General features: G+C 43.4%; 4 protein-coding genes across 13 annotated transcripts; 2 read left to right on the forward strand and 2 right to left on the reverse strand.

Moving 5' to 3' along the window:
- Window positions 1–50649: 50649 nt before the first annotated feature.
- LOC119175666 (uncharacterized) lies at window positions 50650–66368 on the reverse strand. Of its 2 annotated transcripts, XM_075881849.1 has the most exons (5): window positions 66147–66368; window positions 60765–60979; window positions 58847–59011; window positions 53450–53625; window positions 50650–51044 (listed from the first exon to the last, which is right to left on the reverse strand). In XM_075881849.1, exons 1-4 carry the CDS (start codon window positions 66166–66168, stop codon window positions 53593–53595), a joined length of 435 nt encoding a protein of 144 aa, XP_075737964.1. In that variant the 5' UTR covers window positions 66169–66368; the 3' UTR covers window positions 50650–51044; window positions 53450–53592. The 2 variants fall into 2 exon arrangements, with proteins under 2 accessions (XP_075737964.1, XP_075737963.1); XM_075881848.1 differs by lacking the exons at window positions 58847–59011; window positions 60765–60979; window positions 66147–66368 and having other exon boundaries at window positions 53450–58840.
- A 17240-nt stretch (window positions 66369–83608) lies between these two features.
- Window positions 83609–192820, forward strand: sp3 (phosphatidylinositide phosphatase spermathreecae). Of its 3 annotated transcripts, XM_037426597.2 has the most exons (19): window positions 83609–83867; window positions 84460–84540; window positions 91678–91814; window positions 93089–93217; window positions 95811–95858; window positions 95950–96132; window positions 105426–105810; window positions 110986–111178; window positions 111237–111314; window positions 121896–122016; window positions 130346–130474; window positions 137616–137686; window positions 148778–149020; window positions 152097–152168; window positions 162729–162802; window positions 162881–163036; window positions 166649–166977; window positions 176520–176819; window positions 192092–192820. In XM_037426597.2, the coding sequence occupies exons 1-19, from the start codon at window positions 83771–83773 to the stop codon at window positions 192497–192499; spliced, it is 3234 nt and encodes a 1077-aa protein (XP_037282494.2). In that variant the 5' UTR covers window positions 83609–83770; the 3' UTR covers window positions 192500–192820. The 3 variants fall into 3 exon arrangements, with proteins under 3 accessions (XP_037282494.2, XP_075737966.1, XP_075737965.1); XM_075881851.1 differs by lacking the exons at window positions 176520–176819; window positions 192092–192820 and adding an exon at window positions 175562–175685; XM_075881850.1 differs by lacking the exons at window positions 176520–176819; window positions 192092–192820 and adding an exon at window positions 167475–167756.
- A 3285-nt stretch (window positions 192821–196105) lies between these two features.
- CkIalpha (Casein kinase Ialpha) lies at window positions 196106–216708 on the reverse strand. Of its 2 annotated transcripts, XM_037426598.2 has the most exons (7): window positions 216411–216708; window positions 216096–216202; window positions 215336–215462; window positions 209094–209192; window positions 204460–204973; window positions 204311–204350; window positions 196106–196286 (listed from the first exon to the last, which is right to left on the reverse strand). In XM_037426598.2, exons 1-6 carry the CDS (start codon window positions 216540–216542, stop codon window positions 204322–204324), a joined length of 1008 nt encoding a protein of 335 aa, XP_037282495.1. In that variant the 5' UTR covers window positions 216543–216708; the 3' UTR covers window positions 196106–196286; window positions 204311–204321. The 2 variants fall into 2 exon arrangements, with proteins under 2 accessions (XP_037282495.1, XP_037282496.1); XM_037426599.2 differs by lacking the exon at window positions 204311–204350.
- A 1623-nt stretch (window positions 216709–218331) lies between these two features.
- LOC119175669 (uncharacterized) lies at window positions 218332–224317 on the forward strand. Of its 6 annotated transcripts, none has more exons than XR_012888093.1 (6): window positions 218332–220105; window positions 220170–220345; window positions 220432–220609; window positions 220825–221092; window positions 221175–222106; window positions 222672–224317. XR_012888093.1 is itself a non-coding variant. In XM_075881855.1 (5 exons), the coding sequence occupies exons 3-4, from the start codon at window positions 220485–220487 to the stop codon at window positions 221096–221098; spliced, it is 399 nt and encodes a 132-aa protein (XP_075737970.1). In that variant the 5' UTR covers window positions 218332–220105; window positions 220170–220345; window positions 220432–220484; the 3' UTR covers window positions 221099–221107; window positions 221175–224317. The 6 variants fall into 6 exon arrangements, 3 of the variants coding, with proteins under 3 accessions (XP_075737970.1, XP_075737967.1, XP_075737968.1); XR_012888095.1 differs by having other exon boundaries at window positions 218332–218536; window positions 219017–220105; window positions 221175–224317; XR_012888094.1 differs by having other exon boundaries at window positions 218332–218536; window positions 221175–224317.
- Window positions 224318–229211: the final 4894 nt, after the last annotated feature.

Below are 229211 nucleotides of genomic sequence, written 5' to 3' on the forward strand. Positions count from 1 at the left end.
AGTGTGTAGAATGCACATTACAATGTTTCTATAAAAAAACATATCTCTCACTCGTTTCTAACAAGGTAAGTGAAAACCGAGGGCAACAACATGTTCTCTGTGGTGCACAGCACCAAAGAAACGTATTAACATCGCATATTAACATACGTATTAACATCACGTACTAACATTTCAGTAGAGACATCATAATGCAAGCAAGAGTGAGTAGATTACATGAGCATTGAAGTAATATGAGGTTTGAGCATTGCAAGAGTGTCAGCACCAAGGAAAAAAAAAGAAAGCAGCAGAAAAACGAAAAGTTGCAACAGCAGAATGAAGAGCTGAGCAAGGTACACCTTCTATAGCAATTCAATGCTGCGAAGCGTTTTCTCACCTGTTTAAATATTGGTAAAATGATATTGTACACGGCCTGATGGCGTTGTGCACAGCCGATACCCCGAACTCTGCAACGTCCTGTACTTTCCTACATCACATCAATTAATATGTAGCGAGAGAGGAAGACGAGACGGCGGCCAACGTGGTCGCGTCTTCTCTCGCCACTTTAGTCCACGCCTGAAGCGGAGCCGCGGCGGCTGCCAGCGTCCGACACGACAGGTGCCCTAGCTTGTTCTGATCCTCGCGCAGCTCGAGCTGATGCTAGCTCGAGCTGCGCGAGAGGCGCGGCGCGGTAATCAAGAAATGATGATGGTGATGATGGCACCACAAATATAATCCACAGTTATTTTTCCTGCATGCACTCCAACTGAGTTAGCCTGTATCGGCATATGGAGGGTTGGTGTCCCCCCTCGGGCAGCAAACGAACACAACTGTTCAAACGGCAATGGACAGATTGTGAAAACTTTTCATGTTTCGATTAGCAAACAAGGTGCTTTTGATTGATTGTGGAGTTTAACGTCCCAAAACCACTATACGATCTTTTAGTTGCGTTGATGTAATCAAACACCGCGGAGCATACATCCCTGTGGCAGTAACCAAATGAAGTTCCGCCAATTGATAAAATTACTGGTAGATTTACTTGTATTTCTAGCTTTTGTAATGGGGCTACTAAAAATCTTTTTCTCTGATAAGAATAACGATGACAGAATAAAAAGAAATGTTCAATTGTTTCAATTTCGTGGCACCAAATGCATAGCGGTGGCGCCTTGAGCCGAGCTTTGTCAAGGTAATATTTACGATATATAAGCGCATTGCACGCCCCTGGCGATCCTCTTTTTCGAATTTCAAACCGCACCGTTGTTGTTGTTGTTGTTGTTGTTGTTGTTGTTGTTGTTGTGTTTGTTGTTGTTGTTGTTGTTTTCCTATTGTTAGTGGCGCATACCTACTGTGGGGGATTGACCAAGAATCGAGTGGTTTCAACATTTACTGTTCATATTTGGAATGATGGAGGTTTAACAGAAAGATTACCGATAGCCTAGGAAAGTGTGGTGCTAAATGTAATGCATAAAATATTTACATAAACGAATTTATTCTCAGAATAGAGCAATAATCAGATTTTATACGTGTATAGTTATGTGAACATGTTAGGATAATGAAACTGGTTATTTAGTCAACCTATTAGTTTGATAAATATAGTTGCGGACGGCCACGCATACTGTCGCATTAGAGAAACCAGAAATGGAAGCTCCAAAAGACAAAATGACAGGCAGAGATAAGTCCATACCAATACCACGTAAAGGTATTTCTAATAGGGTTTTCCGTGATGTGTTAAACCGCCTGCAGGTCAAAAAGAAATGGTCTATTGTTTCCAGTTCATCACAGAACGCACACAGGGGCGAAGGTGCCTGAGCGGATCTGTGTTTATAGAAATTTAGATTTGGTACTCGGCAACGCAGCCTTGTGATAGCTACTTCTTGTTCTCGAGTGCGGCAAAAGTCTCTTCGCCAGGGATATAATAAATGGCGATAATCTGTAGAGTTAACCGCACCGCCCACCGCCCCTCAAGAGTTCAGACGCTTCCCATTGGCTGGCGAACAGTTAAATTGAGCGCTTGATCTTGAGCCTCAATATAGTACTTTTTGCAATGACACGCTTTTTTTTTTCAAAAATGAAAAAAAAAACAATTGAACGTATTCTTGTGTCATTATGTTATTATTAAATTGGCGGCGTCTGCTGCCACCGGGTGGCACGAACCTTTTTGTCACAGAGCACGAACCTTTTTGTCACAGAGTTATTGTCACAGAGCAAGCCTAGATGCGATGGTCATATAAAAGTGTCTGCCATTGCCATGCACAACCAATCCAGCAACAGACAAAACAATTGGTCTGTTGGCTCGACTAATGATTTGATACATGTGAATTCGACATTGCCCTTACGTACAACACTGCAGTTAAATGGCGATTATTTTTAGTCATATTTAAATTCCAACGTACACTCAACATGATCACCAACGGCGATTTTTAGTTTGGATTTACCATGGTGACAGACGATCGTGATGCATCTTGTCAAAAAGGCACCAACACAAAAAGTTTGAGTCATTTTTTTGCATCGATTGAAAAGGCAAGCCCTCAAAAGCTTAGAAAATGCATTGGGAAGTGAGAGTTCAGTCGAAAAAAAGCAATAATGCAATTATTGATGCCAAAGAAAACATAGGAAATGTTATTACTAGCAATTGTAAACGCAAATAAAAAAAGTGACGAAAAGATAATTTTCTGCTGGCAGGGACTGAACCTTCAACCTCTGAATAATTATTTTGGTGCACTACAAACCGAGATAAAAGTATTGCAAACGGGTTTTGCTGAAACCCGCAAAATGGCGGAAGGGTTAAGATAGAGAAAGATGACATCCACTTATTTGTAGCACAAAGCCAGAAGTAAATCCGTACGGATTTCTCGAAAAGAAAAGCTCGATTGCCAAAAAATTTGTCCTTATGCATGGTTCAAATTTGGGACCGATGCCTTTCCGAGGCGGTCGCCATACCGGCCGAGCTAAGCAGGAAGCTAGTAAGTTTCCTGCTCGCTTCTTGGTTAGCTCAATTGGCACAGTGATTGCCCCCAGAAAGGAGTCGTCCCCGGGTTCGAACTCCAGATCGGGACGACTTTTTCACCAACTAGAAAGCTTTTTTTTCTTTTTCGAGAAATCCACACAGACTTCCTTATGGCTTCGTGCTACAAACGGGCGGTCGTCTACTTTCCCTTTCTTAAACCGAGATGGAGCACTGTAGCTTCCATTTACTGAGCTCCCCACTAGCTCAGCCATTTTCGTATACAGGAAGGAGACTTGTACGGCAGAGCAAATTCTCCTTAAAATTGGTCTCAACAGACGTTAAAACACAAGGCTCCTTAAATCACATCTACTCGTTTGTTCACCTTCGAATACTTTGGGAAGCAACTCGGAGATGCAGGCTTCATACACCTCCAGCTGGCTTGACTGCTCCCCAAAAACATAGTCATACGTAAAGGTCTTGTCACCACCAAGGACAATGCACTGCTGGCCTGGAATTGTCCTCGTGCAAGTTTGGCAGCCTTCAATGAGCTCTTTGGAAACAAGCGGCCGGCTGCGCACTGCGAGGCGTACTGGAATAACCTTGCCAGACTCCATGGCCCTGGAGATCTGGGAAGATTGAGGCACAGATTACGGCTGCGTTACCACTGCTAAAAAGAGAAATTGAATGAGCAACTCCTTAGATAACATGCAACAGAACATGTGGCAACAGAATAAACTATGACTGAAGAGAAACAAACAAAAGAAACAGTGCATAAAATTAATTGAAGTAGCTAGTACAAATCTTGGAGTGCTTTCTGGAATGACGAGATTAGCGGTGTGGGTGGTTGCGGCTGGAAGTTAATATCTGGGGTTTAACGTCCCCAAACCACAACATCATTATGAGAGACACCGTGGCACAAGGCTGCGGAAATTTCGACTACCTGGGGTCTTTGAATGTCCACCTAAATCCACGTATACAAGCTTAAAACATTTTTGCCTTCATTGAAAATGCAGCTGGGATTCGATCCTGCGGCCTTCGGGTTAGCGGTCGAGCGCAATAACCATTAGGCCACCGCGGCGGGGCGATGCTGGAAGTGTGTAGAATGCACATTACAATGTTTCTATAAAAAAAACATATCTCTCACTCGTTTTTAACAAGGTAAGTGAAAACCGAGGGCAACAACATGTTCTCTGCTGTGCACAGCACCAAAGAAACGTATTAACATCGCATATTAACATACGTATTAACATCACGTACTAACATTTAAGTAGAGACATCATAATGTAAGCAAAAGTGAGTAGATTACATGAGCATTGAAGTAATATGAAGTTTGAGCATTGCAAGAGTGTCAGCACCAAGGAAAAAAAAAGAAAGCAGCAGAAAAACGAAAAGTTGCAACAGCAGAATAAAGAGCTGAGCAAGGTACACCTTCTATAGCACTTCAAATGCTGCGAAGCGTTTTCTCACCTGTTTAAATATGCGTACAATGATATTGTACACGGCCTGGTGGCGTTGTGCACAGCCGATACCCCGAACTCTGCAACGTCCTGTACTTTGCTACATCACATCAATTAATATGTAGCGAGAGAGGAAGACGAGACGGCGGCCAACGTGGTCGTGTCTTCTCTCGCCACTTTAGTCCACGCCTGAAGCGGAGCCGCGGCGGCTGCCAGCGTCCGACACGACAGGTGCTGTTGTTGTTGTTGTTCTCCTATTGTTAGTGGCGCATACCCACTGTGGGGGATTGGCCAAGAATCGAGTGGCTTTAAAATTTACTGTTCAGATTTAGAATGATGGAGGTATAACAGAAAGATTACCGATAGCCTATAGGCGAGTGTGGTGCTTAATGTAATGCATACAAATATTTACATAAACAAATTTATTCTTAGAATAGAGCATTAGTCTGATTTTATACGTATATAATTACGCGAACATGTTAAGATAATGAAACTGGTTAATTAGTCAACCTATTAGTTTCATCAATATAGTCCCGGACGGCCGCGCATACTGTGCCAATACAGAAACCAGAAATGGAAGCTCCAAAAGACAAAATGACAGGCAGAGATAAGTCCATACCAATGCCACGCAAAGGTATTTCTAATAGGGTTTTTCGTAATGTGTTAAACCGCCTGCAGGTCAAAAAGAAATGGTCTATTGTTTCCAGTTCATCACAGAATGCACACAGTGGCGAAGGTGCCTGAGCAGACCTGTGTTTATAGAAATTTAGATTTGGTACCCGGCAACGCAGCCTTGTGATAGCTACTTCTTGTTTTCGAGTGCGGCAAAAGTCTCTTCGCCAGGGATATAATAAATGGCGATATTCTGTAGAGTTTGTTAGTGCTGAACCTTTAAAGACTTGCAGAAGCGTACGTCTGCGGAATCGAGCAGCAGTCACATAAGCGGATGATGGACAGAGCGGTAGAATTGGTTCGCTGATTGACGACTTAGCTAAGGAATCTGCTATTTCATTAAGAAACAAACCTTTATGTCCAGGCACCCAAACTAATCACACTTTTCTTAAATGCGCAGGTACTAGTGCACGGAACGCCTTTGTTACGTGATTATCAGCACCAACAGAAAGTGCCGCACAAAGAGATAGGGAATCTGTTATTATGACAGCTGATGTAATTGCTGTATCTAACTTGCGTAAGGCGAGCACTACTGCCAGAAACTCAGCCACAAAAACGGGTATGAAATCGGGTAGTCGAAGGGAATAAATTCAATTTAAAATCGGGCTGAAAATACCAACCCCTGACTTTTCGTCGTATTGCGATGCGTCTGTAGCAATAATAACATTCGTTGTAATACGGCGGAGGTGATCTTGGAGTAAACCATCCAAAATATTATGGGGAAGTAATTTGGCATTATTAGGAAAAATGTCGTCGAATTGAATTTCCACCGGGGCTGAATTATAACGACTCGGTATGATGTCGCATATACGTACGTTTAGAGGCTCCAGTAAATTTTGTACAAATATAATTTGTGGCGTGTGAAATCGCGGCCATCTAGCAGCAAAAAATGATTCCGGGGTGGAAATAAACGCTGTTTCTGAATGTCGTAATGGTGATTCATAAATTCTTAAGAATGTCTGAACAGTCAGAAGGCGAATTCGACAAGAAAGCGGAGGGACCCTCGATTCGAGATATAACATATTGTTGGCGACTGTTTTTGGAAGGCCAAGGCATAAGCGCAAAGCTTCTCTTTCCAGAAGAATTACCCCCGAATGCAGAGATGTTACTTGGCTCGCGACTTCAACTTAACTTGAGCAAGTCGGTGCGAAGCAAGCAGCGGACTTCAAAACGCCCAAGTCAGCCTTCGCGTTTCATAGATGCTCAGGCTGTCTTGCTTGGTCAAGTCAAGAACGAGCTTCAAAGCAGAAACACGCTGCTCGCCTGCTAACGAGGGTAATAACGAAGTGTTTCGCGTAAGGCACGCATTACACAAAAAAAGACCATACGTTTTAAAATAACTATAAAAACGAAGGGCCACAAGCATATTCTTGCCATTTTACGGCTAACGAGCGGCACGTGGTGCCTGCCACCACAGCGATGCGCAGTGTTGCTTCTGTAAAGCGTTCGTTGCCCGCTGGTTTTAGTGGCCACCCAAATGCGGTGCGTTTCTCCACGGTTGCTTGTTTGGAGGAGAAACAAGCATCGCGTTGGGTTCTTTCGTCGTTTTTTTTTTTTTCTTAATCGAACGCCATGGCATGTATTTGTGCTGACCTGGCTCACGATGTGACGCGATTTTCACGGTATTTGCCTCTGTTCCCCGGTGTGCATGCCTGTAATGGGCTAGGTCGCAGTTATTATGAAAAAAAAAAAACAAGTTCTGGGAACAAATGTGATTCGTATCCTTTTGTTGAGCTTGGTAAACAAGAGAAAAAGCGGGGGTCAGGACATTGCCCTCAGCAGAATTCTGTCTCGCGGGGTGCAGCAATGTATCGCTGCATGATGGTGACGCGGATTAAAAAACGCGTGATAGGGGCACCTCTTTTTTTGTGTGTGTGTAATTTTACGTAGCGTTGTGCTACAAGCGATGCCTTTCTGAGCGAGAAACAGCGCCCTAGACGGGACGAAAGGATAGACGAGGCACACGGACACAGCACCGAGTCAATTTTTTTTTTACCGAAAGAGACGGAAAGTGTCGTCGTGTTATAGAAAAACAGAAATAGCCTTTGCGGTTACGGAACACTTCGGCGTTGTCGACACCGGGGCTATTAATACGCATGTGTGTGTAGTCGACACAACCTGTAACGCAAGGGAACTCAGCCACTTCATAACAGTCCGCCGGCTGCGGAAAGCGCACCAGCATCGCGTGCAGGTGCTTTGCGATGAGTAGCGTAACTTTTCCGACTGCACTGCACACTGTCGACTACGGAATGCGGACGAAATTTCCGGTGACTGGCTGGAATGTGCCAGCGCTGTAAAACCTGAAAGCCATCAGAAGCTGTAACACTGGATGCACGGGCTGTCTTCGGTTGTCCCCACTTTCACGGAGCGGCAACATAACGAGCAGCTGCCCCACGGCGTTCTTCATGAATCTGTACCTAGCGTGGAATTGTTGCTCGTCGTACAACTCCATCGGATTTCCTCGGTCACGTAAAGCGGTTCCAAGAATCTTCGGCAGGCAGTGCGCCTCAAAAAATGCTACGCTTATGGCGAGGCAAGCAAACTCAAAAGCGGCCACCTTTCACGCGACGTCCATTCGAGAGGTGGCCATGTTGGAATAACGCGTGAAGTCGCTTTCAAGCAAGCCCCGCAGCTGACTTGAAACTTGTCCTGACTTCGACCGAGCCAAGTCGCCTTCAAGTCACCCGCAAGTTCGAGAACGATTTATGGCGACCGGCAAGACGGTCTTGAGTCAAGAACGAGTCAAGTACGAGTCAAGTAACATCTCTGCATTCGGGGGTTAGAGGCCGCAACTTGTAAGCTGGAACTCCAGAGAAAAGCACACAACCAAATTTTAAAATGGGACGAACATACATGCGATATATCATTAATAATGTGTCTCTCCTCATACCTATGCGGTAGTTACTTAGCTTACGTAATATGCCAATGGCCCGCACACCTTTTCCGGCGATATATTCGATATGAGACCGCCAGTTAAGCGATGTGTGATAAATTACTCCAAGGTATTTAACAGATTCCACCTGTGGTATATCCTCATGATGGTAAGACAGAGAGATGTTCACAGGGTATTGCAGCGGGAAAACAAGGAGGGCACATTTACTCGGATTAAGTAAAAAGCTGTTGCCATCGAGCCAGCTCTCCAATATATTAAGGTAAGTCTGCAGCCGTTCATATAAGGTCTGAATGTTATCTGCCATTGCAAAAAATGCGATATCGTCTGCATAAACATAAGTTGTTATATCCTGTTTACGTGGGATGGTGCTCATTAGTAAATTAAATAGCACCGGGGAAAGCACCGAGCCTTGCGGTACTCCCCTCGTTTGGGTATGAGTAGATGATGAAAACCCATCTTTAAAACAATAAAATTTCCTGTCTGCGAGAAAATTGTGAACCCACGCTACTATGTATGATGGAAAATCAAGGTATTCTAATCGATCTATCAAAATACAGTGCTCCACGGTATCATATGCTTTAGCGATGTCTAACGTAACTAAAGCAGCATATTTTTTATGTAGCCGAGCTAATTGAAGCCTACTTTCTAAGTCAACGTGGGCATCCCAAATTGAACAACCAGCCCTGAACCCAATTTGACAGGGACTTAGAATAGACCTCATGGTAATAAGTTCATTAATTCGTATATATATGATTCTCTCAACCAATTTCACTAAGTTTGATGTCAGTGCGATCGGCCTTATGTTATCCAACGTGTATGCATCATTTTCATTTTTTAGCAACAATACAATTTTGGCAAGTTTCCATTCTGGAGGTATCCATGCATTCCTCAAAGAGTAATTCACTAGTTCTAGCAAAAGATTAGGCGATTCCTGGAGTAAACATTTCAACATAGATTTCGTAATCCCATCTGGTCCGGGAGCCGTCCTCGGTAAGCATAATACTGTCTGATTCAATTCAGCTAACGAAACTTCTGGAAATTCATACAAGTTTACCAGAACGGACTGAATAGCCGAAAAATTCGCAGTGAAGCGGCGTTCTAAACCTTGCGCTATGTCTTCTAGAGAGGTGTCCATTTCTACCGGCGTCAAGACACATGACTGCAACGTTAAAGGTGCTGGTAGTACTTTTCTTGTCCGAAGATAAGCGAAGAAAGCACGCTTATTCTTTGATTTAGAAAGATAATCAAAATGTCTACTCTCGTATTCTTCTTTCGCACGGTTCACTGTACGCTTAAATACGCCAGCAAGGAATTGATAGTCTTTCCAGTTTGTTGGGCTCTGATTAAGAAGAAGTTTTTTCCAAGCGGCTTTTCGTCTTCTATAATCGCGCGTACACTCATCGTTCCACCAACGAGAGGAGGATCGTTTATTGGATGGAATAGAAAATTCAGAATTTCTTCTAGATCCCTCCAGCATTGAACCTATCGTAGATGCAATCTCCTTAGTACTGGCATTTCCAAGCTTGGAAATGGCAGAACGGAGGCAGGCTTGAAATTTGCTTTGGTTGATGTATGTGCGTTTTGGCTGATCTAAAGTTATTGTTGGACAAGTAATGTCAAAAACTACAGGAAGATGGTCACTGTTAGTTGCCGAATCCAGAACAGCCCATGACAAAATCTTGATTGCATTGGAGCAAAATGTTAAATCCAATACTGAGCTAGTTTGACCTCGGACAAATGTTACATGACCTTTATTCAGACAGGAGAGGTTGTGATCAATAGTCCATTCCCACAGTCGCCTACCACAAGAATCTGTCCTTATACCCCAAGACAAATGGTGTGAATTAAAGTCTCCTGTGAGTACAATTTCCTTTCTACATGCTACCAAAACGCTGTCAAGATAACGCGTGCTTTGCACACCGGAGGGGAAGTAACAATTTACGATTGAAAAAGGGTGGTATCCGGGGAGACACAAGTCTAATGCTAATAATTTGCAATTGAAGTCTAACATTCTGAAAGAAATTTTCGCTTTATGGCATAATTTACTTGATACAAGGATCATTAAACCACAACCACGTGATGGGCGATCTAATCGAAAAGAACGAAAACCTGCAAGATGGAAATTTTTATCTGGTGTAAGCCAAGTTTCTTGGAGAATTATAATATCAAGATTAAAATTATTGCAAAAGTAATGTAAGTCGGTTGAGGCTGAGAATATAGAACGGCAGTTCCACTGCAGTACCCTCAACTGACCTATGGTGTTGAGCGCACCGCAGAGGCGCATGTCGCGCCCTTGTTAGCAACTTCACGCGAAATAGCTGATTCATTCCGTTTAGATTTGGACTTGAGATCGGTGAAGATAGGGGATCTGGTACGTTTATTAGTTCGTATATCGAGTTCCATATCTGTATCAGTACTTGTACTCGGCCGAGGCGAATGTCGGTCCAAGTGCACCTGTGTTCCTGGCTGCTTAGCCTTGCCTGCAGATGCAGAAAGTTCGTCCATCACTACATTGCGTAGCTGTGTGGCGTCACTAGTAATGTGTAATACTGCAGGTTCTGTACTAGTCTGTACTGTTTGTCCAATCTGGCTTGAAAGAATTTGCACTAAACAGTCGGAAAGGTTAGATATTAGTTTATCCATTGCCTTACTCACTGCCTTTTCCACAGCAGTTTCAATAGCCTGCGATAGGGTTGAGTCCATACTGGAAGTGCAGCGCGCTGTTATACCAGAGTATCCAAAAGCCCTGTCTCTAACTATGTCAATGGCTTCCCTTCGAGAACAGCGGCGGCGGTCAATAACTTCTAGGATTTGAACCTCCCGGGAACGAGCGGAACAGTCAGAGTTGTCGGCGCAGTGACTGCCCCCACAGAGACAACACTTTTCCACTGTTGCAGTACAATTGCTTGAAGGATGACTCTCTCCACAGGTGCGACAACGAACGTTAAATTTACATCCTCCCGCACTGTGGCCGAATCTCCAGCAGTTCTTGCACTGAATCGGACGAGAAGCGAGGGGTTCTACTCGGAAGATCAGTGGCCATAATTTTATTTCTGACGGGCATTTTGTGCCCACAAATGTCGCGATAACAGATTCGGTTGGTACCCTCTGGTTATCGACTAGGCGATTACACCGGTAAATTGAAATTACGCCTGCTCCAGAGAGCCTGTCTAGTGTCTCAGCTGGACTCAGCTTGGAGTCGACTCCCCGTACAAGGCCTTTGGTACATGCAAGGTGAGGCGGAATAAAAGCACTCACCGGGGTAGCAGCAAAGGAGGTGCATTTGAGAAGATCCTGCACGCAGGTCTGATCTGGCGACCTACACACGATACCTCCTCGCCCAAATGGGCGCACATCTGTGATGGTCTGGAAATGATTTGAAGTTGTCTTGAGTTCCTTTTGAACCACCTGAGGGTTTGAAAGTCTGATGAAGCCTCCATTTGTAGGTACCAGTGCTACGAGAATGCTGTCGATACCACTGCGGAAAAAGGAGTCTAGCGGTAATTCATTAGACGGCAAGGACGCTGACCAGGCGGATCGCGCCTGGCCAGGAGAAGTAGTAGACATGAGCACTAGAGATATGGTTAGACTCAGAAACAAACTATAGAGTCGGACTCTAAGACAGAAATTTAAAACCACTCAATCCTCAGCCAAGAACACCCCAGTAGGTTGAGCGCGGCACCAGCTACTGCAGGAACGGTCGTGGTTCCAGATGCGAACAAGGGAGCTGCTTCTTAATACTCTCGAATGCCAGAGATCCCGGGCAGATCACGAGCTACGAACAAGCTACCGACAAGCTCTCGTTGGAACTACAACGACAGGTGCCCTAGCTTGTTCTAATCCTCGCCCAGCTTGAGCTGATGCTAGCTCGAGCTGCGCGAGAGGCGCGGCGCGGTGATCAAGAAATGATGATGGTGATGATGGCACCACAAATATAATCCACAGTTAATTTTCCTGCATGCACTCCAACTGAGTTAGCCTGTATCAGCATATGGAGGGTTGGTGTCCCCCCTCGGGCAGCAAACGAACACAACTGTTCAAACGGCAATGGACAGATTGTGAAAACTTTTCATGTTTGGATTAGCAAACAAGGTGCTTTTGATTGATTGTGGGGTTTAACGTCCCAAAACCACTATACGATTATGAGAGACGCCGTAGTGGAGGGCTCCGGAAATTTTGACCACCTGGGGTTCTTTAACGTGCACCCAAATCTGAGCACACGGGCCTACAACAACATTTACGCCTCCATCGGCAATGCAGCCGCCGCAGCCGAGATTCGATCCCGCGACCTGCGGGTCAGCAGCCGAGCACCTTAGCCGCTAGACCACCGCGGCGAGCAAACAAGGTGCTGCCTCTTTGCATTGGTAAATGGAGAGGCTGTGCAAGGAGTAACCCATTTAGCCATGTTTGCCTGGCATATGAAATGTCAATCTCAACGCGGGCGATGGAAATCTAAAACGCGGTGCTCATAACAAGGGCGGAGGCTCAACGCAACAAAGCAGAAGCATAGGCAGAAGGTTTTTTTTTTTTTGCGGGCGGCCAGACCTTGATCTGGAGGGGGGCATGGAGGGAAACGGTCATTTTGCGCTACGTATGCCATGGCGAAAAAAAAAAAACTTACGGGAGGGGGGGACGACTGCCAACGAGCATACTATCCCAGCGTTACAACCTTGGGAAACAGTTCGCAAATGCAACGCGCCCGAACCGAACGCTTCTTAACTTGTTGCCGCTTAAGACCGCTTAAGACAGCAAATAATTCAGCAGGCGAGCGCACATAAACGGTGCTTCCATTTTTCTGACGCTCCTTTTCTGAAGCTTTTAACAAGGAGCGGGGGCCCTAGCTCGCGCATCGTGAAGAGCATTGAAGGAGCAAGGGGATAAGTAGGTATGTCAAATTACAGGGCAAAGGCCTACAGCAGCACACTTTGTGCCTGAAACATTAGGCATACGGCGCAAAACGGAATGGAAAAGAGCGAAGGAAGTACGAATACCGTAACGGGCTTCGTACCAATCTTACCTGTATTTGTGTGGGTCCGTAGGCTCACCGCCAGCGAAGAAGTCTTCAGCTGAAACACTTCATCACTCGACAGTTGAAGGACCCGATATCTTGTTCGCGGAGCAAGTCAACACGCAAGGCTGCGACGTGAACAGTGAACTTATTGAGCTGCCGGAACTGAACATCTACACAGATCACCTAACATCTACGATATATAAGCGCATTGCACGCCCCTGGCGATCCTCTTTTTCGAATTTCCAACCGCATCGTTGTTGTTGTTGTTGTTGTTGTTGTTTTCCTATTGTTAGTGGCGCATACCTACTGTGGGGGATTGACCAAGAATCGAGTGGTTTCAACATTTACTGTTCATATTTGGAATGATGGAGGTTTAACAGAAAGATTACCGATAGCCTAGGAAAGTGTGGTGCTAAATGTAATGCATAAAATATTTACATAAACGAATTTATTCTCAGAATAGAGCAATAATCAGATTTTATACGTGTATAGTTATGTGAACCTGTTAGGATAATGAAACTGGTTAATTAGTCAACCTATTTGTTTCATCAATATTAGAGAAACCAGAAATGGAAGCTCCAAAAGACAAAATGACAGGCAGAGATAAGTCCATACCAATACCACGTAAAGGTATTTCTAATAGGGTTTTCCGTAATGTGTTAAACCGCCTGCAGGTCAAAAAGAAATGGTCTATTGTTTCCAGTTCATCACAGAACGCACACAGTGGCGAAGGTGCCTGAGCGGATCTGTGTTTATAGAAATTTAGATTTGGTACTCGGCAACGCAGCCTTGTGATAGCTACTTCTTGTTCTCGAGTGCGGCAAAAGTGTCTTCGCCAGGGATATAATAAATGGCGATAATCTGTAGAGTTAACCGCACCGCCCACCACCCCTCAAGAGTTCAGACGCTTCCCATTGGCTGGCGAACAGTTAAATTGAGCGCTTGATCTTGAGCCGCAATATAGTACTTTTTGCAATGACACGCTTATTTTTTTTTTCAAAAATGAAAAAAAAAAACAATTGAACGGATTCTTGTGTCATTATGTTATTATTAAATTGGCGGCGTCTGCTGCCACCGGGTGGCACGAACCTTTTTGTCACAGAGCACGAACCTTTTTGTCACAGAGTTATTGTCACAGAGCAAGCCTACTTGCGATGGTCATATAAAAGTGTCTGCCATTGCCATGCACAACCAATCCAGCAACAGACAAAACAATTGGTCTGTTGGCTCGACTAATGATTTGATACATGTGAATTCGACATTGCCCTTATGTACAACACTGCAGTTAAATGGCGATTATTTTTAGTCATATTAAAATTCCAACGTACACTCAACATGATCACCAACGGCGATTTTTAGTTTGGATTTACCATGGTGACAGACGATCGTGATGCATCTTGTCAAAAAGGCACCAACACAAAAAGTTTGAGTCATTTTTTTGCATCAATTGAAAAGGCAAGCCCTCAAAAGCTTAGAAAATGCATTGGGAAGTGAGAGTTCAGTCGAAAAAAAGCAATAATGCAATTATTGATGCCAAAGAAAACATAGGAAATGTTATTACTAGCAATTGTAAACGCAAATAAAAAAAGTGACGAAAAGATAATTTTCTGCTGGCAGGGACTGAACCTTCAACCTCTGAATAATTATTTTGGTGCCCTACAAACCGAGATAAAAGTATTGCAAACGGGTTTTGCTGAAACCCGCAAAGTGGCGGAAGGGTTAACATAGAGAAAGATGACATCCACTTATTTGTAGCACAAAGCCAGAAGTAAATCCGTACGGATTTCTCGAAAAGAAAAGCTCGATTGCCAAAAAATTTGTCCTGATGCATGGTTCAAATTTGAGACCAATGCCTTAACGAGGCGGTCGCCCTACCGAACGAGCTAAGCAGGAAGCTAGTAAGTTTCCTGCTCGCTTCTTGGTTAGCTCAATTGGCACAGCGATTCCCCCAGAAAGGAGTCGTCCCCGGGTTCGAACTCCAGATCGGGACGACTTTTTCACCAACTAGAAAGCTTTTTTTTCTTTTTCGAGAAATCCACACAGACTTCCTTATGGCTTCGTGCTACAAACGGGCGGTCGTCTACTTTCCCTTTCTTAAACCGAGATGAAGCACTGTAGCTTCCATTTACTGAGCTCCCGACTAGCTCAGCCATTTTCGTATAGAGGAAGGAGACTTGTACGGCAGAGCAAACTCTCCTTAAAATTGGTCTCAACAGACGTTAAAACACAAGGCTGCTTAAATCACATCTACTCGTTTGTTCACCTTCGAATACTTTGGGAAGCAACTCGGAGATGCAGGCTTCATACACCTCCAGCTGGCTTGACAGCTCCCCAAAAACATAGTCATACGTAAAGGTCTTGTCACCACCAAGGACAATGCACTGCTGGCCTGGAATTGTCCTCGTGCAAGTTTGGCAGCCTTGAATGAGCTCTTTGGAAACAAGCGGCCGGCTGCGCACTTCGACGCTTACTGGAATAACCTTGCCAGACCACATGGCCCTGGAGATCTGGGAAGATTGAGGCACAGATTACGGCTGCGTTACCACTGCTAAAAAGAAAAATTGAAAGAGCACATCCTTAGATAACATGGAACAGAACATGTGGCAACAGAATAAACTATGACTGAAGGGAAACAAACAAAAAAAACAGTTCATAAAATTAATTGAAGTAGCTAGTACAAATCGTGGAGTGCTTTTTGGAATGACGAGATTAGCGGTGTGGGTGGTTGAGGCTGGAAGATACTATCTGGGGTTTAACGTCCCCAAATCACAACATCATTATGAGAGACACTGTGGCGCAAGGCTGCGGAAATTTCGACTACCTGGGGTTTTTGAATGTCCACCTAAATCCACGTATACAAGCTTAAAACATTTTTGCCTTCATTGAAAATGCAGCTGGGATTCGATCCTGCGGCCTTCGGGTTAGCGGTCGAGCGAAACAACCATTAGGCCACCGCGGCGGGGCGATGCTGGAAGTGTGTAGAATGCACATTACAATGTTTCTATAAAAAAACATATCTCTCACTCGTTTCTAACAAGGTAAGTGAAAAACGAGGGCAACAACATGTTCTCTGTGGTGCACAGCACCAAAGAAACGTATTAACATCGCATATTAACATACGTATTAACATCACGTACTAACATTTCAGTAGAGACATCATAATGCAAGCAAGAGGGAGTAGATTACATGAGCATTGAAGTAATATGAGGTTTGAGCATTGCAAGAGTGTCAGCACCAAGGAAAAAAAAAAGAAAGCAGCAGAAAAACGAAAAGTTGCAACAGCAGAATGAAGAACTGAGCACGGTACACCTTCTATAGCACTTCAATGCTGCGAAGCGTTTTCTCACCTGTTTAAATATTGGTAAAATGATATTGTACACGGCCTGATGGCGTTGTGCACAGCCGATACCCCGAACTCTGCAACGTCCTGTACTTTCCTACATCACATTAATTATTATGTAGCGAGAGAGGAAGACGAGACGGCGGCCAACGTGGTCGTGTCTTCTCACGCCACTTTAGTCCACGCCTGAAGCGGAGCCGCGGCGGCTGCCAGCGTCCGACACGACAGGTGCCCTAGCTTGTTCTAATCCTCGCGCAGCTCGAGCTGATGCTAGCTCGAGCTGCGCGAGAGGCGCGGCGCGGTGATCAAGAAATGATGATGGTGATGATGGCACCACAAATATAATCCACAGTTATTTTTCCTGCATGCACTCCAACTGAGTTAGCCTGTATCAGCATATGGAGGGTTGGTGTCCCCCCTCGGGAAGCAAACGAACACAACTGTTCAAACGGCAATGGACAGATTGTGAAAACTTTTCATGTTTCGATTAGCAAACAAGGTGCTTTTGATTGATTGTGGGGTTTAACGTCCCAAAACCACTATACGATTATGAGAGACGCCGTAGTGGAGGGCTCCGGAAATTTGACCACCTGGCGTTCTTTACCGTGCACCCAAATCTGAGCACACGGGCCTACAACAACATTTCCGCTTCCATCGGCAATGCAGCCGCCGCAGCCGAGATTCGATCCCGCGACCTGCGGGTCAGCAGCCGAGTACCTTAGCCACTAGACCACCGCGGCGAGCAAACAAGGTGCTGCCTCTTCGCATTGGTAAATGGAGAGGCTGTGCAAGGAGTAACCCATTTAGCCATGTTTGCCTGGCATATGAAATGTCAATCTCAACGCGGGCGATGGAAATCTAAAACGCGGTGCTCATAACAAGGGCAGAGGCTCAACGCAACAAGCAGAAGCATAGGCAGAAGGGTTTTTTTTTTTTTTTGCGGGCGGCCAGACCTTGATCTGAAGGGGGGCAGGGAGGGAAACGGTCATTTTGCGCTACGTATGCCATGGCGAAAAAAAAAAAAACTTACGGGAGTGGGGGACGACTGCCAACGAGCATACTATCCCAGCGTTACAACCTTGGGAAACAGTTCGCAAATGCAACGCGCCCGAACCGAACGCTTCTTAACTTGTTGCCGCTTAAGACCGCTTAAGAGAGCAAATAACTCAGCAGGCGAGCGCACATAAACGGTGCTTCCATTTTTCTGACGCTCCTTTTCTGAAGCTTTTAACAAGGAGCGGGGGCCCTAGCTCGCGCATCGTGAAGAGCATTGAAGGAGCAAGGGGATAATTAGGTATGTCAAATTACAGGGCAAAGGCCTACAGCAGCACACTTTGTGCCTGAAACATTAGGCATACGGCGCAAAACGGAATGGAAAAGAGCGAAGGAAGTACGAATACCGTAACGGGCTTCGTACCAATCTTACCTGTATTTGTGTGGGTCCGTAGGCTCACCGCCAGCGAAGAAGTCTTCAGCTGAAACACTTCATCACTCGACAGTTGAAGGACCCGATATCTTGTTCGCGGAGCAAGTCAACACGCAAGGCTGCGGCGTGAACAGTGAACCTATTGAGCTGCCGGAACTGAACATCTACACAGATCACCTAACATCTACGATATATAAGCGCATTGCACGCCCCTGGCGATCCTCTTTTTCGAATTTCCAACCGCACCGTTGTTGTTGTTGTTGTTGTTGTTGTTGTTGTTGTTGTTGTTGTTGTTGTTGTTGTTGTTGTTGTTGTTGTTGTTGTTGTTGTTGTTGTTGTTGTTGTTTTCCTATTGTTAGTGGCGCATACCTACTGTGGGGGATTGACCAAGAATCGAGTGGTTTCAACATTTACTGTTCATATTTGGAATGATGGAGGTTTAACAGAAAGATTACCGATAGTTTAGGAAAGTGTGGTGCTAAATGTAATGCATAAAATATTTACATTGTGAAGAAGAAAGAGCGTCGTTGGCAAGCAACATCGCCACCGCTTGGGTACTGGGTGCTGGGCTTGGCTCGCTCGGCTCGTGCTGATCATCGCCGCCATCTGCTTGACCGTTGCTCTTGCACGATCGTGTTTCTTCGTCGGACCACCGTCGCAACAGTCGTCAATAAACACTTTTTCAATTGGTGGAAGGTGCTGACATTCCCCGTCGCCTGAACCTGGGTGCTGCCATTCGCCGTCGCCTGAACCTGGAGCTGCGCAACCGAACGCTACCTCCCATCATGGCTACCAACAACGCGCAACCTGGCTCTTCCACTCCATCCCCCAGCAACCCCGGCGTTCTTCGATTGCGAGAGCCTAAGGTCTTTAGCGGAGCTGATGAGACCGACGTGGAAGACTGGTTCGCTAACTATGAACTGGTGAGCGCTAACAACAAGTGGGATGACGCGGACAAATTGACTTACGTCATCTTTTACCTCACTGACGTGGCCGAAATGTGGTATAACAACCACAAAAACGACATCACGACGTGGTCCATCTTTAAAACCTTGTTTGCTGACGTTTTTGGCCGACCCGCAGTCCGCAAGTCCAGAGCCGAACAACGCTTGCGGACTCGCGCACAAAAGCCAACAGAATCTTTCACCAGCTACATCGAAGGCATTATTGGTCTTTGCAACCGTGTCAACACCACCATGCCCGAGTCGGAGAAGATTCAACACATCCTCAAAGGGATAAATGACGGTGCATATCAGCTGCTCCTTGCCCGTAATCCTGCCACCGTTGCGGAACTTGTCACTTTGTGTCAAAGTTTCGACGAGTTGAGCAAGCAGCGCGCCCTGACTCGCCCATTTTCCTCACACGCCGACTCACTCTCCAGTCTCACTTCTGTTCCCGACCACTCACCAACCCTGCAAGAGATTAAAGACTTTGTGCGTGAAGAAGTAGCTCGGCAACTGTCGTTGATTCCCTTCACGCAGCAGCCGCCGTCCTCTCGTCTGCCCTCACCACTCCGCGACGTTATTGCAGAAGAGGTAGCTCAGGCTGTTCCCGTCGCTGCCCACCAGCAGCCTGTGGCCATGCCTGTTGCCCATGCGCCGGCTATGCAGCCCGTGGCCGCGCCCCTTACGTATGCCCAGGTGGTACGTAGCAGACCCCGCCAGCAGCATTTGCCACCCATGTCTTCAGTCGCTCCCCACTCCGCCCCATTTTCGACACCTTGGGCCGCACCACGAGTCAGCAATTCCTGGCGCACTTCTGACAATCGCCCGATCTGCTACGCCTGCGGTACTCCAGGACACGTGGCACGATATTGTCGCCGTCGCTTCCAACCACTCCGCGACGCTACTCGGCCGTTACCGTATGACCCACAGCCCATGCACATACCTGCTCCCTATCCCTCACCGCAGTATGGATGCACTAACTTTCCTGAGTCTCGGTCACACCAGCCTCAAACTCACTCTCCCCGCTCCCCATCTCCTCGCAGGCGATCACTGTCCCCAATGCGTCCTAGACCCGCTTCCTCCAACCGGGAAAACTGAACGCCGCAGTTCCAGAGGCAAGAACTGCGCCGTCGTCGAAATGCTCAAGTCCTCGCACTTCACCAGCTAACGTCGTCGCTATATCTGTCGATGGTGTTTCTACCTTTGCCCTCGTCGACACAGGTGCTGCCGTTTCTGTTATAGCCGCCCAGCTCTGCCGCTCCCTACGCAAAGTGACCACGCCGCTCTCTGGACTATCGCTTCGTACAGCTAGCGCACAACAAGTTCGACCTCTTGGCACCTGTACGACCCGCATATTCATCCAAGGCTCTATGTACGTTGTTGAGTTCATCGTCCTTTCGGTGTGCTCGCATGACGTTATCCTCGGGTGGGACTTTCTGTCAAATCATCATGCCATCATCGACTGCGCACGCGCTGAAGTTCAATTTTCGCACCTGTGTGACGAACCTTTGCACGAAACCCTTGGGCGGTCGCCAAAACTTGTCGTGCGTGAGGACACTGAAATTCCGCCAGCCTCTCTTGCCGTTGTCCCGGTTTGCTGCGATGACTATAACGATGCTACAGTAATGTTTACACCTTCCGACATTTTCATGAGCCGCAGAGCCGTTTCCTTGCCTTTCGCTACACTCGACGTCACTGCGGGCCGAAGCAATATTTTCGTCCACAACCCCCTTTCTGCACCGCTTACGCTACTTGCCGGCGAATGTCTCAGTCGAGTGGAGTACCTCGATTCCTGTTTATTCCTCAACATGCCAGACGAATCGTGCAGTAGCGCCTCGACCGAACTTCATGCCCTTTCCCCACTGGAGTGCTCATCGAGTGACACCTTCTCGAGTTCCATCGCCGACACCTTAAGTGCCCATGAACGCGCCGAGCTTCTTAATCTTCTCCAGCACTTCGCGAATTCATTCGACGTTTCTCAGCCGCAATTGGGTCGGACTTCCGCAGTGCACCACTACATTGACACTGGTTCGCACCAGCCATTGCGTCAAAGACCGTACCGTGTCTCTGCTGCAGAACGTCACGTCATCAACGACCAGGTCGAAGAGATGCTACGCCGTCGCGTTATTCGACCATCGCACAGTCCTTGGGCATCTCCTGTCGTTCTAGTTCGAAAAAAAGATGGATCGATTCGATTTTGCGTCGACTACCGGCGATTAAACAAGGCGACGCGGAAAGACGTCTATCCATTACCGCGCATAGACGACGCCCTTGACAGCCTACAAGGAGCCGAATTCTTCTCCTCCTTAGACTTACGATCTGGATACTGGCAGGTTCCTATGGCAGAAGCTGATCGCCAGAAAACTGCGTTCATTACACCAGATGGCCTGTACGAATTTAAAGTTATGCCATTTGGTCTTTGTAATGCTCCTGCCACGTTTGAACGGCTCATGGACAACACACTGCGTGGACTGAAGTGGTCTGTGTGTCTATGCAACCTGGACGACATTGTCGTTTTCTCTCCCGATTTTCCTACGCATCTGCTTCGGCTCCAACTGGTTCTGACGTGTTTAACCAACGCTGGGCTCCAACTGAACCTTAAAAAGTGCCGCTTCGCCGCGCGAGAGCTGTCCATCTTAGGGCACATCGTGTCCAAGCATGGTGTTCGACCCGACCCTGCAAAACTGCGAGCAGTCGCTGAGTTCCCGAAACCTACTACACTGAAAGAGTTACGCAGTTTTGTCGGACTATGTTCGTACTTCCGGCGCTTCGTGCGAAATTTTGCATCGATCATGTCACCACTGACCAACCTCCTACGCGGTGATGCAGACCTTTCATCCTGGTCTTCTGACTGCGACGTCGCGTTTGCCACGCTCCGTAGTCTGCTAACATCTCCTCCAATTCTTCGGCATTTCGACCCAACAGCTGCAACGGAAGTTCACACAGACGCTAGTGGGGTTGGTCTAGGCGCCGTCCTCGCCCAACGCATGCCGGGCTACTCCGAATACGTCGTCGCTTATGCGAGTCGCACACTTACTAAAGCTGAGGCCAATTACAGCGTCACTGAAAAAGAGTGCTTGGCGCTAGTCTGGGCGCTTCGCAAGTTCCGCCCTTATTTGTACGGTCGCCCATTCGACCTGGTAACGGACCACCATGCACTTTGTTGGCTCGCCACATTGAAAGACCCTTCTGGCCGCCTAGCTCGGTGGGCACTGCAAATCCAGGAGTACGACATTCGTGTCATCTATCGCAGCGGACGCAAGCATTCTGACGCCGACGCCCTGTCGCGTTCGCCTTTACCTCCCGACTCGGCCTGCGGAACCACTGGTATCTCCATCGCATCTCTCGACCTCGACTCCTTTACCAGTGAACAACACAAGGACCCGTGGATCGCTTCTCTTTTTAACTGCCTTTCTGGATCGTCAACCACTGCGGTACCACGATCTCTCCGACGTCAAGCTGCTCATTTCGCCATTCGTGATCGGCTACTACACCGACGCAACTACGCCCCCGAAGGTCGTAAGTGGCTCTTGGTTGTCCCGCGCAGCTTGCGATCACAAATCTGCGCCTCCTTTCACGACGATCCCCAATGTGGTCATGCCGGAGTTTTCAAAACTTACGAACGCATTCGCCATCGCTTCTACTGGCGCGGAATGTATAATTTCGTTCGAAAATTCGTTATGGGCTGTCCTGACTGTCAACGGCGCAAATCACCGCCTTTCCACTCGTCCGGTGCGCTTCAACCGCTTCCGTGCCCTGCCAAACCTTTCGATCGGATCGGAATTGATCTCTGTGGCCCTCTACCGACAACATCAGATGAAAATCGGTGGATTATAGTCGCTGTGGACCATTTAACACGCTACGCTGAGACCGCCGCCCTTCCAAGTGCCACTGCGCGGGACGTAGCATCCTTCATCCTTCATCGCTTCATATTACGACATGGTGCACCTCGAGAACTACTAAGCGATCGAGGTCGAGCCTTCCTATCAGAAGTCGTCACGTCTCTGCTTTCTGAATGTCATGTTGTTCATCGCAAGACCACGGCATACCACCCGCAGACTAACGGGCTCACGGAAAGATTTAATCGCACCCTTGGCGATATGCTCGCCATGTATGTGACATCCGATCATACTAACTGGGATCGCATTCTTCCATTCATTACGTTCGCATATAACACCGCGGCACAGTCTACCACTGGATTTTCACCTTTCTTTCTTCTTTATGGACGCGAACCATCCCACACCATCGATACTCTCCTTCCATACCGTCCTGACGCATCCGAATGCCCATCTGTGTCCGAAGCTGCCCGAAATGCGGAAGAGTGCCGTGAACTCGCACGCACCTTTACGTCTCGAGAACAACAGCGCCAGAAAGAAAACAACGTCGACTCTTCACAAAGCCCCAGCTATTCCCCTTGATCACTTGTATGGCTGGCTGTTCCTTACCAAACTCCCGGCATTTCCTCAAAACTCGTTCCAAAGTACGAGGGCCCATACCGCGTTTTGCAGCAAACCTCGCCGGTGAATTTTCTCATCGAGCAACTTTCCCCATCTGACGACATGCGCCGACGTGGACGTGACATCGTCCACGTCGCCCGCCTTAAGCCATATTATAGCCCTCTGCCTCCAGACTCTTAGGTCGCCAGGATGGCTCTTTTTCGGCGGGGGCAAATTGTGAAGAAGAAAGAGCGTCGTTGGCAAGCAACATCGCCACCGCTTGGGTACTGGGTGCTGGGCTTGGCTCGCTCGGCTCGTGCTGATCATCGCCGCCATCTGCTTGACCGTTGCTCTTGCACGATCGTGTTTCTTCGTCGGACCACCGTCGCAACAGTCGTCAATAAACCCTTTTTCAACATAAACGAATTTATTCTCAGAATAGAGCAATAATCAGATTTTATATGTGTATAGTTATGTGAACCTGTTAGGATAATGAAACTGGTTAATTAGTCAACCTATTAGTTTCATCAATATAGTCGCGGACGGCCGCGTATACTGTCGCATTAGAGAAACCAGAAATGGAAGCTCCAAAAGACAAAATGACAGGCAGAGATAAGTCCATACCAATACCACGTAAAGGTATTTCTAATAGGGTTTTCCGTAATGTGTTAAACCGCCTGCAGGTCAAAAAGAAATGGTCTATTGTTTCCAGTTCTTCACAGAACGCACACAGTGGCGAAGGTGCCTGAGCGGATCTGTGTTTATAGAAATTTAGATTTGGTACTCGGCAACGCAGCCTTATGATAGCTACTTCTTGTTTTCGAGTGCGGCAAAAGTCTCTTCGCCAGGGATATAATAAATGGCGAAAATCTGTAGAGTTAACCGCACCCCCCACCGCCACTCAAGAGTTCAGACGCTTCCCATTGGCTGGCGAACAGTTAAATTGAGCGCTTGATCTTGAGCCGCAATATAGTACTTTTTGCAATGACATGCTTATTTTTTTCAAAAATGAAAAAAAAACAATTGAACGTATTCTTGTGTCATTATGTTATTATTAAATTGGCGGCGTCTGCTGCCACCGGGTGGCACGAACCTTTTTGTCACAGAGTTATTGTCACAGAGCAAGCCTAGTTGCGATGGTCATATAAAAGTGTCTGCCATTGCCATGCACAACCAATCCAGCAACAGACAAAACAATTGGTCTGTTGGCTCGACTAATGATTTGATAAATGTGAATTCGACATTGCCCTTATGTACAACACTGCAGTTAAATGGCGATTATTTTTAGTCATATTTAAATTCCTACGTACACTCAACATGATCACCAACGGCGATTTTTAGTTCGGATTTACCACGGTGACAGACGATCGTGATGCATCTTGTCAAAAAGGCACCAACACAAAAAGTTTGAGTCATTTTTTTGCATCAATTGAAAAGGCAAGCCCTCAAAAGCTTAGAAAATGCATTGGGAAGTGAGAGTTCAGTCGAAAAAAAGCAATAATGCAATTATTGATGCCAAAGAAAACATAGGAAATGTTATTACTGGCAATTGTAAACGCAAATAAAAAAAAGTGACGAAAAGATAATTTTCTGCTGGCAGGGACTGAACCTTCAACCTCTGAATAATTATTTTGGTGCACTACAAACCGAGATAAAAGTATTGCAAACGGGTTTTGCTGAAACCCGCAAAGTGGCGGAAGGGTTAACATAGAGAAAGATGACATCCACTTATTTGTAGCACAAAGCCAGAAGTAAATCCGTACGGATTTCTCGAAAAGAAAAGCTCGATTGCCAAAAAATTTGTCCTGATGCATGGTTCAAATTTGGGACCAATGCCTTAACGAGGCGGTCGCCCTACCGGTCGAGCTAAGCAGGAAGCTAGTAAGTTTCCTGCTCGCTTCTTGGTTAGCTCAATTGGCACAGCGATTGCCCCCAGAAAGGAGTCATCCCCGGGTTCTAACTCCAGATCGGGACGACTTTTTCACCAACTAGAAAGCTTTTTTTTTTTTCTTTTTCAAGAAATCCACACAGACTTCCTTATGGCTTCGTGCTACAAACGGGCGGTCGTCTACTTTCCCTTTCTTAAACCGAGATGGAGCACTGTAGCTTCCATTTACTGAGCTCCCGACTAGCTCAGCCATTTTCGTATACAGGAAGGAAACTTGTACGGCAGAGCAAACTCTCCTTAAAATTGGTCTCAACAGACGTTAAAACACAAGGCAGCTTAAATCACATCTACTCGTTTGTTCACCTTCGAATACTTTGGGAAGCAACTCGGAGATGCAGGCTTCATACACCTCCAGCTGGCTTGACTGCTCCCCAAAAACATAGTCATACGTAAAGGTCTTGTCACCACCAAGGACAATGCACTGCTGGCCTGGAATTGTCCTCGTGCAAGTTTGGCAGCCTTCAATGAGCTCTTTGGAAACAAGCGGCCGGCTGCGCACTGCGACGCGTACTGGAATAACCTTGCCAGACTCCATGGCCCTGGAGATCTGGGAAGATTGAGGCACAGATTACGGCTGCGTTACCACTGCTAAAAAGAAAAATTGAAAGAGCACATCCTTAGATAACATGCAACAGAACATGTGGAAACATAATAAACTATGACTGAAGGGAAACAAACAAAAGAAACAGTTCATAAAATTAATTGAAGTAGCTAGTACAAATCGTTGAGTGCTTTTTGGAATGACGAGATTAGCGGTGTGGGTGGTTGAGGCTGGAAGATACTATCTGGGGTTTAACGTCCCCAAATCACAACTTCATTATGAGAGACACCGTGGCGCAAGGCTGCGGAAATTTCGACTACCTGGGGTTTTTGAATGTCCACCTTAATCCACGTATACAAGCTTAAAACATTTTTGCCTTCATTGAAAATGCAGCTGGGATTCGATCCTGCGGCCTTCGGGTTAGCGGTCGAGCGCAACAACCATTAGGCCACCGCGGCGGGGCGATGCTGGAAGTGTGTAGAATGCACATTACAATGTTTCTATAAAAAAAGCATATCTCTCACTCGTTTCTAACAAGGTAAGTGAAAAACGAGGGCAACAACATGTTCTCTGTGGTGCACAGTACCAAAGAAACGTATTAACATCGCATATTAACATACGTATTAACATCACGTACTAACATTTCAGTAGAGACATCATAATGCAAGCAAGAGTGAGTAGATTACATGAGCATTGAAGTAATATGAGGTTTGAGCAATGCAAGAGTGTCAGCACCAAGGAAAAAAAAGAAAGCAGCAGAAAAACGAAAAGTTGCAACAGCAGAATGAAGAGCTGAGCAAGGTACACCTTCTATAGCACTTCAATGTTGCGAAGCGTTTTCTCACCTGTTTAAATATTGGTAAAATGATATTGTACACGGCCTGATGGCGTTGTGCACAGCCGATACCCCGAACTCTGCAACGTCCTGTACTTTCCTACATCACTTGTTCTAATCCTCGCGCAGCTCGAGCTGATGCTAGCTCGAGCTGCGCGAGAGGCGCGGCGCGGTGATCAAGAAATGATGATGGTGATGATGGAACCACAAATATAATCCACAGTTATTTTTCCTGCATGCACTCCAACTGAGTTAGCCTGTATCGGCATATGGAGGGTTGGTGTCCCCCCTCGGGCAGCAAACGAACACAACTGTTCAAACGGCAATAGACAGATTGTGAAAACTTTTCATGTTTCGATTAGAAAACAAGGTGCTTTTGATTGATTGTGGGGTTTAACGTCCCAAAACCACTATACGATTATGAGAGACGCCGTAGTGGAGGGCTCCGGAAATTTTGACCACCTGGGGTTCTTTAACGTGCACCCAAATCTGAGCACACCTGCCTACAACAACATTTCCGCCTCCATCGGCAATGCAGCCGCCGCAGCCGAGATTCGATCCCGCGACCTGCGGGTCAGCAGCCGAGTACCTTAGCCACTAGACCACCGCGGCGAGCAAACAAAGTGCTGCCTCTTTGCATTGGTAAATGGAGAGGCTGTGCAAGGAGTAACCCATTTAGCCATGTTTGCCTGGCATATGAAATGTCAATCTCAACGCGGGCGATGGAAATCTAAAACGCGGTGCTCATAACAAGGGCGGAGGCACAACGCAACAAGCAGAAGCATAGGCAGAAGGTTTTTTTTTTTTTTTTTTTGCGGGCGGCCAGACCTTGTTCTGAAGGGGGGCAGGGAGGGAAACGGTCATTTTGCGCTACGTATGCCATGGCGAAAAAAAAAACTTACGGGAGTGGGGGACGACTGCCAACGAGCATACTATCCCAGCGTTACAACCTTGGGAAACAGTTCGCAAATACAGCGCGCCCGAACCGAACGCTTCTTAACTTGTTGCCGCTTAAGACCGCTTAAGAGAGCAAATAATTCAGCAGGCGAGCGCACATAAACGGTGCTTCCATTTTTCTGACGCTCCTTTTCTGAAGCTTTCAACTAGGAGCGGGGGCCCTAGCTCGCGCATCGTGAAGAGCATTGAAGGAGCAAGGGGATAAGTAGGTATGTCAAATTACAGGGCAAAGGCCTACAGCAGCACACTTTGTGCCTGAAACATTAGGCATACGGCGCAAAACGGAATGGAAAAGAGCGAAGGAAGTACGAATACCGTAACGGGCTTCGTACCATTCTTACCTGTATTTGTGTGGGTCCGTTGGCTCACCGCCAGCGAAGAAGTCTTCAGCTGAAACACTTCATCACTCGACAGTTGAAGGACCCGATATCTTGTTCGCGGAGCAAGTCAACACGCAAGGCTGCAAAGTGAACAGTGAACCTATTGAGCTGCCGGAACTGAACATCTACACAGATCACCTAACATCTACGATATATAAGCGCATTGCACGCCCCTGGCGATCCTATTTTTTGAATTTCCAACCGCACCGTTGTTGTTGTTGTTGTTGTTGTTGTTGTTGTTGTTGTTGTTGTTGTATTTGTTGTTGTTGTATTTGTTGTTGTTGTTGTTGTTGTTGTTTTTGTTGTTGTTGTTGTTGTTGTTGTTGTTGTTGTTGTTTTCCTATTGTTAGTGGCGCATACCTACTGTGGGGGATTGACCAAGAATCGAGTGGTTTCAACATTTACTGTTCATATTTGGAATGATGGAGGTTTAACAGAAAGATTACCGATAGCCTAGGAAAGTGTGGTGCTAAATGTAATGCATAAAATATTTACATAAACGAATTTATTCTCAGAATAGAGCAATAATCAGATTTTATACGTGTATAGTTATGTGAACCTGTTAGGATAATGAAACTGGTTAATTAGTCAACCTATTAGTTTCATCAATATTAGAGAAACCAGAAATGGAAGCTCCAAAAGACAAAATGACAGGCAGAGATAAGGCCATACCAATACCACGTAAAGGTATTTCTAATAGGGTTTTCCGTAATGTGTTAAACCGCCTGCAGGTCAAAAAGCAATGGTCTATTGTTTCCAGTTCATCACAGAACGCACACAGTGGCGAAGGTGCCTGAGCGGATCTGTGTTTATAGAAATTTAGATTTGGTACTCGGCAACGCAGCCTTGTCATAGCTACTTCTTGTTTTCGAGTGCGGCAAAAGTCTCTTCGCCAAGGATATAATAAATGGCGATAATCTGTAGAGTTAACCGCACCCCCCACCGCCACTCAAGAGTTCAGACGCTTCCCATTGGCTGGCGAACAGTTAAATTGAGCGCTTGATTTTGAGCCGCAATATAGTACTTTTTGCAATGACACGCTTATTTTTTTTTCAAAAATGAAAAAAAAAAACAATTGAACGTATTCTTGTGTCATTATGTTATTACTAAATTGGCGGCGTCTGCTGCCACCGGGTGGCACGAACCTTTTTGTCACTGAGCACGAACCTTTTTGTCACAGAGTTATTGTCACAGAGCAAGCCTAGTTGCGATGGTCATATAAAAGTGTCTGCCATTGCCATGCACAACCAATCCAGCAACAGACAAAACAATTGGTCTGTTGGCTCGACTAATGATTTGATACATGTGAATTCGACATTGCCCTTATGTACAACACTGCAGTTAAATGGCGATTATTTTAAGTCATATTTAAATTCCAACGTACACTCAACATGATCACCAACGGCGATTTTTAGTTTGGATTTACCATGGTGACAGACGATCGTGATGCATCTTGTCAAAAAGGCACCAACACAAAAAGTTTGAGTCATTTTTTTGCATCGATTGAAAAGGCAAGCCCTCAAAAGCTTAGAAAATGCATTGGGAAGTGAGAGTTCAGTCGAAAAAAAGCAATAATGCAATTATTGATGCCAAAGAAAATATAGGAAATGTTATTACTAGCAATTGTAAACGCAAATAAAAAAAGTGACGAAAAGATAATTTTCTGCTGGCAGGGACTGAACCTTCAACCTCTGAATAATTATTTTGGTGCACTACAAACCGAGATAAAAGTATTGCAAACGGGTTTTGCTGAAACCCGCAAAGTGGCGGAAGGATTAAGATAGAGAAAGATGAAATCCACTTATTTGTAGCACAAAGCCAGAAGTAAATCCGTACGGATTTCTCGAAAAGAAAAGCTCGATTGCCAAAAAATTTGTCCTGATGCATGGTTCAAATTTGGGACCAATGCCTTTCCGAGGCGGTCGCCCTACCGGTCGAGCTAAGCAGGAAGCTAGTAAGTTTCCTGCTCGCTTCTTGGTTAGCTCAATTGGCACAGCGATTGCCCCCAGAAAGGAGTCATCCCCGGGTTCGAACTCCAGATCGGGACGACTTTTTCACCAACTAGAAAGCTTTTTTTTTTCTTTTTCGAGAAATCCACACAGACTTCCTTATGGCTTCGTGCTACAAACGGGCGGTCGTCTACTTTCCCTTTCTTAAACCGAGATGGAGCACTGTAGCTTCCATTTACTGAGCTCCCCACTAGCTCAGCCATTTTCGTATAGAGGAAGGAGACTTGTACGGCAGAGCAAACTCTCCTTAAAATTGGTCTCAACAGACGTTAAAACACAAGGCTGCTTAAATCACATCTACTCGTTTGTTCACCTTCGAATACTTTGGGAAGCAACTCGGAGATGCAGGCTTCATACACCTCCAGCTGGCTTGACTGCTCCCCAAAAACATAGTCATACGTAAAGGTCTTTTCACCACAAAGGACAATGCACTGCTGGCCTGGAATTGTCCTCGTGCAAGTTTGGCAGCCTTCAATGAGCTCTTTGGAAACAAGCGGCCGGCTGCGCACTGCGACGCGTACTGGAATAACCTTGCCAGACTCCATGGCCCTGGAGATCTGGGAAGATTGAGGCACAGATTACGGCTGCGTTACCACTGCGAAAAAGAAAAATTGAAAGAGCACATCCTTAGATAACATGCAACAGAACATGTGGCAACAGAAAAAACTATGACTGAAGAGAAACAAACAAAAGAAACAGTGCATAAAATTAATTGAAGTAGCTAGTACAAATCGTGGAGTGCTTTTTGGAATGACGAGATTAGTGGTGTGGGTGGTTGAGGCTGGAAGATAATATCTGGGGTTTAACGTCCCCAAACCCCAACATCATTATGAGAGACACCGTGTTGGAAGGCTCCGGAAATTTCGACTACCTGGGGTTTTTTAATGTCCACCTAAATCCACGTATACAAGCTTAAAACATTTTTGCCTTCATTGAAAATGCAGCTGGGATTCGATCCTGCGGCCTTCGGGTTAGCGGTCGAGCGCAATAACCATTAGGCCACCGCGGCGGGGCGATGATGGAAGTGTGTAGAATGCACATTACAATGTTTCTATAAAAAAACATATCTCTCACTCGTTTCTAACAAGGTAAGTGAAAACCGAGGGCATCAACATGTTCTCTGTGGTGCACAGCACCAAAGAAACGTATTAACATCGCATATTAACATACGTATTAACATCACGTACTAACATTTCAGTAGAGACATCATAATGCAAGCAAGAGTGAGTAGATTACATGAGCATTGAAGTAATATGAGGTTTGAGCATTGCAAGAGTGTCAGCACCAAGGAAAAAAAAAAGAAAGCAGCAGAAAAACGAAAAGTTGCAACAGCAGAATAAAGAGCTGAGCAAGGTACACCTTCTATAGCACTTCAATGCTGCGAAGCGTATTCTCACCTGTTTAAATATGCGTACAATGATATTGTACACGGCCTGATGGCGTTGTGCACAGCCGATACCCCGAACTCTGCAACGTCCTGTACTTTCCTACATCACATCAATTAATATGTAGCGAGAGAGGAAGACGAGACGGCGGCCAACGTGGTCGCGTCTTCTCTCGCCACTTTAGTCCACGCCTGAAGCGGAGCCGCGGCGGCTGCCAGCGTCCGACACGACAGGTGCCCTAGCTTGTTCTGATCCTCGCGCAGCTCGAGCTGATGCTAGCTCGAGCTGCGCGAGAGGCGCGGCGCGGTAATCAAGAAATGATGATGGTGATGATGGCACCACAAATATAATCCACAGTTATTTTTCCTGCATGCACTCCAACTGAGTTAGCCTGTATCGGCATATGGAGGGTTGGTGTCCCCCCTCGGGCAGCAAACGAACACAACTGTTCAAACGGCAATGGACAGATTGTGAAAACTTTTCATGTTTCGATTAGCAAACAAGGTGCTTTTGATTGATTGTGGGGTTTAACGTCCCAAAACCACTATACGATTATGAGAGACGCCGTAGTGGAGGGCTCCGGAAATTTTGACCACCTGGGGTTCTTTAACGTGCACCCAAATCTGAGCACACGGGCCTACAACAACATTTCCGCCTCCATCGGCAATGCAGCCGCCGCAGCCGAGATTCGATCCCGCGACCTGCGGGTCAGCAGCCGAGTACCTTAGCCACTAGACCACCGCGGCGAGCAAACAAGGTGCTGCCTCTTTGCATTGGTAAATGGAGAGGCTGTGCAAGGAGTAACCCATTTAGCCATGTCTGCCTGGCATATGAAATGTCAATCTCAACGCGGGCGAATGAAATCTAAAACGCGGTGCTCATAACAAGGGCGGAGGCTCAACGCAACAAGCAGAAGCATAGGGAGAAGTTTTTTTGTTTTTTTTTTTTTTTTGCGGATGGCCAGATCTTGATCTGAAGGGGGGCAGGGAGGGAAACGGTCATTTTGCGCTACGTATGCCATGGCGAAAAAAAAAAAAACTTACGGGAGGGGGGGGGGGGGGGGGGACTGCCAACGAGCATACTATCCCAGCGTTACAACCTTGGGAAACAGTTCGCAAATGCAACGCGCCCGAACCGAACGCTTCTTAACTTGTTGCCGCTTAAGACCGCTTAAGAGAGCAAATAACTCAGCAGGCGAGCGCACATAAACGGTGCTTCCATTTTTCTGACGCTCCTTTTCTGAAGCTTTTAACAAGGAGCGGGGGCCCTAGCTCGCGCATCGTGAAGAGCATTGAAGGAGCAAGGGGATAAGTAGGTATGTCAAATTACAGGGCAAAGGCCTACAGCAGCACACTTTGTGCCTGAAACATTAGGCATACGGCGCAAAACGGAATGGAAAAGAGCGAAGGAAGTACGAATACCGTAACGGGCTTCGTACCAATCTTACCTGTATTTGTGTGGGTCCGTAGGCTCACCGCCAGCGAAGAAGTCTTCAGCTGAAACACTTCATCACTCGACAGTTGAAGGACCCGATATCTTGTTCGCGGAGCAAGTCAACACGCAAGGCTGCGACGTGAACAGTGAACTTATTGAGCTGCCGGAACTGAACATCTACACAGATCACCTAACATCTACGATATATAAGCGCATTGCACGCCCCTGGCGATCCTCTTTTTCGAATTTCCAACCGCACCGTTGTTGTTGTTGTTGTTGTTGTTGTTGTTGTTGTTGTTGTTGTTGTTTTCCTATTGTTAGTGGCGCATACCTACTGTGGGGGATTGACCAAGAATCGAGTGGTTTCAACATTTACTGTTTATATTTGGAATGATGGAGGTTTAACAAAAAGATTACCGATAGCCTAGAAAAGTGTGGTGCTAAATGTAATGCATAAAATATTTGCATAAACGAATTCATTCTCAGAATAGAGCAATAATCAGATTTTATACGTGTATAGTTATGTGAACCTGTTAAGATAATGAAACTGGTTAATTAGTCAACCTATTAGTTTCATCAATATTAGAGAAACCAGAAATGGAAGCTCCAAAAGACAAAATGACAGGCAGAGATAAGTCCATACCAATACCACGTTAAGGTATTTCTAATAGGGTTTTCCGTAATGTGTCAAACCGCCTGCAGGTCAAAAAGAAATGGTCTATTGTTTCCAGTTCATCACAGAACGCACACAGTGGCGAAGGTGCCTGAGCCGATCTGTGTTTATAGAAATTTAGATTTGGTACTCGGCAACCCAGCCTTGTGATAGCTACTTCTTGTTCTCGAGTGCGGCAAAAGTCTCTTCGCCAGGGATATAATAAATGGCGATAATCTGTAGAGTTAACCGCACCGCCCACCACCCCTCAATAGTTCAGACGCTTCCCATTGGCTGGCGAACAGTTAAATTGAGCGCTTGATCTTGAGCCGCAATATAGTACTTTTTGCAATGACACGCTTAATTTTTTTTTCATAAATGAAAAAAAAAACAATTGAACGTATTTTTGTGTCATTATGTTATTATGGAATGGGCCGCGTCTGCTGCCACCGGGTGGCACGAACCTTTTTGAGGCAAAAGCGTTCGGTTCACCCAATAGCCGCTTAAAACCGGCTTGACTTGGCTAAAAATGTATGAATAGACGGTGACAGAATCGCCGGTTGGACATTTTTTGGGGACGTTTAGGTGGTGGGAACGAAAGGTCTAAAGTTCCTCACTAACTTGTGAGGATCTTTACCGTGCGGTGGTTATTTATCCGTGGTCTTTGCTTGAGCGGGAGTTGTATGCATTCGCGAGAACCACCTCTGCGCATGGATACGTGGTCTCGTTCTGTAACACTGTCTATAAGCAATGTGGTAACGACTTGCCCGATCATGAACAGTGTGTGTTATGCTATTTGTGGATGTATGCCATACGTGTATGTCTGGTAAGTGCGTGTGTAGCATAAGGTTCGATGTGTCGCTTGGGTGAAGTGTATGCTTGCGCCAAAACTTTCATTGAAGCTTCTTCTTGCGTAACTGCGTGAGACAGATACGAAATGCACAAGTTGGAAGCGATGGAATATTACCAGACGTTCACACTACGTTATTTTCCAAGTGGCTTAAAAATGCTGTCGCCGATTTGGATAATCGGTTTTCTAAGCTATGTCTGTTCTTGTGGGTGTATACAAAGAAAAAAAAAGAAATAAAATGGAAGATATGCTGGGAGCACTATAAATATTCGGTCAAAATTGCCACCTTAAGCGTCTTCTTAAAATTAAACAGTTTCCGCAAGGCAGTCGTGCCTTGCGGTGAAGTGAACGTTGTGTATTGCGGTAAAGCATACTTATTGCGCGCGCTCGTGTGTAAATTAGAAATGTAGCACTGACATTGGGCCTCGTGTGTGCGCCTAAATTGTACACGCGCTATCCTCTGCCTCATCAGTGACGATGCGGCAGTCAGTATCGTCATCATCTTCAGTTGTGTAACAAGCCCAGAACAATTCACCTAGTAAAATGCATTTTGTGGCAGGCAATTCGCAAGGCATTCAGATTTTAGTTCATTGCAGGATTAATTCAAGATTGTTAAATGGCACCTTCAAAAAAACGAAACATGCATATGAGAGGCTTCAGTTGTACTTCAAAATTTGTGCCATGCCACAAATTGAAAATGATTATAAAGGAAATATGTACTAAGGCTGGGTGTAGATTACCATTCACAATTCAATTACCATTAATATTTTAGAAACTTAGAAAATTTATAGCTCATGTTTTCCTATCGAGTAAGTACGAAAATAACTGTTGAAGAATGGTCTACAATTACTCACACAGTTTGCAAGAAATAAATCTTTGAAACCAATGTCGTGCCAGAACTAAGTGCAAGGTGGTTAGAGGAAACTGGTTATAACCCGACATAATAGCGCATGTTCGAACGTCTTACATAGGCTGTTTGTTGGCAAATCGGGGTGGTAATTAGGTAAGTACCTGCAGGGATCTGCACCAAGAGACGAAACCTGCTACATCTTTTTCAAAAATTTCATTATTTGTGTCAAGCATGCGTGCACTCTTCATTGTTGTGTTCTCTCAAAGAGCAAGTATATGCCATACACTTGAAATCCATACGTTACCCCTGCGATTTGGAGATGTCATCACAGTGGACATGAACGTGCAATGTAGTTGAAAATGTTGCTGGGCACCAACTTTCTTAACAATTTGAACCCGCTTATACTACAAAAGTTACCACGTGACTTCAGCCAAATAGTTTCTAACTGTTGTGGTTACTGTCAGATAAAAGTGATAATGAGCTAGTTGTGCTTGGACAACAGTCTTGCTTTACTGTATTAAAATACAGTAATTTAGTACTTGCACATAGAACTGACCACTTAGTTATTTTTTTTAATTTGTGGTCCTATTTGTTACATTTTACTTTCAAAATATTTCATACAAGGTGGTTACGTTTTAAGTCCATACAGTGAGCAAATTTTATCAGCAGTACCGCATGCTGTACAATCACTGTTAGTTCTTCTGGAAAGCATCGTGTTCCACTATTCCGGTATGTCTCGGCTGGGCTTCTCGACCTCGACGACTGTACATGTCAAACAGTTTGCCAAGTGCAACTACTTACTCCCCCATAACTCTAAATTTTGTTGAGCCATAATAAATAATGGGTAGTAAGGACCAGTTACAAAACCCTTTTTTTATGAAGCGCTCATTAATCAGAGACCTAACAATTCTGTACATAAACGATGACAGCAACCACTTCTCCACAGATTGAATGATTAGGTTGTACTAATAAAAGCATTAATATAATCAGACTCTTTTTTTTTTTATAAAGTAAATACAATGCATAAATAGTCTTACCAGTCCGTGATTCAATATTGTAGCTAAACTATCACTGAAAGCCAGAGTCATTTACAAATGCCATGTGAATTCCCGGAAAGCGCTAGGTAGCTTTATATAAATTGGAGATGTCTGCAAAAAAGCAAAAAGCCTACGTTTATGTTGAGCAGAAGTCCAAGTGAACATGCATGCATATGTTCATGAACTAGTTCCCTGTAACATGTGGTGCGACAGCTCTAGCTTAAAAGCTTCAGGCAGCTTTTATGCTGCTCCAAAAAAATTTTAGTTGCACCACAAGCTCCGGATATGCCTTTCATGAGTCACGTCAGAGTGCCTGTTGAGTCTTTAAATAAACAGGTTTGAAGGGGGTGCTAAAAATTTTTTCTGAAGGGGTGAGTAGCAAAGAGCATTAATTTATTAAAGTCTTCAATTTTATTATGTTAGCTCTGAGGCTTGCAGGTATGTTAAATGAGCATGGTCACATAAGTAACACCTCATAGGTCAATAATTTTTGGGTTGACAGCAAGATATGCATGAGACAGGATTATGCAAATTGCAGAAGTAGAAGTAATGAAGTTGTCGAGAAGACTTTGTTAACAGTACATTTACAGGCTTCACGCAGAATTTGCTTTCTAGCAGGGTGAATTTACTTTTGCTGATGCTTCCGATGGCATCATTGCACTTAATAAGCACTGGTTTTATGCACTGCACGTGACGATCTTGTTTTTTCAAGGTTCATGTACTGATTAAAAAGTATAGGATCAAGAAACTTACATGCTGCCTTAAGGCATAATCAGGCTCACCATAGAGGTAATTGGTGACATTTTGGTGAGTTGTATGTGGGAGGTCTGTGTACATAACATCATAGTAATCTTGCAATGCTGTAGCTTTATTTGTCTAATGAGTGAAGCTTCTTTTCCTGTTAAAAATTTCTGCCAAGCAAACAAGTTCCAACAGTAGGATTTGCCCTTGGGTAAAGCAGGTGGTAAGAGTGAGCTTATTCAGAAGCCCTTCAAGAGTACCCACTGAAGGAATTAATACCTATAGGGCAAAAATTTCAGTGCACCAAGAAGGGCAAGGGAGGACGGTGCAGGTTAACATTTCAGGAGGGCATCTTCTGGACATCATCCTTCTCTAGCCACAAGCTTGTATGGCCAATGTTTAGCAGACTCCTACTAACATAAACTAGGTATAAATGTTGCTTCTCTATTGCAAGATGACACACCATATACCTTTTGAGAGTCTCCTCACCACAAGCCCTTACATTAGCCTAAAAATATTTTTTCTGCGGTGCCCTTTTTTTGTCCTAAACAGTTGTCCAAGAGTCCTAAACAGTTGTCTCAAGCAACAATATGCACATTGTGATTGTCTAGCTGGTGACCACAGAGACTGCTCCAGCCATCACGATGTATACTCCACTCAAAATGTAAGACACTGCAAAATCATAATCCGGTGTGCGTGCATACGACCTTGAACATGCAAGCAGTGACCGCTTCTCTTGTGTTCTCTGCACTGGCGCATGCTTGTTGCACACCTGTTCAAGATTGTGACAGCGAAATTAGTTCTGGCTATGCTGTCTCAGAGTTAAGACTGTGTACACCCTTAGGAACACCATGGTGGAGCGAGCAGAGGTTCATATCAAATGTAGCAATAAACTGGCAACACCATGGTGATATAAGCACACTTGCATTCATTTATTACATTTTTATTGAGGCAGACATCACACAGCTAAGCCTAGTTGTGATCTCTTTTCATTATTGCCTGCATAGTTTTCCCGTTGGTCACAGCACAGGAAGAAAAATTTCTCTGTGGGAGCACCATATTTTAAGCTTGCATGACTCCAATGAAGCACTGTGCGAACAGATATATTGCAAATGTCAATACTTCGTGTCCTATAAATGGTGAACAGGTTGTCACATTCAGCCGGTGATCCTGCAGGAGCTTTAGCATATACTCTAAGGTCATTTTGCATCAACAATGCCACATACAATAGTTTAACAATAGTTGTTAATGGGCAAGATAATGCATAGCTTCAGGGAGGTAATTAAGCTAAGGGGGAAAATTATAGATGCCTAAGCACCACTGAAAAAATGAAAAAGCACAGAAAAAGAGCATCGGTCGCAGCTGAACTACAGAAAATATTTACACTGCACCACACATTCGCATCGTCTAGAATTTTCCCTAATAATGTTATACCAACCTGCCTAGCAGCAAGTACTTCTAAGGTAATAAAGTGCAGAATGACACTTGCATAAGACAGGAAACAGGACGTGAGTTAACTGCCATCTATCTTTGTTTGTGCAGGGTGTCTACCAACCTGGGAAAGTCGGGGAATTGGGGTCTTGCTGGAAAACTGTAGGAACTTTGGTAAAACCTGGCTAATTCATGGAAACTGGCAGCAGTCGGTGCCACCATCACAAAAATAAGCATTACTTTTGATCAATACTCAAAAAGTCACTCCTTCGACTGCAACTACAGTGAACAGCTAGAAGAGGCCTAAAAAAAAGGCAATGCATAACTGTTTCTTCTTAGTGCACAAACAAAAGGATACACCGACCAAAATAACACAAAGTTTACTGATGTTTGGGCACCTGATATTGTTCTGAATGACAGCCATAAGAAAGGTACATCGTATTTAAGTATGAATAGGTGCGTGATGTAAGCACCAAAAGTATATGGTCAGTGTTCCATAAATCTTATTGAGTATATGTGCAGCTGTGTGAATGTGCAGGGATTCCAGGTGCTGGCATGATGCAAGCTTGTTTTCTTCGACCAGAGCACGGCTGCTTGACCAGTCAATTTGAAAGCCTGTATATTCCGCATGTTCAGCGAGGGCATCCAAGGCCACCCTTGATTTGGTGACTTCATTTTGAACATTTGTGTTGTTCAACTTTTTAATTGAAATCACAGGTCTCATAGACTGACATGTTGTCACACACGTGGCAGACTACATTGTAAAGAAGACTACAGAAAGTTCCGCTCGGCAGCTTATTCGTCCCATTGACTAAAGCATTCCTTAGCTTCCATGTTGGTACATGCACTATTTTGATGTATGTTCCTTGTACATATCACATATCATATCTGACTTTCCAAGCACAGCATTTCTCACATCGGTAAATTTGTGCATATTTGTCGTGGCCACAAATTCAGCTTGGCTTGAAGGCCTTTTAGTTTGGTGCTTATGCTAGAACTGCCATCACAAGAGGTTTGCTGGGCTATGTCTTGCCTTGTATAATATTATTGCTGTTATTATTATTATTGGCGATGCAGCTGCAAACGTCCTCCGCTATGCACTTATTGCAGATATTTCAAGAGTAGCACACTCTCTTCTCATTTCATTTCCTTGAGATGGTGTTATTAAATCCATGAGTATTTTTTATCATTATGTTCATAGAAAAGTACGTAAATGAAGGTAGCATGAAGATAATCAAAACACGCAACTTAGCTTCACAAAAAAAGCCTACTGGCTTTTTCAGCTTGCCTTTGTTGTACATAGCCTAGTCACTCCTCACAACGGTGTTCATGCTGCCTGAGACGCATCTGGAAGCTAACTTGCATGTTTTGGTTGCTGACAAGGAAGGCTTCTTTTCAACTCTAGATGGCTCTATGTATAATGATAAGGTAGCCACTGATTTGGAAAAAAGCTGAATAAATCATTTTCTGAGCAACTTCAGCCAATCAATTTTTGTGAATGGACATGCATCTTCACTTTCACATGAAAAGTCTGGTGTTCCCCAGGGATCAATCATGGGACCAGTTTTGTTTCTCATTCACATCAACGACATTGGACATGGTTTGTCATCTACTATCAAATTATTTACATACAACTACATCATTTATAGAAAAATTGACAGCACCCAAGCTAACGAGTCATTTTTGTTGGACCCTAATAAACTCGCATTTTGGTGTCACCATGGCAAATTAACACTTCCAAAACGAAGGCCATGACGTTTACAAGAGCACATAAAACAGAAATGAGTCAATATGAAATTCAAGCTCTCCCCATTGAAAAAGTATCCCTATTTAAGTATCTTGGAATTCATTTATGTTCTGACCTGCCTTAGAATAAGCGCATCGATATCATAACTAGTGAGGTGTCGAAAGCACTTGGATTTATTAAAAGAAACCTTTACTTGGTGAACTATACCTCTAAAATGCTAGCATACACTACACTTGTCCGTTAAAAGATAGAATATGCATCCATCATCTAGAACCCACATCAATCATATCTAATCGATTAACTAGGATTAAAATAAAATGAAGCAGCAGGATTTATCACCAAGTGGTATTCTCGCAACTGCAGCACTACAGATATTACACACTCACTTTCATTACCCCTTCTTGAAAAACACAGACTGTCGTCACTATTGTTGCATTTTCGTACATTTTATCATAGTAAATGTGCCTTCATGAAGCTTGTACAAACACACCTCATAATATTTTGAAACATATTGATCACCAATTCAAAATACACCCTTTTTGGCACGCACAATTATGTATCAACACCCACCATTACTTCCAAGCACACATCACTGGAACACACTGCCGGGCGACATCGCTTGATTCATTGATCGTGCCACCTTTGTAAACCAATTCGATATTTTCTTGGACATATGACTTGCCTGTCTGTGTGAGTTTGTAAGTGCATGTATGTGCTTATTTGTACTCTTCTTTCATTGTAAATATATTTTCTCCTTAAAGATGATAGTCTTGCTTGGGATACTCTAATGCAAAAATTTTGGTCTGTCAGCAAAAAGGCTCAAGTACGACCACATTCACAGCATCCACCAGTATTGCTCAAGTTTCTGCGTTCATACTTGTACGATTGTCAATAAAAAGCAAATATTGAGCATATTTGAGGCACAATATCAACACGTGGATATTGTGCACTGCGTTTATTTATACTAGAAAAGGTATAAATAAGTAATTCTAAGCACTGCAGCTGACAATGCGACACTTCGCATGGAAAGGCGAGTCTCCTACGCTTTGCTAAGACGATACTGTGCTGCTACCTGTCTTGAAATCTACAAAATATGGCCTCCAAGATTGCACGCGTGCTGCGTGCTCGCTATAACAAAGGCCATTCTTTCACTTTCTGAAATTACCGCCAGATGGCACTCATGTCTCACGCAACACCTCCAGGATCCCATTCACCAGTTTTCTCGTGCAAAACATCAAATAAATATTTCTGTCTATTCACTCTTTTCAGGCGAAATACAATAGTCTTTCGACGACATTTTTGGTCAAATATGCAGATAGGGGGCAATTTTTTTCATGGCAATTTTCTGTATATATATTTTTTTGCACTATAGATGTGTCTCTCTTATTCAGTTTTCATTCCTGCCACAATTTTTTTTTTCTTTTGCATCTTTGTCTATGGAACTGTATTTTACATTGTTTACCACTTTAATTTTATAACTGCAATGTTCTGATTTGCAAGTTTATTGTATAACTAAAACCTCCTGCGTAATGCCTGAATGGGCCTTTAGGGTATATATTAATAAAAAAAGTGTCGATGCACAAAGCGGGTGACTGAACGAATAAGTCTATGCCCTGTTACTAACGCTTAATCAGGAACGTGTAGCGGCCAGTGTGAAAAAAGCAAAAAGGCAAAAACTGTCAGTTTTTATTTCAGTGAAGATTCATGTTGCCACTAAGAGCTGTTGTTTCAGAAAAAGACACTTGGTAAATAAATGTTTCAGAGTATATTCAAAGAAATTCGAAGCGTTTGAAGAGTTGTGATCCGCTAAGAATTTCTAACTCAGAATCTATCATCTTATCACTAAGTGAACAACCTTCTTTGTGCCGTAATGCATTCGGTATAGGCGTAAAAGATTTATATTATTGTTTGCCCCAATGTGAAGATTTCAAGTGTATAAAGCAGTGCATGAGAGAAGATAATGATGAGTTGTTGTTTCAGTGCCAGTGTGGCATCTCTATTGCGTCGTTTTTAGAGCTCATGCAGGCCACCTAAATTCTACCGTTGTGTCTTGGAAGGGAAATAATTTTGTCCAAAAATCTGGTATCTGGATTGAATCATGAATATACCTGTAATTAGTTATATTTTTCTTGGGTATGTAGACGGGCAGCTGCAAAAGCATTTGAATTGGTTATCATCACACGCTGTTTGATATGTTCATGATTTCTTAGTTCTACTGGACATTAACAATTGCTCTTTACTGGTTGCTAATATAAAGAAAGATGTTAAGGAAAATGAAATGTCAGCGTTTCACTTTGGAGTTTCAAAAAATTGATGAGCTACAGTTTCTCGATTTAAGACAAACTTTCGTCAAAGATCACATATATAGCAATACCAACCTAGATTCATAAAGCCAATTCTGAATTTTAATTCTGGCCACTCAAAACCATACAGGGAGCCATTGCGTCAATTGTGCTGGGTGCCGCTCTTCAGAAGTTACGCGAGCACCTTATGGCGCATGCATTTGATGCACAAGTTGCTCGCCTTGCAAGTTCTGGCTTTCCGGGTGACGTGATTTGTCGGAAAAACTTATTTCAAAGATCGAGAAGTTTTATCATTGTGACTTTAGTGCACCAGAAATTAGCAAGAAAAAGAGGCAGGCAGTTATCCTATACATACACAGGATAGCACATGGTTTGAAAAATGTTGGTGCTCGTTATTGCATAAACATGTCATTCTCAGCACGTAATAAAGTGCATAATGTGTGTACTTTGGTGGATAGAGCATTGTGTCAGCAGCCAGGGAAAGGGAACAAATGTGTCTCCAGTCATGTCCACAGATATGCTCCTTGCACTACTGGCGTGGTTTATGGGGTTCCACTGTCTTGCAGCTGCGAATATTTAGGTGAAATGGGGCATTACATAAACGTGTGCTTAAGAGAGCATGGGCTAATGCTATCAGATGCTAAAATCACGTCTAATTTGGCAGCTCGTTGTAGGCCATGTGGATGTGTGCTCAGGGCTGGGCAGAGATGCCCGAAAAAGTATTCTGGAATGCAGATATCGAAATGCGTGGTTTGGAAGCATAAAATACAGATACTGAGATAAATTTGTAATTCATGTGACAGGATATTTCAGAGATACATTTGCAAAAAGACAAAAAAGTATTCCAGAATACATATACTAAAATACTTTTGTCTACATCGGGGATAGTTATACTCCATATAAACATTTGTTATGTGCAGCATAATATTTAAAATGTGCACCACATTGAAACTTGCAAATGAAATTGATTTATTATATTTTCGCCATTCTCCGAGTGTCATTAAGGCATTGCAAAGGATGCTTACACTGCACATAATTGTTAATAACTGCATATTTACAGATATCAGTTGCAATAAAAAGCTATGCCATATGGGAGCATCAGTCACACGCATTGTACACTGAAATCCGGAACTCAACAGCAACACTATTAGTTATGCTAGAAGGAGCGTAGTTCAAGCGAAGTGCTGAAACCATAAACAAACTAACTTCCAGTTGAAGGTTTAGTGTTTTCTAGAAACATCTTAGAAAAGGCAGAAAGAATTAAGAACGGCCAAAACAAGGAATGCGAAAGGAAACTCAAAAAGACCTCTTTCGAATCGCTGTTTGGCTATGCTGGCGTTTTTCAGAAATGCTCTGCAGAAAGAAGTATCGTAGATGGCACACGGCACCAAATTCTCTTTGGGTGGTTTGTGGCTTCCGCAATAAGCTCCAGTTTTTCAAATGGGCGCTGCAAAAGAAAAGTGGAAAAAAAACGAGAAAAGCAAACACCAATCGTTCAATTGGCATGAGGAAATACATTTAAAAAATGGTGCCCATTGTGCAGTATACAATACTCCTCACAATAAAAATATCTGTGCTGGAATTCAATATAGCAGTATAACATTGTTGTCTTGCTGAAGCAGGCCATCATTCAAACACATCATGGAATGCGGGTAGCAAAGCAACTAGCTCGCTTTCAAAGAGATAGGAGTCAGTTTCGCCCTCAGCAGAAATGTAGAAATGGTGGGTGCATATCTTGCCGTGGACTGCCAAGGTCACAGCAGAAATATTTTTCCCCATTGTCAACACGTCTCAGCTCATTTACAGAAAAAAAAGGTAACAAGATACCCGTGTCCTGGATAGTATCGCGATACATGCGACACACCGTAAAAGTATTTCACTACTGAGATACAAATACATTTTATAAAAGTGCCTCGATACAGCAATACAGACACTCAAAAGTATCTCTTAAATACTATTGCGATACTATCCAGACCTGTGTGTGCCCCACTTGTAGAAAACAAATATCAAATATTGACATGTTGATTAGCGCATGTGTGAAGTAGCCGAAGCATTTTCATTAGATCTAACAACAAGTGCATAAGTATTTCATGTAACACTCGTCTAGATGAAGAACATAAGGTCTTAAAGAAGACATGAATCATTCTGTGTTGTAACACATGTGTACATGTGCATAGTTTTGATGAGTCAATATTTTCTATATATGTTCTTTCCTTTTCCAAATAAATTTCGGTTGTGAAATCAGCACTGTGACCCTCTCTGACTGCTTCTAACCCGTTCCTATGTAAAATATTCTACGGTGAACACTCACCAATTTGCTTAACTCACGATTCTGCATCTTTTATTTACCTATGGAATCGGGGAAGCAGTTGCGGTCTGACAGATTCCTTTTTTCCACCCCATATTCAAACATCAGCGCTTCAAATGCTACCGCAGCTTTTATTGCAGGTGTCTGAGTACTTTCATTGAGCTCCAGGTGTCAGAACCCAGAGAAGTAAAACACCAACAAGCATGTGTGCATTGTGTAAAAAAAAAAAGAGAGAGTGAAAGAAAGGATAAAGTAAATTTTGCTGTACAGTTTCGTTGTTGCGACATTGTTGTTAGTCATTGTCAAGACAAGGTCGCATAAAATACGTAAGTACTCCTTTTTGCTGAAAAGTATATTTTAAACATGTACAAATGAGACGGGGATGCAAATCATTAGTAAATACAGCAGTCTAGGTCAAGGTAATCTAATCCAATCCTAAATGGCCTGCACGCTATAGCCATTATAATGAACTAGAATGTGCTCCAGTAAACCAACTGGCCGGGCTGTTGCATCCTTGTTTTATACGAATGCCGCGAGATAGCGCCACCTTTACGTTTCCTAGCAGCATTGACTGCACTGTTGGCCTATCGCAGGCTCCTTCAAACTTGCAGCTGCAGTTGATTTTATTTGTGTGGTTGTGTTCTGGTTGTTCTAAAAACCAAACAGCCAACTTCCTCAGTGCCTAGGTCTCAAGTTTTGTTTTGACCAGATACACACATTTTTTCATATTTATCACATACACTCACAACATTATGAGTGTGTGTGTAAAATGTGTTCATTTGTTTTGTATGAGTGCCTCTTATTTTTTTTACTGCTAAAGTGTTCTTTCCACCACACATTTTCGAAGCAGACATTATGGTCATGGAGTTTGCTTTTAATCTACGTGAAAAACCTGGAAAAATCACTACATTTGAAAAAAATTAAATTGATAAACACCCTGTTGTGGCTTTGCTAGCAAGTATGTTAGGAAACAGACACATGTGCAGTATGGAAGTGTGCAATGTCACAGTCATGTATTGTCAAGAAACGTCACATACCTACGCTTGAAATACTTTTCTGACCTTCCAAGTTTCAACAGATGTGTCAATGACACATCTCTTCTTTCTTAGGATGAAATGCTTTCAAGAGTCCTATCAGGACCCCTGCCTGTGATCTTTTTCAGGTATTTAATATGAACTGACATGCCCTAATGCTTGCATACTTACACAACAATCTGTCAAATTTTCCATACACTCTTAACAGCCTGTAAATTCACTCCTAACAGCACCCCCTCCACTCTTCGAGTATAGGCCAAAAGGGTGAATATTTACAATACCATGCTTGTGGAACATTACTATCTATAAATCTTACAATTGTTTGGTGAAAAAAATTAGGGGACCCTCAAGGTTTGAGTAGAACACAACACTGATATCCTATCCCTAGTGCATACTCCAACCACCTAGTGCATACTTTTTGCAGGGTAACATTACTTGAAAAGTTTATACTGCAGATTATTACTACGTAATCAATGTTTAGAGTGGCTTGTGCTAGTAAGGGTTTCGCATATAGTTGCAGTCTGCGTAATGGATTTCTAAATGGTGGCTAAGCGAGCTTGTTGATACGTACACATAGTTACTTCGAAGAGCGCAGAGATGGGACACAGGATAGACCACACAATACAGGTACTGTCTAGTATGCTTTAAACCACGAGCAACTATGTGCATGAAATGTTTTTAAACTTGATATGCACCCAGTACATGGTCCTAAGAGGATACTCCAGTAGCATTTGTGCCTGTTGTTTTTCGTGGCTGCTTTAAACAACGAAGCCATTATGATAATCACACGTTCTGATGGCCAGTGGCATTGCACATTTGTACCATGAAATACTGCGATATTACATATTGTATTGTGAAGCGTGTACACTAGACGCGTGTATTTGTAAAGCATGAAAATTATTTTTGAGCAGGCATGTGGCCTTGTGGTAGAATGCCTGCTTGCCACACAAGCAGCTTGGCTTCTGTTCTCACTCAGACCTAGAAGGTTTTATTTGTTATTCTTTTTATTTCCAGGTTTTTATATAATAGACCAGATGTAAAGTGAACATGGAGAATTTCATGCACCAAAAAAATGCCAACACTGCAGCTGTACAGGCCGAATCACACTTGTCTAGAGCAGCGGAGCGCATGGCTCTTGTTAGTGACAGCTTCTACGTTACCTTAGCTACATGCTTCTGTTCACGCTTAAATTATCGCGCAAAGGCCTAGCACGCTGTATGCCATGTTAGATATTCATACGGTGTCGGCATTAACATATTTCTGCAGAAAACAGCAACTGGAGCGGTCGGCTGGGTGTTTTAGACAAGTGTGATTCGATCTGTAGAAATATTAAGTGATTTAACACTCCAAATTTAATTTTCTTGTGTTCGATTCAACAGTCATGATTTGCAAAACTGTATACGTTTTAAAAGTTTACTAATGTTTTAAAATGTTAAGCACACCAAAATAAAAGAAAACTTGTGCAACAGTATGATACACAGCATCCGCCCTGGCACATTAAAAGAAAAAAGACTTGAGAAGTTGTGTAGCGCAGCTGGCTACTCAGCGCCAGGAATGTGCTTGTACCAATGAATACTTACCCTTTCTTAACGGTTCTGTGGATTTCGAGGGCCTGATTATTTTCTACGGCCAATAAATTTTTTGAATGTACATTTCTTTTATGTCACTGGAAAGCTCGTAATTCAGAATGTCTAATTACGCATTGGCAACACAAAAAAGGCAATGAAACAGTTTTCACCAAACGTTGTTGCTGATGGAGTCTTATATGCAACACATGTTGAAAACAGTGGCCTACAGCTGTTCACTGCATTGGTACCAAATTCTGCCATGACATAGTGCATGAGCAAAGTGCTGGAGAGATGGTGTGTGCATGCACTGTGGTTCAATGCAGGTTTTTTGTTGCTGTGGAGGAAGCTCCACTGCTGAGCATCAATTTCTTAACCTTTTGATGGTTAATAGGATGAATGCATCCCACTTTTTCCTCAGTAAAACTTTCTCTGCCACTTTACGTTGCCATCAGCACAATGCCTTCCAGTTGTGGTGTACCAGAAACATTAAGGAAACTGAGAAACTATATATTGCACATTTACAATGCATGGTATCAGTGATACGTTGAGTTTAAAATCTTTTATTCTGTTAATATTTTTTTTTCAGCCGGTGTCATATTGGGTACCAGGTAGCTAAAGTTTCAAATTTATGGTATTCTTCTGTTCAGATTTTTTAAAGAATTTTAGCATGCAGCTATAGATTTTCTTTCTAAATTGCAAAAATTATATCTGCCTAAATTCATTGTGGAAGTGCACTCAAATGAAAAATGAAGCAGTTCCTTGCATAGCCTAACAAGATAGCATACATGCATAACTGTTTTTTCATGTTTGATGGATGCCACAAAACAGCACATTCTTTGATATTTTTTATTATTATGAGGAGAGACAATGAGACCAAAAGCTGTGGCTAAGACACTGTTGCTAAAATTTCGGGCCAAAGGAAAAATATGGCAAAATTGCTGCTTCATACAGCCAGGAAGCCAAAGAGAACACGAATATTCAAGATCACCAAATCATGCAAGATATATGAGAAAAACAAATATGTCACACCTGAATGGAGTTCACAAATATGATGCAGCATTTATAAATGCACTTACAGCATTCAGTGCATTGACACTACGTCAAAGTGGCTTGCCATGATTCATTACCACAATTTTAATTATTTGCAAAAATGCAGGCTTAACTGAGATGTTCGCCCTTATTCATTGCAGATACAACACAAGACATGCATAGACACAGCTTCATTAAATGTGTATGAAAAGCAATATTCTCCTTTTTCTTTATTTTCATATGAATGCGTGCACTCATCTATGCCTGCTGTTTTCTCCTTGTTTTCAACGAGTTTCAATATTATCGCCACCTACCGACAAGACAGACACAAGCTGAAAGGGTACGTGTATGTGAAGACCTTGGGACATAGCCGCTAGACTCAATGCCACAGGCAGAGGCGCAGAATTGCATAGAAAATCTGAAATTAAGGTTCACTGCAATTTTTCTCCCACAGTTTTAGAAGTGTTCCTCTGTACTGCTTCCATTGGGCCTTTTTGGGCAAGAAATTTGGCAGCAGAATTACAGCTTAGTGCCCTTATGAGACAATGTGACATGTGTTGCCCCACTTATTCAAAGATGCTTTATTGGTCGATGAGCCACATGCGTCCCACTTTTTTCTCATAAATTGATGGCCATATTTTAGTGAAGATTGTGTCACACTATTTTTAGGCATGAAGTTCTGCAAATTTCTGTTATTATGTGAAAAATATCGATGAATTCACGAAGGGTAAGATAAATTGCATAATAAGCAAAATTGAAACTGAGAATGCAATATATATACTATATAATTTTAAGCCAGATTAACGATTGTCTGAGCTGCAGCAGGCAATGTGCAGAAATTCTCCAGAACTCGATACTAAGCTTTTGCCATGAAGCGGTGTAATGGCACAGCTGCTGTGATTTTCAAACACCATTTCAAAATACATATACAACTCAAATTACTCAAGGAAAAGGGAGCTTGACTTTATCATACTTCTGCATGTTTCCCAATTAAAGAAAGATCTATTTACACTTCCTGGCCAGTTAATTGCTGTACCCCTAAACAGACATAAAAGTGAAAACCATGACATTTGGTAGTCTAACAATGAACCTAGGGATTTCAACATCACACCAATGTGATTTGGCATAAGCTGTAAAAGCTTATTCAATCAGTCGTACATTGTTACCCTTTTATGCCAGTTTTAACGCGATAGTTTTAAAAATCTCGTGGGCATCGTTGATTGTGAGTGATGAACCTTGTAAGCAACCGGAAAAATCAAGAAAGTTGCAAATCAAATAAGAAATAAAAAATTTCCCAGTTTGTGGGAGGATTAAGCCCAGACCGTTTGCATGGCAAGCAGGCGTTCTACCGCACAGCCACACATCTGCTTGGAAATTAAGGAAAATAACTTCATCTGCTTGAAAATGCAGTGAAAATAATGTTAGGCTTTGCAAACACATGTGTCCTGTATACTGCCTTCACAATTCAATATGTAATATCACAGTAATATTTCTTGATACAAGTGTGCATTGTAATCAGGCATCAGAACATGTAATTATCTTAAGGACTTCATAATTAAAAGGTGGCCAGCCATAACAAAACGCACACATTTTGCTGCACACATTTCCTTCAGACCACATAGTGAGTGCATACCAAGTTCGAAAAGATTTCATGCACCAAGTGCTTGAAGTACGCACTAGGGCCAGGGTATCATTATCGTGTTCAATTCTTGAAAGCGAACCTTAAGGGTCGCCCAATTTTTCTTTTTTAAGTGATGGAAATGAAGCATTATTCTAACCATGGATATTTTTATGCCAGCAATTACACTAGTAGGTTAGCTCAGTGAGCCATTTTTGCATTTATATCAGGTTTATTTGACTCAAAGAAAGCAATATTATTTTCAAATGGCACTGTATGCCAAAGACCTGACATGGTGTCTATTGTTGGACATTAATCTCCAGGTATCCTCGGCCCTCCCTCTTTCCCTCGTTGAAGGGCCTGTTTTTTTGTTTAAGAAAAGGTGGCAACCCTGGTGGCCGCAAAGTGTGAAAACAGTATAAAAATATTGAAGCAGGTTGTGTAGACAACAATCTACAGACAGTGAGTGGCATACAGAATTGATTTGGCTGTCTTTAATGTGAGTGTGTGTGGGGGGGGGGGCATAAAAAAAGCTGCTACAGGGCCAAAACAGATGCCTTAATTGCAGTGGCAACTATGCAAAGGGGCAGCTGGAAAGTCTACTTAAATCTTCCAAACATGAGCGTCTTGAATTCGCTGTAGTTTTATCTCGAACAAATTAGGACTTGAAAAAAAAAGAAAACCTAGTCCTCATATATTTGAAACAGGCACATATTGCAAGAAGGCTGTTGATAAACCAGGAACAAGTTTAGCCATGCCTTCATTGTTGTCAATTGTAAGCACACAATACATACCACAGCGATACTTTTGGGAAGCACACCATGATGTGATCGAGGTTAGGGGCACAGGCTTTCACCCAGGTGCCGGGGAAGAAGACACCTTTGAGAGGCTTCTTGACGACAGGAACACACGATTTATTTACATATTTACAGGTGTAAAAAACACAAGGTGTCGACATGCGCTTTTACAGGAGACAGGACTGGCTGTAACGAAGGCCACAGAGAGAGCCCTGAGTGCACACGCGACGCGCTTTTCATATCCTCGGTCCGTGCATGCGCCTCTCCTCAAACATGAACTGTCTGTCCCAGCAACGCCGATGCGTGTTCCCTGCAGCACACCAAGACACCTCTTGCGTTTCTGCTGGACGCGTACCACATTTGGCTGGTACGCCAATGAGCGTCTATTGCAGACTTGGTCCTTGCACTGCCAGTCATAACATTTGAATGGATACTGGCAAGCTAACTGGCACCTCCGAACCTGTGCAGCTTTAGAAGATGGGTCCCATCTGCAATGAACCACTTCTTAGCAGCAGAAGAAAAGAAAACAAGAATACTTCTTGGTTTTTTTTTCTTTTTTTTTTTTTTGCTTACCCGAGGCAATATTCGAACCAGCGAATTGAAAGCAGAGCATAATAACCCATGAGCTATTTATGCATGGTGACAGAAGAAATCATAGCCTTAAATAGTAAGTAGTATAGGGGGTGGGAAAGGCATGGGAGGATGCAAAGGAGAGAGTGAAAAAGAAGATGGGAGAACCATTAGAAAGAGGAGAAAGAGAAAAAAACAAGGGGAGAAACCAATTGCGTAGGGAGAGCAAAAAATACAAATATATTAACTAAAAAAAGCAGGGTTGTGCAAATATTCAAATGCTTCGAATATTTGAAGGAACAGTACTGTATTCAAACTCGCTGCGACTCGATTTTAAATTATTGAAAATATTGAAGTATTTGCAATGAACAAATTGTTAACATTGATCTGCACATAACCTCCTGTGAAGGTGATTTCACTGAAGCATAAAGTGCTATGCTGTGAAAGCACCTATCCAAGAGAATTCGCACTGCCGCAAAACCTCTTCAAAGTTTAAGGGGCACTGCAACTCTTATTGAATATGGTTGTAAAATGCAGCCAATCGGTAGTCAAGACTCCCGAGAACAGGTGAACCAAATATTGTTGTGCAGCACAAGGCCACAATTTCTCAATAAATGTTCCAATTCACCTGAAGATTGCTTTCCTTTCACTTGACAAATTGCGCTACAAGCTCAAAAATTACCCATCACAGCCATTGTATCAGCGATTGGCTGATTCGAGCATGGCACGTTGGACGTTAATGGGGCCAGGCTCACTTGGACTATGATCGAGTCGGGAGTGTGAGTGAGTACAGCTGAGTAATATTACATGAGTTTGAGTTAGAGTGAGTGTGGCTAAGGAAAATTTTAATGAGCTTGAATCCGAGTGAGGAAAATATTTGCAAGTCTAAGGTGGTGAGCCCTAAGCTCAACGTGTATTTCTTGGGTGAGCCTTAGTGAGCACCACATTTTATTTCTGACCTATGTTCCTATATACCCGCCTATCAGCATAACTATCGACGTCATATTTGCTTACATTGCTAATCAAGTCTGTTCAAGCATACATCAACACACAACCGTTCATGCGGTTATTGCACAGAGGCGCAAGTTAGGAGATAAGGTGGTCGCCAAGACCTCCCTTCACAAACTCGCTCATGGGACATTCATGGCAAAAATTTCTGATGTGAGCTGCATATTTCATAAAAATATTCTTATTGGATTGCGACTAGTGACAGCTGTTCGCTCACTCAGACACATGTCAAATCGCGAGTCTGAGCATGCCGAACTGAGTAATATTGACGCAAGGCAAACGCAGTATTCAAACAATGCGCGCTAGTTTGTGCGCCCCCCAAGAGATCAGCGGCTTGATGATCAAACAAGAAAAGGCCGTGACGGTGCGCGCCTCCTCAGCACGGCATTTTGATGAAAAAGAAGTGGTGCACCGCTCGAGGGTTCTTTCGGAAACTGATCCCTTTTTGCTGATCGCCTGTTAGAGACGCCGCTATATTTTCCTTTACTTTTCGGGCACAAGTTCGCCCCAATAAACAGTTATTCGTACACCATTTGGATTGTACGTAACAATATGTTGGAAAGTTTGAGCCGGAGTGAGAGTGGTTGACAAACAGTTTAGAGAGTCCCAATTAGTTCTGTTGAGCTAAATTTAAGTGAATTTGAGTCCAAGTGAGTTTCCATGGTGAAATGTATTTCTTGAGTGAGTTTAAATAGGTTCCACTTTTTCTACCGGCCTAGGGCTGCTGCTCTTAAACATCAACACTTAATCCTTGGGCAGCATTGAAGCAGCTACAGCCATTCAGCCCTCATGCCTGCGATGCAGGATCGTTTTACTGAGGCAGGGTCTTGTTTCAGGAAAGGATGAGCCAGTTTTTCACACACAAATGTCAAACATTTAAAATTAAAGTAATTTTAAATAAAAGCAAAACAATCACACTGAAACTGCACCCATTACCAAACTACTAAGACAAGCATAGCTTTGTAATTAAATGAAGTTCTGCTGAACATTTCAAACAAAAACAGTCACTAGTAGTTCCAATGCTGGTGTCACCCACAGTGGCAGACTGATTCTTTGCAGGTGTATTTGTTGGCTGAAGCAGAGGAGAAGCCCAATTCACCCATAAGTCATGGGCAGAAGTGCTTCAGTCACAGTGTGAAAACAATCTCCAAATGTGAGCAGACAGATCAGAACATCTGATAGATAGAGCTGCAAGCGACAGAATGTCCCTTGCAGCTTCTATTTCTTCTTTCTTTGTCTAGTTGTAGTGCTGTTTATAGCAAGTTCACGACGTATTAACAAGCCTGCATTAACACTTTATATCAGACAGACCTACCCATGCATGCACCATGGTGGCTGGTCACTGCACCATCGTGGCTGGTAACCAGAAGCGGGAACCCGCTCGCCAACCTAGACGGCTGATTCAGCCTCCCAAAGGCAGGTCAGGACCAGGACATGATGGCTGGCAGCAGGTCCTTGTTATGGTCTCGTGAATGGTAACCAACATGAGCACTGCACTCATGTTACACGCACATCACAATGTCTAAGTATATGCACTGACTTAAATTTGGGTGATGTGTAAAAACCACTGGCCGCTAACAGCAGCAAAAATATGGGTGTCACTAATATAAACCATGACTATATGCCTGTTGGTCCGCGGGCATAACTGCCTGTACCATAATATGAAGCAGCTTTGTGCAACTTCACATCATGGAACGTTTCTCTATCCGCCACCCGAGAACGCGCTCTGTAGCGGTCAGGCTCCGCCCAGAGTATTAGACAGTATGAAACTCATACAGGCCATGCTGAACTGCTGCCTCAAACTGCAGCAAGTCTAATGGAATCAAACTTTGCCATAGCAAACATTTAGGCTTTTACGAGAAATGATGCTGTTTTCTAGGGAATGTTCAGAATATGAAGGATTTGTTAATGCATTAGGAACATCTTACATTGTAATACAATCACATAAAATTTATTTACAGTTGAAAAAGTAAATTTTCACCAGCTGCCCGCATGAGCTTTCATTTTGCCGAAGTATGTGTTTCCACATAGCACAGCTTAGAAAATGAAGTCAGGCATTCAATCACAAAGGAACAAATTTTCTTCATCTAAAAGGGACGCTAAAGGCAAAAAATTTCTCTTGTTCGAATGATGAGTGAAAGTTTAAGAATGCCTAAACGTCAGTATTATCTACAGGGCTTAGTTCACCAAGAAAGAAGTAAATGTATGATAAGGCTCCAGTCACCCATGCCATATTCTGCGAACTCTGTAACTCTATAAAATGACGTAGTCGAGTCCCAGATAAAGTAATTACTGAAACTGTCCACAGTGGAAAAGACGATTTCAGTGCATTAAACTCTGGTATGAAATGCTTATTTTTTTATAAGTAAAGTTTAACGTCTCAAAACCAGCATATGATTATGAGAGACGCCGTAGTGGAGAGCTCCGGAAATTTCTACCCCTTAGAGTTCTTTAACGTGCGCCCATTTCTGGTATGAAATGCTGCTTGGTTCTTTCTATTTCTTTCTTTGAACTAAGAGCCGCCGACAAGACTCATGGCTAGCTTCAATCATCCCCCAAAAACGGGAGGGGGGCAGTGAAAGTTCTCTCAAATTACCTACCTGTGCCACAAAAGCTTCTCCGAAGCTACTGACTGGTGTCTGCTCATAATAGCAAAACTTCCCTTCTACCACGCCTGCTACTACTGTATTTCACGCCACCTAAGGGACAAAATGTCAAAAAGACCTACTTGGAAAGTTGTTTAAATACCAGTTGTAGCATGCTGACCACCTAATATATAACTTCTTTTTAAACAAGGCATTTTCTTAGCATGGAACAAACAGTGCACCACAAACAGTGCACCAACAGTATGCCTTTAGGGCCCCTTTAAAAGGTTTCATACATTTATATACTTAAACATCTAAAAAGGTTGCAACATGCTAGGATGCTCATGGTCTCTAAAATATACCGCAAAAATAATAACTTTCTGGCCTGCGTTATTTAAACAGTTCATTTTATTGACCGATAGGCATCAAAATTTATTAACTTTTCCTCAAACCACTTAGTTTTAAAAAGCAAGGTGCATATAGTATAATGGTTTGCATTATTTTCTGGATAAATAATGCCTGCAGAAAGTTATCTCACTGGATAACATGGACCAAAGAATGTCTTTTTAAAATTCTTTGTGGGGCAGAAGAACTAAGAATGCTAATGATGATGACCGAGTATATTAATAACCTAGAGTTAGAATCTATAGAAAGGTCTCAAATCAGCAGCTATAGAACTATATGGTTTCAGTTTAAGGCTGGTTTTTTTAATGGTTTAAACATGTAATATTACTTTGGAGCAAAAAGCAACTTGACTTGGGTTTTATCCTGGGCACTTGCATTGTAGCAATAGGGAAATGCACCATCTCATTGTCTGCAAGACATGATATTAAATGCCTGCGCATTAAGGTCTTATCAAAAGCAACGGTGCACGGGTCGACGCCAGATGCAATGGTGAATGCATTAGCAATGGCAAAAACGCCACAGTCATAACAGTTTTTCAAAACATGCAAACGTAGTCTTTTCTCTCCCTGCTTCGTATCATGTGCACATCTCTTACGTGGTCGGCCGCGAGCGGATTTAACTAGAGGTATGCTAAGCGCTGTCAGTTGCTGTGCAAATTCGCTAGGCGAAGAGCTAGTGTCCGATGTCTTTGCTAGAACCTGACATACCTTATCATCATGCGAGGCTATAGTAAAGTTAATTTCATCTTTTGAATCAGATTTAACTTGACCAGATTGCACTTTCAGTTGCGATTTATTTTCTGTGGAGCCCTTCTTCATAGTGTCATCATTTACAGACTTGGCCAATAGATAGTCGTTCAGGTCTACACTCCACAAATTACTTACTTCTTTTGACTTTTCTAAGCCTTTTCCTTCCCCACTAACGTGTTCATTACTTTGTGCTATTTTAGGAAGGGGTGAATCATGTTTCTTATTTCTAGGGTAAGTAACAAGATTTTGGAAAAAGTCCTCACACTCGCTCAATTTTTCGCAAAGTTCAGTTGCGCTACATTGGGCTAGTACATTAGCAGCTTCCTTTGAAAGTTCCAACAGACGTGCATATGCATATTTCTATCTGGCCTCTGAGTTATCAAGTTTTGGCTGTACCTTTTTTACCATGCTTGTGGTTAAAATGCTTAGTTTGTCTGGTGACACTGTCTGGTCGGTCTGCACAAAATCAGATTTAAGCCAGAGCTTTGAAACACAACTTTCATCAAACAGTTCCATATTATTTTTTGATCTAGCTGCAAGAATGTGCCTGCAGGGCAGCTGGTACTGCGCATTAAATGTGTATATGCACGTCCTCATATTATTAGTAACTTCATAAAGCTTACTGCCAACAAAAACGGTGCATTTGCCATCAGAGACAACACAGTCTCATGGATATTTCATAAACAGCCCATATTCTTTACATACCGATTTTCTAGCATATTTGGTGCATTTTGCTGACACCTCAATGCAAAACTTATCAGTCTTACTGGTGTCAATGCAAGTTCTCATTTCTTTATATTGTATGGCTGAGTGCTAGAGCATCGTGGGTCACATACCTTATCAGAGCTTTCACTGCTTCCACTAAGTGCATGTCACGTGTTAGATAATTTTTTAACTTTTGATTATGGCTTTCCATTCGATTGTTAGTATTATTTCCTAAACTACATGCATTTGCACGATAAGCATGAACCCACATGATCTTGCAGCTGTGCCGATTTTTGTAAAAGTACTGCAGAAGGGCTTTGTCATTTTCAAGTGCTTTTTCCAAGTCCTGCAAGTGCCTTTGATATATATCTATGGTATGTGCAAAAACCAGTTTCGTAATCATATCTTTAACATACTTCTTATCTAGACTGACTTATGCTGCATCACTTTCGTGTGTAAGTACTTTAACACGTGCCACGAACACAACAAGATTCTACATTTGGCCAGAAGCTGCTGAATTATATTCATTTCATTTAAATCGTTGTCCATTACCACAATTTTGCACTTCTCCTCTACGACAGGATTCAAACAAAGGAATGTCTCTAGGAAAGACTAATGGTTCTGATGTCTCCCGCTGAACAAATGCATAACATACAGGCCTCCCATGGCTTGTTCCATCTTCACACAGAATTGAATGCAAGATATACCCTTCTTTATTAACTTTATACGTACCATCAAAGAACAACACTTCAGGGTATTTTTCTAGTAACTGGGTCATATGCTCTGATGGAAGCAATATGTACAAGAGACCATTTTCTGTATTCTTTTCAATATGAACCTTCCACCCAGAGTTTTCTGAAAACAATTCGTTGATTTTTTTTAACAGAAGGGCTCCATAATGAGCATTGTCCTGAATTTTTTGAATTGTTCTATGCTTCATGTTTATAATATATAATCACGAGAAGTAACGTGTTTTCCCGTTTTCCTCAGAATGGCATCCTTTAGGTCTTTAGGTTTCAAATTACAAGAAATCAACTCCTGAAGTTGCTCTTTTTCAGAAGCACTTAATGCTCGATTATTGTTGTACCATACAAAAATCTCGGGACCTATTTTATGGTTGTGCACATCCGCTAAATTTACAACTTCATAATAGGGCTGTAGAGAAACCCGCAGCGCAAGCTCAAGTTCAACGTTGCAATCTGTACCGTTGAAGCGTTGATTGGGTCGAATATTTCGTCCCCTCGGATTTGGATACCCTGCGTGGCAACAGACAAATTTAACTCGAACATAAGAAAAGTCTGCTTTGTTTAAATCTTTCTCAGTACACAATGTGTTTTTATCTGATCTTTCAATACGCATCGGATGGAACCCTTCACTTTTCCATCCTTCAAAGCTAGCTTTAAACTCCTTATAAGTGCTGAATGTGCTCCCTACAGAAAGATTTCCTCCACCTGTGCAAATATGGCCGTGTGAAAATTTTGCTGAGGTTGCTTTCTGCTCACCACGAGGTGTGGAAGCGCTGGTGTCAGCTGCACTGCTGTCCTTGCACAGAACCACACTTTCTGACTGGGGGCTCACCGTGGATGTTACCCCACAGGCGTCGGGTGGCCCACAGTCAGAAGGTGGGCTCTGCTCAAAAGCAGCAGAGCACAGTGGCACGGCAGTACGCCCAGTCTTCGTCACTTTGTGGTGCACACTCGCACCACTGACAAGAGCAAGAGAAACTGGTTTCTTGTTACTGTGCCCTGTCCTATTTTCGACTCTAACCCCCTTCTCTACACGGGGATCACCACGAGGTGTGGAAGCGCTGGTGTCAGCTGCACTGCTGCCCTTGCGCAGAACCACACCTTCTGACTGGGGGCTCACCGTGGATGTTACGGCGCAGGCGTCAGGTGGCTTACAGTCAGAAGGTGGGCTCTGTTCAAAAGCAGCAGAGCACAGTGGCACGGCAGTACGCCCAGTCTTCTTCACTTTGTGCTGCATCCACACACCACTGACAAGTGCAGGAGCGCGCACAGGGTGCCGTTTTACTTGAGCGAAAACAGTCACAGCTGAAGCCCTGGTGCATGCCACTGCAGTTATTGGCAGCGAAGGGTACCCATGAGCAGTGTCTGTTTCTGCGAATTTAGATGTCACTGACATCGCACTGTGACATTGTATGGTAGCAGAGTCAGACTTCCGTGCAACGTCCGACCACATTTCCTTGCATGGAGATTCAGGGGCTACAACAAGCATAGGGTCTGTGGAAAGAGCTGGGAAATTAGTTACATTATTCCAATACTGCGCCAGCCCTTTTGACTGATCACTGTTCTGAAATCGAAGCTCCTTGTGGTCCTTTTCTTTCTGGTGCTGCTGCTGTAATGCTCCATTGTGGCTTGCCTCAAGGTCCTTGCTTGCTTGCTTGATGGCTGCACGTAGCAGGCACCCCAACAGCTGGAACACAGAAAAGCACATTTACAGTTGAACCCCTCCATAACGGAAGCTCCGAAGAATAAAGTTCTCATAGCAATGAAGAAATATAACGTCCATGATGAACATTCATTGAGTACAAGGTGTTTGCTCTCTCTCAATAGCGAAGAGATTTTAAAAGCACTCCCAAAATACATGTTAGTAATATACGACTGTTTTACACCCTTAAACTAGGTGAGAAAGTAGATGTAAAAAAATTGCAGCGCCGCTCATTTCACAAGTCGGGCACTTGGGTATTTGCCAAAAGGCGTTGGTGCAACCATTGCTGTTTACGTTGTTGAACAATGATGATAGCAAAATGACTTCTTTTTCTTCGAAAGGAGACTTTTTGCTAATGCTTCTGTTGGCAACTATGTCGGCACAGGATATATAAAGTGCCATAATTTCGATAGATGTTCTGTAGACTGCCTAACTTCTTGCTGATGTGCTTCTGTCCAAACGCACGCCAAGACTTCACAGAAATTGCTTGCGTACAGTGTTGTTTGGCATTTCAGCTTCAATGAAGTGACACCAGGTGCTGTTGGTCTACATGACTTTGTGTGAGCTGATGCCGACCTGATTGCATGCGAGGAGTTCTGCAATTTTCAGGTAACTCAGAAGGCAGCCACGTGACCCAAAATTTTCTCTCTGAGAAAAATTTTACCAGTTCACTATTTTAAACACAGTGCTCCAGCAAGATTTTTTTTTTCCAATACATTTAAGATGGTTGCCAAAACGGCTGGGACGTTCGATGTATAATGATCCAATTACATAGATGACGCGCAGAATTTTTACTTTATATATCAGACATTGCTGTCCTGTTTTGGAAACAAGTAAGATATATCAGACATCTCATTTTCAGTATTTCAATTAGGAGAATAAAATAGGCTAACATGGGTTTGATGAAATATGATCTGTGTTCATAACAATAACAGTAACAGTAGTATTGATGTTTCCTTTGATGCACAATAGCGAATTCACATTTACACCAGATGCTTGTCAACTCATGGCAGAGATAATGTACATAAGGGAGGTAACCTCACTGGCCTCCTTAGTAGTTCTTATCAGATTGCTTATTCTGCACTTCTGAGTAAAGGAGCTTCTGTTGCATAAAGGCTGTGCACCAGTGAGCTTACGCGTTGGCGCCTCTCAAATATACTGTGGTAATGAACACACAGTAAAACCCGCTTATATCATTGGTAGCCGAAGTCGCAAATAGTCCCACTTCACGCGTCATTTCACTCTAATCAAATCATTTCGGAAGGCTCTACATGAGCAAATCATGACCAACAGGCAGCTGCTCGATTCCGACGATCTAAGCATGCAACTTACGTTCAAAGGTCGTCCGTGGACCTGCAGTGCCAACATAACGAATTAACTCGGGAAAAAACGAAAAAGGCCGTAGTGGAATGCCGCTAACTAAATTCTCCAACATCCACGTTTACGTGGCCTTCACCGCGCGGTACCTCACTGCGCGGAAATTATACGTAGGACGACTATCACAGCTACACACGCCTAATTTCACCTAATTTTATCTTCCGCGGGTGCTTGCGATGAAGCACGTGCACTGTAGCGCTGCAAGCACGCTTGCGTTTTCTTGGAGGATTGAATTCGTTCCTTCTAAATGCAACAATTGCAATATGTGTCGTTGACTCGTCGCTAACCCGTAACTTTGATCGTCCGCAGCTGCTACCGACTAGGCAGCTAGTCCCTTATAACATCCACATTAATTGCTTACCTGGCTACCATGTTTCTTCGGGTGCACGCCGTCAGCCTTCAGCATCCCCATCAGCTCGCATGTGCCGTCCACGAAACCGTAGCCGTTCTTGTGGCACAGCGCCTGCGAAATGGCATTCGTCTCCCCGGCATCCGTGTTGAACGCCTCCAATTCTCCGACAGACAGCGCCCACTGGCACTTGCGCAATCTCGCTTGTCTCGGCAGAATTGCAGACACTACAACACGGATTGACATCAATCAAGAATTCTGGAGATCAGTGATCGGAACCTGGCAATCAGCATGAGGGGTTCTTCACCGACATTGTTAGTGCCAACGTGAAGAACGACCACGTGCACATCTGCCAGAGAATGAGCAATTAAAGAGAACAGTTTTTCGATCCGCACACCGCTGAATGAGCGAACCTCGACATGTGTCCTGGAGCTCAATGTGAAAGACCCTGCGAGGTAGTTCAACATTGAGTCTCCGGCAACGAGTGCACGGGTCATGTTAGGGTTGGCTTTTCAGCAGCCGCACACGAACACTTCAAGCACACTTAGACAGAGAAATAAATGCAAACAAACTACAACGCGAAAAGTGCAACAGAATTGACAGGCACAACTGGAAGATCACATGCAATCTCCAACACGATACGGTAGCAGAATCCGCCGGCTGTCAACGGTTAGAATGGTCCGGACAGTCAACCGCACAACCAACGCCGACTGCGTTGACACAACTGACCACCACTGAACAACGAGGGCAGTAGGTCCGTTCTATTCACCTGCACCAATTGGAACCAGTTCACGACTGTGCACGCGAAGTTCAGAAATTGTGCAGCGCAAGTTCAGCGGCGCAGGCACAGCGCGACCCCAGAAACGAATGACGATGAGCCAACAGTTCACGCCGTACAGCTAACACTGAACGATGGCTAACCACACATGAGGACAGTTTATGAGGCGCAAACATATTGGCGAAACACACCGCGTTTGTAGAGGCGGGTATGAAGCCTAAGCCACCTACGCTAAAGTGCTGCATCGTCTGCTCAGCTGCACATGCGGCTGCACCAAGCCAGCACCGTCAGTGTAGGTGGTGCAGGAAAATCTCGAACCAGTGCTGCCCCTCTTCTGCACCTTTTGAAACGAATGACAGAGTTAAAAGGTCGTCAATGCTGCACCACTGAAACGAATGACAGAGTTAAAAGGTCGTCAATGCTGCACCGCTGAAACGAATGGCAAAGTGCAGCACCCTGTGAACCGTTCGATTCACCTGCACTACGTGAACTGGTTCACGTAGTGCAGGTGAATCGAACGGACCTAGTGCTAGGGAACAAAGTTCCGAAATGAGAGCTTTTGCCGGTATGCTTTCTGCGCGCGCGCCAAAAGCGGGCGCAAGGCAGTATGGGAAGGCGAAGCGCAAGCCGCTGCAGGGCTTCGGCCGCCGAAGTTTCGTCTGCTCGACTTGCACCCTTGCTTGCAGCGCGTGGGAGCGTGTTGCGCTGTTGCAGCGCGTGCATGCGAACACGTTGTTGCAAGACTAACGCGGGTTTGTGAGTAAACAACGTACACATACCGATAAATCCACCGACAATAGACAGGATGCAGTATATTTGGTTTCTAAATGGGTGATCAAAAACTCCTTAAACAGGAATGGCTGTGCAGCTGGGCTGGGTCGCCCGGTGCTTCCTTGGTAATTTTTCATGGCAAATTCTGGTATCTATGCGGCGTCTGCATTAAAGAAAAAGCAGCGTTAGGTGTCAGTGAAAATTCGAGGTATGAGCTAGCCGGAGGATGCTTGCACCTTTATGTTTTTCTTGCGGCACACAGCCCTTGCAGGAGCGAAACAGGCTATCAATACAGAGTTTCAGTGCGGCGGCTCCAGGTGGCTTGCGTACATGAGCCCTTGCGTTCTTTTGTATTCTCCACAGGTGCGGCGGTGAGTTCAAAGACACGCGATAGCGTGCACGTGCTACAGGCAGCTAGAAGTACCCGACATTAAAATGCGCGTGTGCACGCACGCGCGCGCCCGTGTGGATGCGGATGCTGCTATCGGGTACACACACACACACACACACACACACACACACACACACACACACATATATATATATATATATATATATATATATATATTTCATGACCATTCACTGTGTTTAAACTTTGCGCACCAGCAAATGGATGTGAAGAATCATTGTGGCTGACAGCGCCAAGACCCATTCATAGAGTATAAGTGGACATGGCGCAATGCGCAGTGCTTTATAAGCGCTGTGCCATGTCCTATCGTGTAGCTCGACAAAAGAAATACTGAATGCTGCATGTAACAGCAACGTGCGTCCTCGCGTCATGAAAGCATGCATGCAGTTCCAAGTGCGTAAATGGAACGAATTAACGCACATGCGAAGAGCAATACGAAAAGCTCTTTCACAGCATGCAGATTATCAACAAAAAGGCATCATACACAAACAGCCTTCTTGTGATTGGTTAAACCTAAGAAAGATAATTCATATTTATTTTACCGTTGCTGTTTTACAAATGTGAGTAAAGATATTACAGGCGAAGCATTTCTTCTATCTATCTATCTATCTATCGATCTATCTATCTATCTATCTATCTATCTATCTATCTGTCTATCTAGCCGCTCACGTCTGGGTGCTCTCGTGATCACCTCCTTAACTTGGCGTGAACCAAAATTAGTATGGGAGAGTTCCATAGTTTGACGAATACGACGCGCCGGTGAAGACATGAATAAGGTAACAATCCTGTTACGCGCGTCGTCAAACGCTTCCTGCTGAACAGTGACACATACCCGCGGGCGGCTATGTGCCCCAAGTAATTGACCCTTAATTTTTTGCATCTACCCAGGAATGACGAGAACACACGTGGAAAATTTTGACGCGTGAGCATTGAGAAATGATGAACCATTTCTCCGAAGAGAACCCTGCTGGGATGCGAAGCAGCAGTGGTGCTCACGTCGTTGACCCAGTTGAAACGGGCGTCGACGCGGGTGCTGGAAGAACGGCTGGAAGCGAACTCGGTGTAATGTTTACTCGAGTAAACGTTTGTTTGAAACGCAAAGACATGGGAGGCGGGTTGGGTTTCGTGTAAATTTCATCGCAGATAACGAGCTAAAAAAGTGTTTCCACTCGACGAGCGGTCGAGCGTTGCGGGTGGTGGAGAAGGTGAAGTGGGAAAGATGTGTGTTATGAGCGGGTGGAGGAGCCGGCAGCTGCTGCGGGTGAGACGTCAACGCGCAGCTGCGACTTGACCTACTTGGCAGTGCTCCAATACCTGTGGCGAGAGAAACGCGCTGCAATGCGCTCGCACAGACGTACGTACGGCGTTAAACACGTGAGTCAGAGATGCTTCGCATCTAAAAAGCCTTACATCGGCAGCGCTGACCCGACGAATGCAAAGAATAAATGTCGCAGTCCCACCAGGAATCAAACCCAAGCATTCTGCGCGGCACTCAAGCATATTCTACAACAAAGCCACGCCAGATCTCGGACCTACTTTTCAAATACCTTAATACCTTAATATGGTCATGAAACGTTAATAGTGGTTGCAGTGGTGGCAATCCAGCTTTATAAACATTACATATGTACTCCTATGATGCAGCTGTGATATCGGGTTAACGTCACGTGTTGCTAGGTGCCATGCACTGAATTTGATTTATGCAGCAGTGTCCAGGGCTACCATTTTCACTAGCACCAGCACTTCATACCAGCTTATTGATTCTGGTGTTCCTAATGCTCAAGTTCATGTTTGCATCATTGCATAAGTGCAAACAACTGGTTATATAAACACTTGGAATTCTTCAATGTATGTCTGTGTGTGGAACGTTTGGACGTATATTTGGCATAATTTCATGACGTGTCGCTATAAAAAAATCTCAACATGGTCACGCTAAGCATGCCTCCGCATGCTTCCCATAATGTTGATTCCGGAGCTACGTGGAATATGCTGAATTTTTCAGAAATATTCTTGGGCAAGACGTACTTTCGGCACGAATCTTGACATAAGTATGTGTCAGTTCTTCACAAGAAAATGTAACTCTTAGAAATGCCGATTACCATATTTTTAATTGTATAGTCAGTGTACTTAACATTTCAAGCAGTACTCTCTTTTATATTCATACAAAGCACAGCTGTAGTGTTTAGTGTATGGCTTTAGTGTAAGCGCCTAGTGTATGGCTCATAGTTGAGGAAAATGCTGGCAAAGCACAACTTGCACTTTTGCAGTTAAGACGACATAACTTAAGGGCCCACTGAACGTTGGTGTTATGCATGGTGTACCACTAAGTTATTACCGTTACTTCGTGCGATCAGGCTGACATTATGATCTGTGCATGATACAGCTCCTCAGCTGCACGATAGTGACTTGCATTGCAAAGCTGTTTTCTGGCTTGACAGGCATGAGAATTTTGGGACAGGATGTGACAACGAGCATGTACACTAAATCTGAGTGCGCCATCAATTCAGTCGATCTGTGTATTGGAGCGAACATTCAGCCAGGTAATGGTAAAAAAGTGACGCAAAGGGAAAAAACGAGGAGCCCTCAAAAATGAGGGCGAGAGAAGTTCAGTGTGCGTGTGCCTCCTTCTTTCTCTCTTCCTCTTTGAGAGCTCGCCTTTTTTTTCTTGCTCTGTTCCCTGTTTTATCTTTCCTCTTTGTTTTATTTTCTGCCTTTGGATGCATCACCTTCTACATTCTTTCCTTTCCAGGTGAGAAAATACTCCACGGTTTCAGTTCACTTTAACTGAAACCATGGCTATATACAGCTGGGACTAAGTACAAGCCAACAGATTAGCAACATGTTCCATTTGGTCCCAGCATCAACCACTCGAGACTGAAAATGAAACCAGCTGGCCTGGAAATGTAATCAGCTAGAATCATTTGTTATAATGAAACCAGTTGGTGTGAATTATTGTTATTATTCTTATTATTATTATCTTCCTTATGGCCATTCTCTTCATCCCAGAATAGCTGTAGTGCAAGGCAAATAAGTGATAAGGGCTCATTGCCTTCATGATGGTTTTTTATTTTTGTACATCTAATGCTGACATTTACAGTTCATTGTATGCTAGTACAAGTTTCATTTCGAAAATGCACAGGGTATTTTAAGCAGTGCAAACAACTAAAAAACAGTTTGTGTAAAGCACAGGACATATGCACAACCAAATATTGCTGTGTGCTGCATCGAAGTTTAAACGGGCTGGCACTCTCTTACCTCCTATTGCCTAGCACCTCTCTGCCAGAGGAGGACATGTCACTGCAATTTATAGAAAGGCATAAAGCTACTCTGAAAAGGTCTAACTGCTTTGCCTCATACAGCCATCACCTGATCTTTTGGAGATAAGGTAAGGTTGCATGAAAAACAAGTAGCCGTGCATCAGTCATTCCCTAATACGTACCTCCTTCAAAAATCCAAAACATTCCCGGGATGTCCTGAAATGACGAAAATATTCTTGTCCTGTAGGGTGTGCCACAAGACTGGCTGATATATCTGAGTCCATTAAATGCAGTTAAAATATGTAGGTCTCTGTAAGGACATTATAAATACTGCCTTGAACAGTGTAACAGTGAAATACAGATTTATTGAGTAAACTGTAAATCAAGTGCAATGTTATCAATGCAATGATAACAATAATAATAATAATAATGATAATGAATATATTACTAACATGATTATAGTAGTATTGTGGGGTTTCCACATACAAAGTAACTAATTGCAAGGATTAAAAGGGGGTGCACAGGAAGGCAATGAGGTATATTTATAACAAATTCAATCTAACGAATTCTCCTACTGAGTTGCAAACGAAAGCTAGTGTATTAACACTACAAGGTAGGGCAAAAATAGCAAAACTAAAGGTTTTGTTTCAATTAATTCATAGTGACATAAACATCGACACGTCAAAAGTAATTTTTTTCTGTCATTTTAAGTTAACACCTTACAGGCACTCACAAACACATAATAAATACACTTTTAAATCAAGTTGCTATATATATTCATACTTCCCCCAAACCATAAAAGAATGCAAACCAAATAAGTCCTTTTGGTACTGATGCCTCATCTTTCACTGTGTCCTTAGATATGGTACAAGCATCATGCATAACCGAGAAGAGAGAAAACAAAGAAAGGAAGGCAGTATTTGCCGAACAGTATAATAGACAGCGCTTTCTTAAGAATTACATAGAAACTGCAGTTGGGTAAAGATAACTAGATGGCGCTGTACCCCTACTCTCAGATTGGCTGCATGAGGGGCTGTGCCTGGATATGCATAGAACGAGCGGATCTCTCAGTCTCCTTTATAGTCACCGTACGTAGTGGATCGTTGGTGGGGCATGAACGAAGCAGAGTGGCGGGCACGTTAAAGACGCTTGCCGTCGGCTCCTTTGGCAGGCGTCTTATCGGTGTTACCCATGCGTCATCTGCATTCTCGAACGCGATCGAACACATAGACGCATGCATGGACGGACGCTTCACCCCACTCATCATCAATCACTCCATGAATACGCTGTAATTTTTTTTAATTTTCTTTTTTCTTCTTGAATTAAAAAAATTTATTATTATTTATCCTCATTTTAACTTGCACATATGTTGTAATACCACTACTATTATTATAGTCTAACAAAGCTTATTCAGCAGCTAAGTACCTCTAAATCACCCTACATTTCATACAACACTACGCAGTATAGATTTAAAACTATGCTTCAAAGTTTAACTCCACTTATTTACTCATAAATTGTGCCATTCTCTTGATGGAGTGATTCATAGACTGAATTATTTTAGAAATTTCTAACACATTTGACAAGGTCAGTCATAAACATTTACTTTAAAATTAAGTCATCTGGACCTTGGCACTACCGAACAAAGTTTAGTACTTTGAATGCTTCGCATGAAATTGAACTCACTTTGTGCTCAGCTAAGCCCAGCTTATTTCTCATTTTAACTGCCAATGCCCCTTCCTTGCTATAATCTAAATTTCGTCATGATTTGCTGATAATAGTGTTGTCATTTGTGAAATTACGAACAGGAACTATTTGTACCACATGTTATAGATATATTGCTAAAAAAATAGGGTGAAATTAATCTGAAACTCCCAAACTAAATATAAAGTTAGTGCGGGATAAATACCATATTCTTTCGTCACGATGGTAAAAATGCACGTGGCGGAGGCATACTCATCGCCACTAAAAAAGAACTTTCATGCTCTCTAATCAACACACCTTCACAACTAGAATCATTATGGGTAATATGCCGTGCCCCTCCCAAAGCAATAATACTTGGCGTATGCTATAGGCCCACTCGAACTGACCCAGACTTCACCCGCAAACTTAACGAAATCTTATCCCAGCTAACTAATAAACACCCTAACGCACGTGTTCTGCTTTATGGGGATTTTAACTTTCCCTCCTCTAATTGGCTCAATCAGGTTTCACCAACCTCGGGAAATACTGAAGCAAGAGAATTCGTCGATGTTTGCCTCAACTTTAACCTCATCCAACAGGTAACCGAACTAACGCACGTCACTAGTGAATCCTCAAACATTTTAGACCTGGTATTAACAAATAGCCCCGAAAGCTTAAAATCTATTGCATACTTACGTGAAATCAGCGATCACAAAGTCATCCATACCATATTTAACTTCACCCCAAAAATACGCTCCATTTTCCGCAAAACGATTCACTTGTATGATAAGGGTAATTATGAATTATTTCATCGTTAATTACGAGATTTCCTACCATACTTCGAACTCAATCTCGGTTCCTGTTCTCTCAATGACAGCTGGCTAATGCTTAAGGACAAGATAACTGACTTGACTAATAAACTCATCCCCACAGTGAGCTTTACTGCCAAATAAAAATAAACCATGGTTTTCCAAAAGTTTGAAAACACTTGAAAATAAAAAAAGCGCCTCTTCCGAGCTGCAAAGTTTAATGGTAATGCGTGCGCATGGGGCAAGTACTATGCTGCGGAAGATGCTTATTATGCTGAAATTAGAAAAGCGAAACAGACATTCTATCACAATGATTTATCTAAAATTCTGAAAAATAACCCTAGAAAATTCTGGGAAATCATAAACCCGCAACTAACACGAGACATTACGCTTACAAACGATAAAAATGAAGACGTAAGCGACACTGTTTGTGCCAATATCTGTAACACCGCGTTCTCATCAGTGTTCACTAAAGAAGCCAACGTACCGTTTCTTACGCCACCTACTACGACATTACCAGCGATGGCCCCTGTTGTGTTATCCGTTAGTGGCATTTCATCACTCATTTACAAATTAAAACTTTCATCATCAGCTGGCATAGACAATATTAACTCTAAATTGTTAAAGAATACTAAGGAAATTATTGCAGTGTACTTTTCGATGATGTTCTCATTGTCACTCGAAACAGGAATTTTACCAGACGACTGGAAGGAGGGAAAGATCATTCCAGTCCACAAATCAGGTAACAGACAGTCCCCCCTAAATTATTGACCCATCTCTCTAACAAGCGTCCCCTGCAAAATCATGGAACATATCATATATTCACACATCATGAACTTTCTTGACACCAACAATTTTTTTCATTCTTCCCAGCACGGTTTTCGTAAATCATTATCCTGTGAATCCCAACTTGCTATATTTATTCATGATATACACTCTTCTCTCGACCATCACTTTCAGACCGATGCAATATTTCTCGACTTCGCAAAAGCCTTTGATAAGATACTGCACAAACGCCTACTGTTAAAACTTTCCCAGCTGAACCTGCACCCCAACATTCTTGCATGGACCACACAATTTCTTACTAACCGCTCTCAGTTCGTCTCCATTAAAAATACCCGTTCTAGCTCCCTCCCAGTAACATCTGGCGTCCCCCAAGGATTTGTACTCATACCCCTCTTGTTCCAAATATATATTAATGATCTTCCTGTTCATGTATCTTCCCATATATCCGTTTATTTGCCGAGGACTGTGTCATCTATCGCACAGTCACTAACATTTCTGATCAAACTACACTCCAACGGGATCTGGATCTCGTGCAACAGTGGTGTGATCTTTAGTTAATGAAGCTTAACTCCACTAAATGTAAACTCGCCTCATTTCAACACCAGCGTAATCCTTTATCATTCTCATACCTAATCTCTAATTCCGCTATCGAACAAGCTCAGTCATAAATACCTAGGCGTCACCTTAACATCTGACCTTTCCTGGAACACTCACATAAACAACATCGTATCATCGGCGAACAGACCCCTCGGTTTCCTAAAGCGTCATTTGCGTCACGCACCACTAGACATAAAACTTCTGGCTTACAAATCGCTCATTAGACCTAAACTAGAATATGCAGCGCCCATCTGGAGCCCGCACCAGATATACCTAATAAACGAAATAGAATCTGTACAAAATTGTGCCACTAGGTTCATTCACTCTTCATATTCATACGACATAAGCATATCATCCCTAAAACATGACATTGATATTGATAATCTTTCTGTGCATCACCGCATCGCCAGCCTCTGTTTGTTTCACAAGTTTTTTCACAGTACCCTCAATCAAGCACCTTACATTATCCCACCAACGCGCATATCTCACCGCACAACCCATCCTTATTTAATCGCATGCGCACGCGCTCGCACTACTACTTTTGCTGCCTCATTTTTTCTTCACACAGCAGTGGACTGGAATGGCCTTCCCCGTGACATTGCAGCCATCACGTGCTCATCAACGTTTGCGCAAAACATAAATACATATTGTTTGTCAGAAGATCACTCTCTGTAACCTCCATTTGTTAACCCACCCCTTATGTAATACCCCCTCACCGGGGTCTTTAAGATAATAAAGTGAAGTGAAAGTTAGCAATGCTAACCACATGCTTGGCTTGTGCCAGAAATGTCGCACCACTCCTTCCTTTCTTAATGTTAACGTACAATCAAACCAAAACATGTGCACGCATGTGCCTTTAACACATTTTGTAAACAGATTTGTTCAATGCCTATGAACAAGCCTTACCAATGCCTTTTGGCCTGTTTGACACTTCAGGGCCTTCGATGCACTGTAAGGGCACAAGAAAACTTGTGGGTCTTAAAAGTGACTTGTTTCAAGACTTTGCAATATGATGGTTGATTGAAAGTGATAAAATACTGAAGTTGATAAATGAGTTAGTTGTGGTGTCTTGTATAATAATATGCATACTCTGTGAAAAAGAAGCAAGCATGCAAATTACTAAATTCATAATGAAAACATAATGACATCAGTGCAAGATTGGTTGTTGTGGTAACTCACCTGCAGTTTGATCGTAATTATGGAATATGAATGTTTAACTATCTTGAGTTTTAATGAACTGGCATTTAGTTTGTGAATAACAGTTTGCTAAATAGCATGTACATATTCTTGTTTGGTTGTACAACAACAACGTTAGGAAATATTTTTAAAGAATGAGTGGTAAAAAATTTGTGGCACAAGCCAAGAACATTATTAGCATTGCTCATTTTGTAGCCAGCCTGGACATTCGAGAATAATTTAACAGACATCTGCCCAGCCAAGTATTTAAAATTACCAAAGATGTTTCAAGGGACGACTACATAATAATTGCACCTGCATGCATGAGCTCGTGTCTCTCAAGTTTCATGCATGTGCTTCGTCATGGCCGAGCATGGTGCAAATAAACCCAATGGTAGTCGGCCACTGTCTGGTACACAAGTTGTGCAGCAAAACGAATTTGAAATAAAATTTCACACAAAATGTTTCATTGCTATTTCCCAGTTGATGTATTATTTCCATTGTAATATAAAAACAAGTACATCAAATACTGGCCGTATCTCCCTTTGCAGCTATGATAAGGACTCCTAGAAATCTTAAAAGTAGGAATCGAGTATCTGGCGAAAACATCAAGCCCTTAAAATCTACAGAAGTGTTAAGAAAGGGTAAGTGACAATTGTATAGGTAGCAAAATCACTTTCCTAGAGCGAAGCAGCCAGCTGCACTAGATAAGCTGTCATGTTTAATGCGTATAACCTGCCAGGGATGAAATTTATGATACTTTTACACATTTTCTCTTTATTTCAGTGCACTTAACATTTTAAATTTTATTAAACTAGTAAAAAATGTTTAGTTCTACAAAAAATGGCGACTGAATCAAATAGAACAGTATTCAACTTGGTATGTGAAATCGTAGAATATTTTCCACACCCTTCGAATTTGGCAGTTGCAGAATTTCCCTGGGACACATACTTCTCCATATGGGCTTTACATGTTTTCTAGAGAAAGCTTCTGGGCCATCATCGTGAAATAATTTTTTTAATTAAGCTATCATAGCAAGTGTTATACTTGTACTTAATTTGTTTTTTGCAAAGCAGTTGTAGGGTTCACATATCTCTATTTTCAAGAAATATGAAGTGAATGAATGAAAGTATAGTTAGGCAGCTAACTGAATGATATAATGACCCGTATGGACTATGACCACTGGAAGGATGGAGCGTGTGTTGTTACACGTGAACTTACAGGCTAAGGGTAGATAGACAAATATGGCTGATTGTGTGTAAGTATTAGGGCATGTCAGTTCAGAATAAATACCAGACAAAGATTACAGGCAGCAGTCCTGATAGATGTGAACTGTTGGAAGCAGTTCAAGCTGGAAAAGAAGTGGTGTATTTAATTGTGACAGATTTGTTGAAACTTTTAAAACCAGGAAAATTTCTCGAGCAGGCAATGTTAAGTGATGTTTTTGATGACTGTGACATTGCACACTGTCACTCTGCACATGTGCCTGTTTCCTTATATATTTTCTACGAAAGCCACAAACAAAGATAGATGGCAGTTAACTCCCGTCCTTTGTTTCCTGTCTTATGCAAGTGTCATTCTGCACTTTATTACCTTAGAAGTGCTTGTTGCTGGGCAGGTTGGTATAACATTATTAGGGAAAATTCTAGACGACGCGAATGTGTGGTGCGGTGTAAATATTTTCTGTAGTTCAGCTGCAACTGACGCTCTTTTTCTGTGCTTTTTCATTTTTCCAGTGGTGCTTAGGTATCTATAATTTTCCCCCTTAGCTTAATTACCTCCCTGAAGCTATGCATCATCTTGCCCATTAACAACCATTGTTAAACTATTGTATGTGGCATTGTTGATGCAAAATGACCTTAGAGTATATGCTAAAGCTCCTGCAGGATCACCGGCTGAATGTGACAACCAGTTCACCATTTATAGGACCCGAAGTATTGACATTTTCAATATATCTGTTCGCACAGTGCTTCATTGGAGTCATGCAAGCTTAAAATATGGTGCTCCCACAGAGAAATTTTTCTTCCTGTGCTGTGACCAGCGGGAAAACTATGTAGACAATAATGAAAAGAGATCACAACTAGGCTTAGCTGTGTGATGTCTGCCTCAATAAAAATGTAATAAATGACTGCAAGTGTGCTTATATCACCATGGTGTTGCCAGTTTATTGCTACATTTGATATGAACCTCTGCTCGCTCCACCATGGTGTTCCTAAGGGTGTACACAGTCTTAACTTTGAGACAGCATTGCCAGAACTAATTTCACTGTCACAATCTTGAATAGGCGTGCGACAAGCATGCGCCAGTGCAGAGAACACAAGAGAAGTGGTCACTGCTTACATGTTCAAGGTCGTATGCACGCACACCGGACTATGATTTTGCAGTGTCTTACATTTTGAGTGGAGTATGCATCGTGATGGCGGGAGCCATCTCTGTGGTCACCAGCTAGACTGCCACAATGTGCATACTGTTGCTTCAGACAACTGTTTAGGACAAAAAAAGGGCACTGTAGAAAAATTATTTTTAAGCTAATGTAAGGGCTTGTGGTGAGGAGACTCTCAAAAGGTATATGGTGTCATCTTAAAATAAAGAAGCAACATTTATACCTAGTTTATGCTAGTAGGAATCTGCTAAACATTGGCCATATAAGCTTGTGGCTAGAGAAGGATGATGTCCAGGAGATACCCTCCTGAAATGTTAACCTGCACCGTCCTCCCTTGCCCTTCTTGGTGCACTGGAATTTTTGCCTTATAGGTACTATTTCCTTTAGTGGGTACTCTTGAAGGGCTTCTGAATAAGCTCACTCTTATCACCTGCTTTACCCAAGGGCAAATCCTACTGTTGGAACTTGTTTGCTTGGCAGAAATTTTTAACAGGAAAAGAAGCTTCACTCGTTACACAAATAAAGCTACAGCATTGCAAGATTAATATGATGTTATGTACGCAGACCTCCCACATACAACTAACTAAAATCTCACCACTTACCTCTATGGTGAGCCTGATTATGCCTTAAGGCAGCATGTAAGTTTCTTGATCCTATACTTTTTAATCAGTACGTGAACCTTGAAAAAACAAGATCATCACGTGCAGTTTGTAAAACCAGTGCTTATGAACTGCAATGATGCCATCAAAAGCATCAGCGAAAGTAAATTCACCCTGCTGGAAAGCAAATTCTGCATGAAGCCTGTAAATGTACTGTTAACAAAGTCTTCTCGACAACTTCATTGTGTCTAATTCTGCAATTTGCATAATCCTGTTTCATACATACCTTGCTGTTCACCCTATAATTATTGACCTCTGATTGTTACTCAAGTGATCATGCTCATTTTACATACCTGCAAGCCTCAGTGCTAACCTAATGAAATTGGAGATTTTAATAAAGTAATGCTCTCTAATGCTCACCCCTTCAAAAAAAGTTTTTAGCATCCCCTGAAAACCCATTCTTTAAAAATTTGATCATCAGAGATGCAATGTATCTTCACACCTGATGACAGACATTTGTCCATTTACAGCCACATTATAACAACAAGCAGCCTTTGTAAGATGCGTGAACACGTGCCATCATCTCAGGTCAACATGTTTCCTGAAACCAGCTTGCTCTTAGTTATGCGACAGAATGATTTTCATAAATCATTTTCTTGCTAAGCTGAACTTGCCCCAAGACAAACTGTGTGTTTAATTTTAGACCATTCTTGGGGAGCTATTTTTCTTAATAACTAAAGAAAGCCCGATAAAGTAAAGCATGAGCTTTTAAAAGGAAATTTGCAAAACATGCACAATAGTCTCCAATACCTAGCCTGAGTATATATTTCACTAATAATGATCATTTTCATTTTAGAGCACATATCTGATGGCACAAAATCTGGAGTACCAAGGAGTCTGTCACAGGTATTTTTCACTTCTTTATTGGGGGCCATGCAACAATTTTAAATTATTCATGCGATATACTAGAAGTTTACTGCAGTGTGAATCACTTGCCACAATTAAAAAAAATAATTATGGGGGGAACATATGGACTCTTTACAAAGGTTGAAGTTGGTGCTGATGCCGTCTGTCGCATGACCAGTAATGAGACAAAGCACGGCGCATCACATTAGGCCTCATAGCAGTGCTACGCTTCCATTTCACTCACACACACGCGCGCGTTATGTATGCTTTACTGCAATACACTGCAAGCACTTCACCCCATGACACTGCTGTATTGCGGCATTGTTAACTTTTAAAAAGACCTTTACGGGTTAGCAATTGAAGCTCCACAATGCTCCCAGCAATGAAGTTTCTATTTTATTACATTTTTTTTTTCATTTTTATACACTTGCCTAAACTAGTGTTACCAGCCGTCCCGAATTTCGCTGGACTGTCCAAGACTTTGCCCGCGCTGTCCCAGTCGAGACAAATGTCCCCGATTTTTTCCGGACTGTTCAGTAAACGAAAAAAAAAGAAAAGAAAGGTTTTGCGTTATAAAACGCATGCCAAATAACGTGCGTCCAACTGATCACATAGACAAAGAAATGTTGCTGTGGTTAGCTGCAAGGGACTTTAAACACTTCAGCTGAACTTTAGCGTCAACTTTTACTAGAGCATTCTAGAGCGAGAGGAAGTGTCACGAAGAGCACATAGCAAAATTTAGTGCCACATCAAGAGACCGACGCAATGAAGAGAAGAAATAACGGATTTGTTTGGAAGGCATCGAAACAAAGAAAACTAATTTCTTCACCCACACACAACTACCTTCACTGTTGGTTACCCCAATCTAAACACACACTGCTAAGCAAACAAATTGCCATCATCTGCGGCTGCTTAATAAAGCCACTCGGACAAGAACGTTCTCTAATTCGAACTTGTGCATTCCGTATCTATCTCGCGCACTTACGTCAGAACAAGCTTCAACGAAAGCGTTGGCACAATGTACTTCCTCCGAAGTGACACCAGCTGTTTGATCGGTCCTCAAGCAACACGCATGCATCTACCATACATCCGCGTAGTACATGCGTCAGACCAACATTCACAAATCGCGTTCCAAAGGCCTTTATTTTATGCTCGTTATCATTGCTTGTAGATTTGGTGGCAAACACTTCGGGCTGGTAGGTGTTCTGTGCTTCGGGCGAATGACGTTAACTACTCGATAAGCACGGATAAGAAGCTCCTGAACACGGCGACATCACAGGAATTAAGAAAAGCGGCAGCGACTTGCGTATGAATCACTTTCTAACAACAGAAAGCAACCACGACCCCACGGGCAGAGGCGGTTCTCGCCATTTCAAACAGATTACAGTCCAACCCAACACCAACATCGGAGAAAAAACATCACGACTAGAATACGATGAACCCGCCACAGACTGTGTGTCACAAGCTAGTGAGGAACTCTACCTGAACCACAGAATAAAGAACGCCCAAATCGCTTGAAAAATGTTTTCCATGATGATGATGATGATTAAAGGCCTCCCCTTTGAATCGGGGTGACGGCATGCGCCATCTAGCCTACCTTAATAGTTCGAGTTTAAATTTTGTCCCTCAACTCGGATGTCTTTTTAATTTTGCCCAGCCGCTACTCTTGGCTGGGATGTTATTTTATCGACTTCTCTGCTTTTCCTCCACCAATACTCCAGCCGCTGCTTAGTAATACCTACTGCTGACCAGTTAATGCTTACATCAACCGCGAAGCCCAGCGCCTCAGGAAGTGTGACCTTCCCCCCATTTCAATCTGGCTGAATCTTTTGGCATTCCATGACTATGTGGTCGATTGTTTCTTTATTTATGCCACATCCAACCATGTTTCATCCTGTGACGAATATTTGCTACTGTAAGTTAGAGTTCTCAAGCAGCCAGCCCGCGCCTCAAAGAGCAACGCACTACCTTTATTGTCATAAAAGTTCTCTTTCCGGATCTCTTGTTTGCTTGCCTTGTAGATTCCCAGCGATCCCTTCTTTTCCATCCTCTCTTTCCACATGAGCGTCTCTGTTTCCCTCACTTGCTTTTTAACTGGCCCCCTTTGCTTATTTGCCGTGGTCAAGTTATATTTAGTCGCCAGCTTTCGCGTCCTCTTCCGCCATTGGGTGTCCACACTTTTCAGGTACAGGTATCTGCGCACTCTGGCTGCCCAGTTCTTCTCATCTAAATGTCTAAGTCGCTCCTCAAACCGTATTTTACTTTGTGCTTCCCTCGCCTCAAATGAAGCCCAACCCATATCGCCTTGTACAGCCTCGTTTGTAGTCTTACTGTGAGCTCCCAGAGCTAACCTGCCGACTGCCTTTTGGTTAACCTCCAGCCCCGACAGGATATCTGACTTTAAGCATAATACGGCATTAGAGAACGTGAGCGCCGGCACCATTACCCCTTTCCAGATGCCTCGCACTACCTCGTACTTATTGTGTCCCCAAAGTGCTCTATGTTTCATTACTGCTGCATTTCGTCTCCCTTTCAGTTTGAGCTAGGTGTTCTTCATGAGCATTCAGGTAGCCTTTTCCTTCATTAAGCCAGATCCCCAGGTATTTGTACTTATTTACTAATGGTATGTCTTCCTGTTGTATCCTTATTGGTGTTACATGAGCTTCCTCGTTGAACACCATGACTCCAGATTTCTGTGGGTTAAAATGTAGGCCTAGGTACGTTGCCTCATCACCACAAATGTCAGCCAGTTTTTGAAGTTTTTCCGCATTATCCGCCAGCAGCACTATATCGTCTGCGTACATCAATCCCGGAATCCGTTGCTCCACTAACACTCCATTGCTTCGGTGTGACAAATCAAAGCCCAATCCACTCTCCTCTAGTCGTCTTTCCATTCCTCTAATGTACAGTGTGAACAGCAATGGCGAAAGAGGGCACCCCTGTTTTAAGCCTCTTCGAATGTACACGGGCTCTGTGTATGTACGCCCTTCCCATGTAATGTGCGCCTTGTTATCCTCATATATTGCCCTTAGCAGCCCTACAAATTCCGACCCAATCCCATCCCCTTCCAGTATATGCCACAGCAATCCCCTGTCCACGTTGTCATAGGCACCTTTTATGTCCAGAAACAGTAGCCATGTTGGTCTGCCCTGTGCTGCCGAAATTTCGATGGTCTGGGTTATAACGAAAAGATTGTCTTCCAAGCGTCGACCCGGCCTAAATCCATTTTGCAGTTCCCCTAAAATACCGTTACTTTCAACCCACTTCAACAACTCGGCTTTGATGGCTTGTATAGCTAATCTATAGAGCACTGACGTGACTGTAATCGGCCTGTAAGAGCTCGCCTTGTCCCTTTCTCCCTTGCCTTTGTAGATCAAACTCATTCTACTTTCGCGCCAGTGCGCAGGAATCCTCTTGGATTTTATAGCGCGCTCGATGGCTCCATACAAGTGCGCCTGTCCCGCTGGTCCCAAATGGTTGATAATCTCTATCGGGATTCCATCCGGTCCTGTTGCCGTACTTTTGGGAACACTGTGTTCTGCCTTTTTCCAGTCCAAAAATTCGATATTAAATTTTTCATCTGCCACTCTTTTATTTGCCACCTGTGTCCAGTTAGCCGCCCTCTCGCGTGCTTGGCCGAAAGTATTTCCTATGACTCCATGTAGGTATTCTAATGCGCTCTCCCCCAGGAGAATGTTACCGTCCCCGTCCTGTATCCGAGTCTGCATCTCTTTAGTCGTCGTTCCCAATGCTTTCAAATGGTTCCAGAATTTTTGGGGGGCGCTCTTATCCTTCTTACGTATGTCTGATACCCATTTCTCGCTCGCAGCTTTAATCTTCGCTTGTACTAGTTTCTGCACCTCAAATTTCTTTTCTCGGTACCGGCTCCACCGTAACTGCACCTCATCATCCTGATATCCCATTTGCTTTGCTTTTCTGTGCAGTCTAGAGGCCCGTCGTCGCTCTTCAATAGCCAGTTTAATTTCCTTGTCCCACCAGCTTCGTGGTTTCCGTTTACCCCTCCAGCGGTTTTTTTCCCTTACTTTGTTTATTTCCTTTTGTATACAGCTAACAACCTCGTCATATTCCCACACCTTTGTTGGCTGTGCTTCTAATTCTCTTTCGATGCTATTGACGATGTCTGCTATCTGCTTTTCGTTTACTTTCGGGAGCCCAACCTCCTGTGTTTTCTTCCTAGCCCCCCCACTGTCAAATTTCAGGATTATACGCCTGTGGTCGCTGCCCAGACTGTTTTCTCCTTCATCTATCGTCATTTGGTTCAACCGCTCGTACGTGTGCTCTGAGACCAGGGCGTAGTCTATGCAGGACTGTCTACTGCCGCTTTGCCACGTTATCTGCCCGTCGCATTTATGTTCCCGGTTAACTATTACCAGTTGCTGTTCTTCACACATATCGATAACCATTGCACCGTTATAGTCTGTATATCCATCTAGATCCTCAATGTGGGCATTTAAATCTCCTACTAATATCACCTCGCCAGATTCTTTAAATTTTTTTATGTCCTTCCTGAGGCAGTCCACCCACTCTTTATTTTGTTCTCTGGCGTCATTCCCTGTCCACAGATAGGCCACTCCCAACCGTGTCTTTTTTCCCCCACCGTTCCACTAACCCATAAGTGCTCCTTACAGCCCTGATTTTCCCTCTGCCGATTCCCTCCTCGCCTAATCAACATGCCCACGCCTCCACCTTTCCTTTCTCCCGCTGCCCTGTTGCACCCCACCCATACGCAATCATCCATCACTGGTGGCTCCTCCATATCTCTCAGGTGGGTTTCGGTCAGGGCGTACACGTCAATTTCTTCTTTCACGAGTTGGGTTTGTATCTCAATTCATTTTTCCTGCTTGCGGCCGCCTTGCATGTTTATATAACTAATTTTAATCCCCCGGTTTATTTTCCTTTTCTTTCCTTTGTGTTTCTGCCGCCGTGCATCAGTGCCCCCTCCTTCCTGCCTTTCACCACCCCCTCCACTCAGTCCGCCTTCTTCTTGAACGTTTGGCCTCCCCCCAAAAAAGCCACCGTGCGGGCTGCCAATCGGTGCCCTACATGCTCAGCTAGACGGTTACTGAAGTGTATGCCGTCAGACACAAACGCCCTGTTGCGGCCTGCATGGACCAGGTTTCGGTTCAGGTTGACCACCTCGAACTTCATCGTTTTACCCAAAGTCCAAAGCTCCCTGTTTGCCGTAACCACCGCCCTTTCGACGTGGACTCCCTGTTTCTGCACCTCCGGCACCGTGCAGACAGCAATCTGCACATCCTGCGAGGTCGCCCTCAGCTCAGTGATCCCCTTCGCAATCTGCTTTGCGAACCCTCCCCCGCGTCCCTGCAACACATCAATCACACCCCCCATTACCACTACTAAACTGCGGTCCTCCATTCTATCCCACAGTTGCTCCTTTGCTTGTTGCATCACTTCCCCTACTCTTTTTCCGGGAAGCTTCTACTAGGAACCCTCTTCTCAGCCCTTTCCTACTCTCGTTGTGAAAATGGAGCCATTGCGCCACTTGATTCATCCTTGTCTATTGTGGTGCATAAAGCACTTCTTTGTTGAATTTTTTCTGTCACCCTTCTTTTTATATATTCGCTAGCTTCGTCGCCTTCTAGCCTAGCACCTTGAGCTGTAGTTATAAGCCTCTGCTCTAGGCTCGTCTCATTTCTTAGGGAGTTTAGATGGTTCCAAAATTTCGCAGCTGCCTTTCTATCTTTTTTATGTACTTCTGCCAGCCACTGAGCTCCCTTCCTTCTAATCTTTTCATTGATCAGAAGGGATGCATCCCTTCTACAGCTTAGAAAGGTTGCCCATTTTCTTTCCACATCATCTGTCGGTTCACCCCGCTGCTTAGCATGTCTGTGTTCCCTAGAGGCTTCCTGGCGTTTTGCTATGGCTCTCTTAACTTCCTCATCCCACCAACTTTTGGGTTTGTGTCTTCTTTTCCGGGGTGACTTGTCACGCGTCTTAGCAAGCTCTATCTCAAAGAGTCTAATTAGATTCGTGTATGTCCATACTGTCTTATTATCCTCCGTGATTACTTTCTCAATTTGTTTAGTGGCTATTTCAATTTGCCTTTCTGGATAAAAATTTTCCTGTAGTTGCTCATCTTGTCTCCTTCCCACTTTCACTGCTCTTCCAAAACTTAGCTTGATACGTTTGTGATCGCTACCCAGACTTCTGGAGCCACCTTCATCTATGTGCATTTCCCTGAGCTTATCATACATCCTATGTGACATCAGTGCATAATCTATCGTCGACTGAAGCCTTCCTACCTCCCATGTTATTTGCCCTTCACACTTCTCGGTACTGTTGCAAATGATCAAATCAAGCCTTTCACACATATCCATGATCATTTTGCCTGTCGGGTCGGTATACCCATCTATATCTTCTATGTGCGCATTCATGTCTCCTAGTATAATTATCTCGCACTCTCTTCCTAACTCCTGAATGTCCTTTGATATACACTCTACCATTGCCTGGTTTTCCTCTCTGGCCTTTGCTCCCGTCCACAAGTACACGAAACCAAGGAGTGTCATTTGACCTGCCACTTTCCCTTTTAGCCATAAATGTTCCTTGCACTCCTGCTTGACCCTTTGCCAGTCTGTACTTTTATGAATGAATGCCCCAATACCACCCCCCTTTCTGCTGCCTTCTGTTCTATTACAATACTCCCACGCGTAGTCCGGATTGTTCGGAGGTTGTTCCATGTCCCTGAGATGTGTTTCTACAAAACCGTATACCATCGGCCTCTCTTCCCTTAGCTGTTCTTCTATCTCTTCCCACTTCAGCCTGTTCCTACCACCCTGCATGTTAATATACCCTATGTCTGAATTGGCTCGGCGCTCGTGGCTACGTCTATTTATGCCCCGGACTCTACGTATCTTAGATATTGGTGCCACTTTGGAATCGTATCTGTCCATACCACCTGTCGAAGAGTCTCCCTGGTTGTTTTCTTCGTTACTAGCTATCCTGCAACCCGAAGGGCTCGCTTGCCCCCCAAAAAAGCTACTGCGCGTCCTGCAAGTCGCCAACCCACCTCATGACCTAGCCGCCCATCGAAGTGAATTCTGTCTCGTTGAAAACCCCTCCACCTATGCACCTCTCTGTTTATTTCCACCACCTCAAAGCCTTTCTCTCGACTCATCCGCCATATCTCTTGGTTTGCGTTGACCACCGCTCTTTGCAGGTTGCTATCACGCACCGGTACCTCCTGTATCGTGCATATCACTACCTGCACCTTAGGAGAAGTGGCGCGCATGTCATCGACGCCTTTCGCCAGTGTGGCTGCTAGTCCTGCTGCATCTTCATTTAGGACATCGTTTAAACCGCCTGAAATTATCACGAGGTTGCGTCTATCAGCTGTCGTTTTGAGCTTTGCGCTCGCTTGCTTCATGACTGCTTCCAGCTTGCGTCCTGGGAACGCCCCTACTGCAACCCTCTTGTCACCTCTTACCCTCTCTTTGATGGCTTCTGTGCATCGATTTAAATTTGAGTCCCCGGCGATTATCACATGCTGTGACTTTTCCGCTGGAGCGTTCTGCACCTGGGGGCTACTTGCACCTGTGACGCTGGCTGCTTTGTTCCCTTCCTGCCCCACCACTACCTCGCTGAAGCTGGGCCTTGCGACAGTTGAACCGGCTAAACCTGTTTTTTCCAAGCTTGCTTGCTTTTCCTTCTCCACCGTTCTGGTTGCCGGTTCCCTACTGTTCTCTCGGTACTAAGGTCGCTTCTTTGTTCAGCTTCGCTAGCACTTCCTCGGCGGACTTCAGTCTTTCTCCCATTGCCCTCGTTTTTTCTTGCTCTGTCGCCAACGCAGTCTCGAGTTTGGCGATTCTCATCAGCAGTTCACTCTGGGCAACCATCATTTTCTCCATTTTTTCCTCGACCTCACATTGCCTACACTTCGCGTCAGCCTCTTCTCCATCCGCTTCTACGCTTGGGTCCACTTTCAAACCCACTCCACATCCTGAACACTTTACAGTCTTTTTAACCATGCCTTTCTGACACCAATTGTCCCTATACTCGATAATTACTACACTCGAGCCCTGCACTACGAAAAAAAAAAGAAAGTCCAAGCTCTACTACAAAAATTTGCGTGTTTAATGTACGCGCACCTCCCCAACGGGGTGGCAAAAAAAAACAACAAAAAAATTCAAACACACACACCCGCACTAACTAATAAATACCTGGTGACTGGCCCCCGAAAAAGCCGTACCATAAAATAAGTGCTACGAAGATTTCAACCGCTGCCTTATAATTATAGAGACAAGCTCAAAACATGCAAAAACACTTATCTGCGCAGTCGATCCGGAGCGCTCAAAAAACACGTCCATCCACCTTGACAGCCTGAACTGAACTACACACACCGATTTTAGCGCCATCTATTCATACATTTTGAGCCAAGTCAAGCCGGTTTTAAGCGGCTATTGGGTGAACCGAACGCTTTTGCCTCGAAAAGATTCGTGCCACCGGGTGAACCGAACCACTTCCCATGTTTCCTTCTAGTTATTATTGTATGAAACTTTATGCGTACCGCATTTCATCTATGAGCAGTGCTATGAAAAACATGAGTTCCCTACCCTATTGTTGTAGTGTAATAAAAGAAATTACCCTTTTTGTTGTTGATGCAGGGATAGCGTCAATCAAATTTCTCTCTCCTTCTCATCATTTCTGGAAAAGAGAGAGAAAGGGGAGGAGTGCCAGGCGGGATGGTAATGGGGCTCCGTGGTGGGCGCGTTCACGCCCGGCTGCCCCATGTGTCTAGCAATTGCTAACCTGGGCAAATAATTAGGAAGATGGTAGTATGATTGGGTAAAGTAACAATTGCTGCCTGCCCCGGTGCGGTTCTTCCTGGCGCTATGGAAATTCTTATGACTCCAGATTATTACGTGATCGTAGATGGTGAAGAAACCTTGTGGTGCAGCCGCATCGATGGAAAGCTGGAACCAAGAAAACGTACGTATGTCATCACGTTTGGCTTGTGATTACGGGAGCGGCCCGTCGTTGTGCGAGATGATTGTGTGAGCGAACGTAATAAGTGTGCGGTCATGTAGCGTGTTCTTGAGAACCTAAGCCAGGCGGCAAGCTAAATTTGCCGTCGTAGTTCACATCAAGTGTATCGATCGCGCTCAGTGAGCCGTCGGTCAGTGTGGCCGTCTTTATTTATTGCGTTTGACCGCTTAACTTTAGTTAAGCACATCCTGTTTGATTTATTTCAGACATCGGCGACAGTTTTGAGAGGTATCCGAGTTTCTTCCCTCTCACTTTTTTGTTTATCCACGCCGCGTCAGAAAACTTTTGTTAGTTTCACTTTTCGTTCACGCGCATGTGTGCGACGTTGCTACGGGGCGATTCATTTTCCACGCGAGCACGCGGTTCTCGCTCGGCGAGAACTCGCGCTTAGTTTGGTGGCAAACGCTTGACTTGTCTGCAATTGCATTTAGCGTGGAACTAGATTATGCGCCGACATACGAGTTTTTATTTGTCATTGTTTCATGCCGGGCTGGCGGCTTTTTTGTTTCTTAGTTTTGTTGTATTTACCTTGCAGGATCCGAGCTGCATCAACTGACAGATCCTGTCTGCTTGGGCACAGTCTACGGAATAATTGGAAAATTTCAGCCGCATCCAGGTTCGCACCTTGGCCTTTTTTTTTTTTTGTTTTATCCTAGACTGCATTTCACTGCAGCTATATACTTGCTGTTAGGCTGAGTGCAATAATTTGTCATCGAAACCCCCGTGCACGATTTGTATATCTCTGAATTCATTCATAAAGTTAGCCTTATGAAAAGTCACATTAGTACCAAACTTTTACATGGCAACCAAAGCAGCATAGCTTTTCATGCTAATTGCTGGCCATAAGTCCATGCTTAATTTCTTTTGATTTGTTAGGAATGATTTATGGGCACTTCATCCTAGGTTCTTGATATGGCCCGGCCATAATTTATTAGATTTTGTATTTAAGTAAACCTGAGTAATATCTGCTCACAATTGCATTTAAAAGTTGCGTTTCTAAGGGGTTTCCATTTTCTGTTGCTGCTATGTAGTCATAAACTTTAAATCCAAATATTTAAAATTTTCCTTCCTAAGTATTAAAGGTTAGTAGAATGCCAATGCCTCTTGCATGCATACACACCCACATGCGTGCATGTGTGGGCTTGCATATAAACTTGGGAAAGAAAATTTATAGTATCAATCTTACTTAGTAAACTAATAGGGTGAGAATTTTCTTGCTTCTCATATATGCTGCAGTGCATATGTCTATTTAATATATTGTCATGCTCAAGGTAACCTTGCGTAGTACTGCTCGTTGAGCTGGGCCAAGAAGCGGCTCAGTCCGAACTTCTTCGTCCTCTTTCACACGAAGCCACGCGAAACTGTGTGGCAATATGTTCTTTTGGGTATCATTTAAAAAGTTGAAGGTCTGCAGATGTTGGTTTTTTATGCACAAGTTCAGAACATAAAAGAACATGCCCAATAGTCACATTCATCTGACGTGTACTACAAGGCTGCCTCTTGACCCATGTTCTCAGCTGATAAAGTACCGTTACTATCGAAATCATAAGACCGCAGGAGCAGTTGCCAAACTTTGCTGTGCGAGTGTGCCTGGGTTTAAAACCAGAAGACTGCGCTATCCTTTCTTTATCTACCAGTGTGCTTGTTTGTGCAGTTAAGCCATATGAGCACAAAAACCATAATTATAGTGTAATTTGCTGTGCTATCAAGGGATATCATGGGCTTGCATCAGGATTTTTCCGAAATGAATATTTCATTGTTTCTATTGCACATCATCTTTTTTACTTCTCTCTCTCCCTTTCTTTCTTATCAGAAAGTTTTTTCTTTAGTTCAGAATGTGTGTTGAATCTATGATATTAAGAGTAAACATCATTAGTTTCTGGGTTTTAGTCTAAATTGTGCATTTGCATGTATGACCCTTGTTGGCTGGGTATCATCATTGTGATTTCCAAGCAGTTTCAGGAAGCTTAACACCACTGTTTTGCATGCCAGCTTGTGTTTTTAAAACATGCTGGGTAATTTCTTTTATAGTAACGATCTTGATTATAATGCTATGATAGTTGGGCAACTGCTATGTTCACTTGCAAAATCTACGACACGGTGTAAATACTTTGCCTCGCCTAAAGTTACGTGGAAACGATTGATTCGCGAAAACATGTTAATTTTTTAGCCATTCACTTGAGTACAGTTGTTCACATGAGAAAGCTGTAAGACATCACAATTTATGGCCCATCCATTTGTTAGAAATTCCAGAAAACGTTTGTAGTTTGAGATCAACAAAAGGCGAGACAGTTCTTAGAGCCACAGTAATTGTTAAAGAAAGAAATAGAGGTAGGCACAAAACATCACACGCAAAGAATAAGCAGTCCACTGGTGTACTTCAGACGACTTGCCGTTTTTCCTGACTAGCCGGGATGCATGTTCAAAGTTGGTCACAGGTTGTTTCGCTAGATTTCCTGTGCTCTGGTTTTCGATATAACTAGGATCAGAACCTTCGATTATGATAATATCTCAAATATGGGTTTTTTTGTAAACTCCAAAAAGTGGATATGCCATAAATTATGAGGCCCCACAACTTTTCCATACTAACGTATTGTCCGAGCTTAACAATTAAAACTTAATCAATTTTGTTAATCATTTGCTATTATTAGGTGTGGCAGAGTATTTCTGCCTAAACATAGATTTCGTGTGAACATGACATGTGCCTGACTGTTGCAGGTTTTTTTTTATAAAAATGCTGTATCATACGAAAAAAAAAAACTTGTATATTGATGCAGAAATGTAGCATGTGCGACACCCACCACCTGTCATTTCATTTCGGCATTCACAAGCTTGAATAGGTGGCTGGCAAACGCCAGATTCTTGCAAAAGATTTTGGGCTGTGGTTTTGCATTAACTTAGGGTTTGAGACTGTGCCATCGTTTGGGTGCCTTTGTTTCTGTTATTACTTTCTTTGGGTTCTATCAACAATTGCAGTTTTTCTTTCAAGTTATTGAGTGATGATTTGGAGTGCGGCACAACTTAGTTAAATTCCGAATGTAATCAATGCTGGACATGTATGAACGCGTATTTCTTTTGTTAATCTGTATACACCTCCGGACAGCTAAATGTTATTTCACAGCAGAGAGTGTTTGATGTGCATGTTTTGTGCTACATAACGTTTTGTTGCTTTCTATACTGTCATGAAATATGACAAAGGTCATTGTGAGGTGTGTGCACATGTTTTATGTTTAGACCTCATGAAATTATTTACTTTTGTGTTTTAAACATGATCTCTCATTTGTTCTAGTGAATAATTTTAATTAAAAATTGTTGGTGATGAAGGTGAAGTCCCTAGGTTTCTGGTTTATATTTTATGCCTCTAAATCAGGCTCTATTTGAGAGTGGTCTTTTGTGGCTTTCAAAATACTGTATTTTCTCGCTTGTAACCTATACCTTAAACTGTACAAAAAAATACATGCATATAACCTGCAGCCACACTTTTTAAGCACATTTTTTCTATTTCTGGTGGAAATCATAGGCGAGAAAATACGGTAGGTTTTAAGGCAGTGAAGCACTTCAAAAATGGCACCCATTCTTCTTTTAAGTTCCTTTCAAGGGTATTCCACTTGAAAGTCTGAAATAGCAGAGATGTTTCAAAAGCATAGCAATCATTCTTATATCCTCTTTAATGCCACAAACCCTGAGGGGGTGTTTTGTTCTATTGGCCCCTTCCCCACTAAACATTTTTCACATTTGAAAGAGGCAATGCAGAGTACTATGAAATTAAGCTATGAAATTAAGCTATGAAATTAAGCAACTATGAAATTAAGCTGAATTGGCACACTCGATCATGCTTTGTACATGTCTATTGTCTTATCTGTATAAGCGATTGTAAGGCAGTCATCATTGGCACTTAAAAATATAAAATCCAACTTATTCACTAGAGTTCCTGCATGTCATAAAGCATAAACTTGGAGATGAAAGGTTGCTACGCTCAGGACACATTTCTCACTGTTCTTATCTCATTTACAACTACCCATCTACACTTGCAACTTTCATTCTGTGAAATTCGAAAAATGTTCTTCTCATTCTCAGAAGCATTAAAGAATGCAATCATTGGGTAAACGGTAACAACCTTGTTGCAAAAGTTTAGCATCTTTCCTAATTACATTAAAAGGGCATAAACGTTCTGGTGTAAAAGAAGATGCACCATTTTGCTATCCACATCTTGTGAAAATGTCTACAGAACACACACACACAAGTATTCAGGTCTTGAGTTCAGGCACACTTCCATCAGAAAGTGCACCGGGGCAGTTTGTTCATGTGAGTTTGTCAGCAGAAGTGCGGCAATTGATTGTAGCAGCAATAAAGGCGCACAATTCCAGTTGTGCGAAAGTACTTTTAGAGTCTCAACACCTTTTTATGAGCCCAGTGTTTCTTGGCACATCTAAAAGCTCTTTCACTTGGCGCTTATATCTACCGCAGTTACTTTCAGAAGTGCATGGAAATTTCGTACGCAGAACTTTCTAACTTGCTTGAGATAGAAGAAAGGAGTCCACATAACAGCAAATATAATAAGCGATAGAGATGCCATGGGCTGCTTACAAATTTGGAAAGCAGAACATTATACTGATTTTAATGTATCCACTTTTGGAAGCATGTCGCTAGAATAGAATTGGCAAGTCTAGCTGGCCTGTTTGGTATGCATTCATATGTGGTTGATGCAGTGCACGCAGGACAAGAAAGAAGTTTACCAAACCTATTATGTACATAGCTTGTTTTTCGTCAGCAGTTGACGGGCGGCTGGCGTTATTCAAGTGAGTTCAGTCCGTGCTGAGGCAAGATATTGTGCTGTAGTCGCCAGGATCGACACCAGCCTGCCTTGAGATATCCAGTGTGCCACTATTTCCATAGCTGAACTGACGTATAAAATCTAATAGTCCGAACGGAGCAGTCACGGACATGCTGCCACAGCATCCTGTTGAAGCCTTCATTCGGATTTTGGGTTTTGCCTCAGAAATATTTAGTCAAAATATAGTCTAAACTGAGGTCTACATACACATCCTTCTCTTTGTTCATGATGTCTTTGGTAAAACTTATCTTGTATATCCCAAAGCTTTCACTCAATTGCAGGTACCCAACTTTTCACACTTTGCGTTTCGGCCTTTGTTTCACTTGGAACTTAGCCATATCTTGTTATATTCTGTAAATCATGATATAGTACACTGATTTGATGAATGAATAGTAGTACAACATGTCGGTGTAGTGTAAACATGGTCGCAATTGCCATTGCCCAACCTTATTAATTTAGCATACTTCACGACAAAGTAGTGTAAATGTGTCCTGGATATTTTAGCACAAACTTAGGTTTGTTTTACTGATTGAAATCTAGGTTTCTTTTTCACAAAATATCAGTTTTGGTTTCGGGTAAGGCTATTGGTAGTTGCATAAATCAACACAGCTCTTGACCAAAGCCAAACAGAAACACCATTTATGCTGCAGCACAATTCAGAATGTCTGTAGATTCTTAAAATATCAAGAACTGTAGCTCGCTTTTCAATTTTTTTTTAATGTTTTCTCGGGTGGCATCATAGCTCAAGTGCAAAAAGTTCACAACGGAAAAGGGAAGTTGTTGCAGTTATGTGCGAAAACCAGTCCAGTAGGAAAGCCTTCAAAATGGTGTAAAACTAAGCAGCAAAATGAGTTTGTTGAATTTGTCAGGGGCACAGTATGTAACTAACCTTTGTGCCGTCTTCCAAGTTATGTTGGACAGACAGGCAGATGCCTGAATGTGTGATTACTTGAGCACAATCAAAAAGAGAAAAAGGCTGGAATGGTTTCCTGATAGCTCATTGTATGCAATGCAAATGCGTGCCATTATTTTATGAAACAATATTGTTGGCCACTTATACTAACGATAGCACTGAACTCATCATTAAGGGATGGCTATAGAAAATAGAAGCTGCATCAGCAAGCCATCCATCGCTCCAGCAAAAAAGGAACTAGCTTACTTAAATTCACCATCATTTGTTTTTCCTGCATAGTTTTGCTGCTTCTTGGTTTTGGTTAGATTTATTACCTTTTATGCTTCGGCTGACGTGGTTGCGATTTTGTGTGACAGGTATATGTTTGTGTGTTGCTTTAATAAATGATAGTTGAAAGTTAGTGCTTGTCCTCATCATTCCGTTGTCTGCTGTGTAACTTTTCTGCTTATGAGTTAGCAAAACATCATTACTGACTCGCATGAACAAATGCATGCTGTGAAGCAATCGAAGAACAACGCTGTCCATTTGCCCACTGCAAAGCATGGGCTGCTAGCGTTCATTTAGATCCAGAGGGAATGGTGATGTGAGCAAGGAGCTGTATTTTCGCAAGGGAGCTATGGTTCAGCAGTTGTTGACAAAGTAGGTCTTATTCAGCACAGTCGTCATGGTAGCCATAATCTCTGGACATAAATGGAGTGATAACGGCTGGGTCTATTTGTGTAACCATTATGAAAATTTTGTGTAATTTTTTCAAAGAGAGCGACAAGAAAAGAAAAAGAATGGCCTGCAAAAAGAAAAGAGTGTGGGGCGTACAATTGAATCTTGCAGTCTTGTACCAATTCTTAGTAATTTGATTATTGATATGTGGGGTTTCACATCCCAAAACCACCATATGATTATGAGGGACGCTGTAGTGGAAGGCTCCGAAAATTTCGATCGCCTGGGGTTAATACTTTTTTGCAGACTAGTTGGTTCATACTTGAAAATTGATTTGCTGCACAAACTTGAAGGAAAACAAGGGAGACAGGAAAGAGCGCTCTTTGCTGTCTCCCTTGTTTTCCTTCAAGTTTGTGCAGCAAATCAGTTTTTCACCTGGGGTTCTTTAACGTGCACCCAAATCTGAGCACACGGGCCTACAACATTTCCGCCTCCATCGGAAATGCAGCCGCTGCAGCCGGGTTTCGATCCTGCAACCTGCGGGTCAGCAGCCGAGTACCTTAGCCACTAGACCACCGCGGCGGGGCCCAATTCATAGTAGATATATTTTTTATGGGTTTATCAATTGAAGGGGTTGTTACAGACCAATTAAACAGTGAAAGTAGAAATGCTGACGCATTGCCGTTGACAGTGCATTATGAGCTTCACCTGTAAAAAAGGCTTCGTTTGTTATTTCGTCTATTCTGCAGTGTAACAAATGTACGGAATTTTCACATTAACCAGTTCTCTTGAGTTCATGTGAAGGTGTTAATTGGTGGCCAGATGAAACTGTAGGATGTTTAAACCCTGAAACCCACTGCTTTGGCCAATAGCGCGAAACAAGAAGATATAGGAGATTAAACACTTGTCACTGAAGGTGGCCAGATAATGTCACAAAACTGTAGTGCTAAAAAATATGTGTGGCCTGCTGGATTCAATTGTGGTATGCAGCCAAACGGGATTGGCACATGCAACGAACCGGTTTTCTTGGCAACCGAAATAGTGGCAATTTTCTTGTAAGTCACCAGATGCCACTAGCATGATAGTTGCTCGCGATGTTATGTGGTCACCAAAGTTGGCGGAGTTTCAGCTCCTCACTTTTTCTTGCTCGGTGACTTAGCAGTAAGAAATAGGTGAAGTGAAAACGGAAAAAAAAAAATGGGGGGAGGTGGAAGCAAGCAGTAAAAAATAAACTTGAGCCATAGATTTTTGGAGTATACAGCTTGCATTTTGTGATGTTAAATTTTGGTACTCACGAAATTTGATTTGTTTGCCTGATGATCAGGTTGTTCTACCTTGTTATTTTTCAGACTCTGACCAGCAGCTGGTCCTTATACGACAAACAAATCTCATAGGATGCCTGCCTGGAAATCACCAAGTCTTTAAGGTTAACAAGGTTGTTCTGGTACCACTCTCAGTCCATGAAGCCCCAGAACTGGAAATGGAGGTAAGGTTAACCTACCTTTGGGAAATGCTGCAAAGAAGTTTTTTGTACAACTTTTACTTTTGATGAGTACCAATCTGCTTTCCCCCCTCTCTCTCTTTTTTTAAGAACACAGCTTTTTAAGCCAGTAGTTCTCAAGTGAGGGTCTGCGGACTATTTCTGAGGGTCCACAGACCCTCACTTGGGCACTTTTTTTGAAGGCCCGCCATGTCCAGTTACAACAGCTTTGCATTGTGTAGGAGATCGCTGATGTTTTTTATTTTCCATGAGGTGGCTGTGAAGCTTTTATAGCAATTTTGCACAACATTTGCGTCTTTCAGGTTTGCATGTTTGAAGGGTAAGCATAGCTATAAACCTGTGGAATGTGGCTGCAGAATGCACAACTGATTGACAAGTTATTGCGATCAAATTGGAATGACAGTTTAGTTTGACCATTCGTTGGCATGGAGAAACAAAGGGCACCTATTTCTCGCTACAAGCTCTTTCATTTAATTTATGCCCCCACCCCCCCTCTTTTTTTTTTTTTTTTACTGCAAAGGGTCCCTTGTTTTTACCAGTCCACAAGAGGTCTGTAGAACATACATGGTTGATAAACACTGCTTTAAGCTTGTCATCGCGTTGTGTTGTGCAAACAGGAATTATCATCATTAACAGGGACGCACTCGCGTAAAGGGGTACTGATGCGAAATTTCGGGCCGAGATAGTCTGAAAGATCGATTTCTGCAAACCTGCATATATCATCTGCAAAATGTCAACAGCAAATATAGCTTGGAAGGTATTTTACAGCAATTTTGAAGTTCGAATTTTGAAGCTACAAAAGTAAGGTTTTGCTGCTCCAAAAATTGCTCCAAGTTCTATTTCGGCTGTTGCACCCCTGCTGCTGACATCAGGGCAGAAGTGGCCAATGATGTCACTGGTATTTGTGGTCACGTAATAGAATTTGTTAACAAGCAGGCCGAGTAAGTCATGGGTCATGAAGTACTCTTGATAATTGAAACTGCTACCGGTCGTAACATATGGGTGTGTTGTTGAACATCCGTCTTGCGCCGGGGTAAATGAGTTTCTTTGGTGTAATTAGCAAACTAGTAACCACTAATTTAAAGCAGAAAACAGAGGCTCAGAAATTTTGTGTGAGCGTGTCTTTAAAACATGCTTATGCATATATTATTTGTGCTTACACGTCGAAAACAGCAAGAGTATGGCAGAACTTATGGTCTAACATTTAGTCTAATAAGTAGTAGACCAAATGTATTTACTGCTAGCATTCATATTGACAGCCATGCAGCAAGCACCCACCAAGTTGGAGAAGGCCTGATCGAAGCCCTGCGTCGGAGTTACAGCAGCGAGCTTTCCAAAAAACATGGCAAACCATCAAAACTGCTACCGCTCAAGTCAAGCCACGCAAGGTTTGTGTGGCATGTCTTTTGCCATTGTATAAAGCCGTTTTAAAATGTGGCATGCTTTTCGTAAACTACTTGTAATCTTGTTTGTAGCTGTTAACCTGGTAAGCAACCATAACCTGGAGTTTATGGGACACTTGCATTTCTTCACCAGAGTCAAATACACCTCAGCACTTTGCCCCGCCGTGGTGGTCTAGTGGCTAAGGTACTCGGCTGCTGACCCGCAGGTCGCGGGTTCGTATCCCGGCTGCGGTGGCTGCATTTCCGATGGAGGCGGAAATGTTGTAGGCCCGTGTGCTCAGATTTGGGTGCACGTTAAAGAACCCCAGGTGCTCGAAATTTCCGGAGCCCTCCACTACGGCATCTCTCATATAGTGGTTTTGGGACGTTAAACCCCCCATATCAATCAACACCTCAGCACTTTGTGCTTAGATAACCAAGATTATGCGAGATGAAAGGTGTGTTTGGTACTGAGATGAAAGGTGTGTTTGGAAAGGTGTGTTTGGCCCGCGTTTACAACTGTGATTCCAAAATCTGCTACCAATTTTAATTTTTTTTTCTAAAGAACTAGATGGCATTTGATTGTATAATTTCGCACATATCCCCACGGTAGCGATGGAAACACATGTGCAAAGTTTTGTGGAAATCGGTGAACATCGAAAAAACGCTGGGGTTTCTTTTTTAAAGAAACAGAGAAAAACATTTATTGAATGAAGCTTGTGAGTAAGCCCCGCCACGGTGGTCTAGTGGTTAAGGTACTCGGCTGCTGACCCGCAGGTCGCGGGATCAAATACCGGCTGTGGCGGCTGCATTTCCGATGGAGGCGGAAATGTTGTAGGCCTGTGTACTAAGATTTGGGTGCACGTTAAAGAACCCCAGGTGGTCTAAATTTCCGGAGCCCTCCACTACGGCGTCTCTCATAATCATGTGGTGGTTTTGGGACGTTAAACCCCTCAAATCAATCAAAGCTTGTGAGTGAAGGTGGGAGGGTCCCTTATTCCAGGAACACTCTGGCTTGAACATTCCTCCGAGCTCGAGCGATGAGTTGACGCTGCTCGACCAGGTCTGGCTGGGAGATCGCAGCCTCCCACGCTTCACTGAGGAGGTCTTGGTCCGCATCTGGTGCTGCCGCTTGTAGTCTTGAAACGCTTACTTTGCACTGAAGTAGGAGGTGCGCCAGAGTGTCTGCCACATTGCAGTGAGAGCAGATGTAGCTGTGCAACATTGGCCTTATTAGAGAAAAAAAAATTATAACCACTTTCACACCGTTAAAACTGTCTGACAGCAAAGTTGCTTCTTTTATCAGGCTTTATCAGGCTCTTTGCCCATGAGTTTCTGTAAAGTAGGGATTTCTTTGTTGTTTCTTTGTTCTTCAGTTTTAGCCATGTGAATACTACGCGACGATAGCTTCATTCACGGTCGCGCTGAAACGTTGGGCAGCATCGCAGTGTGGCCATTGCACATTCCTCTTGGCAGAAAAATGCATGCCACTCAGGTGGCTCCTGAAGCTGTGCACGAAACATCAAGCGAAGGCTGCAAGCGAGAAGAGATAGTGCACGTCAAAAAAATGGAGAATGCGGCCAAATTATGCATGCTGCTCAAATGGAAAACTTCAGTGGAGCATGTAGCAGAAGAACTAGCAGAAGAATACGAAAGCATGTACAAAACAGTACAATGCAGTAAATCTTGCTATTAACAGAAAATGAGCAAAGAAAAGTACCGTGAAAACTTTTTATTTGGGTATTGCTTGCAAGAATTTTGCCTGCTTTGGCTTGTGTGCAGTGAAAGATGGGTTTCCATACTGTAAAATATTATGTTTTTCTTTATGATCTCGACAAGCGTTGTTTCAGGTCTTTCAAGAGGAACATTTTGTTGGTCTAGTTGGTGCATGTTAATGCAAGGAATAGGGTGCGAACGAGACAAACACATCTGATCCGACAAACATGCGAAAAAATTGTGTCCATGTCACTTCTTGTGTTTTTCTCACTGGTGCCTTATTCCTTCCTTTGTTTCAGGTTCTTCAAAATTGGTTTGTTAGGTGCTTTAAAGTCCTTAAAAACCTTTGAAAGTTTTCTTCAAATGTTGCCAAAAGCTCTGCGAGGCTATATAATCACAGCTAGTGCAGACTAAATTGAGCACAATGCAGCGAGCCATGAAAAGGAAAATAATTGGTGTAACCCTAAGTGACAAGATGAGAGCAGAGTAGGTCAGTGAATAGATACTTGTTATAAGCATGCTAGAAAAATCGAGAAGTGAGCAAGAGCAAAGTACGTTGCGAGAAGGCAAGATAGCCGCTGGTCGTCAAGAGTCATGGGCTAAGCTGTTTTGGGGATGTTAAACCCCACATATCTATTAATCAGTAAAGGACTCACTTCCAAGACGAGGCAAATGCATCAGAAAGAGGCAGAGAGTTAGATGGGCGGTGGAATTGGGAAGCTTGCGGTGATAACGGGACTGCACTGAGCAAGCACAGGATTGTGTTATTGCGGGAACATGAGAGAGGCCACTCCCTTGAAGGGGGCATTGCCATATTGATGATTGTAAGTGCAGATGTATTGGCAGACAGAGTCCACATTGCTGGATTTTCTTTTATGTCCAGACTGTGCAGAATCGAGAGCGGGACAAATATGAGCGGAGGTTGCTGGATGTAAGTGTTTTTTTTTTTCTCTACAATATCCCTGTTTGCTCTTGCTGTCAGAACTAAATAATTAAGTACTTTCTAAAAACCTCGTTTACAGGAACTCTTGAAGATGTTCAATGACACGGACTCATTTTACTTCTCTCCGACTGGTGACCTGACCAACACAATGCAACGCCAAGTGGAGCAGCCACAGCACCCTGAAGATACACCCCATTGGAAAAAGCTGGATGAAAGATTTTTTTGGAACCGTGAAATGCTTCGGGATTTGACAGAAATTGAGGTCAGTTATATAAATCTCTGATGTGTTGCTTCATCCTTTTAGTTTTTACTGTTAAGTTGTGTGCTGGCCAATAGTACCAACAGTCTTTCATGTGCCATATTTTCATGATACTATAAATGTGGCTCCACTTGTACACACCAGAAATTATATATTCAGAAAGTTCTAAAAATAAAATGACTCAGATTCTAACGATTCAATAGAAAAAGGGAAGTCTAGTCTCCATGTTTCTGACCAATGCCCCCTTTAACTATATGCCAGGAACACGAGTAGGGTGCTAACACAGAGGAAAGGCAGAGAGGAGAGGCCCTGCTTTGCAATGCCAAGGTGACAGTGTGGAGGCATTGACATCGTAGCGGCCATATTCACTGGGAACAATGGTGGCATTGCTATGGTTACATGGACTGCTGTGTTGAGATGGGAGCGGCGGTGGCATGTGTGCTTTCCTAGGTTACACCTCGTTCGCGTACTGAATCGTGGTTGACAGTATTCATTCTTTCATCTTGTTGTTGGTTCCGCAGTATTCTCCCGACTGTAATTGCACCCAGCAACATTTATAAAATCTGTTGGTAGCCACGAAGTTTGAACAGTGCATGGAACGAGCGCCTATCCACAAACCGTGCAGTACATGAATTGATGTGCTCACCAAAAATTTTGCTCATGCACTATGAGAGAACTGAGAACAGAACCACCTTGCATGATTAATACTCTGCAGGGAAGCGACGTGTCTGTGGAGTGTTCCTGCTTGTGGAAGCGGATGAAACATTTGTGTCCCGCAACACAAGGACATTATATGTAGTTTCATGTTCAGTACAGTAACGAAAATTGCTTGTGTGCATTAAAACACCTTATCTGCTTTGTAAACGACGCTCTCTCCTAGCAATGTAATCACGATATTACAGTGCATGCGTTCAAATGTCATTTGCACACCTGCACCATGCACAATGTTGCCGGTTGCACGATGCTGAAAACATGAAAGCATACCGGTGAAAGCCGGTAACCAGTATGCTTTCATGTGGAACACGAGCATGCCGATTGAGTGTCGCGTCAGAGAAACCAACAGCATGCGTCTGATTATATTTGCTGTACAGAGCGTGAATAAAGGCGTAAAAGCATTGAAATCACGCCTGCCATATTCAGTGTGTCTAGTCCTCCTTGTCGCCATGCTGTTGCGATCGCCTTGTTTTCTAGGTAGATGTCCAGCCGAAACATATCAGTATGTTGAAATGATTATTCATGCCACGACCAAAATACGTGTTTGCGCTTGTAAACAGCCGACGATTTAGTCGTGGGTTTGTATGTTTGAATATACTTAACATTCAGGAAGTATGGATGTTGCTAGTCATAGTGCGAACATTCTTTGTTGCCGCGAAGTGTAAATTTTTTTCATATTACTGCATCTAGCTCGCAGTTTGGAAAGCCAAACTGAGAAAATAAGGAGCCGCACAAAACTAATATGTTTAAAAAAAATCCACACAAGTTACATGTACTTGTCGCCGGAACAGTGATTTGGCTGGTGTGATAACTCATCTTTGCAGCGTCACGTAAGCTAATGAAAGGAAGATATTACAGTGTTACTCATTACAGTGTTATTCACAATGCTCATATAAACTTTTTTCGGCGCAAAAGCAGAATACTAGCACGAGATGATTTCACCAGCAGTAACGTGCTGACTCAGCCTGTTGAGTTTGGTTCAGTTGGTTTTTAAACATCATGGCACATGTGTAGCTCAGCCCACATGGTTTTTGAGTCGAAGAGAGCAACACGCCTCCTGCTTTTCTAATAATTGTTGGGGATTTAACGTCCCAAAACCTTCATATGATTGTGAGAGACGCTGTAGCGGAGGATTCCGGTAATTTCGACCACCTGGGGTTCTGTAATGAGCACCTAAATCTAAGCACACGGGCCTCAAGCATCAAGCGAAGAGCATAGGTCAGAGCTTTACGGTCGGTTAAAATGAAGAACTCGACGCCTTTTAATAAATGGTGGAAGTCCCGTGTACTTGTGTAGACTGCTAGTAGTCCGCGTCCGAAGGTGCTGTAGCGGCCCTCAGTAGGTCTCAGCTTCCTCGAGAAGAATGCAGTTGGTTTCCAAGTACCATCACTCAGCTGTTGCAACACGGCACCAATAGCTATGTCTTGTGGGGATTGAGCGCGCCCTCTGCTTTGGTGCCTCGTTCCCCAGCTTGCGCGAGTGCTGGCCGTGTGCGGCTTGAGTGCCGGGAGCATGGTCACCATGGTTTCGCCGCCAGGCCTTTCTGTCTGGCGCAACCCGTGTGTTGGTTTCCTTTGCACGAAGACACGTGTTCGAACATGCCCAGACAATGCCTCCCCCTCGCGTCATGCAAGCACCCGTCACGGTGCTTCGTCGATCCTCACTTGCCCCCTTTCCCGGCAGCTTGCATTCGCTCGGCGCTCGCCTGCTGCCAGGCAAATTCATACAAGCCTGCACAAGAGGTAGACGTGCTGCTCTACAGGCGGCCTCTCGTATGCGCAATCGGCTGCTGTCCTTTGTGTGGTAGCCATAGCGCCTGCTAACAAGGGTGCACTCAGTCAGTGTTGTGGAGTTTTAATGCCGACCCACAAGCTCGTAATTGTCACATTATGCTGTAGCTTGAGTGTATAAACCCGTGTTTGTTGACGACCTGCCTCGAGTGCCATCTCTGTGCCGTATCAAAGAGTGAGTCGACGAACCCGGATGTAGCGTCCTTGTGCACAACGGCAGTAAAGAGTGTCACGTCTCTTCCCAGTTGCTTCGTAGAGTAAGCCTCTAGCAAACCTATCTCCAGTCCAAGGCATCCACAATTAAACACTGGGGAATTCCTGGCTGTGCGTATGCCACGAGAGCCGCATTTGCCAAGGCCTGCTTACTTTACTTGAAAGCCTTTTTCGCTTCTTCGCACCAAGGCAGGTCGTTTAAAGATGCTTGCATTGCCTTCAGCAGACCATGAAGAGGTTGCATGGTATGGGCGCACTTAGGCACGAATCGGCGTAGCTGCCGCTTCGTGGTTGGCAATGGAAAGTCTTGTATGACCTGCACTTTAGGTGGGTGTGGCTGTATGCCCGAGCTCGAAATAATGTGGCCTAGAAATAACTCAAGCATGCAGAGTGGCCGCATTGACAATAGTGCCGTGCTCAGATAGGCGCCGAAAAAATCCGCAGGTGGTCTTCATTTTTGTCGAGGCTGGTGCTCGTGATAAGTCCAAGTGGGCATGGCAAAAACTGAGGCCTCATGGAACACCGTCGGCAAGCCTTTGCATTGATTACACAACTGTGCCACCTGCGCCAAAATGTGCCGAATCAGGTTTACTGCACCATCTTGATAATATCATCAGAAATTGCGGTTAAGTCGAATTTGTGAGCGTCCATCACTGGCAATAGTCATGCGGCACTTCAAAAGATGTGCACCTTGCTCTCGGGGCCGCCAAAGTTACAATCACGTACCTAAAATTATTCCGCTGAATAAACAGCAGTCGTGCGTGCGCCTTAAGCAATTCATGATGCTATGTTTGTTGCCAACAACGCAACTTCTGTTGTGCAAGTCCGCTGAATGACGAAACGCACTCTTCGCGGGGGCTCGTGACTTTAGTCCAACTGGCAGCACAAAACTGGGGCGGTGATTCATCGGCGGACGTCGTCCGTACCAGGAATACTGCTGATAGATTGTTTGAAGAGTTGCGTGGCACGTAATTAAAGCAATTTTCGCTAATATAACTGCACGCGTGCTGCCATAATGTCTGTCACGTCTACTTCTGCGCATCGCGATCCTGTTTTCTGTGCTCGGGTACACAGAAGAACACGTGAACAGTGGGAATGCCTTGACACTTTTCCTTAAATATACTTTATTCGTGGATGTTCATTCAGAAGTGCTTTTTCGCAATTCTTTCCACGAGCACATCCGCGTTTGTAATCGCTGTTGCGATAAAATTCCTTAAAAACTCTGCCTTTTCGAACTCGAGATTGCTAGGGTCTAAATCTAAAATTGCTGCACGTTTTGTTTTAATGTCATCTCATTAAAAAAAAAAGCATGCCTCCTGATCGGAGCAGCACCAAATCGGTTTTAATATATGCAGCTTTCAGTAGTGAGACCTTCACTGCCGGCTCTGGTGTCGGAAGGCCTACTGTGAAGCGGCTGCGCCTTGTTACATATCCGCCTCTCGCTTTCCAGGGTCGGTAGCTGACGGTAAAAAAAAAATCTAACAATGTGGCTTCGCAGTCATTGCTTTGTTCAAGGGGGGGGGGGGGGGGGCGTTGCTTGATGGGCGCTGTCACCGGCACCTGCTATCTCGAGGCATAATGAGACTGCTCGTAAACTTTCTGTCCTACTAATCTCTGCTGATAGTGGCAGCATGAACACAGCTTCGGCTACTGGAGTCAACAATGTCCTTTTAGTCAGCTTTCGTTTGAGTTATGTTGTATCGGGTCCAAAAGATAAAATTTGTTTGTTTCACTTAAAGGGACCCTGAAACAGTTTTTTGAAGTTTTGTCTGTGTTTAGGCTAGGAAATCATAAAATATCATGCGAACCTAATATGAGCTGGTAGCTGGTATGAACCGGTAGACCCTCGTATACAACCTAAGGCACCAAGTCTGCCAGTACGAGACCCTCTGTAATGAGTAAGGGAAAGAATTGTATACTTAAGGGCTCATTTTTCCGTGTTTTGACACAATAATCATGAGATCTAACAGACAACAATGCCAAGGAAAGTATAGAGGAAGTTATTAGACCAAATTGTAATGTAAATGTGAAGAAAGAAAAGTGGGTGAAAAGATAACTTGCCGTGGGCAGGAACAGAACCGGCGACCTTCGAATAACGCATTCGATGCTCTACCACTGAGCTACTACGGCGGCTAGCCTCCCAGCCACTTTATTGGGTATATATGTGAATTTAAACGTGCGAGTGTCAGTCAGCGCCCTCAGTTTTCTCAGAAAGAAAAGTTGTATACAAGGGACTATTGGTCAGCTGCCAGCTCATAATAAGTTCACGTGCTACGTGACACCACACAGGCTCATAAAGAGTGTGCCACACTCACCCCCATGGCTACTCTCTCTCTCCCTCTCTCTCTCTCTCTCTCTCTCTCTATGTGTGTGTGTGTGTGTGTGTGTGTGTGTGTGTGTGTGTGTGTGTGTGTGTGTGTGTGTGTGTGTGTGTGAGAGAGAGAGAGAGAGAGAGAGAGAGAGACGTAAGAAGGCAGGGATGGTTAGGAGAAGTAGAGAAGAAGAAGTGGTTGAGAATCGAATAAACATGGCGTATGAGCCAGGCCACGTCGCCCAGTCATCATAGCGTCACACAAGTCGACAGGATGGAGACCTGCCTGCCCTTCATCAGTCACTCATCATCGACGCAGTTACCCAGAAGACACCCTGACCATAGATTGACTACCGAATCATCGCCTAGGAGGACAACGACCGGCACCATGACAGACGGCACCATGCCCCGCCACAGTGGTCTAGTGGCTAAGGTACTCGGCTGCTGACCCACAGGTCGCGGGTTCGATTCCCGGCTGCGGTGGCTGCATTTCCGATGGAGGCGGAAATGTTGTAGGCCCGTGTATTCAGATTTGGGTGCACGTTAAAGAACCCCAGGTGCTCGAAATTTCCGGAGCCCTCCACTACGGCGTCTCTCATAATCAAATGGTGGTTTTGGGACGTTAAACCCCACAAATCAATTAACCATCGGCTGGCCTCGACATCCCCAAGTACACCGGATCAGCGGACGAAGGACACGTACAGGACTGGTTCAACCTGTTCGAACTCCACGCTACCGCTGCATCTTGGTCAGAACGGGAGATGGTTACGAACTTCAGCGACTACGTCACCGGTGAGGCATTCAAATTTTACCTAATTCACATATTCGAGAACGAGTCATGGCAAAAAATCAAAGAGGAGATGATTACCCGTTTTAATGACTATGACCAAGACTTACTTATTGCCAACCATCTAGAGACAACTGCACACTATCGTCAATTTCCTAAGCAGTCTTCAAGCATTCGAAAGTCGAGCGCGAATCGACAAGGGCCTCAAGACGAAGTGGCACCTGCGTTTACTTACAGAAGGCCATGCGTATATTGGGAAAAACCCAATCGTCAAGCGCAGCTCCTTTGTGCACGAAAGTCGGCATTTCCAAAGTCGTGGCACCAACATACGACACGAGACGTCGCTCACCCTACTGATGCCTTTCATGCTTCGTCTCGCATACATGGTCCACCACCTGGTTTTCTACGACGCAGCTCTTCAAAGGCTCCTAACGATCACTATTCGTGTCATAAGGACGCCTTGTTCATAGTAGACCAGCTGACACATGGGGAAAATACCAAACAACGCCAAGATGACTCAAAGAGTGAAAATCAGTCTCCACGCATTGGAGCAGCTTACTCCCCATCTCGCAGACTTGGCCCGCCTCCTGGTTTTCCATCGCTTGACTCTTTCGTGACTCACAATGTCCATCTCACATCAAGCACGCTCACAATGGGTGGGATAGAGCTGCGGAGCTCGGACGATGGTACGCCAAGCCCTGGACTTACCACCCAGATTCATGTGCCAGAACAGCTCGCATCGTTAGTTGCACAGAAAGAGGGCCATTCACAACTCAAACCTTACCGACCTACCCTTGTTGCGGTGTTGCCGTCCAGTGCGCAGCCACCAGAAACTCCAAACACAGAAAGCTCAGACGCATCGAACGTCGCATGCTACCAGGCGCAAGAACCACTCATATTGAGCCGCGAAGAAGAAGCCCCTGATGAACCATCTGTCAACTCTGAATGTTTTTTGTCGCAAGAGTTCATTTCCACGGCACCGCAGACTTGCCAAAATTTGCATTTTCAACCTGGTGATGCGACGTCACATGTGGTACCCTCATGCAGTGGTCACCAATCCAAGAATCGAACCAATTCAGAAGCAAATCATACATCTAACCTCGTACACAGTTGTCTTTCAGAAGCGTCCGTAATCAACCACGTCACAGAAGCATCTGAAGAGCAGGCTAGCAATGATGGCGCACCATCAACCATGCCCGATAAGCAAGAAACCTGTTCAACATTCATCAGCTGTCTACAGGACGCGTCAAACACCGAAGGAAATAAATGCCCCATTCCGGAAAGGGCGCCACTGCAGCCATCTCCCAAGCAGCCTCAGCAAAGCCAAGTTCACAAACTCATGCTACAACAAGAGAGACTGCAACGAGGGCATCAACAAACACAAAGTTTGACGGAAACGCACTCTCCATTAGAAGAACATCGGAAAATTAGATCTCTCATTAAAGACGTCAGGCACTTTCGCACAAAGAAAAGTCACCAGAGACACTCCCTGCACTTGCTATTGCACCGACTGCACCACCACAGAAGACGTCGAGAAAGACGCGGAAGCACTGCTTGCACACCGCAAGCACTCAGGCATTTCGTCACAGTCTGTCAAAAAGCACAAAAGCAAGAAGCACCAGAATCGCACCATTCACGACGAAAAATACAACACCCACGAAATACGAGCCGCCGATGCAACAATGCGTTTCAACCTTGCTTAGTCCCCAGAACAGTTCAAGCAGTATTGCCAGTATCTATGTGTGGCGCACTCTATCCAGAATGCAACAGTCAAGCTCGTCCACCAGAGTCGTCATAAAGATCACCGGACTGCCCCCTCGGCCTAGAAGATTTAGTGAGATTGTGGAACTCCGTCGGGACGTGAAACTGAATTTGGCCATTATGTTGTTTATTCTCTTCTTCAATTTGTTGCAGTTTGTAACCGGTACCATCTTTCGGGGGGAGGGGGAATCCTGTGACGTAAGAAGGCAGGGATGGTTAGAAGTAGAGAAGAAGTGGTTGAGAATCGAGTAAACATGGCGTATGAGCCAGGCCACGTCGCCCAGTCATCATAGCGTCACACACACACACACACACACACACACACACACACACACACACACACACACACACACACACACACACACACACACACACATATATATATATATATATATATATATATATATATATATATATATATATATATATATATATATATATATGCAGAAGATTAATTTCGGTTGCGCAAGGTTTAAGGCATTATGCCTTGAAAAAGACGGGGTTCTCGTCTAAACGTTGGCTGAATAAACAGTTATGTCAAAGCGCATCTACTTTCTTATATATATGTGTGTGTACGTGCGTGCTTGCGTGTGAGTGAGTGAGTGACTGGATTAAGTGCTCGACTAAATGTGCTAAAAATATTGCCTGCTGCTATGTGAACACACTAGGATTAACCCTCGTAATGCAGATTATGATAAAAAATTGGGTGTCACAACCCCTATAACCCCTTGTGGTTCATTGTAATTCTCCTTACAACAGCGCAACATGCTTGTAGTGGTCCGCTGTCAGGCACCTCCTGCTGCTCAAATATTGTGAAAGACTTGCGGATAAAAACAAATGCAGAAGTAAAAGGCTGATCAGTTTTTCTCGTACCGTTGTTGTTTGCCTTTCGTGGTTCTCAAAACTAGTGAAGTGTTTCAGGGCCACAACGTCTAGAAAGTTGGCAGAACTTACAGAAGTTTTGGAAGTGCAAAGGGTTTAGGTATAGTGCGGCCATGCTGTGTAGTGTTCACTCTGAGAGTAGACAACCCTGTATACATGAAACCGCACAGTAGCATTCACCATGTATGTGCTCCATAGATTGAAGGGAAGGAGTGTAAAATATTCTGCGTCATTCCTGAAAATTGTCCACAAATTTTCACCGTCAAGAAGGAGCGTTGACTGGTCATTCTGTTCTACTGACTTGTGGTTGTCTTGAAACCATTTGCACCACTCATATATTGTGCTCTGTCCCACCTACGTTCTCATCATCATGCTGTGTTTGAAGTCTAGCATCAGTTTTGAGTTGGTTTGAACCCTTCATTTAAGGGTAAAACTTCATTGACATTTGTTTTGCCAGAATGTGTTTTCCAACTCAATCACTGTCCTGTTGCCAGTGTGAACTGATAGCTGCACACCTGATGGGATAATTGATTGTGATAAATGATGTGATAATTGATAATCATAAAAATGAATTCCAAACACTAGTGTAGTGTTCATATGTGTGTGCATACCATCAGAAACCCAGATTTAACTTAATGAACTATTAGTAGTGCAAAGAGAAGAAAGACGGGAATAGAGTGGTGAAAGATTGAAAGGCGTTAGTTAAAGAAATTCACTGTCATAAGATGAAATCGACTGATACTGTACTTGGCATGGCTGGTTGAGACCTTTATCTGACCAAAGAGTGAAGTTCAGTGCTGTTTTTCAAAAATGCAGGCTGATTTATTCTCTCTTTCAGGGTGGCGACCACTGGATTTTACCTGTTATTCAAGGCTTTGTGCAAGTTGAGCACTGCCAACTTGACCCCATTGATGATAACCACACTGAAGCAGCACTTGGACAGGACAGTTCAGGGGCTTGGTTTGATGTGCAAAGTGCTACACGACCAACGGCGAAGGAGTTTACTATGACCTTAGTGTCGCGACGAAGTCGTTACCGTGCAGGAACGCGTTACAAGCGGCGAGGGGTGGATGAAATGGGCAAGTGCGCCAACTATGTGGAGACCGAGCAAATTTTTGAGCACGCTGCCCATGTGGTGTCATTTGTGCAAGTGCGTGGCTCGGTGCCCGTCTTTTGGAGTCAACCGGGCTACAAGTATCGTCCACCTCCGCGCCTTGATAGGGGTAAGCTACTTTTTTTGAGATGTGAGCTCTTGCATATATTTTCCTTGATTATTTGAATCTATGACTTTGCCTGACTTCACAGCAAAAAATTTTTAAAAAATGAAAATTGCATGCAATGAAGAGAAAGTATGCTAGTTTGAACAGTACATTCTATGTAACAGAGCTGTGCTTGCGAAATGTTATGCCACTAGATTATGTAAAATCTTATTGATACACCTCTCATTTAATAGAACTTTTTGTTGGGAGAGTTGATGTTGGTTCATTATTGATTTTAAAGCACGGAAAAACAGGACCACAAAAGAGAACATGTGACATAACATGTCTTTAGCACTCTGTCCTGTGTCCTCTCTTGTGGTCATGTTTTTCGCACTTTAAAAATCAATAATGATCTCTCATTTAGGTGTATGAATCGTTTGTATTGGACTAATTGGTATGGTGACAAAATATAAACGAGGAAGTGCCATAAATACAATTAATTTACACATTCAATGTTGTAGAAGTCTAGTACGGCCCATCATGTCGCACAGGATTGGGGCTGTTGACATGTTCAAAATAATGTGGCACTCTGTGAGAGAGCAGAATAACAACTTTGTTGCCCTTTACACTACCAGCAGTAAAGAAAACTTCATGATTACTGTTGCTTTTAGTACAATAACATTTATTTGGCAGTTTGAAAGAACTTTGTGTTATCTGTTTAGCTGGCATGTAGTTGATTTGTGTTTTCTATTGCCACGTTCCTTTCCTCAAATTTTGTTATCGCCCCGTTACACTATGTTCAGTGCAAATCACGCCTATGGTGTTAGAAAAGCTTCGAGGCTGTAGTAGATCGTTTTGCTAAGATTACACCCACTTCATGAACCTTTCAGATTATTCTGGAACCTGGGTCGCCTAGCGATAACACTAGAATGTTCAATGACAAGTGTATAAATGCCGACATACTTCGCCGCTTGCCAATTGATCGACGGCCGACGCCCTGCTCGCCGCAATCACTGCCAGCTTCTTGCTGTAACCTGACTTTCCTTTTACGTGGCCACAAGTTCGGCCCGATTAAACAGTTTATTATTCGACCTGCAGTCTGTTTCCTTCGTTCACGTCACGCCTCCGTGACATCTGGTGGAGGTGCTTCCCGTCCACGTACTGAACACCCCCCTCTATTCGAGAGCCAAGCCCCAACCGTGAACCAAGCATTTCCGCCAACCTCGACCTGCGAGCAAGCGGCCGGCAACGAGGGCTGCCTCCGGAGTACGGGGCTCTTCTTGACTGATAACAGTCGCAAGCCGAAGGCCACCAACAGTACATTGACAACTATGACAGCGGCTGTGCCAACGCCTGCCATGGTCGTGATGCAATAGCCAAAAGAGCTGCCCATTTTTCACGGATCATTATTTGAAGAACTGGAAACCTGGCTCGAGACGTACGACAGAGTGGCTGCCTCGAACCAGTGGGACCCTAATGAAAAGCTGCGTCGCGTCTACTTCTACTTGGAAGACGCGGCGCAGACCTGGTTCGAGAACCATGAGTCATCACTTTGAACCTGGGATCTCTTCCGCGGTGCATTCCTTGAAACGTTCACACGCGTCGCCTGAAAAGAGAGGGCCGCTTGTTTGTTCTAAAGACGGGCGCAGCTTCCGAATGAAAGCATCAGAATCTTCGCAGAAGATATGATTAGTCTGTTTTGGCTCTCTGACCCCGACATGACCGAAGAGAAGAAGGTCCATTTGCTCATGCGAGGAGTAAAGCAAGACCTCTTCGCTGGGCTGGTGTGAAACCCACCCAAAACACTCCAAGACTTTGTATCGGAAGCTACGACAATAGAGAAAACGCTTGAAATGCGTACCCGCCAGTACGATCGCCGAACGACGCAAGACAGTGCAACTGTTCACCCCCTCAGCTCTGACGACATACATAAAACGATCCCGCAGATTGTGCAGGAGGAGCTACGGAAACTACTGCCTTGATCGCAACCCCGAGTGGACTCGATTGCCGACATTGTCCACGAAGAAGTTCAACAATCGCTAGGAGTTTCCGAAGCACCACAGCCTCAGCCGCACGCGATGAACTACGTTGCTGCAGCCCGCCAATACGTCCCGCTTCCACGCCCACACCAAGATGCCACACCGCCGAATTTCCGACACCGACGCCGCCACCACCGCCGACGCCCTACCGTTCTCCTCTCGGCCAGTGCTACACACCAAGGAAAACGGACGTTTGGCGCGTCCTTGACAACCGCCTGCTATGCTACCACTGTGAGAAAGCCAGCCACACCTACCGCCGCTACCAGTACCGACGGATGGGCCTCCGGGGATTTGCCGTCAATGCGCTGTGTCCGCAGCTGGGTGAAAGGCCTCGCGACATCGTCGATTACATCACCAAAACACAGGGGCAAGAACGACGACCATACCTTTCTCTGTCGCCTGGCCGCTACAACTCACCGCACCGCCGTCCGTACTCGGGCCTAATCCGTGGCCGGTCGCCTAGCCCGCATTTTTCAAATAAATGAGCGCAGCAACCGATGGAGGGGTGGTTGCTGTACGACCAACAACCGATGATCCTCCGCTGCCGATGACAACGCCATGATGAAACCTTAAAAACACGACGGTATCGCGAGCATGCCCTGACATCGGAACCTCACGTACCAAAGACAACCTAATGACCAACACGGAACCATCGGAACAAGTCAACATAGTTGTGTGACCTGACGCCACGTCCCAACTGCAGCTCAAGACGACGAACTAGCGACCTCGACGTTCTTATCGACGGCCACAATGTGACAGCTCTCGTCGACACCAGAGCTGTGTTGACGGTGTCGACGAGAGCTGTTCCGTCATCAGCGGAGCATTCGCCACGAAGTTGAGGAAAGTGAAGACCGCATGGGAAGGCCTTGAGATCCAGACAGCTGGAGGTCATTTAGTAACACCGACAGGAATCTGCACAGCAAGAGTCTCGATTAACAACCGGATTTACCCCGCAAGCTTTGTAGTCTTACAACGTTGCTCCAGAGACAGATCATTGTTGATCTGGACTTCTTAGCCCTTCACGGGGCAGTCATCAACCTACTTAGATCAAAGTCGATAACCTTATCGACAGAAAAAGCACTGCCGCTGCACATACCATCAGGAAAGCGCGCCTTACATGTACTGGAAGAACAAGTCACCATTTCCCCTCGCTCTAGCGTCAGCATTTCTGTCGGCACACAGATATCAACAAATATGCAAGGCGTCGTTGAAGGCGACCAAGCATTTCTGTCGGCACACAGATATCAACAAATATGCAAGGCGTCGTTGAAGGCGACCAGTACCTGTTGATCAACCGCGAGATTTATGTCGCCAGAGGAGTAGCCGAGCTGCGAGAAAGAAAAGCTATAGTTACGCTTTCGAACTTCAACAACTAACACAAGCACGTGAGCAAAGGCACCACGGTTGCCTACATATAAACATAGTGGAAGGTTATATTGGTTATTTTGACAAGGTTATATGCCACCCACATGTACCAAATAGTGTACTCAACAGTCATGCTGTTACATATCAGATGGCCCTACAGATGGTGATGGTTTATCATTTCTGTCACTGCTCCAACAGAAACCTTACTGTGCGCTTTTGTTACATCATGATTTGTGCAACAGATGACACTAATTTCATTTCATTTCATTTATTTACTCTCAAAACACTGGGCATTACAGAGAGTAGTGGGACAACAAATATCAATAAGAAGTAAAACAAAACAGCAGGATTAGAATAAATTATAATGCACTTTCAATAATGATTGATTTGAACGCGTTGGCGTCTGTGAGTGAAGCGATGGTTCCTCGCGACTTTCTTGCTTACACTGGTCGCATAATCGCTCCATTGATTATGCCCGTTTTTGTATTTTGGCTGCATGTCTTGTTCCACATGATGGTGTACGTGGCCTGCATTGGGCGGACCGCATATGTGAGCCAGATTGGGCTTTTCATTCAAGTACACATGGTTTAGTGGCAAAAACAATGCTCTGGCAGATTTTGGGTGTCTCTGTTACAATTTTTAGTCTCGAAGGACTAAAAAAGCTCTTTCTTGATTTAACAAAGTAATTTAAGCTTGGTGATGACTTTGTTAAATTGATTTTAAAGTATATATGTATAAGTGAGATAAGTTTTGTCATAATTTGAAGCATTGTTATGGTAAAACAAAGTAATACCTTCATTTGGATGGTGTTTTTTAGTCCTCAAAGAATATATGACAGGCCCGGGAAATTCCTTGGAATATCCTTGAATTTTTTTCCTTGAAATTTGTACTAACCCTGCTTTGGCTCCAGTGACATTTCTCATTCAAGGATGTTTTTCATCTCTTGAAACAATTTTTAGTATTTTTGTCTCATATTAGTATTCCTTTGTTTCACCTTTATTATACTAAAGTTGTCTAGCTGTGCCATTACACCATGCTATGCTTTGACAGCATGCAAAAGGGAGACTCACTCAAGCTACACAAAATGTGAAGGTGTGACTTGTTCTGGTGCTTATAGATTTTTCTAGACTTCAACAAGCTGCCTCTATGTTAGCTATTGGCAACGACAGTGATTGATTTTCTGGTGGATGATGTGAGAGCTGCATTGATTCATGTTATAAGAGCTGCACAGGTGAAAAGAGATATACTGGCTGCATGGTAATCAGAACAGGGTAAAAAAAAAGAAACTGCATTATCGCTGTAACGTGGAGAATTCGTAAGAAAAGGATAATTATTTTATCTAGGAAAGAGTGTGTAATCTTTATTTCTCAAAACAATCTAAGTTTGGTCATGTTGTTATTCTATTTCAGAATCTAGCACACAATCCAAGACAACCGACCGAGTGATAACCAGAAAAAATAGAGAGAGAAAAATAACTCTTGTCAGTTTTCACTTGGTTTTTGTTCTGTGTTGTGCACTAGATGTTTGAAATTCATTTATCTTGCTGTGGTATGCAGGATTGCATGTGCAGTATGTGCTGCATGTCCTTTGACAAACAATGCTGCAGATGATGTTACATCGTACCTGTTTACATGCAATCACGTTTTTCTCACGATTGATTCTGTTTATTCCCAGATCATGATTTTTTTTACTTTCTAATGTGCTGTCTTACACCTGCACACAGTTACTGTGCTTACGAGCTGAAACTGCTTGACTGGGACACGACTTTTTTTTTTTTCACTATTTGCATTTACAGATGAAGAAGAAACAAAACAAGCCTTTGAAAAACACTTCGCTGAGCAGATAGCACTCTATGGCAGCCAGGTTATAATCAGCCTTGTAGAACAAACTGGCAAAGAAAAACTCCTGGCAGATGCATACCTGAATCATGTTCTTCACCTGGACTGCCCTGAACTGACTTATGTCAGCTTTGACTTTCATGAGTATTGGTATGTAAAGCAAAATTACATGGTTGAAAGCTGTTCTAAAATGGGTTCTTTGTTGCAGTAGAGGTATGCGTTTTGAGAATGTTTCAGTTCTCATAGATGGCATCAAGGACTTGATACGTGACATGCGATACTGTTGGTAAGTGTACATTGCTAATACTTCCCCTTGTTTTCTTAAAAAAACCGCTTTTTGATTGCTCCTGTGTGTTCATGCATATGTACCTGTGTAGAAGCCATGCGATATGAGTTCTGTTTTCCTGTTCATGCTTGAGAAAGCTTACGGGTAATAATATATGGATGCTACTTTAATGAACTATGCAAACTTTAAGCTCAAAAATAAAAAAAATTGTCTTGTCCAATTTATCTTGTATTGGTATACTAAGACATCTTGACTTTATGTGTCAAATAGAGAAATATAGCCTACAAAAAAAAACATGTAATTTAACCAGGTCGCTCAAAAACTGCTGATTTTGCGCTTTACTCGAATACAAAAGATAAAAATGGCAGAATGAAATGGAATTGGGGATAGTTATGAGGAATAACCACAGACCATGGTATTTTTATGAGTATAAAAAGAAAAAGAATGGTTCCATCAGCATGCACTTCATAGACTGATCTTAAGATGTGTAGCCTTTTTTGTAACCAGCAGGAAGGCAGTAGCTGTCTGCACATTTATGTGTTTCCTAGAATGCCCTGCAACTTCTTTGTTAAAAGCTTTGCACATAAGTTAATTCTTATGCCTAAATTTGAGGAAGGAATGGCAGAATCTGAAGGGTTTCGTTTCAGAACAGGTACTCAGCTATAACAGAGAAAATGAACCTTAGCTTTAATGCAGTGAATGATAATCTGACGAGTATCATTACGTAGTGGGCAGTGGAAGTTAAAAGGTACAGTCATTAGACAGTACACTGGCAAGCTCACCTAGGAGGCACAAAAATCATTAAGAAAGGTCATAAAACATGGAAGCCTCAAACACAACATACTATAGAATTGGCAGAGCTTTTGATGTTAATAACTAAATGTAATGTAGCTGGCATAAAAAAAGTAATAACGTGGAGAGAATTGAACATGCTCTAAAGAACGGACGAATACTCAAAAGCAGTGAAGGGACAACTAGGCTTCAGCAAGAACCAGATATATGCAGTACAAGACAGGGAAGGTAAAGCCACTAACGATATTGTTATGAGGCAGTGGGGCATGGCTCCTGCATCGTAGGCGGATCGATGAAGAAGAAGGGGATTCGTGGCACGAGATGCTGGCAGCCCTGTGATGTCACACCTACCTGTAAATATTGGAAGTACACTCGTTTCTCTCCTCTGTGTGTTTGTAATCCCCGTGACAAATTGGTAGAGGTGCCGGGTAACGAAGCACTATACAACGGAACTTTGCAGTGGTCGTCAAATCGGAGTTTCCGTGATGGAACACGGGACTGATCCCACGGCCACCTCTCCATCGGCCTCGAAAACGCATGCACCATCCACAGTAACGCCTCGACCGGCCCTACCCCCACCCACATACGTGCTGACGCATCTGAAGCACCCAGAAACATTCTGCGGTACGGATAAGTTGATGTCGATGATTGGATAGCCGACTATGAACGTACCAGTGCGCTCAACCGGTATGATCTAACTATCATGCTGGCCAACGTGCTGTTTTACCTGAAAGGCACGGCCAAGGTCTGGTACGAGAATCATGAGGAGGAGGTCGGCAGTTGGAACACCTTCAAGCAGAAGCTTTGCGACTTATTTGGGAAGCCCATCGGTCGAAAGCCGGCTGCAAAGAAGAAGTTGTCCATCCGTGCTCAGACGTCCACAGAGCTGTATATCTCGTATATACAGAACGTGCTGGCTCTATGTTGTAATGTCGACAACGACATGTCGTAGTCTGGTAAGGCTGGCCACGTGCTCAAGGGGATAGCGGACGACTCGTTCAACCTCTAATGTGCCGGAACTGTGCGACCGTGGACGAAATTATTGAGGAATGCCGACGTTTTTAACTGGCCAAAAACAGGCATATTTCAAGATCATTCACTTGACTGCCCAACACTGGTGCGACGTCCTCCTGCGAAGATGGACTGATCTCTCGTCATCAGTATTCACCGGCGTCTGAAATTACACAAATCGTCCGGCGAGAAATTGAAGCAATTACACCTGCTCTTCCCACCAATGGCCACGTCGATTCGCAAGTACCTCAGGTTTTCTTGGTGCAGTCGATTGTGCAGAAAGAACTCAGCAATTTGGGCTTTAATGTCTGCGCCGTTGCTTAGTCTCTATCAATTGGCTTCCATTCAAGGTTGCCATCTCGACCCAGGTCATCGCCTTGGGAACGGTCTTATCCACGCTCTCACAATCCAGCGGAATGGCAAACTGTGGATGATCGGCCGATATACTCTTAACTGCTGTTGCATAGGTCACGTCACACGGTGTTGCCTCAATCATTGGTCTTCGTCCAGAACCCATTATGCGCTCCGCCGCGGTGTTCTAGTGGCTAAAGTACTCGGCTGCTGACCCGCAGGTCGCGGGCTCAAGTCCCGGCTGCGGCGGCTGCATTTCCGATGGAGCCAGAAATGTCGTAGGCCCATGTGCTCAGATTAGGGTGCACGTTAAAGAACACCAGGAGGTCGAAATTTTCGGCGCCCTCCACTATGGCGTCTCTCATAATCGTATGGTGGCTTTGGGACGTTAAACCCCACAAATCAATCAATCAGAACCCATTATGGCACTGCTCACCGCGCTGACAGCTACTGCCGTCTCTAGCCTCCTGCGCCGATCACCGACAACTATCGCCGGCTTCCGCCCTGCAATCCCTTCACCTTCGATGCCCCTGATACACAGCACAGCCGCTCACCGTCGCCTCGACGTCACCAGTCTCGTTTGCCACCTGGGCGTCGCCCGTCGTCCCCTTCTCCTCTATGACGATGCGTGACCTCCCCGCTCCATTCTCATCAGGGAAACTAAGCAGTGCAGCTCTTAGAGGTGAAGCTGCATCCTCGATACTGACCTCAAATTCTCTCCTTGTACTGTTGACACGACGAAATTTGATTGACATCGACGTTGACGGCCTGACTGTTCCTGCACTTATTGACACCGGGGCGCATATTTCTGTGATGAGTGCCCGACTTCATCGCCGCCTGAAGAAAGTTCACACACCGGCTGCTCCTGGCATTATTCGTGTCGCCGACGGAAGAACTCTTGCCATCACAGGAATGTGCACAGCACGCATCACAATGGCCGATCACCCCACATCTGTCCTTTTAGCAGTTATTGAGCAGTGCCCCAATGACCTAATTCTTGGATTGGATTTCTTGTCCACTCATTCCGTTCTCATTGACTGTGCAACCGGCGTTCTTTAACTTGAACTGCCTCAGCTTGAAACTGTGCCATCCTCACCATCACACTGCTTGTGCACTGCTGATTATGTTCGGCTGTAAGCCACCACATGTGTGGCCTTCATGATATCACCAGCTCTTCCTGATGGTTATTACATAGTGTCCCCATTAGTGGATGTGCTCTTCGCCCGAAGTGTTGCTGTGCCGCATACCATCGTGACTATCTTCGACAACTATGTTCAGCTTCCGCACCTCAACTTTAGTAGTTCGACCCAAGTTCTCCAGCAAGGCATATCCTTAGGCCACGTTTCCCCACTTGATGCATGTAACATCGTGGCATTTGACCCTAAAGATTGCTCGTCCCCTATTGCAGCCAGCCGAGCAAACTCACCTACCGACGAAATCACGATGATGATTGCCCTTGATCTTCTTCCCTGTCAGGCTGTGCAACTCCACCACGTTCTGACCACCTACCAAGATATTTTCGCCTTCGATGACCGGGCCTTTAGGTCAAATGTCCTTTGTGCGTCATCAAATACATACCGGCGATGCTAGTCATGTTAGACGGTGACCATATTGTGTTTCCCGGTCTGGACGCCAGGTTATACAAGGAGAAGTGGAGAAGATGCTCTCCAAAGGAGTCATAGAGGCTTCTTCAAGTCCACGGGCATCACCTGTTGGTTTAGTCAGAAATAAGGATGGCAGCGGGAGATTTTGCATTGACTACCATGCCTTGAACAAGATAACCTGTAAAGACGTATATCCGCTTCCACGAAACGATGACGCCCTTGATTGCCTTCATGGCACACGATACTTCTCATCTATAGATCTGCGTTCAGGCTACTGGCAAATTTCTGTCGACGACTTAGATCAAGAAAAAACTGTCTTCGTCACACAGGACGGCCTTTATCAGTTCAAGGTTATGCCTTTTGGGCTCTGCAATGCCCCGGCAACGTTCGAACGCATGATGGACTTTCTCTTTCATGGTTATAAATGGTCCATCTGCCTTTGATACCTCGATGATGTGATTCTTTTTTTCCAAAAATTTGAAATCCACCTTACTCGTTTGTTGACTATTCTAGCCGTTTTTCGTCGAGCGGGACTCCAGCTGAATTCGAAAAAGTGCAATTTCGGCCGACAAGAAATCACGGTCTTTGGTCATCGTGTAAGTGCTGCTGGCGTCCAACCGGACCCTGACAAGATTAGCGCTGTCAAGAATTTTCCTCTGCCTTCTTCTATCAAAGATGTTTGTAGTTTTGTGGGCTTATGCTCATACTTTCTACGTTTTATACGCAATTTCGCTACAATTGAACGACCACTAACTGATATTCTCAAAGATAATGTGCCCTTCTCGTGGGGCCAAGACCAAGCAGCTGCGTTTTTCACGCTGATCGACCTGCTCACTTCACCACCAATACTAGCCCACTTTGACCCGTCCGCGTCGACTTAAGTTTGCACAGACGCTAGTGCTCACTGCATCGGCGCCGTCCTCGCTCAACACCAGGGAAGCCAAACGCGTGTTATTGCGTATGCCAGCCGCCTTCTCTTCACATCTGAGCGAAATCGATAAAGGAGCGAGAGTGTCTTGCATTGGTCTGGGCTGTAGCGAAATTTTGCCCCTATTTGTATAGCCGGGAGTTTTCAGCTATTACGGACCACCACGCTCTGTGTTGGTTGTCGTCGCTCAAGAACCCAACTGGTTGCCTAGGTCACTGGGCTCTACGTCTCCAGGAGTATAACTTTGACGTAATTTATAAGTCTGGCAGGTTGCACCAAGATGCCGATTGTCTCTCACATTATCCAGTGGACCCTGCTAGCCTCGCTGTCCATGAGGGCGATTCTTGTGTGCTCGTCATATCTGATTTGCGCGACATCGGCACAGAGCAGCACTGGGACGCAACCCTCAAGACGGTCATTGAGCGAGCATTTTCAGGACATTCCGACCCTTCGCTTGGTCAATATGTCCTTCGCAACGAAATTCTGTATCTCCGCTACATGAAGCATGATGGCCCGGAATTTTCGTTAGTTATTCCCCGACACCTGCATGTCGCCATTCTTTAACATCTGCTTGATGCTCTAACAGCTGGACACCTGGGTCTTTCACGCACCTATCACCGCGTAGGGCAATGATTCTTTTGGCCTGGACTGTATAAATTTGTGCGCCATTATGTCGCTGCTTGTGAGCGCTGCCAGCGTCGCAAATGCCCTGCTCTCCGTCCGGCTGGCCTGCTCCAACCTATCGACATTCCCCCAGAATCATTCTTCCGCGTCAACCTCGACTTGCTCGGACCTTTCCCGACGTTTGTGTCAGGCAACAAATGGATCGCTTTTGCAACTGACTATGCAACCAGATACGTTATAACTCTTGCCTTGCCAACTAGCTGCACTACAGATGTCGCAAACTTTCTACTGAATGACGTCATTCTGTAGCATGGGGCTCCGCGCCAGCTTCTGACGGATCGTGGGCAATGCTTCCTCGCAAAAGTTATCGACGAAATCTTTCGTAGCTGCTCTGCCGAACATCATCTTACTACTGCCTACCATCCTCAGACTAATGGTCTCACGGAGTGCCTCAACCGAACTGTTACGGACATGTTGTCTATGTACGTCTCTGCTGACCACCGTGACTGAGACGCAACGCTCCCCTACATTACGTTTGCATATAATTGGTCAAGGCATGACACCGCCGGCTATTCTTCGTTCTTTCTTCTGTACAGCCGCAACCCTGCGTTGCCATTAGATTCACTCCTGCCTTCTGACACTGTCCAACCAATGATGTATTCTGAAGACGTTGCTTCTCCAGTCCGCGTCGCTCGCCAAATCACGCACACTAGGCTGGCACCACGACGTTGACTACCCTGCTGACTCTCTTGTCCTACTTTGGACGCCGTATCGACGTGAAGGCTTATGCGAGAAGCTCCTCCCACGATACACAGGGCCCTACATAGTTCTCCGCAAGGTCACCGAGATCGACTACCTTATCACTCCCATTCAACCACACTCATCTTCTGCCACACCACCAACTGATGTTGTTCATGGTCGCGCCTAAAACGCTACTATACTGCTAGTCCGGATTGACTTAGGGGTGCCGTGACGGCGCTTCGTCCGCCGGGGGTGATGTTACGAGGCAGTGGGCATTGCTCCGCCGTCGTATACGAATCGATGGAGAAGAGGCGGACTCGCGGCGCGATATGCTGACAGCCCTGGGGTGTCGCACCTATCTGTAATTATTGGAAATACACTCGTTTCTCTCCTCCATGTGTTTGTAATCCCCGTGACAATATGAATAGGATAGTTAAAGTAGTTGAGGAGCTTTACAGAGATCTGTGTAGTAGCTGGGACAACCACGGCGATAATATAAGTACTAGTAGAAACCCAGAAATGGACGCTCCACCAGTAACAACATGCAAAGTAAAGAAAGCTTTAGAGGGTATGCAAAGAGGCAAAGCCACTAGTGACGATCTGGTAACATCAGATCTATTGAAAGACAGTGGACAGATTGTGTTAGCACAACTGGCTACCCTGTATACGCGGTCTCTTAACAGGGAGGGTAGCAGAATTATGGAAGTATGCTAATATCATTTTAATCTATAAGGACGTCAAGGGCTTGAAAAATTACAGGCTGCTCAGAAGATTACTGTCAGTTCTCTACACGCTATTTACAAAGATAGTAGCAAATTCAATCATTACATTAGCATTTAATCAACCAATGGACCAACCCACCACTGTGGTCTAGTGGTTACGGTGCTCGAGTGCTGACCTACAGGTCGCTGGATCGAATCTCTGCTGTGGCGGCCACATTTTTGATGGAGGCAAAAATGCTTAAGACCTGTGTACTTATATTTAGGTGCATGTCGAAAAAAACCTCAGGTGCTTGAAATTTCCGGAGCCACTACGGCATCTCACATAATCATATTGTGGTTTCGGACTGTTAAACCCCATCAAGTATTGTTATTAACCAGTGGAGCTAGCAAGATTTTGTACAGGCTATTCTAGAATAGACCGCATCCACACTATCAGTCAGGTCATATAAAAATGCACGGATTATAACCAACCCCGATGTGTAGCTTTCATAGATTACAAGAAGGCATTTGATTCGATCAAGATATTAGGAGTAATACAGGCACTGTAGAATTAGGGTGTTAATGAATCATATATAAATATACTGGAAGAAATCTACAGTGCCTTCTTAGCCACCATTATTCTCCATCATGAAAACGACAAAGTTCCAATTAAGGAGGGTTTAAGGCAGTGAGACATCATCTGCCCAATACTATTTATTGCTTCCTTACAGGAGGTTCTTAGGGTGTCTATATTGGGAACAGGTAGGGGTACAATTAATGAAGAGTATCTTTGTAACCTGCAATTCGCTGATCACATTGGATTGATGAGTTACTCAGGGGACAAATTACCGCACATGATTACTTAAGTGGACATTGAAAATATAAAAGCATGTTTGAAAATTAACATGCATAAAACTAAAGTAATGTGCAACTGTCTTGGTAGAGAACAGCTTTTTACAATGGGTGGCAAGGCACTGGAAGTTGTAAAGGAATACGTCTAATTAGCACAGGTGGTAACAGCGAAGCCGAAGCATGAGAGTAAAGTTACTAGGATAAGGATAGGGTGGAGCACATTCAGCAAGCATTCCCTAATTGTGAATGGAAGTTCACGACTGTCACCCAAGAGGAAGGTTTATAACAGCTGCATGCTACCATTACTTTTCTATGGAGCAGAAACCTGGAAGCTTGCAAAGATGGTTAAGCTTAAATTGAGGACGACGCAGTGAGCGATAAAAAAAAAAATAATAGGTGTAACTTTAAGGTACTAGAAGAGAGCAGGAAAGAAGTGTAAATTTAAGGGCTCATTTTCTCTGTTAGGCATAATTTTAATGAGAACTAAGAGACAATGATACCAAGAAAAGTAAAGTGGATGTTATTAGAAGTGATTGTAACATAAATTTGAAGTAAGAAAAGTGGACGAAAAGATAACTTGCCACTGGCAGTGGTACAGAGAGCATAGTACAGAGAACAAGTGGTTGTTAAAGACATTTTAGTAAAAATTTAAAAAAAACGGACATAGGCAGGGCATGTAAACGGTAGGCAAGATAACTGTTGGTCATTAACTCTTTGAGGGTCGAATCTATCGCAAAATGTAGTCCAAAAATGTGTATTTTTTTAATTGCTAAAATTGATTCTTCAGATGATTCTTTAAGAAAAAGTATTGTCTAGGTTTTTTTTTTTTGCATGGACGTAATGTGAAAAAAAGTCCCTTTTGTTGTTATGTACACTGTCGTCCTTTGTGAAAGGGAACACGCGAGTGCGTGGCCTGCCCTCTGCGGCAGCTACAGCACCATCCACCTACAAGTGAAAAAAGCATGTTTGCTTTGGGCATCGTCTGTCGCCAAGCAAGATAACGAGTCATGGTTGGTAGACAAGCGCTGCTATAGATTACGTTTCCTCACTGCTTGTCTGGTGAGCTATATCAGGTGATTACTGCAGCTTGCGCCGTGGTTGTGCACAACGTTTGATATGTTGGCAGTAGACTACGCACTGAGCGGAGGAGAAGTGTAACCTAGAGGCGCTTGTCTACCGGCCATGCCTCGTTATCTTTTTTGGCAACAGATGACACGAAAAGCCAACGTGTTTTCTTTTGCTGTCGGTTGATGTTGCTGTGGGCAGCCACCGCAGAGCGCAGGCCATGCGTTTACATCTTCCCTTTCATAAAGGATGACAGTGTACATATGGTTTATTTGTAGTAACATCAAGTAAAATTCTAAAAAAAAGACTTATGCACTTTTTTAATGAATATAAATTATGCATTAAATGAAACAAAGCTCTCAGACACACAAAAATAAGTGCACCAGAGTACTTTCCGGTGGCTCAGCAGCCAAGTGCCTTAGCCACTAAACCACCGTGGCGGGTTCCTTGCATACAAAACCTGGGAGTGTTAGTCAGTGCTGCTTGGAGCTATGATGGCAGGTGCAGAACACTCTCTCAGCATTTTTACAAGCAATTTAGCAGATTGATTGTGCTTTGCGGTGGTTAAACAATTTCACCCTCTCCATAAAGATGCATGCATTCACTATCTAGTTTTTTGTCCTCTCTACGGAATCAAAATCATATTTGAAAATGAGGCAGTTCGAAAAAAAAACTAGATTTGCCCTTTTATCATTGCCAGGGCTTAGATCATGGCAGCCACATCCAAGATAGCTCTGAAGGCCTGCCATTACACGTTTTAGGTGTTTCAATGCTTGCACTTTAACAAATCTGGTGGGTGCATGTGTGTTTAACTAAAAAATACTTTGATTAGCCCTGTAACAGTGGCTCCTTTCCACTCTTTTGATGCTTCCTAACAGTATGTCACACATGCTTTACTGTGAAACGCAGCTTTATAATGGACAAGCTGACTTTTATTGACCGATATTGCATGGCGTTTCCTGTACCTTTATCGTGCTTTCTGCATTTTGATGCCATGTGTGAGGACAAAAACAGAGTGTGCTTTCTTGTTGACTGTAGCAAAGGAGGCATATTGAGGCTAAGGGCTTGTAGAGTGGTCAGAAGGTGGGCTGATTCTGGAAGTAGTGTTCAGAGACTTTTTTTTTTTTAATCTTCATTGTTTGGATGCATATTCTTTCTTAAATGTACTTTTATTTGGCAGTTTTAATGCCTTGCTTTCTATTCATCTGAGTGGGCTTCCTCATTTTATTCTAGAAGATTTTCCATTCCGGCGATATTGAGAAATCTTCGCCTGCTTCCAAATGTAAAGCTTTTCTTTAATAAATAGTGCCTGCATCACACAAATAGTCAGCAACATTGTAAGTGTGGAGAATCTTATGACTTGCTGGGTGGGTAAAATTGCATCAAAAGAAATGAAGTGAGCGAAGAATTGTGAAGTGTAAGCAGTGTATCACAACTCTGTAGGAGAAATCCTGCTACGAAGGTAACTATTTTCACCATGACCTTGCAGAGTCTTCTTTCTTCAGATGTGAATTGATACTTAATCCTGCAGTAAACATTACTGCGGTAGAACATTGTCTGGTGTACAACCAGGATTTTGAAAAAAGACCTCTGAACCAAGATGAGAAACATCAACATTAGCACGAAATTGAAGCTCTGTGCCCCTAAACTAGCAAATAAAGTTGCCACGAAATAAGATATAGGTGGTTTGGGAGCATTTTGTTTATATCTTGCTTAGTGACATCATTTAGCAATATATGTTAATTGGCATCACTCCAAAAAATTGCCTTATGACATTTTTTTAGCTTTAAATGCATACATTTATATTATTCTCTAGCATTTTATGCAGTTTTAATGCTTCCTTTGGTGAGGTATCAATAATTTTTTTAAATTTCTGGCGAACTTAACAAATGCCTTCTTTCTGAACTCTAAGGTTGGACCAGCAGGGACTTATATGTGGTCAGAGGGGTGTCTTTCGAGTCAATTGCATTGACTGCTTGGATAGAACAAATATTGTACAAACAGCCATTGCCAAGACTGCCATGGACACTCAGGTTAGTACTAAGAACTTTGATTATTCTACAGGCTTGTATATAAAACATTCATTTGTACTACAGTGCACATTACATGTAAGAAGTATGGAGTACCCAAAAAGATTAAAAATTTAATATTCTGGAATTTATTCAGAATTATCTCTGTAACCCCAGCCTTTAGTGCTCTTCACTAGCAAAGCTCACAATTTGTATCTTTTGCAAACTATGTAACTCCTCACCTGTATGGCCCACAGGGGTCAATACTTATTACACTCACATGTCCATCTCTTGACATGTTCAGCTCAATGCTGCTTCAACATCTTTGTGGTAAAACATGTGCATTTAACGAATCATTCCTCTCTTATTTCATTAAAGCCAGGAGCAGTCTACCAGAACCACTTGTCATTGAGCATGATGCTAAGTAGTTTTGGAAACTACTAACTGTATACATTTGTTGCTAGTTGCGTCTAATATTATTTCTTGCTACGGTGCTGACACTGTTTTTCGCAGAGTTGTCAACTTATACATCACAGCTTGATGCCGCAATGCCTAAATGAACTTCATGCTTATGACACTAATTTCTAATCATTCACTGCCGTGTTTGTCACTGCTTATTTGTAGCGGCAAGACATAATTACTCAATACAATATTATGCCAAATTGAAAAGCCGTACGCGATCACAAATTTCGTAATATCTTCAGACCCACATGTTGCGTTCATTCTTGCGCATTATTCGACGGGCCCTCCTCACACCAGAACATGGACTGTGCGCGCTTGCTTGCTCAATAACCCGGCACTCATGGCTGCTCCCGTTATCAAACCATTTCGAAAGTGGCATCCTCAGTGCAGTTGACAGCTATTTCAGTGCTGCTTGCCTTTTAAGAAATTGAAGTATAGGCCTGCATTCCATACTTAGCAGGCAGGAAGGCTGATCTACCGTTTCCTGTCCTTGCGAAATGGCATTTTCTGATAGGCTGTAACTGCAAGTGAAACCATATTATGCAACATATTTTTATTGATTGTGAAAGCTGATGTGGAGGAGAATAAGTGGGGAAAGTATAAAAAAATACCAAAAATGTTTTCTTTTTTCAATTGTCCTCAGAAGCTTCTTTTGCATGATCTTTTCTTGAAGTTAGTGCAATTAGTAGATCTTTTTATTGAAAAGTGTTAATAATATAAGCTTTGGCAGTTTTACAAATAAGCACGCTGAGAAAGTAATGCAGAATTTTACCGCTTCGTCATAGGCCCTTTTTGAAATAAAGGCCTGCAAGCTAGACAAAAAACGTCAAATTTGAGATTTTTCATTAAAAAATCTACACTACACAGAGAGTTAAAATATCATTAAGCATAAATGCAATTATGCCTATATTTAGGTGAACAAATTTGAGATACATAGCTTTAATATATTTTGTGTGATTCATCGCCAAATTAAAAAAAAAAAACAGCAAAGCAGGTAAGCGTGGCACTCCACCTTTTTGTCATTATTGATTTACTGTTCAAAAAAATTTTTTTTTCCGGCAAAACCAATTGCAGATCTCTTCTTTGCACTGATCAGGCAACAATATGTAAAGGTTTGACAGAAATTTAAGAGGTCGACTAGCCATGCTTTGTTCGAATTTATGTGGAATCGCCCTACTTATGTTATATTATTTATTTACATATACTACTATCTTGTGTAGCAAAATGTTGCAGGCATAGGTACAGTTGGCCAAAACTTTAACTATTGTGTGCAGCTGTCACTGTTTTGTCTCTCAGTGCCGTATTATGGAACAAAGTTACAAAAAATTGCTTCATGGACATCTGCTTTGTGGGCATCTTTTGAAACTTAGTTCAGTTGTATGGCAAAGATACACAGAAAAAACTGCCACTCATGCACGATAGCTAAAGATTTGGCCAACTGTATTCATTGTTAGTCAATTGAATATGTGATGCATCAAAAGACAAAACAAATGACATAAAAAACAATATCAGAGGCACATAGTTAGCAATCATAATTAAGCAACTCGTCTGCAAATTCATCATATAGTAACTCGTGCGAGGATCCCTGAAGGCAATTCCAAATCCAAAAGTATGCAGAGAAGAGGAAAATCCAAAACTGTTAATCAATCAATTCAGTGGAACAATGTAAGTTGATTGCCTCTTCTGTAGGTTGCGAAGAAAGGATTCTGAAAATAATAGGCGCATTGAATATGGCTTTTCTATGAGCAATTTTATGCGTTATAACAGTCCGGTGTATGGGTGTTTTTATACAAAAAAAGTGCCACCATATCCACGAAGTGAATGATGATGAGTGGGCGAAGCTCCAGAGGTAAACCTGGTAAACCATGAATTCACAGTAGATTTTGCCCACTCAATTTTATTACAATGCTCCCCCTAGCGTGCGTTGCCACACTAAATTGAACGATTGTCTTCCACCAATGGCACGCACCGTATGTGACATCATTCCTATTTTATAACATCTTGCATCTTTCATCATCAACTACAAGTACCGCCGTCTAGTTTATAACATCTTGCATCTTTTCATCATCAGCTACAAGTACCGCCATCTAGTGAACACTGCAATAACTAAACGAGAGGTGGCTACATACAGGGGATGCACAGCCCACGCCTTAAGGAGCTTTGCCCTTAAAATCACCGATGATTACGATACTGCCTAATACGAATTCTAAGCACAGCTGTTTGGGTGTTTTGACTTTGCGATAAGTTGAGGAAAATGCTTCTACTCCAGCAGCACGCACCACTGGATTCTGGTGTCAGCCCTGTTGAGCCTCTGCTCGAGCAGCTCATTTAGTAGCAGCGGCAGATGATGCTCTTCAAATACTAGTTGTGTTGTTCATTGCGCAAAAAGAACTGGCTGAGGCTATTTTGTATATAGATACACGGTTTACATTAAGAAAACGCCATGAGTAGGGGGACTGGCACAGATAATTTTGTGCTGTCCATTTCACATCAACTGCTGTAGATGAAGCTTAGCATGATCGGAAGTCTGCAGAAAGCAACATATGAGTGCATTCCACAATCAGTGGAAGTCACTGTAGACATGTCGACTAAGTGGACATCGCGAGAATAGCTTTCCTGCTCTCCACCTAATTTTCTTTCCTTTTGGTTGGTTTTTTATTTGATGTGTGGGGTCTAACGTCCCAAAATCACCATGTGATTATGAGAGGTGCCATAGTGGAGGGCTCCGGAAATTTCGGCTACCGGGGGCTCTTTAACACGCACCCCAATCTGAGCACACGGACCTACAGAATTTCCACCTCCATCGAAAATGCAGTCGCCACAGCCAGGATTCGATCCTGCGACGTGCGAGTCAGCAGCCGATTAGCCACTAGACCACCATGGCGGGGAAGATGGGGGGGGGGGGGGAGAGTTGGCTGTTTTATTGTTAGTGACCTACTCTTCATGCTGAAATCTTCCCCCATGGGCATTTCGAAGCTTCTCAGTGTTGCTCAATCACCGTGATCTTTTTTCTACTACTGAGATTTATGGTGTCACACGCTCTGTGGCCCCATTTTCGAGACACTGCAATTCCATGACAATAGTTATAGCGCGAGAACAGAATGACGACAAAAAGACAAGAAGGACACGAGTGCTCGTGTCCTTCTTGTCATGTTCTTCTTGTCTCTCTGTCATCGTTCTGTTCTCGCGTTATAGCTATCGTCATGTCATACCAACTAGCCCAAACTGCCACACTGCGATGCCATTAACATGCTTGTTACTGACTAGTATCATTGACTAGGCAGCTTGCCAGATATGTTGTCTCTGGACATGCCACATGATTTTTTTTTTTTTTTTTGTTCAGAAACTAGGTGGTCTTGAATTTAGTGATAATGGCATATCTTGTCAATGTTGATGAATGATATTTATCATTCATCACCATTGACAATATATGTTTTTCCTGTTTTTCTGAATAGTTATTTCAGCCAGGACTCGACCTTTGTGTCTGCGCTTGTTTGCATCTTCTGTGGTGTTTAACTTGCAGTGTGTTCACGATTGTTTTATTTCACGGCTTCCTCTTTATACAGAATGCCTTATCATTAAAAAGAAAGAGGAATAGTGTTCCACAAAGCAAACCAGTAGTGCAGCAAGAAATTTTTTTCAGGGGGTTCAGCCATACTTAATGTATATTTGTGCAAGCATTTGTATATGTGTGTGTGTGTATATACACACAAAGGCCTGGGGGGGGGGGGGGGGGTGCAAGCTCACTAGCGACAACATCGGGTAATGCACTCCCTCACCAGAGCAGCATTGGCCACTCTGGTGCAGTCAGTGATCCCTCTCCTGCGCCAACTGCATGAAAGTGCGCCAAATCCGTTTACTGTGCCATCCTGATAATATCACCGAAAATTGCGCCAAACTACGCCAAAGTTGTATTTGAGAATGTCTATCACCGGCAATAGCCACGCCAACGCGTCCAAACATGTGCACCTTGTTCTCCGGGCCACCAAAGTCGCAATCATGTAGTACCTATTTTATTTCGCTAAATAAACAGCAGTCGCGCATGCATCCTAAAATTCACGATGCTATTTCTGATGCCGACGCAACTCTGCTGTGCAAGTCTGCTTAATGACGAAAGACGCTCTCAGGGACTCATGGCGGCAAATCACTGGCGGATGTCCGTTTCAGGAACGCTGCTGATAGTTTGTTAGAAGAGTTGCGCAGCATGTAATAAAGCAATTTTTACTAATAACAGCATGCGAGCCGCCAAAATGTCCGTCACAACTATGTCTGGACATCGCAATCAAATTTCCGTGCTATGCGTCCGCAGAAGAACATATAAATAGTGGGAACGCGTTGACAATTTTCCTCTAATATATTTTATTTATGGATCATCATACAGAAGAGCTGTTTCTTAATTCCTTCCACTAGTACATCCGCGTTTATAATTACTATGGCGGTAAAAGTCCCTAAAAGACTCTGCCCTTTCGAACTCAAAGTTGCTAGGGTCCGAATTGAATATTCTCGCATGCTTTATTCTTAAATGTCATCTCGTTTCAAAATTATGCCTTCTGGCTGGAGAAGCCACCATTCAATTTTAATACGTGCAGCTATATAGTGAGGCCATTCCTGGCGGCTCCGATGCCGGAAGGCCTGTGAAGCGGCTACACCTTGTTACACGTCCGCCTCTCGCTTTCCAAGGTCAATAGCTGACGGTAAAGAAAAAAAAAAAAGTTGAACATGACGGCATTGCATTTATTGCTTCGTTTTGAAGGGAGGGGTGGAGGAGAGGCTGCTGCGTCGCTTGAAGTAGCTGGCGTGTGCTGTTTCGAGGCATAATGAGGCTGGTCGTGTGCTTTCTGTGCTATTAACATTTGCTTCGCGTTTAGATAACTGACAGCACAAAAGGTTCTGCAACTAGAGTGATAATTGTCCCTTTTTCCAGCGTTTTTTTCAGTTACGCGATATCAGATCTAAAAGATACTATTTGTTAATTTTACTTATGCTCTTAGTAATGATTGCATTAGTACTAACAAATTATATTGTTATACCAAGTAAGACTTGATGTCATCCGTGAGAAGCGCTAGCGGCGGGGTTGCCATTTTCAAGGTGCGCGCACTCGCAAAAGCTTGCTGCACGAGCGGTGTTTAACTTGGGGGACTAGAGACCCCTGAAGGCTGCGGCAGCTGCATTTTCGATGAAGGCAAAAATGCTGTAGGCCCATGTGCTCAGATTTGGATGCACGTTAAAGAACCGCAGCTGGTCGAAATTTCCGGAGGCCTTCACTACGGCGTCTCTCCTAATCACATGTTAGGTTTGGGACATTAAACCCCACATACCAATTAATCAATCAATCAGAGACCCCCAAAACATCTCTTGCATGCCGATGCACGTACAGATGGAATCGGACTTGTCTAGAGCGCCCAGTTGGCTGCTCCAACTGGCGTTTTCTTAAGAAACATGTAAATAGAGACGCCGAACTGCTACCAAACATGGTTGTACTGCGTGTTAGGCCCTTGTACTGTAATGTAAATGTCAACGAAAGCTTGTATCTAACGTGACATAGAAGCCCCGGCCAACAGTTACCAGTGTCGACACGCACACACTCTGCTGCTCTAAACCAGTGTGATGCTGTCTGTACAGCGCGAACAGCACGTACAAATAGACCTCTGAAATGGCACGACGATGGCGTGGCCGCCTTGCGATCAAGGCTCAGTGTATACCGTTATATGGCCGCTCTAGAAAGCAAAGCACTTTTTGCGCGGTTTGTTCATGTTGAGAGTACAAGGTAGGAGGGTATACCAGCCTTAAATAGCACGTGCACCAGCGTTGCACACCCTTAAAGTCAAAGTTCATAACAGCGCCCCCCCCTCTCGCATTTCTAGCTCGATCATTCTTGTCACTTAGACATGGTTGGCGCGTTCCTCTCTGCTTCAGTAACAATTGATGAGAGGCCTGGCACACGGGTTGATGTTATCACATCCGCCCTCAGTGCAAAGAAGATAGGTCGGCTCTTCTTATCTCTGCTTTAGCCGCGTTCGTCTCCCTCGCGCGTAAAACACGATGCGTCAGGGGATGTTATCGATTGGGACATTACATAAAACATGATGGCCAGTGGCATAGCCGAGGGGGGGCACATCGGGAACGTGCCCCCCACCTCTGGAAATGTTTTTTTCTCCTTGGCATATACAGCGCAAAATTACCGTTTGCCTGCCTCCCCCCCCTCCTCTCCTTTGAGATCAAGGTGCAACCCTCTTCCCCCATTTTTAAAAATTTTCTGGCTACACCCATGGCAACAGCAAAAACCAGCCGACACTGTCCATATAATTGCTATTGCAATAAAACAAAATAGATGTTGCCTTCCAGTTGTCTTAGGCGTATGCATAAGGTACACTGGGAGATTTTTTTATGCACTGCTTTCTAGAGAACACGGTAGGGGGTTTATAGACAGAATGCCCTAGCCACATGAGATATTGCTGCAAAAGAAAAGTGACATTTGTTTACTGGTGCAGTTTCAGCTCAAAGATGAGTGCTGAAGGAGGTTGGCTTTCTGAGACTAGTTGGATGACATCATATCACGACCAGCAGTCTAATTAGTCGTTAAGAAAAAGAACCTTTTTTTATTCTTGAAGTCATCTTAGGGAAATACACTTGCGAGACTCTAGCGTTGTACGTCACAGCGTTTGTCTACCATATCTGCTGATAACGACGTAGCTGTATTTACATTGTGATTTCATGAAGTACAATTTTATTCAACCAGTATTCTGTTTATTTACTACGGAAATAATCACTGAACAAGTTTTTCCAGAATGTTCAACAGCGACACCATTATTCTTGCATCATCAACTCAAATAGTGACTGCTTCTAATATGATTGGCTCCATAAAATTTGCAGCGAATCTAAATATTTCTAGCTCTTCACAAGAGCCTCAGAATAATTCTTCATTTCCTTGAATGTAAATGCAACTTGCTTCTCCTCCAGGATTTGAAATTAGCTGCTCCAGATTACTCCAAAATGAAAAATTTTGCTGCTCCAAAATGTTTCAAGATAGAAAATTTTGCGGCTCTAAAGTGCTCCAAATGAAAAATTTTGCTGCTCCGAAAATTGCTCCAAATCCAAAGATCTTGGTGGCATGACTGGGTGCAGTACTTGGCGACTACCTCCCACATTAATACACTATTGTTTGAAATAAGAGCACACTATGTAGACGCGGACAGGATAGACAGGGACAAGCGCTGTCTATCCTGTTCGCGTCTACGTAGTGCACTTTTATTTCAAACAATCATGTATTGCCAACTCGCCCAATCAAACATATAGATATGAATACACCAATTGACCCTCGGTCCTCAGTTCCCAGCAGCTGCAAAGCAACTGACCAAGGCGGTGGTCAGATCTGCGAAAGACCCGAAAGACCCTAGATTGCAGAAGACCACAAAAAAATGGGGTGATAATGACAGCAACATATTTTAATGCCTAAAGTAATCACATTCATAATGCAGTACAACAATGGTTCCGAAAGCACTGTGTTACATTTTTCATTGTCATGGTGTTAAACTTGTTTATTATTGTCTATTTTTGTATACCATATGGGTGTACATTTGCATGTTTTTATTTGACTGATTTCTCACTTTGTACTTTGTGTGATTAGCCCCCTTACTTGTTCTTTAATGAACATGCAGGCTCCAATAATTAAATTGACCAAGTAAATGAAGTGCAAATGTAGTACTTAAACTTGGCCACACACATACCCCAAAAGTGCTATCCATGAAAACCCTGAATTCTTGAGTCATATGTGACTTAGGAGTTCAGTTATGCTGTCACTTATGCTGTTTTAAACTGAGCATTCCCATGCGTCACACCCTAAATGTGTCGTTTTGCATTTACTCATTCTGAATCAACTTATGTTTTCCAGTTTGTCCGACTGGGCTTGCTGCCACCTGAGGGAGTGCTACCTACAGCTTGCCGGCGCATTTTCCAAATGTTATGGGCCAACAATGGGGACATTATCAGTCGCCAGTATGCAGGCACAGTAGCTCTCAAGGTCTGTATTTTATGGTCGCAGGATTGTTGTTTTGATTGTATTGGCACCGCGATTGAAACTGTAGGAAAGTCAGGAATTAGTTTGAATTATCAAAAGTTCTCATAAGTATCACTTGGAAACTCTAGAAAACTGAGGAATGAGTTTGAAGTATCAGAAGTTCTCATATGTATCATTTGAACGAATGTGCCATTTTGTGCTGGAGTAAAAGCTTTCACATTTACATACCAATAAACCTGTGGTTTTTAAGATAAGTTCAGGAGATTCAAAAAGCGAGGGGGAGTGCTGAGAAAAAAAAGGGCGAGAGGGCAAGAAAAAATGTGTGCGCATTTATTTATTGTTTCTCAGGGCTGCAGCAATCTTATTGGAGATTCTAAATGATGCCCAGGTGGTCGAAATTTCTGGAGCCCTCCACTACGGCGTCTCTCATAATCATATAGTGGTTTTGGGACGTTAAACCCCACATATCTATCTATCTGTCTATCGAGATTATAAATGATTGCCAGTAAAGTTGTTAATTGTCAATGACCATACTGATACTTGTTACATGTTGCATGCACTTGTACTTAAGAGACAAATGCGTTCTTTTTTTTTTTTTTTCGGGACAGCTGGTGGTTTTTTCCCAATTCTAGTATGCTTCTCCGCATGACAACAGTGTACTGCCGCAATAAGTATTCCGCATGTCATTGATGAAGGCCAGGCCATCGTGGTTTCTTTTTGCTCTTAAAGCTCGAGGTCAAATGTCAGGTGTCCTGAAAAAACCCTTTGCGCCATTACTCATCATGTGTTTTTGCTGACGGAGACACTCCACACAGCCATCACACTGAGTTTGCCCACCACGCTAGCCGAGTACGAGTGACAAAAGGCTCATGCTTCTACCAGGGTGTCACTGCCAGCGTTTCATGTTAGTTTGGACATTCTTGTATGATTGCCGACAGGCTGTGGTTCAACTCTACTTTGCGCCTAGCATCAGCCAAGGCATTGTTAATCAGGAAAGATCAACCAGCTTTACTGTTTCTTAAGCTGTACATGGCTAATGTGAACTTGTTCCTTTTTTTTTTTGCATTATTCCTCATGAGGCATGATGTTGGTGTGCTTTGTTTGCCTAGTTTCACCACTCTGGCCACATTGTGGGATCATAGTCGGCTTTAGTTGCGAGACTGTGACTGATGTAAATATAGAAGTGTTCATGTGAAAGTAACAAGGGCAGCAGGTATTTTTGGCATGGGCAAGCAGAAAGTATGAATTATCCGAATTTATGCAGTGCAACAGTTTGACTTATATGGCTTTAAAATGCATTGAATGAAATGTATCACAAAACCAGGGTTGCAGTTTGTGGATTCTTTGCTCCCAATTGGCTACATTAGGACCCCATCTGATGACCAAGTTTCAGGTTGGCATCACGACTACTTTTTGGCTACACTGAAGTTCGTTTTTGGTGTATTTAGTAGCCAATTTGTTTATTACTTACGGATAAATTAATAGGCAAGCCTAAAGGCTGCCTACTGTCTTCAACATTTTCCATCTCGTTAGCCTATATGCAGACATGTCTTGGCCCTGGCAGCACGCTAATAGTACGTGGGAGTGCTAGTGCATCTCCACTCAATGCACAAAGCAATTGCAAAGACGAAGTTGCTTGCATACTGGCAAATGAAGGGCTAGCACGCTCCTCGCACTGCCTGCCATCTATTCTGATGTCAATTTTTAATGCTGATAGCAAAGCATGTGTTCTCCTGATCCCTTGACAAAAAATGATAATACACACCTCAGTGAAGCCGGTATGTTATGATAAATCAATTACTGAATCAAATTTGGTCTGCGGTTTCAAGGAAAACCTGCTTCAACATTTAATGTTGCCAATAATTTTGCCTCAGATGTCCCAAAATTACTGTGTCTCTCTATTTATCACAACTATATATAGGCACACAAAACCTATACTAACAAACATGATATAGTTGTTGTGCCATCTGGCACTAAATATGTTTTATGGAACTAAATGTCAGACAATGCAAGATTATCTGAGTCGCCCGAAACACTGACAGTCTGCTTATTTAGCTCTTAAACTTTTGCATTTAGCTCTTGCTTTGCTTAAAAACCAACAAATTGTTATAAATATCTATATGTTGGGATATAATGTAATACAGTTAAACCTGGATATAACGAAATTGACCAATTCCCTGAAAAATTTGTTATAGAGAGGATTTTATTATATGCAGGTTTGATACAAGAATTTGAAAAATAAACTCGCAAATTAAACAAAAGGAGAATTACAGAGCTAACCCAAAACACCTATTTAGCGGCAAAAAACTGCATTATTATTGCGATAGAAACTATATGGACACTCTCAGTGGGTTTTTGCTGTCGCCGCCATGTTTCGTGACAAGTCTAAATTGATAACATGCCACCGCGCATTCTGAGTTTTACAAGCCGGTAAAAGTGCATGAGCACTGCTGAAGCAGACATCAAATGAGCCGGCCTATCTCTATCGCCTAGAGGGCGCATGCGATAACACCTCCGCGCTATAGAACTGCCGTCTCTTGCACGGGCATGAAAAAATGTAGGGTGGGGAAAGAGATGGGGGTGGGGGGGGGGGTCGATCGGTCGCTCGAGTACTTTGAACTTTATTACTAATAAACAAAATACACTAAAGGAAAACAAATTAGCAACATCAGGATCCTTAGCTTAATGATAGTATGGATCCGTGCAATTGTAATATAGATATATTACAGGCAAGAGATAGAGTTATACAATGAACGACATTTTAGCATAAGATGCAGATTGTTTTCAAAAACATGTCACTTATACACTACAGTTCGAACACATTTTCGATTTGCCTACGGAGCGTTATAATACATTTAATATTTCTGTACATCTGGTAATACCATCCCTGGTAAGCATACAAAAGATTAGTTTAACATCATGTCACTTTTCATCATTTCGCTAAACTTATCAGTAGTCTAATGGAGCTCTTTGTAATGACGTTTAAGCATCTATATGAAAGCATTATGTTGTTTCACTTGCACTGGTAGGTTATGCCACAATGACGTTCCAACACTATAAAGTCACCTTTTTCCATAAACATTTTTAATCACTGGTTTAGGAAGTTACCGCAATGACGGGCTCTTGTTTGCAATTGTGAAGGCATAAAAACAATGGTGAACATTGACTTTAAAGGGACTGTCTACCGCTCTAAAAACTTTTTATGATTGTGACGCAAATAAAAAATTTTTTATCACATCCACGGCAACGAGCATGCTTTTGTACCAGAAAAAAAAAAGGAATTATAATTTTAACTTTATGTTGAAAGTAGACAAAAAGTGACCACTAGTGTCACCCAACAGTGAATGTGGTCAATCTTGACAATCTATTAATGGGACAAGATATCCTCGCAGGTAGACATCTATTGCTTAAAAACAAGCACATTTAACTTGAAATTGTATTTTATGCACTTGAGGCAATCCAGCGGGCCGAGGAAGCCGCTAGGAGGTAAAACCTTCTACCCGACACCTAGGCGGAAGCCTAGCTGGATACAAAATAAAGTTGTTTCCATCCATCCATCCTTAAAGCAGATTTATGTTGTGCCAGAGACCAATTTTTGCTTTTTTTTCCTCACGCGTTCATATAGGCGCCCAGTGGCGCTGCCGGCAGTGTGTTCGCTTGCAAATGGCAGAGAAACGCAACAACGGTGTCCGCTGCCGCTCATGAAAACAACAAAAAAGTGTGTGTGTCTAAAACAGCCACTAAAGTACTTGTACTGCAAGGTTGGACACTTCACGTGGTGCGTTTTTTATTGCAACGCGAAACAGAAGAGCAATGAAGGACGGTAGACAGTCCCTTGAAAGACCTATGACGAATCATCAAGGAGTTGAAGAAGTTACCTGGTTCATCGTGGGTGGCACACAAATAGGAAACACAAAAGAAGAAAACAGGACAAGCACTTGTCCTGTTTCTTTTTTTATGTTTTCAATTTGCGCTACCTGCGATGAATTAACTGCAACTCGCCCGTCTTTCGGTTCTACAAAAGTTATCTGGTACAGTTTGGGGCTTGGTTCAGCAAATTTTAGCAGAAGATTTGGGAATGAGAAGGGTTGAGAGATTTCTGCCTCAACTTTCAACAGACAAATTTGGACAAATCAGCAAAGAGATGGTGTAGCGAAAGCAAGCCGTGATGTGAAAGAAAAGTCTCGAAAATACCCTAACTGCCTGTTCAGTGCTTCGACTTGTGAGAAGACATTGAACAGTTCTCACCTTCCTGAAACAAGCTTTCGCATCCACACTACAGTCAATCCCTGATTTATCAAACTCAGATATATCGAATTATTGGCTATATCGAACAGTTGAAAATCCCCTTGAACTTTCTATGCAAAAGTATGGGACCGGTGCACCCGTATATCGAACTCCTGCACAGCGGGACATCCACTATATCGAATGCTGCGCCGCACCGTAGCCCAGAAAGTGCATTTTTATAGCAAATATTGATCAATTTTAGGCTGCGTTTTAAGAAGTTGTGATCCTTTTTCACGCACAGGCGACGAAACAAGCAAGTGTTATTCCATTGCGCTGATCTGGTTCATCGCGCGGCACTTGCTACATCCGTACGTGTGATGCACGATATGCAGGTCTTAGCGCGCGGACATAATTTTTTCAAGACTGATTGCCGAGGGCACCGAAATGAGAATGGGAAGTGACTCAGTGACTCAGCGAATGTTGTTCGCATTCCCTTCCTTGTTGTTAGCTCAAAATGGCATGCAAGCCTGAAAAGTATGGCCTTCGAAATATGCTACCTTGTCATCTATTTTTAGTGTTTTCGGTCTCAAAAGACTTGTCTCGGAGGCTACGCTTTTTTTTCAGTCTTTTCGCATCAAAGCCGCTAAAAGCAGTGGCTGCCAGCTACAAAGCCTTAGTGACATTGATGTCACCAACATGTCAATGGTGAGAACTCAGACGAACTCAGCATTGCGTCTTTTGCGCCTTGTGGTCTTGTGCACTTCTCGTCTCATTCCTGATAAACCCTCACGGGAGTTTAACTGAATGTCGACCCGCACGCAGCGATAAAAATTATGACTGGCACTTGGAGTGATGTCAAGTAAAACACTGTGTTGTAAAAGTTCTTTGCGGGCCAGGTGATGACTTCGGGTGCGTCATGACCACTGACAATGGTGTACGGTGCCTCAGTGAATTCTGCGACTTATCAGCATTTCCGGGCACCATCTCGGACAGTAACGACGTCATCGGAACAGATGTCGATGTTGCTGTTTCTGACTGCATTGATGCTGAGATTTTGGCTGCCGGTGCCACAGAAGTGTACTCGTGCGTGTATGATGAATGTGCAAACGCCTTTGCTGCCGCCGCTAACCAAGCTTTTGCCGCACTACAAAGCTTCTATCGGCGTTCTGCGTCAACCAACGACGTGGCCGGACGAGCTGAGTTTGCTTATTTGAAAAGCTTCAATGATATTAAGGATGACTAGAACTTGACAGTGCGCAAGAAGCAAGACAAGTTTACGGACTAAATAAAGTGAGGTAACCTACAGTTTGCACCTTTTTTTTGAGCGAATCGTTATCTTAACTCTTGTAAAGATTTCAGAGGCCTGAAATTCTTCAATCTAGGCCTTAAATATGCATATTTCTTGTGTTTCGAATTTTCTATATATTGAATTATTTCGCGATATCCTTCGAGTTAGATATATTCAGGATCAACTGTTTTCAGTTAAATTGGCCGTCACAAAAAAACTAGGAATACGTTGCAATTGATTTCACGAAAAAATAACTGAATCCAGATAAAAGCTTTCTGGGAGAAACCACCATATGCTACGAATTCGAAAGGAGTTGCACAGCGTTTGCCTAGTGATCGAATTGCTTGCACTAGTTCCTCTGCCCAGGATAGTTCTATTTTGGTTACTTTTAGATACCCCCTCAAGTATATTGATGTGCAAAAATCACTGTATGACTAAGAACTGAGACTGCCTTGATAAGTGGAACTCAATTCAGGCACCACAGTAGTGTAGGATTAGCCAGCAAGAACAGCAACAACATCCTTCAGAAGCCTCTTCTGCTTAGCGCTGAAGATGTGACTGCGGAGCTCTTTATGACGCGCTACTTCTTTGTTACAACTGCATTGTTATTCAAAGAAAACTTGGGTATGGTTAAACAACTAGACTCTCAATACATTTAGCTCATTCAGTTATGCTGGAACAATATCATGACTGGAAATCAATAAATCATTATCTGAAACACTTGATACTCTGTTTAACAAAGCTATGGTCATGCTCGAATTATTTTGTTAAATCGGGAAGTTTGTGAACTTGAGTGAGGAATTTTATTGTCCTTTGATATCTGAAATTATAATGCAGGAACACCCATCAACTACCACCACATTATTTTGGCTGCCAACTCAAGCTTGCACATGTAAAAAAATTTGTCAGGACAGCCCTGACATGAAGCCTCCCATGTGGCCCAAACATCCCATGGGATAACTTCTTGTCTGGGTAATGCAGGCCGCTTGAACATAAAGCCATGACAGGCACAGTGAATGAATGTAGCAATTATACGAAGAGGCTTAGTGAGAAAGTTGCCAGGGAGGATTATGTTATCTGTTGCATAAGCTGTAAACTAACAAAATCAACAACTGTGCCATCTTCTTTGTAAAAGTGCTGCCAAATCCATGCTGTGCATGGATGCAACGTGCAGCTTCATCAAAATAAAGGTACGGCCATGATTATGGCACCAATGTGATAGTGCTAGAGTGGATGACATGAAGGAGGGTGACCTCTGTCGCCTTATTCATGCATTCATACTCAGCCGCGTGCTCTACTCCACTTCCTTCTTCCAGCTATCTCGCCGAACAATGAGAAAAATTGTGTCGCTCTTTAATGTCCCTGTAATCTAAGCTTTTTTTTTTAACATTGAATGTTAAAAATTTGTATGAAGTGGTAGTTCCTACTCATAATCATTGAAGGGAGCTTAAAAATAAAGCAACAGTTCTTTATTATATATTTGTGCATCGTTAACTGCACCTTGTGTGTGATAGTCTATTTTTTGTCGATACTGATATGACTCTGAATTTGTATCTATGCAAATTTGCTGCTTATCTTTTGCTACGTATCTTTTGTTACCACTCTTTCATGTGTCCCTTTTTCATGCAGGGAGACTTTACAAGGACTGGTTCCAGACGGCTGGCAGGGATGATGAAAGATGGCTACAATTCCGCCAACAGGTGTGTGCATCATTCCTTACCAGTATACCAGCAGTGCAGAAGGAACAGTGTTCAGTAGTTGCATAGATTCCTGAGCTGCTCAACTGAAGCCTACTGTCAGTGCTGAATCTGGTGTAGGCTCACCTTCTCTCCAATTGTGTCTGAATTTTGGAGCGGGAAGGTGACTGTGGGGTAATTTTTTAATTGAGCAAAACTGAAATGACGCTAAATATATGTGAAATAGTTGTACACATGCTTAGGCATATGTCGAATAGTCGCGTATGGTTTATACAGAGTGTCCCAGCTATCTTTAACCAGGGTTTAAAAATATTTTGATACACGCAATGACGACGTGATCAAATGCATGTTGCTGACTGTTCCCTGGAGTGAGCCAGACTATTTTTGTGTTCTGATGAGCAGTTTAATTAGGCCCTTTTAATTAACTTTTGAAGGAACGAAGATGGATGAAAAAATTTGAATGAGAAAGTTGTAGATCGGTTTGCAAAACATTCATTAGGCAGTTTTGAACTTCATATCTGTTAATCATTAGTGCTTTTTTGCTAACAGCAAAAGCCTGCAAAATTTTTAAAAATATCACGTGACAAACCTACTGGCACATACGTGCGCCGTGATTCTGGAGCTTCCCATTGTTCCGTGTATGAACAATACGCTTCCCTCGCATTGGTTCATGACAGCGATAAGCAGTTACAGCGGTTATCACTTTTGTGGCCAATAGCAAAATGTGTTGTTGCCAATAGCAAAATGCTACGGTCATTTGCAGTGATCCCACTCCTGCGCCAACTGCGCCAAAGTGCACCAAATCAGATTTACTGCACCATCCTGATAATATCAACGAAAATTGCGCCAAAGTCAAATTTGGGAGCGTCTATCACCAGCAATAGCCATGCCGGCGCGTCAAAACATATGCATCTCGTTCTCGGGGCCACCAAAGTCACAATTACATGCCCAGCATTATTTCGCTGAATTAACGGCGGTCGTGCGCCCCTCCTAAATAATCCACTGCTATGTTTGGTGCCGACGCAACTTCTGTTGGGCAAGTCTGCTTAACAGTGTAACGCGCTCTCTGCAGGGGCTCGTGACATCTACAGTCAAACCGCGTTATAACGAAGTTGAAGGGGGAGTCGTAATTACTTCGTTATAACCATTAGTTTGTTATAGCCAATATCCATTTCTACCGACAATTAGCCAGCAAGAGAGAATGTACTCACCACCGAATATCACAGCAGCCCGCCGCGCAGAGAAAAACGGCCGTCGGAAGGCAAAAAACTAGCAAAATAATAAAGAACAATGCACTTTATTTCCGCCAAGTTCAGCTCACCAGCTGGCAGATCACTTCGAAGAAAAATAGTCCTTGATAGACTTTTGCCGACTCTTCTTCAAGCGGATGACTGCTCTTTCAGCGGCAGCCGCTATTTCAAGTCCGTCCTCACCGTCATCATGAGCACCAAAGAAGCGGCGCAGCAGGTCTGTCGCATCCAGCGCTTGCGCGGGCGTCGGTACGTCGGGTTCGTTAGGCTCCGGGGTGTCAACACATTCGTCACTGTCATCATTATGCACGTGCTCAACGATACGCCGAAATCTTCGGCCACTTTTTTTTTCTTGACGCCAGACTCAACGGCTCTCAACATTGCAGACTTCTGCTCAATTGTGATGATTTTGCGCTTACGTTTGCCGTTGTCCATGTCTAGCGGCGGAGGGGTGTTGCTCTTCCACAGCGAACGACAAGGAACCAAGCACAAAGCCAACAAAGCCGCAATCTCCGCCGACCCAGCGTGGAGCTGAGGTAAGGAGGAGGTCAGATGCGCGGGCGGGTCAACGAGTTCCACAGGAGAGGAGAGGTCGGCTGACGCGCACGCTCGCGCGAGTTGCTGCGCGGGCGAGTCCATTAGTTCCTGAGGAAAGGGGAGGCAGGGCGACGTGCACCCACGCGCGTGTTGGCAGGCGGCGCAAGGCGCGAGTTTTGAATTACCGCTGCCGTGATGGGACGTGAACCGGCGCGCGCTATAAGATATTGAATTCACGTATACCAAAATGATCAGTAAATGCTCGTTGTGGTCAAAGAATGGTTCGTTATATCCATTGTGAGGAAATTTTCGCTTCGTTAAAACAAGGTTTTAAATACATGGGCGTCTATGGGAATTTCAAGGGGAATTACAATTGCTTTGTTATATCCATTAGTTCGTTATATTCCGCTTCGTTATAACGAGATTCTACTGTATTACAATCTGTATCGTGAAACTGGGAAAGCGACTCTTCGGCGGGCGTCGTTCCAGAAACGCTGCTGATAGCTCCATTGTAGAGTTGTGCAGCATGTAGTTAAAGCAATTTTCATTAACAACTACACGTGTACAAAGCAGCCAGAATGTGTGTCAGGTCTACCTCTGGACATTATGAGCGGTCCAATTTCCTGCGCTTCGCATCCACAGAAGAACACATGCACGGTGGAAACGCGTTGACACTTTTCCTTTGAGATACTTTTTTCATGGATCTTTATTCAGAAGCTTATTTTCGTAATTATTTCCACCAGCACATCCAGGTTTGTAATCGCTGTTGTGGTGAAAGCTCCTAAAATACCCAGCCATTTCGAACTCGAGATTTCTAGGGTCCGTATTCAAAATTTTTGCATGCTTTTTTTAATGTCATTTTATTGTTAAGAGCATGCATTCTGGTCGAAGCAGCCAGAATTCAGTTTTAATACGCACAGCTTTCAATAGGGAGGCTATCGCTGGCGGCTCTGGGGTCGGAAGGCCCACGGTGAAGTGGCTACGCCTTGTTACACGTCCGCCTCTCGCTTTCCAAGGTCAATAGCTGAGGGTTAAAAAAAATAAACATCATGTCATCGCATTCATTGCTTCGTTTGGGGGGGGGGGGGGTGGAAGCTGCGTCGCTTGAAGGGCGCATTTGCCAGCGCGCTATCTCGAAGCCTAATGAGACATGCTCGTAAACTTTCTGCGCTACTGTAACCTCTGCTTCGCGTTTAGATAACTGACAGTGCAAAAACCGCTTCGGCGATTAGAGTGATCATTGTCCCTTTGCCAGCGTTCATCTGAGTTATGCGACGTCGTGCCCAAAAGATACTATTTCTTAGTTTCACTTAGGCTCTTAGCAATGAATGCGATACCAACCAAGATACGAACAGTCTGTTCACATTGAGAGTACAAGATAGAAGGGTATAACAGCCGTTTTTAATTCCTGCTGAATTAGCGCGAGTGCCAGTGATCACACCCAAAGTTCATAACAATGCCCCCCCCCTGCATTCCTAAGGAAGTTCCTCCCTGCTTTTTGAAGATGGGTGGCGCGTTCCTATCTGCTTGAGTAAGAATCGATGACAGGCCTGGCACACAGTGTGATGCTATCACATCTATCACGCTCCTGACCGACGAGCTGCAAGCCTCCATTCCCAATGCCAGTCAGGTCGACTCCCACGTTGCCTACCTCACTCTGAAGAAAGCCAAACTCGTCACTTTAAACAAAGAAATCTTCTATGCGACTGACGACGACTACGAGGAAGGGCTCGAGGTCGCGGAAGAGTACAACCAAAGGGTCTCTTACGTCGTGTCACGAGCACGTTTCTTCCTCCGAGAGGCCGCAGACAAGGTGACAGTAACGAGTGCTGCGAGGTCGGTGGCTACATCACCGAACGACGACACTGGTGGTCCCAGGACCGCAGCCCAAAGTCAGGTCAGTGACTCGTCTCGAGTAGCCGATGCGATTCCCAGTCAAGGAACGATGCCGCGTCATCGCACGGTGGTCCTGCCAAAACTACAGATCCCCACGTTTCCCGGCGCACTTCGCGATTGGCAGTTTTTCTGGGACCATTTCAGTGCCACAATTCACCTGAATGAAGACCTTTTACAGATCGAGAAGTTCAGGTACCTTCAGTCGTATTTAAGGGGTGCAGCAAAGAGGGCAATCAAGGGCATCCGACCAACCGAAGATAATTACAACATCGCGATTAAGACCTTGACGGAGCAATTTGGTCGACACAACTTGCTTGTCAACGAGCACGTTGACCACCTGCTCGCCTTAGCGCCAGTCAAGTCGTCGGCAGACGTGGCGAAGCTTCGCCTGCTCTACGACAAGGTCAACTTTCGAGTCTCCGCAGTGACCGGTTTGTGTGTCCCACCATAGCAGTACAACGTGGTCCTCAACCGCATCTTGATGAAGTGTCTGCCGGTCGATCTTGCAATTCTCTACCGCCACAAGGTGCAGGAAGTGCTGCAGGAAACGTCCGGCATCGCGACACCTAAACAGAGAGCTCACCAGGCTGTTGAATTCCTCAATTTTCTGCGCATTCAGATTGAGGTTCGAGAGGAAAGCAGGCCAGAACAAACGGCGTCTGGTTTCTCACGCTTGCAGCCTGAAGAGGTCGAACCTCCGTCGGCACCGGTGGGACATTTGCCTACGGCGTCTGCACTTGCTGCTGAATCTGTTACAGTAACAGAAGAGATGTGCCCTTTATGCAGCAGTTCTCAGCACACCATTGCGGACTGCAACATTCAACTATCGGCTGAGGAGAAATGGGCTCGGTTGCGCACTGCTCGCTGCTGCTACTGATGCGGCTTGCAAAACCACATAACGGGCTTTCGCCGACGTGCACCCAGCATCACCTGTAGTAAGTGCGACCGACGACACCTCATTATCCTCTGTGAATTGTTCACACCGGCAGTCCCAACTCGTACAAACGCGACAACAGTGAACCAGGACGACCCGTGCATCGCCGGGCGAGGCACTAACACGCCTTCAGTGACATCGGCCCCAAGCGTCCTGAACGGAATCAATGCCGTTCTTCAAACAGGACGAGTCTGGATCGAGTGCGGGTTCCGAAAGCATCTCGTGCGGGTTCCGAAAGCATCTCGTGCGCATTCTTCTTGACAGCGGCAGCCAGCGCACATTCATCTGAGCGGATGTCTCAAAGGATCTCAGATGCCTGGTTATCGGAACCGAAGAACTTTCTTTAGTTACGTTCGGCCACTCGAAGCCCCGCGAAGTAACACGCAGTCGACAGGTAGCTTTGACTCTACGAAGCCAACGTAGGGACATGGCGATAACCGTGGAGGCCTTGGAAGTACCCGAAGCTTGGGCAGTTACATGTCCGCTGCTCAGTACTGATGTTTCGCAGCTTTTGTGTGACAAGAACTATGATGCTGCAGACAACTTTCATCCCGACACCTGAAACCCACAGGAAGTAAGCGTTATACGTGGTTCCGACCTATACTGGAAGGTATCAACTGGAAGGATTGATCGCTTGTCCAGTGATCTTACGGCCATGGAAACCAAGTTTGGCGGGATCGTTCAGGGCACCATGGAATGCGAGAGAAGTTCAGCATACACGAGCGCTCTTTTCCGGTACTGTAGCACGAAGTTTGTTCCTAGCGGTGATCTTTCTGCAATGTGGGGTCTCGGCGTCATGAGGATCAAGGCGCCTGCTGAAAAAAAGGAGTAAGGCTCCACCAGAACTTGAGGCATCTGAACAGGGCATCATCAAGTTTGACGGCTGCTACAAGGTTCCGCTAAAGCCACAAGTTTTGGGTAGACATTCAGGCAGCGATCATCGAAGATTGGGAGAAGGCTATCCACAAGTGCAATTGAACTGGTTCAAGAAACGTTCTGAACTGTATAGACACCGTGGCAAGGCAGTCACAGTGGCATTTGGCGAAGAACAGACAAGGCGATTGGAAATACCGCAGCCACAAGACGGTGGCTATTATGTGCCTCATCATGCAGTCATTCAAGAAAATTCTGTCACACCAAGGCTTCGTGCTGTGTCTGACGCTTCAACGCACGTGCTAGGTCATGCCTGCCACAACGATGCCCTGCTGAAGGGTTCAAGGCTCAACGCTGATGTTATGCAGCTGCTGCTCGTCTTCCAGAGCCAACCAGTCCAGTGAAAGTTCGGGGTAGATCTTTGGTGGGAAGACCGGTCATACCGGATCACCCGCTTGACAAGAAACGCATCAATACGGTCGTATGTACTACAGCCTGAACGCTGGAGGCCTTGTTGTTGGGAGCTGCGAAGTGTGTTCCTGTGTTGACGGTAGCGCACGTTCAGTGCTACAATAGCTGAATGGGGTCGTCAGCGCACCCAGTAGAGAATGATATTGTGCACATGCTTTAAGGTGACTAGCTTCCGGAAAGGCAAGGAAAACGACTGGTTTAGTTAGCATATATTCTGGAGGCTAGTCAGCGAGACGCGATCTGAACTAGCAAGGCTGCCTCGTGATCGTTTTTGGCCCCTTGGGAGTATGTTGTGTATGATTGCGGCCACGAGACAAGCAGGAGAACCAAGAAGAAAGAAGTAGTTAGGCACGAGCAGTCGGAATAAAGGGACGTTTTTGGTGTAGGGTTCGGAGCTTGAATACGTGACATTGCTTTCTAGGAACACTACAGGGGGATTTTGGAGTATGGACAGAATGCCCTAGCCACATAAAACATCGCTGAAAAAGGAAAACAAAGTTTGTTGAATCGGGTAGTATCAGCACAGAGAGATGAGTGCTGGAGGAGGTTGGCTTTATGAGACTAGCTAGAGGATGTCATGTTGAGCCCAGCAGTATATTCAGTTGTGAAGAAAAATAACTTTTTTTTATATCCTTGGAGTCGTCTACAAGAAATGCAGTTGCGACTGTGTGTCTCTCTAGTGTTGTACATCACAGCATTTGTCTACTCTATCTGGTGATAACACAGCAGATATACACATAGGTGTATTTATATTGTTATTTCATGAAATACAACTTTATTCAACCATTATTGCATTTTTTTGCTACAAAATAATAACTGAACAAGTTTTTTCAGAATGGGCAACATAGTGATGCCATTATTTTTGCATCATCAACTAAAATAGGGAGTGCTGCTAATATGACTGGCTTCATGATATTTGAAGTGAATGGAAATAATTCTAGCTCTTCACAGGAGACAAGAGCCCCAGAATAATTGTTCATGCCTTCGAATGTAAATTCAACTTGCTTATCCTCCAAGATGTGGAGTTAGCTGCTACAATTGCTCCAAAATGAAAAATTTTGCTGCCCCAAAGTGCTTCAAAATTGAAAACTTTGCTGCTCCTCAGTGCTCCAAAATGAGAATTTTGCTGTTCCAATGTGTTCCAAAATGAAAATTTCGCTGCTCTAAAAATCACAAGACCTCGGTGGCATCACTGCATTCATACGCAGAACTTTAGGGAGCACTAGAATGATTGTGCGCACTGGCTCGTGAGCGGGCTTGTCAGGTGTTATTTTTTTTTTTTATTTCACAGTGATTTGTAATTAACAGACAAACATTAAAAATAAAGATTTAAAGCTAAAACTGTTTAGTCAGATGTTTTCCTAATCGATGAACAACTTTCTTCTTGGAATTTGTGCCGCATTATTGTTGCCTAAAATGTTAGTTTAAAAAAGTGACAAAATTAAGCAATTAATCAGAACATAAAAAATGGTCTGACTCACTCCAGGCAACTGTCAGCAACATGCATTTCTTTGCGTCGTCATTGCGTGTGTCGGCATATTTTTAAGCTCTGGCTAAAGATTGCTGGTGCACCCTGTATAACCAGATGCTTACAGTTGCATAACAATGTGAACAGCGACATGATTACAGTATAGACCGCTTATAACATAAGTCGCAGGAGTCGTGAATATTCGCACTATAAACGGCACCGCACAATAGTCAAAACAACCATTTTCAAGGGCCGCACTTGTGCAAAATGTGTCGAGCATGCAGTCTCGCATGTTCGAGAATCGAAGCATGCGATGCGTGGCGACTTCAACCATTTCAATTTCCGAATGTTAAAAAAAAAAGTTTTACAACCAAAGGCACGCATTGCCAACGAAATGAAATGGAAAGGGGGTGGGGGGTCTCACCAAAGAAAGCATAATTGCAGAAATTCACCGACTACCTCTGAAACCACCTCGATTATGTGCATTACACAGAAACTATGTATGTCGAGTCACGTCCGGAATTTCACGTGCTGAAAGGCGCTAAGCGTTTGATTTCATGGGCGCGCACCCGATTTCAAGACGAAGCAATGGAATCGCGAACCAGCATCAGAGCGCTACACATGCCACCCTCGTTTTCATTAATGATATATATCCCTTTCCGTCAAGTACAGCCACTGCAGAGTTTCATTGATTCCGTACCAAACCGCAACTTAGCAAGCGACCGCTACAGAAACACAACTAACGCCAATTTGGTCTAGTGCCTTTCATTATGTTGTTGTGGGACGTTTGTGCAACACATGAAAATCCGGTGTTGAAAATATCGCACTCAGTCACTTAACCAAGAACAGCGTGCGTGATACGAAGCTCACATCGCTGCCGGAAGATCAAGAATGACGAAAACCCGCCAAGCTTACATAAAACAGGGCTCTGGCAGCAAAGGCAAAAATTCACGTCATACAGCTGGTAGAGGTTTTAAATTTACGAACGAGGTAGCAAACGCGATATCTGTAGCAAGCTTGATAACAACGGCGCTTTTCCCGACAGGAAACTCTTGAGCGAAGTTGATGAGGACGGGATCGCGCATGCCAAGTTGAGTCGCGCGCAGCCAGGGCCACGCTACCGATGCTAAGGCACTGTAGCCACATTTGCACTGGTGGAAAGGCTTATTCGTCTCCTAGGCAACCGTTCTCCTTCCATACTCAACGGGCACGTGCAGCAAGCTGCGGTCTTTTTTTTTTTTCTTCTGCACTTCGTTGACCATGTCCTTCTCTTTCGAACGGCGCACCCAGCGTGCATTCTTTAAGACGCTTACCCGCTACCTCGCTTGTCACAATGATTTTCCGGCAACTGCATTATAAACGGTCTTTCATCTTGGGGGACTGCACAATAAGCGGCATGCGTATAGATGAGGATCTATGAGAGGGCGAACGGGAGTCAAAAAAGACTGCATTGCAACCGAGTTTGCATTAAAGCAATTATGTTATAGCTGGTCTACACTGTATTACCAACACCACAAGCGGTAAGCTGATAAGCAGTGCTTACGAGGCTATAAATTAATAAAAACGTGCAGACATTCTCTTTGTGTGTTTTACGATTGTTGTCAAGTTTTATTCATCTATACAAGCAACAAATTACACAAAATAACGCCGCGCCTAGTAATTCTCGCAGTGTCACATGCTACTGTGAGCGACATCAGAGCACCAATGTCTACATAGTAGATCAGCGTTAGTGCACAGATAACTACATAGAGCCGTTTCTTGTTCATCATCCTCTCAATCTTGAAGTGCACACCCATGAGATGAATGGCAAGCAGTGTTCAGTTTGAAATTTGACCTCTTTTTGTGATGCGTAGCTCTGTAAATCTTGGTAGATGTAATTGTAAGGACTTAGTTATGCATCACACTTGTCAGTTCGAAAGGGTCAGACCTGGTGAAGGGCACTTTAAAGCTTAGCAAATAGAAATATCCTGTACTTTTTATCTGTGGTACATCCAGAGGATTTTTGCAGTATGTTGGTCCACAATTGATTTGAACAGGCATTCCAAAAGTGACGTTAGATTGTTTAGGACCAAATTTTCGGAGTGAAAACTTCGACTACCATATTAGTACTCTCTTTTGATGGCCTACTAAATCACAATTGTAGAGCGCTGTTATCACAGACAACAGACTCAGTGTTTGTACACAATACAGGCTGGTCAGCACGTTCTATAAAACAAAAAAAAGAGGAAATAAATTTATTTCGAGAGCGAGCATTCAGTTTTGTAAAGCTTGCACTTGAAGGGATACCGAACTAAAAATACTGTGCTTCAAAATTGCCGAGAATGCTAAGAATTGATGCCAGAATTAATGACTTGTCATCAGGTGTGTTGGCTAACAAATTGTGCGAAGTCTAGCATCACACGCAGTTGGTGCCTTGCAAAAGCTGTGTTGTTTACTCCATTCTATTGTCATATGGCAAGGTTTACGTGGGACAAACGGAGTGCTGTCTCAGAATTCACCTGTGTGAGCCCCATAGCTTTTTAAAAGGCACTCCTTGTTCCCGTTTGTCCACTTACTGTGCCTCTCGAGTTGACCCTAACAACTGGGTCAACTCTCCCCTTTGCTTCATGCGTGTACTCGCATTCACCACTTACTGTGCCTCTCAAGTTGACCCTAACAACTGGGTCAACTCTCCCCTTTGCTTCATGCGTGTACTCGCATTCATAGGTGTTTATTCATGTTCGTGTGTCTACACACTCAAAGGTACACCCCCACATTCATACTTGTATCTACTGAACATTTTTTGTTCTCAAAAAAATTATTCCAGGAGCTTGTTGAACTATCCCATCCCTGATTGTTGTTATTGCATGTTACAATGCAACAGGGCTACTTCATGGCACATGGCTGCTCTATCCACTTCTTATTAGGACTGTAACTATATGGGCAACTTCACGCACATTTTTGCCGTCTGCATCACTGTGAAGTAACGGATAAAGTCTAAATCAGTAACATCACACCGAATGTCGTATGTTTAATGTGTGAGTAAAAGTGTGCAATGTCAGATATCAATCACAGCTCACACGGAGAAAAAATGCACTGGCGGTCTTCGCATGAAGGGCCCATGGGGTGCATAGGGGCTGCACCACTCTGACTGGAACCGAATACTTTGGTTGGTTGGTAGGCCCAATCATGACAAAGATTAGTGGATGTATTAGGTGAGTTGCACTAGTTTGTGTGTTAATTAATGGCAGACATAACTGATTAGTGTAAAAAAACAATGGACTAGGTAAAGACTAATTTTATGCTGAATAGTTATGCCTGTCGTTAAGTATTGAATGGCTCACTTCTTTATAGATGCTATGCTGACATCTTTTGCCTTGAAGCGATAGACAGCGTGATAGTCTCTTTGCTCGCTGCAGTGGCTATGTTTACCTGCATTACTGCTTGTAGAGTTTGTTTTGTTGACTATACATTCCAATTTTTTCCTACCGTTTTTATTACTTTGCCCTTGTGATCAAACTGTGACTCTTTTTTTTTTCCTGCACTGAACAGGTTTCTAGTTTCTTGCACAGAAGTTTCAGTTTAGTGTTATTTATGACCCTCAGGGCCTGAAGGTCATCTGTTGTATGAAACAGAATAATCTCAGCTAAAAACAGGCAGTTGTAGCTGGTCTTGTTTCACTGCAGGTACTATGTAAACCGGTTCAAGGATGCTTACCGACAGGCCACCATTGACCTAATGCTGGGAAATCCAATAACTGAAGATTTTATGGCAGTCAGCCCAGAGCAGGAGGATGAACCTGTATTGGAAATGCAGGATCAGGAGCACCAAGAGCATGTTAAGCAGTTGATAGAGCACTGCAAGAAGATGCTGATTCCCGAGAGTGAGGTGGTGTTAGGAGGATGGGCTCTCATTGATGCGGATCCCGTGTAAGTCGCCACGCCTTTTCTTGTCTTGCTTCTCTCTTCTGATCAGCGATTGTTCACGGAGCAGTGACTGAATTTGTTGGCTACCGTAAAGCTTTGCTATTATAGCTCTTGTACCATACGTTTGAGTTCTGTTGATTTAATCGAAACAGGTCAGATGAAGTTTAATTACCTAAAGAGTCAAGTTCAAAAGATTGCAATAAAATTATAAGACACTTTTAATGCTTTAGCTAGTGTCTGTTTAATACTAATATTCTAATGAATCGAATGCTCACACATATTTTATGGATTTTAATTTACAACGTACTTAGAAATGACAACAGAGTGCCTAAATGAAAGGGTTAATTTTACGCAGTACGTATTCCCATTGTTACAATCAATCTACCTTCGGGGCACCAAATATAACTCGCGCATAACAAGCGGTGTTCTGAAACATGTGCATCCTTTTGCTCTGATCCCCAGTGTGCACCACTCGGGAGTATTCAACAAGTAGGAGCGCTTTCAACGATGGTACTGCTGGCAGCAGCTATCTTCAGAAGTTCTGAGTGCAGCTCAGACATAGTAAAAGGAAGCAGAGGTTGGAGTAGATGGGGGGACAAGACGACAGCACAATGCTCACGCTGTGCTCCTGTCTACCCCAGTTATTATATTTCCTTTTACTCTTGACTTGTGCTAGACACTCTGATTGTCATGGGATATCAACTCTTCCAAACCGCTACACTTGTGAACTTCACAAGTTCATTTGCTCTTGTCCGCAGTGTCAGTGCTGTAAATCATCGCCCCAGACCTTGCCAGTTGGCCTGCAACCTCTACCTTGATATTCCGGCCATTTGGGTGCATTGCAATTGACTTGTGTGTCCCACTTCCCTTGACATCAGCTAGTAACTGCTGGGCAATCGTGGCATATAACCACCTCGTGTGATACACCGAAACCATCGCTTTCGCAGGGGCTGCAGTGCACAATGTTGTCTCCTTCCCGCTTCACCGATTCATCCTACATAATGGTCCACACCAGAAATGGCTCAGTGATCGCAACATGTTTTCTTGTCCAAAGTCGTTGCAGCGTGTTGTTTGTTGCACTACTACTGCGTGCCACCCATAAACTAATGGCCATGCTAAATGCTTTAACAGTACGCTCAGGGACATTCCTTTTCATGCGCGTTGCCTCCATCTGCACAAATGGAGATTTAATTCTGCCCTTCTTTCTACCCCAGCCATTATTTCCTTTTACTGTGAGTTGTGCTAAGCACTCAGAATGTCATAAGATATCCACTCGTCCAAACTGCTACTCTTGTGAACTTCGGTGTTTGTTCTTGCCTCAAATGCCAATGCTGTTTTTCTAATATAGTTGCCAATAATCAGTTGTCATTAATATTCTGCCCCTTGTAACTTGAATATTCTGCCCCTTGCAACTCAGAGCCCCACTGGTTTTTTCCTCTTTTTCTTATTGTGTGGTTGCCATTTATTGCATACAATCGACACACTTTTGCTGTACCAGCCAGATGCTTCTTAATCATTGTTCCTCTTTCTACCGCTTGAAGACAAGATGAAGAGTGCGACCATCTTGCATGTTGACTTCAGCTAACCAAGAGCGCCAGGACAACACTTGCCCGCACGCCACTTCTGCGCCTACTTTCCTTCCTCGGGCACTTGCGTAACTGTCGATTCCTGCCTGTGCTCCCATCTCTGTCTTGGAGATCATTTTCCAAGTATATGAAAATTCTTACGGATCACCAAACGTACATCACTTGTCATCTATATCATTGAGCTCGGCACGCCGTCACCAGACCTGCATCATTATGGAAGTAGCATTGTACATGTGCAGGGCCACAAAAAGTACTGATTCGATCCTAATGATGGGCTGTAAGATTGTGGATGGCTTGCTTTTCCATCTGGAGGGTCATCGTATTAATGAGGGTTGCTAGCAGGTCTTCATTTCCAACATTTGGTTCACGAGTGCCGCTCATGCCGCTCATGCTCTGCCCTGATGGTTGGCTCTAGCACTGCTGAGCAATAAAAGTTTTTACATTTTTTATTTCAACTAAGATATTGTTAACGTGAATTTGTTCCCTGACCTATTCTGCTGTTTGCTTGCTTCTTAACCTTACATCTATCATTTCCTTTTAGGGCTCATTGTGTCAGCCTCAACATAAGTGAACCCTTTTTGTTAGCCGTGAGGTTTTTACTCTAGAAGATTTTTTCTTTGCCTTAATTTACTTGGTTTATCTAATAATGAGGTATGGGACATTGTAGTAAGCGGTTTCTTTCACCATTGAAACATGCAAAACTTCACTCTGCAATGGCTGCTCATTGTTAGGTTCAGTATACAGGGTGTCCCACATAACTTCAGTCAAGATTTTGAAAATGAAAGACACTTCAGTGGCGAATTGAACCAAACACGTACTACTTGCACTAGCTCGTAGGTACTCAGGCTATTTTTTATTTCTCCTGATACCAAATAATTAATCATTTTTAATTACCTATTTTTACAATTATGGGCTGGAAACCAAAAATACGAACACTGAGATGTAGAGCACATTCAGAAACCACCGACAAAATTGTTTCCTGTATAATACATCTAGCGCTGTTATTTTTTCCCCGTTGTAAAGAAAGCCTATAGCAGCACTATAAAAGTGCACTCGCGGTCCTTCACACGGCTTATTTTCACTTTTCGTGGCCTTTGTTTACAATGTGGAAAAAATAACAGGATGAGACGTATCGTACAGGAAACAATTTAGTGGGTTGTTTCTGAAAGTGCTCTACATCTCAGTGTTCATATTTTGGGTTTCCAGCCCATAATTGGATAATAGGTAATAAAGAATTAATTAGTATGGGGAGAAATAAAAGATAGCCTGAGTACCTACAGGCTAGTGCGAGTAGTATGTGTTTGGTTCAATTCGCCTCCTAAGTGCCTTTAATTTTCAAATTCTTAGCTCAAGTTATGTGGGACACCCTGTATATTGTTAAAACTGGTTTTCTTTTTTTTTTTTCAAAAGTGGATGCCAGCGTAATTTCAGGCCACTTTTTTTTTTCATTGTCTCGATGAGTTTGAACTTTTGACCATTCAGCACTCTTTCAGCACTGGTGATCCTGGACAAGCTGACATGGACTCCATTCTGGTGCTAACGAAAGATTCATACTATGTGGCTGAGTGAGTATTGTGCTCATTTGTTATTGGTATCTAGTTAGCACATTCACTAATATTATGCAGTGGCCATAACGTTCTTCTGCTGAACACATTTTTGCAGGTTCACTTTTTTATTATGAAAGCTGTTGTTCTAAATGCACTAAAATTACCGATTTTTTAGATATGATGGCTGGTAAGCATTTCACTTGGTTAGTTTGGTAGACCCATTCATAAGCACTAGTATTCCAAGCAGAGAGTAACAGTAACTGGTGAGCAGTCAAAATGAGCAAGAAACATTTACTGTACATCTGAAAACATCTGTTAATCATAACTTATTGTGATATAGGTTTTAATGGAAAAATAGAAGAACAAACGACAATAGACATAATGTTAAACGCAGCAAGGTCGACGTTCGGGCTCGTTGAAGATTAATGGTGTGTGTGAGTCGATGCAGGACAAAACAGAGAAAACAAAAGCCAGTGCAATTGTCTTGTTTGCTTGTATATCTTCTCTGCTTAGTACATGTAGGGTACCAAACCCAGTGCAGCCTGGTCAACCTTCCTGTATTTCCTTTGACTTTTCTCTAATCTTGATTAGATTACTACGTGACTACGCCTCAAATAGAATGTCAAAAAAGATTATCACTGTCACGCAGGTGTACTTCCCTTTCCTATCTTCCATCCCTCTCTCATCATGCACATACGAGAAACCGGTTCATTGTCACACAAAGAACAAATAGGCAAAAGGTGTGTTAAACATGCACGTGGCTAGAAGCATTCATGTGAGGTCATATCTTATTGCGAAAAAGTTCATTTGTCATTTTGTTAAGAAATTGTCGGGATAATTCTGCTGGAAACACCAATATAGCCATTATACAGATGTATGGTGCACTACAAAAAAATATGATTGAGGCAACTTTTTTTGCTTGTGCAAATAGTCTTGTTGCCCACAGCAGTCAGTATGCTGTGAAGGAAAACATTGAGCTTTCATTTATGTAGTGATGTAAGGTCAAGTAAAAAAAAAAACAGACTGTGAAATAGGTTTTTTTTCTTTTGGGCACTGTGAAAACTAGCAAAAAAAAAAACCTTTAAAAACCGATAGTGCATATTTTTTGCAGTCTTGTTTAGAGCAAATAAGTCTGAAATATTGGAGGCACAGCTAATACCTCCACTTTGCCAGTAGTGCATATGTGTCAAGGGGCTCTAGCTTGTCGAATATGCCACATGAGTCATATTAGTATTAATGATTCTGGTAATACTAGTATGCCTCATGCCATGCTGGTTACTTTTAAATGATGTGTGCAGTAGAAGCCACTCAGGAGATCGGGAGATACTATCTCTTGTAACCAAGAATTCTAAAAACACTGAGGAGTCAGACTAGATCACGTTATCATACATCAGTACTTTCATAGTCTGTTTGAACACATCTACAGGACATTGCTCGAGGTGGCTTTTAGTAGGTTGTTTTTTAGGGATTGCAAGTTGTATTAGTTTCTTGCCCCACTTCTGGAGGTAAAGGACTTCACTTTGCGATAGAATGGTTAATTGGGCAAGTTGATGTGCTGGCATCTTGAATGAATAAAAGTGTAACAGAAAACGAGGACAAGAAGAAGAATTACTGAGTTTTACATTGGGCAAACTAGTCAGTGCGTAAATACTAGAATCCAGGAGCATGCACAAAATGTTAAATATGGCACAGAATCCCATTTGGCCATTTATTGTCAGAAAAGTGCATGTCACCCTTGTTATGATCGAACAGAAACCTTGCATTTCCACAGAGACCACCACACACAGGAAATCATGGAGGTGTTTTACATGTCTTTGGAAGGTCACAAGTGTATCAGTCAGCTGTCGTTGGCATTATCAGATGCAAATAGATTTGAGGCGGTCAACAACTGGATTCTGAAGGGCAGCCATGTTTGTCGGAGGAGCTTGCTGTGCAATTCGAACAGCTCTCTTGCGGGCGGCGCCGGCCGCCGGTCTACGGCACTGCGCCGTTATGGCCAGTTCACGCTGGCGACAAGCCTGTCATAACGCCGCAGTGCCTTAGACCGGCGCCGCCCGCAGGAGAGCTGTTCGAATTGCACGGCAAGCTCATCTCACAAGCATGGCTGCCCTTCCGAATGCAGTTGTCGACCGCCTCAAATCTATCAAGCGGCCGCCGTGCGCTCTGTAGCTCGTAAGGTCCCAATTGATGCTTCCATTTGCCTTAGACTCGTGCCCTTTAGCTTCGACAACATAACTACACGTTTGTTTGTTGTTGCTAACGCTAGATAGCTGGTGCCACTTGTCCAACCGCCTACTTTGGGAACGTCATTCTGAATTGCTGTGCACTTTTTTAAATACTGGACAGGCGAAAATGTTCTATTCACTGCTGGAACGTAGTCTGGGAACAACACGTACGACATATCGTGAAAACCGCAGAGCAAGAAGCAAGCTGCTCGAAGTGTTCCGCGGCAGACGCAGGCAATGCGGAGAGGCAAAAGCAAACGCAGCTTAGCCATGTCACTCCTCCGTCGCTGATTGGCTGAACCAGGTTCCGGCAAACGGCACAAAAATGGGTCTCGGACTCATTTTTCTAACGGCGAAGAACAGCAGACGTGCATGAAGCAAACTGCCACGCACGGCTGCCTGAGAACGTCAAACAGCGAGCCATGCTTGCCGCTAGCGTGAACCGGCCCTTACGGCAGGCTTGCCACTGGCGTGAAGGGTTGGTTCACGCTAGCGGTTAGCATGCCTCCCCGTTTTGACGTTCTGAGACAGTTTTGTGCGGTTGTTTGCTTCGCGCACGCCTGTCGTCCTTCGCCATTAAAAAAATAGATCCGAGACCCATTTTTGTGCCGCTTGCCGCTTGCCGGAGAGTGGTTTAGCCAATCAGCGACAAAGGAGTGACAGGGCTGAACCACGTCATCTGCTTTTGCCTCTGCGCATTGTCTGCGTCTGCCGTGGAACACTTCGAGCTGCTTGCTTCTTGCTCCGCGGTTTTCACGATATGTCGTACGTGTTGTTCCCAGACTACGTTCTAGCAGTGGATAGAGCATTTTCGCCTGTCCAGTATTTAAAAAAACGCACAGCAATTCAAAATTACATCCCCAAAGCAGGCGTTTGGACAAGTAGTGCCAGCTATCCAGCATTAGCAACAACAAAGAAATGTGTAATGTATGCCCTTCAAGATTTGGAAAGGCTTGCTTAGGCCTAGAACATCAATTATTTGAGTATGACAAAAACGATACCGAATGGATTCGAGTACTGTGTTGTCGAAGCTGAAGGACATGAATTTAAAGCGAATGGAAGCATCAGTTCGGAGCTTACGAGCTACAGAGCGCATGGCAGCTGCTTGATAAATTCGAGGCAGTTGACAACTGCATTCGGAAGGGCAGCCATGTTTGTCAGAGGAGCTTGCCATGCAATTCAAACAGCTGTCATGCGGGCGGCGCCAGCAGCTGGTCTACGGCACTACGCCGTTACGTCAGGCTTGCCGCAAGCGTAAACCGTGTCCTTCTTGTCTCTTCATCGTCGTACTGTTCTCGCGCTATAACTATTGTCAGGCCCTTACAGAGCCACCGTGACCACCAACATTGTGATAAAGAGGAATGCAATATGCTGCCCTGCGGATCTGTACACAACTGAACAAAAAATTACGTTATGTTATTCCCGTCATGAGGCACTGCATGAAGGGCTCTCTTCCCCATGACCGCATTGCACAGGTGAAAGCTAGGTGATGGGTGGGAGCAGGAGAGGGCCAGAGGGGAGAGTAGTGAAGAGCAGGATCGGGCGCATGTGGCTGGCATTGATTAAACAGAGCAGGATGATATGTGGGGTTTAACGTCCCAAAACCACCATATGATTTTGAAAGACGCCGTAGTGGAGGGCTCCGGAAATTTCGACCACCTGTGTTCTTAAACCTGCATCCAAATTTGAGCATGCACATGGGCCTACAGCATTTCTGCCTCTACCGAAAATGCAGTCGTGGGAGCCGGGATTCAATCCCACAACCTGCGGGTCGGCAGCTGAGTACCTTACCCACTGGAGCACCACGGCGGGGGATGAAATAGAGAGAGGCGCTTGCCATTATAATCAACAGCTGTGCAATGAAGCCACTCGTCGTGCATGCAGGAGAAAAATACGGTGCAATGTTCTGGTGTGGGCAGCCTGCTGCAGACTTATTCATGCGTGCTGAGCTAGTATTGAACTGTTGCAGTGAGGCGCTATATTGTTACAGGTAGCGAAAATGCTTGGGGCCCTTGTGTTTAGATTTAGATGCACATTAATGAACCCCAGGTGGTTCAAGTTTCAGGAGCCCTCTACTACCGTGTCTCTCATAATGATGTGGTGGTTTTGGCATGTTAAACTCAACAATTAATTAAATAAGGTGAGAATGGTTGTAAAGGTAACTCATTCATAATAACGCCGCTGCACGGTTTTTACACCAGACATACGATGCCCAATGTGCTCGGTGCTCTCCGTACTCAGTGCTCACCGTACTATACAGCCTGCATACTTTGAAGTACAGTAAGCTTCTAGCACATGCGAATGTCTTGTAAAGGCATTGCAATTATAAGTGCTCTAATATGGACAGCGCAAAGTTACAGCAAAAAGAAAAAAAAGACCATTTGAGAATATATAACGCCCGAGCGTTGACTTAGCATTTCGTACACCTTGGCCTGACATTTTCAAATGAGCGCGACATAATATAAAAGCGCAAAACCATTTTTTTCTCGCCACATGCAAGCTTCACCAACTGCGGGGCAGCCTTTTCGACCATACGAAGGAGCGCCGCGGTGTGGATAAAAGAGCGGGTCACGGCCACGTCTAGAAACACGCTCTCTCCGCGCGATTAGGACGGTCGGAGAAAAACCCGTCGCGCGCCCGCCATCTCGGAGTGCTTTAACGCGAGTTTCATGTATTTGCTTCATTCGTCCTTTGTATAAAGTGTGTTTGTCTTGCCCCACCCGTCTCCCGTCTCTCTCGAATTGATCCTTCACAAGCGCTCCCGAGATAAATTTGTGACACATGGTCTGTAACCTTGTCGGAGTGCACAAGTTTCATATCTGCAGAACCACACTCCTCAAAAGATTATGGAAGCTCTGTGGTGTTATAGATGCAAGCACCAGCTTTATCTTCGACAGAGTTTCCCGCAAAATTCGAACCCAAAGGAATCAATTTCAGCACTTTCTGGTTAAGAAAATGTTGGCCACATTGCTTGGTCATGTTTTCGTTATGTCTGTGCTAAATCCCGAGGAATTTACCCTTGTGATCTAAAAGTTGCCCTAAGTAACTCTCGATGAAATATTTACTAGGAGAACGTACCAACCAAGCCTAAAATGTCTCCTATAACTGAGTGCCTCTTGTAAACATTTCTCTTACGATGAAATTTTATTGTACCACCACAGCATATATCGGAAGCCACGGAACTGGTGTATGTAACAGAGGGCGTTGGCGGGCTAGTTAGGGCAAATCCATAATGGCCGCGTTCTGTCTTCTTTCTTGCGGCGTTGTCTTGCTCTAAAAAAGCACTATCGTATATGCACTGTACTTTTAAATGCCACTGCGATTGCCTGAATAAGTTTCCCGACAGCCATTGGCATGAGCTGTGGCAGTTTTTCATTAGGAAAGTAGTTGTTTCAAATGATTTTTTTTTAAATGTGAAATAGCCTATCAAAAGGAAATGCACTGCTTGAGGGGCAAAATGGCAATGGTATGAGTGAAATGCTTTTTTGGTGTTGCCAGATGGTTGTATGGCTCAGACATACAAATGTCTGCGTGACAATGGCGGTAACTTAGACGATACTTACAGAGAACTTTTCTGGGCAATGAAGTGACTGCTACAAAGTGAAATCGTCTTACCGCTAATGAACGTAGTCCTACAATATATTTTTAACATAAGACAATTAGGCCCCGCCATGGTGGTCTAGTGGCTAAGGTACTCAGCTGCTGACCCACAGTCGAGTACCTTAGCCTGTAGGCCCATGTACTCTGTAGGCCCGTGTGCTCAGATTTTGCTGTATGATAAAGAACCCCAAGGGCGTCGATATTTTTGTAGTCCTTTACTACACCATCTCTCATAATCATACGATAGTTTTGGGAAGTTAAACCTTACATATCAATCAATTAATCATAAGACAATCAGTGCTTCTATCAATAATGAGATGAAAAAATGCACATCCGAATTTAATTACACTATGAACAACGTCCTATAAAGCGCTGTGAAAGAGTGCAGGTACCTTGGCCTAAGAATAACCCACAACTTCAGATGAGAGCACTATATGAAAAATATTGCCTTTGCAACACTAAAATAGTTTTTTCTGTTTTAGCAGACGTCTCAGACTAGCACCCCCACGCAAAAAGTTATTATTATGTCAAACTTCTGTCAGATTGACTTTAAGGTGTGCCAACATCGTTTTGTTTCGTTCCTCTAAATAACTTATTTAAAAAATTAGAAGCAGTTCAAAGGAAGGCACTAAAGTGCATTTGCAATAAATATAGGTTGAAAGACTCGCCTACAGAATTACTCAAACAGGCCGGTATTCTCACCTTGCAAAACCAAGCCAAGCTTGTGCAATTAAAAGCTATGTAGTACCAGTTAATACACAGCGACCTGTAGATAGACAGTTTCAAATACTTATCTATAACTTAAACGAAATAAACACAACAGAAAAATGCATTACATTACTAGAGCATGCAGTACATACGGAAAGTCATGAGCAATAATTTTTTTTCTTTAATGACACAAGAATTGAAAAGGCTGGATTCTATTATAACAAACAGCGCTATCTCTTCTTCCTTCAGGACAGTGCTTGAAAATGAATAACATGCTACTCACTTATGAACTGTCTGTATCACCTTCATTTCTTTATTATTTTTATTTCTTATAATTTTTTATGCTGTGCTCATAATTCTATATCTACCGACCCGGAAAAGATACTTCTACCTTTTGTGAAATCATAGCCTTGATGCCTTACAATGCATACAATTTCTAATTTATGATATTTTGCCTTTTTACATTATCTCTTTCCTTCAGTGTGTTACATTATTTTGTTTCAGTATTCTTACCTCACATGACATCAGTATTTTTTTTTTCTTTTAGCTTTGTCCTTTGATGACCTCTTTGGTGACCTCTGTGATGACCCTTACTTTTCTGAGACATTATTAGAATGAATTAATATGTTTTATTGCTTGTCTTTGATAACTTACCATGTTTTATGTGTTGTAACTTTTGCTACTTGTATTGTAATGTTGTCATAAGTGAACATGCCCTTTCTGTAATCATCCCTGACGAGATCAACAGTTTAAACAATTATAAGAAGAGTAAAACTAATAAATTGTGTCCATATTGTCTGCATGAGGTAAAGTACTCCTTCATTTTCTACGCGTTGCTCTTTAAGAGTAGAAACTGTTCATACCAGTGAGATATCTGTGTTTGTTTTACCTTATATGATGTCACTTCATGTTTGTGCATGCGTGAAAGTCATGTCGTTTATGTGTACCTCCAACGCTCGCAGTGGCATCTGCATCAATATGAAATGCTGATTGTGCGCAGCCATCACTTTTCACTGCGGTGGGAAACTCGGGCCATACTAAACTACTTTGTGTTTGAGTACACATGCCCCTCTAGCTTTTCCTTCATTGCCAAGAAAAGTTGTCCATGAGTATAGTTCGTTCTTCATGATCGTAAAAAACAGCTAAAAAACTATGGACAAGTGCACAGGCAGAATCGAGCACTGCTTTTGTGTCTGCACTTGTTCGTGTCTGTGTGTTTCTCTGTTGTTTTTTGCACCTTTATTTACAGTTTGTTTGACCTTATATGATCTTTGGTTCATTTAAAAAAAAAACTGTAGTGTGTCTTTATGAAACTAGAGGCATAACTTGTTTTTGTTAGCTTAATTTAACATTTACTACACATTTCTGCATGTGCATTGGCCATCACGATAAATTTTGTGGGTGCATAAGACATTCTGTAGTGTCCGGCATGAGTTTTCTGTGTGTGAAAAGCCAGGTGGAGGTAAGAACAGAGCACTGTCGAAATGTGGGAGTGCTGAGTAGGCTTAAATGAAGGTCATCATGTGAGCTCGATTCACTGCAGTTGTAATTTTGCCCATGACTGCTGAAAACAAAATCAATTTAAAAGAAAAAAAAAGGATTTCTCTTCTGCGCAGAGTTTCCAGAAATTCAGCACCTCTATTTAGAGGAATTGTAAAGCTTGCCAAGATTGCAAAACAAAGTCTCTTCTTGCTTAGGAAATGAATATGAATGATTGAATGTTGGGCAGTGATGATACAATTTCATTTTGCTTCTTGAAATATGGAAGCATGTTTTTCGTTCAGGATCGCTCGCAGTGATGTTCGATCACACAGCACATTGTCACACTGGTAAAAAAACTCTAGGTTTTAGTAATTTCATTTTTATTCATGAACGTTAATGAGATAAGGTGTAGTGAGTGCATGTGTTGGCATGAGCAAGGGAACATGTATAGAAAGAGATTTGTTGCAGTTTTTACTAGAAGTGAGCATGCTTTACCAAGGCGAAGATATGATGGGGGACTCGTTAAGCTTTTTAAGTATTGTTACCATTATTAGCCCAACCAGTGGTCATACCCTACATGCATAAGGTAACCCACAATCTGAAAAGGGTTGGCAGCAAGTATGATGTCCCGATCGTCTTCTTGGTCACAAATATATTTGCCCCGACTTGGTCACAAATATATTTGCCACGAGATGTGAAGCACCAGCAACGAGGCGACTCTGGGCTGTGGAACAAAACACAACGAAACACACCAAGTCGTACATGTTGTGTGTCACAGGTGTGGCCATGTGGCAAAGTTTATATTGGTCTGCATAAACCAGCACACCAAGAAACATGAATGGTTGTTAAGCGACGAGTTGGCGTTGTTCCAGAATCTACCTGCCCATTGCAGCACTTGGATAAACTGTGAACTACAGCTCGATAAAATGAAAATTCTTAACAAAGGTAGAAAGAGATTTGCTCGCAAACCATCAGAGGCGTTTTTTCTCGTACAGAAAGAAGACACTTGTGTCAGCACCACATCTGTATCACTGCGAACCAGTGAATTTGAGCTACTAAAGAAAAAGTGAATTCTTGCAAAAAAAAAAGACACCCACCTCTCCATCACCCTTCACGATTGGGAATGTGTTTGTTGCCTTTCATTGCTTTAAATGCAATGTGTGTCATCTCAACGGAAATACTTAGAGTCAGCACCCATCCTGTCATGTTCTTCTTGTAGTAGCGTAATTAAATGTAGCACTACAATATTTTAATTAATATCATACTGTGTACCTATGATCTTACACCTTCAGAGCTGTGTTCTGTGTATGAACTTATTTGTCACAGAGCATGTGAATTATCCTCGCTAATCATATTTATTTTATTTACCCTAAGGGCCCCAAGTGGCCATTACATGGAGGGGGGGGGTATAAAAATTAATATAACATAGAAAAAGTGTAATAGAAACAAAAGAAGGAAAGTAAAAAGGGAATCTTGAAAAGAAATAGAAATTGCCAGTAGTGCACTGCTTCTCAACTTACGTGATCGTACAGAATTTTTGACGTTAACACAAAAATAAGCTTACATCATGTGACCTGCATATTCAGGCATCGTAACAATTTGAGAAAGATAGAATTTTTGGTGTTAAATATGTTTGTGTGTGTGCTTGATGATTTGAAGATTTTTCTCCTTGGAACTCCTCATTTAGAGCGTCTCTGAATACAGCGTGGTTATTTCAGCTATATTACTTTTGAGACTATTCCGTTCTGAAATGGCTAGATATAGGCATGAAAGCTCTAAAAGGTTAGTACGTTTAAACCTTAAATTTGGGATTGATACATAGAAAAGTCTTTTTGGCGGGTAAGATGTGTGCTTGAGAAAATGTACTTGGTTGGTGAAAAGGCTGGTGGAACAAGGTTTACGTATTGGTATATTTTCCTTCTAATCCAATGTAGAATGAGCCCTACATCATGCTTCATTTCCGTGAATAATCATCAGTAATAAAATGTGCTGTATTGTTTTGCCAAGATTTCACTATGTTAATTAGATACACCTGCTAATCATTACTTTTATTGTTTTTGTTGCAGAGCTTATTTTTTTCCCTGCCACCTAGTTGGCAGCAGTTATTAGTTCACAAGTTAAATTTACTGAACATGATTCTATGCACAGGCTTTCTATTTGTGTGGAGAATCAAGGCAGTGCACCTTTTTTTTAGAAGAAAGTGTATTATTCAAAAAATTTCAATACTTTACTGTGCAATGTAAATTATATTATTTACCATAAAAACATTATATTTAAATATCATCTTGAAATAACATTTTATTTTTTCTGAAATTCTATTGCTATAAATGTTTATCTAATGTTTCACAAAGTACGAGGATGTCTACATGCGATTCAACTCATTTGAAAAAGTTTTAAAGAAATTTTATGCTTTATGGGAAGCTTGTAAAAAAAGGTAATTTACTAATCAAGCTTGCCGAAATTGGCCAAAAATGATTTCAGGGAACCCCCTACCAAATAATCGTTGCATGAAGCCCTGTAATACATATAGTGCATTGCAGTATATTCGCCTCAATTTCTACAGGTATGATGACCAGACGGATCGTATTACCAAATATCAAAGAGTGTTCCTAGAGGACCTTGAGAAAATGGAACTAGGTGAGCATTCTCATTCACGTGATAGAGTACCATATTTTGTGTATTTTTGCTGCTTCTGAAACATGCTTGTCTTTGCAGGCCCTGAACCATCTCTCTTCAAATCAAGACACTATTGTATTCGTTTCCATTATCTGGTCAATGGACAGAGTGGCTACTTTCACATGTTTAGGTCTACAGGAACTCGCTTCTTCAATAATGTGGCTGTTCCCATTAGTGGAGAAGAAGAAACGATTGGTATGACACACTTTTCAGTTTCCTATAATATAGTTGCCTTTTCTACACCATGTTTGGGATGCAGTTACATTTAAAGAAACGTCATCAAGTGCTCTTCTTGGTGGTGCCATATTTAAGGGGCCAGTAAGCAACCCCGTAGTCCAAAAATTATGAAGAGAGTTTGTGCACTTTTGCTCTGTAAATATGTTGCCTCAAAAATTTCGGGAATGCATGCTATATGTGAACGGTTCCTATGTCACTCAGGGGAGGCCCTGCCCTGCACTGATTTGTTGTGAAAACAGTCTCAACCGGCAATACCGCTTCTCGCGATAGTCTCAGTCTCTACAAAACAGCAGGTGGCTGCACAGGAAAATGAAAAAGCAGACTGCGCGGCCGAAACTGCATCACTGCAAGGCCAAGGCACTATTTCGTAGGGACCATTCGCCGAGCTCAGTGGTACATGAAATTGCCCACGGGCAAGCTTGCATCACTGCAGCTATGAGGGGCACTGGTCAGGTGAAAAACATAGCTGTTGAAATTGTTTTTCGAAAGAGAGGGCCTGCACGGCGCCCAGCGCTGTAATACAGTCAAACCTTTTTATAAGAGGCACTGATGTGAGACAAATAGGTATAAGGGGCACCAGTGTGCCTACAGTAAAATATAGGTTAATAAGAAAACGCACTTATTGTACCATGCTTATAAGAGACATCTGAAATAAAAGACTAGAATTGCTGCCTGGAACAGGCCTCTTATAAAGAGTTTCAACTGTATTTGGAAAATGTAATACAGTAGAATCTCGTTTATACGTTCTCACTACGCTCGAAATTATGAAAACTAGAAATGCCCCCATAGAGCTATATGTTAATACATTCCGCCTAATGTGTTCCTGGAAAATAGGATTATTCGGCAGCAATGTTCGGCATCGCAGCAAACTGCAGTCGCATGATACGTTCCATGGGCAAAAATTCTCTCTCACATGTGCAAAAAAAAAACTGGTCTCGCGTGCTTGTGAAGCGCCAAATGGCACTGCCATCGGTTTCTTTGCTGCGTTCAATTGTCAGCCCCACACACAGACCCGTTTGAGCCGTCACAGTCTTCAAACGGTTTTCCAAAAAAACCTATTATTTTCTGTAGCACAGTGGTTTTCTTTCTCAGCTGACACCTTGCTCAGTAAGCTGCACGTTGCTCAGTAGTTGACGATTCAAGCCAGTTGCGTCTAGCATGGCTTCGAAGAGCGCAAGCCCTCGTCGAACGATTAAGGAGAAGCCTAATATCTTGGTGGTTGTCGACAGGAACCTGAAGAGGAATTGAATTGACATAGTGAACAATCTTGGACTGCCAGCGTCTACTGTGAATACCGTGGTGTTAAAGCAGAAAGAGATTCTCTTGTGTTTGGCGGCACAAATAAGCAAGCTTCCCGTGTATCTCGCCATGGGGAGCTGGAGGAGGTGCTATTGAAGTGGCTGAAGCAAGCACGGGCCTCTGGAGTTGACTTTGATGGCAGCGTGCTTGAGGAGAAAGCGCTTGAAATTGCCGATGTCCTTGGCATCGATCACTTCATGCCTCCAAACGGCTGTATAAGTCGCTTTCGAGTGAGGCTTGGCATCGGCTATTGACAGGTGAACGGGGAGGCAGCAAGTGTGAATCCAACCGATGTTGATAATTGTTTATGAAGGAGTGGGGGAAGTGGCACCAGAAGACAGCGGGGAGAACAAAAGCGTGCGCTGACCGGCTGCTAGACTAGAAGCTTTACAAAGCTTGTTTTGCATGAAAAACTATGAAATTACAGACGAGGGCCTATAATATGTAGGAGCTTTTCTTGTCCAATAGTGAGAGGCAGAATCAGAGAATTTGAGATATTTTTTTGCCTTTACACCTCTATATGGACATGTCAGCCTCAGTGTTTGTTCATTTGGATGGTACGTTTATCTTCCGCATTTTTTTTTTTTTTTCTTATCGAAAATCTATCAGCGAGGTTCTACTGTATTCGGAATATTTGCCACAGTCTACAGTTCGAATTGGCGAGCTTGTTTGAGGTGTGTGAAAAAAAAAAAGAAAGTCGGAGCCTGTTTACTGGCCCTTCAATTCGACACTCAGAACCATCCACTGTAATATCAATGGGCTGCATGCACTGGAAGTTTTTTTCAGGTGTATGTGGCACATCGGAATGATCTTCCCGGCTGAGTACAGAAGAGAAAAATTTACTAAGTTCATAGATAACAAAATATTACATGTTACTAGATACACAACAGAGAATAATACTAGATAAATTACATATGAAATACATAGCAGCACATAGATTACCCAGCACCTCCACCTGTGTTTCACCTTCATCTTTTTCGGCTGGTCATGGTCGGCTGGCTCAAAACACCAGGTTGCATTATACATATGCAAATGGCAGAAGCTACAGCTTGTTTTGAGGAGATCCAGGCTTGCATAACAACAAAAAAATGCCACTTTTTGTTTCTTTCCGTATTTGCCATCACCTGATTATGACTGAATATGTGCTGTAGGCATAATCCAGATTTTGACCTGGTCGAAAGCTTGACGGTCGCTTACACAGCTCCTTTTCATAATGTGATGCAACAAAAGGTGCAGAAATGTCGTATTGTGTAATTATCGCTCATGTATAATTAGGTAAAACCTAGTAAAGATAGTAAGTTACTTCTGATACTGTCCTTTTCTTGTTCGTATACTCTTTCACTCTTGGTCATAACTTGGCAGTCTGAACAGAAATCGCCTGCCTGCAACACAACATCACAAAACTTCGAAAATATCACATCAATATTGCATACACTAAAAAAATGCCTACCTAATTTTTTTTTTTTTAAATCTTGTTCTTAATGGAATAGAACACTGCTTTGAGCCGATGTTTTGACAGCAGCTTGTTATTGCAGCTGGCGAGAATGAAATCATTCGCGTATGATGGATATTGTCAGGGTTATTATTATGCTGCAGAGCCATTAGTCCGTGTATACGACATTGCTCTGTGAACTCGTCTTTCTCGATGTTCGGTTTGTTTGCTGGCCGAATGAAATTGTCATGTGCTATCATTGTATTCTGACTACAATAATAATGGTGAGCACTGATGGCTCATACGTCTAGTCAAGGCACAGCAAATGATGTGAATGCTTTTCTTAAGTAACAAAAAGTGAATTTTGCTTATGTATGAGTGTTCTACTGTGTCTTATAATGTATACACTGAATCATGCTGTTTTATATTGTCCTCCTGGAACCTTCTTTGTGCTGTTTTATGTATAGCAATGGTGAGTCTATCTTACTGCCAAGCAGGAGCAGTGCCCTGTCAGGAGGCATGTAACCTCTTTTTGTCCTGACTCATGGGAGTTTCTTTCATCTGAACAAATGAATAAATGAACTCAAGAATTTATTATTGAGCATTTATTATTGTTATTAGTATAAATAATTAGCACAGCTAATGACCCTTCTCCAAACTGGTGGTGGTGCTTTTTGTATGGCATAGTGAGTCACAACTTTGTTCCTCAAGGAAGCACAGTCAACAACAAAACTATGGTGTGGTGCATCGAGTGTAGAAAAAGGCCTCCATACCAGAGGCACCGAACATACAGGAGAAGTGAAAGGATAGTGACATTGAATGTGTGCGTTTGCTTTCAGAGTCATTGAAGGCCATCTGTGAGTCCTTCAAGGTGGCGCTGAGTGTTAAGTCACTGAGTGTACCACTGTTTGAGGGTAAACTGGAAAGGCGCCGCAGCAAGCTACCCTTCGTCCAGGGCGAGCGACCAGGAAGCCTTGGCTTGGCACCTCTAGGGGTCATGACACGCAACATGTCTGAAGGTCAGCTGATGGCCTTCGTGAGTGTGGGGTCACGTGCTCTCAGCAATGTGACTTCACAGTTCGCCCGGCTTAACCCCATGCGCAGTGTGCGTGGCCTGGCCAAACGCCCTGCTGCTGCTCTTGGGGCACTCACCGAGGGCTCCTTTCAGGTGGGCCCATCCTTTTTGCAAATAAGTGATGCACTACTATATACTTTGCCACAGTGAGAGAACCAGCTAGACAGACTTCAGAAACCTGTGTAACCTGCCAATCTGTTAACTGAAAAAAAAGCAACTGCTTTTGTGCTATATGTAACCCCATACACACGTCGTGTAGTGCACAGGCAATCTAAAGAAAAAAAAACCTTTGTATATTTTATGCATACACAGCAAAGCACTCTAAGATGTTGCAAGCACAAATTTGTCATGCATTTATAGTGCACCTTGTTCACAAGCAGTGTTATATATCATGTTGTGATTGACTAGCTGAAAAATGGTAGCTATCGTGATGTTATGCTGAGGGGATATTCGTTGAGGGAATATGCTGAGGTGATGTTACGGTGCTAACAGTGTTTTAGAATGGGTTAGATAAAGATACTTTTGGAAATTTTATGTCTTGCAACATGATTTTATTTGGGTTACATACGTAGTTTTGTTTTTGGTTACAGACACTCTTTGGGACGCCTTTTGTTTTGTTCAAAAGCGAGTCACTGACCACGAAGCACATCTACAAATGCAGTTGCAGCAGGTGCATGCACACTAGTTATTCTCCTGTCCAACCATCACCTGTTGGACTATTCGTTGCACTCAGAGTATCTCCGGCAAGTTACCCACATTTAACAAGAGTACAAATGCACTCACATGTGCATGATTTTATGCAAGCACTCCCATTTGCTGCATTTCACCATTATTTTCAATGGCCCTTGTGCACATGAGGTGGTTACAATAAGCGTTCAAAGGGATTGTTGTCACCATTTAGCATTCAGTAGCTTTCAACTCTTGGAAAGACCATCAACATATGAATGCCACTGAGATTTGCTTAACAAATGTTCTTTAAGCTTGCCAACATGCTTTTCTATGGTTTGAAAAATACCATCTAACTACCTTGACCCTGATAATTCTGTATCCTTTACTTTTCACTTATATCAAACAATGTTCCATTGAGTTTGCAGCCCACATGACGTGACCAAAATAAGAAAGTTTCATTCCCAGGATGTTTAGTTTCAGGAGAACATTTGGGTTTAATCTTACTTATGACTGAAAGAGTAATCATTATCAATTTTGCATGCTTTTTCATTTTTTAATACAGAATTTCAAGTGATTTCAGGTCCCAAAATCAGCATTTCATAGCATTTCCTACGGGAAAGTATCAATCACAGAGTGCTAAAGAAACAAAAATAATGCAATATAAATAACAATGACAATTATTGTTTAGGAAAAAGATTCCAGCATAGAAGAAGCGCAGTCCGCTGCCATAATGGTAATGCACATTCTTAGGTCACAGCTTGACCGCCCAGACTATAGTAACGAATCATGCATAATAATTATCGTCTACTACATTATTGTTCTGCCGATCTCATCCCTCTGTTGACTAGTTTCATTAGACCATGCAGTCCTCCGACATCCCGTTCCTTTCAGCATACTGTAGGGAACTTACCTGCTTCCACATCTTCCTTTCTGAATTGTACATGTCATGCTGGATGCTTAAGCTAGCCACTAGTTTGCTGGTTATTTGTGTTGTATTGAGCACGCTACAACAGCCAGTGTGCACTAGGTTCTTACAGAGTTTGGGCAGACATTAGCACAACAGAAGCTTGATGTGGGCGATTTAAAAAAAAAAGGCAGCTCATAGAAGTGTCTATTGTACATATACATTCGTTTTGTCCTAATTTTTATGCACTTTCCTTCAAGTATTTGAGCTCAACAGTTGTGAAGGCAGCTTATAGAAGTGTTTATTGTACATATACATTCGTTTTGTCTTCATTTTTATGCACTGTCCTTAAAGTATTTGAGCTCCACAGTTGTGCTTCTTATGCTGCATAGGTGCTGTGGCCGCCACAGGGTGCTGCAATGTTGCCGTGCAGTGTTCATTTGGACCCAAAGTTTGTGAAGATATTCAAAGAAAAAAGAAACAGTCTTGGAGAAAATGCTCAACTCTTTTGTTACCATGTCTATTCAAATCGATCACCGGTGATCGATGCTATGAATTGTTTTCGGCATGTTGATATTGTTTTGTATACACCTAGCACTTCCTAGTAGTTAGTTCAGCCACTGACCTTCCAGAATCGGTTTGAATTTGCTTGACTTGGCAACATAGTGGTTTTTGGCAGACCTTTTCGCGAACCAGTGTGCGTTTGTTGTGGTGAAAATGCGCTTGGCTGACGAACTTGACAAAATGCGTGCCACTTGTGGTTATGCTGCAGTAACATGAAAATTTTGTAATGAAAAGAACCGTGGCAAGTCAAATATCAAATTATGGCATCAGCTTTGCTATCTTAGTGTTCAGTGGTAACAACTGCCTGAAATTTATACCAGCTATTCACTGGAGTGCTGTTGTTTGGAATAAGAGAAAATTTATTTTAAAAAAATTATTTACGAATGTTTGCCGCATGTATAACATGCTGAGGTGATTCAGTTTCGCTTCTGTTGTTACATGTGCAGACACGGCCGCATCTGGCATCACTTTTTATAGTCTGTCCCATGGCGGCGTCATCACACGCTCATCGGTGTACACTTGTGCCGTGAGAAGTGCGTGACACTCGAAACTATCTTGCAATCACACCTGAACAGTGTGACGACAAGCTTTGAGTCCAGTGATGACACAGGAGTGCAACAGCTGCGCCAATTTGATACAATTCTCTGTTGTTGCACCAAGCTGCGCCAGAATGCCCAACCAGCCTCAAAATTTTTTCAAATGCGCTAATTTCAGTGAGAAATCTAGACCACGTTGGCCACCTGCAGTTTGCTTCGTCAGTAAGTCCAAGCACGGAGACCCTAATTCTAAACCACGGTGTAAGATATGCACTAGTTAGGTGAAGGCACTTGCGAGACGCGATCGACCACATAAAGTAACAATGCCACTAGCCCATGGGACCGTTGATCGCAGCGGTTACCTATCGGCGAGACAACGTAACTTCAAGACAAAAATGCATTGCCTGAAGCCAAAATGCCCAACCAGCCTCAAAATTTTTTCAAATGCCCTAATTTCAGTGAGAAATCTAGACCACGTTGGCCACCTGCAGTTCGCTTCATCAGTCGGTCCAAGCGCGGAGCCCCTAACCCTAAACCACGGTGTAAGATATGTACTAGTTAGGTGAGGACACTTGCAAGATGCGATCGACCACATAAAGGAACAATGCCACTAGACCATGGGACCAGTGACCGCAGCAGATACCTATCGGCGAGACGACGTAACTTCAAGACAAAAATGCATTGCCGTAGCCACCGACGCTTGGCGCAAGACATGAATTTTCCAGCAGTACAGTTAGCAACTAAAGCTTGAAGCGCATAGCGTGTTTCTCGCACGAGAACAAGCTTCACATGCTGCGCACGCCCGCGTTGCCAGCCACTACTTGGGCTGCCATAACATTGGCATATAAAACATTTCTGTCTTCAGTTCAGTTCAGTTTATTACATTAAAGGCCCCCCTTTCTTGGAGGGGGCCTTGAAGTTGCGTCTTCTCGGCGGCTGGTATCCGGTTCCGTCACCGCGCCAATCGGCACATGCCGTTCATGGGCGTCGGCAGGGGATGTAAAAGGGGCACTTGCCCCCCCTCTAGCCTCACCGTCACTTGCCCTCACCCAAGTTTCACCACTGCTCTCCCTGTTCCCCAGCAGCGATTCAAGACCAAGTTGCGCCCCCTAAGAGAAAACCCTGCCAACGACCAAGTGCCATGTTACCTTATCTGGTTGAACGCGCCATGCAAGCGAGCCAAGAAGTTGTAAACTAAACCTAACCCCATCATGAAAGAAAAAAAAAGAAGGGTGGGTGGTGTTACGGTTCGAAATTTTGTTGGCTTGTTCTAACGCAAGCTGAAAGCGGTTTAAGCTACATTCGCCGCAGTACATTAGTGTCCTGCGAAAAGAGCATTATGATTTGCAAGAGGCTGTTAGCGCTAGTCACGGGACATGGCACATTTTTTTTCAATTATTCATGCATGTATGTGCTGTATAATTGAGAGTACCCGTATGATCGCTGACGTCTAAGACAAGTTACTGGAAATCATTTTGAGCATTGAATGACATTACTGCTGCCCTAAAAAAAACTGTTGTGAGCCAGTAATATTTTTCTCCATCTCTACACCTCAGTTTTATGTTTATCCCGAATTTCAAGGACACCAGCTTGGCAGAGCCACATATGAATTCGCAGTTTGTCAAAGGATTTCACAGGTGCAGCAAATGTTAATGTAGGCTTCATTGTTTGCTCAGTGGGGTGGCTTAAACATTACTTTTAATGCAAAAGCAGTCTCGTGCTCATGTTCACTCTGCGCGATTTTGAGTGAGGTTGAATGATTTGTACTTACATTTTTTTCTAAATTCAAGCCTGCTTTCTTATACTGCTCTTAATTTGGTCTTTCATGATAAAAATGAATGTCTGTTTTTTTCTGTAGCCTGCTTCAAATTTGGGTTCTATTGCTCCAAAAGTTACATTTTGCTGCTTCAAAAATTGCTCCAAATTCTATTTTGATTGTTGCACCCGCAATGACAGCACCTCAGCTTGTAGTTCTGATGCCAACGATGTTTTGTGTCAGGCTGCGACATCTGCAGTCGTTCAGGGGTTGGTTTCCTCCTGACATGTGCGTAGCTGCTGACTTTTGTGCACAATCTTGGAACTACTCTGGTTATGTTTGAGGTCCGCACATCGCTAGGGCACAATGTGCTGGTGCTGGCTGCAGAGCTTCTCCTCATGTAAGAAGGCCACCACAGCACATCGCGGCCCCACAATATGGAGCGGCGCGAGACATTTAAGGACTGCACGTCATTTAGTTGTTTTTTTTTCCTATACTATTTGCGAAAATACAAATAAATATGCATGCCTATTTTCGAACACTAACCTGTGCAGAGAGAGGTGGCTCGCGAAAAGAGTGACGCCAGATAAACTGCTGAAGTTCATTGGACATCTCATATGTATAGGCATTGTTCACATCACAGTTGTCCATCTATACTAGAACACCAGCAGGCTCTTCTCAACAAAAAACAAATATTTTATATGAAAAGTGTGCGAGCGCACCTGTGCCTCACGAAATACCAGAAAATGCTTCACTGCATGGCATATACGATGAAGCAGTCCCTTAGTCCATATTTCTTTTGCCACTGTTAAGAGGAAGATGGTGTACAATATTTGTTATTTTATATACTATATCTGTGTCAGTTATCATCAAAGTGTACTTTTGAACTTTCTGTTTTGATTGCTTTGCATCATCATCATCAGCCTGACTACGCCCACTACAGGGCAATGACCTCTCCCATGAGCCGCCAATCAACCCGGTTTTGTGCTTTGCGTTGCCACGTTATATCCACAAACTTTTTAATCTCATCGGCCCACCTAGCTTTCGGTTTCACCTTATCACCCCATAACGCGACACAATTACCGAGACAACATACAAAGCGCGCCGGAATAGTTTACTGGAATATATTCTAGTACACTATAGCAATTTGCACTTGCCACTTTGGCTTGGCTTGGATTAGATTGAATCTCCTTGCGATAATAGTCCGCTTGATGCTTAAGAGATGGCGCCAGATAGCGCGCGCTATCATCATCAGTGGCTGGAACGAGTAGCCGACAATATTGCAGTAGTTTTCGGGGGTGCAATAATTACTTGAGAAAAAAAGGCAACCTTATTTTGTTGGGTGATATGGGGGGTGCGACAATTATGCGAGCGCGAGGATTATGCGAGTAAATACTCCTTTACAACTTTCAGCGTCTCTCCACGTATCACGAAGTGCTGTTTTCTGCCAAGATTGTTGCACATTACTTTAGTTTTGTGCATATTAATTTTCAGACCTACTTTTCTGCTTTCCGTGTCCAGTTCAGTAATCATGAACTATAATTCGTTCCCTCTGTTACTCATCAAGGCAATGTCATCAGAGAATCGCAGGTTACTAAGGTACTCTATATTAACTCTTATCCCTAACTCTTCCCAGTCTAGGGCCCTGAATACCTCCTGTAAAAACACGGTGAGTAGCATTGGAGAGAGGTACTCTTTATTAACTCTTATCCCTAACTCTTCCCAGTCTAGGGCCCTGAATACCTCCTGTAAAAACGCTGTGAATAGCATTGGAGAGGTGTGTCTCCCTGCCTTACACTCTTCTTTAGTGGGATTCTGTCGTTTTCTTCATGGAGAACAATGGTGGCTGTGGATCTTCTGTAGCTTTCTTCCAGAATGTTTATGTAGGGTTCTTGGGTGCCTCGATTCCGTAGTGCCTGCATTACTGCTGATGTCTCGACTGAGTCAAACGCCTTCTCGTAATTTATGAAAGCTATGTATAGAAGTTGGTTGTATGCAGCGCGTTTCTCTATTACCTGATTGATAGTATGAATATGATCTATTGTGGAATATGATCTATTGGAGCCGATGTAAAATCCTGCTCGGTCCTTTAGCTGATTGAACTCTAATATCATCTTAATTCTATTAGCTATTATTTTGTAAATAGTTTGTAGAGAACGGAGAGTAAGCTGATCGGCCTGTAATTTTTCAAGTCCTTGACGTCTCCTTTCTTATAGGTCAAGATGATGTTGGCTTTCTTCCAAGATTCCGGTACCCTTCCCGTCAAGAGACGCTTTGTATATTGTGGGGTCTCGAATTAGCGAGCGACACGCCACGCTCTTGGAGTGAACGGACACAGTGGGGCGGTCGGGGCAAACAAGCAAACACATGCACACATACCCACGATAAACACAATAACATACCCAAGGCGGCAGCGCCAACGCTTGACTTACCACGAGGGCCCCCGACGCACACGCCCGCGGTGCCACGCGCCGAGGACCCACGCTAAAGACAACCGTTCACGGCAACCGCCACACGCAGAAGAGACTCACTCAACTCTCGCCCACCACCAAGGCTTGCTTTCCGCCAGGGGTTACCATCGGCGCTACCATTGTCACAACCATGATGATGATGACAGTGGTAATCAACGGCACCTACCACCCAGTTGTTGTAACCCGAAATGCAGCTTTTGGGCGAGACACGTGTGCCACACGGTGCAAACAACTCTACAGGGGGTGTCAGCACCCCCAAATATAACATGGCTGATTTTTCTAACACAATTTCTATGCCATCTTTCAGGAGGTCCATTGTTACTTTATTCTCACCAGTGGCTTTGCCTCTCTGCATTACTTCTAAGGCTTTCTTTACGTCCCCTGTCGTTACTGGTAGGATGTCGAATTCTCCTGGGCTATTATAGTTTCTCACAATATCATCCTGTTCCTTTGGACATCTGTACAGCTCTCTGTAGAACTCCTTTGCCATCTGGACTATCACATTCATATTGGTTATGACATTGCCTTCCTTGTTTCTCAATGCATACGTCCAATTTTTGCCTATGCACAAGTCTGCCTTCGCAGCTTTTAGGCTTCTACCGCTTTTTACAGCCTGATCAATTCTTTTCATGTTATGCCTCGTGATGTCAGCTCTTTACGCCTATTGATTAACTTCAAAAGCTCGACTAGCTCTATTTTGTCTGTTGCATTTGAGGCTTTCATCATTAGTCATCTCTTAATAAGATTTTTCGTCTCCTGAAATAGTTTGCCAGTTTCCCATCTAGTGACTGAACCAACTTCAATTGCACACTCTTTGATGATACTAGTAAAGTTATCGTTCATTGTGTCAATGCTAACGTCGGTTATCTCATTTAGTGCCTCGAATTGATTCTGAAGTGAAACTCTGAATTCCTGTATTTTTGCTCTCACTGCCAGTTCATTAATTGGCTTCTTGCTAATCACTTTGTCTTTGCTTTTTTAAATCTAGGTGAATAGGAGCTCTTAACATTCTATGGTCACTGCATCTAATCTTGCCAACTAGTACCTCTACATCCTGTACAATATCTTGATGTGCACACAGAATGAAGTCAATTTCATTACTTAATTTTTATTTTTGCCATTAGGACTTCGCCACGTCCCCTTAAAATGAGCCCGTTTTCTGAAGAAGGCACTCAGAATCCATAAATAATTACATTCGGCAAACTCTACTACTAACTCCCCTCTGGCATTTCTAGATCAGATGCCATGTTCCCCCACTACATCGTCTCCAGCCCGTTTCTTGCCTACTTTGGTATTAAAGTCGCCCATAAGAATAGTAAACTTTTTTACTTTATTAATGGCTGACTCTACATCTTCATAAAAGCATTCAACCAAATGATCATGGCTCGATGTAGGTGCGTAGGCCTGTACCACCTTCATCTTGTATCTTTTGTTAAACTTAATTATGATAATTGCCAATCTCTCACTGATGCTATAGTATTCCTTAATTTTACCAGCGATATTTTTGTGTATGAGAAACCCCACTCCTAGTTCTTTTCTGTCAACTAATCCACGGTAGCATAGGACGTGTCCATTCTTCAGCACTGTATAAGCCTCACGCGTCCCCCCAGTTTTGCTGAGCCCTATTACATCCCATTTAACACCCTCTAATTCCTCGAATAGCACAGCTAGACTAGCCTCACTAGATAGTGTTCTAGTTTTGAAGGTAACCAAGTTCAGGTTCCAATGGCAGCCTGTCCATACCCAGGGATTCTTAGCACCCTCCGCTGCGTCACAGGTCTGACCGCCACCTTGGACAGTTGCTTCACAGCTGCTGGGGACTGAGGGCCAAGGGTTAACTGCTGTGTTCATGGGAGGTTCTGGCCAGGTTCTGCACCCGGGTGGCCAATCCTGCTCTGGTGAGGGAGTGCATTACCGGCAGATGGTTGCCAGTGAGGACGCACCCCAGACCATATCATGTTCTTATGCTTTGTCAATAGTCAGCTGGCAACCATAATTACACACTCATCACATTTTTTTACATTCCACAAGTTTTGTTGTGCTGCAACTTATATTTTTTGCTAAGAACATTTTATTATGCATAGTTTCGTATGCTGCAATGCGTGTTGGAGTGCTTTGTTAACTGGCAAAGACTTGGTTCTTGAGACATGAGAAATGGCCATTTTCTCATGGTAAAGAAAGAGTTGAGACTATGAAGTGCACCAACTTGGCTTCTTTCCCATTGTCACCCCTCCCTGTTCAGCATGCAGAGGCTGTGACAGGTCCCTGTAATTCAAAATTTTGCACCGAGAACTTCGTGAAGTGTTGGTGTTGAGGGGCTTCTTTCACATTGAGGGCTTCTCATATGATGCATGTCATCTGTGGTGTCGGACCAACCTGGGTCCCACTCACTCCTTGGCGTTCATTTTTGAGCTGGAACAAGTACCTCTAGGCCAATGCATAAGCACTCAAGGACACAATACTGCAGCACAAAACTAGAAAAGAAAGACTAAAGAGGTGGACAGGAATAAAAAAGAAAGCGGCAGTTTTTTAATTTTGCGCTGCAGTACCATATCATACCTTTCAGTAAACACCAACTGGCTCGCCCAAGAGAAAGTTATTGTGAATGCATAGCACAGTTTAATCATTAAGTTGTAGCTGCCACAACTGTAACGCTTGCATCCTTAATGAGAATTACAGTATTGTAATTTTTTGCACTTTTCAACACATTTCCTCTGCCCTCTTTTCATACCTAGGTGGACAGCTCGTCAGACTCAGAGGAAGACTCGGCACGCTGGCTGCGACAACCATTGCCAGCAACTGAGCGTGCACTGAGCTCTGATTACTCAAGTGATTCGGATGTGCCAGAGCCAGGACATGATGCACTGCTTGAGAGCTGTGGCATTCTGGCCACAAGCCCTGGTTTGGCCAACTGCGAACAGAGAGCACCTGCCCACCAGGCTGTGGACATTGATGATTTTGTGCTAGATGCCATGCGTCGTGCTTCCCTGCGCCAGCCCAAGATCCAGTCTGCTGCTCTGGCTCCACAAATTCAGGTGATTTTTCGTGCATAAACCTGAATGCAAATACATTTAAGAGCAAGTTCCGATGAGTGCTGTGAAGTGTGTAACACTTCTAAAGATGGCATATTATCAAGTACAGCCAGTGGGAATTCAGACAACAGTGCACCGCAATTTTTTCTCCCTTAGGTCCCTCAACTGCCTCCATTTTCTAACACATGGTCTCATATGCACAGAATACCAACAAACTCTTTTGTCAAATGCAGCAGTGCTGCATGCTGTGGTTATAACATAAATTAAGAAAAAGAATTCAGTGCTTCTTTCCTGGCTTACCAAACCCACTAATGTGATTGCTATGCCGATGGGCCTTTTCCAAGTCCACAGAGTGCCTCCAGTGGAGATCGCCGAAATTGAAACTGGTGGCCCTTGGCCTCCAAAATTGTCTGCGGCGTACCAGTAGGTACGTAATTACAATGTTGGCCATCGCAACTGCTTTGCCCAGTCACAAAGACATGTGCACCATTATAAATTGGAACATCGGCTTCCAAGTGCATGCCCTGCCGTAAACTGCAGCACTGTAATTACACAGAGCAGGAGGGTTTATACAGTGGTTTACTGTCATCATCATCATCAGCAGCAGCCTGACTACGTCCACTGCAGGACAAAGGCCTCTCCCATGTTCCGCCAGTTAACCCGGTCCTGGGCTTGCTGCTGCCAATTTATACCCGCAAACTTCTTAATCTCATCTGCCCACCTAACCTTCTGTCTCCCCCTAACCCGCTTGCCTTCTCTGGGGATCCAGTTAGTTAACCTTAACGACCAGCAGTTATCCTGTCTACGCGCTACATGCCCGGCCCATGTCCATTTCTTCTTCTTGATTTCAGCTATGATATCCTTAACCCCCATTTGTTCCCTAATCCACTCTGCTCTCTTCTTGTCTCTTAAGATTACACCTACCATTTTTCTTTCCATTGCTCGCTGCGTCGTCCTCAATTTAAGCTGAACCCTCTTTGTAAGTCTCCAGGTTTCTGCTCCGTAGCTAAGTACCGGCAAGATACAGCTGTTATATACCTTCCTCTTGAAGGATAGTTCAAGTTCAAGTTCAAGTTTATTCAACAACGATGTCAGTTTACAGAAAAGTGCGTACAGGATTGGTAATACACACAAGGAGCCCCAAAGTTGGAAACTGTCAGGGGGGCTCCCATACATGATGTTAACGGGAGAAGAAACAAAATATACAACATTCAGTTGTTACGGTATCTTCAGTAAGAAAAAAAAGCACAGTGCGAAAAAACGAAAGTAGAAAATACATATATGTTTAGCAAGGCAAAAAAGAAAACTCTGAAGAACAAACAAGCGCAAGTTATAATACAAAACATAAGGACAATATAACATGTAGCAATTGTTATCGCTACATTAAAAAGCAGTTGCTAAGATGAAGACAACTGTTGCAAAAAATATTTCTTTACTTGGTTATTGAATGCATGTTCTGTGGTTGATGATTTTATTACGTAAGGAAGGGAATTCCACAGCTTGATTCCCGTAAATGTGGTAGTGAACTTGCCGTAGTTTGTGCGAACTTTAGGCAGAAGGCGGTTATCAAGCTCAGAAAACCTAGTAATATTATTATTTACAAGGCCTTCCAAGACAATGCCATCTATATGCACATTACCGCGAAAAAGCCTATACATCACAACTGATAACTTCAGCTGAAAGAGGTGATAAAGAGGATGTATATTTAAATTCTGATAAAGTGGCGTTGCATTGGTTAAGAAATGGCTGAAAGTCATGAGTCGAAGTGCTTGATTCTGTAGGCGTTGTAGTTGGTTGAGGTGGGTCAAATATGTGTTACCCCAGGCTGATATGCAATAAGATAAATGGCTGTGAATATGTGCGTGATAAAGGGAGTGGATTATGTGTGGCTGAAAATATGAACGAGTTTTGATTATGGCGCGTATTCCAAAGGTTATCTTGCGAATGAGTGATTGCGCATGAAGATTGAATTTCATATGCCGGTCAAGAACTACACCGAGAAACGTTGTACTGTCGGACATGGGAATTAAATTATCGTCCAGACGCACAGATATAGATTTTGAAAGTACAGTCGGGAAGGAATGAAAAACTATAAAAACGGTTTTTGATGGATTAATTCTTAACATGTTCATTCGACACCAGGAACTTATATTATGTAGATCCACGTTAATGTTTCGTTGTAGCTCATCGACATTGTTAGCATAAGTAAAAATGGTCGTGTCATCTGCATATAAGATACAATCTGTAGCGGTCAAAACATTAGGTAGATCATTAATAAATAGCAAAAAGAGCAGCGGGCCAAGGATCGAGCCCTGAGGAACACCTTGATTTACTTTCTTAGCTGCTGAAACTTTACCGTCAATCTGAACAACTTGAGTGCGATTGCAGAGATAACTAGATATAAATTGAAGTGCAGGGCCAGTTATGCCATACGATTCAAGTTTATGTATAAGAATTTTGTGATTAATTGTGTCAAAAGCTTTCGTTAAATCTATGAATACGCCACCAACTACGAAGCCTTGGTCGATTGCCCCTTTTATTTTATCGGTGAGGGTTAGAAGCGCAAGCTCAGTGGAATAGCCAGGCCGAAAGCCATACTGTTTAGATGTCAACAGATTAAACTTTGTCAGGTAGGATATTATTCTTGTATGCATAAGACGCTCGATTATTTTGCTGAAAAATGGAAGAATACAAATGGGCCTATAATTACTCAGAAGTTCGCGATCACCTTTTTTGTGAACAGGTGTTATTCTACCAACTTTTAGGGAATCGGGAAATATGCCTGCTTTAAACATCTTGTTAACAATATCTGCAATGACAGGAGATAGCTCACTAGAGACTAACTTGATGTGGGATGGATGAACAGAGTCAAGACCAGGTCCCGTGGACCTGAGCGAAGTTATAACACGAACTTCCTCTGCACTCGTTGGTCGCAAGAAGAAAGAATAAGGCTGGCGAGGTAATGTTGGTAATGGGGGATTTCTCAGAGATTCACAGGTACTGCTAAAATACTCACTGAACGCATTGGCGATATCAGTTGGATGGCTGTATGTTTCTGCTTCAGTTCTAATTTTCGTTATCTGCTCACGACATTTATTATTTAAGAATTCGTTTATGACCTGCCAGTTGCGCCTCGTATCATTGCCATTATCCAAAATTTTTTTCTGAAAGTATTCTCGTTTTGCACATTTAAGTGCGGCTGCAAGCGTGTTGGAATATTTCTTGAATCGAATTTTAAGTTCAGAGTTAAATGGCTCACAAGTCACTCTTTTGTGAAGTTGGTTTTTCTTCAAGATACATCGAAGTAGCGCCCTTGTAACCCAAGGTTTTCTGGGATTACTAAAATGACGAGCTGTGATATGTACCGTCGTGCATTCGTTAATGCATTGTGTAACTGTAGTCAAAAATAGCTGATAAGCCTTTTCAGCGCAGGATTCACTTATTACGACGGTCCAGTCAATTGATTGTACCATAGATACGAATTTTTGAGAATTAAAAGATATCCTCTCTTTGTTTTCCTTGCACTTGTAATTTTCTGTGCCCAAAGTCAGGAATATAGGGTAATGATCCGTTATGCTGTGCTCAATGACTCCTTCTGTATTGTCTGTAGCAAAATTGGTTAATATGTGGTCAATTAACGTATTAGATCCTGCTATGTCACATCTGGTGGGAGTGGTTATTAAAGATTCAAAACCGTAGCCATGTAAACACCCGAGATAATCAGAACATGACTGATTAGTAGGGTCGATAATGTTGACGTTGATGTCTCCGCAGATGATGATATTTTTGTTTTCGTTCGTAATAGTGTGCAACAACTTATCGAACTGAAAACAGAACTCAGACTGTGAAGATGCTGGCGAACGATAAATGCACCCTAATACTGTGTTCCGGCCATCGACTGAGAAAACACTCTTGTCAAATTCTATCCATACAGATTCACAGAACATATTAGAAAACGCAAGGTCATTGCGGCGTTTGTATGACAATGACGATTTAATAAAAACGGCGGATCCACCGCCCCGTGGTGTAGCACGATAGCAGTACTCTGCATTGTATCCTGATAGCGCATACAAGTTTCTGTCGTCCGGCGACAACCACGTCTCAGACAAACAAATAAATGAGAAATTGTGATTAATTAAAGAAAGAAATGCAATGAGACTGTTGTAGTTTTTACGTAGGCTGCGAATATTCAAATGTATCAGTGATAGTTTTGGGTTTTTATCACTGAAATGTTTTTTCAGAGCTTGACAAGAAAACATTGTTGCGTAGGTTTAAAATACGAAGCAGTAAATAGCAATACTGGTAGGCTAGGCCAACACAGCAAGGTCACCCGCACTAGAGATACGGTAGACGCGGCTGTCGTCCGTCCTTCTGGCCTTAATCATGCAGTGATCAGTCCAGAGATGTTTCCAGCCTTTAGCTTTTTTCAGTTCAAGTGCCTGTGCGAACAGCCGTTTCCTTTCTTGTGTGAGATGATCATTTGCATATAAGGGCTTCTGATTGTTTTGGGAAAACCCAAGGGCCGCAGTCGTCAAGCGGGCCTTGCGTACTTTTTTCAAGAACTCAGTCTTTTTTTCTCGGGAGCAGAAGCGCGCGATAATGTTCGTGTCTTTTTTGGCTGGCACACGATGCACAGTATCAAGATCCTCAGGTGCAATCTTGCACCCTACAGCATCACCCATGGACTGAACAACTGCCAGACAGCTTTCACCTTTTGTTGCAGGGACGCCTTTTATTTCTACATTATTTAGTCGGGAGTACTGTTCAAGTTCAGAAACCCTTCGTGTCAGTTGCTTATTTTCATCTTTCAAAGCCCTGTTTTCAGTAGCGAGGTCGGAATTCTGCTTCCTAACACTCTCGACAAGCTCGTTGAACATACTAAGGCTGTCACGCATCGCCGCGACCTCAGTGCGTAAACACTCAATTTCTTTTGCCAACTCAGCGTTCGTCGGCATTCTGTACAACAGCACACGATTGGGCAGCAGCGGCAACGGTATTCACGGAACAAAAGAAGTATGGTTGGGTGGAGAAATAAGACCAACCTGTGACGAAAGTAGCAGTAGATTAGCGACTTGTTTGCGACCGCAACCGCTGCTGCCAATTGTGACTCGGCGCCAGCGATGCTTGCTTATATGCGGGAACTTGGCCGGTAGAGGGCAGACGCAGCACACCAATCACTGTGGCAATCTACCTGTCATAATTTGAGAGTGCTTTCCAAATGTGCTCCACCCCGTTCTTATTCTTATAGTTACTTCAATCTCGTGGTTCGGCTCCGCGGTTATTACCTGCCCTAAGTAGACATAGTCTTTTACAACTTGAAGTGCACTATTACCTATCTCGAAGCGCTGCTCTTTTCCGAGGTTGTTGTACATTACTTTCGTTTTCTGCAGATTTATTTTAAGACCCACCTTTCTGCTCTCCTTGTCTAACTCCGTAATCATGAGTTGCAATTCGTCCCCTGAGTTACTCAGCAATGCAATGTCATTGGCGAAGCGCAGGTTACTAAGGTACTCTCCATTAACTCTTATCCCCAACTGTTCCCATTCTAGGCATCTGAAAACCTCCTGTAAGCACGCAGTAAATAGCATTGGGGAGATTGTGTCCCCCTGCCTTACACCCTTCTTGATTGGTATACTGTTGCTTTCTTTATGAAGCACTATGGTAGCAGTTGATCGCCTGTAGATTTCGTCCAGGATGTTTATATACTATAGTAGCAGTTGATCCCCTGTAGATTTCGTCCAGGATGTTTATATATACTTCATCGACGCCCTGATTCCGCAGTGTCTGCATGATGGCTGATATTTCTACTGAATCAAATGCCTTCTCGTAATCTATGAAGGCTATGTATAGTGGTTGATTATATTCTGAGCATTTCTTTATTACCTGGTTGATGGTATGAATGTGGTCGATTGTTGAGTAGCCTGTTCGAAATCCTGCTTGTTCCTTTGGTTGATTGAATTCTAATGTTTTCTTTACTCTGTTAGCAATTACCTTTGTAAATAGCTTGTATACTAAAGAGAGCAAGCTAATCGGCCTGTAATTCTTCAAGTCCTTGTCATCTCCTTTCTTATGTATTAAGATGATGTTAGCGTTCTTCCAAGACTCTGGTACTCTTCCCGTCAGGAGACCCCTCGTAAACAGGGTGGGTAGTTTTTCTAACACAATCTGTCCTCCATCTTTCAGCTGATCTGATGTTACCTGATCCTCACCAGCAGCTTTGCCTCTTTGCATGCTCTCCAAAGCTTTTCTGGCTTCTATCATTACTGGTGGGGTGTCATCTGGGTTACTGCTAGTTATTATAGTATTAAAGTTGTGGTTGTCCCGGCTACTGTACAGATCTCTGTGAAACTCCTCCGCTATTTTAACTGTCCTATTCATATTGGTAGTTATTTTGCCTTCTTTGTCCCTTAGTGCATACATCCGATTTTTGCCTATCCCAAGTTTCCTCTTCACTGCTTTGACGCTTCCTCCGTTTTTCAAAGCGTGTTCAATTCTCTCCATGTTATACCTTCTTACATAGGATGCCTTACGCCTATTAATCAACTTCGAAAGCTCTGCCAGTTCTATTTTGTCTGTTGTACTTGAGACTTTCATGATTTGACGCTTCTTAATGAGATTCTTCGTTTCTTGGGTAAGCTTGCTAGTGTCCTGTCTAGCTACCCTGCCTCCAACTTCCACTGCACACTCCGTAATGATACTCGTCAGATTACTGTACATCTAGAATCAGCTTAACCAGTAATGTCAAGGTTCCGACCAAAAGGGACAAAAAATGCACCATTGCCAAGCAGCTCTAACTAGCTGATACTGTAAGAATGAAGGACAGTCTGGAGAAATCCGCGATGTATGCGAAACTCCGAGTAACGGTTGCTCTAGCGATTCGCGCACTTGCACAGCTGGCGGAGTTCTTGCCTGCATGAAGTAAAAAGAGCTTTCTACTATTATACAGTAAAACCTATGTAATTTGAACTCTGTCATTTCAAAGTGCCACCTAATTCGAAGTATTTCCGCGGTTCTGTATTTTGTGATGCAAGTTTGAGTTCATAATTTGAAGCAATAGTCAGCACAAGTCTGGTTAATTCGAAAACTTTGGGTGCAGTGGGCCAATTCTTGATCCTGATGTCTCCACATGCTTCTCGCAACGTCAGCAAGTCATGATTTATCTATTATTTCTGGGAATTTAAAGAAATTAATAAAGGACAGTCTGGAGAAATCGACGATGTATGCGAAACTCGGAGTGCCGGTTGCTCCAGCAATTCGCGCAATTGCAGAGCTGGCGGAATTTTGGCCTGCTACGCTTACTTCGAAAACTCAGGTTGAATGCTTCAGTGGGGATGTTGTCTATCCAAAACACATGTGAATTTCGTTACACTGTCGAATATTAAATTCTTTATTTTACGAGAAAGAATGGACGAATGGTCACTTCATGACGTGCTGATGCAACGAGGAGCAGGCAATATGCTGCCCTCATGTCACTACTACTGTGCTGCAGTGAATAGTGAAGATGTCTTGTTTTTCACTGGCTAGCATTTCAGGTTTTTTTTTTTTTTTTTTTTTTTTTTTTTTTTTTTTTTTTTTGTGACAGCAGTTAGGCTCGCAATTCCCCTTGTTTCTGGCAAAGCTGCGACCATTGCTGGAAAACATAATCCTTGGAGCAACAAACTAGCCGGCACAGCGAATGACCAGCCCTTATTAATTTGAATAATTTCAAGTTCCTTGCATCCCACTTTTCATATGTTTTGTTAATTTGATAACCCACTTAATTCAAAGCTTTCTCACGGTCCCAGTGACTTGAAATTAACGAGGTTTTACTGTACTTAGTGCAATTAAAAGTTCTTATAACATGCCAGTCAATGAGTCATTAATTACAGTCTATAGTAGATGTATGTAAATAAACAGACCATTTTGTTTTACTTGCTTTTGCAAAAATTAGGGGACCCTTAAGCTTTGTCTTTAAGAGCTGAACACAATAACACTATTCTGTGCCTAGAGTTTACAAACAGTTATTGCATAAAATCTTTTCGAACTTGCTATGCACCCACTCAATGACCTTAAGGGAATAGGTGCAGTAACGTGTGTGCCTTTTGTAGTGGTTGACTGGCTTTAAACCATGAAGTCGTTATGATAATCACATGTCCTGACGTCTGATGGCAACGTACGCTTGTACAGTCGAAGCCCGCAGTAAAGAAACACCCAAGTACGAAATCGCCGCGGCAACGAAATATTTCCGGATCCCGGTGAACGTTCATAGAAGCCCATGTATTATGTATCTCGTGGCAACGAAATGTTTTTGGACAGCGATCCCCCATTAACGAATTTTCTACCACGGTGCGGGCTTTATTTACCCTCCCGCCAAAAGTTAACTGTCAAAAATATACTCGTATGCGTGTTATACGCACTCAAAATTTGTAAACGTCTGCTTTTGCCGCACTAGCGTGGGTACCGCCATTTTTGTCTACTTAAATCGGCGATAGGATCTGTGTCCGGCAACATGCCTGGTAACACTGCAGCAGGCAATAGCAAATGATCATGCTGGAGTGCAGATGGCGCCGTCGGATAAGCTCAACAGGCTGAAGCAACACCAACAGTTGGAATCAATCAAAACGACGAAGAAAAGACTGGAACTGGTGGCGAAATCGAGATGAATTTACAATGGCGCCTGAGAAAAGCTTGACGTTGGTAGCGGATTCTACGTTGATTGGGAAAAAGAAAAGAACAGCAACAATATCATCGTCATGTTAAGCAGCCTTGCAGCGACACCATTAGGGGGCGACAGAATCCCATCCTGCATTGCTTCCGTCATGTCGTCACTTCCATAGCCTCACACACGTGAGCGCCGCGAGTTGTGTTGTGTGTGGCTGTTTGTGTGAAAGTGCTGTGGGTGGCTACCGGCACATCGGCTCTTGCTAAGATACCCCCGCCAGCCAAAAAGCGGAAGTTTCTGTCGCTTCACGATAAGGCTGCCATTATTGTTGAAGTTGAAAAGGGCAGGAAGAAGAAGGATATTGCCGAAGAGTATAGAATTGCGTGCAGCTCGCTCTAGACCATATTGAAGGGCAAAGATGTCATTCTCGCTGCGCTGGATGTCGTGGATGTCTCGGGCTCTTTTTTCCAGCTGGGTCAAGGCGTTCAATGCCGACATGCACAAGGCACACAGGTCGGTGGCCCTTTTTTTAGACAACTGTAGCGCCCACCACATCGACGAGACAGAGCTCACGATTGTGCGCTTGGTTCTTTTTCCACCGAACTGCACTTCTGTTCTGCAGCCGCTCGACCAAGACGTAATTCGGAGCATCAAGTGCGCCTACAGGGAGAGGTTGATCCAGCGTCTGCTACTCAACCTCCGCCACAAGCGTCCCACCGACAACAACTTGTGCATGGCTTTCGAGATGGTGGCCGCCGCATGGGTCGCAACATCCCCGTCTTTGATTGAGAACTGCTTCAAGCACACGGGCTTCACCATCACCGTTCAAGCATCATGCACGGATTGCGCTTCTGCCTCACCAGACGAAGATTTGGACGAAGGCGCACTTGACGACTAGAATGGTGGCAGTGCAGTGCCTCTATCCCTGACCAATGTGTGGGGGGAACTTCGAGCTATCGACATCGACATTCCAGATGAACTCACCGTTGATGCGTTCGTTCGCACTGATGACGAGGTAGTCGTGTACGAGGAAGTGACCGACGAGGCCATTACCGAAAGCGTGCGTGAAGCTGACGACACCGAGGACCAAGAAAAGACGCACGCGGAGGAACCCAACCTGCGGGTTGTTTTGGATGCGCTGGACACCCTTCGCTCCTTCTTCGGCGCACATGACAACAACGTAGCGATGGACCACTTTTCCAGTGCAAAGGGAGAGCTTTGAAGTTGTTGCATGGCAAGGGTCGGCAAAGTAAGTTGAACGACTTCTAGCAATAAACCTTCGTTCTGCTGGCCGTATCACTGTTTTTATGTCTCATACTCGCGGCAACAAAATTCTCGCGAAAACAAAATTTTTCGGTTTCCCCGGCAATTTCGTTATTGCGGGTTTCGACTCTACCACTCATTATTAGTGTAATATTTCATGTTGTATTGTGAAGCATGTATACAAGACACGTGTGTTTGTAATGCATGAAAGTTAATTTCACTGCATTTCCAAGCAGAGCAAGTCATTTTCACTGTATTCATAAGCACACGCGTGGCTGTGCGGTAGGACACTCGTTCGCCATGCAAATGACCAGAGTTCAATCCCTACTGGGACCCAAAAGTTACTTATTTTCACCTTTCTCGAATTTTCGGTCACGCGCAAGATGATTTTTCGCTCACAATCAACAACGGCAACATTTCTACAAAAGGAGCTCTTTAATGCTATTTGCATTAAAAACCTGTAATACTGTTTGTTTTGATCAATTTCAAGGAAATTTCAGGCAAGGCAGTTGTTTTAAAGGAGCACGGACACAAAATTTTGAAAACAAGATAGTGAGGGAGATAGGTTTATGTGAAAATATGCACAACATCTACGAAATATCAAGGGCAAATGTAGCCTAGAACATATGTAAAGTCAATATTAAAGTGCATGCCACGCGACTGAGTGAGATGTGGAGCCCCTCGCGACACCGACATGAACGCATATCACGTGGCTGCTTGCGAAAGTTTGTTCAACTAGATAACTAGGCTACACCTCGTAAAGTTTCAAAAGGTCAATTTTGCCTGATAAGATGAATAACGTTCTCAAACTGTACTTGAAAGCAAAATTTAAGTTCAAAGTTATCAATTTTGAAAATAGACATTTATAGGCACCTACAGGAATTTAGGCACAGATATCAAAGATAGGCATTCATAGGCACTATAAAACTCTAATTCATGCTCATATATATCAACGGCACAATAGTGACGCAAGCAATGAAATAGGCATTTGCCTAAAATCTAGTCTCTAGTCATAATCTACCTATTGCAACCAAAAAAAAACAAGTTGCAAAACTATAAAACTCTAATTCATGCTCATATATATCAACGGCACAATAGTGACGCAAGGAATGAAATAGGCATTTGCCTAAAATCTAGTCTCTAGTCATAATCTACCTATTGCAACAAAAAAAAAAAAACAAGTTGCAAAATTTCCGTGTCAGTGCTCCTTTATTACTAGCAACATATTGTTTCAAGATCGTGATGTTGAAGAAGGTGGCAGTTGGCGTGTTCCAAGACGAAACTATTTGGGCAAACGTGACTAGGAAATTAAAAGTTGAAGTACATGCAACGCAGCCTGTATGCCGATCGCAGAAACACTGTTGTCAACTATTGGCAATCTGATCTGCGGTAAAATGCATCAACATTTATACATGTGGCATCGAACATTCAAGTTAAGAGTTCCAGAATGAGCTCCACTCTTTGCGTTTGCATGCTGAAGCTTATGGGAAGATTCTGAAAAGATTTGGAAGGTTCCCAGACATTTGGACGTGGTGTGCGCAAGGCAGTGTTTATATGTCATTTACATTAAAAAATAGCAAAAGGAGGATGTATAGCAGTGTGGTTCAAATTTATCAAGAAATCAACTCTCTGCAGTGACCTGTGACATTTTGCTGAGAAAGCAGTTTCACATTACCCCAGTTATCTTGGTTGGGATTTTGGACTGTGACGAAAATACATGTTAAAGAACGTGTCAAAATTGAATGCAAGTTTCATAAAGCACGGAGTAGGTTTTTGACACAAAAGACCAAATAATTATTGAACCCCGAATATTATTTACCACCCACAAACCAAAAGCCTAACAATTCTGTCCATAAAGCACATTAGCAGGAACTTTACCGCACAACTTAAAACACCTAGGTTGTACTGAAAACACAGATGTCATCATAATAGCTAGTTTAAATAGCAAAAAGAATGCATAGAATGCTACACAGAATATGCTTTCATTATTGTAATGGTGCATTCAGATGACAGGCAAAACCAGGATTTGTTGGGGACGCGGATGGTTAAGCATGCGCATCTACACGAAGGACTGTCCTAGGAGAGGACATGAAGGTCGACATGAAGGACATGGAGGCTGACAGAGCGTGAATCGTTTCAAGCGCCGAACGTTTGTCGATGACTGTATTTGTTTAGGTGAAAGTGGTGTTAGCGGAATGGCCGAATGGGATGAAAAACCTGCTGTACAAAAAAAAATGCTGAAGATTAACCTCGCTGCTGTCGCACGTGGAGTCCCACATACAAAGGATGTAGTGATACGCCACCTGATATCGTTTCAGCAGCCACGCAATGTAGCCACTGTTTCATTGCGGCGGAACACTGTATTTTTTACTTAGACATGTAGGTTTCCACATTAAAAAGCTCAGGTTTGGCACATGGTACATTTGCTCTCATCAAGCAACCATAAGTGATGCAGCGGTTAACTCACAAATTTAAAGGCACTGTTCAAAATTGCATTGCGAAATGTCAATGTATCACTCTCTAGCTGCGCCAATAGCATCCTTACTTTGCGGACCTAAATTCATGTTATTTTACTTAGTTTAATGTGAGAACATTTTTATAACTACCTCTGCAGACTTTTGGCTCTAGTTTGGCTCAACACATTGAATACATTCGAGAACTGACAAGGAATAACACCTTCAGATGAAAAGCAAGGACCTATCCCTTCTGCTGTGCTTACATGAGGCACTGACTGACTCTCTCAAGTTTGCATGCAGATAAATAACCTATGAAGTGCATAAGAGGACAACTGTCACTATAGCTCAATTAGTAGAGCACCGGCCATGTTATCCTGGTTGTGTCTCTGCTGGTGGCGCGTTCATTTACTGTAATTTTATGTATTGCAAAAGCTACGATTCAGTTATAGAACTAAAAATAATGTTCCCCATACCTTTCTTGGGTGTCTGTGGGTTTTAAGTGCAGGGTGCTTTAGGGACCCGGCTTGTGTCCATCCATGCATGCATCTCGTGTAACCTGATCATGCTCACAGCAACACACTCAATACTGGCCATAACAAGGCTACCAATAAATAAATAAATAAATAAATGCTCCAAACCGGGTTAAAATAAACGAATGAGGTTGAAAATAATATAGTTAACAAAACACAATAATTAACTAAAGATTTTTCATAAAAGCGTTTTGAAAACGTGCAGCTGACTCCATGGCCACGCTAGAGAGGACACTACCACTTTGTACTATATACTAGTATGCTCTCTAAAGGTAGCATATACAGCACCTTTAGTCGAGCGTTAAGGCCCTCAATATAACTGATGTCGAGCAAGTGAATGCCCGTCTCCTTATGTTGCCTTGCTCCATCTGATGGGAAAACAACCCGAGAACATGCGCTGCAGATGACATGTATCTAAACTGCCATAACAAGCTGGAAGTTGACAAAGCATAGCAAAAAGTAGCGCGCTTGTCACACATCTAAACTGCCATAACAAGCTGGAAGTTGACAAAACATAGCAAAAAGTAGCGCGCTTGTCACACCCCGAGATCTCCCTAACATGATTCTACTAGTGCTGGGGGAACCACTGAGCACTCGTGCTGCGTATATCCTCAGAATTCACAGTAGTGGAGCTGCCACACATTTTTCATTCAGGTTGTGTCCAGCAGAGAAAAACTGGCCCCAGAAGTATCCTTTCTCATTTTCTCAAGATGCAATTTCCAGCTACTTCTCGAATTTGTACATCGTGTTACTAGTACTTCCAATAGCTGGATTTGTACGAAATTCTTCCTACATATTTCTGAAAAGAGTAGTGATACTTTCTAATTTCTTGCGTCCACATGTAGTTGGCAACCCCCAAGAGACAACTTGCTATTGATAATGCAAAGGAGGGGTGAATAAATATTGCAATATTGATTAGTAGGACCAGTATCGAGTGTAGTTAGCAATGTCTTTGTGACAATTTGCTACTGGTAATGTGAAGGAGAAATGAATATTGTAATATTGATTAGTAGGGTCAGATTTGAGTCCAAATCAAAACTGTTGCCAAGCCCACCTATTGGCAGTGCTGGCAGCACTGCTGCGCAGTCGACGCCCGTGGAACGTCTCAATAGGGCCTCATTTGATCACGCAGCAACGCAGAACAGAGATATGAGATTTAGCTGACGTTTCGCCCACTAAGTGCGCACATGTCGAGTCTTTACAAGTCATGAAGAAAACACTGAGTAATTGGGAATCGTAGCAAGTCTCTACATTGCGAATGATTTTTTTCTTTGACCCTCTGCAACGAAGCAATTCCGGTCCTAATAGCGCAACGAGGCACATGGATACTCACATTTGAGCCATGCTGGTTGGCAAGAGCACAGAACAGGAAAAATTGTGGACAGGACAGACGCTCCTATCTTGTTCACAAATTATGCAGGCCGTGGCCCACAGCAAATGATTTATTCAACAGTCATTAATGATGAAATATGTTCGCGTTTGCTGGTACTTCCATTCTTCACTCCACCCCACCTTTCACTAGTCTCACTCGAGTGATGCAGCGAAGATGCAGACTACTGAGGTGAAGCTGCTGCTATTCGGCACTACGATGACAATACCGAGATCGTTGTTGGTAGTACTAGCGCATCATTACTCGGCACCTGGGGCGTGGCCTTGAGGCAGTACAATACTGTGGATGTCACAGGGTGTTGAGTGCCTTTTTGAGCTTTCATAAGCTGTATACCCCCCAAATAACTTTTGTGTAATGGACAGAATTTATACTTTGCTCATAGGCTTTTGCATACCAAGCTATTCAGTGAGGCCTCATTTCGACCTTAAAATTTTATGTTATAGCACCTTTGCCAAGCAATAAAGTGTACAATTATATCCTTTAAAATTTGAAAACATACTTACGACAGACAATCTTAAAGTAAGCAATCAGTATGGTATGACACTTTAATGGATTGGTGCGATCAAACTTGTGGCTTGCACGTCCTTTGTTGCAAACATTTTTTATTGCTCTAGGAAGCATCAATGTTGTACAAATGTGCTGTTAGACTGTCGAAACAGCGACGGCAGTTGGCACCCCTGCAGTTATACAGAGGTTGCTTCATTAGCATGAATACTTTGAGTATATTGAGGTTTCATCATGATATTTTGCTAGTAGAAATTCAGGCGGCCAAAACTTTAGCCATTCGCACAGCGACCACTTTTTTGTCTGTCAGCGCCGTATTACGGAACAAAGTTACAAAAAATTGCTTCGAGGACATGCGCTTTTTGGGCATACACTTCTCCTCACCTTTTTTGAAACTTAATTCAGTGGTATGGCAAAGATAAGCAGAAAAAACTGCCACTCATGCAGAATAGCTTTAGCCAATTGTTAATGCTACACTTGGGGTCTTTCAGGTGAGCGGAGAGAGTCCTGTAGAGGCACCCACCGGAGGTCGCTTACGCCAGTTGTCCAAATCCTCAGAGGAGCTGGAAAGTCGACCTGCCAGCACGTCACCTGGAAATCTGTCAAGACTATTTGTGCTTGAGGAGGGTCCTCGTGAGCCAGCAAAAATGAAAATGTCGCATAGTGAGAGTGCCATTCAAGATTTTTCGCTTCCTGGTCCGAGTCCAGTGTCCTCGCCTATCGTCATCAAAAAAGATCTGGTGCTGTCGCCTTTGTCACGCATTGCCAAGGGTGTGCAGACCTTGGGCTTAAACCTGAGGCCAACAGCTATTGTGGGACGTCGTGCACAACTGCCCGTGGAGAGCGAAGCTCTGCAGCAGCGCAAGCGAGCCTGCCGCTCCCAAATCATAGAGCTCTGATGCTATGCATTAGGACAGCTATTACTCTCCACGTGCAGTGTGCACCAGTGTGCAAGTACTATTTTGAAGCTCGCACAGACGAAAATTCTATTTCTGGTCATGCGGCAGCCTGATGATCTTCTAGCAACTGTCGTGGCTAAAAAACACAGCTAGCACCCATTACGCACCTTTGCAAGCAATGCCTCTTCTTGCACTTGCAGGCTGAGCTGTAGGGATGGGACTTGTTTGTAAGAACATGTCTTTTTTTTTTTTTAATGTCAGTAACGAAATATGCAGTAGTGGCTATACTGAGCACTTTTTTTTTTTTTCACTCTATCTAAAGCTCAAATCAGTGTCCAGCCTAGTCTGTCACCAACCTGCATATTCCTACTTACAAACCATTCCACAGCCTGGGCATCAGCTGCTCCGGCCAGCCCCCTAGGCTTGGCTTGTTGCGTAAAGAATAAAATGAATCCTGACAGCTTTCATGAGGTACTTGCCGCAGTTGTGTACATAATTTGTTGCAGCAAGTTTGTATAATCATGTACTAAAATTTGTACCATGCATGTTTTCCTCGTATGAGAATGTACCGTACAGTTGGTGTGCTCTCTGTCTGTAGTGCCCTTTCCCATCTGTTAATGTAGAAATTTATTTAGTTGCTAGCTTTTATTGAGAGGCATTTACGGGTGCATTTATCACTGAACACATTCCAAGTCATTCCCGTCTTAAGCTACAGTAATTTTGGACCAAGCAAGCGACAGCAGTTGGGACTGCTGGCAAAAATGAATACTCGGCCGCATAGGCATCACCTCTGTCACATAATAATCATGTTCTTATCCAGCTTGGTGTAGGCTTTTCTTGCAATTTCAAGCAGCACGACTGTTTTCAAATGTTAAGTGGTATTTATTATTGCGTTATTGCACACCACTTAGAAGATAAAGAACCACACAAACACGAGCGAATTGACTAAGCTAGATGCGCTTGTTTTCATGCAGTTCTTCGTCTTATGTATAAATATTCATCTTTTAAGCGGTGCACACTATTGTAGCAATGAGTAGGTACCAACTGACCTAAGCAAGTACCCTTATAAGTGGTAGTCATGGATGCATGTTTTCTGGTTCTTAACCAGGATCATGAAGATCTGAATCTACAGACAGACAGACTGTTGCAGTAGGCATAGTTTTCTAGTGTTAACTAAAGGGAACTCTGGCGCTGCAAGCGTTCAGCCAGCATGAGAACGATGGTTAGTACACAGATTTTCCTTATCTTCATGCTTGAGGCATCGGTGCATTTGTGATTTTCTTTATTGTTGTGCTTTGGTGGCTTTTTTTAGTTCTTTACTCCGGATGAGTTGTTGGGAACTTAGTAAGCCAATTCAAATTAATGAGTCTTAAAAGGTCAAGGTGGTAAACTGAAACTGCTAAACATTTGTTGAAGCTTTGTTGTTTTGTGTTAGCACTTTTTTTTTCTTCCCCGGGTAACAGAATGTATCGTTCTAAACTTAGTAAGCGAAATTGTATTAATGAGCCTAAATAAAAAGTCAAGGTGTGGCAGTGGTAAACGTTTCTTGAACGTAGTTTTGCAACAAAGCGAATGCAGCCCACACGGATCCAAATGGAGCCGAAAAAATGATGTTTAGACCAATCAGTGTACTGCCCATCATGCCCATGACTGAAGCGCCATGCGTTACATACAACTCCCATAGACATTAGCGTCAGAGTTCCCTCTAGTGCATTCATAGGAAACTATATGGGAGGAACATTGTTAAAATTTCACACGTGTTTGTGTCAATTGCATTTTAATTAAAATGGGAACTCATGTGATAAAGCACATTTGAGCTTTTAATTGTCCACAACATTTTTACACAGCTAGCATGATTGTGGCAATTGCTGCAAAAGATGAATGTCATTTTACCACAGACTAAGTACCTCTCCTAACCAAACAGTGTATTGATGTACTGTACAATGTCTAGGAAAACACCGACAAAGAAAAGTATCTTGTTATAGTTAAACCAGTTATGTAGCAGAGAAGTTGCTCCACGTGTGTACAGTGTCACATGTTCAGAAATGTGTACTTTAGCAGACATTTCGTGAAAAAAAAAAAGAGGGTGAGGCTTCATTCACCACAGGTCAGATCCAAGCGCAATGATTGATGTGCACAAGTGTGTCATTCACATGTATTGGAATCGAATTCTCAGTTTTGGTACTGATCCAATACTGGGAGGCGATAGTTATTAGTCGATTGAAACTCTTCTGCACTTGCAAAGCTTGTGCAAATTGTTAAGCACCTAGTTTTTACATATACCTTAAAACTGTACAGCCAAAGCAATTTTTGTTATTGTGTGCTCCTAAGCATGTACTGTTTGTAAGACTAACGCTAGCACAATTTTTTTGAATAGGCCAACTGCTTATAGCTAAAGCAACATATTAGCACCATGTGCTACCGATTGGTTCAGCCTCTAAATAAAATCATGTGGCCTGTGTGAGTTCTTGATGTGTCCTGTAAACAAGCTGGATGGCAAGCAGCCCTTCACACTCAAAAACAAAACGAGTGCATTTTACTGATGAATTTATTCCAAACGCAGTCAAATTATGTTGCACAACCAGATACGACAAACATTTTCAGAGTAAATGGACAGGCTCCTACAAAATGCAACAAATCCTTGTACATTGTTCCATTAGCTCTTGAACATGAGAGCAAGCAGGGGTCACAGTAGTCATACAGAAGAAAAGGCCTTAGTTCAACGGAGAATGGATAAGTGCTTGAGAACTAAATTAAACCTGCAATATTTCCCCTAAAACGGGGGAGCATGGAAATGGGCAAAGACGTTCTTAATGTAGAACTTGTTTCACCCCTAAAGCTAAACACCGGGCTGCGTATCGTATCTGTCAGTGGACAGTATGCTGATGTGCTTAAGATTTGTTTCTCAATGTTCAAGTACTCTGCATCACCACCTTCAACAGAGCCCCATGCGATGTTCTCCAAACATGTTACTAAATCCTTGTTTCATGAAGCGATAACAGACAGTGTACCAACCAGCCTATGCTGGCAAGAGTGAAAAAGTTGCATTATGCAAGACATGTGACAGTGTACCAACCAGCCTATGCTGGCAAGAGTGAAAAAGTTGCATTATGCAAGACATGTGATAGTGTACCAACCAGCCTATGCTGGCAAGAGTGAAAAAGTTGCATGATGCAAGACATCCACTGTACAGATTCAGTAGCAGTCCTAAATAAAGTTGAGGAGGCAAAACAAAAGAATATACATGGGCCACAAGCAACTTCAAAATGGACACATTCCAGGCAGGCACTTCAGCCAACTGAAAGCACTTCCACATGTATCCGAGCATCACAAACACTACGCGGAAGCTTCTAGTCTCCGTACACTGAACCATTTACAAGGGCTGCTTACAGCAGAATGCCAAACAGAGCTGTAAAATGGAAAACTAGAGCTTTTTAAGAGCACCACTGAGTGATGTGCCTAACAATTCCGCATAACAGTGGAGGCAAGCCACGTCTTTTAAGGTGGCAAAGTGTGCACATATTACCCAAAAAATTCATGACAGTGTGCCTGTTTAAATGAAAAAAAAAGGTGGGGTACGTCCAAACATGGCAGCCCTAGTAGCAGTTTTAAGTCCACTGTAGCAAGCTTTATTCTGTACAAACATACACACATGGAGCAAGTTTCTGGAGGCCCACCCAAAGACAAGACACCAATAACAGCAAAGGCTAGAGCAGGCACGCCTAGCTCAGGATCTATCAAGCCAGATGTGAAACTCTGCAAACTCCATTCGTGGCCTAGCGGCCTCCTGCACAACAAAGAGAAAAATTAAGTACACATTGCTTACAACAGTACACAATGGCAATAACACACAAACAGTATGCAATGGCAGTAACTTTTTCTAAAGCTTTAACAAGCTATCCATAAACACTACAGCAAGCAAGACACACTGCCCAGCTTGCAGAAGTTGCTAACCTTAGAGAAATTGTGCAAAGGCACACACAAAACAGGTGCTATGTCAGTGTGTCTTCAGCATGGTGCTGCCTGCCCTTGTACAACAAAATGTCTAAATTTATAAATGCCAACTATCCGAACAACATGTCCTTAGTCCTGCCACTTTCTTTCCAGGTGCATCTAGTTGGTATTGACAACTGGAAAGAGAAAGGAGAAAACTAGACAACTACGAGTTTCTCATTAAAGCTTTTCATAAAACACCCTCCTTTGGCATTAAATAAATTTCAAGCTTTTTATTACTGCCCAAAGTGAATGGAGAATTATTAAGTTGTAAATCAATACATGCATGCAAAAAAAATTTTAGCTGCTATGAAGCTTTGTTTTTCTTTTTTTTAGCAAGTGTAACTCGGTTGCTGGAAGGCTATGGCATTGCAACACAATTCTAAATACCAAATACAGCAGGAACATTCAGATTGAGGTAGAGTGAGGCTTGGGATGCAGCACTACAGGAGGTGATCCACAGTGGTCACTATGACAAACCCATAGTAAGTTTTATTTAGCTTAACCCCCTACAAAAATAATTGCTGCATGTCAACATATTTCCCCTTTCTGTTCAGCTCCAAATTGAAATGTGTCAAACTGAGAAGTTCCCTAGTCTGCTTTGGCCTTTATATATTTTCCTTTTCACAGTGTCCACTCTGAGGGTTAACACAAATCACTATGGTCACACCCCACAGAGTGCCACTGCATTTGGTGACAGTGCACATTAGCGCAAAGCGATACAGGTATCGCTATCAATGCACGCCGCTCTTTGCTGTGCAGAAGAAATGGCAGCACACTCGAGTACTGTAGCAGATGACTAGAAGCACAACCCCCATGAATTTTCGGTGCCTGCGGTGCTTCGCAATTAGGCATGGCCTCACCAAGTGCGCTGGCACTTTCCACAGAGTGCAGCCACGCTGAGCTGTGTTCACTCCATAAGTGGAAGGCCAAGCGCCTCTCTGGTGTCTTATTACACATGAAATGCGATACACTCTATTGTATCGAAATTTGTTTTTCAAAAGTACCAAGTGTCCGGTATGTGGACAACATATTTAATGTGGTTGCACCAATAAGATGCCTTGCATTCATGCACGCCCCGCCGCGGTGGTCTAGTGGCTAAGGTACTCAGCTGCTGACCCGCAGGTCGCGGCATCGAATCCCGGCTGCGGCGGCTGCAGTTCCGGTGGAGGCAGAAATGTTGTAGGCCCGTGTGCTCGGATTTGGGTGCACCCCCAGGTGGTCGAAATTTTTGAGGATCACCATTCCGTTCACATCACTTGTGATGTGAACGAATATCGCGAGACCGTGCTGTGTAGTCTCAAGCCGACTGTTTAGCCATCTTTTTCTTACTTTTTTTTTCTTCTCTATCATTTTAATCCCATTTATTCCCCTTTCTCCCACCCGAAGTGTAGGGTAGACAACCGGACCAAAGCTTCGTTGACCTCCCTGCCTTTCCATTTCTCTCTTTCTCTCTTTACAGTGCCATAGTTTTCGCAGGTTAGCGGCAAAATCGGGAATGCCACATAGCACTCAAAATTTCCGAATTAGCCGGGCTGGAATTTATTCACTCATACTTGCATTGCAAAGTACGGGACTACAGAAATCCTAATTATACAAGATTTTAATATAACTGAGTTAAGTTAATGAAGTTTCCTCATACTTGTTTTCTGTAAAGTGTCCACATCAGGTCGTCAACTGCCAGCCAAACACAATCCACTCTTTTTTTTCATCAGTGTTTGCTTACAGTTTCAATCAAAAAGAGAAGCACACAAATGTGCTGGTGGAAAGGGTGCAACAGCGCTAGTCCATATTCTTTCAGCCTTCACAACATAAATCTCTGCAGTGCATAAGCCAGGCAAGTTCCCTAGCAGTTACGAGAGGCAGTACCTATTTAGTCCTAACTGTGAAATATCAATGGCTGGAGCTCTAATGATTTTCACGACTGACACTTTATCGCAGCTGCCCCACACCACTCTACCCGTGATCCGTGCGAGTGAATTCCAACCCATGATCTGTGCGAGTGAATTCCAAAACGATAGTGTTGGCCGTGTACATTGGTCACTTGTAAAGCCCTCTTTTGACATCGTCAAGGCAGCTCTGCAAAAATAAACCTTGAAAGCATTGTGGCATATCACTCTGCACATGCAGAAGCAATATTCATTAGGTATCACTTACTCCATAGATAAAGAAATAACTAGAGCGTTAACATGATCTCTTATGATAACATGATATGGTATTTGCATGCGTGCATCTAGATGTTTCTGGTTCTGTTCATGGTTAACTATGTTCTGCAGCGCATATACATATTTTCCAATAAAAGTTGAGGTGTTATAGACTATTTTACGGCCCAAGCAACCATTTTAGCTATTTTACCAAGGTGTTTCAGTGCCGAATGTTGTGCTGTTTCTTTACCTTTGTATTTTGCACCTTTAACAACTAAACTAACAGTGTTATAGTAGTCTCATGTGCATCAAACGGCTGGGTTGGTACATACAATGTTTTGTCGTTTTATTAATTCACATTGCAAGAGACAAAATGGAGAAAACATTGACTTGACAGCCCAAGATTGCAGTGCCTATGTGTCTTGCACTCAGCACTATAGTCTGCACTCGGCAACAACTCATCTTGGCGTTGGAGCGAGGCGGGGATGGCGCACATTCACGTTGCTCTATGCGGCAAATTTCGGTTTTGGTCGCTCGCATCGTTAATGCATCTAGAAAATTACATACACGAAAATTGTGAATCTGAGAAACATCCCAATTGTTGAGGGTACATTTTAGGGTTGCATTACAAGTATACTTTATAATGGAAAACTAAGCACGCTGCTTTCGATCGGCCTTCGTTTGACGGTTTCGGTACTAAAGTTCATATCACATGCCACGATTAAGAAAAGTGTTCAGAACATTCGAATTTTGGCCCAATGGACACATGAACTTGGCTAGGGAATTTCACAAACTCGTATCTGTCGCGGTTTCGCATCACTGAGACTCTATTGTACGTTTACGTAAATGCCTCTCAAACTCGTTTATAATAAAATGCGGTGAGCGCAAAAAGCCTGGAACGGACTGACCTGCATTTTTGTCAATGCAGCCAGATCTGGCACACTATTTTCGAATTCTGGGAGATTTTCATGGTAACCATACAAACGGAAGAAACAGTCGAAATCCGGGAGTGTCCCGGACAATGCGAGACATTTGGCAAATATGTATGATTATAACACCAATGCATATTGTTCTCTTTAGGTGGCGGAATATAGCACAACCCCGTTTTTGTGGCCTCCTCAACTAGCTACTGTAATGCGTCGTATGGATCGCGGAGGCCACGCTATTTTACTAATTTTATTTTTTAATTAGAAATTAAATATTTTTCGTAAAATTTTAGTCAGGATTCGTAAAATCCTAAGCATGGTCAAAATTCAAACATTTTATGGGAAAACTGAAAAAGCTGGCAAATATGCATCATACTACTAATTGTACTCTCGAGTGCTAAACTGTGGTTCATAAGAGCCATTGATTCCCTTTTGTTGAACAGAGAAGCTTGAAATTTGCAAGATATACAGTACACATCTCACTTGCATAAAATATATACCATGAAAGAATTCTTATATAGCAACTATGAGGTTTTTTCTATGTCTTACAGTTTTGTAACAAAATTTTTACATAATGTTTTTATTCATATTGTATTTGATAAACATTTTGATAAGCATGTTTATTGATACTAATAATGATGGAAAAAGAAATTATTTCTCTCTGAATTCGTATCATGGAAATCAGTATTATGTGTGTTCTGCTAATGGCAAGAAAAGCCGACTGCCAAAAAGTAAAGTTCTTTGTCAAATGGAAAGAGTTAAGCTCATGCGTTTGTAGAATGGGTAAACACATCGCGTTTTTTGGAGAACACATGCATAATCGTGAGTTAGAAAGGATGCACTTCAAAGTAAGATGCAAATTTTATATAAAATTTTCAGTAAAAGCATCCTCTAAGGGGAATGAATGCTGGCTAGCACTTCCAGTTTAAATGCACAGAAATACCCATAACAACCACTGTAAATCAACTGGTACAGCACCAGATGTGTTATCCAAAGGTTGTAGACGCAGTTCCTACCAATGACAACCTTTGCTTTCGTCCACTTTAACTTACAGAACCCCTGTATAAGAGACACTGGTATTAGACAAATGGGTATAAGGGACACCAGTGCACCTAATGTAAAATACAGGTTGATAAGAAAATGTATACGAGGTACCCTGCTCATAAAAGACATCTCATGTGAAATAGAAAAATTGCTGCCTGGAGCACGCCTCTTATAAAGGGAATCAACTTAATTTATATTTTGATCATAATTACAGCAAATAGGGTCCCCTAAGTTTTCCCCAGCTTCATTGTCTGTTGGTTTCATCAGGCCATGACTAACAAAGGAAGCAAGCTTTTGATCAACTCCTCTTTTAATTAGGATTTGTGTCTTATACACAGGTGCAACTTACAGAGGCAGAACAGGGTACATGGGTTTGAGAGCAGTTCTGGGAGCAGGCAAAATGGCCTTTTGTGGCAGGCTTAGAACAGTCAGAATTATCTATTTGAGCAAGTTTAGAGCAGTAAGAACATTCAGAGCAGATATAACCCTGTTCAAAGCACTTGTGAAGCAACATTTGTTCAATGCTGCAATTTTCAAGCACTAAGCTGAGTTGTGCGATAGCCTTATTATGGCGATAGAAATTATATCGACATTCTTGATGGGTTTTTCTGTAGCTGTCATGTCCCATTTAATTTCAAAATTTATAATATACTCCTGCACATGGTATGTTCTATCCCTGAATAAAAGTGCATGAGCGGGGGCGAAGAACGCGGCTAAAGCAGAAATCAAACGATCTGGCCTATCTCCATTGCTCGGAGAGCACGTGCAATAACATCCCCCTCGTTCAGGAGGCATGCAGTCAATGCAGAGAGAAAGCGCCCTGCCTGTCTTCGAAGGGTATAAAAAAAACAAGAGGGGGAGGTGTCACTCGCGCTACAACTATGAACTTTACTTATAAGGGCATGGGCACAATCGCTGGCGCGCACATTAGCAGTGCAGCCATCAGCTAGTGGCCCGGATATGCTTCTACATGATGCACTCTGTGAGGATCGGAGGCGCGCCGGCGACCATTTCGCGGGCATTCCGCCACACGGCCACACCCTTTTGCTTTTCTGCTCTGCTAACGGCATGGGGCGATAGATGGCGCCACGTGCGGGCGGCACGAGTTCCGTGCGCGGCAAGGCAGCCGACGGTCGCTCCTCCGTGGTCGGCGCCGGGTGCCGGGTAAGCATGTGTTTTCTTTCGTCCGCGTCCCCTGCCTGGGGTGGCCTTGGGCACCTCGGCAGGCGTGTTTACTTGAGTGCTAGCTTCGGTAGCGTACCCTAAGCCCACAGCGGTGCCTGGTGCTTGAAGTGGTTGTACCACAATGAGCCGCACTTGCCGTAGGCCTACGCGTACGAGGTTTGCCCCAACACTCGCGACCAGGCCCAGTGGCCATCGTGAGAGTGCGCAGCATAGCCGCGAGGGACTTTTCCCCGACCGGCGTGTCAAAGCTCGCCATTGCCAGCTGCGATGTGCTCGCGGTTTTCCCCTTAATGTGAACGTCCGCGTGCGGGTGCCTTTGCTACCCGTGTCCCGGGAGTGGACGTTGTACTGTTGTTCGGGGTGCCGCCAGAGGCAATAAAATGTTGTGTATTTTGCATTAGAACACTGTCTGTTTGCCACGCTGCGCTAAACGCCTTATTAGTTGAGCGCGCGCAGAGCGGTGCGCTACACGCGAGTAAACGGAGTCGCGGCCCTGTGGCTCGCTAAGCGTGAACCCGCCGCGGTGATCGTCCGCTACGGTGAGTAGCGGGGTCACCATAATTCTCATCACGAAGAGACTGTGTGAAAAATGTTGCTCTCCTTTAACTGGCTGTGTTTTCATACACCATCGTTTGGTTGAGTTACACAATATCTGATCCAAAAGAGTTCGCTGCCAGCTTGTATAATTACTGCTATCGCATTCTTTGCTTCGCCCCAGCGGTGCAACTGTGACCTTTCTAGTTATGTAAAGCCATCCATTTCTTTAACCTGAAGACATGAGCATCAATCACGGAGTCAATAAGCACGAAACACAGCGGTCAAATGAACGAGCAGTCATCTGCACCTGTCGAAGGCCGAATCAATGAATGTGATAAGAACAAATTGGAAGGCTGGCAGCCAACTCTTTTATATCCAATATGGCGTAACTCTACAAAGCGCTGGTGTAAGAGAGTACAGTTGCGCCAGAGAGAGATGCTCATCTCGCAGGTCTTTTTACGTTGAGAGCGCAGCACGTAGAAGAGTTTGCAAGCCATTCGCGCCTGCCGTGATCTCATGCACATTGTGACCGCGCCTTTTGAATTGATTGATTGATTGATTTGTGGAGTTTAACGTCCCAAAACCACTATATGATTATGAGAGACGCCGTAGTGGAGGGCTCCGGAAATTTCGACCACCTGGGGTCTTTAAGGTGCACCCAAATCTGAGTATGATTTGTGGGGTTTAACGTCCCAAAACCACTATATGATTATGAGAGACGCCGTAGTGGAGGGCTCCGGAAATTTCGACCACCTGGTGTCTTTAACGTGCACCCAAATCTGATTCAATGAATGAATGAATGAATGAAAATTTCGACCACCTGGGGTCTTTAAGGTGCACCCAAATCTGAGTATGATTTGTGGGGTTTAACATCCCAAAACCACTATATGATTATGAGAGACGCCGTAGTGGAGGGCTCCGGAAATTTCGACCACCTGGTGTCTTTAACGTGCACCCAAATCTGAGTACACGGGCCTACAACATTTCCGCCTCCATTCGAAATGCAGCCGCCACAGCCGGGATTTGATCCCACGACCTGCGGGTCAGCAGCCGAGTACCTTAGCCACTGGACTACCGTGGCGGGGCGCGCCTTTTGAAATCAAAGTTCACGACTGCTGCTGGAGCGGTCACAATACGAAACTTAAACTGTAATAGTTCTGATGAAACCAAAAAAGACTGTGTTTCAGCCACGTTTCCAGGCACCGCACTTGATGGCTTTCGTACCTTGGGGCTAAATTCTGGTGCTGCAGCGCAGTACGGCGCTAATAAACGAGTTTGGCACAGCAGGGGTGGTGCATGTAAACAAGTTTGGCGTACTGCCGCAGCTGTTCCACCCATAAACTTATATGGGAGATCAAATAGCTGTTTCACTCTACAGTTACCCCTCCAGCTATAAATATACATTTGAACATAAAAGGTTGTTGCACATACTGTCATATATAGAACACTAAACTCAAATTGTACAGAATCTCCGACTCCTTTACAGTACATTCTTGCTTGGTGTGCTTGGTAAACAAAGCACAGACTATGGATATCACACGCAACATCAACCCACATTAGGTGCTTCTCAAGAAACTGTCTTGACAATGAACAAGTTGAACACGCCTTTCTTCAAGTACATATAAAAGCTTTCTTCCCTCTAATTAGCACGAAAAGCAGGATGTTCAGGTGTTCTTTTTTCTCAGATTTTTTTTTTACTTTCTATTTATTTTTCCTACTATTTTTTGTATGGGGCTGTAAACTAGTAAAGCAGTTTTAAAACAGAGCCTTTTTTCACAGTGCTTTCTTTCTGTCCCACAGAACAAAAAATAAACATTGATTTTATTTGAGATCAGTATATGGCCACATTGCTCTACTTGCAGAGCTACTTGTAGGGCAAGTTTCGTTACAACTGGAAAATTTTTTCCCAAAACAAAGCTATAAATTTAGGGGCTTTACCAACTCACTTGAAACCAATCTAAGCAAAAGAAAGAGTTTCTTACGCTTGTTTTTTTTAACCTGCTGCCGAGCATGCACTGATGCCTGAAAAAAAGAGAAGGAAATACGAGGGGCATTTTTTTTTTTCAGTGTCAGCGCAATGAAAGCAAGGGTCACTCTTTCAGGCAAGAATCCCAGAGAAGAAGGTGCTCACCTGCAGCAGTATTGGGCTGTCCGGCCATAGCGCCTGAAGCAGCAGCAGAGGCAGCTGCCTTCTGCTTGAGCATGGTCCAGTCAAAGACGTAATCGTACTGGTGGTTCAGCGTGCGAAAAAGAATGCGAAAGATCTGGCGCAGGTACTTGTAGTCTGGCATTTCCTCAAAGCGTAGGCCACGGCAGTAGTTGAGGTACATGGTGAACTCAGCAGGGAAACCTTTGCAGAGCACCTCGACAGGTGTGGACATCTTTTTCTCGCTAATTTTTTCATACTTCTGCTTCTTTGTGGCTGCCTTCAGGCCTTGCCAGGGCAAACTACCTCTGTTGAAGTACATAAGCACGTAGCCCATAGACTCCATGTCATCCCGGCGACTCTGCTCAATGCCAAGGTGGGCATTTATGGACGCATACCGAGCTGTGCCCGTCAAGTTTTTGTCCTCCCGATACGGTATGTGTTGCTTGTTCCGGTTGTCTCGGTACTTCTTGGCCAGCCCAAAGTCAATCAGGAAAAGCTGAAGAAACAAGAACATCCACTCTAGTGAATTTAAAGCAAATTGTTAAACACATGAATGCTTAAGGTCATACTCAAATAGAGTTGGGTGATTCATGAGAAAGAGAATATATATGTATGGATGATATTGTTGTTTGTCTACTTTTTTATATTTTATGTGGGTATATTCAAAGTGCACGGAGCTGAAAACTTTATTTAAAAAAACTGATCCCAGTGTGCAAAAAAAAAAAAAAATGAAGGTGGCAGCAGGCACGCCTCGCTATTGCTCAGTGCAACACCTTCAGATCTCACAAACGAAGTAAAAGCCCACTGTAAACGCTGTGTAGAAATTTTTTTCTGCTTGTTTTAATAAGCATCACAGTGAATTACATCCGTATTCTTCTCAAGCTGTCAGCAGAACCAAAAAATTCTGAAAAATGGCTAACTAGGTCAAAAGAAAAAAAAGTTTGACATCATTGATGAGCCTTGGAGCATTCCTTATTTCACTCAAAAATTTCAAAACAAGTGCCAAATATAGAACAATGTGTTTTCAACGTTCGTGCGAAAAAAATGCAGCGTGAAAGAAGAGAACATTTAAAGAAACGAGTTAAAAAAAAGATCATTTTCAAAAAAAAAAAAAAAAAACCAGTCCCGCTTTTAACCAAAATTTTTTAGTGAAGTCCACTTATGTCACTCAATACCCCCTTTATCCTAATCAAAAGTACAGCTGGTTACACTAACTGCTAAGTTCAAGGATTCTGAATCCCTAACGGGGGTGAGGAGAGGGTTGCACCAATTTATTTCCCCCTCCTTTTCTTTTTCAACAAAAAAAAGACATCGCGAAAAAACAGAGGGGGGGGGGGGGGGGGGGGCTCTGTAAACATCGGCCGTGCGGTCTTATAATGGCTTGACCACATGAAGATAGTGTTTTCCAAGGGGGCCCGCAAATATTCATATCTCCCGTAATTTCGAGTCATCAAAACAACTAGCAAAAATCTATTTCTGCCAAAAGAACTTGCGTATGTCTTTCTGCGACAAACGTGAACGGACGGAACGGCGCAGCCCATTGCGGGAAAGCGAACGTCAAAGTTTCGCTTAAGGACAACTGAAAAAAAAAAAAAAAAATGAATGTGCACAGACCTACAGGATCGTTACTGGACTCTTGGGACAGGAACGCCAAAATGCTTCTAGCCTTTATTACATCTTTATTGCCTCTAAACTACCGCTGCGTCAGCCGCATGCAGAAATGGTCGATGATAGCAACGCCGCGACCACGGTTCCGCACGCGGCGGTTGCGGTGTGCGCATACGAGCACACAGCCTCTCCAAGGCTGTCTGTCTTGCCAAGCCAGCCCCCATGTAGAGCTCTCACGCACAAGTTCCTTAATGTCCAGTCGCGAATAAAGACTGTTTATCAATCCTCGCCCCAGCCCTGCCCTTACAGCGGAAATAAGTACTAGTTTCGTTTTCAATCCGCGTGCGTTGGCTGCGCAGGTGCCTCCAAAACCAAATTGTTTTGTAGTTATTTATGATCGCATCTGCCGCGGTTTTGTCCGTAGCGTTTGCAGAAAGCAACATTGCTTTGACTGGTCGAGCGTTGGACGCGCGTGAACTTTCAGAGTTCTGTCCGTTACGTCGTCGCCATACATGATCCTGTTGAGAGCAACCGCGGTTTCGTCCACAGCGGTTATGGCAAACGATAACCACAGTTATGACTACTAGTTCTGACCAGAGTTTTGACCAAACATCCTGTCCGCGCGCGACCTTCCAAAGCTTCAAGCACGCTGCTCTCAGAGCGGAGGCGCTGTCTCGGCCTTCGATCGACAGTTTCGGTAGTAAAGTTCATATTACCCATCATGAAGCACGATGGGGAAAGTATTCAGAACATCATAATTTTGGCCCAATGGACATAGTGAAACTCGTATAGGTTTAGCGCAACTTAGACAAAGACAACGAGACACACAGACAAGCACCGATTTTTAGCCGAGTTCATTAGCACCTCAACAAGCCTTTTTATGCACCAAAAATCTGCCTTATTAACCAATGCGCGGAGAGCAAAATAAAAATAAAATGAAAACGGAACCCAAGAGCCATAAGCAAAAAAATAATAAATACCTATGCCTACAGCGGGACGAAATATCAAAGGTAATACACACCTATCTCACACAAGGCGAACTGATCTTAAGATACCAAGACGGCACGATGATTTATACTACAAAAAAAAAAAAGACGCCTTCAAAATAAAAAGCCGAGCAAGCGCAGTGCATGAAATGAAGTAAAAATAATCGTTCCATCTCGGTATCTAAGATCAGTTCGCCTTGTGTGAGATAGGTGCGTTATCGTTTATATTTCATTCCGTTGCAGGCATGTGTATTTACTTTTCTTTTATTTTTGCTTACGGCTTTTGTGTTTCCTTTTTCACTGCCTTTTACCTCGCTCTTATGTGTATAAGTTGACCCTTTACTGCCGGGTGTCGCGAATTCACAACATACCAAAGAACTTGGAGCAACTAAGCCACGAAATGCGTGCCACCTTTATTGCCGGCTGCCAAGTACTCACGGGGGATGTAGCTTTCAGCATGAAAAATGTAGCCCAGTCTCGTACAAGGTATTTTAAGCTAGAACCAATTGTTTTGGAGCTCACGGAGGAGAGCGCGAAACGCATGCAGCAACTCTCACTTCGTTTTTTCTCGCCTTGATGACGCTAGTTTTATCTTCAATAATTCTGTTCATTTGGTGTGTGCGCACTCAAGAGGTCGTATACAACATGTTACGTAGTTCTGAAGCATTTTTTTTGTTGCCAAGTCCTCGCTTCTGTGGCATATGGAGAATTCGCGACATATGCAAAGGTATGCATTAAAGTTGAATTTTAGATAATTCAACCGCAGAATCATTTAAATGTTGCTACTTAAAGCTGGAAAATGAAAACAACTATTACTTTGCTCAGCGGTTTCATAATTCTGGAAGTAAAGGGTTAATACAGGCAGGTTTTTGGGGCATAAAAAGGCTCGTTGAAGTTGAAATAAACTCCGTTGAAAGTCAGTGCTTGTCTGCGTTTTGTGTGTCTCCTTGTCTTCGTCTAAATTGCGCTAAACCTATCCGAGTACGTACCAACGCGCCCAAGTCGAAGTGCTTTGACATAGTGGAGTTTGGCTGGGGAATTTCGCGAATTCGTATCTGCCGATTTCGCATGATTGAGATTTTATAGTGTACGCTTAGATGAACGGCTCGTAAATTCGTTAACAATCAAATGCGATGGGTTTGCAAAAAAAGCCTGGATGGATTAGGCTGCATTTTGTCAATGCGGCCAGAACAGGCACAGAAACTTCGATTTGCGGGAGATTTTCCTGACAATCGTACAAACGCAAAAACTGGTCAAAATCCAGGAGACTTGGCAGGTATGTAGGTGCCATCGAAGGGGCCCTGCAACACCTTTCCAAGTAACCACCTAATGGTTTTGCTAAAGGTTGCCACACGAATCGACTGCCACAAGAATTTGTAGGATCCGTCATATACTAGCAGAGTTACAGAGGTTTGTTGAATGCTGTAATTGTGTTCCCTCTTCTCTCATTTTGACAAGTGCGCTGGAAGCTAAGCAAGGAAGAATGGCACAGAAGAAAGTCTCACGATCTTGATCACGTTTTTCTCTTTTTTATTCAAACTTGCACTTTACTTTCAGTGTTATTGCGAATGCATGTATGGCCACTGGGCGGTCTCCCGAGCCGGCCGCAGTATTTATCCCAGATGCTTAAATGACCAATGGCCATAAATTTAGGTATATGGTCGGTATATTAGGGTATATGGCAGCATTTGTAGAAAGAGGAGGGAACGATTTCTAGCTGAGTTTGAGAATCAATTGCAAGTTCCAGGCCGCGTGCTACACTATAATGTTCAACTCGCAGGTTCTAACAACCAATTGACAGCATTTTCCGATTGCAGGGCTCCTTTAACGCTAGGTTTGCAGTGAGCACAAGTAGAACACATACTCTTAATCATAATTTAGACAAAAGGTCGGCAACCTGTGATCAGGCTCTACCATGTAGTCCGCAACAACACAAACAATGCTATCCTAGTTTTGTGCACCCAGCTTGACGGGCACTGAAAAGTACAGAGAAGGCTGTGCTATTATAGAACCATGGCATACCTTGTTGCAGTGACCACCGATTCCCATGAGAAAGTTGTCGGGCTTGATGTCTCTGTGGATAAAATTTTTATTGTGCACATATTCAATGTGGGTAATCATCTGAAAAAGAAATGCAAAGGTGTCATAAAGGTTGCACATGGTATAACCTATATTTCACAGCATGGGTGACACTTGTAGCACTTAAGGATAAAATGCAGCAATGTACACAAAATGCAGATTCAGTAACGGCAGCTCCCAGCAGCTGATATCTCCAGACACAGCTTGAAAGGTCAAATGGTGGGACAAGCAGGTTTAAATACGTATCCAATGCTGCATAGATAATCATGGCAGTAGTGGTTACGGAGCTTGATTGCCGACCTGACCGTGGCGGGATCAAATCCCAGCCGCATTTCGATGCAAGCTAGCGGCCTTCGATGCACGTTAAAGAACCACAAGTGGTCCAAATTTCCGTAGCCCTCCACTATGGTGTCTTTCGTAGTCATATCGTGGTTAAATGATCCCCTAAAAATAATGAACAGCAAAGCTGTACATGCCGTGCCAGAAGCTATGCTGTTCAGTGTTGACAAAAAACTACCAAGGCTACGTGGACGGCAAAGCACAGTCATAGCGTGCATTCTCGCCATTATCGCAGCGGTAGAGATTGGGAGATAGGGGGAGGCAAACGCTCGAGCAGTTCCGGCGACCCGTCAAGAAGTTTGTGTTCAGGTGCTGTATTCTAGAGACCGTAGTTCGGGAGAAGTCCTCCGAAGAAAGGACTTCGCACTCGCAGCCTGTTTGACTGCACCCATCTGCTCGGCGAGGCGCGCACCCGGCCGAAGCATCGAAATGTCCAAAGGTGCGCGCGCCAATGAGCTGGCTTGGGCGGGTCGAGGAGCGCGAAATCTGCGAGAAAGTATTTTTTTTTCTTCGGAAAAGCTGGCAAAATATTAGGGGTGCGCAAATTATGCGAGGGCGAAAATTATGCACGTAAATACGGTAAATATGTTGGGGCTCCTGTGAAGAGCTAAAAATATTTCCAATTCATTGCGAATCTCATGGAGCCAATCATCTTAGGATCACTCCATATTTCACTCGACGCAAAAATAATGCGTCATGCTGCTGAGAATTCTGAAACAACTTGTTCAGCGCTCATTTTCATGGCAAATAAACAGAAAACTGGTTCAGTAAAATTGTACTTTATGAAGTAACATTCTAAATACACCTATGTGGTTATCAACAAACATGGGAGACAAATGCTGTGACGTGCAATGCTCGAAACTCGCACTGTCCCAACTGCATTCCCCACAGACAACTCCAAGGAGAAAGAGGGGTCCTTTTGCACGATCGATTATTTTGCTAGGCGTAAAGTGGCGTCAATTAGCTAGCCTCATAAGGCCAACCTCCTCTGACACTCTCCTTCTTTCCTCTCTGTACGGGGACTACATGATTTAGCAAACTGTTTTCTTTTTGGAACGAAGTTTTATATGGCTAGGGCGTGCTGTCTGTACACTAAAAATCCCTTAATGACCTTTAGAAAGCAGTGAAAAAAATTGGCCCCGTATCTGCATGTTTCACTGCAAACGTCATCGAAAGACGATAGCCTTGCGTCTGGAGAGAGTGAACAAAACGTTTATTTGATGTTCTGCGCAAGAAAATCGGTGAACGGTATTCTGGTTGCGTTTGGGTGCCTCGAGCGTGCAGCGGAGGTGAACGAGCGCATCAAGTTACGCCACACATGAGACATGAGCGCTATCTGGCAGTTATCTTGGAAAAAAAAAAGGATGGCATGTGATATACAGCGCGGCATGCGCACCTGTCTTGGAGGCAACAAGGCGACGTGTAGATGCCACCACCGTGTCGTCTTAGCAAAGCGTAGGAAACGCTGCGGTCCTTTCTAGTATAAAGAAACACACCACAGAATACTGTTGGTTTGAAGTTGTGCCTTTGACATGCTCAATATTTGCTTTTTAATCGACAATCGCACAAGTATGAATGCCCGAACCTGAGCAATATGGTGGGGCACTGCGGATGTGGTTCGATTTTTGCCGTTTACGAGTCATTTTGGAAGACGAACGGACAAGTTGACCGACAGACAGACCAAATTAAAGACGATAGTCTTTTTTGGGATACTTCGTCGCGGAAATCTTTGTCTGTTTGTCCGCCGAAACGATACCCTAAACGGTTCAAATCCAACCCCATCTGCAGAGCCCACCAATATTGCTCAGGTGCGGGCATTCATACTTGTGCAATTGTCGATTAAAAAAGCAATTATTGTGCATATATGGGGCACAATAACAACACGTCAGTGTTCTGTGTGTGCGTCGTTAAACTAGAGAAAGCACACGTAATTATTTTAAAGGGACTGTCTATCGTCCTTCATTGCTCTCCTGTTTTGTGTCGCAATAAAAAGCGTACCATGTGAAATGTCTAACCTTGCAGCAGTTTCTCTGAAGAGTATTAAAATTTTTAAAACAATTTTTTGTCCCTGTTATGTCTCCTTCCATCGGTGGGATGAATATGCATGAATACATGTTTTCGAGAGGCAGACATACACAGAAAGGGGCGGTTCGTGGAGGAACTACTCTCTTGATGAAGTGCATTGGAATCCTCATTTACATGAAAATCGTTGAGTTACCTCACCTTCATCTCTACTGGAATACCTCAGGGTCACTTTCAGGCCCGATTTCTTTGAATATTATGCGCAGAAGCCATTTTTGTTCGTTTGTTGCCTTTCTAAGTGTTACTGACTCGGAGCAGGCCAACTCCATCTGCGATGGCAAGCTGCACAGGATAACAGATCTACGGCAGCACTCCTACTAACTTTCTTTTTTGTGGAAAGAACAGTTTTTGTCAATAATTCTTGACACTTGTACGTTTTTGCAACAATTTTAGCTGCATATCTTGAGTTATTTTTAACCTCAATATTCTTTAAGTTGTTCTCCTTTTTAAAGTGTCAACTGTATAATCACTGCACAAACTTTTAAATTTAAACATTTATTATTTAATGTGTATAATAAATATATTTGCTACATTTTGGTACCAAATAATGTAAATAAGGCATTATTACCTAGACACAAAAAATTGTTTTTAACACCTAGTAAAAATGCCAACTTTTCCCGTAATATCAAAATAGTTAATGTATTTGTAATATGGTTCATCCCTTTCAAGAGAACCATGTGTGTTTTTTCCCCAAGCAAAGCCTTTGTAAAATAAATTAAATTAATGGATCGATGTATTCACTTTATTCCTTCCTTAATGGCACTTTCAGATGGTTTCTCACATAAGATCTTCAGCCTTTGATTTGAATCTCTGCTTTTCCCACTGAATGTGAGTTAAACGAAGGGTCACACCATCAGATCAAACCTGCATGTCCGGCCAATATTATTCTTTTGCTGTTTTTTTTTATGTTATGTGGTGGACAAATCCATAGTCTACGGAACTGAAAATTTGATTTTCAAAAAGCTCCCAGCACACCAAAAAAAAAAATATTTCAGGGTGGCAAACAAGCATCCTGTTTTTGCCCACCACAATATTTTCGGTTTTAACGGCCAAATTTAAGCCAACCTACGATTGTTGTGCCAAAACTTTTCCTGTTGCCTTTAGTATGCATTACTACAAGTTATATCAAGGGTTTCTTTATGGTGTTCTCAAAAGGAAAAATTGTGAAAAATTCAAATTCAACCAAAGTAAAAAAAAAAAGATTGCCAACTTTGATATGCCTTGACGCGTTTCCTACTTCACACAGACTTGAAAACACTGTCAAATATAGAAAAAGGTCTCTGCAACATTTCTCTGAAAGCTCACTTGCCTACAAAAACCATTAAAAAATGAAAAAAAAATGTTTAGACAAGCAAGCTTTTTCAAAAATCTCATTTTAAAATGAATTTTAAAAAATAGGTCTCAAATGGGAGGAAATTTTTTTTTATCGAAGAGCACTTATGTCATTCAAAACACTGTTTTAATATCATGTTCTCATTTGCTTTGTTCATGAGACAGAAGGGGCTCAAAATAGTAGCATTAATGACTTTTATCAACTTACATTGCACGTAAATCTGCATTTTTTAAATACTTGGCTACAGCAAAACCTTTCTGTGGTGGCTTGCCTTCAGGAAAAATATATTATCAGGTTTTATTTGTGTTTAGCGTGTGCAGAGGTGGGCTGCCTGCACTTCCTGGAGGGCTAAGACATTACGCAGTTTGCAGCCTACAACCTCGCCTACAAGCATCAGAAGAAAAATGGACGTGCCTGCTCAAGATATCAATTACTTCTTCTTCGCAATGAAATACCTGGTCTGCCTCATCGCCGTTTTCATAGATGTAGACAGGTTTTGGGTTTTTTTTCTTAAGACATGCAAAGCAGTGCTGGCAGAAGTTATAGGCGTTGCGGGTGTTTTTTTGCTTATGATAGTGGCTTCGGCAGGTTAGCAATAACAAAAACGGCAAAGGAAAAAAAAATTATGCCATGAATCGGGGGGGTATATATATATATGCTCACGGCTGGTTATTTTTTCATCCACTTTTCTTTCTTCTTATTTACATTCCATTGGTTCTAATAACTTCCCCAGTACATTCCTTGGCATTACTGTCTGTTAGATCTCATAATATTGTGTTAAAACACGGAAAAACGAGCCCTTAGGTATACACTTCTTTCTCTTATATATATATATATATATATATATATATATATATATATATATATATATATATATATATATATATATATATATATATTGTTGAATCGGCACAGAATACTCGGACCCAGCCACAACCCACGGCGTGTTATAAAGAGCTAAGCCAAGTCAAGACGTGTATACTGAACAGCACCGCACTCCACTTTTGCGGCGCCGCTGACATGAATGTTTCCAGAGGCGCTCACTATTCAATGCTTGCAAGCAAGACTGTAGACTGCAAACTGTGTACGCGTGAGCCCTCCAGAGAGTGCAGGCAGTCTGCCCCCGCACTCACTAGGCACAAATAAGATCTGATAATACGTTTTTCCTGAAGACAAGCCACCAGACAAAAGTAATGCTTCAGCAAAGTAATTTAAATTGTAGATTTACATGCCATGCAAGCTCAAAACAACCATTAATGCTACTGAAGTAAAGGCACACAGCAAAGGCATTATAATTTAGGCCCTTATGTCTCGTGAACAAAGCAAATGAGGACATACGATATTAAAGCAGTGTTTTGATTGATATAAATGCTCTTCGATAACCAATTTTCATCAAAATTGAGAATGTTTTTTTTTTTTTCATTTTATGAAAACGAGTTTTTTAAAAAGACTTGATTCTTCAAATATTTTTTTAGTTTTTTAATGCCTTTTGTAGGCAAACGATCATTTAGAGAAATATTGCAAAGGCCTTTTTCTATATTTGATAATGTTTTAAAAGTCTCTGTGTGAAATAGGAAATGTGCCAAGCTGCATCAAAGTAGGCAATCTTTTCTTTTTTTACTTAAGCCAGGTTTGTCCTTTTTTTGTCACACTTTTTCCTTTTGAATATGCCCATAAGAAAACGTTGACTTGTCATCCAATGACTGGATCGCACTGAATTCAGACCCTCATATGCCAGCCCCATTGCAGTGTGCCCATGTGTACCCACAACAATGCCATTTTTTGGACTGATGCACTCTCTTCTTTCTTTATTCAGGTCATACAAATATGAGGACCACTCTGTGAGCACATTTGCCATTGTTCTTGTTCTACATGCTTTTTAATTATTCTGGACTAAGCACTGGCCAATGATAGCCACAGCAGATGCTCGTTAATAGTCTGCAGAACAGGGCATAATTCCCAGAAGCAAGCAGCGTTATGCCTTTTGCATTACCATGAGGATCAAGCTGTGAGGCACAGAAATTTGTGCACTCATACATGTTACCTACTAGCCCTACGTACACACATTGTTCTCATGCCAGTTCACTCCACCAAGAAGATACCCCACAGCAGATTAAGCAGTTATGCACTGTTTCATGTTGCAAAACAAAACCACGACACGACTATATTAGACACCCTAGTGGAGGGCTCCGGAGATCTCAGCCACGTGGTGTTAACGTGCACTAACATCGCACAGTACACGGGCCTCTACCGTTCCTCCTGCCGCGTGACCAGGATCGAACCCGCGCCCTTCATACCAGCAGCCAAGCACCACAACCACTAATACACTAGGATGGACTGGGGCAAGCTGGACAAACAGCTATGCAACACTAATAACTACACTTCCCGAGCACCACATGAAGGCTTTGCAGCACAGAAAAGCTTTGCTTACCTGATCAAACAGCATTAGCACTGTCTTCATGGTAAAACGTCTGGAGCAGAAGTTGAACAGGTCTTCCAAGCTTGGGCCCAGCAGGTCCATCACAAGCACATTATAATCTCTTTCAGTGCCAAACCATCTGAAAAGTGTAGGTGTCGTTCAAACATCTGCGATACTCTATGTACTTTCAACACTACTAGCAACGCATTCTTTTTTTCCTCAGCGGGTTGTGCGAAACCCACAACCAGGTGAGAAATTGATTAATATGTGGGGTTTAACGTCCCAAAACCACCGTATGATTATGAGAGACGCTGTAGTGGAGGGCTTCGGAAGTTTCGACCACCTGTTGTTCTTTAACGTGCACCCAAATCTGAGCAAACGGGCCTACAACATTTCCGCCTCCATCGGAAATGCAGCCGCCGCAGCCGGGATTTGAACCCGCGACCTGCGGGTCAGCAGCCGAGTACCTTAGCCACTAGACCACCGCGGCGGGGCCACACTTTGATTTTACCACAGGTCTAAAGAAAATATCGCTCAGATTGGCACATTGCGTACGCAACGGAACTCGGAAAAGACAGCGTACGAGGACATCATGCAACGTCACAGGTTGTGACCTCAATACAAAGCGCTGTACGGCGCCTCATAAATTGTGGTCCTTTGAACAAACCTTTACACCTTTACTAATAAAATTTGAGTTTCATATTTTTTTTTGTTTTCAACCGGTGTTCGCTTCGCCAAAATAAAACTTCGCACAGCACAAACAATAACTTACCTTGTATGGGGAATCCCTTCGTGGCCTTGCAATATCTTGTACAGTTTACTCTCATAAAGCAGCTGTGGATGCCTAGCCTTGGTAGATTCCATTTTCACTGCAACCTCCTGAAATACCGCGCACAGATTATTTACATACTACAACAAGGTATGACGCATCAGCGACCGATAGCACAACCACGGGAGTAGCTAAAGCTAGCTCGCGCATTTTAAGCCGCAACGCTACCAGCACAGTCAAAAACGAAAGTAAACAGCTGAGCAGAAACAAACTGAAACGACCCACAGCCTTAACCCTAACTGTGTAGAGCTTACAAACCTCGCCGTTCACCATGTTGATTCCCAGGTAGATGTCCCCAAAGGAACCGCTTCCAACTTTGCGAACCAATTTGAATTTTCCACCGACAACAAACTCTGCCCTCGATGAGCCAGCCGCGCTAGCCATTGCCATCTATTTCACGCTCACTGGATCTACTGGAAAACAGTAATCGAGCATAGAACAGTTAGACTCCCAAAACCACAGCGCTACACACAGCTTGCCATCATTTTCACGGGATGACGTCACGACAAGATGACGAAAAGAACAAAACACAAGCAAAGATGCCCGCCGCGTGCGCCTGCAAACCCGCTTTCATATCCTCTTCCTCTTTTTTTTTTTTTTTCTGTGCGGAAAGTCAACGAGCGCTGCGTGCAGCAAACGACTGCAACAAAGGTCACGTGATAATGCCTTTGAGATTTATACCACACTTGCTTCCCTTGTTCTAGTCTCAGAGGTGCTAACACTAAGCGGCACATGGAATATGAAGTGTTCTGTGATCACGACCTACTGTATTTTACTGACCTGCCCATCAAGCGAAGCGCCAGCACGCCTTTTCTAGTATTGGCACCTGCCGCTATGCGTTTTGTAGCGCTGCAACTTACCCCATCCGCACCATTGCTAACGACCGCACCGCGCTTTTTTTTTTTTTTTTTGTCGTCTGCTCGCGCGACGTTGGGAGAAAAGCAGCAATGTTTAAGCTTGCATACACTCTGGACGATTAAAAAAAGTAATAAAAGCCTCTTTTTGAATAAACTTAAAAGTATAAAGACGATCTTTTGCTACCGTCTGCTCTTGTCGAGCTGCGACAGAAGCGTGCAGGTAGGTGCAGTTTGTAGCAAAGGGAGGTCAAGCCTATGGTGTCACGTTGCGAGCTTTGCGTCCACGCCATGAAACGTCGCTACCATCGAAACGATGGACAGTGCACCGCCGGCGACGACAAACGAACGCCCACTAAGTTTTTTTTTTTTTTTTGACAATTTGATTTGTAGGGCTTGAGAATGGTTAGCATAAAAAACCGTTTCTCGTTTATTTTAGGCATTCAGAAGCATGCATTATGCGAACTCGTAAAAAATTGCAAAGTAAGGCACTTGAGATGGCAGCGCGGACCAGAAGAGAAACAGTCGTGCCGTACTGCTCGTGAAAGGCACGCGAATACGTTGATATTAATTACAGAAAGTTTGCCGAATACTGTCAACGAGGTGTTACGACATATTAAGCTACAGAAGTGCTGGAACGTTATCAGTATACCTTTACTTACTGCGGCAAACGTTTCGTCGAGTGCGATGGATATATCTGCCAGCGCTGGACAGCTTCTGTGCTCTGGGCATCTGCATTAGAGCTTTGCGTAGTACGTACCTTGTTTGCACATAAACGCTGATGCACGCATATTGTTCACTGCTGTACATTCTAGAACGTTACTACGTGACCTTTATTTCGTGTAAACGCCGATTTACTCGCAATAAAAGAATTTATTGCCGCAATCAAGCTTGTGTGATCAGCGTTGTCGTTTCGCTCGGCGTGTATGCGGCATCACTCACTTACTAAAGTAAGTATGCAAGATACTTGTGAGCTTTTTGTAAGTAGTTTACTGCATTGTACTATATGCAAACGAGGTAAATTGAGACAGGGAGCTGCTCCAACGAGCGGGGGACAGCCATGACGCAGAAGCAGACGACGACGGTGTCGTCTGCTATGCGAATGGCCAGCTGCCATATGAAAACGCAGCTAGAGCTTTGAAACCTATTTCATTTTATGCGTAACTATAAACTTTACGACAATATTTTTAATTTTTGTTTGTTTAAAAATTTATTTGAGTGCAGAAGATGGTGAAAAATTGTTTAATTGTCAGTAAAATTGTAGTTTTTAATATTTGTACAACTGCTGCCGCAATCCAGACGGCGCTATCAACGCGTCTAATTTTTTGCCGCTTTGGCTCTATACTCTATGGCTCTATGAACATGTCACACCACTGGCGAGGTTTCTTGGTGCAAATCACAGAGGATGGTGCAAATGAACCATCACGGTGGTGGTGTGCTGCGTGACTTTCTGCGAATCATGGCAAGGGAAGACTCCTGATTACTTTTCACGAGTTCCCAGTGACCGAGGTCCGTGAAAACTGAATCAAGGTGGGTGTTGTCCGGCATGCTGAAAATGTAATGTGTTGTAAAAGACTACGTGTCTCTAAAAGAGGGAGTTGCTGGGCTGGTTGGTGGTGCATGACTGGCTGAGACGCATATTAGCGCAAAAAAAAATAAATAAACCGACAACCTCAAGAAAGTAAACGACGACACGCTATACTCACAACTGTTTATTAGCAGAAAAAAGGAAAGATGACAAGGGTGCACATATGAAAGTCATGTCACTACATGTGGTTATGCAACTAGATTTTCAAACACACCCATTGTGGGAGGAAGCAGCTTCTTCGGGATTGCTACGTGGGTCACATGGTTAACGAGGTGAAGTCATACGCAAACTTTATAACTGTGTTTTATTCACCTCGCCACCATAGTATAAACTTCTAATTCCATGATATACTCAATAGAAAAGAGCAAGAAATTTTGTATTTTATCCACAATAATCCACTGAGTATTCATCTTCCCTTCAAGGTGCTGGCAATGATGAATTGGGTCCCAAATGACATGTCAAAGGCGTGCAGTGTGCACTTTGCTTCAACCGACTATGAGCCGGGATTAAAGATAAAAAGACTTGAAGCTGATGCTGTGCCGTCAGTGTTTCCACACTACCCAAAGTACATGCCGGCAAAAGTCCCCCGCACCTTGAAACATTTAAATGTTCAGGAGCATGCACCCTGCCTAAAGAAAAATAAAACTAACAATGTTTAATGCTTGACGTCTCCCCACGGCTCTTCCATACAAATTGGATCTGTGAAAACAAATTTCAAGGAAAAGCGTATAACAGAATGCAATTTTTTAATGCAGAAAAAAAACAGGCTCAGTTCTACGCCAGCACAGCAGAGCTTGACATCTAGCGACATGTCATCAGTACCATCCGCAAACACAACTGCGGGACCATTCTCAGACGTTATGCACCCTAGTGCACACAGTTTGAACACACAGAACCGCCTGAAACTGCACCTGGCGAGAAAGACAAAAATGACCGATGCTCCTTGACAACGCAAACAACTCTAACCAGCCATAAGATGTGCCGTGTGATGACTTCCGCAAAATTATTGCACCAGAAATGACAAACCATTGCAAAGAAGAATGCTGAAATAAAAGCGCAAATAACCAAGTTGAACCATAAAGTTGTAGATGTGAAGCTGCTCTCCAAAACGGCAAATGCTGCAGTCTTGCAGGTAAAGTTGTTTGCATGCGCAATGTTTGCAATAATTATATACACGTACGCCCTTATCTGACATTTCGGTAAGATTGTCGGTATATTGTCTCTATTTCCAAAAAAAGCTGCAGACAAACGACCCAAAAGCACTCTTTCTATACAAACAACTTTCTTATTTGAGCAAAAAATACCACAAGTGGTCTAAGGCTACAATACGACAAGCCGTGCCATGGCAGGCAAAATCTCTGTGTGGGTATAAGATGCTGCACGAGTCTGGGTGCCTCACGTTGCCAAGTCGATGTACTTTAAAGAGGTATACAGGAACCTGCAGTGGCGAAGTTGTATCTTCACTTATGAAACAACGGCTTCATCAAGAATCAGCCTCGTTGACCGGCCGCGTACGTAGAATTTTTCTGGTGGCAATGTTTGCCATACCGGCAGTAATACTCTTTTTTTTTTTAGGAGAAGAAAGAGTCTCTTACAGCTGATGAAATGGCAATTAAACGAGTCGCAACATATGACAAGAAGGCTGACCGCGTGCACGAACTTGTGGGGCTGGGAGGACTGGAAAATGAGCTTGGATTGGAAAACCAACCTACCCATCTTCTCGTCTTCGTTGGCCTCTCCACCCACTATACGCAAGTTTTACACCTGCTACATTTTTTTTTGTTAGAACTGGATCATTATTAAAGTGTTTTATGTTGTGTAATGTTTCATATTCCAGTCGGGTACTACTACTCGAGGTCGACAACAGGAGAGTAGCTTGACCATTTGACAATGCATGTCCTAAAGTCCGTCGAAGACGCTGGCTTTGAAGTGGTGAGACTCGTGGCAGGCAACCACTCTTCAAACTGCAAGATGTTTTCCATACTGAGCAACGGGCCCATCCAACCAGTAGTACCGTAAGCGTCCTTATCTCGTCCTTTTAAAGTTAAGTGTCAAGCTGTGTATGCATTGTGCAACTCCAGGATGCGGCTACCCCCATTTCACAAACACTCATGTATATATAGCAGGCATGCACATACTCGCACGCAGCTGTGCGATCAGCAATACAAATATGTGTTTTAAAGATCACTTTACATTGAATGGCTTCCAATAATGTTTTTCATTGTCGCAGGCACCCCATGAATAAGAATAGGAAGCTGTTTCTGGCATTTGATCACTGCCATATATTGAAAAACTTGCGCAATCAGCTACTGGCCTCGGACCACTTACTGTGCAATAGCGGAGACTATTACAGCCCCAAGTACCTGAGAATGCTGCTCGACATCAACGAAAGACAAAATTCCTTCAAGCTAGTCCGGCGCCTTACAAGGAAGCACGTGTTTCCCACAAACTTCGAAAAGATGCATGTGGGAAGGGCCGTCGATGTGTTTTCAACTGAGGTATGACTCCAACTAGTGAGTTCTTAGAAAATATCATCAGTTCGCGAAGTACATTACCAGTATTAATTTTTTCCTTTCCTAGGTCACATCTACCTACAATGCGTTATCTGCAACAGTATGGAAGACAATTCGGTGTTTTAGGCTTTGAGGACAGCCTGCCAACCATCCATTTCGTGGAAATGATACGCAAGTGGTTCAATATTCACAACATCAGAAGTACCACTTTTTATATGATCAATAGAAATCCAGATCAGATGCCGTTCAGCTCCTCTATTGATGACGGATACAGCTACTGGCTAATCGTTGGGACCAATAGTACGTCATTTTCAAATGGTAAACATTCATTTAAAGGCTCTTCTGGTTGGAGAACGACTTCCTGCAGTTCTTTGCAGCCTGGAAGGAATCAGCACCTCACAAGCGCACTTTCATTTTCCTGGAGGCCTACTAGGCGCTTCAGATCACCACACGGTCTACTGTGGAGTCCACAAGGCTCCTTCTGGATTCCGGGTTCTTGTACGTGCTCACAGTGAAGTTCTCTAGCGACCCTGTGGAAGCCCTCTTCTCCACTTCGCGTCAGCTCAACGGCTCTAATCACCAAACAGATGCTCAGGCAGCATTGTCATCTCTGCAGAAAGTTTTACTCATGGGCATCGTTCATTCATCTGCAAGCGGCAGCACAGAAAGAACGATGGGCCCTCTCGGCTCGTGCCACGCGTTTTTGAGCCCACAGACAGCACAAGCATCGAGATCTGCTCCTTCTTTCTTGCCCAGTTCAATAAATCCACAAGAAATGCTTCCAGAACAACAAAGAGAGCTAGGAACGCGGCAGCCACAACAAAGTGAACCTCGTAAAGGAGATACGTCAGCGGCTTTCTTCACCACTGCCTCAAGTACGCCATTTAAGGAGCAACAAGGGGAAATGGCTACAGCGAGCACAGACCACGCGAAGACTGCCTCAGAAGATATTCATCGTGCTATGTGACCACAGCTTGCAGCTCTAAGGAATTCCAAGTGGTTGGTGGCTCACACTTAGCAGCAATCACAGCTTCCGTTGTTGTTAATTGTTCTTACATCTCCACAGTTTTTATTTCTGACTATTCAATGTCCTTTGATAAGTTATGAAGTCCTAGGAAATTTCCTTGCGCATATCTTTTTGTGTTAGAGAATGATACATTTGCACACGTGTAAATTTGCCTCTTTCATGTAACCCTTCTTAGATATGTAACAGGATTCCACAGAAGTCACTTGCCTTTCAATTGGGTTCTACATTTATAAGTGCCACCTATCCTGGAACCAATATAGTGACTAACGCACGTAAACGCAGCTGCGCATATATGCAGTATATAAGCGAGCATTATAAATAAGGTAACAATCAAACTGCAGAAATATAAAGGGTTATCTTGCAATTTGATGCTGCTTGTACAACCATGCATGCTCAGTTTTGCCTAGAGTTATATCAGTAAACATAAGTGTAGGTATTATTCACTTTTAAAATTTGACACATGGTGCACAATTAGCCTTGCAGAGAAGGTGAATTCGGGGTTATTTCAGCTCTTTACTTGCTTTTTTTTTTCCCTAGGTGCCTTTCTCCAGGCATCAAAACCAGCACACGTGGTTTAATAGCTGGATTTCTAGTGAAGGCTGCAGAAGACTCGCTGACGCATCATCAGTGCATCGACAAAAGCATGGCCCCACGCTCTTCAGGTCGTGCAACTGCAGTCATCTATAACATGGACAGAGGCGGATTGTTGTACCCTTGACAGAAATTCGTTACTTTTCTATGCGAGCTGGATGAAACCGCTGAAGCGTTTGCCCCACTGTCTATTCACCTAGAAAAACCAATGGCGCTGTTTGTTGCAACTGTCCTGCCAGCAACTACACAAAACTCCTTGTTTTTAACACGAAGGCTCTACAGAAGAACACGTAACAAGCTTCACTATGCTTCTTCTGCACAAATTTAGCCGTTCGTTTTCGCTAACTACATGGCAAACAAAACGGAAAAAGAAGCATGCAAGAGAGTACAACCATGCATGCCAAAAAAACCGAGCTCCAGGAAGATGCTGAGGGTGTAGCAGGCGATATTTGTAAGTTTTCAAGGTCCCTTAAGCAGCCTCCAATATTTTTTTTAGCATTTTGAAAACATGTTCCTCGAGTTGAGAATATTGTCACGATGAACAATGCCCAATTCGACAGCACCAACCTGCTAAAGCTTCGTCATGACGTCAACATCGTGGTGTGCTCGAGCCATTCAAAAAAGAAACCTAGCGGTTTGCAAGCAGGTTTGCTCACTGCTGATGGTGACCGGTGGGGCTTTATGTCCCGGAACCACTATATATTACAAGGGACGTCGTAGGGTTCTGGAAATTTTCACCATTTCGTGTTCGCCAAAATATGAGAGGTGCACGCTCTCGCCGCTCTTGTTCCTTGTACAGCGAGGAAACGCACGAGCGAGAACGCGTCTAATTCCGCCATTAAGTCACCGTTTCGAAAAATTTTCATGGTCATGAGTCAATTTGTTGTAGACTCTTGCATGTGCAACTCCACAATAAAATCTCGACCTCTGAGGTACGGTTTAGCGGATCTTAGGGACAAATTCTGTTAAACTGTCAGGAATGCAATCCGTTGTCAAGAAAGCTCAGTAGATTTTATTTTTGTTTGTGAAAACCCCCAAAGTTGTATGCTCCTTTTTATTATTCCAGAGGAAGGTATCTTGCAGACTGGAAATATATCTAAATTTTCGTTTCTGCAAGATAAGCTTGCTGTCTTTAAGAATGAAGAACCGATTCTTACTCAAAAAATGCTGCGCAGGTTCAGTATCTGGCAGCATAAAAACGCAAATGAGTCGCTCTTTCCAACAGATATAATCTTTTTTACTCATTTGCACCACAGGATGTGCCACTAAAAAGTGCTGAATAATTGATTTTAAGTGCTGTTTCGTTTCGAAACAGTTGCAGAGTGTCTTTCATTGATTATTCATGTACCTGCGATCTACAGTTGCCATTTGGGACGAAGGTATTTATGTGCAAAATTATCTGCATTGGGTTGTTTTCTATGCGTGCTGGATGCCACGGCCAATGTCAAATGTCATAGTCCTCGCCCTTTCTTGCCCAGACAGCAAATGCAAACCAGCTCACTGTACGCCTACGGCAACAAGTCTACCATTGTATACACATATATCTGGTATCATGACTTAAATAAACATTTGGTGGTCAGCTCCTCTTACAACCTGTCTCTGTCGTCATTCTTTCTTGTTTTGCATGCTGATACATGTGTTTGTATCTAATTTGCGGTTATATTTGAAAGTGCACTAAAATGTCAACTAAAATGCAAAAGAAGATTCTCAAAGTTACATGAAAGAAAATGATTCAAGATACTCGCCATATTTACTCAATGCGTGATGAAACTCTTCTCAAACCAGCGACAACCCATGGACCTGCGCTCATGGATGGCTGGATTTATTGATGTGGCTGTACCCTTTAGATTGGGCGGCGGCTAGCGCTACCTAGCTGTAATACTTAGTGAACTACCAACTAGATTCATCTTTTTTTTTTCCTTTAAATAGTGAAGTATAGGACTGGTATCTTGCAGTGAATGGTTTAATTTTCACTCGTGCCTTGACTTTAGCAACCAATCAGATAACCTCTTTCTAGTTAATTCTACCCGCTTAAAGTCTATTTTGCCCTCCCTGTATCTAAACCCCAGTGCTTTGAAAAAAACTGCGCCATCATCCTGAACTATAGGGTGAAGCCCTTTACAGAACATTATCAAGTGTTCAGAAGTTTGCTCCTCCTCTCCACATGCACTGCATACCGTGTCTACCCCTTCGTGTTTGGCTCGATATGTCTTGGTTCGCAATACTCCTGTCCTGGCCTCAAACAGTAAACTACCCCGGCAATTTCCTGCTTAAAAGTTCGATAGATCGCTTGTGCGGACTTCTTAATCATGCCAATTCTCCACATGCCAGTCTCCGTTTCCTTCACCTTCTTCTTAACTGATAGTTATTTTTGGTTTGGCCCCCTGCTGTTTTCTAAGTATTTACCCGTCGATTTTCTGGTTCGCTTCCTCCATTTTGTATCAACATTCTTCATGTACAAGTAGCTGAATACCTTCCTAGCCCAACGCTCCTCCCCCATTTCTCTCAATCGCTTCTCAAATTTTATCTTGCTGCTAGCTTCTGCCCTCAAATGATGTCCATCCCATATCACCTTGTACTCCCTGATTTGGTGTATTCCCGTGAGCTCCTAAATCGAGTCTACCTATTCAACGTTGCTTAATTTCTAATCTTGCTTGAACTTCTGATCTCATGCACAATACCGCATTTCCGAACGTCACACCCGGAACCATGACCCCTTTCCATATTCCTCTCACAACATCATACCTATTGTAATTCCACAGTGCCCCATTTTTCATCACTGCTGCATTCCTGTTGCCTTTATTCGTCACGTATATTTACGGTCCAATGGTACTCGGTCCCATTGCTTATTCATATGCCAAGATATTTGTATTTATCTGTTATCTCTAGCGTGACCTCCTGTATTCTAAGCTCACTATTGTCATTAAAAATCATGACTGCTAATTTTTTCTTACTGAATCTGAAATCTAACATATCTCCCTCATTACCGCAGATGTCCATCAATCTCTGCAAATCTTTCTTGTTGTCGGCCATTAGCGCTATATCATCTGCGTACATCAATGCTGGCAGTGCCTGTTCAATCGGTTTTCCTTGTTCGACGAAAGAGACGTAGAAGCCAAGTCCACTTCCCTCTAATTTGGCCTCCAATCCTTGTAGGTACATTATGAATAACAAGGGTGACAGAGGACAACCCTGCCTAAGCCCCCGTTTTACCTCTGTGGGCTTGGATACCTGTTTTTCCCACTTTATAACTACCTTGTTACTTTTATAGATATTCTTTAAAAGATTAGTGACTCCATCCCCACACCTAGTGTGTTCAGTATTCCCCACAAGTCCTCTTGAACCACGTTATCGTACGCTCCCTTGATATCCAAAAATGCTAGTCACTGGGGCCTGTGTTCCTTTTCTGCTATTTCGATGAGAATAGATTGTCTTCCAACCTCCTGTGTTTTCGAAATCCATTCTGCAGTTCCCCCAGCACCCCCTCATCCTCTATCAATGCCTGCAGTCTTTCCTTTATAATCTGCATCGCCAGCCTGTAGACCACTGATGTCACTGTTATAGGACAGTAGTTGTTTATGTCATCTTTGTCCGCCTTTCCTTTATAGATCATGCTCATCCTGCTAAGTTTCCATCCATCAGGGACTTCACCATCGATTATTGTTCTGCTCACTGCCTCTCTCAAAGTCTCTTTAGAGTTCGGACCCAATGTCTTTATCAGCATGATTGGAATGCCATCTGGGCCTGTTGATGTACTACTTGGAACCCTCTTCTCATCCCTTTCGCACTCTTGTTGTGAAAATGGGGCCATTGCGCCACTTGATCCATCCTTGTCTATTGTGGTGCATAAGGCACTTCTTTGTTGAAATTTTTCTGTCACCCTTGTTCTTATATATTCAATAGCTTCGTCCCCTTCTAGCCTAGCACCTTGAGCTGTAGTTATAAACCTCTGCTCTAGGCTTGTTTCATTTCTTAGGGAGTTCCAAAATTTCGCAGCTGCCTTTCTGTCCTTTTTATGTACTTCTGCCAGCCACTGAGCACCCTTTCTTCTAATCTTTTCATTGATCAGGAGGGATGCTTCCCTTCTAGAGCTTATAAAGATGTCCCATTCTCTTTCAACGTCATCTGTCAGTTCACCCCGCTGCTTAGCATGTCTGTGTTCCCTAGAGGGTTCCTGACGTTTTGCTATGGCTGTCTTGACTTCCTCATGCCACCAACTCTTGGGCTTGTGTCTTCTTTTCCGGGGTGGCTTGTCACATGCCTTAGCAATCTCTAGCCCTAATTAGATTTGTGTATGTCCACACTGTTTTATTATCCTCAGTGATTACTTTCTCAATTTCTTTAGTAGCAATTTCTATTTGCCTTTCTGAATGAAAATTTCCCTGTAGTTGCTCATCTTGTCTCCTTCCTACTTTCGCTGCTCTTCCAAAACTTAGCTTGATACGTTTGTGATCACTACCCAGACTTCTGGAGCCATCTTCATCTATGTACATTCCCCTGAGCTTATCATACATCCTATGTGACATCAGTGCGTAATCTATCGTTGACTGCAGCCTTCCTACCTCCCATGTTATTTGCCCTTCACACTTCTCGGTACTATTGCAAATGATCAAATCATGCTTTTCACACATATCCATGATCATTTTGCCTATTGAGTCACTATACTCATCTATATCTTCTATGTGTACATTCATATCTCCTAGTATAATTATCTCACACTCTCCTCCTAACTCCTGAATGTCATTTGATATACACTCTACCATTGCCTGGTTTTCCTCTCTGGCCTTTGCTCCCGTCCACAAGTACACGAAACCAAGGAGTGTCATTTGCCCTGTCACTTTCCCTTTTAGCCATAAATGTTCCTTGCATCCCTGCTTGACTCTTTGCCAACCCATGCTCTTATGTATGAATGCACCAATTCCACCCCCCTTTTTGCTGCCTTCTGTTCTATTGCAATATTCCCACACGTAGTCCTCGGATTGCACGGTGGTTGCTCCATGTCCCGAAGATGTGTCTTCACAACCCCATATACCATCAGCTCCTCCTGCCTCAACTGCTTTTTCTATCTCTTCCCAGTTTAACTTATTCCTGCCATCCTGCATGTTAATATAGCCTACGTCTGACTTGGCTCGGCCCTTGTGCTTAGGTCGATTTCTTCTCCCACGGACTTTGTGTGGCTTGAATATCTGTGCCCCTTTAGAACCGTCTTTGGCTACACTGTTGGCCTCAGGGCTCTGGGTCCCCTTAAAAAAGCTATGGCTTGGCGACCCATTCTATTACCGACTGTCCTGCTCGTCGCACCACTGTGGTGCGACGCTGGGGTATGCGACGCTGTACCACAGAACACCTATACACTACCATTTGCTGTATCAGCTGTAGTAACTCGAGCGCCCCCTAGGCGGCAAAGTCCGGAATCCGAGCCGGCGCAGCCAGCTCCGTAGACCGCCCCCAGCTGGGCAGGTCAAAAGTACAGTAGGTCGTGTCTGTGATGGAGTAGCATCATGATCAGAATCAATTTATTTTTCACATCAAAGAAAGGAGAGAATACATGATTATAATATGCAGAAGGAGGTCCCATAGTCTGAATTGAGACCTCCTGTACTTGATAACAAAGTCAATACCGCAAGTAAATCAGCTATTCATGGACCTAATAATAATAATAATAATAATGACTAATTCAAATCAAGTAAGGAAATAGCTTATAAACAGCGTTAACAAAAAAGCATCTAGCAGAGTAAGGACAAAGCAGGAGACATTTCAAACAGTAATGCCACAGAACACCTACGTGATGCAACATAGTAAAGCTCAAACCAATAAACATAATATATACGTGTCAGTGAAGCTTTCGCATATGGCTGCATTCTGTATATAGCATGCTTTACCCAACGCGCAGTTATGCGACACGTGAAATCTTTTCGGTCTTACTATGTGCACCCTAAAGGAATACGTGCAGTAACGAGTGCATGTATCTTTTGTAATGGGTGGCCGGCTTCAAACTCCAAACTCGTTTTGATAATCACATGTTCTGGCGCCTGATGGCTATACGCTTGTACCACGCAATATATTACTGTAATATAAATTAAACCTCTGTAAAATCCTATCACCTCATTCGTAGATAACTATAGCTTTAAGGGCAAATGCGCCTGGGATCGAGCAGTGCGTCTCAACGCTGCCGTTCATTCCAGCGAAAAAAAGCAGTGCCAAGCTCGTCGTGCCACGTGTCATTCATTGTTTCTCTTCTTCTAGCACGCGCTGTGTTCACTGTTTTTAACAGGTTGTATAGAAAGCGTGTGTGCTTGCGAATCATGAATTCAGTTTGTCACTGCATTTCCAAGCAGAGGAAGTTATTTTGTCTGTATTTCCAAGCGAACGCGTACGCGGCGTTGTGGTAGAACACCTGCCTGCCTCGCAAGCGTCCTGGGTTCGACCTACACTCGGACATCTTTTTAGTTCATTTTGTTTTTATTATCCTCAATTTTTCGGTCA

This window comes from Rhipicephalus microplus, chromosome X (genome assembly GCF_043290135.1).
Source record: "Rhipicephalus microplus isolate Deutch F79 chromosome X, USDA_Rmic, whole genome shotgun sequence".
In the NCBI taxonomy this organism is placed as follows: Eukaryota; Metazoa; Arthropoda; class Arachnida; order Ixodida; family Ixodidae; genus Rhipicephalus; species Rhipicephalus microplus.

Excerpts from the sequence above, each read along its gene's own strand:
- LOC119175666 (XM_075881848.1), bottom strand. The coding sequence starts at position 58,813 with ATGCTTGTTGTAGCCCCTGAATCTCCATGCAAGGAAATGTGGTCGGAC.
- sp3 (XM_037426597.2), top strand. The coding sequence starts at position 83,771 with ATGGAAATTCTTATGACTCCAGATTATTACGTGATCGTAGATGGTGAA. Across the intron at positions 93,218-95,810 it reads CTCAAGTCAAGCCACGCAAG|ACTGTGCAGAATCGAGAGCG; the intron begins GTTTGTGTGGCA and ends TTTTATGTCCAG. Across the intron at positions 130,475-137,615 it reads CAGGCACAGTAGCTCTCAAG|GGAGACTTTACAAGGACTGG; the intron begins GTCTGTATTTTA and ends TTTTTCATGCAG.
- CkIalpha (XM_037426598.2), bottom strand. The coding sequence starts at position 216,542 with ATGGCAATGGCTAGCGCGGCTGGCTCATCGAGGGCAGAGTTTGTTGTC. Across the intron at positions 215,463-216,095 it reads GAAGGGATTCCCCATACAAG|ATGGTTTGGCACTGAAAGAG; the intron begins GTAAGTTATTGT and ends TACACTTTTCAG. Across the intron at positions 209,193-215,335 it reads TGCTAATGCTGTTTGATCAG|ATGATTACCCACATTGAATA; the intron begins GTAAGCAAAGCT and ends TTTCTTTTTCAG.
- LOC119175669 (XM_075881852.1), top strand. The coding sequence starts at position 220,485 with ATGCATGTCCTAAAGTCCGTCGAAGACGCTGGCTTTGAAGTGGTGAGA. Across the intron at positions 220,610-220,824 it reads CCCATCCAACCAGTAGTACC|GCACCCCATGAATAAGAATA; the intron begins GTAAGCGTCCTT and ends TCATTGTCGCAG. Across the intron at positions 221,093-221,174 it reads TCGATGTGTTTTCAACTGAG|GTCACATCTACCTACAATGC; the intron begins GTATGACTCCAA and ends TTCCTTTCCTAG.